Source organism: Ochotona princeps, chromosome 1 (assembly GCF_030435755.1).
Source record: "Ochotona princeps isolate mOchPri1 chromosome 1, mOchPri1.hap1, whole genome shotgun sequence".
NCBI lineage: Eukaryota > Metazoa > Chordata > Mammalia > Lagomorpha > Ochotonidae > Ochotona > Ochotona princeps.
This window is the reverse complement of record NC_080832.1, coordinates 29,171,359-29,459,716: the sequence shown is the minus strand read 5'-3', so window position 1 is coordinate 29,459,716 and position 288,358 is coordinate 29,171,359. Positions and strand designations below refer to the sequence as shown.

The following is a 288,358-nucleotide window of genomic DNA, read 5'->3' as shown; positions in this document are numbered from 1 at the left end:
TAGAAGTTCCTATATTATCATCTGTATTACAATCATTTATTTTTCTTGAAAGATTTATTTATTTTTATTACAAAGTCAGATATACAGAGAGGAGAGACAGAGAGGAGGGACAGAGAGGAAGATCTTCTGTCCGATGATTCACTCCCCAAGTGATCACAATGGCCGGTGCTTGCCGATCCGAAGCCGGGAACCCGGAACCTCTTCCAGGTCTCCCATGCGGGTGCAGAGTCCCAAAGCTTTGGGACATCCTCAATTGCTTTCCAAGGCCACAGGAAGGGAGCTGGATGGGAAGTGGAGCTGCCGGGATTAGAACCGGCGCCCATATGGGATCCTGGGCATGTTTAAGGTGAGGACTTTAGCTGCCAGGCCACGCCGCTGGGCCCTATAATCATTTATTTTTAACAGATTTAACTAAAATAATGGCTAGTATTTCTAACTTGCTAAAAATTATTGTATTCATCACATCAACTATAACTTTAGTTACTTGTTTTGTATTTTATCCTCTGACACATATTAATATGAAAAGACTTTAAAAATGTCATGAGAAATGTGTGGTACAACATATTTCATACACATGGAGGCTCTGACTTTGATTTCAACATTAGCTGCCTAATAATTCTCAGGGTAGCACACTCATTCTTGCCATCAAAATAGTAAGATTTTATGAATAAATAGAGCAGCCGGTCCTGTATATGAACTAAATTGAAATGTCAATGAGCTAATCATAGGTTGTGGCTAGGACTTGTTTTCCTTTTTTTTTTTTTTTTTTTATTTTTTTTTTATTTTTTTTCTTTTTAATACATGCTGGTTACTCAAAACCATGTCAACTCCATAACATTGCAAATTGCTGTTGATGTTATATTGGGACTCTTAATTGACTGTGATGATATTCTGCCAGCTCAAACTTCAGACCAGAAAAGGTCTCCCCAAGAAACTGTTCAACCAATCTGGACAATAAGTAGCTGGACTCTATGCTTGGTATATGTTTGCAATGAAAGAATCTTGATTGAATTTGAACTGTAATACTGCATCAAGGTGGAGGAATCCACCGGGGGGAGGGGAGGGGAGGGAGGGGGGGATACCCAGAGCCTATGAAACTGTCACATAATGCAAAATAATTAACAATAAAAAAAAAAAGAAAAAAAAAAAAAGAAATGCATACCACACTACATCCTCACATCTGAATGTTAGTCTCCATTTCACAGCTACTGTACATCCCCTCAAATGAAGTCATAATACAAAATCAACAACAGAAAGAAAAATAGAAATTTACCTCTTTCTTCCTTATTTCTTTTATTAATCTTCACAGTGGCATACTTTCTTTTCTCTTCACGATCACAGCCTTAACATTCTATTGGGTAAAGATTTCAAAAAATTACAAGTAGAAAACAACCCATACTATTCTCAAAGAATGTAGACACAGGCTATAAATGATATTCAAATCTCAAGACGTCTATCTCACTCATAAAGATCATATTCTTGTACTCTTTTTATTAGTTACCACTGATTAGTGAAAAACAGTATTTGTTTTTTAAGCACTGGCTTATTTCATTAAACATAATGGTTACAGTCACACCAGTTTGTTTCAAACGACAGAATTTCAATCCCTTTATGGCTTAATGGTACTCTATAGTGTACAGATACCACATTTTCTTTATCCAGTCCTCTGTTGATGGACATTTGGGTTGGTTCCATATATTAGCTATTGTGAACTGAATTGCAATAGACATGGGAGTACAGATAACTGTCCTGAATGCTGATTTCATACAATTTCAGTAAATCCACAGGAGTGGAATAACTGGGTCGTGTGGTAGATCTAGCTTCACATTGCTGAGGAATCCCCAAACTGCCCTCCTTAATGATTGTACTAGTTTACTTTTCCATCAGGAGTGGATCGGTGCACTTTCCCCACATAGCCCCAGCAGCATTCTCGGGTGGGAAGGGGAATGCTAGCTATTCTGACTTGGGTGAGGTAAAACTCCATTATGTTTTTATCTGCATTTCTGAAATAATTGCATCTTTCTTTTAACATTATTTTCTTTTCATTAGAGTCACAACTCCTACATTCAAACCTAGCTATGTAACACACTATATATAGGCCCTTGGGCAAATCAACCAATCTCAATAAAATCTACAAAAATGTGATGATAGCAGTAAAAAAAAAAAAAAAAAAGAAAAGAAAACCTTACCTTTCAATTTTTCTACAGGTTTTTTAATTGCTCTCATATTTGGCACATTTTCTGTATAACATTCTACTTTAATGCTGATTAAATTTTGGTATAACTGGGGGAATCAAGATGGCATAATAGGGTAAGGACACATTTAAAAGGACAGAAAAGTATTTAATCAGGATGAAGCAGAGAGGACATATTCCAGGAAATAGGAAAGGACAGAACAACAGCAGAGGGGTACCTGGAGACTGACAGACACAGGAAAGCAGCAGACACAACGGTGTGGTGTTGCAGAGACTGATACTCCAGCACGGCAATCTGAACTCCACCAGCAGCTGGAACTCCACCAGCAACCAGGTGGGAAGGGACTTTCACTGGGAGCTTGGGAGGTGAACCCAGACAAAGAACTGTCTGTTCTGCTAGTCCGTTTGATTTGACCAGAAGCAGAGACAGATCCCAAACAGACAGTGTGAGAACAGAGTGGATTTTACAGCCCGGTCAGTCACCTAGAGCTGAATTGGGCGCCATTTTGCGTAAGGGGGAAAGGGCAAGGGAAAGGACTGAGCATGCGCTGAGCTGAGTGTGAACTCATTTCTGACTCAGCGAACTGCATCAACGTGGCCTTCTACAGGTTTCACCCAAGACAGGTCTGGGTAGCCCTCAGACCTGACAGCCAGAATATCACGAACTCTACTAGGGACACGTCAGGCATCATTTTGTACACTGTGGCAATAGCTTTAGGACTGCAGGGGACAACAGTGAACTGTGCATGTGCTGAGCTCGCCAGAACTCATTGAGTTCCATGGATTGCACTGGTCCCGCAGGAAAATAATACCGACTGTGTCATCATATGGGTCAAAATAGGTCTGTGTGGTACCCAGACCTAATGTCCAACAGGTTCCAACAAGATCAGCGCCACCAACAACCTAATGATATAGGACACCTGGTGTCTCTCTAATCCTGGGACCTGCTCCAACTGAAAGTGGGAGAAAGGTTGCACAGACAACAGTGCAGATTCAGCACGCTATCACAGGAGGTGGAGTGGTGAGTCAGGAGTTGGGGCTGTGGAGATCATAGTGGAAATCTAACATAAGAACCCAGACCTGGAACTCGCTGGAGGGAGTGGCACAAGTGGTTGCAAGCAAAGAGTTGTGTACCAACTGCAATAAGTAAAATCACATTGTAGCCCTGTGGGTGACACAGCTTAGAAACCTGCCTCAAGGAGAAGACTCTGCTAACCACAAATACAATGACCAAGAGCAAAAGAGACAGAGGCACAATGAACATTACTGAAGACTCCCCTGCAAAGGAGCAAAACCCTATGCCAACCTCAGAGTTAACTGAGGAAGACATTGAGAAAATGGGGCACACAGAATCCATAAGACTCATTCTAAAGCTTCTGATCAAAAATGAGAAGCACATACAAGAGTTCAAAGAATTTAAGGAAGCAATAAAGCAAATCAAGGCTGGTATATCAGAAATTAAGAGCACAGTAGAGCAAATTAAGAGTACAGCGGAGAGTCTCCAAAATAGAAAGAAGCAAGCAGAAGAAAGAATCTCAGAATTGGAAGGTATTTCCTGTCATCAGGGGAAGCAAACCAAAAGCTGGAAGCAGAGCTGATCAGGCCAAAAAAAGTATTCAAGAACTGAAAGACACTATTAAGAGGCCAAATATCAGAGTAATGGGAGTCCCAGAAGGTGCAGAAAGAGAAACTGGTTTTACAAATATATTTAATGAAATAATAAAGGAAAATTTCCCTAATCTGGAGAAAGAATTGGGAAACAACATCCAGGAGGGGCTCAGAACTCCCAACAGGCTTGATCCAAAGTGATCTTCACCAAGACACATGATCATCAAGCTCTCTTCAATTGAACATAAGGAAAAGATCCTTAAATGTGCACGTGAAAAAAATCAGTTCACATATAAAGGAATGCCAATTAAGCTCGCAGGAGACCTCTCACAGGAAACTCTACAGGCCAGAAGAGAATGGAGTGACATATTCCAGATTCTAAAAGAAAAAAATTGTCGGCCTAGGATAACATACCTAGCAAAGCTTTCTTTTGGCAGCTTTCCGATTTGCCGGGGTCCTGGTCTGATGGCCTCCTTTTGGGGCGAGAAGGTTGTCCCAGGACCCTGAGAAGCGGGTTGGGAACGCCTCTGAGCCGCCATGCCAGGGGCTGGAGTAGGGGAGGAGCTAGCTAGCATGATCCAGGCGGGGGCCCAAGCAGCTTGGCCCCGGGCCGCCATGCGGCCCGGGTGCAAGGGTCCCTGCCACGATTCCAGCCTAACACAGCCAAGCTTTCCACCACCTGCGCAGGTACATGGGGTGCGAGGCTCTCGGGCAGCTTTCCGATTTGCCGGGGTCCTGGTCTGATGGCCTCCTTTTGGGGCGGGAAGGTTGTCCCAGGACCCTGAGAAGCGGGTTGGGAACGCCTCTGAGCCGCCATGCCAGGGGCTGGAGTAGGGGAGGAGCTAGCTAGCATGATCCAGGCGGGGGCCCAAGCAGCTTGGCCCCGGGCCGCTATGCGGCCCGGGTGCGAGGGTCCCTGCCACGATTCCAGCCTAACACAGCCAAGCTTTCCACCACCTGCGCAGGTACATGGGGTGCGAGGCTCTCGGGCGGCCAGTGCACCATTTGGCGCCAGGCTTCGCCTGCTGGCTGCCCGGCCAGGAAGTTCTGGAATTTGGTTTCTCTGATATGCTGCATGAGACGCTCCGTGCTGAACCCACAGTACTCTGAGAATATGTATTAGTCCTTAAGCTTTTCAAAGGCATTTAATCTTCCTCTGAAGAACCTGTAGTCACTTTATAGTGCCGATCGCCAACATCAGCTCACTTAAAAGGCAAAATTCCGGGCTTTTCCAGCAGGATGCCCCATTACCTGATAGGATGAGGGATCAGCAGAGGGGTCACAGAAGGCATTACTATGACACTGACTGGCATTCAAGAACCATACTCGGGGCTAGAATGTGTAAGGCATACGTGGACCAATCCCCTGACACTCTGACCCCATTGGACGGTTTAGAAGGGCCGGTGGAGTCTATGCAGGAGGCATGACAGTCTATAGGACGCTCTGGGCTGACCAGAGCAACCTCTGGCATAGTTAATACTGGCTGGCAACAGGCCTGGTTGGAGAGCGTGGTGGAGGCCTTGGCTGCGTGGAGCCTACCACTAAGGGGCACAGGAACTGGAGGGAGGCTGAGTTCTGGTCGGGTCACAGTTGTAATCCCTTGGCACAAATATCAATTCGGCTTTGACGCACCATGCCGGATTAGACCACAGCACAGTTTGGTGCTCTGGAGGACCAGGATAGACGTTGGACGGGCTCGGCTAGGCCTCAACCCCATCTGAGCCATATATGAGATATGCGTGGGTATGGACGAGCCGTGGCTGGGCTGAAACTCTCAACAACAGGAACCAGAATGGATTGAAGAGCGGAGCTGGCTGAAGGACCTGCTGGAATGCGTGAAGCCCGACACCATGAAGGAGTCGGAGGGAGGAACCTGAACAGATCCTCTGACAGGACACTGACTCTACAAATAAACGCAAGAAGCATGGAGGTAAATAACCCAGAAGAGGCTTTGGACTGTGACCCACTGGAATACACTTGGCTCGGGTTGGGGCAGACCAGGCTGAGTCGGTTCACGTCATCCACTGGCAAGCCCAAGTGCTGAAACTGTGTGGGGGCCTGGCCGGGTTTGGTTGCGATTAAAAAAAAAAAAAAAAAACAGTATAAAACACAAAATGCCAAGGTGAAATGGCCTGTGCTAGCAGGGAATGCAACACCCGACCAGCACTCCTCCCACTGGTTTAGGTGAGGGACGAGAGTGTGATGGGCAGAGCCGGGGAGAGATGCGATACTCATTGGTTCCAATAGAGGTCGGGGCTCAGAAGAGAACCAACCCAGGGGTTAAAACCATCAGCTGATCGGAGTGATGGACGGTGGTGGGCACTGTGCTTACTAGTAGTACATGTAGGAGCCTGGACTGGGAATGCCTCAAAGTTTTTTTTAGGGGGATTCCCCTGAACAAAATGGAGGAATCAAAGCATTAATCAAAAAAAGATGGAAAATGGAGTAGATGAATCAACCACCTCAGCTTTATGCTTCCAGCGGAAAACTGGACAAGGGGAAACCCTAAGACGGACTATGTCAATCAGTGGACTCTGCACCAGCCTCATCATACCTGGACTGTTGCTGATGATATGTTGGAGCTTCTAATTGATCGAGGTGACGCTCTGCTGGCTCTGCCTACAAACCTGAGAGGGCCTCCCTAAGAGGCCGTTGAACTTGAACTGGACAAGTGGGATGCTGGACTCTGTATGGTGTAAACTTTTAATTAGGGAATCTCAACGGAACTTGAGCTGTGGTTATGCATCAAGGTGAAGGAATTCATGATGGGGGAAGGGTTTGGGGTGAAGGGGGGGGAATCCCAGTCATGTAATGCAATGTAATTAATGAATAAATGAATATTAAAGAAAAAAAAAAAAGAATAAATCTTTAAAAAAAAAAAAAAAGAAAATGAAATAAAATTCGTCCACAGTAAAGAAAAGTTAAAAGAATATGCCTCTTCCAAACCTGCCCTACAAAAGATACTTCAAGATGTTCTCTTGACAGAGAAGAGGAATAGCACCTTCCAAAACCAAAGGCAAATGTGAAGAACATCCGAGTAAAATGACAACAGAAGACTAAACCAATGAACAACCCATTCCTAAATGACAAGACCAAAGTACCATCCATACATATTAACCCTGAATGTAAATGGCTTAAGCTCAATCAAACGTCATAGATTAGTAGACTGGATTAAAAAACAAAACCCATCTGCTTATTGTCTGGAGGAGACACACTTCAACAAAGATCAGCGGAAACTATATCACATGGGCTTTGTGTTTTCTGTTGGTTTCATCTCTTCAAAACACTTGCTTCGGATTAAATCATTCAATGATTCGTAGATCATACAGTGGCATCATTTTCTTCAAGAAGGTTCTTGATTGTCATTTCTTCAGCTACATGTTAGTCATTTAGTAGCATGTTATTTAACTTCTTGGTGCCGTTCATTTCGTTTTTCTTCCTGATGTTGATTTGTTTTATGGCTTTTCATTTAAGGGGATGTATAGTAGCTGTGTAATGGAGACTGTCATATCTAGTAACATGTTATTTAAATTTATGGCATTGCATTCTATTTTTCTTTTTATTGTTGATTTTATATTATGACTTTTCATTTGAGGGAATTTGCAGTAGCTGTGAAATGGAGACTAACATCCAGATGTGAGGACACAATGCAGTAAGCATCTCTACTTCCAGACAAAGATGGACTTACAATGACACTGTTTACTATGTGTTGACAATAGGATTCTGGACTCTCTGCCATTGCCCATGCCCGCAATGATGGACATATGACTGTGTATGAAGAACTATATGTTAGTAATGATATAGACAAACTAGGTGGGGGGGAGGGAATTGGGAAGGGTATAAGAGAAATGCCAGGAGCCTATGGAATTGTATCATAAATTGATGATGATAATAATAAAATGTAAAAAAAAGGAAAAAATTTTTGGTATTACTATCCTTTTTCACCAACAGAGTAAAATTCTCACTATCACACCAAAGTTTCATGTGTGATGTGTCTGTGCTGGACATTGTGTTTAAATCCAAGTCAAGTGTATATAATTCAGTAATAACCAACATTTTCCTTATATAATCTCTGCAGCATTCATGTATTTAACTTCAAATACACACAATTATGACTGAAGTACAATAAAAGCTAATATTTTATATTTACATTTAGTGATTTCATTCACAAGAGACTCCACCCTCCAAATCTTAAGATTTTACATCCATGGATCCAGCCATCTGAAATAAAAAATTTTCGAAAAAAATTGTGTCTGTAGTGAGTGTGCATAAACTTTCCTTCCTTATCAATATTTCCTAAACAACAGAGTATGGCAGCTGTTTACATAGCATTACGTTGTGCAAGCACATTAAGCATTTAAGAGTATACAGTTGACTTAAAGTATATGGGATGACGTGTATAGGTTACATATAGAGACTATACCATTTTATATAAGAGGCTGAGCATTTGTGGGCTTTGGGATCCATAGCAAGGGAGCTGGGGTATTCCGGAACTGATCCCCACGGACACCAAAAACTACTGTGTAACAAATGGGGTCTTCTACTCAGGGTCTCATAAGATTGAAACTGAGGTGTAGACTGGATGCATTCTCACTGGAGTTCTGGACCCTCTTCTGGCTCATTCAGGCTTTGGAACTCAGTCAGATCTCCCACAGGAGTGACAGGAATCCAAGTATGTGAGCCATCTCCTGTACCAGGTGGAAGCCAGACTCAGGAACAGAATTAGGATGGAATGACAGTGTTCCAGGCACTGTCTTGACCACCGCAACAGACAGTAGGACTAACGTCCCTGCTCTCTTCTAAATTCTCATTTAAAACAAAATTAGCATCTCTAAACTGAGTCTTTCCATTAAAAAGAAAATCTAAAATGTGTGGCATTGGTCTTAGGATGAACAATCCAGTCAAAGCTTGTGGGGCCTTGCCAGACTGGCCTTTAGAGAGTGAAGAATTGCTGCTGGAAGCAAGAAAGAGACACAGGTCTTTTGTAGGTAATGAGCACAGTTGCCATGTGTGTTAATGTGGGCTGATTCATGGCAGGGTAGGGAGAAGCATGAAAGTGCCAACTCCAGCTAACGTCTTTCCACTGCCCACAATTAAGCAGGGAAGGTGAGTTGAGCTAAAATAGGATATGCTCAGTTTTCAAAAACAATTCAAAAGAAATTTTTCATTTTAGGGTTAGAACACTGTTTACTCAACCTTAGGTTTCTGTAGACAACAAAAGACTCTAGGATTAAGAAAGCGTCTCGGGGAAAAAGCTCAATTCATGGAGACAATAAATACAATGTACACCTGAGGATTAAAAGCAAACAGCATCAAGGGTATAACTATAAGATTTTCTCCATTGTTGAGGTCCTCCACTAAATAATAATGTTTTTATGAATCTGTCACAAAGAAGCTTGACTCTGAACTCAAAGAACAGAAGCACCGGTAACAGATTTGTGGGTATGGCTCAGGTTACCACAGGCGACTGGAATTGTAAACCACACTAGAGGCCACAGTTTCATAGAAGGTTGGACTTTGAGGAGAGATAGATCAAAATAAAAAGAGGCCTCTTATCTCCAGCCACAAGATACAGGGCAAGAGACCTAGTCACTTGATCTCAAACACAAGCTGCTTCTTATTAAAATGGAAAGGTACAGAAAAAGAGCTAATCCAAGAAAACTTCTCTCAGGAAAGAGAACTGGAACACAGTCAGAAAATGCTTCCCATTCCAGAGCAGGAAGAAATGGATTGTGGTGGTAATTCTATGTGCTTCCTGCCCCTGCCTATCTGATCCACTAGGTTGTCTGTTGCTAATATCCTATCCTATTCTTGCTATAGTTAGCTGGAGTCAAGTTCGCAGGTCCCCCTGATCAACAAATCTCAGAGGAATTATACCTAAGGAATCCTTTGATCTAGATAATGCAGCCCTGCAGTTTATTTAAGTAACATAATGCGAAGAAACTTTGCAGTGAGAAAATGAGATTTTTTTTCTGCATGGTAATTACATGGCTTTGTTGTCTACCAGAAGATATGTTTTATGTGTTAGATGATGACCACCGACTGCCTGCCCGCTGGTGGAATAATATCGGCAAGTTGTTCAGAGTTGTAATGCAAGCTTTATTGGAAAATCCACTCCTGGGCCACTTTCGCACAGAGGGGAAGGAAGAGGGAGGTGAAAAGGGCAGCTGAGATACGTGTGGAGGAGTTTTATACTCCCATAGACACGTGGGTAGGCAAAGGGGCTGTCTGTGCCCCAACTGTGTAAGGAATGTCTATTCAGGTGTGCCATTGGTCAACTGGAATCCCACCAGGTCGGCAACGTAACTGGCTCCTGTGGCCCCTCCTGTTCCAGGCTGAAGTCTGGGAGATATGCCAGGTCTGGAGCAGACCAGCCCCTAGTCTCCAGTGCCTTGGGCAGCCATCATTATGGTTTCAATGTCACTTCTAGAACACATGTGCTGAAACTTGACCTCCAACGTGGCAACATTGAGGGAGGGGGCTAATAGGTCATGAGGGAATTGCTCTGGTAAATGGATACTCTCTTGTCACGTCACAGAAGTGGGATTCTTATAGAAGGAGAAGTTCTGGTCCCTCCCTCTCTCTCTCTCTCTCTCTATCTCCTTCCTCCCAATTTCAGGCTTTAAAAGGAGTGGAAATTCTCCTTGTCCTCTTGAACGTTTGCTTGAAGTCCAACCACAGTTTAAAGGAGGAGCCCATGTAGTTACGTAGAAAGGCCTATGTGGGTAACACCAAAGAATGGTCACAGACAGCTCCAGTGGATTTGCCCACCAGCAGCCAACACCAACATCCAGTCTTGCAGTGTAGGGCTATTTTGGTCCAAAGTTATCTAACTGCCACTATATGAGAGACTGCAGACAAGGTCAATAAAAATCCATCCAATCAAGCCACATGACAGAGAGAAGCAATAATCTGTTTTAAAGGCACCTCATTGTGAAGTAGCATCTAACATACTAGGTGTGTGATAGCAGGAAATCATTTCCATCCCCAAATTGTATGACTTATTTTAGAAGTGTGAGATTTCTCACCCCTGTGTGATGATCACATATTTCTTCTGCTTTATGTGGTGTCCTTGGACTTGCTGAAATGGCGTGGAGGCGTTAGTCCAGAATTTGTTCACAAGACTGACTCCTGGGGCTGGGGATTTGGCTCTCCTTTCTGAAATCCTCATGACCTAGTTTCTTAAGTTACTATCAACATACAAATAAATATCCAAGAAACAGTATTCAAGGAGAGTAAAACAGAAGCTTAAGGTGACATGCAGGCCACTTTGCAACTTAAGTAAGTTCACTGCTGCCATGTTCTACAAATGAACCAAAGTGGGCCAGCCAAGATGCAAATGACAGGAGGCTACAGCTGGAGCCAACGCTAAGGGTGTTCTTGATTGGAGCTCAGTTTTGTAGACTGCCACAATTTGAATTCTGTTTCTTTCCAAAATTCTATTTAGGAACTAAAAAGATTTTTTTTTTTTACACTTAAAAAAAGACTGAGGAGAAGACCCCAGATACAGGGAAAAATGATATTAGTGAGGAAACAATGGTATTACCCACTTTCACCCTGTAGCCCTTGACCCTTTGTACCCTAATAAACTAAGTAAGATTTAAAAAAAAAAAGACTGTTAATATGTTTTATTGGCAAGGCAGATTTACAGAGAAAAGGGGATACAGAAAGATCTTTCATCTGCTGGTTCTCTCCCTAGATGGCCATCGTGGCTAGAGCTGAGCCTATCTGAAGTCAGGGGCCAGGAACTAAGAGCTTCTTCCTGATCTCCCACACGGGTGCAGGATCTTAAGCGTTTGGGTCATGCTTTGATGCTTTCCCAGGCCACAGTCAGGGATCTAGATCAGAAATGGAACAGTGGGGACACCAATGGGAGCCCAGATGGGATGCCAGTGGTTTAAGAGGAAGGATTAAGCCATTGATCAATAGCACCGTGGGTCATGCTTTGATGCTTTCCCAGGCCACAGTCAGGGATCTAGATCAGAAATGGAACAGTGGGGACACCAATGGGAGCCCAGATGGGATGCCAGTGGTTTAAGAGGAAGGATTAAGCCATTGATCAATAGCACCGGCCCCTACATTTTGTTCTTCAATGGCTTTTTATTTTCAAATTCTTTCTATATGGAAATCTCTGCATGTAGATATTTAAATTTTGTTTGCAACTGAAAGTTTAGTATTGTAGATTATACTTTTTCAATTTTTAAAAGTTATTCTAGAGCCTGGCGTGGTAACTTAGTAGCTAAAGTCCTTGTCTTGCCTGCACCAGGATCCCATAATAACACCAGTTCATGTCCTGGCTGTTCCGCTTCCCTTCCAACTCCCTACTCATGGCCTCAGAAAGCAGTAGAGGATGGACCAAGCCTTGCACCCTCCTGGGAGACCCAGAAGAAGCTCCTTGCTCCTGGCTTAGGATAGACTCAGCTCTGGCCATTGCAGCTACTTGGGAAAAGAACCAGCAGATAGAAAATCATTGTGTCTGTATTTCCTTCTCTCTGTTAAAAAAAAAACCTGCCTTTCCGATAAAAATAAATAAATCTTTAAAAAATTATTGTAGAGGAACACAAACTACCATGGTGGCCCTTTGCAAATGTGGTGTGCGGTGTACAGTTCACGTGACTGGCACCTGGTACTGTTCATGTGAATAGAGTGAGTACGTTCACACTGTGGTGCAGCAGGTCTTCAGAACGTTTTCATTTGTAAAACTGAAATTCTGCATCCATTGAACAACCTGTACCGTTGTCTGGATTTTGTTTTAAATTTTTAAAATCTAATTACTATGCGTCATGTTAATAGCATTAATTTTTAATAATGAGATTTTCATGGTAATGAAACAATGGCTATGATGAATTAGCATATCATAATCTTTCATTTGTACGTGTGCTTGCTTAATTTACATTTGATTGATTACTAAGAGTTATAATAATATAATTCACATTTGCAATGGAAGTACAGATTTGAACTGGGGATTAAGCAATACAATTTTAGATAGTAATTAAAGAGCAAAGTCTATCAAGAGCCTAAGATGTGTCAAATTTAGATTATACATTAATATTGGCAAGAGATTTTTAAAGACGGATACATCAGTGTATCCACTGGAGAAACACCTCCTTATTTAGACACACAGGATGTGTTTTTTTCAAGCCTGAGCTAGTGTACGTCTCTTAAATGTTTATTTCCTTTATATACATTTTGCTTGGAGAGACAGACCGATGGAGGGAGAGATACAAACAGTGACAGAAACAGAGACAGATCTTTCCACTGGCTTACTTCCTAAATGCCATCACAGCCAGTACTGGACCAGGCACAGTGCGGTGGCTCTGACTTCAGCTGGGTTCTCCAGCATGAGTGGAAGGGATACAAGCAACACAGCCATCACCTCTCAGTGAACTTGTTAGCAGGAAGCTGGAATCGGAGGCAGAGCTGGGACTTGAACTCAGGAGCTCCAATATGGGGTGTGAGCATTTCAAGCACCAGCTTGACTTGTGTGTCAAATGCATATTCCTATACAAAGCTATTTGAATACTGTTTCATCTACAACATCTTCAGATGATCAGATGTTTCCTCTATGAAGTCGATTCTAAAGTCATGCTACTGATATGACTGCAGAACAAGCAGTTCCTCCTTCTCCTCAGCATTCACTATCTCACCTAGCTTTATCTGACCACTCCTGGAGGCTGCTTTTGCCTCAATCCACCCTGTATACCACTGCCAATTTAATTTTCCTAAAACCCAGTTCTGGTCTTGTCAATGACAATGCAAATTGCTGAGCAGAATATCAACTGGAGAGCTTTTTAAAATCCAACTCTTAAAATTTCTGATGCCTAAACCATACTCCAGTCTAGTTAAATCAGAATCTTGGATGGGAACAGAGTGGCAGTGGACATGAGAGGCAGGCTTTGTGGATTCCAACATACCGTGCGTGATGCCAAAGCAGAGTCAAAGCGAGATGTACAGCTTACCAGAGTGTTAGCTGGAAGCAACATGAGCCAAGTGTGAGGTGATAAGCATCTGTAGAGGCCTGCTTCCTCTGTTCCTCTTGCCCCCAGCCAAGAATAATAAATCCTGCAGATGGGCCTGGGCATTTTACCTTTTACTGAAAATCACTATGAATCTTGCTGCTTTCAAAAGCCAGGGCTGAGAGTAGGTCAGGCCAGGCAAGATTACAACACTCATCAGCATTTGTGTGGCCAGATCTCTGGAGACAGGTTGGACTGGGTCAGGCCACAGAAGCCACTGGCATGTATGAGAGCCAGGACAGGGTGTGGGTCAGGCTGGGTTGGACCTCAACACCAGCCAGTTCACATGAGGATTAGATAGGCTTCTGTGCCCACTGGCAAGAATTGTACTAGGTGGATTGGGCCAAGCCAGGCTGCATCACCTGCTGTCAAATAGTGAGACTAGGAGTACCATCTCAGATTGGGCCTCCATACCTGCTTGCATGTGTAAGAGCAAAGGCTGAGAGTGTACCTTGTAGGGGAACTTTCAGGGATTCCTTGATAAGTCACTGATTCCACTGGTGAGCATGAGAGCTGGGACTTGGGCAGGCAGATCTGGGCAGGGCTGCAACATCCATAAACTGGCATTAAGCTGGGTCTGGGAGCAGGCCAAGCTGGGTTAGGCTGTTGCACCTGCTATTGCGAGAGAGAACTTGAGTGGGTGTGGGATAGCCAGGCTAGGCTACAGCACAACTGACAAGTGTCAGGACTAGGTATATGTCATGTCAGGCTGGACTGCAGTAATCCCTGGCAGGTGCAAGATCTGGGGCTGAGAACATGCCTGACAGGGTAACTGAGGGCATTTCGCTACTAGGCTGCACCTTTCATTAGGCACAAGAAGGAGGGATGGGGGTGGTCTAAACCAAACAAAGTGGAAGCACCTGTTGGCATATTATGAGGGCTGGGTCTGGTTGCTGTTCCTACCTGAGCTGAACTGCAGCACCCATGGGTATACACAAAAGCCAGATGGGATGTGGGCTGGGCTGGACTAGGATGCTGCAGAGACTGGCACACACAAAATCCTGACCTGGGGGCAGGTTTGATAGTGACTATTGGCATTCATCCTGACTAGGTCATGGTACCCACTATATGCATAAGGACCCAGTCTTTGATTGGTTGTCTGGGCTGGGTCACAGCACCCACAGGTTCATGTGTGATACGGGGCTGAAGTGAAACAATTGTATTCACCAGTATGTGCCATGGCTAGTACAAGTGATGGATGGAACCTGACCCTGCACTGGCTGGTGCACACAAGAGTCAAGTTTGAGGTCACCCCAGGTAAATTTCTTGGGGGACTCCTCATCCAGAACTTTGAACTCAGACTCTGGTCACAGGGAAGATCACAGGATGCGTGATCCAACCTTGCAGTACGTGTGTTGGGACTGGGCCTCTTCAGTTGCCAATGCCGTGCAGCTGACAACATGCCTGATACACACTGGGGGACATGATGACCAGCTCATCTAGGCCAGCAGGTGACAGTGACTACCTCATTAGAGGATGAAAAGCAGAGCAGGTTGGACAATTCTCCTGGCCAAGCTTTTCAGCATGTTCCTGGGTCTGTGGACGCACTAAAGCAGACTTTGTCAACCAATAGATCTTGGAAAAATCTTCTCAGCCCTGGAGCAACAAAACCAACAATCTCTCATAGTTAAGGTATCAAAACCACTCAAATAACACCCTCAGAACACTCTTCTGCACATCAGGGTCTCTAAGGTGTTATCAAAGGACCGCTCCTCATCCCTGGGTGCTGATGTAATTGGACAGCAAGAAGTGTCCTCCTGCCGCTCCATTCCTGTGGACACAGGGGGAAAAAGAAAATTGAAACATTTGTCTCAGCCACTTTGCTCCCTACCTCGACTGTCCGCAGCCTAATCAAGAGGCCCACATAGGTGTGCATCTTTTTCTACTATGTAAACAATACTACAAAGAAAAGTTAAAAATTTAAAAAGGAATCTTGCTGCTTTTTACTGAGAGCCACTATCCTGAACTTACTCAAAAGAAAAATAACCCTCTTGATTATGGTAGCATGGCAGGTTTGAGCAAAGAATAAAAACTTGTTCCAATTGTATAAGTGAGAAACGGCAAACATTGAAGCCTTTAATTTAGAAATTAAGAAAGAGCCAAATCTGAATTAAGTTCGCTAGACCGTTAGTTTCTTTATCCCATCTTCTATATAGAGCCAAAGACATCCATGGAACATCTGGTCAACTTCTACATCTGACTGGGGCAAAAGGGGCCCCACTTCTAAGCTTCATCAGAACAGAGGCCTTAATTGTTAGTCAAAGCTGCAATCTCAAAACCTAGAGCCAGGTTTGGTTCATATGAAATGTTTAAAAATCGTTTGATGAATGAGGATCTGCAAGTTTTCCACCACTGATTTGAGATTACACAGTCCTTTACAGTCATCGAAGTCATCCATCTTTCAAACACCAGATGGCGCTGTTCAGCACTCAGTGACCACAATCTGCCACTTGTCTTCGTGAGGCACTGAGCCTGCCTAGATCATCCCATCTTTACCTGATGCGGGGATGGTCATTCATTTTCAAATGTGATCTGAAGCCCTGTAAGTTAAGAATTTAGCGATGAATTTTTAGGAGGGAGAAAGACACAGCCCCACTGCTCAGTCATTGCTCCATCAAATACCCTGCAATTCAGAGGGGTTAGCCACACATTTCCAGTTCCCACTGTTGAGGCCAGTTAAAACTTCCCACTCCAGATTTGTTCCACATAGAGACCTTCAAAACCTCTCTACTGAAGGCCTTACGTCGGCCCTGACAAATAATTTCAGCATGTTACAGATGGGAAACTAGCTTTCAGAAAGCTCCTGGCTTCTTTGTGGATATTGCTTCCCTTTCAAACCCACAACAAACCAAGAAGAGGGGCACGGGGAACAGCCAGCCTCTGCCCAGCAAATATTCCAGTCACATGTTCATGGACAGGCCCATGACTCAGACCAACTAGAAACAGGCTTTCAGGAGAATTTCAAGAAAGGGAAGGTTGCTTCTTTCTCTGAACCTGGAGCTCAGTGCATTTAAACCTGGCTTTCCATCACACACAGAGGTGTTCTGCTTGGTAGTAAAGCCCAATTAGCTGGAAACAGAATTCAGGGTTAGAGGAAGGTTGGGTTTTGGGACATATTAAAGCCAGTAATTCAAGGCCATTTGAATGATCTTTCTAATTACACGAGCTAATAAATTCTCTGTCTGTTCTCATTCAGTTTGCCCTACAGTTAGCAAGTTTGAATAGATTTCTACAGATATTTGATAGGGAAAAGTTTATTAATTGATACTAAGTTATGTTTGGGAGAAAGAAATTCTGGTGTTACATAGCACACAAAGGTAACTACAGATAATGACAAGGAACTGCGTGCTTTTCCAGATATATTCAGAAAAATCATGATCCACCTGTCAGGTATAGAGACCACCTCTCAGCTGAAACCCCTCCTTATGCTGCTTACATCTTGGCATCTACTGAAAGGATGGGTACCTGAATGGGAGAGATAACAAACACAGTAAACGACACACACAAAGGAGTGCTGTAAGCAAAAACCAAGCAGCAGAGAAGCTATGAATGAACAAGATCTGGTAGGGTACCCAAGAATGTGGGCCAGTTATTAACTGGAGACATAGGATAGGTGGCCAGAGGAGTGCATGCTCAAGTCAAAGGCTGGGAACGGAGTCGAGTGATACCAGCTGCTGCCAGCTGTGGCTGGTCCCCCCAGGAGTCCAGTCAGCCACTGGAGCCTCACTGTGAGCGTTACCGAGGTGCCTTTCTGCAGGACAGCTGGCCGTGCAGCTGCACATAGACTTCCCAGTGCTCTCTCTCCCCTCTGTGCCCTGCCAGTAAATAGCCTCCACTGAGATACTCTAAATGTGCTTCTATCTTTAACGAGTTGAAAGAATCTAATTCATCCACTCCCCTAGGGACACCATGAAGCATCACTTTGGCTTAAGCGATGTGAGGAAATGCTCCCATCATGCTGCAGCTGCAGCCGTGCCTCGCCCCCATGCAGCAACTAAGGAAAGCATCCCTACCCCACCCTCTCCTGCCTTTCCCACTTCCATTTACCAACATCTTTATTTGCATGACACATTCCAAGCATTTTCAATATATTGTTTGGTTCTCATAAAGTCTTTAAGCAAAAACAGAGCAATTCAGAAATTTCTGTTGCACAGTTGAGGTAGACTTGACAATGTGGTCAAACCCACATGACTAGCTGCAGATTTCCTTAGGGTCAAAGGTTATTTATTAGCACAAACTTGCAAAGACAGACACAGTCTGCAAGGAGACCTTTAGAAAGACAGAACTGAAGTAGAAACACCTCCCCCTCTCCCACCAGAGGCTGGGGAGCTCCTGGTGCCTTTCCTAGTGAGGAGCACCACGAAATTCCTAGGGGAATTCATGCCACTTGTGGCCAGGATCTAGTTTCTAGCTGTCCACCTGCTTGCACACTCTTTCAATCCATTCGGTCTAACATTTCTGATTACTTTCACTCTCCAATTTGTTTCATTTGAACAATCGTTTGTATGGCCCACCCTACTGTAAACCTTGAGATGTTGCTAGTTAATAAGTTAAGGAAAGATTAAAAAAATACTCTTTTGCTGTTACTCCAATAGAAGAGTGTATTAACAAAAGCATGTTTGAAAGATTGCCAATGATAAAGTTTAGAAAAGAAGCTTGTCCCTTACTTAGGCCATTGAACCAATTAGAACAACTGGTTCTTGAGCATTTGAGTCCATATTTCAGAAGACTGAGTGAAATAAGTCCATTACCTCTGTGCTTCTGGAGATTTCTTAGCCATCTTGTGTTGCTGTAACAAAGGGCCACAGATTAGGTGGTTTATAAACAGTAGAAATTTATTTCTCAGCATTCTGGAGAGGAAGAGCCTGAGATCAGGGTCCCAGCTGTGTCAGGTTCTATTTAGGACCCCAGTGCCAGCTGCAGACTGCCAGATTCTGATATCCACAGGTGAGGGAGAGAAAACAAGTCAACCCCCTGGTTTCTTCTTGTCAGAGTACTAGTCTCAGTCCCAATGACTCCACCCTCATCACCTACTCACCTCCCAAAGTCCCCACCACCAAATATCACCACTTGGGATTGATTCTTTCAACATATGAAGTTTAGGGGAACAAAAGCATTCAATCCAAAACAAGGGTCAAAAAAAATTTTTTGTGGCTTTTGCTGTGGCATTAGTTAGCAGGTGCTGGGACTAGTGGCAAGTTCTGCCAGGCTAGACTGCAGAACCACCTGGAAAGTGCAAGATCTGGGGGTGCTGGGGGCATAGTAGACAAATTGTGGGCATGCCTCTGATATACTACAGCTTCCACTGAGAACTAGGGCTGAGTGCAGGCTGGGCTAGACAGGCGGTGTACCCACCGGCATGAGTGTGGGTTGGATAGTGTAGTCAATTGGGCTGAGCTAGGTTATGGCACCCATTGATGTGTAGGAGAGCTGAATGGGATGTAGGACAGGCTGGACCAGTCTGCTGCATATTTTAGTATGTGTAGGAACCAGGGATGGGGACATGCCTAGTGGGGAGGTTGGGGGTCATTCCAGTTGGGCTGCATCTCCCACTGGTGTGTGGGAGGGCCAAGTATGTGGTGGGCAGGGTTGGGCTGGGCTACAGCATCCATTGGTTTATACATCAGATGGGGCTGAGGACAGAACTGACTGGGGAAGTGCAAACACTGGAGTGTATAAGCTGATGTGAGTGAGGGTGTGAGTTGGACCCTTAAGTGGCTGGCGCACACAGGAGTTGTGTCTGGGGTCACCTATGGAAAGGTTTCTTTGAGGACCTCTTGAACTGGACAGATGAACTCAAAACTCCAACTACGAGGAAAATGACAGGATCTATGGTCTGACCATGAAGAGCATGTATCAGAACTGTACCTCCTCAGTTGGCAAAGCCTGTGCAGCAAATGGATGCCCATATGCACATGGAACTATGATTGACCATTGAGGAATACAGAGAACATCTAATACCACAGAGAACAGAAAAAAAATGGATAATACTCCTGGCCAAGTTTTGACAGTAGGTATTTGGGTGAGTCGACACTCTGAGGTAGAGTATGTCAGCCAGTGGAATTTGGAGGGATTTTCTCAACCTTGAAGCAACAAAGTCAACAGCATCTCAGAACTATCAAAATCAATTAATCAGTACCCTCAGCAAAGGCTCCACGTTGGGGACCCTAGGATTACATCAAGTTATTGTCCCACATCCTCAGGTACTGGTGTGATTAGGCAGCTGGGAACTGCCCTCTCCTCTTCCCCCAGAAACAGGAAGAATAGAAAGGAAGGCTGGAAGTAATTGTCTCATCTACTTTCTCCCATTCCTGGACCCTTCCCATCTGAATTGGTGGGTCACATGGGCACACATCCTTATCAACTATGTAAACATCATAAAAAATAAAATAAATCTATCATATGAAAGATTTTTAAAAAGATTTTTTGTGGCTCTGTCTTCTATATGACATGAGTAGACACAAATACTGCTTGTTATTTGTAAAATATCTAGCTGTCAACTCTTAAGTTCATTTTTTTATCTAGAAAGACAATGGTTTTTAATAAGTGAGGGTAGAAGTATTATATTTTAGCCATGATTACATAACAGTCTAAGTTATATTCACAGGTGCTGCTAAGATTGCTAAGAGATGTGACTGCATAAGCACCTACTCATCTATTCATTTTAACTGAAACACACTTGATTGTTTTCATGTACCCATCACAAAATAGAAATCCAGAAGAATCACTCTGTCACTTCCTGACAAGTTTAGAATCAATCAAGTCCAGGAAATCACAGCATCTCAATCATTCTTTTCCATTCCAATATCCAAAAGGCCATAAACCCACTTTTTAGATTAATCTTCCTAAAACACAGCCATGAATCACTTAGCAAGAGAAATGTATCATTAGACAATTTCATCATTGTGAGGACACCAGCACACAATTACACAAGCTAAGATGGCTATGACATCACTAATCAACCTGAGACCCATGACATGACTAATCAATATGTGAACTAGACCATATCCTGCATAATTGGCTTCTGAAGTCACCGACAGTCTTGTAGAACTAAGTTCCAGGTAGACAATGTTAAAACAGGATTGAATTCAGAATACGGAAGTGATAAACTGATGATTCGTGGCAGGATCCTTCCTACTGTCACAAATCTCATGACAGAGTATGAGTGAGTAGCAGGAGAACCTGACCTTATTTTTCCTGCTCAAAACAAACAAACAAACAAACAAACAAACAAAAACAAAACTATCGTGTTCAATGCAATAGGGTGATATGTGAATTTTCTTAATTCAACTTTCTCCAGCAGATGTCACTAAATTTAAGGCACACAATTTAAACCTAAGCCTTTAAAATTGGAAGGACACTAAATTTAAGGCTTAGTTTTAGTATGAAACTAACATTTTTGAACTGTGAATATTTGCCTTAGATCACTGTGAGTCTGTATAATATCCTTTTCATTGGTTTTAAGAGCAGTTCCTTGACTGGGTCCATAGTGCATTTCCTTGCACCGCATTAGTTTTGTGTTTCTTATACCCACAGACGTTGATGGTAAGAACAATTGCCGATGTTTAGAGATCATGTGTTGTGCTCCAGATGTCAGCTAAGCTCATCACATGGACAAAGGAAATTCAACAAATGATGGAGAATTCACATTATTTTATTATTTCATTTTTCCATTAACTATTAAAAGTCTCCATTCTATTCCTTCATTTTTTTTTTCAAAGTCAGATATACAGAGAGAGGAGGAGAGACAGAGAGGAAGATCTTCTGTCCAATGATTCACTCCCCAAGTGAGCCGCAACAAGCCGATGCGCGCAGATCCGATGCCGGGAACCAGGAACCTCTTCCAGGTCTCCCATGCAGGTGCAGTGTCCCAAATCCTTGGGCTGTCCTCGACTGCTTTCCCAGGCCACAAGCAGGGAGCTGGATGGGAAGTGGAGCTGCCGGGATTAGAACCGGCGCCCATGTGGGATCCCAGGGCTTTCAAGGCGAGGACTTCAGCCGCTAGGCCACGCCTCCGGGCCCATATTCCTTCATTTTTCTAATAAAAGAACAGCATGAGAATAACCTAGTTAAAATCTCAGAAGTCCCAAGCAGTTTGACAATTCTCATTTCTGTCGTAACATACATTTTGTAAACACAATTTTAGTTAACTTTCAACCTGAGAGCCATTAGGTTCATTTACTAATAATAACACATGTTTTCACATTTCTAATGAAGTGGATGTTTTTGAACATGCTGACTTTTTTCAATGAGAACTTCAAAGATTGAACACAAGCCTTTCACGTTTTCTAATAATCATCTCCCATACTTATCAGATTGCTGCATTTTTTCGTAGGATAAAAAGAATGATTGAACTTAAAAATTTAAAAACCTAAGCCTCTCTATGGTATTCAAAATCCTTGAAAAATGTTCTTCCACCAAAGAGATGCCTTTCAAAGGAGCTCTTGAAAAGCAATTGACACAATCCAACACAGAAAAACTCTAAGTATTTAGTAGATGCATTCTTACTATCATCATCTATCTAAAAGCAAATTGAAAGACTAGAAAAATAATGCACCATAAAATGAAAGGGATCATTAAGGGTTATAGTAGTTATGTATTACTTTTATCCACTCAGCTTTTCTTCCACCCTTTAAAAAAAGAATTATTTATTTATTTGAAAACAAGAGTTAGACACACCAAGCGAAGGAGAGATAGAGATCTTCCATCCACTGGCTCACTCCCCAAGTGGATGCGGGCCTCAAACTGGATAGGTACAAAGCCAGAAGCCAAGAAATTCATGGCCCACTCTAATCCTGAACATGGCCATCTAAGTTTGTGATATCCTCACCTTTTAAATAAACTTTATATTTAAAAAAATGAATAGAAAATGGATATTAGAAAAAAAATGCATGGATTTAAAAACTTTTCAAAAAATGTGAAAATTTGATGTTAATTGTTAGGAAATGTATGGACAAAAGCACTTCTCATGTATCGCTAGTGGTCATAAAAATTCCATGACTTTTTAAAAAAGATTAATTCTTTTAATTGGAAAGACAGATTTACAGACAGAAGGAGAAACTGGAGAAACATGTTCCATCTGCTGATTCACTTCCCAAATGGCCACAATGGTTGGAGTTGAGTTGATCCGAAAAGGTAGAAGTCAGGAACTTCTTCCCAGTCTCTCATGAGGGTGCAGAGTTCCAAGGCTTTGGGCTGTTTTCCACTGCTTTCTGAGGCCACAAGCAGGGAGCTGGATGGGAAGTGGAGCTGCTGGAACACAAACCGGCTCCCATATGGGATCCTGGCACTGGAAGTGGAGGATTAGCCAATTGTGCCAGGCCCAAAATCCTGAAAAATTTTACAGAACTAGTATAACATTTAATGCTCATACCTTATGATTCAGAAATTTAAATTCTTGGTGTTGATTCTAGGAAAACACTTCTGTGCACAAGGAAGCACATTTAAGGTTTTTTACTGTAGTGCTATATGCAACAGGAAAAAGTTGGGAAAAGTCTAAATGATTAATATAAAAGATTTACAAACACAAAAAAAGTCTGTGTCCACATACCATAATCCAGAAGCATTTTACAAAGGGTCCAGGGATGGACATTTGGCCTCCCAGTTGAGAGAGTAGGCAGGACACCTTGGTTTGATGCTGGACTTGGGCTCCGGATTCTGCTTTCCTACAGCACTGATGGCTCTAGTGATTGGGCTCTGTCCACCCTCATAGGAGTTCTAAATTGAAATTCAGGCTCTTGGCTCCACCCTTCCATGTATTTATGTCTCTGCTTCTCAGAAAAAAAATAATAGAGGTTATGTTTAAATATTCAATTTGGAAAGATGACTAAGAGACTTTGTTCGGTGAAAAATGAAGTCCCAGAGAGAATGTGTGACAGAATAGCATCATGTGAAATCAAGAAAATCCTACATGTGGGCACAGACTTAGAAACAGAACTATAGATCATGTGAAAACAACCACAGTGTGATGCTCTACTTAAATGTTACATATCAAATTAATAATAGTAGTTATCACTGACAAATGATTAGGACAATGGTTAATGATTGATAATCATTTTCAATCCATCTGACCTGTTTGGTTTTTCATAATGAGAATACATTCTTTGAGTGTTGCAGTGTGAGTGAAGCTCCCTCCTGCGATGCCAGCATCCCGGTTGGAGTCCTGCTTGTTCCACTTCTGATTCTTGCAAATGCACCTGGGAGAAGCAGTAGAAAGACAGATACAGAAGCTTCAGCTCCTGGTTTCAGCCTGGACCATCCCTGCCTATTGTGGCTATTTGGGGAGTGAAGCAGCAAAGGATGGGAGAAATCTTTCTCTCTTTCTCTCAATCGCTCTTCTCTCCACGGTCTGTAACTCTGCCTTTCCAATAAATAAATAGACTTAAAAAAAAAGAGAGAAAATCATCTTGTTTGTGAGACCAAGCCTGTTCAAGCATGGGTACAGAATGGCTCCCTCACTGTTGCTTTCCCCTTACTCTCTACCCCTTCCTGTGTTGCTCAGGGTCCTCCAATGGATGTCTGGTCATCCCTGGTTTCTTACTAAGACCTTAAAGTCACTGAGTCTCAGCCTATTCTAAAGCTACCCATTCTTTGATCGTTTTTTCAGATGGCTACTTAACAAAATGGATGGATTAATTCCCCTTAAAATATGATTATAACAATGCAATATCTTTCACCAATTAGGTACTTCAGCAGGAATTTGTTTTTTAATAAAAGATTACTCCTGGGCCCGACACAGTGGTCTACTAACTAAAGTCCTTGCTTTGAATGCACCAGGATCCCATATGGGTGCCGGTTCAAATCCCAGCATCCCCGCTTCCCATCCGGCTCCCTGCTTGTGGCCTGGGAAAGCAGTCGAGGACGGCCCAAAGCCTTGGGACCCTGCAGCTATGTGGGAGACCCGGAAGAACTTCCTGGCTCCAGGCTTCAGATTGGCTCAGCTCTGGCCATTGTGGACACTTGGGGAGTGAAAAATCAGACTGAGGATCTTCCTCTCTGTCTCTCCTCCTCTCTGTGTATCTGTGTTTCCAATAAAAATAAACAAATCTTAAAAAAATTAGTGTTTATCATTTTATGCAAGTCAGCAAGAAAGATAGGTGTACTGTGTCTATCTGTTGAAATATTGCCATGTATCTCATAAAGTATACATGCTGTTCATGCGACCTAAAATTAAAAAAATTAAGTGGAAAAAACACTTAAAAATAACGCATGCACAATGAAACACTGCTTTTTATCAACCAGGGCAGATAAAATAAAAAGATAGACAGTAACAACTATTGACAAAGATACAAAAAATTAGAACCCTCAAATATTGCTGGTGGGAAAGTAAAGTGATGTTAGCTACTTTGGAAAAGTTGGGGAATCAAGATGGTGGAATAGGGTAAGGACACGTTTATGCAGATGGAAAAACATTTAATCATGATGAAGCAGAGAGGACATATTCCAGGAAATAGGAAAGGACAGAACAACAGCAGAGGGGTACCTGGAGACTGACAGACACAGGAAAGCAGCAGACACAACGGTGTGGTGTTGCAGAGACTGATACTCCAGCACGGCAATCTGAACTCCACCAGCAGCTGGAACTCCACCAGCAACTAGGTGGGATGGGACTTTCACTGGGAGCTTGGGAGGTGAACCCAGACAAAGAACTATCTGTTCTGCTGGTCCGTTTGATTTGACCAGAAGCAGAGACAGAGCAGCAGATCTCAGACGGGCAGTGCGAGAACAGAGTGGATTTCACAGCCCAGTCAGCCCCTTAGAGCTGAATTGGGTGCCATTTTGCGTAAGGAGGAAGGGGCAAGGGAAGGGACCGAGCATGCGCTGAGCTTGGAGTAAACTCATTTCCGTCTCAGTGAACTGTAATGACGTGGCCTTCTACGGGTTCCAACCAGGGCAGGTCTGGATAACCCTCAGACCTGACGGCCAGCAGATCAAGAACAGTAGTGGTTGTATATCAGGTGCCATTCTGTGCACTGTGGCAATAGCTTTAGGACTGCAGGGGACAACAGTGAACTGTGCATGTGCTGAGCTCGCCAGAACTTCCTGAGGTCCATGATTGCACTGGTCCCGCAGGAAAATAATACTGACTGTTTCAGCGTACCAGTCAAAATAGGTCCCTGTGGCACCCAGACCTAAAGTCCAACAGGTTCCAACAAGATCAGTGCCACCAACAACCTAATGATATAGGACACCTGGTGTCTCTCTAATCCTGGGACCTGCTCCAACTGAAAGTGGGAGAAAGGTTGCAGAGACAACAGTGCAGATTCAGCACGCTATCACAGGAGGTGGAGAGTGGTGAGCCAAGAGCTGGGGCTGTGGAGATCATAGTGGAAATCTAACATAAGAACCCAGACCTGGAACTCGCTGGAGGGAGTGGCACAAGTGGTTGCAAGCAAAGAGTTGTGTACCAACTGCAATAAGTAAAATTGCGTTGTAGCCCTGTGGGTGACACAACTTAGAAACCTGCCCCAAGGAGAAGACTCTGCTAACCAGAAGTGCAATGACCAAGAGCAAAAGAGACAGAGGCACAATGAATATTACTGAAGACTCCCCTGCAAAGGAGCAAAACCCTATGCCAACCTCAGAGTTCACTGAGGAAGACATTGAGAAAATGGGGCACACAGAATTCATAAAACTCATTTTAAAGCTTCTGATCAAAAATGAGAAGCACATACATACAACAGTTCAAAGAATTTAAGGAAGCAATAAAGCAAATCAAGGCTGGTATATCAGAAATTAAGAACACAGTAGAGCAAATTAAGAGTATAGTGGAGAGTCTCCAAAATAGAAAGAAGCAAGCAGAAGAAAGAATCTCAGAATTGGAAGATATTTCCTGTCATCAGGGGAAGCAAACCAAAAGCTGGAAGCAGAGCTGATCAGGCCAAAAAAAGTATTCAAGAACTGAAAGACACTATTAAGAGGCCAAATATCAGAGTAATGGGAGTCCCAGAAGATGCAGAAAGAGAAGCTGAGTTTGCAAATGTATTTAATGAAATAATAAAGGAAAATTTCCCTAATCTGGAGAAAGAATTGGGAAACAACATCCAGGAGGGGCACAGAACTCCCAACAGGCTTGATCCAAAGTGATCTCCACGACGTATGGTAATCAGGCTCTCTTCAATTGAACATAAGGAAAAGATCCTTAAATGTGCATGTGAAAAAAACCAACTGACATATAAAGGAATGCCAATTAAGCTCGCAGGAGACCTCTCACAGGAAACTCTACAGGCCAGAAGAGAATGGAGTGACATATTCCAGATTCTAAAAGAAAAAAATTGTCGGCCTAGCATAACATACCTAGCAAAGCTTTCTTTTGTCTTTGAAAATGAAATAAAATTCATCCACAGTAAAGAAAAGTTAAAAGAATTTGCCTCTTCCAAACCTGCCCTACAAATGATACTTCAAAATGTTCTCTTGACAGAGAAGAGGAATAGCACCCACCAAAACCAAAGGCAAATGTGAAGAACATCCGAGTAAAATGACAACAGAAGACTAAACCAATGAACAACCCATTCATAAAATGACAGGACCAAAGTACCACCCATGTATATTAAACTCTGAATGTAAATGGCTTAAGCTCAATCAAACGTCATAGATTAGTAGACTGGATTAAAAAACAAAACCCATCTGCTTATTGTCTGGAGGAGACACACTTCAACAAAGATCAGCGGAAACTATATTGCATGGGCTTTGTTGTTTTCTGTTGTTTCATCTCTTCAAAACACTTTCTTCTGATTAAATCATTCAATGACTCGTAGATCATGCAGTGGCATCATTTTCTTCAAGAAGGTTCTTGATTTTCATTTCTTCAGATACACATTAGTCATTTAGTAGCATGTTATTTAACTCCTTAATGTTGTTAATTTTTTTTTTCTTCTTCCTGATGTTGATTTTGTTTTGTGGCTCTTCATTTAAGGGGATGTATAGTAGCTGTGTAATGGAGACTGTCATATCTAGTAACATGTCATTTAACTTCATGGCATTGTGAATTTCTATTTTTCTTTTTATTACTGATTTTGTATCATGACTTTTCATTTAAGGGGATGTACAGTCGTTGTGTAATGGAGATTGTCGTATCCAGTAACATGTCATTTAACTTCATGGCATTGTAAATTTCTTCTTTTCTTTCTATTGTTGATTTTGAATCATGACTTTTCATTTGAGGGAATTTGCAGTAGCTGTGAAATGGAGACTAACATCCAGATGTGAGGATACAATGTAGTATGCATCTCTACTTCCAGACAAAGATGGACTTACAATGATACTGTTTGCTATATCTTGACAATAGGATTCTGGACTCTCTGCCATTGTCTATGACTGCAGTAATGGACATATGACTGTGTATGAAGAACTATATGTTAGTAATGATGTAGAGGTACTGGGGGGTAGGGAACTGGGGAGGGGTAAGAGAATATGAAACTGTATTATAAAATAATAACAACAATAATAAAATGTATTTAAAAAAGAAAAGTTTGGCAGCTCTTCAAAATTGGATGATACAGAAATTTCATATACCTGCACGAAAATGTATGAACACACCAACATTCATATTTTACTCATACTCAAACAATGGAGCTACTTACAATAGATTAAAAATATGGAAGCATTAAAAAGAACCTAAATATCCATCAGCTGGTAAATATATAAAGAAAATGTGATTCTATACAATAACCCGTATAGTATAAAGTTATTTTTTCCATGAGTAAACCCTGGAAACTTGTTGGCAAAAGAAGCTTGTGACAAAGGATTATGTACTGTGTGGTTCTGTTAGTTGGAAATGCCTGGGATAAGAAAATCCACATAGATGAAGGCACATTAGTGTCGCCCGAGGCCAGGAGAAGGAGGGATGTGGTGTGTCTGCTTGTGGGTACAGGATGTCTTCTATAGGGCAATGCACATTTTCTAAAATTAGATTGTGGCGATGGTGGGATAACTTAGTTGAGCAAATTAAAAATCTCCTCAGGTTGTAAACATCAATGAGTGCATTTTAGGGTATGTGAGATGTATTTCAATAAAGCTTTGAAAAAAAAACCCCAAATATTCACACAGCGTCTAGATTTGACATTCTATTTTGCAGGCAGTTTAAAAATCATGTATTTCATTGGACTCACTCTCCATGCACTTACTGTTACAGAAAATTACATTTCTGAACTCTGATATGGAAAATTAGATTTATCCATCATAGCAAATAGTTTCCTCAAAAAGACCAATTCAAACATGTGTGTGTATTTTAACATACCGGTCTTTAAAAATTAATGTAAGACAACTTTATAGTAAGGCAAATCCATTAAAACAAAGAGCTAGATGCACTAAAGCTAGCCAGTGACAGGTCCATAAGATTATGCCTACTGATGAATCATGCTTATCAAAATCATAAGATGGGCAAATGACCTTCAATGTTTTTTCGTTATTCTGTTTGCTTTCTTTGCCTGGTTCCTTGAAGATCCTGAGGACAGGATGGTAGTAATCTTTTCACTGTTTCACCCTAAATGCTCTCTAGTTAGCAAAGAGGAATGAATCAGTAACAATTTAATATCGGGAGGTCAGAGGGAAGCTGTGTTAGAAACAAGGCGACTCTTCAGGGGCACAAATCATTTCTGCAAATTCTTTCTAAAAATTGTCCTTTCTACAACACAATGTTCCTGATTTTTCCTTCTCTTAACAAACTCAAAAGTCAGTCCTAAACATCTAAGTATATTCTACTTTGGAAAGCAGGCCAAATCCTTTATGCTTATTTTAACTTAAACAATATTTAGGGCCCAGCAAATTGGCTTAATTACCTAATCCTCCCCCTTCAAGACCCAAGATCCCATATAGGTTCCAGTCCCACATGTCATTGCCCACTCAGCTCCCTGTTATGATCAAGGAAAACACTGGAAGGTGACCCAAAGCCTTGGGACCCTACACCCATGTGGGAAACCCAGAAGACGCTCCTAGCTCCTGGCTGTGGATTGGCTCAGCTCTGGCTATTGTGGCCACTTGGAGAGTGAACCAATGGATGGAAGATCTTTCTCTCTGTCTCTCCTCTCTCTCTGTATATGTGCCTTTCCAATAAAAATAATAAATCTTTCTTTAAGAAAAAAAGAATATTCATTTGTGTTCTGCTTATGTGATAGGCAGAGAGACAAAGGGAGAGAAGAAAAAGTGACACAGAAAGGTTTTCCGTCTGCTGTTTTACGTCCCCAGAATGTGCCTGAGAAGGCTAAACCCAATCTAGGATTTCCAAGTGGGTAGCAGAAATCCAGCCACCTGAGCCATCACCTGCTGTCTCCAAGGTGTGTATTAGCAGGAAGCTGAATTAGGATCAGAGCCAGGACCCAAGCGGGAAGCTAACTGCTGGACCCAACACCCACCTCTTTAAATTGCAATTCAGTTCTTTACAATGTTTAAATCCAAAGTGATCCCAAAGACCAATCTTCCTTTCTTGAGAGTTGATAGAAACAAGATGCTGAATAAGGATTCCTGCCATTCTTAGAAAGATTTGTCACTTGGAAGACAGTCTCACTGTAAGAGATTTCTGGCTGATTTATTTTTATGTAAGGGCAACATATGCATATACATATATATGTATATACATATATGAATCATGTAGATAACAATTTGTGACTTTTTTCTCAGTAAGAAGTTCTAAAATCTGAACACACAGCAGTGCATATGAAAGGATCCATGTGTTTGTTGTTGATGGTCACTTTAATACTGTTTCCACAATCTGTTCAAGTGACAAAGAATGAGAGCCTGGTACATGGAGCATGCTCTCCGCTTCCCAGACTAAGCACTGCTCTGATTGTCCCAGTGAAACAATCCTGGGAACTGGCCAGAGTTAACTACCTAATAAAGGGAGGTAGTTGCTGCCCCAAAATGGTTGGCTCATGAATGGAAAAGGTGGTGCTGCTCTGCATTTCCATCCTTGTGCCTGAAAACAAGGCATAAGGTTTCCACCGAGTGTTTAGGGACATTCTTGTAGATGTAATCTACAAGAGAGACTCACGGTAATGGTCTCAGCCTCCACACCTAAGTTTCTAGCGGTGATAACATGGGCAATTTAAGATGGGATTCCTCAACAAACAAACTGAAAATTTTTGCTTGGGGCTATGTACAAAGTGCATATCATCTACATTAAATGAAGCAAATCTTGGAAGCTCTTCTGGGAGCAGAAGTTTGTACTTTAGTTTCTTGCTGACTCTGTCCTGCAGAAGGAGGTCATGACATCCCCTGGCTAGTAAAAGAGCATCAGCGGTTCAAGAAAGAATTCTAAGATTTGTGCGAATTATACTGGCTCCTCAAAATACTGGGCTCTAAATCCTCTTAAAACAGCCCAACATCTCATGGGAAAGTTGTGACCTCACTTGTTACCGTAGGTGTTAAGTTCAGAGGCGATTGAGAGTGAGAAAAGCAGAGAGTCTTTTATAAAGTTCAGGCAAAGAGTTTTTATTAGGGGAGAAAGACTGACAGACTGCTCCCTCGCAGAAGATGGCCCGGGACCACTTGCACATGGTGGGGCGACCACATGAGGGAAATGGCCACCCAGAGTCCACAGCAGTGAGCCTTTATACATGTCGGTGTAGGGGTGGGAGATGGCAGCACCTCCTCAGTTTGCATATGCGAGTGATCTGTAGCATGTATTCTTCATGACAGGTGCTGACCTTCTGTGCAGACAGGTGAGGGTGGAAATGTCAGCTTAATTTCATCAAGGTGGTGGAGTCATTTCTCTGTCCAATCTTACAGTAAGAATACTAACACGTCGTCCAAGGAAGTAAGAAAAGTCCCCAGAAAGTATAAATAGAAGGAAGATCATGAAAAATCATCAGCTTCTTATGGAAGGACACCATGGGAATATTCAACCATCTTTTTTTTTTTTACTTTTTTTTTTTTAAATTTATTTTATTGTATTGTTGTTGACAATGGTTACATAGTTAATTACGGTTAAAAAAAAAGGTTCGGGGATATAGGGAAGCGGGTAATACTATTATGTCCATATTGTTTCCATCATGTATCCAAGGTAAAGGGGAATATTGAGGGAGAAGCCTCACCCAGTTTCCCGCCCACCCCAAGTCCCAGATGTGGGGCATGCTCTGAGATATTTGCTCAAGTGGTTTTAATAGTTCTCCAGTTATGAATCGCTGCCAGTTTCGCTTGATGAGGTCGTCCACTGATTGATATGTCAAGTCAAACCACAGAACCACCTAAAGAGTGCATAAACCGGGAGTGAGAGAGACCTGGGAGGGAACAAGTGGGTTCCCCCTTCTTGGGTCACTACTCCCGCGGGAGGGCATGAAAACTAGGATGGGGCTTGGGTGGCTAGACAGAGAGGCACTCAACAACATCCGTGAGGGCTGGATGGCTGAGTTGGTTAGATGGAACTAAGCTTTAATACCCAGTGACAAGTACAAGAGCCAAATGGGATGGGGGACAGACTGGTCTACTGCTACACATACTGGCAAACCAGGGTGGGGGGCGGGCCTGGTGGGGGTTATTGTGGGTCGCCCCGACTAGGCTGCAGCTCCCACTGGTTGATGTAAGGGCCGAGTATGTACTGGGCAGAACCAGACTGGACTGCAACACCCATTGGTTCCAGTGCAACTCGGGACTGAAAACAGAACCAACCCAGCAATTGAAACCACCAGCTGATTGGGGTGATGGACTGTGCCGGGCCCTGTGCTTTCTAGAACATACAAGAATCTAGTCTGGGAATACCTCAAAGTTTGTTTGGAGATCTCCCCAATCGAACTGCTGGACTCACAACTCTAACCAAGAAAAGACAGAAGACAGAACAGGTCAATCATTCATCTCAGCTGTATATTGTTGGCAGCGAAATATGGGGCAAACGGAAACTTCATGATGGACCAACCATCTTTTAATGAATTCCTCAAGGAGCAGTTAATAAGGAAGCACTGGAATAAATCAATTTAATTTTTAGTTTAATTTAAGCCAATTCTCTTTAGGTTGAAGAGCCTATATAAAGTAAGCAAAGTGGGGCAGATGCTTGACCTGGTGGCTAAGATGTGGGTTAAGACTCCTGAACCTCCCATCAGGGTGCCCAGGTTTGATTCCCACCCCCAGCTCCTGACTCCAGACCCCTGCTAATGCAGCACCTGTGAGGCAGTGATTCTGGCTCAAGCGACTGGCTTCCTGCCACCCACACTGAAGACCTAAATTGTGTTCAACCCTTCCGTGTGGCATTTAGGGGGTGGACCAGCACGCGGAAGAGCTTTTTCATTCTTTGTTTCTCTGTATTTTTAATAAATAATTAATTCAGTAAAAGAAAGAAGAGTCCTTTTACTGTCACTGTCCTCACTTGCCGGTGCAAAATTGTCCTCAGGCTTCCCTAGGGTGGGCCATTTTCTCACCCATGGTGATGTTTTCTTTATCCTGGTCTTCCTTTCCTTCCTCCAGCTTTCCTGTCTTAAACACTCAAGGGGACACCCTTTTTCATCCCCTCATACATAAACTGAGTGCTGATCTAAACAGATAGTTCCAAAGTCCTCTCTGGTACAAGCGTTTCACAGTCTGCCCACGGGTGTGCCATTCTCCTGGGCACCCCCACATTTACCCTTGCCAGGACACTGCAGCTTCCTGCTGGCCGGAGGCCAGGCCTTCCCAGCCTGTGTGCAGTCTGGGTGTATTCATCCTTTACCCTCCAAACACTGCATAGAAGAAAGCTCATCAGCAACTTCTTTCAAAGTAGTCTCCTGCAGAAAGACATTCTCCATTAAAGAAGGGGGAGAAGTATGAATTTTAATTTGGTGTTAGAAAGTGGCCTTCAGTGTTATCAACCTGAGAGTGCACAAGTGGTCAACAGCATGACTCGGATGGACGCCAAACCCTCCCAAGCTGAGCTTCCATTTCCTGCAGACTGATGGTACAATCTCCTTCTAATTTCTTTTCTGGGCATTGGCACTGACTCAAATCATTTGACATTCTTAATTGGAATTCATTTTTTTATCCCATTGCCAGAACACAAGGATGTTGTGTTGGAAAGACACCTCACCGGTCCTCCGTGGTTCCTGGGGCGCATATCCTGCCAGAGAAGCCAGGTGCCCTTACACCAGGGGATCCTGGGCCTCAACAAGGTTGAGCTCATAGCCCAACTCCTCTGTGAGGAGCAGAAAGGCAGACACCATGTCACAGATGGCCTGCCTGGCTTAGCCACAGTGGATCCTTGGCTTTGCCTGGTAAATCGTAGGACTAAGCGACCTGCATTTCTCAGATACTCCACAAACATTGCACCTGTACTGCCTCAAAGTCATGGTTTCCCAACATATGGACACAGCGAGACCCAAAGGCAATGATCTGAAAGGCAAGCTGGGACGTGGGTACTTACAGATACTTGGACAGGAATGGGGTCTGAAAAGTACTGGGGTCACAGTTGTGTGAAAAGTGATAGTTAGCTACATGAGATCTTACACATCTTTGTAAGATAAATATGAGGCAGCATGACTCTGAAAGCCAGAGTGATGTCTACACACTGAGTTCTGAATCATTTGAACTGCATATGCCTGTTATTACTACTCTGTTTAAAGGTCCATGAATCTCTACCCCATCCCCAGGATTTAACAGTTAATTGACAGTTGGATTACTTTAAAATGTCAAATAGTTTTTGTAACTGTCCTTAATTTAAAAGCAGTCTTCTTAACTTTCTCCATCAAAAGAATAATTAAAAATCAGAACAGAGCCAAGCTATTCTATCTGTATAGAATATATACATGCATGCATATATGAATTGCATATACATATATATGAAATTTGAAAGAAAGTGTGAGAGGTGGAGAGAGCTCCGATCTGCTGATTGACTCCTCAGACACCTGCAGCAATGGCTCATGACTGGGGTCAAAACCAAGAGAGCTCAATCTAAATCTCCCGGTGGGTGATGGGGATCCCATCCTTTAAGACAAGGCCATTGCCTCCCCGAGCCTACATCAGCAAGAAGCTATAGAGTCAGGACCCCCAGATACGCCGATGTGGGTTGCAGATGTTTTAAGCACTATGCCAAAATGCCTGTGTTTGCAAATGCTATCCTTAAAATACCACACCCATGCTTCTTCCTCTTCGCTATCTGAACAATCAGATTACTAACTATCAGGTGAATTCAAACTTTGAAAAATGAGAATTGATCAAGGTCCTCATAAAAAACTACAAACAAGAAAAAACAAACAAACAACAAAAGCTGTCCCAGTGCCCTACCCATGCAGGGGGCAGGTAATTTCCAGCTTAGATGGGAGGACACCAGTGTGGGCAGGGGAAGGCAAGCTGAGCTATGTGGGGGTCAGACACAAGCCTTCCCTGGGAGGTGGCAACAGCTTGCTCTTTGATGCTGCTGCTGCTGCTGTTACAGTCCAAACCACTGCACTGATAATGTTTCGTCCCGTGGGGCAGGTGAGTGATCCTTGGAAGCTGGTAGATAGGACTTTCTCTCTCCTTTGTACTTTGTCTCTGTGAAGTGTGTTAGAATTGGAACAAGCCTGTGGTCGTGAAAGATTCTGGCTCAGATCTTTTCCTATTTATAGGATATTTTCACCAACTGCCTTTTGCAGGTTTTGATGCAACAGCAAGGGCTCGTTTGTTGACAAGAAAGCAAGGCAGCATGCCCTTGTTGATAAATCAGGGAATCAACAGCAGTAGCCTCAAAGCCTGGCAATGAGAGGTGGCTTTCTTTCTGTCTCAAGAGGATTTAACCTCTCACTTTTCTCTATTGGAAAGCAGGATGATAATAGTGTACACAAAAGTAACATTACCACATCAACAAGCTGCCCCAAGCACACAACATCTATGGCCCTTCAATATTACTCATCATGTAGTTCCCACAGATTTGCCTGCTACAAAATGCACCCAGGAGGCAGCAGGTGAGAGCAGCAGTAATTGAGTTTCTGTTGTCTAAGGAGATCTAGATTGAGTTTCCAGCTCTTGGTTTTGGCTGGCCCAATTCTAGCTCGCTCTCTCCCTCCCTCTATCTCTCATTCTTTGTCTGTCTCTTTTTCTCTCTTTCTCTTACTGTCTTCCCCTTTCTCCATGTCAGATAAACAAAATAAAATAATACAAGTTTGAAAAATAAAAAGAAATTAGAATTAATGGTATAGCAAAATTTTCTTTGGTCACATCAATACTCCCTTTCCTCCAAAGATAATAAATGGTTATGAATTTTTACACTTTTGATTCCAGATATTTTATTTCTTTTTTTTTTTTTTTAAGAAAGGACTTATCTATGTATGTGAAAGGCAGAGTGTGACAGAGAAAGGAGAGACAGGTAGAAGCTGCAAGCCAAGAACTCCATTCAAGGCGTTTCTTGTAGGTGGCAAGGACTCCTGTATTTTAGCCAGCGTCTGGCGCTTCCCAGATACAACACCAAGAAGGCGGATCTGAAATGAGATAGCTGGTCTTCAACTGACACTTCCATGTGAAATGAGGCATTCCAAGTAGCAGCTTACCTCGCTGCACCACAAAGACTGCCCCGATGTTCTCTCAAGCGCTACACTTATTTTACACAGCTCTGCAAAACATTTAGTTTGACCCAGTGTTATTTTTTCATATAAATATCATCACAGAATGTTTACCTGCTGTTTGTCATATAAATATGTGATGTGAAGATTCCTCTTTGTAATTCCAGTGTTAAAAAACAATGGTAGGAATATGTCATCATGTTTCAGCTAAACTGTTGTAATTCCTCTCACTTCATTCTGGATGCTTTTCTTGTTCGCTTGACCATGGGTTCGGCAGGAAAATGTGAAGCAGCTTTTCTTCTGGACACAGTGGTGCCACTCATCGGCTTCAGCTCATGTCTCAGTTTTGCAACCTTCCCCTTCATTTGGTTCCCACTGAGATTGCCAATAACTGAACAGTCTTTCACAAGAGCTGTGATGCCCAACTTTTCCAGTTTACTAGTTGTGAACTTGTTCTCTGCACACGGATCTGGTTGCCAGTTTCACATCTTCAGTTTTTTCAAAAATCTTGTTGAGTTCTGACTCTGGTATAGGTCATGTTAGAGTGTGCTTTGTTAGTCTCAAGTTTTAATTACAGGCTATTTGCTTCACTGATCGGTCAGTTGACATTGATGCAAGAACTGTCATCGCTGCTTGTCTAGGGTAGAGGTTTTTGTTATGGCTGGAAAATATTATCAAGTGAATCAGGCATTCAATGCTTCAATAATCATTTAGTGGGCACTTATACTGTGTGCTGAACACATTGGTGCTAAGAATTTAACGGAGAACCGACAGAGAAGGCCTCTATTCTCACAGAACAAATTTGCTAGAAGAAACATCAGGGGCATACTCTCAGGATATTGTAGCAAAGGGAATAAACATGTTGGAGACAGACTGTGATTTTCTGGGGTAAGGGGACTGCGTCATCTCCACGTGGAGGGGTGAACAGGAAGGACAACCTTTCAGGAAGATGGCCATGGTCTCAGCACGTCCCTAAAGATGGGTGAAAGTTTGACAGGGAGTCCAGGGACCAGGAAATCTTGATCTTGTTTAGTTTCTGGCTGTCTGATTCAGACTCCAACCTTGGCCCTAAGAACAGGAATTTTTGGGTTTGCACCTAGCTTCATCTAAGCTGCCCTGACCCGGAACATTCAGGGACTGGTGGTTTTTGTCAAAGGGCACACAGATTCAAAGACTGCAGGTGGAACAGGCTCAGCCACAATGGGAAGTACAGCGAGGGGATTGGTTGCAGGACCCAGCAGATTCTAGAACCCCTGGGTGCTCAAGTTTCTGATATAAATGGTACAGTATTTGCACATAATCTAAGGACATCCTCCTGTATTGCTGAAATCATCTTCAGATTATTTGTAATGTCTAGCTTAACATAATACTATGTCAACATACAATATAAAAAAGTCTGCATGTGTTCAGTATGCAGACAATTCTTTTTTTAAAAAAAAGATATATTCACTTTCTTTAGAAAATTCATTTTTTATTTTAAAGGCAGAGTGACAAAGAGAGGAAGAGAGACAGAGCAAACTTCCATCTGCTGGTTCACTTCCCAAATGACTGCAATGGCTGGAGCTGGGCTGGTCTGAAGCCAGATCAGGAGCTTCTTCCAGGTGTTCCACACAGATGCAGGGTCTCAAGTACTTAAGGCCGAGCTGCACTACTTACCTAGGCACATTATCAAGAAGCTGAATTGAAAGTGAAGCAGCAGAAACTCAAAATTGACATCCACATGAGAGGCAGGCCCTGCAGGGGAAGACTAAACCTAATATACCATGGCCCCTGGAGTGAACGACTTTAACTGGATAATTTCTACCAATGAATACTGAACCCAGGGCGAGGGAGAGCTGACTGTGGCCCCTGTTGAAGAGCCAGCGCTGGTGCCAAAGCTTATTGTGCATGTACTGTGTGTTTGTACTGCTCCTCCTCTGTAGTGCGTGGGTGTCCTTCTCATCACAGTCTGCTCTCACTGCCTCGCCCCAGGTGCACTATCAGCAGCCTGCCAGCTCAGTCTAAGTAATCCAGAAAATTTGTCTCCAGATCTGTTGACGCCAGCCTCTTGTCCACATTGGTTTTGGTTTGTGATTTTCATCTTTTCCTGAACATATTAATCAAATGTAAGTTAAGGAGGACCCACACAGGTGAGCCTTCTTAGAAGCTCTTCATGTGGTTTTGGCATCGTGGTGTAGCAGGTGAAGCCACTGGCTGCAATGCCAGTATCCCATATAGGCAATGGTTTCTATTCTGGCTTCTCTACTTGATCCAGCTCCCTACTAGTAGCCTGGGCCCTTGCCAGCCATGTGGGAGATACAGCTGAAGCTCCTGGCTCCTGGCTTCTGCTTCATCCAGTGCTAGATGGAAGATCTTTCTTGCGCTCTGTCTCTCCTCTGTAATTCTGAGGATTTTCCTAATTCCAAATATATTTAAAAAATTCTAAAGAAGGATAAGTCCTTGATTGACAAAAAAAGCAACAAACACATTGTCTAAATAAGCTTCAAAATAAGGAAATGTTCATAAACACCTTGTAGTCAGGTATTCCTCAAAAGCAGTGAACACAATAGAATGTGTACTTGATTTAACATCCTTGCTTGGATTCCACTAATATCCTCAAGGGTATCTTAACCTTCCTACTCTTTATAAGAAAAGAAGGACTGACACGAATAGTCTTCAATCTGCCAGTGCCAGGTGGAGCACACGTGAGTTATTTCCGGTGGCCTGGAAATCATAAAGAATGACACACTTAGGTCTGAGTGGAGCAGGTGCTTTTGCCATGAGTCCCTCCCCCATCTGACCAAGAAGGGATGGAAGCGTGAGAGCCCCTGTGGTCAGCAAATCTGGCTTGAGTTCTGGTTCTGCCCTTCTCCAGCTCTCAGGGAAAGTGGTTTATCCTTGCTTGCGCAGTGTCCACACAGTAGCCCTGGATCTGCAGCACTTACCTGCTTGGCTCGATGCACATCTATAGCACTTCATGAATATGTGCGCTCACGAGGGGCTAGCCTCCCATTCTTCTGAGATATGTTGGAATGTAATGTTTGCCCAACAGAAAACGCTTCTAACTTGACTTGAGATTGCTTGTGGTGAACCCCAGCTCTCACTCAGCAGAAACCAGATAGGAAAACCAGGATTTAGAGGCCACATTGTGGCACAGTTGGTTAAGCTGCAGTGTATAGTCCCAGTATACCATATTGGCACCAGTTTAGTTTGAGTTACTTCACTTACAGACAAGTTCCCTGGTAATGCTCCTGGCAAGGCCCAAGTACTAGGGCCTCTGGACCCATGAAGGGGACTCAGCTGAATTTCTAGGGTGCTAGCTAAGCCCTGACTGCTGTGGCCATTTGGGAAGTGAAATAGCATATAAAAGCTGTGAGTGAGCTCATTTCTGGCTCAATAAACTGCAACAGCATGACATTCTACAGGTTCCGCCCCGACAGGTCTAAGTAGCCCTCAAACCTGAAGGCCAGCAGATCAAGAACTCTAGTAGTGGCAAATCAGACACCATTTTGTACAGTGTGGAAAAAGCTTTAATGCTAGAGCACCAACAGTGAGCTGCACTGTCACCGACCAGCAGCGACACTACCTACGAGGCACACTCTTGAGGGTCTGGGAAAAGCCGGAACCACAACCAGACCCCTTATTGCCAAAAGTGGCTGCTTGTATACTCTTTCTCTGCTGCTTTTTTCCTGAAGGTCTTAGCTTTCCTCTGCTGCTTTTCTCCCCGTTCTTCTCTTCATAGGACTTATTGCTTTTGTACCCCTCTCTGCTGCCCCGTTCTTCTCGTTCTGTCCATGATTCTCCACTCCATCCTTCTTCTCCTCCTCCTGCCCCCCTCTCTGCTGCTTTTATACAGCTCTCCACCAATCACTTCTCCCCATGGGTACACTTGGTGCTACTTGATAGGCCAGTAGCAATGACATAATCATAGTGAGGGTATCAGCCTATCCCTGTGACTTCCTGTTTACCTGCTGGAGAGACCAACCCCACCTCCTGGCCCTGGGCCAGCTGCCGTCTTGCGACGACCTTTCCTACTCCTGGGAGCAGCTTCAGCACCCCGCTCCCCACACTGCACATGCACTAAGCTGGGAGAGAACGCACTGAGCTCGGTACATTGCATTGGTCCCACAGGGAAAATAATACCAACTATGGCATTGTATGGGTCAAAATATGTCCAGGTGGCCCCCAGACCTAATGGCTGGCAGGTTCCAGCAAGATCAGCACCAACAACAACCTAGCCATATAGGACTCCTGGTATCTCCCTATTTCTGGGAACTGCTCCAACCGGAAGTGGGAGAAAGATTTTATAGACTATGGTGCAGCCTCGGTGCAATATCACAGGAGGAGAAAAGTGGTGAACCAGGAGTTGGGGCTATGGAGAGCATGGTGGAAATCTAACATAAGAACCCAGACCTGGAACTTGCTGGAGGGGGTGGCACAACTGACTGCAAACAAAGAGCCATGTACCAACTGCAATAAGTAAAATCTAATGTAGACCTGTGTGTGACAGAGGTTAGAAACCTACCCCAAGGAGAAGAATCTGATAACCAGAAGTACAATGACCAAGAGCAAAAGAAGAGACAAAAGCACAATGAATATTACTGAAAACTCCCCTGCCAAGGAGTAAAACCCTATGCCAACCTCAGAGTTAATTGAGGAAGACATTGAGAAAATGGGGCATACAGAATTCAAAACACTTGTTACAAGGCTTCTTATCAATAACGAGAAGCACGTAATACAGACATTTGAGGAATTTAAGGAATATGTCACACTGAAAATGAGTCAAATGAAAGCTGATATATCAGAAATTAAGAACATGATGAGGCAAATTAAAAGTACAGTGGAGAGTCTCCAAAACAAAATGAATGAAGCAGAAGAAAGAATCTCAAAATTAGGTGGGCCTCAGGACATCTCATGCCTGGATCCCACACGCCAGCTGTCATGTGCATGTGGTGAGCTGTCCTCGGGCCTGCCTGGGCTCGGGGTGCTGCTCTCTTTGGGGTGAGTACACCGAGGGGGGAAGTCTCCGTGACTGGGTAGGTCTAGAGCCCACCCACTGCCCTCATTTGGTGGTGAAAGGGATTGGGGAGGGGCGCGACCTTGGGCCTGGGGGTTTAAACTTCTAGCAGCCGGGAGGCTGTTGGTGGGCGTCCTGCTCGGATCCCAACTCCAGCCACCATGTGCATGTGGTGAGCCGTCCCTGGGCAGCCAGTGTGCCATTTGGTACCAGGCTCTGCCTGCTGGCTGCCTGCATGGGGAGCTCTGGGTTTTTGGTTCTTTGAATCACTGCTTAGGTAGCTCCAGGTTGAGCCCACAGTGCTTCTGGGATGTGAGTCAATCCTAAAGATTCCCAATGACACTAACTCTTCCTTTGAAGAGCTTGGAATCACTTAACAATGCTCTGAGCACTAAACACCAGTTCATGCAAAAGCTAAGGCTAGGGGCTTGTCCAACAAGATATCCTATTACCTGACATGATGATGGATCAGCAGACGGGTCACATTAGGCAGGGCCATGACATTAACTAGCACTCGAGAACCATATCCGGGGGTAGATTCTGTGGGGGATGTGTGAGCCACAACCTGTGGAAATTCTAGCCCCACTGGTTAACTCAAGAGTTTGGGTGGTGATGGACTAAGCTAGGTGTGACCAAGGAGCTTGCCATCAAGTACAGGTAAAGGAACCCGCAACAGTCTGGATTGGTCAAGGCAGCAGCACCCGAATATGCATCCTGAATAGGGTGTGGGGTGGGCCAGGCTGCAACATTCACCAACTCATACACTGCCAAATGGAAGGCCAGACTTCTCCGGGCACGGTAAAACCCATTGGCATGTATGAGAACTGGGTCGGGGATTGGAACAAGTGGAGGAACTTGAGAAATGCCCCACGCGAGTCATAGCTCCCGCTGGTGAACATGCGGTCCAGACCTGGGGGTCGGACAAGCTGGGCAAAGTAGCTCCAACAGCTGGCTAATGTGTGGATTGGTAATGGAACGGGTTGGACCGGGCAGGACTGAGCAAACCTTTGCCCACAAGCGAAACTAGAAACCAGGATGGAGCACAGGTCATACCGAGCTAGGCTCTTGCACCTACTGGTCTGCGTGAGCCAAGGATGTTAAGCCACAGTGTCTAAGGCAGAGGCCAGGGCAGGTGATGGGCTGAGCTAAGCTGAGTCAGAGCAACCACTGGCATATGCGTGATCTATGGTTAGGGAGCTAAGGGGACACCCTAACTGGGTTGAAGTTCCCACCAAGAGGCTTGTGGGTTGGAATGGGGGCTGCGTTCTGATCAGGAAATGGTTGTAGTCTCCCTTGGCACAAATGTGGACTGGGACTGGATGCACCAGGCCGGGCCAGATCCCAACACTGTCTGGTGTCCTGGAGGACCAGGGGAGATGTGGAATGGACTAGGCTAGGTCTCAACCCCTACTGAGCCATATGTGAGCCATATGTGGGTATGGATGAGCCATGGCTGGGCTGAAACATCCAACAGCAAGAGCCAGCTTGGGTTGAAGGCCAGTCAGGAAAAGCCACTGTTCCTTCTAGGACAGGAGGTGAACTGAGTAGGTCTGGCTCATGGGCCCCCGGTATGGGAAAAATCTGGCATTGGGAGGGTTCTTTCTTTTTGTTTTTAAGATTTAATTATTTTATTACAAAGTCAGATATACAGAGAGGAGGAAAGACAGAGAGGAAGATCTTCCGTTCGATCATTCACTCCCCAAGTGAGCGCAACGGCCGGTGCTGAGCCAATCCGAAGCCGGGAACCTGGGAACCTCTTCCAGGCCTCCCATGCGGGTGCAGGGTGCCAAATCCCTGGGCCATCCTCGACTGCTTTCCCAGGCCACAGGCAGGGAGCTGGATGGGAAGTGGAGCTGCCGGGTTAGAACCAGTGCCCATATGGGATCCTGGGGCGTTTAAGGCGAGGACTTTAAAAGCCGCTAGGCCACGCCGCCGGGCCCGGGGAGAAGTTCTGATGGAGGAGCCTGGGCAACTCCTCTGGCAGGGCACAGTCCCTGCAGGTAAGCGCAGGAAGCATGATAGGAAACAGCCCAGAATAGGCCATGGAAAGTTTCCCACTGGCATATATTTGGCATGGGTCGGGGACAGACCAGGCTGAATCAGTGCATGCCATCCACTGGCAAATCTGAACACCAGAACAGAGTGTGAGTCAAGCCAGGTTTGGTTGCGACACAAACCAGTGCACAATATGGAATGCCAGGGTGAGGTTGCCTGTACCGGATGTGACCGCAGCACCCAACCAGTACATGCGTGAGAACCAAGAAGGGAAGGGGCAGAGCCAGCAGGGGGAATAAGGGGGGTCCCCTGGCCATACAGCTACTCCCACTGGAAAGCGTGGGCTGGGATGGGGGCAGACCAAACTAAATAGGGCTACAACACTTGTGGGCCTCATGTGGACTAGATCAGGGAAAAGCCAGGCTGGGCGGATTGTTCCTACTGGTGCAATGTACAATTAGATTGGGTGAGGGTTGTTTGAGCTTAGCCACAGCATCAGCTGGCAGAAGCTGGCACTGGGGGCTAATTCTGTCAAGTCAAACCACAGAACCACCTGGAGAGTGCATAATATGGGAGTGTGCTACCTGGGAGGGAAATAGTGGGCTCCTCCCTCTTGGGTTACCACTCCCATGGGAGAGCACAAAAACTAGGACGGGGGCTGGGGTGGCTAGACAGAGAAGCATTCAATAACAGCCATGAGGGCTGGATAGTTGAGCTGGTTAGATGGAACTAAGCTTCAATACCTATCAACATGTACGAGAGCCAAATGGGATGTGGGACAGACTGGACTAGTCTGCTGCACATACTGGCAAACCAGGGTAGGGGCGGGCCTGGTGGGGGTTACCGTGGGTCGCTCTGACTGGGTTGCAGCTCCCACTGGTTTATGTGAGGGACGAGTATGTGCTGGGCAGAACCAGGCTGGACTGCAACACCTGTTGGTTCCAGTGGAAGTCGGGGCTGAAAACAGAACCAGCCCAGCAATGGCAACCACCAGCTGATCAGGGCAATGGACTGTGCCGGACCCTGTGCTTGCTAGAACACACAAGAATCTGGTCTGGGAATAACTCAAAGTTTGTTTGGGGATCTCCCCAATCAAAATGACGGACTCAGAACCCTAACCATGAAAAGGGAGAGGACAAAACAAGTCAATCAACCACCTCAGCTATATGTTGACAGCGAAATACTGGGCAAACAGAGACTCTATGATGGACTATGTCAATCAGTGGATTCTTCAAAGACCTCATTATGCTTGGAGTGGCGAGATCGGCAGTGATTCGTAACTGTGAACTATCAAAACCCTTGAGCAAGTATCTCAGAGCATGCCCCACATGCGGGACTTGGGGTGGGTGGGAAACTGGGTGGGGTTTCTCCCTCAATATCCCCCTTTACCTCAGATACATGAAAGAAACAATATGGAAATAATAGTCTTACCCGCTTCCCTATAGCCCCTGAACCTTTTTTCCCCTAATTAACTATGTAAAGATTGTCAAAAATACAATAAAAAAAGAAAGAATCTCAAAATTAAAAGATATTTCCTGTCACCAGGGAGAAACAAACAAAAAACTGGAAGCAGAGTTGGGTCAAGCTAACAAAAAGTATCCAAGAACTGAAAGACACCGTCAAAAGGCCAAATATAAGAGTTAGGGAAGTCCCAGAAGGTGCAGATAGAGAAACTGGGTTTAAAAATATATTAAATGAAATAATAAGGGAAAATTTCCCTAATCTGGATAACATTTGGAAAACAACATCCAGAAGAGACACAGAACTCCCAACAGGGTCGAGCAAAAATCATCTTCACCACAACACATGTTCATCAAGCTCTGTTCAATTGAACATAAGGAAAAGATCCTTAAATGTGCTCATGAAAAAAATCAACTGACATATAGAGGAATGCCAATTAAATTAACTGGAGAACTCTCAGAGGAAACTCTACAGGCCAGAAGAGAATGGAGCAACATATTCTCTATTCTAAAAGCAAAAAATTGTTGATCCAGGATAACATACCCAGCAAAGCTTTCCTTTGTCTTTCAAAATGAAAAAAATATTATTCTACAGTCAAAAAAAGTTAAAAGAATATGCCTCTTCCAAACTTGCCCTGCAAATGATACTTAAAGATGTTCTCTTGATAGAGAAGAGGAACAGCACCCACCAAAACCAAAGGCAAATATGAAGAATATCCCAGAACAACAGAAGACTAAATCAATTTAACAATCCATTGCTAAAATGACAGGACCAAATACCGCTCATTCATATTTACCCTGAATGTAAATTGATTAAACTCATCAATCAAACATCATAAATATGTAAATTGGATTAAAGAATAAAACCCATCTCTTTGTTGCTTACAGGAGATATTTTTCACCAACAAAAATCAGCAGAAACTATCTCATGAATTTTGATTAACTTTTTTTAGTTTCTTTAAAAAATTTTTTTAGTTTCATCTCTTCAAAACTTTCTCAGTAAATCCTTCATATCATATAGAGCAGCAGCATTTTCTTCAAGACCCTTGATTTTCTTTTTCATTTCTTCAGTGACACATTAGTCATTCAGTAGTGTGTTATTTAACTTCACGGTGTTGTTAATCTCTTTTTTTCTTCCCGTTGTTAATTTTGTTTTGTGGGTTTCATTTAAGGGGTATAGTAACTGTGTAAACGAGACTGTCACATCCAGAGGTGAGGATACAATGCAGCATGCATCTCTACTTCCAGACAAAGATGGACTCCCAATGAAACTGCTAACTATATCTTGAGAAGAGGATGCTGGACTCTCTGTCATTGTCCATGCCCACAATTGTGGACATAGGACTGTTTATGAAGAGCTATACTATAGTAACAATACAGGGGAACTCAGTAGGAAGGGAGGGGTCTTAGGGAATGGGGAAGGGAAATCCCAGAGGCTTTGGAACTGTATCACAAAATGATAATAATAATAATAAGAGGAAGAAGTGAATAAAAATGAAATAACAATTAGGGCCCAGTAGCTAAACCCTTGCCTTGCACAGGCCACATCTCATATGAGTGCTGGTTGTCTACCGGATGCTCCTCTTGCCATACAACTCCTTGCTTGTGGTTTGGGAGAGTAGTAGAGGATGGCCCAAGGCCTTGGGACCCTGCACCCATGTGGGAGACTTGGAAGAAGCTCTGACTCCTGGTTTTGGATCTGCTCAACTCCAACCATTGCAGCCACTTAGGGAACGAAACACTGGACAGATTTTTCTGTCTGTATCTCCTTCTGTCTGGAACTCTGCCTTTTCAATAAAAATAATAAATGAATAAATAAATAAATATAAAAATTAATGTACAATTACAGAATCCCATAAAAGAGGAATTAAAACAACAGCACACAGGGCAGCATTGAGGAGGATTTCTCTGTCACTTTTCTTCAATAGAAAATCTTGTTTTCACTTTTCTAATTCCTCCTTGATGTCTGTTTTTCCCAGTGTTAATCCGCTAAGGCTGTGGGGAGCCCGGGGGTCCCCAGCCATCACTGTCAGGGAGCCGTGGGGGCTGCGGTGGGTCCCAAGCCGTCACTGTCAGAGCACGTATTCCATTTCCTCTGTTCCTGCCTGCACTATGGGGGCTTGCTTGGAGGGTCCAACGTTTTGTCACATTGGCCAGCTGTTTGGATAGGCAGAGCTTTTGATGTCTAAGGAGACAACGCAGGCTAGGGCTTCCTCTCTCCTTTGCAGAAGCATCCCATTTTCCGGTTCCCTCCCCAGAGGTGCTTTTCTCTCCTCTCCCCTCCCCTCCGTGTGCACTTGTTCACTTTGTAAATAAAATGTCTCCGTCTGCAACCAGAGAGAGAGAGAGACAGAGAGAGAGAGAGCGGCAGAACCCAGAGAGGTATGTGCTTGACTTCCAATTGTCCTATTCATCAGTCACAAGCCGTATGATAACTTTGCATCATATAGAACTTTTGGTTTCCCAGGTGAAGTGGGGCAGCACCGTGAGGTTACTTCACCAGTGCACATTCCTTCTCATCAGCCTGGGAACTCTGGGAACCTAGGCATCACATTCTTCTTCAGTTAAAAATTTTATTTTCTTATTCATCTATAAAGCAGAGTTAGAGAGAGAGAGAGAGAGATCTTCCATCCACTCATCCACTCATTCACTCCCTAGTTGCCCACAATGGCTGGAGTTGAGCCAAACCACAGCTGGAGCCCAGAACTCCATCCAAGCTTCCCACAGGGGTGCACAACCCCAAGGTCAAGCATTTTCTACTGCTTTCCCAGGTGCGTTGGCTGGGACCTGGATCAAAAGCAGCAACAGTACCCATATGGGATGCACAGTGTCACAGGTGGTAGCATAATCCGAACCAAAATGTCAGCTCCATTCTTCCTTGTTATCATACGCCTAGCACTAAGCATGGCACCTACCATGAAAAACGTACTCAGGAGATTTTTTATTGAGGCTAGAGTACGTGTGTGAATAGCTGAATTCCAACAAGAAATGTCTCCTGGGGCCCGGCGGCATGGCCTAGTGGCTAAAGTCCTCACCTTGAAAGCGCCAGGATCCCATATGGGTGCTGGTTCTAATCCCGGCAGCTCCACTTCCCATCCACCTCCCTGCTTGTGGCCTGGGAAAGCAGTCTAGGATGGCCCAAAGCTTTGGGACTCTGCACCCGTGTGGGAGACCCGGAAGAGGTTCCAGGTTCCCGGCTTCGGATTGGCGCAGCACGGGCTGTTGCGGCTCACTTGGGGAGTGAATGATCGAACGGAAGGTCTTCTCTGTCTTTCCTCCTGTGTGTATATCTGACTTTGTAATAAAAATAAATAAATCTTTAAAAACAAAAAGAAAGAAATGTTTCAAATGTGAACTCAGCAAATTTAAGGACAACTTTAGGAAAAGCAAGAAGAAAAAAGAACTCTCCAGCAACATCTCCTGTCTTTTTTTCTTACATTAGCTCAAGTTAAAATGTTTACAAGCTAAACATCCCAGCTGAAATTTTGACAATGTAAAGCTGCAAGTGGAGCATAAAATCTTTTCCTGAGTTTTGTTTTTATTATTATAAAATATGTAAAAAAGTCATTAACAAAGCTTCATGCAGTTTTTATAAGTGAAAGTACCAAAACATAGTTACTGAATGTGAATAAATAGCCTGAAGTGACAGACGGAATAGAAGCAAACGCATGTATCCTTGTGTCCACTAGGTGGCGCTGCAGACCGACAGTGAGGATAATATTTCTCACCCTTTGTATCAGAAAATCCAAGTTAGAACTGCAGTCATTCTTTTCCTGTAGAAGTTCCTTTTTTAGTTTGATTCTCCCAACAGTTCTGTGATGAATGCAGAATGTGCACCTCTCTGCTTTGAACCCAGACCTTAACATAAGACACTGCCTCTCAAGAGATTTGTAATACGTTTTAATGGAGCTAGTCTGTTTAAAAAGATCCACACACACCTGATCCACATACTGAAAGTTACTAATGAGTGAACTTTGATTCCTCTCTCCAGTTTCAAGATTCTGCATCATAAGAAGACAGTCTCGATGGACGGAGGCTAAAATAACTGGCCTACGAATTCCCTGCTCCTTTGCTCACTCATGGTTGACTAAACCCAGTGTCATCCAGAGGTGGAGCAGAGGGAGGAGGCTCACGTGCCAGGAGACCTTTCAACTACTCCACGGGTGAATAGCTATTTAAACAGGCTTTAAAAAACAACATTTATTTGCTTATTAGTTGTTTTGTTTGTTTGGAAAGCAGAGTGACAACGAGATCTTGCATCAGTTGGTTCACTCCACAACAGCCCATTTGCCAAGTTGAAGCCAGGAGCCAGAAGCTCCATGCAGGAGTGGAAGGGTCCCAAGGACTTGGGCGGTCCTCGGCTGCCTCCCTTACTGCCTGTCAGCGAGGAGCTGAATCAGTGTTCCGGCCTCTCTGATGTGGCGTGTGCGGTTCAGAGCAGTGTGTTAAGTTGATACAGTGCTTGGTGGATGCAGGGAGGTGCCTATTTTCTGTGAAAGCTAACTCTGTGCTGGTTAAAACCTTTTCTAGTGTAAGAGCAGAAGTGTGCGCCCTCTAGCATAACGCCTCGGTCCCACTTGTGGCTTCACCTCCTGACGGCAGCTTCCTGGGAGGCCAACCCTGGGAGGGAACAGTGATGACCCAAGCGCTTGGGTCTTTACCACCCACGTGGAGCCCTGGCTCCTGATTCTGGCCCATAAAGGACTGGGCATTGTAGACCTCTGGGTGATGAGCTAGTGGATGAGAGCTCTCTCTCTCTATGGCTCTGTGTATTATCAAATAAATACAATCAGTTAGAAATGCACTATTGTCTTATCCTTCATGATTATGAGCAGAAAACGTGGGACTGCCTGAGCAAAGAACTCCTGGCCGTTCTAGGTATTTAAAAAAAAGATTTATTTGTATTGGAAATATATATAAAAAGAAAGGGAGACACGGAGAAAAGATCTGGCTTCTGGTTCACTTCCCAAGTGGCTGCAAAGGCCAAAGCTGAGCAGATCTGAAGCCAGGAGCCTCCTCCGGGTCTGCCACATGGGTACAGGGTCCTATACTGCTTTGGGGGCACCCTCTACTGCTTTTCCAGACCACAAGCAGGGGCATGAAGCAGTGCCGACATGAAATCCTGGTGCTTGCAAAGCAGGGATTTAGCCACCCAGCCTCGTATTTGTAGCAATATGACGGTCAGTTGGGTTGATTGGTGCTTTTAGCAAAAGTGCCTTCTCCCCCACCCCTTCTGAGTTTCTGGTTTTATCATGAGAACAGAAAGAAGTTCTCTGAGCTCCTTGGGATGGGCTTTGGCTTTACTGAGGTTCAGAGAACTCAGTAAATTTTCTGAATTTCCCTATGGCCTCTCTCAGTACAGCTTCTCCTGCCTTTTTGTTCACTGTTGTCAGAGCAACCCAGCTGGGCGGGGCTGCAGTGGGAAGGCAGGCAATTCTTCAGGTGGTTATAAAAAACAGGCAATCCGTGTCTCTTCGAGAATGACCGAGCGTTCTGCTAAACAGGTGATGTATCAAGTGCTTCTAATTCGTCCACTAAGCATCTACTTGCTTCCTTCCCAAAACTGGCTGTGGAATTCTGGTGGGAACTGGGTCCACCAAATCTGATGCCATGATCATGGAGATGGTCTGCTAGAGCCAGCTTCGAGGGATGGACTTGGTGTCGCCCAGTGTCAAGCTGCTGTCCCTCTGAAAAGCTCATTCCTTCCTGGTGGGGAGAAGCTGAGGGCTTGTTTTGTGTTGCAGGAGGAACACAGTAAGGAACAGCTAAAGAAGCAAAGGGGAGAAGGTTTGTTGACCACAGCATCGCATACGAGATCAGACAAGAACATTTGCCAATGTTTCTGGCCACAGACTCATTCTATTTGGCCAGCCTGGGGTTTTGTTTTCATTATTTTCAATTTCAGTGTCTTTCAGAGCATTGCCCATAACTTGAATTTCTTTTCTGCTATGATTTACAAGTGTGGCTCCTCAAAGGACTGAGTTTGTGAACCCTGGATCTGGAGGTGTTTCCATGAAATTGGAAAGGACGGATTAGTTCATAAAGAGAGGGACTCACAAGAACGTAGGCATCATTAGAAGGAAACATGTCCCCTACTCGGGCATGTCCTAGGCAGGGAGGAGCTGCTCAGTGAAGGAAAAGCAGAGTTGGTGTCCATGCTGTTCGGAAGGTGACAACCAAGGCACGATTTATTTTGAAGGGTGAGTTGTTAGCTTCTGAGTACTCTGTGGGCAAGGCAGAACCCAGGCAAATGACAAAGGAAATTGCAAAACACAGCTAAAGCTTGGGTCTCAGCAAATCTGCACTTGTTTGTTTGCTTGCATGTTTAATTTTGCCGTAGCAGGTAGCCAGCTTGCTGTGTTGGCAAAAATACCAGCCATGTATGGCAAGCGTTAGGTTTCACCAAAACTCTTTGAGCACTAGAATCAAGCAAGTGAGCTATTGATTTTTAAAAAATTATTCTGATCAGTTAGAATCACTTTCAGGTGGGGCTTATTCATTAGCTCAACTGGCTCAACCTCTCCTTGCAAGTGCCAGCTTCCCAAATGAGTGCCACTTCATGTCCTGGTTGCTCTACTTCCCATCCAGCTACCAGCTAGTGGCCTGGGAAGACAGTGGAGGACGGCCCAAGACTCTGGGACCCTGCACCCATGTGGGAGACCTGCAAGAAGCTCCTTCGGATCAGCTCAGCTTTAGCTGTTGTGACCACTTGGGGAGTAAGTCAGTCATTGGAGGATCTGTCTCTCCTCTGTAAAATCTGCCTTTCCAAAGGCCATAAATATTTTTTTCAAATAAGTTTTTTTTTTTTTTTTTTTTTTTTTTAAAGAGAATCACTTTTAAAAATGGCCTTTGGGGAGGCCTTTGATGGAGCAGTTAAGGCGTCCCGTGGGATGCCTGCATCCCGTACCGAAGTGCCTGGGATGGAGTCCTAGCTGGGCTTCCCACGGGAGCTTCCTGCTAATGTGCCCGTGGGAAGCAGCAGGGGGTAGCTCAAGTAGCTGAGTCTGCCACATACATGGGAGACCTGCATAGGTTCCAGGCTCCTGGGATCAAGCTCCTTGATCTGTGCTTTACCCACCAAAAGAGAGCCCAGGACTTGAACTGGCACTCTGGATGTGGGGGTCCCAAAATCCACTGTGCCACAATACCGCCCTACCTCCTCAGATGCTTGATTTTATTTATTTATCCATAGGTGTGATATCTATCTACAAATAAGCAAAGCATTTTTAAAAAGACCACCCATTCATTTTTTCCCTCCTTGTTATGTCCTGGTGTGTTTGCAAGCATTTAAAAATGATTGTCATATTTGCTGAATTAGGAAAGTCACATTTTCTCTGAATGTTTCCCTGTGTCCATTATGAGATGATATTCAGTTTAATTCAGACATCAAATCATTTCTGCCTGTCTCTTTTTCTCTTTTTGTTTTTCTTTTTCATTTGATTTTTGTGTGTGTTGGAGCTGACTCGTATGCCTCTTTTTAAAAATGGGTTCAACGAAATAGACATGAACTATTTCCAAACTGGGCAGTCCTCTGCTGAGATGGCCAGCAACACTGGTACACACTTGGAATCAAATGACCATAGATCAGGTTCAGGAGGGCAATGACCTTAACCTCTGGAATTTGAGGTTAAGAATCTGTGCGGTGGCTCAACAGACTGATTTTCCACCTCCAAATGCTGGTATCCCATATGGGTGCCAGTTCATGACCCAACTGTTCTACTTCCCCTCCAACTACTTATTTGTGGCCTGGGAAAGCAATAAAGGATGGCTTAAAGGATGGGACCTTGCATGTATGTGAGAGACCTGGAAAAAGCTCACAGCTCCTGGGCTGACAACAATTAACTATATATTTGAAAATAGCTGGCAGAAAGGGTTTTGAGTATTCCCCATACAGAGTGATGAAGATTTGAGGTGATAGATAAATCACTTAACCTGTTCTGATCATTGGGCCTGGTATCCATACATTGAAGCATCACACTGAACCTCATGAAGATATGTTACTCTGTATTAATTAGAAATATGTAAACAAGCATATGTTTCTTTAATAAAAGAGTCTGACTACCAAAACACTGGAGAATGAGGTTGAGAAGAATTGTGTTCAGAACATCCAGGTGTCGTGAAGAAGTTGGATGTATTTGTACATAAAGCAACACTGCGGCTTTCTAGCCTGCAACCCTTGGACTCTCTATGGGCAGTCCATTGCTTGCATGTTGTCATTGTAACTTTGTCATTGTGGTTTCATGACGCATCAGGTGAAGCTCGGACAGGGGACAGGTGAAAGGACCTTGCCCAGGGGAATCCATGGTTTCCAAGACATTCAAATACATAAAGATATCTGTCTGAACACCGTGTTACAGGTGCACACTGAGTAAACAGTGGAGTCATTCAGGGAAACACGTGAGAAAGCAAGGACAGCATATATAAATTAATCATCACCTAGCACAAGCATGTAATGGCCAAATTAGCTTAACAAAGAATGCATGAAAGCCATAACGACATCTAAACAGCAATAATTAAACTTTTGCTTTGGAAAATTAGCTGTCATTAAGTATAAGAAAAATATTTTTTAAAAAAGAACATTTAACTAATTTAAATTGGACATATTTGGATGAGTATGTTTTTTCTTTTTGTAAAATTGTTTTTTTTTTTTTTTTTTTACTTGTTTGAAAGGTACGTGGGAGTGGATAAAGGCTCAACTGACTAATCTTCCATCTCCAAGCACTGACATCCCATATGGGCTTCGGTTCGTGTCCCAGCTGCTCTACTTCCCATCCAACTCCGTGCTTGTGGCCGGGAAAGAAGCAGAGGATGGGTCAAGCTCTTGAGTTCCTGCACCCATGTAAGAGGCCCAGAATAAGCTCCTGGTTCCTGGCTTGGATCAGCTCGCTCAGCTCAGGCTGTTGTGGCTATTTGGGGAGTGAATCTGTAGGCAGAAGATCTCTCTCTTTGTCTCTCTTTCTCTCTATAGATCTGCCCTTCTAGTGAAAACAAATTTTAAAAAAGAAAGAAAGGAAAGTATAAAGGCAGCAAGGGATACACACAGAGAGAAAGTGAGATCCCTCTGAATAGCTCCAACAGCAAGGAAAGGAACCTGGGTTTCCGAGTGGATAGCAGGGCCCACGTTCTTGAAGCATCACCTGCTGCGTCCCAAGGTATACATCAGCAGAAAACTAAGTCCACAGGACTTGAACCAGGCGCTCCATCTGATGCACAGGTGCCCAGCTGTATTTTAACTGCTACAGCACACGCCTCCTGTGTTGTTCTGATTGACACCAAATAAGATGCTAATGTTACACTCCCACTGCAAGGCTCAAAGCACATGGAATAGGGTTTCCGAGGCTTTTTGACAGAAGAGGAGAGAAATCACTTAATGGGATGAGGGTAGAGATTGATGACACCAACATCTAGCCTTGCCAGTTAAGTTGATTGATTATTGATTGCCTAGTTCATTATTGCGTGGGGATGTTGAAAAAAATAGTGGGTGACCTTTGTCCTAGAAGCTATTATCACAGCTGTGACAACTTCTTAGGTAAGTTAATTATGTGGAAGAAATAAATGGCCTTACATGTGCTTCGCTTTGGGTTCCTCCTTCTCCTTCCTGCATTCCCAGTAACCCCGTCAGTCCTGTTGATTTAGGGACTTCAGATAAGCTCTTTTTGTCCCTTTTCTCACCGCCATGGCCGGGTTGATTGTCTGAAATCTTTTAAGTGGATCGTTTGTCTTGTTCCAAAGTTCTCTGGGACACTTTCCAAGGTCTCTGCTACCTCAGGAAATCTAAACTCCTCCACAGGATTTTCAGGAACATGAACGACATGATCCATCCCCTCCTGGAGACCAGTGAGTGCTGCCTTTTAGTATCTTCTCCCTTAGAACCTAGTAAAAGCAGGGCAAAGTGGGATGAACAAAGGGCAGGGAAGGAAGTCATTAAGAGGATTCTTTGAATTCGGAGTCCCTGAGTTTTATCTCATGGATTCCTGTGAAGAGAAAGGCCAGGTCTTTGTCTTCAAATTGAAATGAGGAGAGCTTTGCCCAAGTTCCCCCTTGTCTAGGGCCAGAGTTTCCAACCACATTAACATCCCATTGGTTGTCCTGAGACAAGTTGGTCCCATCGCTACCAGCTCCCACCTGGGAAGTCCTTCTTTTGCTCTCATTCTCCAGCCCCAGTTCCTTTTCCACAGCCTACCTGTGGGCCCCAGACCTTGCTTTACACCTCTTTCCTCAAAATACAGCTCCTTCCCCCCCCCCCCCCCCAGATTGGGTAGGTGACCCTTGCTTGTGCTTCTCCCATACCACCCTGTTTTGATCATATGATAGAATATTTACTACTTGTCTGAAAACCAAAGAGACAAGAAGAGATTCCCCAGCTGCTTTTTCACTCCCCAGACACCTGCGATCTTCAAGGAAGGGGCAGGGTAGGGTTGGGAGCTGGGCATGTAATATGCGTCTCCCCTGTGGCGGCAGGAACCAGACTACTTGAGCTATCACTGCTGAGCCCCAGGGTCTGCGTGGCGCGGGGGTTCAAGAGCTAGGGACAGGTATTGAATCCAGGTAACTCCAACATGAAAGTAGGCACCTTAATTGTTAGCGTAAACAATTACCTTCCATCATGTTCCTTAAAAACATTTCATTATTATATAGCAAATAAAGCAGAAAAGCACAGTATCAGAGTTGTGAATCTACCAGGTCCGGTTCAATACTCAATTGGCTAATTGCAAATGCCAGCATCCTCCCATACAGGTGTTGGTTCATGTCCTGGTTGCTCCATTTTCCATCTACTTCCCTGCTGGCCTGGGGAAGCAGCAGAGGATGGCCAAAGCCTTGGGACCCTGCACCTGTGTGGGAGACCCGGAAGAAGTTCCTGCTTCTGGCTTCAGATCAGCTCAGCTCTGGCCATTGCGGCCTTCTGGGAGAGAGCCAGGGGATGGAAGATCTTTCTCTTTGTCTTTGTAAATCTGCCTTTCCAATAAAAAGAAGCAAATCTTTAAAAAACAAAACTTCCTAGCAGACGGAGAATTTAGTGCACCCAGGAGCCAGGCCCTCCTGCATTCTCTTGACCTCTAGCCACACCTTCCTCCCAGAAGGAATCATTGGCTTTCTCACAGATTCCATTTCCCTAAAGAGTTATTTATTTATTTATTTTTATTGGATAGGCAGATTTGCAGAGAAAAGGAGAGACAGCAAGAGAGCTCGTCCGTCTGCTGGTCCACTTGCTAAATGGCTGCCATGGCAGGAGTGAGCCAATCCCTATCCCCAATTTATTCATGTTATTTGTTGGTGCACATTTTCTGTATGGGGGGGGGGGTAATATGAACAGTGTCACTGTGAAACTGGATGCAAACGTATTGAATGTATGTAATATTCTCCATGGCATACATGGATCAGATCCAGGGGTTATAAGTGATATGTATGTCCATCTTTAGCAGATACCATTGAACAGCTTCCCAAAATGGTTAGGTGTTTATATTCCCACTGCATCCTTGTCTCCATAAGTTACTGTGTCCAGAGTTGCAAAATGCTCCCCTCCCCACTTCCATCTCTACCTCACATGGTGGTTTGCTTTTCAACTGTCACCTCTTGGCAGGAGAAGAATGATTACAGCATGGGTTTTTGAGCCAAACTGGATTTGACTTCTGCCCTCATCTTTTCTCAACTGGCTAGCTACATTTCTGTGCTCATTTTTCCATTCTTGACATTACCGGATGGTTACAAAGATGAAACAAATTGGGTATACAATATTTAGAGCAATGTGGAACATTTAGGGAGAGCTCAGTAGTATTAGGTGTTCCTGTTCTCAGCCCATCTACAGGGTCCACATCTCATTACAGCCCCTTAAGCTAGTTAGCTTTGTTTAGTAAGAACCTCAGGGAATCCATTGCACAGTGTCACGGTGTCCCACAATGAGTCTCTAGACCTTGGAAGTTCTCTCCACCCCTCGTTCACTGTTATCTATCATGGGTAGGTCCCTGGTCTTCCCAAAAGCTAGCCAACTTCCCAGGCACAGTAGCAGCACTGTTTTAAACTTATGGGAACCTCAGCTGAATAAACATGTCCCTGAAACTCATATTTGAACAGACTCAAAGCTAATGAGGTAGAGAGAAGCAAGTTGTCCATTTTCAATTGTCATGCACCAAAACAGGCTGGCTGGATAAACCTCAAGAACTATGCTGACAGAATTATGTCCCATCCCTTAGATAAAAGATACCTCTGCGGGCGTGTTATCTGACATCACAGGGTTTAGTAAATATTTGTCCTTGGTTTAATGATCACTTGTTCTTTATTGACTTCCCTGTTCTTTTTCCACCCACTTGAAGCTGATCTAATCTCTCCATTTGTATTATGATACCCGGGACTGCTCTGCCAGCTTTCAGTTCAAGAGACCCGTAAATCAGATCTCATGTGGTCACTGACTCCGACTCAATCAACCAAATTTCTGCCCTTAAAAAATAAACAGTTACCTCAGATGTTGCAGGAACTACATTGAGATAAAAAAGTGATTTCAGTTCTTTTTGTTGGATGATGAGTTCAATTATTAATGATGAGGCCAAAAATCTCAGACCGGCCATCAATTTTCATCAGGGAAATAGCTGGCTTCAGTTCTGGGATTTAAAATTCTTTTTTAAATTTCTATTTTATTTGAAACAGAGAGAGGGGGAGATCTTTCATCTGCTGGTTCACTTCTCAAATGCCAGTGACATCTGGAGTCGGGTCAGGCAAATACTTGTTGAAAGAATTACTTGTTACTCAAGACAAACCCAATGTCAGGACAAATGGTCCAACTTCATATGGTGGCCCATAAATACAGTGAACAATACTTAGTAGCTTCCTTGCAAAACAGGCAAATTGAAAGTGACTTGAGTAGATATATGAATGATACCTTCAAGTGATGCTAAAAATACTTGGAAAAGAGGGTAGCCTAAAACCATCCCATATTCTACTGCTATTCGACGACAGTAGCCTTTTAGTGATTTAATTTTAAAATGATTTATATCCCATAAAAAATTACAAAACACACATCTGTGTAAATACTTTTCAAGGTTTTATTGCAAACCGAAATTGGTTTATCACACACAAAAAAAGTTGTGTGTGTAGGAGAGGATTGTACAGATTATAGCCATGTTAATTACAGTACATTAAAATGGTGGCTTACATTACAAATAAGCCTGTAAGTTTAAATATACTAGTGTTATAACCCAATGTACAGACTTTCTTTATACAATACATACAGTTATCAGGAATGCAAAAAAAAAAAAACCACACATACACACAACATAAATAATGCCCACTTTACAGGTGACATTTTAAACAATAACAAACCAATGGCTTTGACCGACAACTGGGGCATTGGTCCATAAAAACCCTTTCTAAAAATAGAAATATTTGTAGCAGCAATGCTTTCTTTAAGCATCTGGATACAAGTCATTGCAAGACCATTTCAAGAAATTTTAGTTATTAACTATATCTCACAAAAGTCTACACATAAATTTATCTTCCAAATATGGAAGAAACAAACAATGTCCCACATTGTAGTGTCCTGCAAGTGTCACATTGATGCTTATAACAAAATCCACCTGTGATCAAGCACACCACACTCACACCACTGGTCACACGGGGAGATCCACAAGGAGTACAGAACGGAAACACTCCACAGTAGGAAAAGCTTTGGAGCTAACACAACCTCATCAGGAAAGGCACGTTTCATTAATATTCATGACAGTCCCGCAGCAGGTGCCTGTCAGAACACGCTCATCCTCCTTCTAACCAGACTCTGGCCTCGGTCTTGGGACGGCACTCTCACGCTCGGTTCGGAGATAGCACCACGTTGGAAGGAAGAAGGAAAGCCTCATGAGCTCACTGAGAGGATGATGTGCTCTTCCCCAAGCTTCCAGCAAGCCCTGTGCAGTGAGACTGCCAAGCTCCCAAGGATGTGCAAATTCTCATCAAAGATGTCCCGTCAGCTGGCAGCTCTGCCGGAAGGCTAACTGAAATAGTTAAGAAACACAGGAAATCCTTCACAACCAACCGCAAGAGTGTTCAGAGGAAGGAGTCCATGGGTGGTGCGTAGGAGAAGCCCAGGAAAGCTTCGGCGGCTTCCTTCACACTAGCTGTGATGAGGATGCTGTCGGGAGACCTGCCAATGGAGTTGGGGACAGGTTCTTCAGTGAACTCGGGATCAAAGTGTCGCAGGTCACCGGGTCCGCTCTGTGATAGCAAGAAAAAAAACACTCAGGCTCAGAACCACACATCCTGCTTGGGGTTGGAGATCCTGGTGCTGAACCTCCTTAGGATGCTAATGGGAAATTGTCCTAACTACACATCCTAAATATCCTAAGGCCATACACCTGGTTTCACTGAAGAGGGTAAGGTCCCTTTGTCTTTGGGTGCTTTGTTGATAGCTGGAACAGTGACGTTAAATGCTGCTGGAATGAAAACTCCCACTCTTTCTTTGGGAAAACAATGGGGCTACCAGTAAAACACTGCCAACTTCCCTTTGGGTCCCAAAAATACTTAGAAGAGAAGCAGCTACTCACCACGTTTGGGTTAAAAGGAGGCATAATCTTCTTATTAATGAGATCATCCCAGTTAATTACAGAGAAGAAGACGTGACCCTTAATCTCCATCTGTTGAGAAGAAAACCCAAGATTAGCTTAGGCAAGCACCACTGAGGGAAGGCCGGTGGGGCCCGTGCACCTCCCAGCAGGCTTAGCAAAGCAGGCACAAGTCAACTCACAAAATCATCCTTGGCACCGAGCCTCTTGGTCCGGTCCTTCTGCAGGAGGCCCTCCAGGAGGTTTCTTGCGGAATTTGAGATATTTGGTTTCAGCTGGAGGGGCTTGTTCAGAATGTTGTCGTACATCTCAGCTGTGTTTCGGCTATAGAAAGGAGGCTGAAAGATTGGGAAAACGGCACTTAGCTTCGGTAGGAGCGTTTACCAATGAAGACAGCTGAATGTGAGGAAGTCTTTCCCTTGACATTTGCTTCTGCCCTTGAGCTTTAAGTGCCTATTTTGCAATCCTTGCAGGGGAGGAGTGAATGCTAAACAGGCTATAGCTTTCACTATTATAGAGGTTAAGTGCTGTCCGATGTAGAAAAAATATAAAACGGACAACCAATTTAGTAAGCAAGAGAATACTCTCATAAAACAATCAATGTGCTTCTCTTATCAGCCCTTGGTAGCTAAGCGTATGGATCTGGGCAAGAATAATGGTCAGGCCTTCATTTCATCCTGTGTCCACCTATGAGGTGGGGATGTGGTGGAAAATTCTAGAAAGTTATCACTGACGTAGGAGCACTTCCCCCATGCTTCCCTGTGCAGTACTCACCAGGCCATACAGCATCTCATACAAGACGGCCCCGAGGCACCACCAGTCCACTGTCCTGTCATAGGGCTGCTTATGGAGCACCTCTGGTGCAAGATACTGCAAGACACAACAGGAAACCACAGTTCAAAACCTGCGAGACTGGACCATCCCGAGACGGGGCTTGTTCTCTGAAAGCAGGGCCTTTCACAGTATGTCACTGTGGAGTCCATTATCAGATTTCTCAACAAACACTGCTCTCCTTTCTGAGGCTGCCCGGCCACCTCTGGGTGTTGACGTTTAAAAGGGAGCTACTTGGGTACCCAACACTGGTTCTCCTTGGGAATTTGGAATCCTTTTCCAAAGTGCAGCTCCTACCTCTGGGGTGCCACAGAAAGTGGATGTCGTGCCATTGTGCTCAATGTTCTCCTTGCAGAGTCCAAAGTCAGTAAGGACAATGTGTCCCTGTGAATCTAACAGAATATTCTCCGGCTTCAAATCTCTGTAAACAAAAAATTAACAGCGAAAATGTGCATTAGCTGGTGTCCTCTGTAAACAGAGTTGCTAAGGCTATTAGGTGTTCAGCATTCGCTGCTGTTGCGCAGTGACTACAAAAAGGAGTCTTTGTCCTGCTAATCTACTCAGGATTAAGGACAATTCTGGTTGGCCAGTTCCCTAGTGGCAAGGAATCAAGACAGCTCACATGAGGGGGATCTGGTCTTAGAGAAGCAGGTGCACAGATCCGGGGCACAGGGTTAAGGCTTGCTCCAGTGCAAGGAAGGAGGCAGGGGCTGTGTCTTTCAGGAAGGCGGCCAGCCTGGCTCCTTGACTCACCTATACACGATGTTCAGGGAGTGCAGGTAACCCAAGGCACTGGCTATCTCAGCAGCATAGAAACGCGCCCGCGGTTCCAGGAAGCAGCGTTCCCTCTGGAGATGGTAAAACAACTGCAGGAGGAGACAGGACAGAGTTAGTCTGGGCTGCTAAAACATGTCACTGGCGACATATATAGCTCAAGAGAACAATGGCAGGAAGTAGCCCAGGGTCATCTATTAACTATCTGGAACACCGTCACTTTTACCCCCTATAAAGATCTTTCCCTTTTTTAGCCTGAAACCAAGCAGGCTGGGCGGAGACCCCCCCCCCCCCCCCCCGCTGGCATCGCACCCAGACTCGCTCACCTCTCCCCCGTTAATGTAGTCCAGGACAAAGTAGAGCTTGTCAGCTGTCTGGAAGGAGAAGTGCAGGCCCACTAGGAAAGGGTGCTTCACGTTCTTGAGCAGGACATTCCGCTCCGACATGATGTGCTTCTCCTAGGAGGAGGACGACAAACTCAGCCCCACGACCCTGTGAGCGTCCACCCTCAGCGCCACCCCAAACAAAGCGCAGCTCGCACCTCCTTCTTCTTCAGGATCGCTTTCTTCTGCAAAACCTTGACCGCATAGAAAACTTCCTCTGCTTTGTGTCTCGCTAGAAGGACCTGAAGGGACATTTTGTGACGTCAGTTTTGGATCGTCATCCAGGCACAGGGTAATATGAACACAAAGAGTGTATAAAAGGGTCTTGCGATTTGAAATTACCTTTCCAAAGCTGCCCTTTCCAATCACTTTTAAGAAGTGGAAGTCTGATGGTTTAGCGTGAGGATTGGATGATGGGCCAAGGTTGATCTGTTGGGATGGACTTGGCTGGAAAATAAAACATGCTCCTTTAAGCTCACTGCTTCCAAAACAGATGTCTACAATACAACATAAAAGCCTGAAAAGCAAGTCCCACACTTCTATCAAAGCACTCAAAGCGATCTTTCAACCACACCTGCTCTTACTTCACCAGCACATGGAGGCCGCACATTCACAGTGCTGTCAGCAGATAAAGCATTTATGAAATATGCCTTTAAACACACTCCACTGACTCAATACCTAAATACCCGTGTCAGTTGTTATGTCATTAACAAATAAGGCATTCCTGACCGCATACTAATTTGCAGAAATGCCATTTTAACTCAGTATGCCGGGATACTACGTGACTCACGATTCTCCCCTACAGACGGCTTCACCACCGAGAAGATACTCACGGGAGGAGAAGGGTTGGCGTTCATGAGCTCGGGCTCCTGGGGTGGTGAGATTTTCAAAATGGACTGAACTTCTGGGCTGCAGGAAACACACACACACACTTCATGTAGCCTCCCGACTCCCGCTAGGGGGCGCGGCAACACCAGCACTGAGGTTCTGGCTGGAACTTTTCCTGGGGAACTCGGTCCTTCAACTGGCCCCCAATAACCTACTCGGCTGTTTAAACAGCAAACCCAGTTAGGCACAACTATTGAGGGCGAGAAGTAACCATACGTGAATATGTTAATTATCTTACGTAGCCAGGAAAAGCCAAATCCCCTTCGAGGTTCAAACAATAAAATTAACAAATATATCAGAATTTCAGGAGAAAAAGAAATTCCCCACCCCCGGCCAAGTCTTCAGTTTCCCAAGTTCACCCAGTTTTGGGAAAATGCCTCTAGACCATTGGTCAGCCCAACCTGCACCACTTTTATCCCCACGAATTTTCCCCCAGCCCTTGAACTTACTGTTTGCATGCATAGGAATTATTGGCAATCTTCTGAATGAAGTCGTTCAGGCCCATCCTCCTCTGTTTCATGAAAGCTGTGAGTTAAAGAGAAACAAAGTGACGTTTAATGCCTTCGGAACGTCCTCCGCCACACATGGCTAATCTGATCCGGGAACTCTGCAAAATCCGCACTCGGCGGCGATCCGACACCTGCACCTACCGATGAGAATGGCTACCATTCCCCTCATTCTGGAGTAAGTGAGGGTGCCCCTCGCAGCCTCGGTTTTCACCGTCATCGCCACGATGAGAACTCAAAACACTCACTACAGACTGCAGACCGACGCGGCAAAAAGCTGCTGCAGCGCCCCGCGCTCCGCCTTATAAAGACTGCGCCGCTCGGGGGCGGGGCCTGTGCGGTGACGCCACCGCGGCGCGGCCCCGCCCCCAAGAGCGGTCCCGCCCCCGTGCCCGCCGGCCGCCGCCTACCGGTCCCCGGCGGGGAAAAGCTGCCCGCAGCCGGCGGTTCGGTTCCCGGTGGGAGGGCGAGCACAGGGCGGAGAGGCGGGGGGCAAGCCGCCCGTGTCGGCACCGGGAGCGCCCAGCGGGAAGGCGAGGGCGGCGGGGGCGGGGAGGGATGGCGCGTCCCCGGGTAAGATTTTCCATTTTTCGCGTTGCTTTCGCCTGGGGAGGAAGTCGGGGTCGTAAAGCCAGGCAGGCGCCTTCCGGACGCAGCGATCGGCCGGGCGGCTGTGGACGAGCCCGCTCCTCGCCTCACGGAGGATGCACCGTCTCGGCGTCCCCCCGGCCTAGCCCCGGGAGCCCTCCCTCGGCCGCCGGCGTCGCGGGGCGCCCTCCCCCGGGGCCGGTCCTCGCCGCTCCCGCCGCTCGACTCCTCGCCGGCCTCCGCCCCAGCCTGGCCGCACGTGTCCACGGGGGGCCGAGAAGGCTTACCCAGTCCGCTCAGCAGGAAGGACTCGCTCCTTTTCTGCGCCTCGGCCCTCTTTTTGTGGCGGGGCCGGAGCAGGGACTCGAGCCGGACCCTGGCCGGGGCGCCCTGCATCTCCCCGACGGGCGGCGGGCGGGAGCGGCCGGCCAGCACTGACGTTTCCTTGAAGGAGCCGCCGTGACTCAAGCCCGACAAGATTTCCTGCCCGGAGTCCCAAAACAAACAAATGGCCCTTGTGCACGGCCGGGTCGCTTCCGAAAACGCCTTTTTTGTGCTTTTGGCCAAAACCAAGCAAGGCTGACAGAAAAAAAAAAAATCCCAGAACTTGGAAGAAGAGGAAGGAAAGCAGGAGAGACGGGGCGGGGGGAGGGGGAGGTCAGGAATGTGTAGGGGAGGAGGTGGAAAGGCTCTGCACTAAATTAAAAAAAAAAGTGCAATCTACAGCGCACTTTTTTCTCCTCTAAAGTAATCTCTGAGAACATTTTGTCCGTTCCGTGTGCGTTTTTTTTCCCTTGCATTTTAACCCGCGCCACGCCGAGAACACGTGAGGAGGCGGTCGGTGAGGGCGGCGGCCGGGACCCGGCGTGACCCGGGCGCCTCAGAGCTGTGCACGGCCGCGCCACCTCGTCCATTCCCTGGCGTGGCCCCCGTCTCCCCGTGTGTCTCCCAGCCGACCTCGCCGTTTCTCTCCAGCGGCGCCGAGGCCGCTGGCTTCCTGGTCAGTCAGTCAGTCAGTCAGTGAGCGACCGGGCGCTGGTGGCCGCGGGGACGCGCGCCTGCGCTGCCCGTGGTTGGGTCTGTGGCTCAGACGCGACCGGGAGCCGGGACAGACTGCTGCTAGTTAGCCGTGTTCGCGGGGCCGACTGACCTGGCGCTCGCCGCTGCCCTGCCATAACCCCTTGCTTGCCCTGCCAGTTAGAGTTTGCTCCGTGGAGCCAACGGCACACTCCCAAACACCAGCTGTCAAACCACGAATAGCTTGCAAAGCGCGTTTTCCCTTGCTCTTGGGCAAAGATTTGTTTTGCAGGCACAGCCACCTCATTTGCCCCAGTAGGATCTAATCTGGGCTCCTGGTTGGGTTGCTCAGTCGCAGCAGCCCCAACTCCGGGATAAAGCAAGCATGCAACTTCTCTCCCACAGGGTAGGCTGGTCGACAAAGTTTGCTCAGCGCCCACTCTCGAACAGAGCGGTGACTACTGCCTGGGATTGGTGCTGCAATTTAAAGCAAGGTTTCGATAATTCCACATCTCAGTAGCCAGCCCGTCGCAGTTTCTTCCTGAACAGATTCTGCCCAGAATACAAGTTCATGTCGCCTTACTCCAGAGCCAATGTTCCAACACTCAGCCAGCCCAGCCACGTCCAGTTCCAACCTGCGCCTCCCTTAAGAGAACAATCACTCCTACTACCTGCGAGCGTCAATTTGCACGAAGCTTTTGCCTTTTGTTTTAAAACACCAAATTGAGAAACCAGAGACCCCACCCTTCTTCCCCTCCTTCGCCAAGAAATTTCAAAACCTCTGGGTACCTTGGTTTCACCAGCCCCATCCAAATTACAGTACCGAAAGCACCCACCTTTCAAAGGGGATTTTATAGCTTCCTCTTTCATTCTCCAGGCTGCCCGGGATACAAGGTGAAGGGTTGTTTTCTCGAGCCTGGAGCTAGAGCTACGCTTGTGGCTGGACTTGCCTCCCTGCTTCTGTCTCTGAGATGGTAAGGGAGGTTGAACCTGAGGCAACTGGCCCTGTACTGCCAGACACCCCACTTTATATCAAGGGAATTTACATACAGGAAGGGAGCAAGTTGCAAAGTTCAACACTGGGCCATTTACCATCCCCCCTCCAGCCCCATTGCAACATCATCCAGAAAATTACAGTCATCAGCGTCCCAGGTTTATTACACCCTCCCTAAGACACATAAGAAATGTAACTTAACTGATTATCATCACAAATCAGTCCAAAAAAAAAATCCAAAACATATGCACAGGGTTCATTTTCTTCAAAGGGGATCGGCGACATGCATTCCAGGAGGGACCTGGAATTCGAGCAAGAGGGCTCTAAGTGGAATGGAGAAGACACACAACCATATGATTTGTGGTTCGCACAGAAAAGCATCGTCTGATGGGCTCCTGGCTGCCCCTACCCCAGCCTTGGCTGGAGACAGATGGCCGGCGAAACTTGTCATTTAACCCAGAGAATCGCTGTTGTTGAGACTGGCTTTTCTTCCAACCGGATACCTGATGGGTGGAGCAGGCGCCCCCTGTTCTGTCCCAGCAACCTACTAAAACTTCCGAACAGGAAGGTGACACACGACGGGGAGGCAGGACACTGTGTGTGACGCGCGCCTGGTAGCGCCGCGCAGCCTCTCGGTCGCCCGTGGCTGCTTTTCACTTATTCTGCTCTTCCTTCCTGTCGCCAGCCTGTTTCTTTGGTTCAGATAGTGTTCCTACCGGGAGGAATCCGGCCCCTTTCCTCTTCCCTCCCTGCGGTGGCATGGTGGCCTGAGGTGCCTCGCCAGGCTGTGCTGGGAACTGCAGCCTAGAGGGCGCGCGAGTTCTCTGGAGAGCCCCCTCCCCGACACCGGCTTTCCCTGCTTGCCTCCTGAGGTTTGATCCTTTCCAGAGAAATTTCTAGACCAAATTTTTTGCAGCCATAGAAAATATAGAAGATCGGATCTGCGAAAGGCTAACTACCTCCCTGTTGCCCCAAGCAAACTGTTTCACAGCTATGCTTCACTGTGGGAAAACTGCAACTAAGACTTAAATGGCAATGATTCACTAAGTTGTGAAGTTTGCATCGAAACAAAGCATTTCCAGCGTTTATGTATTTTAATACTTTAAAAAATTGTTTTCTGCTCCTCTACTTTATATCTCCTTAATGGTGCACTGTAAATACTAAAACCTGAAGCTTTGCCAGGGTATGACTTTTTCCATATAATTTGAATGCTCACAAATTACAGACCTTTCTCTACATATTAGAAAAACTATTATGAAAAGATACTTTATAAGACTTAAACATATCCACTCTTGGGCTACTTTTTAACCATGTCAGCTTTGTTAGTCCTGAGCCTCTAGACAGAATGTCTTCCACGATGCACAGGGTGATTATTATTACTCAAACTGCCACACAAATTCTGGAACAATCTTGTGTACAGTTTAACTTTCCATGTCTTTTAATTCATTGGTTGTTGCGTGTGGAAAACATTTCTTGTAGCATCCTCAAACAAAAGCATAAAAAATTCAGGAAACATAGGAAAACAAAGTTACTGGCTTAAAGAGCTACTGAATTGATTCATATTTTGTTGAAGGTTGTCACCAAGCATGTGTCTTTTTTTACTGTGTTCATCAAACAGAAAATCATGATGACAAATGAGTTTATTCATGGTCAAATAGCTAGTGATGGTGGCTACTTAAGCATTTATTTATGGAATAAGAATTCTATAGTGATTATTATCTTTCACATTCGTAATTGTCAGAGATGACATTTGGGATGAAGAATGTGACACAGTAGATACCCCAGGGAAGAACACACGACCCATAATAATAGTGTTAAGAGTTATTAAGCCCCACAAAGCCACATGCATCATTTAGAGGAGGGCTAAATTCTTTTCCAAGGTACAGTCAATAACATGTGTTCTGCAGTCATCCTTCTAGAAAAGAGAGGCCACAGAGAAGTTGACAGGCAGGTGGGGGCAAGGCTTTGTTTACATTTTTATGTTAATTAAGGATAGATTAGCGGGGAAATCAGTTGAAGTTCTTGACATGGAACGAAGAAGAATCACGGTAATAACAAACAAGGGGGTCTACGAGAGACTACAAACTCACCCCTTTTTTGGAGTATTACCAAATTCTGATTTTGCATAATACAGCAAGCAGCACATATAAAAAGCTAGCCACCAACTGGGTGTAAGGTGTAAGGTGAGGTGTAAGGAATGGTACGTATTTAACAACTTTCTATTTGGCTCTTGGGATTGATCTACAAAGTGTTGATTACGGAAAACAAGGCAGAATGAAGTGGGAAAATTCCTAAGTAAAAACTGAAAATTATCTGTGACTTAAGACTAAGCTGTCTTGAAAACCTTATATATTCTTAACCATATGTATTTTGTCAGGCCCAAGGGCCTCTTCCATCCTTGTCAAGGGGGAGTGCTAACCTTCTTTCATCTTATGTTTTTGTGACATTGATTCATTGTTACAGATTTGCACTGTGAAAGGCCTTTTGCCAACTCAAAAACATGACATTGTATTGATAAAACATCAAGCTCGGTGGTAGGGAGCATGGCAGAGAGTGTGGGGCCTGGGAGTCCCACTCTCTCTAGGCTGCTCTGCCTCCTCTCCCTTCATTCTGTCCTGGGTGAACCCAAGTGCACATGTACTTCTCTTTACCAGTCCCCAGTCCTGGCAGCACAGGGCTTGGGACTCTTCTACAAATCTTTAAGGTTATGCCCACACTTTATTTACAATGTGCTGACAATAAATAAGGAGTCTGTCTTCTTCCTTGACATCTCTTGTCTTGGCTCAATATAAATGTCTTCCCAGCCTCTCCAATTTCTGACCCTATAATTAATTTAACAACAAGCACAGAAACATCTCAGATCATCCCTAAGGGACTGGTTCTTGGACACCAAGCCTACCTATTGCAGCAACAGAAGCTAACAGTGGAAAACAGAGACGAGGATGGCTAACACAAAGCCAATTCCCATTATTTTAATGTGCAACACTTTAGTAAATTTCCTTTTGATTGCAATGCTAATCATTGTTAGTCACATATATTTCTTTTCCCTGAAGACTTTCTTATTTTTATTTGAAAGGCAAATTTACATAGAAGTATGGAGATTCAGAGGTCTTCAATCTGTTGGTTCACTCCCCAAATAGCTTCAACGACCGGAGCTGGGCTGGTCTGAAGCCAGGAACCTGGAGCTTCTTCCTGATATCTTATGTACAAGGCTCCACAGACTTGGACCATCCTTCCTGCTCTCCCAGGTACTTTAGCAGAAAGCTAGATAGGAAGTGGAGCAACCAGGACTTGAAGCGATACCCATGTGAGGTGCTGGTGTTGCAAGTGGAGCCATGATTCTCTATGTCACAGCACCCACCGCAATCACATACATTTTTTAAAAAAGATTTATTTATTTTCATTGGAAAGTCAGATATACAGAAGAGGAGAGACAGAGAGGAAGATATCCCATCCGTTGATTCACGCCCCAAGCAGCCATAACGGCCGGAGCTGAGCCGATCCAAAGCCAGGAGCTAGGGAGCCTCCTCCAGGTCTCCCACACAAGTGCAGAGTGCAAGGCTTTGAGTCGTCCTCTACTGCTTTCCCAAGCCACAGGCAGGGAGCTGGATGGGAAACAGGGTTGCCGGGATTGGAACTGGTGCTCCTATGGGATTCCAAGGCATGCAATGCAAGGACTTTAGCCTCTAGGCGTCCATGCCAGCCCAGTCACATCCATTTTTTGTCACTTGCCAGCAAGCTCAGGATTGTCAGCAGCGTACTGCTAGCTGATCTCTTTGTGGTACACTTTAGCCAGCCACACTAAAATCCACCACCTGACACATAGTACACAAAATAGTTTTAAAATTCTCATCTTGTGATCTTCATGGTGGAGAATCCTAATATGTACCTCTTCTATATTACGAAAAACAGTGGAAATATAAAATTTAGAAAGTGCCTCCTTCAAGCTATAATCTCATATAGTAAACGTGATGTGCCTAAGGCTGGCATTCTGGCATAGCAGATTCAGTTTCCTCTTAGAATGTTTGTATCCTCAGATTGGCACTGAGATTAATACTCAATGTACATCTCCAGGATCCCATGCGGTTGTTAGTTCGAGTCCTGGGCTGCTCCATATCAGATTTAGCTTTCTGCTAATGACCTGGGGAAGCAATGGATGTCTGCATCCCATATCAGAGGGTGAGTTAGAGACCCAGCTCCTTCCCTTCCAACTATGCTTCCTGCTAATGCACCTGGGAAGGCAGCAAATGATGACCAAAATACTTGAACTCCTGACACCTACACAGAATCCCTGACTCGTAACTGTGAACTGGGCCAGCCTTGGCTATTCCAGCTATTTGGGGATTGATACAATAGATGAAAGATCTTTCTCTCTCTCTCTCTCTCTCTCAAGTATGTGTGCCTTTTCTCTTTATTACTCTGTCTTTCAAATAACTAACTTAAAACCTCACAAATAGCATAGATCACTTAATCTGCTGGAGCAGAGATAGGCCTGCCTGTGTGATAGGAATTCTAAGAGGAGCCTGAAAGATCGTATCCAGTTTGTTCTTCAGTCTTCCTTCCTTCCTTAGCAGTGGCTGCTAAGCTCTGCTATCTTTCCCACAAGACAATGCCCTGGAATGTGCTGTATCAAAAAACTGAATCCATGATAACTGAACACATACTTGCTCGCCATGTATTTAAAGTTCAGGGTTTAAAAAGCAGAGACTAAGCCAAAAACTAACAAAGAAATATTTCAATAGTTGAGATGAGTGGGAAACAGTCAACTGCAGATAGGGGCCTGTTGAGAAGGTAATAGCAGGCCAGGCAGGTCAGCTAGCTTATTCTCTAGGAAACAAGAGCAACCAGCTCCAGCTGACCTGGATCTCTGTTATTTTTAATTTTTTAAAGATTTATTTATTTTTAATTGAAAGGCAGAGTTACAAAAACAGAAGGAGAGAGAGAGAGAGAGAGAGAGACATGTCTTTCATTTGCTGGTTCACTCCCCAGATGGCAGCAACAGCTAGTTCAAAGATGTAGCCTGGAGCTTCTTCTGGGCTTCCCACTTGGGCACATGGGCCCAAGGACTTGAGCCATCTTTCTTTGCTTTCCCAGGCACATTATCAGGAAGCTGGGTTAAAAGTGGAACAGCTGGGCCTGGCAGCGTGGCCTAGCAGCTAAAGTCCTCGCCTTGAACGCCCCGGGATCCCATATGGGCACCGGTTCTAAACCCGGCAGCTCCACTTCCCATCCAGCTCCCTACTTGTGGCCTGGGAAAGCAGTCAAGGATGGCCCAATGCTTTGGGACCCTGCACCCGCGTGGGAGACCTGGAGGAGGTTCCTGGTTCCCGGCTTCGGATTGGCGCGCACCGGCCCCTTGCGGCTCACTTGGGGAGTAGATCGTTGGACGGAGGATCTTCCTCTCTGTCTCTCCTCCTCTCTGTATATCTGACTTTGTAATAAAATAAATAAATCTTTAAAAAAGAAAAGTGGGGCAGCTAGGACTGGAACTGGTACAAATATGGGATGCTGGGTGCAAAAGGCAGAGGCTTAGCATGCTAAGCCATGGTATTGGCTAGGTTCATATTTTTACTCTTCATATCTCAGAACCTCTTTTGTGCTGAGCTAGGGGTCTCCCAAGGATGCCTACAACTCAGGGACGGAGTAGTCTGTGTTTTCCCAAATGGAATTATGCTTTCCCAAGAGCAAAGGTGAGCTTAGAGATGCAGCATTTTTACTTTCCTGAAGACCCACTATGCCTTATAAGACCAGTGATTACTTGCTAATCAGGAGCATCAGTATTGGGCTTGTTGCACGGAGCCAATAATAACACGTGTGGACTCTGACTGATGGTCAAAAGCTGAAGTTTATTAGGGGCATCAGACTTCATACACTGAGGGTCATATGGGGTTAGGGAGGAGGTATTGAGTCTATCAACAAAACCCGTCAACTGTTTCTGCACTGTTGTCTGGAACTCCTTTTGTTTTGTGTATTCCACCAAGTGTTCCATTCCAGTCCACTCATTATACAAATGATATCCATTTAGTTACACGAATGGTACACACCCAGTTGTTGTTATACATCATCTTATACAAATGATATCCAATCAGTTACACAAAAGGTGTCCATTTGGTTGTTCTCATACAAAGGATATTAAGTCAGTCACACAAATGGTCTCATACAAACATTATCCAGTTAATTGCAAACCTATGCTCACTGACCTTCTAGGGTCACAATGTCCTTCTACAATCATTTTTCAAGAAAACAAAAGTAGGTGTTCTTTTCTTATAGACAATGATGAATAAATATAGTGAAGTTTCAGCGAATTCTCTCTCTGGGAAGAGTGATTTGTGGCCTTCTGCTGCCCGTGCTGTTTGGGCAAATGCTAACTTAGCCTCTTGTTCTAATTACCCAATAAAATCTTCCAATATGTCAGGAAAATGAATTTGCTTTTTAATTTCCTTTTAACATTGCCATACAGTTTCTTCTTTATCCCCTGTATTAGTTGGAGTTTTACAGAGAGAGAAAGAGGAGAAAAAATAGAGAACAAATTGGGCACATATCTAGTTTGAGTATCACTTACTCAAAATATTTAGTACCAGAAGTGTTTCTAAGTTTAGTTTTTTTCCCAGATTTTGGAATATTTGCATCTCCATAATGTACTATCTTGAGGATGGGACTCAGGTTTAAATATACACTTCCTTCATGTTTTATTTATTCCTGATACACTTGACCTAAAAAGAATTAACATCTTCTTTATTTATTTATTTTCATTTTATTTTAAATGTAGAGAGATAAACAGAGGGAAAGAAAGAGAAGACAATCTTCCATCCTCTAGTCCACTCTCCAGCTGCATACAGTAGAAAAGTTGGGCCAAGTGGGAGCAAGGAGGCTGAAAGTCCCTTTGGGTCCCTCACATAGATGGCATGGACCCACGTATTTCAGTGATCACCTGCTGATTCCCAGGATGCACAGTAGCAGGAAGCTAGATTGCCAGAAAGCTGGGACTCAAACTGGACACTCGGATTCGGGATGTGGGTGACCCAAGTAGGGATTTAAGCCACTGTGCCAAAGGGCTATTTCATGAGGGAAATCTTATAAAAAATTGTCAGGGCACATATATTTTAATTGCAACTTATCACATATGTCAGGTGTGGGATTTTTCACTTGTGGCATCATGTTGTTTTGCTCAAAAGGTATCATATTATAGAATGTTTGGGATTTCAGATTTCCAGATAGGGATGCTCAACCTATGACTGTGGAGGAAGATTCTATAAACTGGAGACCTGGGGCTGCTAATAGCATGGCTCAGTCCAAGTCCAAAAGCTTCAGAACCAGGAAAGCAGATAATGTGAAGGCTGAAGGGGGGCTGCTGGGTGAAGTCTTCGGTCCAAGGCCTAGAAAGTCCTGATGTCCAAGGAAGGGACAGAAAAAGTGTCCCAATTCAAACAGAAGACAACATCTTTTCTTCAAATTTCTTGTTCTATCTGTGCTCTAGTCAACTGGATTGTGGCCACCCACACTGAGGGCAGATCTATGCCACTCAGTTCACGCATTTGCTCACCACTATCCCTAGAAATGCCTTCACAGACATACCCAGAAGCAGTGCTTTGCCAATTTTTTAGCTATTCTTTAATTACCTAAAAATTCACCATTATAAGGTAAGTCTTCCACCTAAAATCGCACAATTATCATGCTTCAACAGAAAATTCACTAATTCCTTCCCTTGAAGGGGAGGCAAAACTGCCTGGGTAACATTTACCCTTCTTCTAATATCCCATATTTTTTAAACTATGATGTAAAATCATTAAGTCTTCGATTTTGAGTTAAAGGCAATATGTGTTACATTACATGGCAAAGGAATAAGAGAAGTAAAAATGAAGATACATGCTTAATAAATATACTGTGTATATACACACAATGTGTTATTAATAAAATAGGAGGGGTAGAGGTACAGAATGGTAAGCCTGCACCTGCATCACCAGCATCCCATCAAAGCACAAGTTCAAGTTCTGGCAGCTCCACATCTGATCCAACTCCCTGCTAACGGCCTGGGAAAGTAGTGGAGGATGGTTAGGGTCCCTGGGCCCCTGAACCCACTTGGGAGACCTGGCAGAAGCTCCTGGCTGGTAGCTTTGAGCCAGTCCAGCTTTGGCCATTGCATCCACTTGGGGAATGAGCCAGCATCTCTTTCTCTCTCTCTCTCTCTCTCTTTCTTTCTCTCTCTGTAACTCTGCCTGTCCAATAAAAATAAGTAAGTAAATCATTAACAAAGTAGAAGAAGGTGAGGAAATATGACAATCAAGGCCTTCTTTTTCTTTAACTGGTCACTGCTTATCACTGGTATGTGCAATCACGTTTTACTGTTCATTCTGTACCTCCTTTGTGTTCAGCAAGCAGCTCAGCTCTTTGTGGCTTTCCACCTGACACAGCAACCTAAACCTTCCCTCCTAAAATGTCTCTGTTCTTGCCGGAATTGGGAGGCTTAAAGTTCAAGATTGAGCAGAATCTGTGATTTGGTTATATGGTGATGACAATGGTGAAATACGCGCAGAAGAGGAATCACCAGGTGAGCAAGGAATCCAAGAGACCAGCTAGGTTCAAGCCAGGCCTTTATAACCAACCCTACTGGGGATGGCGCTGTAGCAGAGTGGGTAAGCTGCTGCAGGCAGTGCCAGCATCCCACATGAGCACCAGTTCAAGTCCAAGCTGCTCCACTTTTAATCCAGCCACTTGATAATGCAACTGGGAAAACATCAGAGGAAAAGCCAAGCACTGAGGCCCTCACAGTCATGTGGGAGATACTGAAAAGATTCCTGGCCCAGCCCTGATTGTCACACTCATCTGAGGAGTGACTCAGTGGGTTGAAGACCTTTCTCTCTCTGTAACACTGCCATTTAAAAAAATAAAAATAAATTTAAAACAATAAAAAATAAACCCCCCAAATATAGCCAACCCTAGCATGAGAACTGTTTTCCAAGGGCTTATTCCTAATATCTTGGGATCTCTGTATAGGCCCACCTCTTAGACACCATAACTCACCTAAATTTTCACCAATTTACAACTTTGAGGTTCAACCATCTACACAAATTCAGCAGCCATGTCATTTTTAAATTGTAGCAACTGGGCCCTACATCAATCCCTTAAGCAAAGAATTTCCTAATTGCACTGACTGTACCCTGAATATAGCGGCAATGTCAAGGAAAAATATGAAAGGGATGTCCTAGCACCTGACAGTTTTTCTAGAAGTTCAGAATCACCATAAATTGACATGGTGGAGATGTCAAATACCCAATATGCTGCACTTTAGTCCCTGGATGCTAAAAATGCTCTGAAAAGCAGAAGGAGGAGAACCTAGTGATATCTACCCCTAGAGGAAGCATCCATTAAGCTTCCATAACTGGCTACCCCTGGAATTGTAGCGGACATGCCAAGAATCCCATATTCCACCTGTTTTTGCTTGAGGTGTTAAAGTTCATTCCTGACTTGGAGATCTCCAACAGTCACCATTGTTCTCACCACGACCAACAACTCTCTTGGTTTACCCAGGAATGCAGGAGTCTGTGTGCATTTTTACTCTTCTAGCAGTTGGTGACAATGAGAGAGCAGAGTTACGCTGTGCAATGCTCTGTATTCCCTTCCTAATGTCTGTGTCCGTTCAGTTACTACCTGGTGATTAGAGCCTCTTTGTCCCTGTTCTCACCATGATTTCTTCTATTTGCCTTTATTTCTCTGCTTTAAACTTTTTTTAAAAGATTTATCCATTTTTATTACAAAGTCAGATATACAGAGAGGAAGAGAGACAGAGAGGAAGACCTTCCATCTGATGATTCACTCCCCAAGTGAGCCGCAACGGCCGGTGCTGCACCGATCCGAAGCCGGGAACCAGGAACCTCCTCCAGGTCTCCCACGCAGGTGCAGGATCCCAAAGCATTGGGCAGTCCTCAACTGCTTTCCCAGGCCACAAGCAGGGAGCTGGATGGGAAGTGGAGCTGCCGGGACTGGAACCAGCGCCCATATGGGATCCCGGCGCATTCAAGGTGAGGACTTTAGCCACCAGGCCATGCCGCCGGGCCCTGCTTTAAACTTTTAAGATGAACATTACAACTTTCTTCTTTTGCTCAGGCAATGCAATTCCCTCAGAGATGGTCACTGTAAAGTAACTTCGGTTTGTTTCTGACATTATAGTCTGCATTTTATGAGCACTGGGGTTTCCATGATTAGTACATTCACAAGATGAGAGTCCAACATCTTAGCATCAGACAGGTTTTGTGGAGCTCTTTGTTTCCAACTTGTTATTTATTTATTTATTTTAAGATTTTACTTCTATTGGAAAGGCAGTGTCACAGAGAAGAGCAACTGAGAGACAGATAGATGTCTTCCTTCTACTGATTCACTCCCCAAATGGCTTCAGTGTCCATTTAATCCAAAGCCAAAAGCCAGGAGTTTCCGCTAGCTTCTGGAGCTTATGGATGCAGGGGCCCAAAGCCTTGGAACATCCTCCACTGCTCTCCCAGCCCACAAAGAGCCAGATTGGAAGTGGAACAGCCAGGACTTCAGCCAGTGCCTGTATGGAATGCCAGTGCCACAAGCAGAGGCTTAGCCTACAGTGCCATGACACTCGGCCGCTTTGAGTTGTTTTTTTAATAAAAAAGATTAGCTATCCCAAGAGAAATATCTTATGGTTATGAGCCCAGAATTTTGGATATATTTATCTCTTCTGGGGTGTGTGTGTGTGTGTGTGTGTGTGTGTGTGTGATAACAACTAATTTTATTTCACAGTCACCACTTCATGGAAGGTATAAATGAAATCCAAAAGCAAGAAAAATAAGCTTTTACAAGACTACAACAAATTCACAAGAAAGAAACTAAGCATATGAACAAAATTACGGGAGTTACGGATCTTTAACCTTCAAACTAAACAAATATAGTTACTTAAATATGTTATACTATAATGTTATTTGCTATTTTGTCAATGAAAGTCTATTTAAGATAACATGTTATTCTATAAAAATTGAGCAAATGACATCCACAGTGCTATCACTTCACAATGTATGAACTATTGCTTAAAAATTTTTTTTTAATGTATTTATTCGAAAGGCAGAGTTATGGAGAGAGAGACTGACAAAATTTCTCATCTGCTGGTTCACTCCTGAAATGGCCACAATGGCCATAAATGGGCCTGTCCAGAGCCAGGAGCCTGGAAACTCCTCCAGGTCTTCCATGTGGCTGAAGGAGCCCAAGCACTTGAGTGATCTTTTGATGCTTTCCCAGGAATGTTAGGAGGTAGCTGGATCTGAAGTGGAATAGCTAGGGCTTGAACTCATGTGCAGATGGGATGCTGACCTCACAGGCAGAGGCTCAGCCTACTGTGCCATAACTATAACCCATTGCTTTAAATTTTAAAATTTAAAGCCTTAGAAAATGACTTTGACATTCATTTGCTCATTTGATAGACCTGTTTGACATTCATTCTTTAAATTACACCAGTTAGCTACTTTATTGTACACAACTATAGTGCTCGCTTTGGCAGCACATATACTAAAATTGTACACAACTAAAAGGCTAGATTTGTAATATCCATTTAATAAACTTTGATTCTGCTTTTTAATAAGTGAAAGTAGGTTCTTTCTCTCTTTACCATATAATGAGTTGTATAGTTTTACACCCATGAGCAACTGTGCCAATCATCACTATTGGTTCGTTGCTTTCTGCCTTTATCCTCTGGCTTTATCCTGGCAACAGGAAAGCAAACAGCAATTGACCTTGACATGCAGTGTAAGTGCATTTACTTCTGTTCCCTCTTACCTTCTTCTTCCTATCTCTTACGATACCTTTGTTTTGTTCGTTGTTTTCAGGACTATATGTTTCTGAAAGGTTTAAAAGGACCTTGTAACATGCCCAGGATTATTGATCCTTTTCTATCTTTTCCCAAAGACAATTTTAGAGGATTAGAATTGACATTACACGGGTCTGGCCGCATGGCCTAGCGGCTAAAGTTCTCATCTTGAATGCACCATAATTCCATATGGACACCGGTTCTAATCCCGGCAGTTCCACTTCCCATCCACCTCCCTGCTTGTGGCCTGGGAAAGCAGTCAAGGACCGTCCAATGCTTTGGGAGCCTGCACCTGTGTGGGAGACCTGGAGGAAGTTCCTGGCTCCTGACTTCAGATCAGCACAGCACCGGCCATTGCGCTCACTTGGGGAGTGAATCATTGAACAGAAGATCTTCCTCTCTGTCTCTCCTCCTGTCTGTATATCTCACTTTGTAATAAAAATAAATATTTTTTTAAAGAAAAGAATTGACAGTACACACATTAGCAGTAACAAAATCATCTGCATGAAGATGTCAAAGAAGCATTTGATAAGAATAAGCACACGTCTAGTGAGATGGTAAACGTACTCAAAAACAGGTAGTCTCGTTAGAAAACAAGCTGAAACGGACATTAGATTACCTGGAATGTTAGTCTATCTTCTCACATGAACCGATGCTTTATGATTTTCACAGATTTTTGTTTGCCGGGACAGTTGTCTTACAAATAGATTGGTGGAAGCATGTGTGTGGCTACAATGTTTCAGAATCATTGCCATCCCTAAAAACAACTCAACAACTCAATGCATATGCACTGCTCACTTTGGCACTGCTGAATTTTCATATGCTGCTGTACTCATATATGCATGTGTATGAGGGACAATTCATGGCTAGCACGTTAAATGCTTTTCCCCTTTTTTAAAAGTTTGAAGCTCGATATGAAAGTTAATGTCTTTAAACAATCAGCCACATTTTATGGTAGAAATGTGGACAGGTTCTTCTGGGGTCAAAGGAACCTTGAAAGACACAGATTCCCCTTATGATATTCAGTCCTGATAATCATTTTGAAGTCTTTGTTTAATTTGTTGCTAAAATCACTCCTACTCCAAAAGTTGACCTGGTAGCATTGCCTACTAACATTGATTATTCTTCCTTAAGCTGTGTTCCAACAGCTTCATGAAGTTTTTTCAAGGATTAGGCTTCTGTCTGTCTTAACACCAAGTGCAATGCTGGTGCCAAGGACATACTGAGAAGCAGAAGGGACCGTGGTCCTCACGGTGGGTGTCTTCTACAGGTCAGCCTGTTTATTATAATTGCTCTCACTGATTAAATTATTACACCAAATAGCAGACACTGAACTTGGTGTTTTTGAAGCAATTTCCCACTGAATCTCCTAATGATCCTAGGAAAACTTTACTATGCTTACATAGTCTTAAGACCGGTGGCTTAAAGAGGTAAACATTACTGTGTGGTGTGTGTAGGACAATTGATTGGATCTGTAAGCCTATTTTACAAAGCAAAGACAGGTTCCTACAGGAGGGCTTCTGGCAATTCCCTCTTGCTGTTGATGTGTAAATTCCCCACACCTTCCTCTCTAACACCCTTAGGCTTTAAAAGGTCTGATGTTGTTAATAAACTTTGGCTACTGACCATTAGCCAGTTCTTTACGTGTATAATTATCCGCTCCTTGGACCAGTCCATCGCTGCAGGACAACGAACAAGTGTGATATGGATAATAATGGCAAATTAGAATACAAATACAGATGCCTTTCAGTTGCGATGTGGGAGTACAATCCAAGAACCCCATTGTAAGTTGAAAATATCTTAAGTCAAAAACACATTTAAACATCCAAGGCACTGAACATTCTGTCTTAACAGCCCAATGCGATCATCGGGTATCATTGCTTTACCTCTGTTTGCTGTGTTCACTGTAGCTGCCCCGTTGCGTCTGATTGCTCCTGACATGGGGAACGATTTAGACCCAGAAAGTGAAAGTTCAGTTTCCACTTAAGGTAGGGCACTTTCATACCACAACGATTATAAAACTAACAATGCCAATTTAAAGCTACACACAGAGAGAGGTTCTGTCAAGAATAAGGACACTCATAATGTCTTACACTCATAATGTCTTATACTCATAATGTCATTACACTCATAATGCCTTACCAACTAACCTTCCAGCTCCAAGTGTGGCATACCATACGGCTGCCAGTTCATATCCCGGCTGCTCCACTTCCCACCCAGCTCCCTGCTTGTGGCCTGGGAAAGCAGTCGAGGACGGCCCAAAGCCTTGGGACTCTGCACCTATGTGGGAAGCTGGGAGGAAGCTCCTGACTTTGGACTGGCTCAGCTCCTGCGGTTGTGACCATTTGGTGAATGAACCAGCAATTGGAAGATTTGTCTCTCCTGCTCTCTATAAACATGTCTTTCCAATAAAAATAAATAAATCTTAAGGAAAAAAACAATTAAAAAATCCTGTATTTGCCTTAAGTTCTTCCTTCTCTCAACTCTCTCCATCCATCCTCTGGCAAGATGGAATCTCAGTTTGAATTTCATTTGCTACTTACAACGCCTTCCTCAAAACACTAGTCCATAGTCCAGTATTCTCATGGCACAAATGTCCTCTTTTCTTTCTTTTTAAAGATTTTTTTTTAATTGGAAAGTCAGATTTCCAGAGAGGAGAAACATAGAGAAAAACCTTCTGTTCCCTCGTTCAACCTCCAAGCAGCTGCAACAGCCGGAGCTGAGCAGATCGAAAGCCAGGAGCTAAGGGGGCCGCTTTCAGGTCTCCCACATGGCTGCAGGGTCCAAGATTTTGGGCTGTCCTTAACTGCTTTCCCAGGCCTCAAGCAGGGAGCTGGATGGAAGTGGAGCCATCAGGACATGAACTGGCACTCATATGGGATCCTGGCGCATGCAAGGCAAGGACTTTAGCTACTAGGATACCGCGCCAGACCTACAGGTACTCTCTTGCCTGTCTGAAGCAGTAGAAAGAGAAATAGAGGCGTTCCCAGGAGATATGACTTTCAGTTGTTTTTTTTTTTTTTTTGAGTCACTGAAGAATTTAATGAGGAGAAAGTTTTTTTTTTTTTCAAGTTTTTTTTTTTCTATTTTTAAATAATCTTACTTAGTTGATTAGGGTACAAAGGGTCAAGGGCTACAGGGTGAAAGTGGGTAATACCATTGTTTCCACACTAATATTATCATTTTTTCCCTGTATCTGGGGTTAGGGGAGAAATAAAGGGAAAAGCCCCACCCAACCTCCCACCCATCCAAGATCCCCAATGTGAGGCTCTCCGAGGGTCCTGCTCAAACAGTTTTGATAGTTCAGCAGGTTTGAATTGCTGTCAATCTCGCCGTTTCAATCGCAATGAAACCTATTCAGAGTCCACTGGCTGACAGTCTCTTCATGGTTGGGGTTCTGAGATCAGCAGTTCAGTTGAAGGGATCTCCAAAGAAACTTCATCTGAGATGTTCCCAGATCTGATTCTTGCGTGAGTTTGCTAGTACAGGATCCAACACCGTCCGTTGTGCCAATCAGCTTACACACATGCTGGTCGTTGCAATTGCTGTGTCTGTTCTGTTTCCAGCCCTGTCTTCTTCGTGAACCAGCGGGTGTTGCAGTCCAGCTCAATCCTACCCACTTCATACTCGGTCCTCAAGCAAACCAGTTGGAGCTGCAGCCTAATTGGGGCAACTTCCCCAAAACCCCCACCAGCTCTGCCCCCTACCCTGGTTCCCATGCTTGCCAGTATGTACCACAGGCTTGTCCAGTCTGTCCCACATCCCATTTAGCTCTCACACATGTCAATGGGCATTGAAGCCTAGTTCAACCTAACCAACCTACTATCCAGCCCACACACCTACTGACAGGTGCCTGTTTAGCCACCCCTGTCACTGTCCTGGTTTTCGTGCTGTCCAGTGAGAGTGGTAACTCCGATGGAGGTGCCCACTATCTCCCTTCTAGGCCACTCCCACCCCCAGATTATGTACTCTCCAGGTGGTTCTGGCATTTGACTTGACAGAATTAGCTCCCAGTGCCAGCCCCTGCCAGCTAATGCTGAGGCTAAGTCCAACCTACCTTCACCCTCTCTAATTTTTGCTTGCACCAGTCGGGACAGTCAGCCCACCATGGCCCTTACCTTATCTAGCTCACATGAGGCTCATAGGTGTTATAGCCCTGCCTATTCTGGTCTGCCCCCATCCTGACTCACGCTTTCCAATGGAAGTAGTTGTACAGCAGGGGAGCCCACATTCCCCTGTCGGCTCTGCTTCCTCCCCCTGATTGTCACATGTGTTGTTTGGGTGCTGCAACCACATCTGGTATGGCTCATCTCACCTTGGCATTCCTTAGTGTGCACTGGTATTTATCTCAACCGAACCTGGCCCAACCCACACTCTGTTCTGGTGCTTGGATTCGCCAGCAGGTTATGTGAACTGGTTCAGCCTGGTCTGCCCCCAACTAATGCCAAGTGTATGCCAGTGGGATAATTTCCATTGCCTGTTCTGGGCTGTTTCCTATTGTGCTTCTTGTGCTTTCCTGCAGGGACTGTGTCCTGCCAGAGAAGTTGCCTAGGCTCCTCCATCAGAACTTCTCCCAGTGCCAGATTTCACGCATATCAGTGGATCCAGGAGCCAGCCCTACTCAGTTTACCTCCTGTCCTATTAGGAACAGTGGCTTTTCCTGACTGGCCTTCAACCCAAGCTGGTTCTTACTGTTGGATGTTTCAACCCAGCCACGGCTCTTCCGTACCCCTATACAACTCACACGTGGTTCAGTAAGAGCTGAGACCTAGCCTAGTCTGTCCCACATCTACCCTGGTCCACCAGAGCACAAGATGGTGCTGGAGTCTAGGCCGGTTTGATGCTTCCAGTCCCAGTCCACACTTGTGCCAAGGGAGACTACAACTGTATCGTGATCAGAACACAGCCCCAATTCCAGCCCATGTGCCCCTTGGTAGGAAACTCAACCCAGTTAGGGTATCCCCTTAGCTCCCCAACTGGGCCTATTCCCAGCCTTAGATCTTGTGAAGGCCAGTGGTTGCTCTGATTCAACTTGGTAGAGCCCCTCACTTGTCCTGTCCCCTGCCTTAGATGCTGTGGCTTAGCATCCCTGTCTTACGCAGATCAGTAGGTGCAAGGACCTACTTGGCATGACCTGTGTTCCAACCTGATTTCTGTTGTTTCTTGTGAGTTAAGGTTTGTTCGGCCCTGCCCATTCTGCCCCCTTCCTGTTGCAACCTGGCCCACCCCACATCCTGTTTTAGGATGCACATTCAGGTGCTGCTGCTTTGACCTGCCCTGACTGTTGTGGGTTCCTTTACCTGTGAGTGATGGCAGGTGGCATGGTCACACCTAGCTTAGTCCATCGCAAACCCAGCTTGCGAGCTAACCAGTGGGACTTGTATTTCCACAGGGTTGGGCCCACACAACCCCACAGAGTCTACCCCCAGACCAAGTTCTCTTGCATGCTGGATAGTGTCTTGACCCTGCCAAATGTGACCACTCTACCACCCAGGCCCGTAATGGTACCTAACCCTGCCAAACAGGCCCACACCCACAGCTTTGGTGAGGACTAGTGTGTGGCTATCAGTGGTGTTCTATGCTAACAGCCCATCTCTTTATTCCTAGTTGGGCTGGTGAATCAGTCTGACCTAAATTATCTTCTGGATACTTCTCTCCAAACCACCAGTTTTCAGTCCCCACGCTTGCCTGAAACTTTCATGACCCGGTCACTGGGAATCACCCAACGTTCACCTCTCACCTACACTAAAACTGGCCTTATTCCTGTGTGGCCCCAGGCAGCAACTACATATCTTTAAAAGCCAAGAATTCGCCAGCAGGCAACACCTGACACCACTTGGTGCACTGGACGCCCAAGGCCAAGGACTCGTTCACTGCCTTCCAGCAGTGTCTTTGGCGTGAGCATGCAGCATTGGGTCCAATCAGGCAGGGGCACCCCCCACAACTGCTACACTGCAGGGAGCCGCAGTTGCCACCAACCCCAAGGCCTGAACCCTGAGTTGCAGTTCTATTTCAGCCTTTAGGAGTCAACTTAGCCTTGGGCAAACTACTTAACTTCCAAGATTCTTTAGGCTTAACAATCACTTTGTTAATCTCGTTGGATGATTGGAAAGATCAGATGTGATTAAGTAAGGGAGAAAAATGTGAAGACTCAAGTGTGTTACATAATTTCATGTGCACAAGAATGACACAATCTAGTTATTAATATACCATTTTCCTCTAAGAGTCAAAATTTTAATCAGTGGAAAAACTGATTGCTACACATTTCTGAAGAGGTAGGGCCAGCCTTCAGAGAGCTGCACTGTTCATCGGAGCCTGTTCTAATGACCCTAGTTTACCTTCAGCCAGTCTTAGTTTCTGAATCTTGCATTTTCTTTTGATTACTCATTTATACTTTAGTAAAAGGGAGGAGCTTAAGAAAGAATCTTTGAAATGATATAGCTCAATCAACTCTCAATTTATAAATGAGAATTTGGAGGCTCTCTACTCTCCAAGCATTCTCTGAACATTTCCAATTTATCCTCCCTGTTGCTGATTTTGCCCTCCTGTTCTGAAGCTGTTATTCCCCGTCCCTCATCTGGCCCTTTCTGAGGACCCTCTCATTTCTAGGAAAGCCTGCTTGCTTTATGCAATTTGCTAAGTGCAATTTAAAAATTACAAAGTAGTTTCTTAATGTTCAATACTATATTCATATTTTGAAAAGAGTATTCCTGTTACAACTGGTAGAAATCCCAAACCCTATTCCCACTTATTCTTCCCATGATAGATTTGTAACCTGGTATACTATCTTACGCATATTGAGTTAAGCTAAATTTGTCCTGAGGCTGCCACTATATCCCAATCTACTCAGCAACATTTAATCGAATGCCTAGTTTAGGAGTGTTTTTTTTAACAACTGGCTGAGCCGCAACCAACCACATGAGCCAAGTTCAGCCAATCGCAACCTGTCAACTGATTCAGACCATGCTTAAAGAAAGCAAACTCCCAGCTGTAAATAATCAAGCCTTTCTCTGTCCCTTCCATTCTCACTAAATACTCATACTCAGTGCCCACAGATCGCCCTCCAAAGCTCTATGACTCTTCTGGTTTTGAGGGCTGTACATTTCTTGAATTATCCTTCAAATAACCTCTGTTCATTTTAATTTATCAAAAGTTTTTCTTTTAACAACATCATGATTATATTGTATGAGATAATGTTCATATAGGAAAGTTATTGAAGGCTGATTAATTCAGTATGTTTAATAGAATATATTGGAACATTTTAACTTTAGTTGCAATTAAAATTCACAATTCATTAGGTTTTTCAATCCTTTACCATATTGGTTTTATATAAACTGAGCCAATGGGGCATAGCGCGGTAGCCTGCCAACTGAAGTTCTCGCCTTGCAAGCGCCAGGATCCCAAATCGGCACCGGTTCTAATCCCAGAAGCACCGTTTCCCATCCAACTACCTGCCTGTGGCCTGGGAAAGCAATCGAGGATGGCCCAAAGCCTTCGGAACCTGCACCTGTGTTGGAGACCCGGAAGAGGCTCCCTAGCTCCTGGCTTTGGATCGGCTCTGCTCCGGCCATTGCAGCCACTTGGGGAGTAAACCAATGAACGGAAGATCTTCTCTTTCTTAAAAACTTAAAAAATATTGAGACAATAAAAAAGTTCATTAAAGTACGAGAAAAATAACTTTGATAAAGGTAAAATGATAACTATGCTATTTTCCTTGCTTTTTTTTTTTTAATTGAGAAATTTTTCCGGCACCATTTTAGCTCTAACTAAATCATCATTTTAAGACTATGAAAGTCAAAGTTCTTGAGCATGGAATGCATGATTTGGATAAAATGACCACAGGAATTATAAACAGCTCCAAAGTTCAGGTCATTTGGTTTATGTTTTTTTTTTGGCTTTACTATGATGCAAATGGAAAGTGTGTTCAGTGGAACCTACAGCTCAAATTTAGAGTTTTTGGAGGTGTGTTTGGTTATGAGTGATAAGATGCTCTCTTCTGATGCCACATTTTTTGGTAAATGTAATGCTCTGAGCGCACTTAAGGAATGTCAGGCATTTCTCACTTAACAATATATTCAAGTTACTTATTTGAACGTAATTCCCTTGTAATCTGAGGAGAATTTATACTGTGAGAAGTTTTTAAAAATCCTGGAAAATTAGCCAATTGTGAAGCTGTAGAAAGTTAAACGCTTAAAAATGGTTTATTGATTTTTATTGGAAAGTCAGATATACACTGAGGAGGAGAGACAGAGAGGAAGATCTTCTGTCAGATGATTTACTCCACAAGCAGCCACAATGGCCAAAGCAGAGATGCTCTGAAGCCAGGATCCTGGAGCCTATTCCTGGTGCAGGGTCCCAAGGCTTTGGGCTGTCCTCGACTGCTTTCCTAGGCCACTAGTTAGGGAGTTGGATAGGAAGCTGTGAGGCTGGGATTAGAACCAGTGCCCATATGGGATCCCAGTGCTTTAGGCTAGCTTTAGTGCTGCTAGGCTACCGCAATGGGCCCTAGAAAGCTAAATTCTTAATTCACACAAGAGGAGCCTCTCTGGGTTGAATTTATCAAGGCTAAAGATATACATTCACATTTTGGGCAGAAGAAAATTGTGAAGATTGAATTTGAAGACAATTTTGATACCAGACATAATTGAAATGCTAGATGTGCATCATGCTAAATATCTTTAAGCAGAGACTTTTAGAAATGACATTTCACTACTAGTGGAATTAATACCCATTCCTAGACAGCCCTCTAAACCATCGCAGAGTGATGTCATACAAATCTAGTGTATTTTTCTCCATAGATCCTGGGGAAAGAATGCAGTATTTCATTTAAACGCATAGGTGAGATTAAGATTTTCTCCAGTGATGAGAATTTTTATTTCGACCATAGGCCTACTTCTAGGAAGCTTATCAGTCTTGAGTTTGCAGCCCCCGGGTAACGTCAACTGATCAGGCCATGCTTAAACAAAGCAAACTCCAAGCTCTAACCAATCAAATGAATGAGTTTCGGGGATAAAAGGAAACTGACTATTAATTCAGTAAAGCATAAAAATAACAGCAATGAAAAAAACATGTTTTTCTTTCAACTCACAGTTTATAAATTCTAGGTGAATGTAATTCTAGGTAAATGACATAATTCGAGCATTAATTATGTTGCACACAGTTCTAAGTAACTATTTTCTCTAACCCTCACAATACTCAATGATCTTTTAGTACTATTCCATTTTTTAAGGTAAAAGAACTAAAAACACAGAAGGGTGAAATTATCTGAATTGACATGCATTGATGCCTGAGTAAAAGTAGTAGACCTTACTCAATAGTTGACCACACTACCAACCACAACAAACGGAACACAAATGGTAGGCTTCCTGTTGCCCTCGATTGGCCCGCGTATGTTCTATTGACTCAGAGATGTGGTTCAAGCACCTGTTAAACACGTGGCTACTGGTTCTAAGATGAAAGAAATTGATGTGAAAGTAGATTTGGAACAGTTTGAGGTACAGAAGTAGGCGGTATCAAGAACTGAAACTGGGGTTAGGGTGGATTTCCATCATTCTGTTGAATTCAATCTTCATTAAGATCTACAAAAAAGACCTCTTTTGATATTAGTTTATGAAAGTATTAATTGTGTTCACTTTTTAAAAAGGTTTATTTATTTTTATGGCAAAGTCAGATATACAGAGAGGAGAAGAGACAGAGATGAAGATCTTCCATCTGATGATTCACTCCTCAAGTGACTGCAACAGCTGGAGCTGTGCTGATCTGAAGCCAGGAGCCAGGAACTTCCTCCAGGTCTCCTATGTGGGTGCAGGGTGCCAAAGCTTTGCGCCATCCTCGACTGCTTTGGCAGGCCACAAGCAGGGAGGTGGGTGGGAAGTGGAATTGTTGGGATTAGAACCGGCACCCATATGGGATCCTGGCAAATCAAGGCGAGTACTTTAGCCACTAGGCCACGGCACCGGGCTTGTGTTCACTTTTCTAAGATATTTGAGCATACTACAAGTCCAAGCAACTCTGAACATTATTTTAGTGAGGAATTGGACGTAGCTCAGGAGTGCTGAATCTTAAATTGGTGCATGGTATGAGATATCTATCTAATTTTTTTTTCATCTCTCTCTGTCCAGGGTTCTTAGGTTTTAGTTTATATTCAACACAGGATGAAGTGAGTCTGAAGCAGATCCTACATTTGATGGTCCATTTATAGTGGATTACAGTGGATTACTCAGCCAAGAGTATTCGCAGCCAATTCTGATAAACCGTCAACACATGAAAAGAGTAATCTCAACAACTTTAACAGGAGGAGCAGGAAGTTGGCTTTCCTAGCTAAGGGGCCACCCAGGAGATGTCAGTAGAAGACTCCTGAGGCCCGACCTTTGCTGCTTGCTCAATGTTTACAATTTAATGAGGTAGAGGACATTCAAGATTTAGGTGAAACAATAATTTTATGTTTTTATGATTGTGACTTGTTCTTTTTTTAAAAGATTTATTTATTTATTTTTTATTTATAGAGAGAAACATTTTCCATCTGCTGGTTCACTTTCCAAATGACCACAGCAGCTAGGGTTTAGCCCATCTGAAATGAGGATCCAGGAACTGCTAAATCTCCTACACAGGTGCAGGGGCCCAAGGCTTTGGGTCATACTGCACTGTTTTCCCAGGTCATACGCAGGGAGCTGGAGGGGAAGTAGAACGGCCAGGGCTAGAACGGGTGCCCACGTGGATACGGGCGCTGCAGGCAGATATGTAGCCTGTTGAGCCAACATGCAGGCCTCCATGAATGTGCTCTTGTTTCTTTCTCATTGCTAATGACTTTGAAATTCTTCTTTGCATGCAAAACAACTCTATTGCTGAGATAGGCCACTGTTTTCATAGCTATGACCTGAGTCATTGAGGTCAGTTTACTTAAAGCTTTATAATATATCTACAGATTCTTTAACTAAATGATTGCCCATACTGTTAAAGGCAAAGTTGCTGTGAACACCTGGGTCACCTTGCAGGCGACACAGGATTTCCTTTTAAACATATTTACCCTTATCATGTTTTGCTTTTCACTGGATCAAATGTTGAAGGACTAAGGAAGGAACTACCGTTTATATACTGTATATATACTGTATATATTTATATAAATATAAATATAAATAGAGTGTGTTTTTCTTCCTATAAAAAGAAATCCAGAAGTTGTTTTCTTGACTTTAAATATTTATGTGATGAAGAAAATTTCCCTCTCTTTGCATTAATTCAGTGACTAATTTCCTACGTTGCCTGAAATAGAAAAAATATTTCTGTGATCTATACATTTTCAAAGTATAAATTGTTTCTTTTCTACATGTGCTACTTAAATGGTCACTGCTCCTGAAGAAATATGGATATTCCTCTTTATGATACCCTCTAAAATTCCAGAAATTTGAAAATCTGAAAATATGTGATGAATCACTAGAAATACGATGAATCCTAACAACATAAGGGTGCACTCTGTTTTTCCCCTTGGGAATAATTTACCCAGTGATTCTGGTGCTTTAATTTTTGCTGGAAACAAACGCAGATATTTTGAAAATTGCAAGGTCAACTGTTTGTTAGAGAGAGACCAAATGTTAAAGGGTTAAAGCCAGACTGGGAAGGAGTTCTTATTCCTCCCTGGCAAAACAAGCACACACTAAAATGATGGTTCAAGCAAAGAATCCTTATCATTTGACCTCTTCATTATCCAACTTTCTTTAAGTAAAGAATATTATCTGTGCTGTCAGTACTCCTAGTAGAGAAAAACACTTGTTCAAAGAGTGGGGAAATGCAACTTACCTTGAAATCTTGACTGAGGAGGTATTAAAGGACCTCAATGAAAAACAAAGGTGCCCAAAGTAAACAACTCTGATTTCAAAGCTTGAAAACAGATTAGAAGGAAGAACCTAAACTTGTGCAGCCTGTTTGCTTATTATCTGAACCAATGTAAACAATGTTGGATTCTCAACCCCAGGAATAAAAGTGTGGGTAAGATTATGTGTGACTAATTTTCTTCCTTTATCTATTTCCCTTTTCCTTCCTATGACAATTGTATACCTCATTTAGATTACAACTGTGCAGAAAAAGACTTTCAACAATGATTTTTGTTTCCAATACCATGTGGAAGGTAAACATGCTATTATGGCCCTTCGGGACTTTCATAAAAAGATTGACTATGAAAATCTAGGCAAGTCATTCAGATTTCAAGGCAAGATAATGCTCTATACTTCTTCACTTCTTAGTAAAGTAGGTGTGTTTCAAAGCAATATTGATTTATTTGGAAAGGGAGGAAGGGAGAGAAAAAGGGAGCTAGCTCCTACCTAAGCACCAGGCTGAAGCCAGGACTCAAAACTCCATCAAATCCTTCCACATGCTTGGAAGGCAGAGACAGGGCCTCTGATTCAGGATACTAGTACACCAAGCAACTGTGTGACTCCTGTATTAAATGCCATCCTCCAGATAAATTCTATTCAGCTTTTTTTTTTTTTTTTTTGATTAAGGAATGTGGATTAGTTACCTCTATTATATAATTCTGTTTAAACTATGTATTAAGAGACTACCAACTAGGTTAAGTAAATAAAATATTCTCTAATAATGTCTGGCTTTGAGAGGAAATATTCCATTCATGAAAATATGTATTTCATAGGAAATAAAAGAATCACTATACTAAAATTGTTTTTGGGAATTCAACAAAGTTATAATAGAATCCATACTGTGACAATGATGAGAATGTCATGTAGATAAAGAATCCATTGACATCGCTTCTCGGCCTTTTGGCTAAGATCAAGTGTAAGAATACATTGACAGGTCCCGGCGGCGTGGCCTAGCGGCTAAAGTCCTCACCTTGAAAGCCCCGGGATCCCATATGGGCGCCGGTTCTAATCCCGGCAGCTCCACTTCCCATCCAGCTCCCTGCTTGTGGCCTGGGAAAGCAGTTGAGGATGGCCCAATGCATTGGGACACTGCACCCGCGTGGGAGACCCGGAAGAGGTTCCAGGTTCCTGGCTTGGGATCGGCGCACATCGGCCCATTGCGGCTCACTTGGGGAGTGAATCATCGGACGGAAGATCTTACTCTCTGTCTCTCCTCCTCTGTGTATATCTGGCTGTAATAAAATGAATAAATCTTTTAAAAAAATTAAAAAAAAGAATACATTGATAGGCTCATCTATTTCTGCGTTACATAGGATGGCCTTTGGTGTGGAGGTTATAGTTTGTGTTTGTACTCAACAGAATTGAAGGCTGCTGGGAATGGCTTCAAAGAGAGTATAGATAGGTGAACAAGAAAGGGCATAGAGGAACATGGAAGCCCCTGGAGAAACATTTTACATTCAGACTGTAAGAATAATACCAAGGATGAGAATCAAGATGGCAGAATAGGGTAAGGACACGTTTAAATGGACGGAGAAACATTTAATCAGGATGAATCAGAGAGGACACATTCCAGGAAATAGGAGAGGACAGAACAATGGCAGAGGGGAACCTGGAGACTGACAGACACAGGAAAGCAGTGGTGTTCCAGTGACTGATACTCTAGCAGCATTCAGCTAAGGGTGATGTGAACTCCACCAGCAACCAGGTGGGAAGGGACTTTCACTAGAAGCTTGGGAGGTGAACCCAGACAAAGAACTGTCCATCCTGCTGGTCTGTTTGATTCGACCAGGAGCAGAGACAGAGCAGCAGATCCCAGATGGGCAGTGCGAGAACAGGGTGGATTTCACAGCCCAGTCAGTCCCCTAGACCTGAATTGGGCACCATTTTGCGTAAGAAGGCAAAGGCAAGGGAAAGGACTGAGCATACACTGAGCTGGGAGTGAATTCATTTCTGACTCAGTGAACTGCATCAATACAGCCTTCTACAGGTTCCACTCAAGACAGGTCTGGGTAGCCCTCAGACCTGACAGCCAGCAGATCAAAAATTCTAGTAGTGGTACGTCAGGTGCTATTTTGTACACTGTGGCAAAAGCTTTAGGACTGCAAGGGACAACAGTGAACTTCGCATGTGCTGAGCTTGGTGAGAACTCACTGAGTTCCGAGGATTGCATTGGTCCCGCAGGAAAATAATACTGACTGTGTCATAGTACGGGCCAAGATAGGTCCATGTGGCACCCAGACCTAAAGTCAAACAGGTTCCGACAAGATCAGCGTTACCAACAACCTAACTATATAGGACACCTGGTGTCTCTCTAATCCTGGGACCTTTTCCAACCGGAAGTGGGAGAAAGGTTGTACAGACAATGGTGTAACCTTAGCACAATATCGCAGGAGGTGGAGTGGTGAGCCAGGATTTGGGGCTACGGAGTTTTTTGTGAAAATCTAACAAAAGAACCCAGACCTGCATTTTGTTTTTTTTTAATAGCTGAGTAGTATTCCAAGGAGTAGATGAACCATAGCTTTCTTATCCAATCCTCTGTTGATGGGCATTTTGGTTGTTTCCATGTTTTTGCAACTACTGATTGTGCGGCTATGAACATAGGAGTGCATGTTGGTTTCTCATAAAACAGGTGTTTTGGATATATTCCTAGGAATGCTATTGCTGGAATGCAGTTCTTTGTGGCCAAATGGGCCAAACTGGAAACCATAATGCTAAGGGAAATGAGCCAATCCCAAACGGTTAGATACCACATGTTTGCCTTAATTTAAGAAGATATGATGTTATGCATAACATGTTATGTTATGGATGTTATGTCATATGTAGTATATAAACTAAAATGGAAATGTGAATGGGGTGGTCACAGAATGGGGTTAAGAAATTGCATTTATTTTTAACATATTGGCTGCTCAATACTATGTCAATTAATTCCATAACGATGTTAATTGTTGCTGATAATATGTTAGTGTTTTTATTTGATCGGGATGATACTCTGCTGGCTCTGCCCTCAGACCAGAGAGGGTCTCCCCAGTAAGTGGTTGGACTTGACTGGACTATAAGATGTTGGACTCTATGCTTGGCATATGCTTGCTAAGAGGGAATCTCAACTGAACTTGAACTGTGGTTACGCAACAAGGTGGAGGAATCCACCATGGGGGGAGGGTGTGGGGAAGTGTGGGGAGAATCCCAGTTCCTATGAAATTACAACACAATGTAATTAATGAATAAATTTAATAAAAAATTAAAAAAAATAAAGACTGAGTCTCCTTCAACTCTAAAAAAAAAAAAAAAAAAAAAAGAACCCAGACCTGGAACTAGCTAAAGGGAGTGGCACAATTGGCTGCAAGCAAAGAGTTGTGTACCAACTACAAACTGTAGACCTGTGGGTGACACAGCTTAGAAATCTGCCTCAAGGAGAAGACTCTGCTAACTAGAAGTACAATGACCAAGAGCAAAAGAAAAGACAAAGGCACACTGAATATTACTGAAAACGCCCCTGCAAAGGAGCAAAACCCGATGCCAACCTCAGAGTTAACTGAGGAAGACATTGAGAAAATGGGGCATACAAAATTCAGGAAACTCATTTTTAAGCTTCTGATCACCAATGGGAAGCACATACAAGAGTTCAAAGAATTTAAGGAATATTTTACACAAGCAATAGCAGCAATAAAGCAAATCAAGGCTGATATATCAGAAATTAAGAACGCAGTAGAGAAAATTAAAAGAACAGTGGAGAATTTCCAAAATAGAATGAAGGAAGCAGAAGAAAGAATCTCAGAATTGGAAGATATTTCCTGTCATCAGGGGGAAACAAACAAAAAGCTGGAAGCAGAGCTGGATCAGTCCAAAAAAAGTATTCAAGAATTGAAAGACACTATTAGGAGGAATAATATAAGAGTTAGGGAAGTCCCAGAAGGTGCAGAAAGAGAAACTGGTTTTACAAATATATTTAATAAAATAATAAGGGAAAATTTCCCTAATCTGGAGAAAGAATTGGGAAACAAGATCCAGGAGGGGCACAGAACTCCCAACAGGCCTGATCAAAAGTGATCTTCACCAAGACACATGATCATCAAGCTCTCTTCAATTGAACATAAGGAAAAGATCCTTAAATGTGCATGTGAAAAAAACCAACTGACATATAAAGGAATGCCAGTTAAACTCACAGGAGATCTCTCACAGGGAACTCTATAGGCCAGAAGAGAATGGAGTGACATATTCTAGATCCTAAAAGAAAAAAATTGTCGGCCTAGGATAACATATGCAGCAAAGCTTTCTTTTGTCTTTGAAAATGAAATAAAATTCTTCCACAGTCAAGAAAAGTTAAAAGAATATGCCTCTTCCTAACCTGCCCTACAAATGATACTTCAAGATGTTCTCTTCACAGAGAAGAGGAATAGCACCAAACCAAACCAAAGGCAAATGGGGAGAACATCCCAGTAAAATGCCAACAGAAGACTAAACCAATGAACAACCCATTCATAAAATGACAGGATCAAAGTACCACCCATACATATTAACCCTGAATGTAAATAGCTCAAGCTCAATCAAATGCCATAGATTAGTAGACTGAATTAAAAAACAAAACCCATCTATTTGTTGTCTGGAAGAGACACATTTCACCAACAAAGATCAGCGGAAACTATGTCGCATGGGTTTTGATGTTTTCTGTTAGTTTCATCTCTTCAAAACACTTTCTTCTGATTAAATTCTTTAATGACTCATAGATCATACAGTAGCATCATTTTCTTCAAGAAGGTTCTTGATTTTCATTTCTTCAGCTACAAGTTAGTCATTTAGTAGCATGTTATTTAACTTCATGGTGTTGTTAATTTCTTTTTTTCTTCCTGATGTTGATTTTGTTTTGTGACTTTTCATTTAAGGGGATGTATAGTAGCAGTGTAATGGAGACTGTCATATCTAGTAACATGTTAATTAACTTTATGGCATTGCATTCTATTTTTCTTTCTATTGTTGATATTGTATTATGACTTTTCATTTGAGGGAATTTGCAGTAGCTGTGAAATGGAGACTAACATATCCAGGTCTGAGGATACAATGTAGTAAGCATCTCTACTTCCAGACAAAGATGGACTTACTGTTCACAATTTCTTGACAATAGGATGCTGGACTCTCTGCCATTGTCCATGGCCACAATGATGGACATATGTCTGTGTATGAAGAACTATACTTTAGTAATGATATAGAAGAACCAGGCAAGGGGGGAAAATTGGGTCTGGTATAAGGGAAATCCCAGGAGCCTATGCAACTGCATCATAAAATGATAATAATAATAATGTAAGGAAAAAAAAAGGAAGAACAATACCAGGCCCAGCTCAGTAGCCTTGCATGCGCCATGATCCCTTACAGACATCAATTCATCTCCCAACTGCACCACTTTCTGCTCAGCTCCCTGTTTGTGGCCCAGGAAAGCAGTCAAGGATGGCCCAAAGCCTTGGGACCGTGTGCCCATGTGGGAGACATGGAAGAAGCTCCTGGTTCCTGACTTTGGATTAGCTCAGCTGCAGCTGTTGTGGTTGCTTAGACAGTGAACCAGCAGGGAGAAGATCTTTTCTCTGGAAATCTGCCTTTCCAATAAAAATAAATAAATCTTAGCAACAACAAAAAATAAAGAATACCAGGAGACTAGCATATTAAACTCTTTAATGTGAGGGGGTGTTAGATTTTAAAGAACACAGAAGCCTCTCTAGGCATATCATCATTAACCTGGTAAAAAACAGATTGAAATCAGTCAGTGACTGTACATTACTTTTAAGGCAGCGATGATTCAAATATCACTGATGTCTCACCAGAAACTCTATAGGCCTGAAGTGGACCAGCATCTCTAAAACAATGAAAGAAAAAAAGAAATCCACACAGAATGCTGTGCTAGCACAAATGTCCTTCCAGAATCAAGTTAAGACTTGCATCCATAAAGTCATATAAAGACAAAACTAAGATGATTCATGGCGAGGACCTGCATTATAGAAACAGTATAATAAAATTTTTTTGCTAAAGGAAATGATGTCAGAGGAAAATTTGAATTTTTAAGGAGAAGTGAAGATCCTCAGAAATAGTAAGTACCTGGCAAAATATAAAAGATAGAGTATTTCATGCTTTTTAAAAAATTATTCTGCTCTAGGATTTATTTGAGTAATAGATGTGACAACCATAAATAAAATGTATGAGGGTAAAGATTGAGTTAATAGACCAATATTAAGTTTCTATCAGGATTTGTGAAAATTCAATTGTTTATTGAAATCTCTAGAATTGTCACTGAAAATATAATTAAAAAGGTATAGCTAGAGAATAAATAAATAAAATAATATTAAGTTCTAAAGAATTAAAAGTCCTAGAGATGCTAGAAAATTAACAGGCAAACAGGAAGAAAAGGAACATGTAAAATAAATAGCAAAATGGTGACATTACATTACCATATTGTATCTTAAATGTATACAATTATTATTTTTATGTTATTTTTGATGATGTTTATATAGTTGAGAAGGAAGCATGCCCACATGAACCACTAATTAGAGTGGGAAGGGTTGAGGATTAGGAGAAGGTGGACGATACCCTTGTTTCCAAGTTTCTTTTAGTTGGTTTTTTTTTCTTGCTAATTATTTTATTTTGATAATCTTTATATGGTTGATTAGGGCATAAAGGGTCAAGGTCTACAGGAAAGTGGGTAAGACCATTGTTTTCACATTATTATTAATTTTTTCTGTATCTGGGGTAAGGGGGGAGATAAAGGGAGAAGCCCCCTCAGCCTCCCACGCCTTCCAGGTCCCCGATGTGGGGCATGCTCCGAGGGTCCTGCTCAGGTGGGTTATTGTATTGGGAAGAAGGAGGATCAGAAGGAGAGAAGCCTCATTTAGCATCCCAACCATCTCAGTACCCAGGGAGGGGGAATGGCCACCCAGTTTTACCCCAGAGTCCCCGATGTGGAGCATGTTCTGAGGTTACTGTTGAAGTGGTCTTGACAGTTCTGAAATGCTATTGATTTCATTGCTTCAAGAATGAGGACATCCTTTCAAGGTCCATTGACTGACACAGTGCATCCACCTTACAGTCTTCATTCGCTTAGATATTTGCTGTCAATATTTGGCTGGCATAGTTGCCTAATTTGTTCTACTCTCCATCCTCTGCTGTAGTACTAGATGTCCTCTGCAGATCCCAATGGACTACTATATCCTCCATGTACATTCAGGCATACCATCCACTGCTCTGTCACAGCAACTGGGGAGACCCAGTTCTGATCCTTGACTCCATTGTCAGACCACAGATACTATGATTCTTCCCATAGTTGGAGTTCAGAGTCCAGCAGTTCAGTTTTGGTGGATCCCCAAAGAAGACTTGTCTGAGGTGATCCCAGATCTGGTTCTTGTGTGTGCTAGCCAATACAGGGTCCAGGTCAGTCCATCACCCACATCACTCTATGCACACAGGGTTGGTTGCAGATGCTGGGTCAGTTCTGTCTCCAGCCCTGTTTCTTATGCTGCAGCCCATCTTAATCCTGCCCACCACACACTCAGCTCTCCTACTAGTGGGAACTGCAGCCCAGTCACAGCGACCCTCCAGTAACCCCCACTAGGCTTGCCCCTGGCGTGGCTCCTGCACATGCCAGTAAGTGCAGCAGACTATTCTAGTCTGTCCTGTATCCCATTATACTTTTGTACACACCTATGGGTGCTGTAGCCTAGCCCACTATGCAGCTCATACTTAAGTCGACAGGTATACTATTGCCTGTTCAGCCAGGCCCACCACCAGCCCTGGTTGGTTCTCAGCTTCACTAGTGAGAGCCGCAGCCCATCAGAGCAGTGCCCACAGTTTCCCTTACAAAGCTGATTCCCAGAGCCCATGGATCTTGCACTCTCCAGCTGGTTCTGCAGACTAGCTTGACAGGACCTGCCCACATTCCCCGCACTTGCCAGGTGATTATGACTGGCCTGTACTTAACTCTGGCTCATGCATGCACCAGTGAAAATGGTCAGTTAGCTCAGCCTGGCTCTCCCCCAAACCAGTTCACATGCAGGCCAGTGGGTGTTTTAGCCCTGTCTAGCCTCGTATGCCCCTGGTACCAGTTCTCATGCTCATCAGTGGCAGCAGTGATTCAGCAGGGGAGCCTGCACTGCCCCCTACCAGGGTTGCACCCTGCCTCACCCACCTCAGATCTCATGTGTACTGGTGAGTGCTGTGGCCCAGTCGGGCATGGCCTGCCTCACCTTGGCATTTGCCAGCTGGTGCTGTAGCCTGGCCCAGCCAGGTATACCCCTAGTTCCAGGTCATGCTGATAGGTGTTACAGCCTAGACTGGCCTGGATAGCCCCCGATCCCAGGCCTACTGTGAACTGGCTGCTGTTGCGGCCCAACCTGGCCTATTCTGCACCCCATTCTGGTTCTCAGATCTGCCACTAGATGTTATGAATTGGTTCAGTCTGGCTTGCCCTCAGACCTGAGCCCACAGGTACTATAACCTGGCCTGGTCTGGGCTGCTCCCAGCCGTGGTTCTTGCGTTCACCCACATGGGCTGCATCCTGACAAAGGAGTTCCCCAAGCTCCTCGTCAAGTCTCCTCCCAGTGGCAGATATCACACATGCCAGTCGGTCCTTGGCTCAGCCGGATTTGGTCCAACTGCTGCTCTGGAAATAACAGCACCCTTGCCTGACTGGCCCATATCCATTCTGCTTCTTACTGTTGGATGCTACAGCGCAGCCACACCTGGTCAATGCCTAAACCCAGCTTTTGTGTGGTTCAGCAGGTGCTGAGACCTAGCCTAGCTATCATACACCCATCCTGGTTGTTTATAAGAACACCAACTAGTGCTGGAATCTAGCTCAGCTGGCACACGCCAGACCCAGTCCACACCCATGGTGAGACACTGCAATCATATCCAGCCCCGATTGTGAGCCACCTCTCTTCCTAGGAAGTGTACAAATGGAGTTTAGAAAGTTCATTTAAAAATAGGACTTAAAGATAAGTTTATATTGTGCAAAAAATGTTGAGACCCATGTACGTAATGGATCTTCAGATGTATATTATGAAAAACTATGCATGGACTTAAAATTTTATACCTGAGCACACTTGAATTTAATGGGATTTGCCTTCAGATTGTTTGGAGTACCCTTGTGCTGTAAAGTTGGACATTTGTCTGTCTATCCTACTCTTGGTCTTGTGCACTCCGGAGGAGTAAGCTCCCATAAGCAGCCTCTTGTTTTAATTCTAATCCAAAGATAAGAAGGATAGTCTGCTCTTCCTATTGTAATGGGGTTGCTGCAAACACTAAATTGGATTTCTGTGAATACACCTCAAAAACTGTGAGGCATAACTGAAGTATTAGGTGCCAACTTCAGTTTTCTTTTCCATTAGACCTTATTAAATTAGGAAAGGTGAAAACTCTATTATCACTGTCTTAATTGTTTTAGCTCCTTTTTGCTTCACCTGCACTTTTCATTCCTAGTGCTTACATTGTGGAATTTGGCTTCATGGCACACCTGTGTGTATAAAAAAAGACACCGATTTCATATATGACTACAGATTTTGCCATATTGGAGGATAATTTTAGATTCTGTAGCTTGAAGCATATTCTCTGATCTCATAAAGTCCTATTCCTCTCATTGTAATACGAAGGATACTCCTGGGTCTAGAGTACTAGTTGTGCTTGTCCTCCCATAAACATTTTAGGTTTTTGAAGCCTTCCATTCCCCTGGAAGAGAAACTATGAGCAGTGTATTTGTCCCCTCTCTATCTTTCCCCTTAGAAAATATATCCACTTATTAGTTCGCTCCCAACACTTGAATGTATTTCAGTCCATCAAACTGCACCTGACAGTATACATGTTGTAGATACTGAAAGGGAAGATACAATGAAAAGAGTAGTATGATGATAGCAGTGATGGTGAGGCATGTTCAGATATTGGGTCAGATACAAACAAATGAAAGCGTCCCCCAATTTTACTATCGTACAGTGCTTTGTTATAGATAAAATGTGCCTTGTACAACATAAAAGAGCAGGGTGCATGTTCCCCAACATTACCTGGGTCATCGTTAGTCCAGAAGGTTCTTGGATCAGGCTTGGTCAGGATGTTGGCAGGATTACATGGCTCTTTCACCTTTAAAATACAAGCAGAACAAAATATAATGTGCAAATGGCTTCACCAATGCAGCTGTTTCTGCCCAATCTTTCTCATGAAGGCATCCCGAAGGCTGATGTTAACATACCCCTTACATCTGTGCCTAGGGTCATTTGTGTAACTGCAGCACTGAAATCCTGTATCCTGGGAAACTCCAGTTCTAGGTAAATGGAATGGCTGGCCACCCTAGACCAAAAGCAATTTCACCACTGAGACTGATGGCTAGGTAAGGACGTAGGGTTCAAGTGCAGCTGCCCTTGGCTTTCTCACTGTGTATTGAACACAGTGCCTAAACTGCACAGCTATGTATGTCCAGTTTCAATGATAGTCAAAATATTAGTGCAAGAATTCTCGCTGCACTAAAAGTGGTTGGGTCTCTATATAACAGAAATGGGACTTTTAATACATAATCTGTGGGAAAATACAAATTAACAAAAGCTACTCTGAGTTCAGTAACACCTCAAAATGAATCTATTTTATATTCCTTATGTGATTCTTTTAAAAAAAGATTTATTTATTTGTTTTAGAGATCAACAGAAAAAGAGAGATACAGATAGCCTGTGTCTCCAAGGGGTGGCAGGGACTGTAGAACTCGGTCCATTTTCTACTGCTTTCCCAGGTGTATTAGTAGGTAACTGCATTACGAATAAAGCTGCTGAGACTTAGACTGGCACTGTGAGATGGAATGCCAGTGTCCCAAGAGATGGTTTAGCGCAGTGCACCACAACACTGGCCCACCAACAGAATCTCCCCCCACCTTTAAAATATGTATTTATTTTTATTGGAAAGACAGATTTAGAGAGAAAAGGAGAGACAGAGAAAGATTTGCCATCTGCTAATTCACTCCCCAAATGACCACAAAGTTGGAGATGAGCCGATCTGATCCCAGGAGCCAGGAGCTTCCTCTGGGTCTCCCGTGAGGGTGCAGGTCCCAAGACGTTGGGCCATCCTCCTCTGCCCTCCAAGTCCACATGTGGAGCAGTGGACATGAACCACTGCCCATATCGGAATCCCAGTGCTTTCAAGGGGAAAGTTAGCACATTGAACTATTATGCTAGGCCTAATTCTGGATTCTAAAACGTCGTAACTGGAATAAATTCAACATCAGGGAGAATCAAGATGGCAGAATAGGGTGACAACACGTTTAAACAGACAAACATTAGCCAGGGTGAAGTAAAGAGGGCACATTTCAGGAAATAGGAGAGAACAGAATGACCGCAGAGGGGCACCTGGAGACTGATGGACACAGGAAAGCAATGAAGACAACAGTGTGGTGCTGCAGTGACTGATACCCCAGCGGCATTCAGCTAGTGGTGCTCTGAACTCCACCAAGGGCTGGACCTCCACCAGCAACCAGGTAGGGAGGGGAGTTCACCGGGAAGTGAGAAGGTGAACCCAGACAAAGAACTGCCTAACTTGCTGATTTGCTTAATTTGACCAAGAGCAGCAACAGAGCAGGAGATGCCAAACAGGTGGTGTGGGAACAGGATGGATTTCATAGGCCAAACCCCCACTAGGGATGAATTGGGCACCATCTCGTGTAGGAAGGCAATGGTTACGGGACAGCATTGCACATGCACTAAGATGGGAGCCAACTGATTTCTGGCTCAGTGAATAGTAATGACGTGGCATCCTTCAGGTTCCACTGAAAATCGGTTCAGAGAGCTTCCAGACCTAATGGCCAGCAGATCAAGAACTCCATGAGTTTCACTTCAAGTGCGATTTTGTACAGTGTGGCAAAGACTTTGAAACTGCAGGGACAACAGTGAGCTGCAATGTGCTGTCATTTTGGGAACTGTGCGAACTGGAACTGGGAGAAATGTTTTACAGATAATCGTGCAACAATAGCACAAGATCACAGAAGGTAGAGTGCTGAGCCAGGAGCTGGGCTAACAGAGACCATGGTGGAAGATTAACATGAGAGTCCTGATCTGAAACTCGCTAACGAGAGTAGCACAAGTGACTGCAAACAAAGAGCCGTGTACCAATCAAAATTAGCAAAATTGAACTGTAGACCTGTGGGTGACACAGCTTGGAAATCTGCCCTAGGCAGAAGAATCTGCTAACCAGAAGTACAATGACCAAGAGCAAAAGAAGACATAAAGGCACAGTGGATGTTATTGAAGACTCCTCTGCAAAGTAGTAAAACCCTATGCCAACCTCAGAGTTAGCTGAGGAAGACATCGAGAAAATGGGGGACATAGAATTCAAAACACTTGTTATAAAATGTCTTTTCAACAATGAGAAACACATAATACAGGAGTTCAAGGAACTTAAGGAATATATCACACTGGAAATGAATCAAATGAAAGCTGATATATCAGAAATTAAGAATACATTGGAGCAAATTAAAAGTACAGTAGAGAGTCTCCAAAATAGAATGAAGGAAGCAGAAAAAAAGAATCTCAGAATTGAAAGATATTTCCTGTCACCAGGGGGGAAGCAATCAAAAAGTTGGAAGCAGAGTTGGGTCAAGCTAAAAAAAAGTATTCAAGAATTAAGAGACACTATCAAAAGGCCAAATATAAGAGTTATGGGAGTTCCAGAAGGTGCAAAAAGAGAAGCTGGATTTAAAAATGTATTTAATGGGCTCAGCTCAATAGCCTAGCAGCTAAAGTCCTCATCTTGCATGCTCTGGGATCCCATATGGGACCTGGTTCGTGTCCCAGTGGCCCCGCTTCCCATCCACCTCCCTGCTTGTGGGCTGGGAAAGCAGTTGAGGATGGCCCAAACCCTTGGGACCCTGCACGCACATAGGAGACCTGGAGGAAGTTCCTGGCTCCTGGATTCGGACTGGCTCCCCTCCAGCTATTGTGGAATTAGGGAGTGAATCATCAGACGGAAGATCTTCCTCTTTGCCTCTCCTCCACTCTGTCTGTCTCACTTTCCAAAAAGAATAAATAAAATTTTAAAAATGTATTTAATTAAATAATAAAGGAAAGCTGCTCTAATCTGGGGAAAGAATTGGGAAACAATGTCCAGAAGGGACACAGAACTCTAAACAGGGTTGACCAAAAGCTATCTTCACCATGACACATGATAATTAAGCTTTCTTCAATTGAACATAAGAAAAAGATCCCTAAATGTGCTCATGAAAAAAAAAATCATTTGACATATAGAGAAATACCATTCTTCATGGTTCTCAAGAATCAAAACATTCATGACAAATGATCTGTAGACCTTATGTAACCTGTTTAATGCACAAGCATGAACAAAATAACAAAAAGCAATATGTACTGCAGTAATTTGCAGGCAACACTTCATAACTAACTATGATCACTTCAGGCACTTTGTGGAAGTGAGAAAATTCATTATCAGATAACAATCCTGCTGAATCTTTGTTAGATGCCTGTGGTTCATCAGAAGGTTGATGCTGAAGAAGTGGCAGCACCCAGGGTTTGAATGTTGGCTGAATGCACAATGGGCTGTTGGATTTTTTCTTTTTTCCCTTCATTCCTTAAGGTAAGACTTCAGGAGGATTTCTTCCATATACATTAAGAGTATGATTGATGAGGGACAAAGAGGTGGTGATATAACCAGAACAGTAGAAAGGTATTGTAGAATTTTAAGATATTTTGTTATGGGAAATTTTAAATGTACACATAAGTAAACAAATGTAATAGACCTGTGTTTATCTAACAACCACAATAATAATAATAATAAAAACCAGCATTTTGCCAATACGAGTTCATCTTTCCCAAATATCATGAGGAGGCCCACCATTCCTTATTCAAGTTAGTGTGACTGAGGTTCAGTGTACCCATGCGTCCTTGTTCATATGCTTGGCCAAAGTCCCTCTAGGAGTGCTTGCTCCATTTCTGACCTACAATACCACATCACCTAGGATGCTATCACACACACACACACACACACACACACACACACACACACACACACACAGACAAATAAGATTTTTTTGTTTGTTTTGTTTGTTTAGTCTATACTTCAGTATTCAGGACCACCGTTTTCTGCTTCACACATGACAAGGTGAAGATGTGTTCACACAAGGTCATTCTAGCACCATGTCCCCCGGCTTGTGTACCTGTTGTCATCCAACCCCATAAAGATGACTGCTTAGATAAGGACATGAGGGATTTGGTGAAGCAATTAGTGGGGTTATGATGAGTTACCTTCTTGAACTCTGCCAACTAATGATTTATCCTTCCTCAGTTGCTCAATGTTAATTATATCTATAGAACCTGGAACTTGGGGACTGTTCTTGATCCCCAAAGAGATTCTTCTTCCAAGCAATCGGACACATGTTCCTCCTTCTGTGGCTTTATTGCATTTACATTCTTGGTGGTTTTGAAATTGTTCAATTTAGCTGTGATTGCGAATTCTTTAAATTGAATTGTCACTAAACCCACTTTTCTTATTTATGTTTCCTGTTTGGCCCAGCAAGCATTTCTTTTAATTTTACTTCAGGACAAGATATCCAGATCAAATTTCTATGAAGTTGAACATCTCCTGTATTCTACACTAAGAGTAGAGATCAGAGGATCAGAGACTTGGGGACATGACAGGAACTTTTCTCACCTCCTCTCTTTTCTGTGGTTGAGGAAATTCAAGACCAGAAGGAAATGTAACTTATATGAATGAATGATAGCTGGAGTCCAAGTCCCAAGTGACACATTTTAAGGTATCAACTGAACACTGACATTAATTTCTTTCTTTTGTTTAAAAAATGTTTAATTGGGCCCAGCACCATATCCTAGTGGCTAAAATTCTTCAGCTTACACATGCCAGGAGACCATATGGGCACTGGTTTATGTCTCAGTGGCCCCACTTCCCATCCAGCCTAAAGCCTTGTGACCCTGCATCAACGTGGGAGACTCAAAAGAAGCTCCAGGCTCTTGGTTTCAGATTGGCTCAGCTCCAGCCATTTTGGCCACTTGGGGAGTGAACCAGCAGACAGAAGATCTTCCTCTCTGTCTGTCCTCCTCTCTGTATATCTGACTTTGCAATAAAAATAAATAAATCTTTTAAAAAATGTTTAATTGACAAAATAATACAAGCTACTTCTAAACATTCATGGATAACATGTTTGAAACTATTATGTTCTTTAAATAGTATACCTTGTCCATGCATTATTAAAAAGTAGTCTGCACCAGGGATTTTTGCAACAAAATAAACACATATTTCAAATTACATTTTCCACTGAACTTTTCAAAGTATTTATTGGAGACCATGTGACATTTTGATATATATGTACATATCCATATACACACATAAGATATCAACACTGATTTTCCAAAACCTAGACTTCTCCTCAGTTTTGAAACTAGTTCAGTGATTCATTGAATGGACCTTTGTGGATAAATGTTTGTACAATAGACAAAGCGATAGGAACCACAGCCATCTGTGTGAGCAAATGGACAGTCTTTGCTGTCAGTCATCTGCTCTGCTCTGATGCTCATGATTTAAATGGGTACAAAAAGGCAATTAAGCTAAATGACATGATGATATACAGACATTTTAGATTCTTTAAGGAGTCAACCTTAGGTATTTTTTGCCCCTCGTAATATCAAAGGCAAGGATTGCATTTTGCATTTATTTTTGATAATCATATTCTAAAATATTTGTTTATTTAATTCAACAGAAAGATTTATAAAGAGAAAAAGAGACAGAGAAACAGATCTTCTATCCACTGGTTCACTCCCCAAAGGACCGCAACAGCCAGAGCTGCGCTGATCCAAAGCCATGAGCTAGGAACTTTCTCCAGGTCTCCCATATGCGTGCAGGGTCCCAAGGCTTTAGCTGATCCTCCATTGCTTTTCCAGTCTGTATTCAGGGAGTTTGATGGGAAGTGGAGCAGCTAGGACATGAATTGTCACTTATATAGAGTGTCAGTGCCGTAAGTGGAGGATTAGTTTGCTATGCTACTATACGAGGTCTGCATATCTGATTCTATAAGGTAAACATACAGCAAAATTAGAGACATAGAGCCTGGTTTAATTGGAACACACTTTCCAGCCTTTCTGAAATGGTTGCTTTTAGTTGGAACACAGCCAACTCCAGGAATCCACTTCATTTCACTCACATTTCCTGCCTGAACCTCCAAGCATTTGAGTTTCCACCAGGGAGCCTAAATAAGGTCAAGGTGTCTCGATTCAACCTTCAGGCATTCAATCTAAAGCCTATGATTAAAGTCTCAAGTAGAAATGATTTGTAGCATGGTGTTTATGGGCTGTGTCGGATTCAGAGTGCAATCTACAAAGGTCTAGTAACTATAGACATGTAAATAGTTTTATAGCTTCTGTTGTATTCAGAAGAGAGTAAAGTAGCCAGAAGTAACTTATTTCAGAGCCATAGTGTTGGGGACTGGAAACGTTTAACACATGATTTAGTCCACTTTCCTTATTTAATAGTTAAGCAGAGAAACTTACAAGGATACAAAGATGATTTATAGTAACTTACATAGATAGAAGTTATTTATGCTGTATATTATGCATCTACTGTGGTTAAGAGAAGCCTGATACCCTGATTTTAGAGTGGAGTTGGTAGAAATAGCTGTATATAGCTGTTCAGAGCAGTGTAATTGTTTAAAGCAAAGGAACTTCTGAGTGAAACATATTGAATTAAAATTAAAACAGCTCTATACCTCACTGGGAGTATGCCCATGGGAAAGCTGCTTAAGCTCTTTCAGCTTTATTCTCTTTATTGAAATGTTGGTAACCTTAGAGTTGGGGTTAAGATTAGGATTTAGGTGAGCTATACTGTTTCAATAATTGGTAGTGATCATTATTATTTATCTACAATCATATCATGAAACACACAAAAAAGAGTTTAATAACTTAGAGAATCCAGGATCTTCTAATAGAGTCCTATTAATTGAATTATCTGTATGCAAAGAATTACAAGAAAGGCAGGGAGACATCTTTGCAGGTGTTGTGTTTTCTGGGTCATCCACCTGGGGCTTTCTTCTCTCAGCTGTCTTTTTTATCACTCTCACCTCCTTCAGGTGTCCACTGAGTGTCTCATTCTCAGGATGTCTGTCTCAACACCCTGTTCAAATGGAAACTTCCAGCCCTTTCCTGCTTTGGTTTTCTCCATGGAATTTGCCTCCCCAGATACAATTTTCTTATTTGTTGTTTAGGTTCTCTTGTAAACATTATGAGTCACAAAGGTGTGTTTCACATGTAGGAGGCATTCAGTTAATCGTGTGGAATGGAGAAATTATCAATCTATCAATAACTAAAAAATAGGATCACAAATCTTAGTTTGAGTGACGAGAATTGAAGGAGATAAGCATCATGTCAAAATACTGTGGTTTAACACGTGTCTTCTTTTCTCCCTTTTTAATCCCCTAGTATTTTAATCCGCCTGAATTGTAACCTTGCCGTGATAAAGGATCCAAAGAGGTTTTAACTCAGGGGAAGTGGTAGAAGCTACTGCCTAACCTAGCCGGAAGGCTGCAATGTGGCTGCTATTCCTTAAATTCAGTGTTTTTAGACACCTTGCTTAAAGCTGCAGAAAGCTGCTTAGGCTATACTTTTCTCACTGGAAAAATCATTAATGACGAACTGTTCTCATGTTTCACGGTGTTATCTATGACATATTTGGCTGGAAAAGGTGATTTTCAAAGCTCTCTGCACAGATTCAATTCAATTCAATAAATCATTTCGATTTGTGAAAATATTGTGAGTAGATTTTCTTTGTTCCACCTACACACACTGCTTTCCAGTAGTTCGTGTTCTCAGTCATAGGTACACATTACAATAAGGAATTTACAAAATGAAATAACAGTGCCAGGGTCCCATCCGAAGCAAGTCAGGGAATGAGGCTATCAACATACTTTTAAGAACCTCATGGTTCTCTGATTGCTTAACCTACTGCTGCCAAATGGAAGTCACATAAATTAAGTAATGTTTACTCACTGGATACAAGCAAGAAACTAAGTATGGCTGTTTCCATCACTATACTGTGCAAGGAATACAGGAGTGATTCTCAGGTCTTCTCAAGCAATGGAGACACATCCACTGCATGGCTTTTTGGAGAAAAGAGAAATATTTTAAATGCTGAAAACAACATTAAATTTCTTCATTGTTTTCTCCCAAAGTTATTTCCCAAAGGTTCTGTCTTTAACAAAAGAGGAAAAAAAAAAAAGAAATCTGGTTCTGGATTTTATATGAAGTTCTAGGAGATATGTTTCTATTGCTTTGCTATTCAGAAGCTATGGCACGTCCCAGGCGGAAGTGGTACCATAATTTGCTCTATGCCATAACTGAATGTCTACCATTCTTTTAGGAAAAAATACTCAGATATTCAATATTCCATTAATACTTTTGCCACTGAGTTTAAACTGCCAAGTGCAATTGTTAACAAATGCATGGTTTCTTTTTCTGTTGTGAATGGCATTAGACATAACTATTAAAATATCTGCTGTCTCTCTCACACAGTAGCCTAACAGTACAGCATTTAATGGTGTACAAATATTTCTTCTAAGCCTTGGCTTGCACAAAGAGTGTTTCTGCAGAACCAGTTAATGTCTGGCCATCCCAGGAGTCCAGAATGTGGAGTTAATTTTTTACAGAGGTTCCCAAATGTGTTGGAAGACTCACTCATAGCAGGTATTGAGATATATGTATATGTATATGTATATGTATATGCGTATATATATTTAAGACTTCATTTGGTCTTTATTGTTTTTGATGCAAAACATGTTTTAAAAATCTGAAAAATATGAAATGCACTTTTCTGCATAAGCAAGACCACCATGAATACATCTTTTACAAAGTTTTGAATGGCAATGATGTGAGGTTTTCATTGCAAAACTGGGATAGCACTTAGCCAACTTAATCACACATCTTGACAATGATTCTTTATCCAACATCTCTTTGGTATTCTGTGGGCAGGTCATTAGGCTCATGAAGAAATGAGTGGGAGAGTGTCCAGGGAATGAAACATATCTATGCAGCATGTGGAGCCGTGGATAGTTTTACTAAGTCCTGAATTTCCACTTGAAGAGGTGCTGGTTTTGCTTCCAGCTGCACCACTTGAGCTCCTAACTTCTGGGAAGTTAAGAATAACAATATGAGCCTGGGAGCTTTCCCAGAGGATCCTGTGTTAGTTGTTTCCCTTTGTAGGTATTTTTCCATGCCATTTCCATATGTTTTCTCTAGGTGTTCTGGCATAACATCGTAGGCAGCTTTATTTTCACCTTTTATTTTTTTCTTTCTTTTCTATTTAATTTTTAGAGGTCTCTAGGAAATACTGCCATTTACCATAAATTACCTTTATCTTTCCAGGAATTGAATTTGCATTTTATCCATCTTTTTTGTCAAGGTCCAGCCACAGAAGTCCTCTGATACTCACGAGCCATGATTGTGAATCTGGACCCTGGGTAAGAATCTAACTGACATTCCAGATATTTGAGGGCACGCCGAGGCTGCCACTGAGAAATGAATGATGTGGCTATCTTCAGCTGTCTCAGAAAAGGAATAAAATTCCAATGCAATCTGATAGCAAGGTACCTCTTAGCACATCCAGCATTTAATTATTTTAGAATAATAATTACTATATTTTGTAGAGTATTTACAATGAACCTGACATATTTTTGGTGTAGTTATCTCAACTCATTTTCAGAACAACTGACACTCTCTTCTTTTGGAAGAAAGGAGTTATGGACATGCTAGCATTTAAAATCTATCTGGAGTAGCTGCAAGCACCCTGAAAGATACATCAGAAAGAAAGCAGAAAGTAGCCTGTATCTCATGTAATAAGACATTGTGATGTAACCAATGAACAAACAATCAATGTGAGTCAGATTGCTTATGATCTACATCAAAGAATTGTAAAACCTAACATTTTTTTAAGACCCTAAGCTACTTAGAAATGGGGTGAGAGAGCAGAGAAATCTTCCACCTCCATAGAATGTGTGAGGAAGACGTGAAGTATAACCTATCATGAACATAACAGGTAACTCATAGACAACAGACTCGAATCAGCATTAGGCAATAGTAAAACTACAAAGATATAAAAGGGGAATCAGGAGCAATCCTGACAACCTCTTAACATGAGATCATATGCACAGAGCAGGGGGGTGGGGAACCCCAGAGTGGAGCAGGAGGAGGCTTGTATCCCAACCCTGAAGACAGCCAGATCCTCACCAAGGACTATCAGTACAGGCACCAAGGACTATATCCCAACTGCTAAAGAGACCATGGGGAATTGGAGTGCCCTCATAAGCCAAGAACTCTGAGGTCACCCAGCCCCATTTGGATCTACCACATGGGATGCAAGAAGCCCAAATCCTTCCTCGCAGGATCTAAGGTCATCAGAACAGCAGCCAGGAGCCAGGAGCGGTCCTCAGAAACAGAAGAACAGTAAACTTCCTTCGGGACTAGGGAGAGGAGCTTTCTCTGGTCCTTATTTAGTTCCAACTTTGGATCCCCATCCTCTCTTGCAATGACCATCAGGGTTGCTCTGGAGCCCCCCCCACCAAAAAAAAGCAAACAAAAAAAAATTAGAATAGATAGACAGAGAACAACAAGGTAAGTTAGAATCAGACAGGAAACGGTCAGTGTGGATTCACATATACCTTACTACGTAGAACACGAAGATTAGTTACTACTTACTAAAGTATTGAAGATTTCTCTGCACACCCCTCCTAAAACTGTTCTGCACCTCAACTGTTGACATATGCCTTGTTAGAGTTATAAGCCAGTTTAGACTATCCTAAAAGCTGCCAAGTTCAGCAAAATTATGCTTCAATACTATAAACTGCGAAATACTAAAATGAAAATAGACACGAGACAGCTGAATGGTACCCTATAGCCATTTTAAGGTGTATAGCAGCCAGTTCTGTATATAAACTAAAATTGAAATATCAATGAAGTAGTCACAGGATGTGGTTAAGAACTTGCCTTTTTTTTTTAACATGTTGGTTACTCAATACCATGTCAAATAATTCCATAATGTTGTAAATTATTGTTGATGTTGTGTTGGGGCTTTTAATTGATCGGGATGATATTCTGCCAGCTCTACCTTCAGATCAGAGATGGTCTCCCCAAGAAATCGCTGAATTTACCTGGACAATAAGATGCTAGATGGTACATGTTTGCAAAGAAAGAATCATGACTGAATTTGAACTGCAATACTACAACAAGGTGGAGGAATCCACCATGGGAGGGAGGATACAGGGAGGGGTTGGAGGAATCCCAGAGCCTATGAAACTGTGTCACATAATGCAACATAATTAATAAAAAAAAAATAAAGAGAGAGATAAAGAAAGAAAGTAGAAACTGTCATAATAATTTTTTTTAAAACCCTGGAAAGCAGTCGTAATTTCATCAGCAAACAAATGCTTAATTCCCTCCTAAAAAGATGTCCTAAAAACACTGTGATGCTTTTACCAGTTCTCACCTCCCCTGTCCCAGACTCTGCAGTGTGCTTGGGAGTCCGTTCTTGGACCCAGGTCCTGGTTTATATGCCAGCACATGTCTTTTCTGTGCTGTCTGGGAGCGAAGCTCTTGTCACACACACTCAGACTAGGAAAGGGGGAGGCATCCCTGGAAAATCTTGTGAAGTAGCTAATCAACCTCAAAAAAAGTCTCTGTGCCAAGGAGGGCATCTTTTAATCCTATTTCCCAGAAGCTTTTTGAAGTAATCTTGTATTGTTCTAGGAAATTGGCATTAGCTGACTCACCTTAAACTCACAACGGTCCTACCAAAAAGGTATGATTGTTATCATCCTCGTCTTTACAGATGAGGAAACTGAAGCTAGCCCAGACACTCAGTCATTTTCCACTGCTTCCAGATACGCCCAGACTCAAGTAAATGAGGCAACTTGCAATGCGGATGTGTATAATAAATGAGTATGCTAATAAAGCCTCATTTGAAATTTGTATTTTAAATTCTCTTCCTTTTAACTTTAGGGCTTACTTCTGCCTTATTAATTTTTGTGAGAGAAGCGGATGGAATTCATTCTTGATAGCATCAGCATTCATTTTCTTCCCAGATGGTACAAAACACATTGCCGTTCTCATGAATAGTTTCTTATGGAGGAAATGAAGATGACAAAATAGGACACATTTTCACAAAGCAATGGTTCAAAATTAATTAGGAGTAAATCTACATTTCCAGAACATAAAAATTTAAACAGAGGAGCAACAGAGGTACAAGTAAGACAAAACTACACCTGAATCTTGAGTAAAACAAAGCACTTATATTATTATCATCTAATATATTAATTTATAATTCAGATGTCCTCATACTGTAGGCTCTTTGGAGGGTGGAACTATGCATGTCCTTAACTATTCTAATCCCAATTTCCAGTTCCTTAGCATAGTAGTATACAGATTTGGGCCATAGAAGCCAAACAGTGGAGATTTGTTAACAAATGAATGATAAACACAAGTTTTTCGTGCTTATCTCTCTTACTACTGAACTATACTCAAAACACGAAGCATATGCCGTGTAAACTAACAGAGATGGTTGTTTATGCTACCTGATTTTTAATATACTTCAAGATCTCCTGTGGGGAATTCCAAATCCTGTTTGTAAAAGGAATCAGAATTCAGATCTTGTGGTTGCTATTGCCACAGATCATGGTGGCTGCAGAAGAGACACCGAGAGGAAGGCTGGTGGGAAGGTTTTGTCTTACTTTTGCTGTGTTTGGTAGCCTTATTGCTCTGCGGGCTTTCTTCCCTGTCACATTGAACTCAACCCGAGGAATCCTGCAGCATTGAAGTGCACAATGAAAAATGCATTAGAATGGCCAATTACTTAAACGTCTGTTAGATTCATTTTGTTCTGTTGTGTTTGCTCTACAGCCATACAGAAGTTCCAGTTTCATTTATATTAGTCACATATGCTTAACTTCTTAAAATAACTGGGTGAAAATCTTTTCTGAACATTTAGGAAGGTGATCTGTGTTTTTCACTAAATTGGTATTCAAGAAGGATCATATTTATGGTCAGATGAAATTCTTGGGAGAAAAGATCTATCTCCATGCCTCACTAACCACTACCAACAGATTCTAGTGGATTTTTTCAAAAAATGCCCATGTATGAAGACACAGATAAACGTACGTTGGCAATGACTTCCTCCTATGTGTGAGCTTGCACCCACGCACATGCACTGTATTCCGTGCACCCAAAGTACCTACAGTGAGGTCTCAGGGACAGCACTAGCAAAAGTTTCAATTAGAATTTCCTGATTTTTTTCTCATTAGCTTAGCATGTCTTTTATCCAAGTTTTGCTCCTAAATTAAAGCCACCGGAAAGTCTGTATGTAAAAACCAAACCAACCAATTAACCAACTAAGGAAACAAACAAAAGAATGAGTCTGGCACAGTGGCATAATAAGCTAAAGCTTCTACCTGTGGTGCTGGCATCCCATATCAATACTGGCTTGTGTTTTGGCTATTGTAATTCTGAACCGGCTTCCTGGCTGTGGCCTGGGACAGCAGCAGAGGGTGACCCAAGGCCTTGGGTCCCTGTGTCCATGTGGTAGATCCAGAGGAAGCTCCTGGTTCCTGGCTTTGGATTGAGCCAGCTCTCTGTCTCTCCTTTCTCTGTAATTCTGCCTTTCCAATAAAAATGAATAAATCTTAAAAACAACCCACAAGAAAAAACAGTAAGAAAAAACTATATTCAGTTTAAAGTATAAGAAATGAACCCATAACTGGATGATAATTAATAGAACTTGACCTTGTAATAATTAGCTGACAAAGACTGGAGGACGACAGCTCAAAATACAGCAGTTTGTGTAACCCCCCAAGAAAACAGCAAGACATTAACCTTTAACTCTATTCAGAATCTATTTCGTAAGTTGTTGGGTCAGGGACAGGCATTTAGTGCAGCAGTGAAAACCCCTGCGTCCCACAAGGGAAATATTTGATGCTTGATGCCTGACTGGTTCCTGACCCAAGCTTCCTGCAACATACACCTTGACAGGTAACAGAACTGCCCCGAATGATGGAGTTCCTTGACACCCACATAGGAGAATAGTATTAAGTTCTCTGCTCCTGGCTTTGGCCTGGCTCCAGCCTGACAATTATGAGTATTGCAGAGTAAACCAGTGGATGGAGACATTCTCTCTTTCTCTAGCTCTCTCAAAATAGTATTAAAGCAGATCAAATCTTACGACAATGCATTAGTATATCATTACACCCTTCAATAACCCAAGCTACTTACTGATGATCTGAAGTGGAAAATGCTTCAGCATGCTTAGTCACTGTTTCTCTCTCTGCCTCATGTAAAAAGAGAGAACTCAAATAAACAGTATTTGGTCAGACTATTCATGAACGAAAAGAAAGTTATATTCATACTAATATACAGAGTGAATTTTTAAAAAAATACATATTAATTTATTTGAAAGGCAGAATGCCACAGAGAGACACAGAGAAAGAGAGAGAGAAAGAGAGAGAGAGAGATCTGCTTGTTTTTAAGCCCCAAATGGCTGCAATGATAGGAGTTGGGTGATTTCAAAACCAGGAGGCAGGAGCTTTTTCTTGATTTCCCATATGAGTACAGGGGCCTAAGGACTTGAGCCATGCTCTGTTGCCCCCCAGTCCATAAGCAAGAAGCTGGATTGGAAGTGGAACAGCCAGTACACAAATCTGCACCTCTATGGGAGGCTGGCACTACAGTCAGAGACATACTCTGCTAAACCAAGGTGCAAGTCCTGCATCTAGTTCTAGAAATCTACTACTTACCTATCATTCATATGATTTTTTTTAGCTGAAAGGTTGATTTTAGATAGAGGGAAAGATAGACAGAGAGTCTTCCATCCACTGATCCATTCCTCAAATGGCCACAATGGCCAGTGCTGAGCTAATTTGAAGCCAGGAGCCATCAGATTCTTCCAGGTCTCCCACATAAGTTCAGGATCCTAAGAACTTGGGCCAACCTTTGCTACCTTCACAAACTGTAAGCAGAGATCAGGAACCAGTGCCCATATGGGATGCTGGTGCCACTGGGCAGAGATTTGATCTGTTTGGTCACCACATTGGCCCTCTACCAATTGATTGTACATATTTTACTGTAAACAGCACAGCCTTATCAGTGTCTAGAAAGTGTTATGCTGGATGAATGTTATAATTTGAAAAGACCTGATGTAAAGTGTAGCTACTGAAGCAAACAAACAAACAAACAAAAAATGTGTGTCTTGAGGTGACAATCTCATGTGTTTTTCAGTGTAGATGCGGAGGTCAATCTGCATGCAAGTTCATCCCATCTCATGTCTTAGATTCTCTTTTGGAATTCTAAAGGTTGGACAAAGAAAAGGCACTAATACCAACCAAGAGTGGTTAAGTTTGTGTCACCAGGAAAAGGGAAGCAGGCAGTATAATGAGGACTGTACTAGAAGTCCTACGGAGTTTAATCATTATTGATATTGACTAGTGTTTCCATGGACTTGGTTCCCTCCCAAAGTAAATGGAAATCCACAAGCCAGAAAAGCACTTGGTTGAACTTCCCAGAGACTGATACCAACCATGCCAGGCAAGGTTACCTTTGGTTACTGTTTTGAAGGCCTGAACCTACAGAGAGATTATTGAACTCCAAACTGTATATTAGTATGTGTTGTAATCATTTTCAGCCACTATCCAAAAAGAAAAAAAAAGAGGAAAGAAAACAATATACATGGAATTTAAGTGTAATTCATGCATAAATCGCCTCAAACTTTTCTAAAGACTCTAAATTTGTTCACAATCAAATTGATGCCAGACTAAATTGGCATAGTTCTTTTGCTGGTATTATACAGCTAGTTTTGATCCCCCCACCTTTTTTTGGCAAGGAATTTGCTGGAAAAACACAGAACTGGAAAATTCATCCAAGATTAAATAGAGGAAAGACATTGGAAAAAAAATTAAATAGTGGAACAAAAAATCAATTTTAGTTGTGGTTATTGTTTCTGTAAATGTTTTGTTGAGAAATCCTGAATATGTGTCAGTGTTCTATTAATATAACCTTCTACTCTGTATAGGTACCCTTGTCTGAAACCAGCCAATTGCATTAAAAAAATCAAAGTTATTTTAAAAGTTGTCTTGAAAAAGGCCATTGTAAAGATAAATACATGTAGAAGGAGAGAATGCCCACCCTGAAACCCACAAGGAGCTCTGGACTCTTGGTTGTTGTAGTCCTTTTGGGACTGAACCACTGCATGGAAGGTATCTCTTTCTCTCTCTCTTTTCCCCTCTTTTCTCTCTCTGTAACTCTGTCTTTCAAATAAATAAAAAAGACAAGGAGGCCAGATAGTAATTGAATACCTTCTTGATGTTGATAAAGAGTTTTGAATAAGTGGTGGCTGGTTGGCTTCACTGAGTGTATGAAAGAAAGGGTGTGTTTGAAGTATAGAGCCATTGGCTACAGTGTAAGGCTTATTAAATATCAAGAGAGGACAGCTGGCATAAAATTGTCTCCACAGCCATGAAAAATGAGGTACCCTTTTCTTCGTGCAACCATTGTCTGGAGATGCAAGATGTGCAGGGCGTGCTACCCAAATCTGCACGCCTTCCCAGACCCCATATTCAAGTCCGTAGAGAGTATCTTCCTGAAATTATGGTGTTAATCTTAATTGTCCAAGGCAATTAACCGAAACACCATGAATAAAGTGGGGAGAAAGAGCCTGGGATCAAGTCTGTAGCTCCAAATCCTTAAAAAAAAGGGGGGGGACTACTTAAAATTAATAAAATTTCATTATTAAAGTAGAGGATTTTGGTAGGAACAAGTGGAAACATTAGTGTTTTCAATAAGGAACGGGATCCAGGATCAAGTGTTTCGCTTTAAACTGTGAACAAGGTTATTCTAATCCACTCCTTTTTCCAAACACAGTCTCAGGAAACGACTTCCATGGTGGAAAGCTGAGGTCAGCCTTGACTCTGATGGTCTTTTGCACAGTGCTAGCCTAGGGCTGTGAAAGTGTGAGGTCTTTTAGTCAGAAATCTCCAATGATTTGATCAGTCCTTGACTTTCTTGCATTCAGTCTAAAATGTGTAGTGAAAGGACTGTAGTATTGGCAAGTCTGTTCCAAAATAGATTGTGAGGGAGAGATTCCAGGAACTAGAATTCAAAGAGTGAAGAAGTTAAAAAAATTTAAATATGACTCAATTCTAATACATTTTACATAATATTGAGTAGTTCCTCTTTGTATAATTGCTTGTATGCTTCATTTGGTATTTTCTTTAATAGCCCTACCTAAGTGGTTTTTAAAAAAAATCATTAAGGGATGACTATTTGGAGATGGCTTGTCTGTAACTCAAGTATCTAAAATTGCCTTATTCTAAAACTTGTTAAAAAGGTGTTTTTCTTTTTCTTTTTCTTTGAGATAATTACACTAATTGCAGAATCAAATGATTTGCTACTTGCTGAACTCCAATTTTCCCTCTCAAGAATCAGGAGTCTATTAATGCCCTAGGTGCTAATGGGACTCAGGTAGAAGCCATCATTACTGTTTTCATTTTCTTTACACCTCCCACCAACTCTGCCTTTGAACAACAAAACATCCAAGCAGTCATTCCCTAGGCCCTGCTGTATTCTTATAAATGAATTCATCGTTAAATGAAAACATTGTTCTTTTGGAATTCATTTCCATTGGCCTTCTCATAAAACCAACTGAATTTCTTCCACTTCATAAATACAATAATTTTCAAAGAACATGGTTGTACTTTTGCTTATTCTGTCCCATTGCATAGCCTGACTCACATTGTTGGGGTTTTCCAAAACATTTGCTGTCAAGTCATGGTATGCTGAACAGAGCAAATAAGCTATATAATGCAATCCCAGGCATTTTAGATTAGAATAAGCTTGATACTGATTGTAGTAACAGTACACATAATTACAGAAAATTTCAGAATGGTGGTTCACACAGCTACTGTGACTTGCAAATTCTTTTCTGTGGAGTGTAGGTTTCTGGATTCCCAACATTTTGAGAGGACGCTATCTGTGTTCTTCGAAAATGATTGCCTTCCATCTGGGAAGATCATTTTTCTTTCTGTCTCCCATCTAGTGCTTACTTAAACACACCTGTATTATATTTCATGAGAGCAAAGATGGTTGATTTATGAATTAGGAAAGTGACCACAGGACCTTAGAGAATCATGAACTTTACTTGTGGGAAGGATCTTGGAATTCTATTAAAATCTCTCACAGATGACAAAAATTAGATATGAAAGTTGCTTTTGGGAAGCCTATTAATATTAGAGGTGAGGTAAGTTCCTTTTCAGCATTAATTAGACTCCCTGCTACAGAAATAAAGGAGATTCTGGCCGTGACTTCCAGTGCAGCAGAAATCCAGAGCTGACTTGAAACTAAAGAAATAGGGCGAGGATCTCATGAACTGACTTAAGATGTGTTTTAATTGGCATTAAAAAGTATTAATTCTCTCACATGATTTCCAAAGTCAGTCAGTTATTTTTGAAATCCCTTCAAAACTTTCATGCTTCAAAAGATGGTCCTGAGATACCAAGATGGAAATAATTAGTACTCATAATTAGTACAACTGGGAAACAAGACAGGCTGGTTTTAATAAGGGCCTCCAATCTGGAGCACATTAAAGTGAAAATATATATCTCTTCTAATACTTAGTAATACAGTAGATTCTATTGACTAATGTACAAAATGAGTTATTTTGCAAAGTAGAAAGCATAATTGGATTCAGAGCAAGTTCAATATATTAAGAAATGGGGATATCATAAACTCTGGGAATTAATTGTCTCAGATGTTCTCCAATACAGTTTTAGAATATTCCATTTGTACAGCAGAATTTTCAACTACTTAAACACTAAATAGCGTAGGATATTGCACAATGCTCATCTTGTGGCTCAGAATTGAAATAAGAAATGAACAAAATGAAATGGAGCACATCAAAATGCATTTTTCACTACAGTTTAAAGATTGAATACAGGCAAGCACTGGGCAGAAAGAGAGCTGCCGACCTGTTACTGAGCAGTGCCAGAATCAAGCACATCTGGAATCCTAATGATCCCAGGAGTGTGGGGCCTTTGGGAGACAGCCATCTGGTGCAAAGGAAATTGAAACAAAGTGTCCCACCCAATCAAAAAAAATCTCATTGTGCTACTACAATAACAGTTGGTGGTACTTCCCTCTGATAACAGCACCAGTTTCTCAACTGCTGAGTGATCTAGAGAAAGAGATGTGCTTCAAGAGCTCTCTAACTGACCTGAATCTAAAACCAGAACAGCCTGGCAAATAAGAGATCGTCAGAAATATCTTCATGAAATCAATGGTTTTTTTTGAAAGTGCATGGGAAAATTCTGCTACCCTTAATCTTTCAGCAATTTCTGCTGATAATGCGAGCTATGGACTTCTGTAGGTTTCAGTTCTTTACAAAATGGAGAGGCTTGGTTGCAGGAATTTTATGGCCTTTTCTAGTCCAAAATCCCATCAGTTTGTGGTCTTAGAGAAAAGTGTTTTGGGCACAGAAAGGAAACATTACTAAGGGTTAGGGAATGACAGCAAATCTTTGAAGCTGGAAGCAGCAGAGCAGATTACTCGATGCCATTAGACCACAGGGGACAACGGGCACACTCACAGATGACCTCTTAAATGACAAGAAATGTGCTGTATTCTCTGGCCTGCAAATGAAGTGGATGTGCACTGGCTGTAAACCATCTGCAGACCATGTGAAGCTTCTTGGGTCTGCTGCAAACACATGAGAGAGATTGCAGAAGTCTCAGGGGTGGAGGGAGGATGTGAAGCTTCAGCCAGGGCAGCCTCACAGGGTGAAGAGCTGCGTAAGTGAAATGACTGCAGACCATGACCAACAGATGCAGAAATCACAAGGCCAACCAGGCCAAAACATTCTAGCCAAGAGGAAGTCGTAGAGTTTAAACATTTAAACACTTGCATGTGGATGCATAAGTTATTAATGAGGCCAAGAACTGACCACTGGTAGGTTGATAAAGGAATGAAACCTCAGAAGGATGGTGAAAGAGTCTTAATAATTATACCTTAGGGGAACCATTGTTACTGTCAAACACAACCTGGAACCCAAGCTTTGCTTCTTCATAGCCTGTATGCATCCATGAACTTGTTAAACAATGTATTTTCCTCATTAGCAAATGGGAAATCATAATCCAGTCATGCACTGCATGGTAACATTTCAAAAATGAACCACAAATACAGTTAGGATCTTATAAAAATGTAAAATAAAGTCACCATAGCTTTGTAACATATCCCTTACTCACACATTTGTGGTGATGCTGGTATAAACAAATCCTTTGTGCCGTTGGTTGTATAAAGGTGTAGGGCATAGAGTAATGCACAATGCAATGGCTTAAGTTTGTGACACACTGTACCTTTCGTCATTTCAAAAAATACTGAAAGGTAGCATGATTGAGTGAGAGAGAGAGGAATTTCATCTACTGATTCACTCCACAAATGCTCGCAACAGTGAGAGCCAGATGGTGTCTTTTGCACAATGGTTGTGGAAATGAAACAAAACAATTCATGCTAAGTGTTAAAAACACCCATTAGTGCACAGTAGATATTCAAACTGGATGTTTCAGTTACCAATTTTACTATTAGTGTTATTATTAGCTGAATTATCAATGTGATTGTTCAGTTTCTTCAGATGGATGGTTGCTTATGAAAGAGTAGAGAGTAAAGCAAGGACATGAAGACCCAAAGTGCTGACAGAATATGAAGTATCATGGAGAGGAGTGGGTGTTGACAACAAAAGACAGAGGAAGGGTGGGTGCAGTGACTCATAGTTGTGATGTTGTGGCAGGTTGAGTAGGAGGGAACCTGCCAATATGTCAGCTCCAGACAGAAGCTGGAGGAAAGGTCCTTTCTTCTGGAAGGCCTTGGAAAAGAGGTCTTAAAGGCAGAAATCTCCTGAGGAATGTTTCTGGGGCCTGCCTAAGCTCTTTCCTCTTGGGAATTCATGGGACACTTTGTCCAAAAGAAGACTCCGAGAATTTCCATGTGGCTCCTTCAAAACACCCTTGGCCAAAAAACCAATTTTAATATTTGGCATGCTCTCTGTGGTGTAGCTTAATAAAATGAGAAGACATAGGAAGAATTTTGAGATAAAGTATAATGATTTAATGGAACTCATTGGCAACAATCGCAGAGGAGAAAAAAGCCAAGGATTTTAATGATGTACCTAAATGAGAAAAAGTAGAGGAAAGAGTTGTATGGAATAAAGAGTACAGGAAGGCACTGAGCAAGTGAAGCTGATGGCTGTGTGCTGGGGGGCTCACGAATCATGGAGTGACAGGATACCAGCCTGAGGGCAGCAGAGACAATGGGTCTAGATTCATCTCCAGCTTTGCCTTGAAATGAAATGTTTGGATCATAGAGCTGCTTTGAACTTGTGAAATCCATTCAATGTTGCTTTAATCTGTTGTTGAGTATGAACTTGACTATACATTGAATTGCTTTAAAATGACTTCTATATTTTCAGATAAATACACTAAAAATAAACATACTTAAAATGCCATAAAATTTTACTTTATCTAGCGTGCAAATATAAAAGCAATAATAATAAATTAGCAATAAGATGATGGAAATATACACTACCATTAGTCTAATGATTATGCTTTCTTTCTAAATTATCTGAGAAGAAGGCATATCAAAAGTGCATAACAAAATGATCCCTGAGACGCTTAATTATGGCCTTTGCAAACACTTCCAGTGTACCTTACTATGTTTCAATATGATCCTGGAGGAAATTAAATTTCTACTGATTTTCCAATCTGTCTTATTCATTAACCTTTCACTAATGAATTATACTGCCTGACTTGTTTCCAGAAAGCTGGAGAAGTTGCTAATCAATGGAAGATAATTTTTATTTATGTTTTTAAACTCATCTATGTTTTTATCCATGAGTATAAATGAAGAGAATGAAGTTTTGATGAGATTGAAATGATGAGATCAGCTTTGAGAAAACCTTAAAGAAAATAAAACATGGTTTTATTTACACATTATGACATAATAATTTAGTCTTCCAAGCAGCAAGTATTGCCTGGAAATTAAATAAAAGAACACACCTGCTTAAGAAAGTTTTTCTTGAGAATATGTGGAAAATCTTCCAGTTCAAACGGGGTGCTATCCAGAGGGATTAAATGCTAGTGAAGCTATTTTTCTATGAGAGCATTTCAAGTCTTCATATGGAATAGACAAATAATCTTTGAGATTCTGTCAATAAAAGACCTTTAGAGGAGCTATAACCTTCAGAACTGGGGGGTGGGGGTGGGAATTGGAAAAAATTTTGTTTTAGAGAAAGACAAACTGAATCTTCAGCTTTCTCTGTAATTTATTGAAAGTGATAAGCAGGGGCTGACATAGTGGTACCTCAAACTAATCCTCCTGATGTGGTGTTGACATCCCATATGGACTCAGGTTCTAGTCACTGCTGCTCCACTTCCTGTCCAACTCCCTTCTAATGGCCTAGGAAAGCAGCAAAGGATGGCTCAAATTCTTAGGCACCCACACAGGAAACCCTAAAGCAGCTCCTGGCTTCTGGCTTTGCATAGGCTCAGCTCAGGTAGTTGTAGCCGTTCGGAGAATGTACCAGTGTAAGAAAGATCTCTCTCTCCTTTCCTCTGTAAATCTACATTTTCAAATAAAAAGAAATAAACCTAAAAAAACCCCCCACTTGTTCCTCTCCCTATAAAATAACTTATTTTTAAAAAAGAGAAGGAGATAAGGAAATAAAATGTCACGGAGCCAAGAAATGCACACCATGTCTAGTAAATATCTCACTTGTCCCACAAACTCATTTGATGATGGACTTTGTGATCTCTCTTTCCTTTTCTAATTCTCATTTGGATGAACAAAGAGACATAAGACAAAGGCTTTAAGGTAATGAGTGCGGTTTAAAATAGACACCCCGTGATAAGATAAAGTCTCATGGTAGTTGGGGTTTTAAATAGAAGCAGAACAGAAGCAAACAAAATGAAGCACAATTTTCACACATTTTCTTATGTTTTTTAAAGGTTTGTTTTATTTACATAAAAGGTGTAGTTATAGAAAGAAAGAGGAGAGAAAGAAAGAGAGAGAGAGAGAGAGAGAGAGAGAGAGAGAGAGAGAGGCTTTCTATTGATTTACTCATCAAATAGTTGGGACTATCTGGCCCTGGCCAGGCTGAAACCAAGAGCCAGGAGCTTCTTCCATGTCTCCCACATAGGTTCAGGAGCTCAAACACTTGGACCTGCCTCGGCTGCATTTCCGGGTACCTGATTATGGAGCTCAATTTGAAGTGGAGCAATAGGAACTTGAACTGGTACTCATTGGAGATGCTGGTGCTTTAAGCAATGGCTTTACCCACTATGCCACAGTACTGGCCCTAGATTCTCCCATTTAAAACTCACAGTAACCCTGCTATATTTGTATGATTATTCATTTTATAAGTGGGAACCTAAAGGATACAGCTGCTTCATGTCAAAGTGAGGCTCTGAGCTGGCGTTTAATATCCAAACCATACATAGTACATAAAAGATCTAATAATTTTCATAATAGATTTGTCTGTTTGAAAAGCAAAGTAGCAAAGAATGACAAATGTTGAAGGGATGGAGAGAAAGCGAGAGAGAGAGAGATCTTCTATCTGTTACCTGAGCCAGGCTAAAATTAGGAGTACAGAATTCCATGAGTCTGTTGTACAGGTGGCAGCAACCCAAATATTTGCTAGGTATTTGCAAATTATCTGTTGCCTCCAAGGTGCACGAGCAGGAAGCTGGGATGGAAGCTGGAAAGCCAGGACTCAAATTAGACATTCTGAGATGTAGTGTGGGCATCCCAACTGGTGGCTTAAACCTTTGTGCCACCATGCCCACCCCTAAAATTCTCTAAAACAACGTGTAACAGCAGGTGACATGTGCAGAGACAGAATAGACTGACGAAGTATTCTGGGGATCTTACTTCCACTGCACCATTCATATATCAACCTGCTGCTCACACAGAGTGAACTGTGACCTGCTTTGAACACACTTCAAAGCAGAAGAGGCAAAGTCTTCTGAGAGGGGAAAATCCATTTTTTAAGAAACATCCTGTGTGGCTACTGAGAAGTTTGGATTTCCCCTAACTGGTTAGGGTGGCATGTGGCTGCTTGTCACATGGCTTCAATTCAGGGTCACATCTGCTGTGATCTTTGGTAAATTTTATCTATCTATATGTGGTGCACCTAAAGCCACAAACACAGAACTCGGAATGTCATTCGACCCTTCTGAGATACTGACTAGAAAGGAATAGCAGTGTTTTATATACATTTTTTAAATGAATTAAGTGCACAGTAACTAGGGTGTGAGGAAGAGATGAACTCTAATATGTTTGTTGAACTTGCCTAGCCTTTCAATATGGAAAAGATTAGTTTGAGTAGTTGGGGTTAATAACACGGTTATTTGTGTTTGGATATGAATGTGATGTGACTGATTGAGAAAGCAGGTGCTAGGCTGATGCACCAATGAGCATGAGACCGATGAGTCATGGTACTGATTTACAGACCATCCTGCTCATGAAAACAGAATCCAGAGTCAACTCTGTTGTACAATTCATGCCATTCATTCAAATAACTTTTAGGTTGTGCATTCACAGTACAGTCTTGTAATTTTCTTTTTTGCTTTAAATATCTTTCATCCTTCACATTTTTACCTTATCTATATAAATATTATCTTCCGTGAAAACCATTGCCAGTCTGTTTTGAGACTTAACAAAAATGCACATGGTTTTTAAACTTAATCCGTGCAATAAGCCTATGACTGACTTGTGCTTGCATATTCAATATACATGAATTCTCACAGCTGTTAAAATAATTTCAATTATGAAGAAAACTGGAATATATGTATTCTTCAGTGGCTAAAATTTATCCCTCCAAAAAACCGCACTTAAATACTGCTATTTTTAAATGTGCATCATGAGCCATGAATTCTGATTAGTATAGTTGATCAGTGTACCATCCTGAAATGCACAGGCTACTTGTTTATGCCCAAGGGAAATCAGATTAGATTTCCAGTTTCATTGAAAATGAATCCATTGGTCTTCAGTGAAATTATGCAAGAGTATAAACAGATCAGCACAAATCCAGCGTTTTATAGTAGCAAATGTTACTCAAACCATAACTGAACGGTGACACCGAGTCAGTAATGCTATGTTCCCATACAAGGAAGTATGATACCATGTAGAAGCATCTTAGAAAAATCTGCTCTTCTTGTTATAATTCTCTGTTTATGCATTTATGAGTACAATTCCTTTCAACCCAGGCAGGTACTGCCCCTCTAAAAGACCAAGAGTTTTCATGTCAAACAGAAAATAAATCTCAGTCTGCAATCCAGTCTCACCCCCAAAGTGCTTCCTCTCTTTCCCTCTCTCTTTATCTTCCCATCCTTCAGTTACTACCTTCTTTGAAGCTTCACAGCTTTCTCATATCTTTATTTTATGTCTTTCCTTCAGTTACTAAATAACCATAAACTTGGTAAATACCAAAGTTTATTTGTGATTCCAGACTTCCCCTTTCAACCATTTTTTCCATTTCAAGAATGAGACTCTTTAGTTAATATTACCTTTTGTCAAATCTGGACTCCTCACTTGTCTTTGCAAAAACAAGAATTAAGTTTATTGTATTAAATCTCAAACACATTTCTTTCATAAGAGGGTCAGAGACTAAACTTTCATCCAGGGCCATGAATCGCCAATGGAAGAATTTCTGGAATTCAACTCTCTCCCACCCATTGCTTTCTCCTTCTGATAACCACTTCTGTGGCTGAACATTGACCCATTGAACATTGGATCATTATTACAAATGAAAGTATGGAAATGATTTAGAATGTTGAACCCTTCCCTATCTCTTACTTATCACTCATATCTTAGTTTAGATTTTGTTACTCCTGGGAAATCTTCAGTGCCTTTGGGACTCTCATGTGCAACCTAAATCTTCTCCTACTGTAGCACTTATCAATGTCTGTTATAACTGTCTGATTATTTGTTAGTATATTCCCCCTCTTTCAGAAGCACTGTATAGGATATTTCCCAAACCTACAACAGAACTTGAGAAAAACACCAGTTGAAAGAACAAATCAAAGCTCTGTGGAAGGTTGGAAGATGATTCCCTTCTCTTCCCTTCCCCTCTGTCCCTTCCTTTTTCTTCCCCTCTTTCCCTTTCCTTCTCTTTTTTCTCTTTCTTGCTCTCTTTCTCTTTCTTTCTATACTGCCAAATTAACACCTTAAGTATTTCCCCATCTACAAGGACTGCTGACCTTTGCTTGCTATGCTATTTAATTAGGAACTCATCTATCTGCTGTTCATCTAACGAAGCCAGAGGTGCTGAGCTATCACATTTTTCCCCTCAGGTAGATATTTAGGGCAAATCTCTTGAAACGATCATTTGAAAGTCAACTGATAATGAAAGCAATAGGGAATTTCCAGTGGAGTAAAGAGAAGTGAATTGAGAATAGATTTGTGTATTTCTAGCTATCAAGACTGGTGGACACTGGAAAAGAAAACTAAAGCTGCAGAGCAAACTGTGGAGCTTGGCCTGACTTCAAAGAGATTTCTAATATTTTTTGCACTCATGTACAGTCAAGGCTGACAAGAGAAATTTACAGAGTAATGCTGAGTCACTTACACAATATCAGTATATTTCTAATGGTTATGATGATTCCTTTAAGAGACGATATCACACAAATGGAGTTTTGCAAGAATGTTGCTGAGGAAGAGTTTGATTCATTTATTCAAAAAGACAAGGAATGTAATAACAGCAACCGATGAAAATGGAATAATTTATTTATCCTGAACACAAGGGGCCAATATGTATCTTGGCAAATTTAGGTGTTTATCCAAAATTCTGTGGGTAACCAGAATAAACAAGAAGCAATCTACTTTATATGAATAAGAAATATCAAGGTGACATAAAAAATGTTCCTTCCTTTATCTTTAGAAGATTCAAAGAGTCTTTTAAGCTTTCCAGAGTTATATTCTTGAATTTAGCTATACTATTTTAAGAAATTATTAATAAATATTTCTCCAAATATTCATAAGTTTGGTTAACTTATACTTCGTAAAATAGCTTATAATGCAGGTTTGTTACTTGATAAATCCTATGGTTTCATAAGCAGTCTCTGAAAAAATGTAATTTATAAACTTTGAAGGGAAAGTACAATAATAGCAAAAATGTCTGCTGGTATGCAACAAAGCCTTGCTTTTGCCCTTACATTCTCTTCTGGCTTATGGATTTTCAGTGGTTTGTAAAAAGTCACATTTAAAAATTTTAAAGATCTCAAAACTACTAAGAATCAGGGATATTAATTTAGTGGAAAATAGCCATATGGTTTCTGGGAAGGACTATACTAAAAGGACTAAATTTAATTAAAAACAGGAAAGATTTGGTTACATACAACAAAAGCCAGCAAAATACACGGAAACCCAGGGGTAACTGTAACTGCTGCCTAGAGATTTCTAAGAGGCCCAGGGGTGGTTTTTGTAGGATATTTTATGTTCTAAATACCCTGGATTGGGTCTCTTATTCTTTTCCAAAACCATCACTGAAAATGCGGCATTAGGAGGGGGATGTAACTCAAGCAGAGGTTATGTAATGAAAATGGAGTGAGCCTCGTGAGGGAATCAGCTCTTCCACCTCCTGTTCTGACCCCAATCCCATCTCAGTGGTAAGACAAAGCAGTGCTCATGATGATGCCTAGAGCGGAGAGGGTAAGCTAGGCGTCTGCCGCCTCCGTCTGCACTTCTCCAGAGCCTGAGAGAATTCTCAGGATTCCAGACCTAATCTTCAGGGTAGAAGGAGCCGAGTCAGACAGGTGGAGGAGACCCACTGCCTTGCAAAGGTCCTGGGAACAGAACTGGGAAAACTGAGGTGTTCTGAACAAGGAGCCCCCAGCTTCCTGCTGATGAGGCTGCCTGCTCAGAAACAGACAGGTATGTGGGACAGAAAGACGAGCCCAGGCTACACACTTCTCGTTTCATGCACAGCCCTTCTGTCTTGTTTTGCCGGGAACAGCTTGCTCGGCACCTTTTTCAGGAAAGACAGTGTATTGATTTTCACTTTCAGCCAACACAACTATTCTCTCTTTTAGAAGCCCCCCCACCCTGCCCCAATAGATCTAGTTGATTTGATCTTGAATTTAATAATCAAGATTAAACTTTTTAAAAACTTGCTATAGATAGAACTGGAAGAGTTTTTAAGTGAAAAGAATCCGTACAAATTTATGAAAATACATGCAAAATTCAATACAGAAAAATAAAAGAAACAATCTCATGAGGGATTCAAATGCTAAATTAAAAAGTCCAAGGTTTCTTATCTTTTTTGATAACCAGAGACATGCATATCAAGTCAGCAAAGTGTCATTTGATCAAGTCAACAGTCATGACACCATGCCATGCCAGCAATCATCAAGGCATGCAGTGTGGTTAGGACTGCTTTTTTTCATACAGCATTGGTAGCATTTTTTATTGAGTTAATTTTTAAGTTGGTCTGGAAAGTATTTTGACAAGTACCATTTTTACCTTGAACCTACTCCATTCTTGACAATTTCAAGTGATGTTGAAACAGTCCTGAGGTTATTCAAATTGAGAAAAAGACTCCTTAATTTGAAATCCTATTCAGAAGAAGGAAAATCACCTAATAAAACAAAAGGGCTAGTTTAGGCATTGTTGCAATTTGATGTAATGTTAACCATGATACACGTTGTTAGTGACCAGTGTTGTGCTGTAGTGGGTTAAGCCTAACACCTGTGGTGTTGGCATTCCAGTTGAGCACCAGTTCGAGTCTCAATTGCTCTATTTGCTATCCAGATCCTTGTTCATGTGCTTGGGAAAGCAACAGAAGAAGGTGCAAATGCTTTTAGGTCCCTGTCACTCACATGGGAGACCCGGTGGAGTTCTAGGCTCCTCCTTTCCTCTAAGTTTACATTTTATTTAGATAAAATGAATGTTTAAAAGTCATTAATTTTTTTAAAGATTTATTTATTTTTAGTGGAAAGACAGGTTTACAGGGAGGAGAGACAGAAGGATCTCCCATCCACTGGTTCATGCCCAAGTCACCACAACAGCTGGAGCTGAGCTGATCCGAAACCAGAAGATAGGAGCCTTTTCTGGGTCTCCCTGATGGGTGCAGGGTTCCAAAGCAATGGGCCATCCTTGACTGCTTTCCCAGGACACAAGCAAGGAGCTAGATGGGAAGTAGAGCAGCCAGGACACAAACCAGCACCCGTGTGGGTAAAAATGATGACATTTACCTTACAACTAATAAATGTGTTTAATAAATGCTGAGTGTCAAAGGGTAACATGATACATACACAGTAGCAACAAATACATGGTCTTTGAGGACATAGAAGAATTGTGAACATGAAAAAATAGAATCAATTGGTATATAAATGAAATGGAATTGATGCTACTATGTTGTTTGTTAGAGATTCAGAAACAAAGAGAATCGTATGTTGAGGAAAAGGGAAATAGGTAGATAGACAAAGAGAAAGAACTGTTCTACTGAAAGTACTTTTAAACGTCCCAATGAGATAGTTATAAAAATTCTACATAATTTTTAAAGATCATGAGAAAAAAAATCAGGAAGGAATTACATAAACCTGGTATATTCATATTAAAAGATATATAAAATATGAACATGGAAATTTCATCTAACGAATCATTCGGGACAGAGGCTGGCGCAGTGACATCACATAAGTTTGGTCATTGTAGTTAGAGGGAATTTCACTTCCGGGGGGGGGAGGCTGAATGAGTAGCTTTTCATGTTTCTCAAGACGATATTTTTCAGGCAGTATTCCTTATTTGACATGTCTACAGACATGTAGAAGCTTGGTGAGTTGATAGTTTTTAGTCTTTATACTTAGTTTTAAAGTCTTTGAGCTTTCTAACCGACCTTTAGGTATTCGCCAATTAGCACTGCTTCTAATGTGTTTTTCTTTTTCTTCTCCTTTCTTTTTTTTCCTTCAAACTCTTCCTTATGTGCTTTCTGACTTCCCTCCTCTCAACAGCACTGTGAGGGAACCAGGCTTTCCTTATTCTGCACTTCCACATGGTCTGCTCACAACAGAGCTGGGCAAAGAACATTGGTCCTAGACAGAAGGGGTCCACTTGCTCGCAATGCAGGTAGACAAAGTGACAGGGAATGATGATGCCATGTGATGAGCACCTTCTCAAGGACAGCGATGCAAAGTTGATGGAGAACAAGGACTCCTGTGAGCGATTAACATCAAAGCCAGCAGCTCTCACTCCTGACTCTCCTGTGCCCTATTCAGAGAAGAGAGCTGGTGGAAGGGGGCAGTGCGAAGCATGGCTATTTCAATCCCCAAAGGCTTCATAAAACTTTTTATGGTTCAGATTTTCAAAAAGGCCATAAATTGATAAGACCATCTGGCTGATTTAAGTATATATTTTCCTGAAGCTTTTTTTTTTTTGGTATCTTAGGAGGTTTATTCCAGTGGGGCAGGAACAGGATGGAGGTGGTGGAGAGAAGAGGGGGAAGGGGAAAGGGAGGAGGGGAAGGGAAGCCAGAAGAAGAGAGAGCCCCCTGGGGGCCCTTTTTTTCTGCAAGGTGTAGGGGCAGGGATTGGGAGGGGTTGAGGGCAGGCCCCAGGGGATTGGTGGCTGCAGGTGAATGCCTAGGGATGATTGGCGAGTGGGCAGGGTTGGGGAAGGGGCTGGAAGATTGGGGGTGGGATTCTCAGGTGGAATGCCAAGTTACATCTGATTGGTGGATGGCTAGACTAGTGCGAATTTCGTGAGCTGTGAGGAAGAAGAAATGGCGCCGGGTCCAGGGTGGGATATTCGAATAACTCCTTACATTCCTCCCTTTTGTCATATATAAAGGAAGAGAGACATTGTTCTCTATGGCTTCTTGGAGCTGTTTTCTCTTGGCAGTGGTTGCAACCTGGTGGGAGGAATGGGAGATGGAGGGACGCTTCTAATTCTGCAAGATAAACTGGTTAATGGTTTGATTAAAATTTTTTTTTTTTACATTTCAGTGGATGGAAATGTAGCGAAGGGTTATTAAGAGTCCTTTTGAAAAGGTGGCTTGGGTTCACTTTCTCTTAGCCAGGCCTTCTTTTTTAAAAAGAAGATCAGAAAAACCCAAGACAATATGCAAGCCAGTCAGTATGGAAACCATCCCTCAGCTGACCGGTACTGCATAAGCTCCCTGGACTTCAAAGGAGCCGTTCCAGCGAGCTGAGAAGCAACAACACAGCTGAGAAGCTCCCTCCTGGAGCTTTGCAGCCTGGGATTAGAGATAGAGCCTCTGACATGGAGAACACGTAAGCTGGGTCAGATTCCACCCTGGAAGTGTCTGAAGTCTATTCAATTGACAGTGCCTTCTAAGAGGGCTGGTGCTGTGGGGCAGCACCTCAGGCTGCTACGGACTGCCACCGTTCCCCAGTGGAGAGAGGATTCCAGTCGTACGTGCTGTGCTTCAGTGTGCTCCTTGCTAGCGCACTTGGGAAAGCAACAAGAGAGAGCCCAAGGACTTAGACCCCTGCCTCGCGTGAGAGGAGGGTGGGCTTCCAGGCTTCTAGCTTCTGTCTCTTCACGCCACCTCTCAATTAAAACAATAGCAATTTTTTTTTTAAGATTTATTTTTATTGGAAAGTCAGATATACAGAGAGCGGGAATGACAATGAGGAAGATCTTCCGTCCAATGATTCACTCCCCAAGTGACTGCACAGCCACAGCTGAGCCGTTCCAAAGCCAGGAGCCAGGAACTTCTTCTGGGTCTCCCACGCAGGTATAGGATCCCAAGGCTTTGGGTCATCCTCGACTGCTTTCCCAGGCCAGAAGCAGGGAGCTGGATGGGAAGTGGGGCCACTGGGATTAGACCCGGTGCCCCTATGGGATCCTGGCTTGCACAAGGCCACTAGGCTACTGCGTCAGGCCCAGCAAATTTTTTTTTAATTGCCTCCTAGGGGCCTGTTTTACGGCGAAGTAGATTAGGTACTTTAAACCACTGCTTGGAATGATGGTGTCTGATAGTGGAGAGTCAGTTTGAAAATCCTGCCACTCTAGTTCTGAGTTAGCTTCCTGTTGCTTGTTTCAGGGAGGCAGAAAGTGATGACGCAAGTACTTCTTGGCTTCCTGTCACGCATGAGGACCCCTGGTTTTCGCCTGGCCCAGTTCTGGCCATAGCAAGCATTCAAGGAGTGTCCCTTGCCCTTCCAAATAAAGAAATGCAATCTTTAAAAAGTGATGCCTTTTATTGTTATCTTTGGTGATTTGCTGAGGCTAGGAACTAACAGCAACCTCAGACCGAGTCATGTCTAAGGCTGTGTTAATTCCTTTACTTGTAGTAATTGCAGTATTGTGGTTAATAACTTCTACATGTTGACTGGCTTCTTCTGGAAGCTTCTGGCTTCCCAAGGTCTTAAACACAGCACACAGGGCCCTGGCTTCAGTTTCCAGTTGCTGACTAAGCAGCTTCCAAATTGCCTTCAATTGAAATGCAGAGAAGTCTGAGGAAATCCTCACTCAGCCAACTCTCTCCTGCATGGCAGAGCCAACTCCGTGGGAGTCAGCCACGAGTCTGTGGCACGCAGTCTCTCTGGAATGCCTGTGAGCTACAGCTGGCCGGCTGTGGCACTGTCTTTAATCTCTCCTTTTCACATTTTTCAGACAAACAAAAGTTTGATTTTAGCTAATAAAGGTAAAGAAAAACAAGCAGCACACGAACTTTTAAACCATATCCAAGACTCAGGGAGAGATGAGATTATAGACACATTAGTTTCTTCTGCCACAATAATCTCAGAGTATAAATGGACAGGCACACAGCGTCACACAGGCCAGAGAAAGCTAATTGACACATAGTAGTGTTATAATGTAGTAGGAGTGTAACTGGGTCTGCCTCTGTTTTCTTCCAGACATCTTTTTTCCCCTTAAGACTTATTTATTTGAAAGTCAGACTTAAAAAGTGAGAAGGAGAGAGAGGCAGAGAATCTTTCATGCATAATGCTCAGGTGGTATCAGTGGCCAAGTGCCAGGCTAGGCCATCACCGGGAACCAGGCCCTTCAATCTGTCTCCCATGTGGGTACAGAGGCCCAAAATCTTGAGCTATCTTCCACTTTTTTCCTAGGCCTTGAGTAAGGAGCTGGGAGAGGGAGTAGGGATTAGAAGAGGAGCAACTAGAAAACAAATTGCTGTCCATATGGGATGTCACCATTGCAGGTGGTGGCTTTACATGCTAAGCCACAACACGACCACCCAGGTGTCTTTTTTTAGAGTGATGGAAGTCTCATGGTGTGAACCATCTTTGTGATGGTGCTTGACTTCCTGCCAATAGGGTAGAACTGTAATTATTCACTTTTTAAAAGAAAGATTGATTCATTTCTATCAGAAAGGCAGATTTACAGAGAGAAGGAGAAACAGAGAAATCTTCTATCTGCCGCTCTACTCCCTAAATGGCCACAGTGGCTGGAGTAGAGCCAGTCCAAAGTTAGGAGCCAGGAGCTTCTTCTGGGTCACCAACATGAATACAAGGTCCCATGACTGTGGGCCATTTTCTGCTGCTTTTCCAAGGTACATTCGGGAAGCTGGATGTGAAGCAGAGCAACCAAGACATGGTGCCCGTATGCTTTGCCGGTGCTTGTAGGCAGAGGATTAGCCAATTGAGCTATTGAGTAGACCCTTACTTAATGACTTTCTACAAGTGAATCTTATGGTGGACATGTCATTTTACCAAACTTATACTATCTGTGTTATTAATATGCTTCTAGAACTTTCAAACAGTAGAGAAAAAGTTAAAGTTGTACTCTGTCATTTCTAATCATCTTCAACATATAAATGCTGGAAGATGATCATCACCATTTCAATTTGACATATACTTTCAAATATTTTTATTTGTATTTATATATGCACTCGTAGATATACAGACTGGAGAAAGAAATATTAAATATTTCAAGGTCAGTATTGTCATGGAGAGGGTTAAGTAGGCCTGCATTCCGTATTGGAGTGCTAGTTTGAGTCTCAGCTACTCTGCTTTTGATTCAGCTCTCTTTAAATGTGCCTGGGAAGCAGCAGGTGATGCTGGGTGGTGGCTCAAGTCCTTGAATTCTGGTTCCCTCTATAGGAGGATGTGGATGGAGTAACAGCTTCATTCTGGCCCAGCTAAGGCTGTTGTGATTATTTGGAGCAGTCAACCAGAAGATAAGACTTTTATTTTCTCTTTTACTCTCTCAAATAAGTAAATGAACAAATAATAAATGAAGAAATGTAATAAAAAACATAATACAAAGCTGGGCCCGGCACGGTGGCTTAGTGGCTAAAGTCCTCTCCTTGAACGCGCCAAAATCCCACATGGGCACCAGTTCTAATCCTGGCAGCTCCCTGCTTCTGGCCTGGGAAGGCAGTCGAGGACAGCCCAAAGCCTTGGGACCTTGCACCCGCATGGGAGACCTGGAGGAAGTTCCTGGCTCCTGGCTTCGGATCGGCCAGCACTGGCTGTTGCGGTCACTTGGGGAGTGAATCATTGGATGGAAGATTTTCCTCATTGTCTCTCCTCCTTTCTGTATATCTGACTTTGCAATAAAGATAAATAAATCTTTTTTAAAAAGTAATACAAAGCTGCTAAAAAATTAATGTGGTGGGCCCGGCGGCGTGGCCTAGCAGCTAAAGTCCTCACCTTGAAAGCCCCGGGATCCCATATGGGTGCCGGTTCTCATCCCGGCAGCTCCACTTCCCATCCAGCTCCCTGCTTGTGGCCTGGGAAGGCAGTTGAGGACGGCCCAATGCTTTGGGACACTGCACCTGCGTGGGAGACCCGGAAGGGGCTCTGGGCTCCTGGTTTCGGATTGGCGCGCATCGGTCCGTTGCGGCTCGCTTGGGGAGTGAATCATCGGACGGAAGATCTTCCTCTCTGTCTCTCCTCCTCTCTATATATCTGGCTGTAATAAAAAATGAATAAATCTTTAAAAAAAAAATTAAATGTGGTAATGCTGTATACTTTCTCATGGTCAACTTATTTTGCTAGCATACTATATCTTGAATTATGGTGATATATACAGATTTCATTATTTTTACCTTCTGTATACTGCAGATATGTCATGTAAATAATTCTGAGTTTCCAATCTTGTTATACAGTAATATTTCCATTTTTTTTACCAGTTCCAAAATTGTACCATAAGCACTGGTACAATTATCACATGGAACAATTTATTTTGGGTGGTTGTGGACTCACACATGAATTTAAAATTTTTTTTCCAAAAGATATTTCATATTTATTTATTTGTTTAATTCATTTTATGACACAGTTTTATAGACTCTGGGATTCCCCAAACCCCTTTAAAAAGCCCCCCATATTGAATTCCTTCATATTGTTGCAGTAGTACAGTTCATATCCAGTTATGATTCCGTCATTGCGGGCATGGACCATGCAGAGTTCAGCATCTTATTGTCCAGATAAATTCAACAGTTTCATTGGGAGACCATCCCTGGTCTGAAAGTAGAGCTGGCAGAATATTATCCCGATCAATTAAAAGCCCCTACACAGTTTCAACAACAATTTACAACATCATGAAGTTAATTAACATGGTATTGAGCGACCAATATGTTAGAAATTGCAAATTTTTAACCACATCCTGTGACTACTTCATTAGCATCTCAATTTTAGTTTATACACAACCAGCTGCTATATACCTTAAAATGGCTAAAGGGTACTATTCAGCTGTCTCATGTCTATTTTCATTTTATATATTTAGCAACTTATAGTATTCACGCATGATTTTTACTGAACTTCGCATATTTTAGGATAGTCTAAACAGGCTTATAATTCAAACATGCCATATGTTAACAATTGAGGAGCAGAACAGTTTTAGGAGGGGTGTACAGAGAAATCTTCAATACCTTAGTGAGGAGTAACTGATCTTTGTGTCCTACCTAGTAAAGTATATGGGAGTATAAGCTGTTTCCTGTCCGTTCTAAGCTTTCCTTATTGGTCTGTGTCTATCTGATCTAATTTTGGGGGGACTCCGGAGTGAACCTGATTTTTGTAAGAGAGGGTGGGGAACCAAAGTTGGAACTAAGTAAGGACCAGAGAAAGCTCCTCTCCCTAGTCCCGAAGGAAGTTTACTGTTCTTCTGTTTCTGAGGACCACTCAGGACTCCTGATGTTCTGATGACATTAGATCCTGCGAGGAAGGATCTGGGCTTATTGCATCCCGTGAGGGAGATATAATAGGGAATGGTTGACCTCAGAGTTCTCAGCCTACGAGGGCACTCCAATTCCCCATGGTCTCCTTGGCAGTTGGGATATAGTCCTTGGTGCCCATACTGATGGTCCTTGGAGAAGATATGGGAGTCTCCAGGGTTGGGATACAAGCCTCCTCCTGTCCTCTTGCTCCACTCGGGATTCCCTCCTGTTCTGTGCATATGACCTCCTGTTAAGAGGCTGTCAGGATTGCTCTTGGATCGCTCTGTATGTCTTTATAGATTTTGCTAATGTCTAATGGTTTTGAGTCTGCTGTCCGGGATTTAAAAGTTTTTAATAGGGGAACATTAAAGTCTTCCACCAAGAGCAATTTTGCCCATACTTTTACCAATATAACTTTATCATTTCAACTTTTGATATTCTGATAGATTAAAATAAATCAGAAATTTCATTGGTTCAATTTGTATTTCTCTGGTGGTTATTATGAGCATATGAAATAGTTTTTTCCTTTTCTTTCATTCCTTTGTAAGCTCAGAGTTATTCTTAGGAAGGGTGATCGTGGACTGTGAGTGGGTGGCTTGGCCAGGGATGCTGGTTGGCTCTCATGTTGTTCTCGCTTTCTAATTTTATCAGATTATAGTCAGCCAGAGGCGTTTGCATGATATCTGCTTTTTGGAATTTGATGAGATATTCTTCATGATGTAATTTTTGGTCTGTTTTGTAACTTACATAGTTGCTTAAAATAATGTGTATCTTTTGTTTATTAGATAAAAGTCTTCGCATAAACCATATTTGGTTAGTTGTTTCATTAATTTCAATTATAACCTTATTTCCTGTCTTTATGAACTGGCAATTTCTGGAAGGTAAATGAAAGAAACATCTCTACTATGAGATATAATTTTGCTCATTTCCTTTGTGTTTCCATTGTTTCCTCTTTTTTAAAAAAAGATTTATTTTTGCTTGAAAGAGTTATAGAGAGAGGAGAGACAAAGATCTTCCACCCTCTGGTTCACTCCGTTATTGGCGGCCATAGATGGAGCTCAGCTCAATCCGAAATCAGGACCTAAGAGTTTTTCTGGGTCTCCTGCTTAGGTGTAGGGTCCCAAGACTTTGGGCCATCTTCCACTACCTTCCTAGGCCATTGGAGGAGAACTGGATAGAAAGTGGAGCAGCTGGGACTTGAATCAGTGCCCATAAGGGATACCAGTGCCTTAGGCAGAAGATTAGCTTGCTATACCACCACGCTTTCACACTGGTTGTTTTTCAATTAGACATTTTCACCTTATATTAAGTGCATAATGATATGTGAATATTTTGTCTTCTTAATTGATTTCTTCCACCAATGTGATATAAATCCTCTTCGCTCCTTACAGTTCATATTTTGCCTGATATTCATATTTCTGCAGTGGTTTTTCCTATATTAGACTTCGTTTGCAATAGCCCCACCGGTTCCTGTGTCCGTTTGAACACATGAACTTGCAAGGTCCCTGTCCGGCGTAGCAGTTCTTTGCTATGGTTTCTTCATGGACCAGATCATCCTGTTTGCCTTCTGTTTGTCTGAGATTTGTAACTCTCTCTGATCAGTGAGATATCATGACAGTCTTTTTTTCTAATGCCATTATAAATTGAAGCGCTTGTACTTTTTCTGTCTTTCAAGATAGGAAAGAGAGATGCCCACACATGAGCAAGCTGCTCTTCCTACCCAAGCCTCTGATTTCCTTCACATCGGATCTTCTTCCCTGCTTCCTTTCCAATGCACTCCTTTCTCTTGCTTTCATTAGGATTGATCTGGCTGTGACTGACCTTGAAATTTCAGACATGGGGTAGGACAGAGGTTGCAAAGTTTAAGTCCTTATGCATCCACCGAAGAAGCTCAGCTTCCAGGTCTCGGTGGCCCATGAGCTGGGGTCAGGCCACACACTACAACGTATGTTCTAGACATGCACTTTTTAGTGAAAGCGTGACAGCTGTTTGTTATCATCTTGCTTATTTCATTCTCGGAAAGATCTGCCTAATGTATAAATAATCTGTTTTAGAAAACACCACTAGTGACATCATGACACTGCTATTCTTCTGGGTGACTTATTGTCATATGAATAAGCCCAGTTTCTTCCAAGGGAAAAGGCCACTAATCGGCCTCTGGGTAAGGCCTGGCACAACCCCATGGCAATTTGAGTCTTAGCCATTTGGAGGCACAGAGGGTAGCAATGGGAATGTCCTATTTTTAACCCCCTCCCAGGAAAAACTCCTATAACTATCCTTTAAAAATGTGCATGCTTGTTCTTTCTCAGTTAAAACATTCTCGCTTTACTTTCCACGTTGTATTTTTACATGCCAAATGCAGAGTTTATTTTCATTTGTAGGCTAGCAGGCTTCCATTCTGGGGCCTTAAACTGACAGGGGCTTCTGAGCTAATTAACTGAGTCTCTGCTAAAGACGTTTATGACATGTGATGACTCCACCTGACAACACACCAGCTGACTTATGCCACGCTGGCACCAGAATATGGATTGCCTGACTGCAGGTCACTTTTTATACACATCTCCAAAATTACTTTAAAAATTCCACCTCATTTGCCAATTACTTTGAAGCTTCATAGTTAACATATCTTATCTCAATTTTTAAAGAACTACTGAGCAGGTGGGATGAAATAATAATTTTCCTGAAATCGCCCATAATAGGGCATTCTGGGCCTCTACAACTCACAAGCTCTTCATCTTCTGCCCACACAGTTCAATCTTTTAGAAAGAATTGCTTTTTAAAGAAAGTGTTTTATTGCTTCATTCATATAGGAACATGTTAGATAGATTTGTTTTTTGATTGTTAAAATGTGTCTCCTTGATTGGTTTTGACCTTAAGAAAAAAAGCCACCATAATTGAAAACCTAGTAATCTCTCATAAATCAGAGAAGGATTTACCTGTTACATGAGGGAAAATAGACAAAATACAATGTTGCTTTAAATTCCTCCCAATTATGTATTGTTTCCTCTAATGTGGATTTCCATTTATTCATTAACAAACATATTCTCAGTCTCTATGAATAGAGTGTACAATAGGCTGTCCTGCAAACACCTAGCAATAGGCACGAGTGCTTTTTATAGAACATGTGGGGCCCTCTCTCTGCTTCTGAGTTATGAAACATGCTATAGTCTTTAAGGAATTGGCAAACTTCTGGGACTCCAGGAGTTCAAGTTTATAAACCAGGACCATCGATCCAGCTGAAAGCTTTATCCAAACACCTCCACACTCTTTCGTTTATGTACTATTCTGTAGCTGCATTTCCTATGAGGCCATGGCCAAAAGGAAGTGACAGAGACACTATTGACCAAAAAGCCTAAAATAGATTCTCTTTGGCTCATCACCGAAAAAGTTTGCCAGCCCTGATGTAGAATCTATTCTTGTCTTTTATGACCAATCTGGAGTTGAATCAGGGCCTGGCTAAACAAGCATGACAAAGGTTCATGGATGAACAAAGTGCTAACCCAAACATCACAGCCTTCTGCAGCGATTCTCAGCGTTAACTAATCCGCAAATCACCTGATAAAATAATAATAATACATGCCTGTGTGGTACTTTATAAACAATTACTTCTTACTCAAAAGGCAGTGTGATGGAGATGGAGATACAGAGAACTTTCATTTATTGGTTCAGTCTACGAATGGTTTTAACAGCCAGGGCTGGGCTTGGTCAAAGCCAGGAGCCCAAGACTCCATCCAGGTCCAGCAGGTGCTTTAGTAGGGAGGCCAGACACTTGGATCACCTTGCATTGCTTTCCCAGGTGCACTGGTAGGAACTAGAAAAGCGACTTTCAGGGCTACAGTCAATGCTCTCTGATAGGGATGCTGGCAGTGAAGATGTAGGCTTAACCCTGTGAGTCACAACACTGGCCACTGCCTGGTACTCGGATTATGAGAACTTGCTCATAGGTTACCTTGTTTGAGTTTTCAATAACATTTCCACAAAGAATCAGCTTCAGGAACATTTTATGCACTATCCCTGAATTAAAAAGAACTCAGCTATGGTAAACGTTTGGGACATAGGCTAAGCTAAAGCTTGGGAAGGCTGTATCTCCCCTATCTTAAGTGTCTGGTTTGAGTCCCAGTTCTTCTGTTTCCGATGTGCACCCTGGGAAGGTAGCAGATGATTGTTAAAGTAGTTTGATCCCTGTCACCCAAGTGGGAGTCTTTGACTGAATGCCTGGCTCCCGACTTCAACCTGGACCACTCTGTTTATCTGGGCATTCGGAGTGTGAGCACAATGGCTGGAAGAACTCTGTTTCTCTGTGATTCAAATAAAGCAGATGTAACAATTTTAAAACAGACTTGGCTTCAGTGTTTTCAATCATTTATTTTGGTGGCAAAATTATTCTTTTAACATTGGGAAATTCTTACTTTTAGAATTCTTACTTTAGAAGATCACTTGCAACTAGGTATGCTTTGTAATAACATGCTTTCTCTTCTAAACAGTGTGTTTTTATGGCAACATGATGTTACTAAAAATAACAAAAATACATTTGATGGCTTACAAAGTAAATAAAATAAATATAAGGCTAATTAAATTTTACGTTCAAACTCCAGTTGAAAAAATCTTAGAAACTGCAAGACAAATTAATTATCTGTTTTTTTTAAATTAATAAAAGGAAAAAAGTTGGAGGGGCACAAAAAGTTAGTCTTAATAAAAATGTGAATATTTATAAACTTAGTAAACTGCATTCTATAAATTTGTAAAATCATGTTGAAGTAAAAATTCCAGCAGCAGGAACAAGCCTATACATGACTAGTATAATATGTATCTTACATTATCTAAGAATTGATCTTCTGGGAGATCAGCCAACTTATGAGGAATTTCTAGTTGACCAACACATACCTCCATCAGTCTTAGAACAGAGTAAAAGTACAATGTACTGTATGATTCCAACTTTATGCCATGCCATAAAATGCAAATCCAATCTATGCAAACAAACAAATAAAAAGACCAGGGGATGGGATGAGGCGGGATAAGCAATAGAAGGTAAAGGACTTATTAGGGCAATCAAAAGGCTCTGTGTGATGTCACAGTGAGGATCTGTGTGTTTACAGATGTGTCCAGCCTGCAGCAACAAGAGCTAACCCTGACATGCACTATGGACTTTGGGTATTAATGACATGTCAGTGCAGGCTCACTTTTTTTTTTTTTTTTTTTTTTTTTTTTATTAATTATTATGCATTATGTGACAGTTTCATATGCTCTGGGAATCCCCCCACCCCTCCCTTCACCCCTCCCCCCTGGTGGATTCCTCCACCTTGATGCAGTATTACAGTTCAAATTCCATCAAGATTCTTTCCTTGCAAACATATACCCAGCATAGAGTCCAGCTACTCATTGTCCAGATGGGTTGAACAGTTTGTTGGGGAGACCATTTCTGGTCCAAAGTCAGAGCTGGTAGAATATCATCCCAGTCAATTAAGAGTCTCAATATAACATTAACAGCAATTTGTAACATTATGGAATTGACAAGGTTTTGCGTAACCAGTATGTTAAAAAAAAACAAAACAAAACAATACAAAACAAAAAAGAAGCAAGTTCTTAACCACAACCTATGATTAGCTCATTGACATTTCAATTTTAGTTCATATACAGGACCAGCTGCTATATACCTTAAAATGGCTATAAGGTACCATTCAGCTGTCTCGTGTCTGTTTCATTTTAGTATTTAGCCATTTGTTGTGTTGAAGTCTAATTTTACTGATCTTGGCAGATTTTAGGATAATCTAGACTGGCTTGTAACTCTAACAAGACATTTGTCAGCAGTTAAGGTGCAGAACATTTTTTTTTTTTTTGGGGGGGGGTGTGCAGGAAAGTCCCCAACACCATGGTAAGGAGTGACTAATCTTTGTGTCCTACCCAGCGAGGCATTAGCCAATCCATGCCAGCTCTTTCCTGTCGGATTTCAAGCTCTACTTTTTGTTGTTTGTCTATTTATTTTAGGTTTTTTTTTTTAGTTTGTATGATTGTTTGTTTGCTGTGAGGGGTTTTCGGAGCGATCCTGATGGTCATTGCAAGGGAGGGTGGGGGTCCAGAGGTGGAGCCAGGCTCGGTCCAGAGAAAGCTCTCCTCCCTGATCCCGAGGGACGTTTATTGTTCTTCTGTTTCTGCGGACCGCTCAGGGCTTCTGGTTGTCATTCCGATGACGTTGGTTTCTGCGCGGTAGTGTTTGGACTTCTTCCATCCCCTGCGGGAGCTCCGGTTAGGGGTGGGTGACCTCAGAGTACTCGGCCTCCGAGGGCATCCAATTCCCTGTGGCCTCCTTGGCAGTTGGGATATAGTCCTTGTTGCTCGTATTAGTAGTTTGTGGTGAAGGTCTGGGAGTCTTCATGGTTGGGATCCAGGCTTTCTCCTTGCCATCTCAGGCTCACTTTTGTAATAAGTGTGTCATGTAGTATATGGATAGCAAGGAAGCCTGCAGCAGGGAGGAAGAGATGGAGCTCCCTGGAGACTGTTCTTATCTTCCCCTTAGTATTGGAGTCAATCTCAATTGCTCTAAGAGATGAAGTCCATTTTTTAAACAGCGAATTTAGTGGGTCACCTTCTATTCAAAATTATATAACCCTTCAGAAGCTTTGTGAATATGCACGGAAACATACACCATGGCATAAATCCAAGAAACACAAAGGCTTGAAATCCTCCAGAAGAATAGAGCAAAAATGAACTTACCTCGCATCCAGGCTGCATTTCCCAGGAGCACGACTCCTTGTCCTGAGGAAGGACTCCCCTCTGGAAAGCGTGATCACCCAGGCATATCTGACACAAGGCTGTCTCCAAGTCTGGCTCCCCTGGGGGCAGTGGCACCCCCGAGGGGCCCGTGTACTTCAGGCTGGGGCTCGGATGCTTATCCACACTGACCATGGGACTCCTGATCCATCTTCGTACCTGCAGAGGGCCAAAGGAAGGAAACACTAAATGCATTTGATATAACTTCCCTGGATGTAAACCTGGGAGACTGGAAACCCAAGAAAGGAGAACTCAGTCTTACAGCCGCTCTGTTTTCCCAGCCTTCACACGAGGGGGATTGGTCAATAATTTTTAGTTACTTCCAAGGAGTGGGCATTACTTGTGCTGTCCATTTACCTTACAGAGTCTGTTGTTGAGTTGAAAGATAGGAGTAATAATATAATACTTCCTTGAAGGAAGCACTGTGTTTTTAAAATGTCCAAGTACTTGACTTAGCTCATGGTTGCTGTTCAGTAGGTAAAGACTAATATTATGATGATGCAGACAGAGTGATACTCCACACATTTCTAAAAGGAATTGCCAGATACTCTTTCTGGGGAATATACTAGTTTTGCTACTTCTGCACAACTCAGAACCTCATTGCTTCTAAGCAACCTGACATGTCTTTCACTACTACTACAAAAAAATGTTAGTTACAAAACCAGGCGCTTCTGACTAAGAAATGGTCTTGTTTGTGTTTAATATCCTAAACTTCACTGGTTGACTTGCTTGTATGTAGAATCCCTGTGAGCTACAGAAAAGCAAAAAACCCACTCTCACAGTGAAGGAGATGCTGTGTACATAGCACTACAGATAGGAAAGGGGCTATTTGGAGTGTTTGACAGATATCATCTTGTTTAACTCTCAGAACAGTCTGATAAAATAGGTACTATTATGAACCCATTTTGCAGATAGAAAAACAGAGACACAACAGGATGAAGTTGATTTTCCTAGGCTATACCTGCTGATATGGACTAGAGGCAGAAATTAGACACCTTGAATCCAGAATTTCTATACACATGCAATTTACAACAATCACTTCGGTCTTATGTCTGTTGATCAAATGCTTAAAATTTACTTTGATTTAATGTGTCACTTCCCTTCTCTTTAAAACTCCTGATAATCCTTTCATTGTGACTAGCATATAGCAAAAAGGTTGAAAAAAATCACAATACTGACCTTTAGTTAGTAATGTTACAATTGTATTTTTTAAAATACACTTTGAATAAACTCAAATTGCCAATAGCAAAAGAATGTTTAAGAAATTTGTTATGTTACTTGATGGAATATTATGCCACCACTAAAAATAAGTATTACGAAAATTCTATGACATATGTTAAAATGCTTAGAACATAATTACATGGGACAAAGCAACTATAAAATTGTTTAATCACTATAATTATAAATGCAAAAATATATATGTTATCTATGCACAAAGTAAGGAAGGAAGAAGCAAAATGAAAACTGTTATGCTTATTCTTAGGATTGTGGGTGTTTCATTTTTCCTTTTTGTAAAATCTTGTCATAATTACTCAAACAATAATTTCTTTTAAAGTTTGTAAAAATCTTAAACAATCAAAATCACACTTCTTTCATTGGCTACACATGTCTCTTCATTTACATGTCCCTTCATTGCATTACATCCTTTCAATACCATTGTTTTTTTTCATCTGGCCTAGCAGTTAAGAAACCAGTGAAAATTCCCATGTCCCATGTTGAATTCTGGAGTTAGGTTCTCATCTATGACTTCTGAATCCAGCTTCCTGATAATGCAGACCCCGGAAGGCAGTACTGGTGACTGAAGTAACGGGCTTCCTATCAAATGCATGAAGTAAATGAGTTCCTCATTGGGTATGAGGCCCGACTTCTGCTTAGGCATAATGCAGTTAGCCATTGTATTTGGGGAAATGTTTGACTGTCTGACATACTCACTTCTCTTTCTCTGCCCCTGTCTGCTTCTCACATAAATGCAAAGTTAAAACTAAGCAAAAATCATTTTTGACTTAAAATTTGGAGATTTTTCATCAATATTTTTGCACAATATCATCACATAGCATATTATTAAGTCTGTTCAGAAGTGTTTATTTTATTTGTTAATGGAAATCTAAATGAAACTCCAAAATTTGAAACTACAGTATAATCTCTCTTCTTCATGTCAGTACCCAAATGTGTTTTTAATCAATGTAAAAAGTATTCAGTTTCAATCTAGATGGAAAATATTTTTTTGTTGTTTTTACTCAGAGGGTTTTGAACTTTAAGTTTAGTAATTATTTCTGCTTTGTTTCCAACCTCATATTTTAAAATCAATCTTTTTATTTTGGCTTACTTTCAATGTTTCTCTTGCCAACTACATTCAATTTTGGGGTTACTATTAAATAGATTTCTCTTCAAATGAATTTGAAAATTGCATAGCTTGACCAATTAAGGATCTTGGTATATTAAAATGTAAAAATCTCACTAACAAAGTCCCTGAAGAAGTCTGCCTTATGAACTTGAGTTATGGTTAAGAAATGTATTTGCTTACTAATGGGTTATATTATTTATTTAATAAAGTAAGTTAATAAGGCATCACAGGTAAAGCATAAAATAAAGCAGAGACAAATGGTCAGGATTACCAAGAGTAGAAGGTTCCAATTTTAAACAATAAGAGAAAGTGTTTTGGTCTATTTCCCATTACCACAGTTAAACACTCAAGTACCATGAGAAGCATTATGAATAGCATTATGAGAAAAGAGATACAATAGCTCAGCGTTCTAGAGGTTCAAGGTCATTGCACTGGCATTAGCTTGGTTTTGGTGAGGACCTCAGGGCAAATGAAAGCACGCTGGGGAGAGTAGGAACCTGTGGAAAGCTATAGTAAGGAAAAGACCAATGATGAGTACCACACCCCACCTGTTAAAGGCCCCACCACCTCTTCCCATAACCTCCAGTGAAGACCTGGCTTTCAACACACGAACTCTGAGGGCACACTCACACGGTATCCAAACCATAGCAGAAATGAAGGATTTTCATAAAGACCGCAATATCAGGGCTGAGTGTGACTCAAAGACATTCAAAAGAGCAGGCAGAGGTATCACAAGTGTGGATTTCACGGGGAGTAATTCAGGGTGTAGATATAACTTTGAGACTTGAGGTAAATGGCCCTATTCTATGGAAGTCTTTCCAGAAACCCAAGAGGCAGACGAAGGCCTGCACCTTTCTTGGATATTCCTGGGAAGCAGATGTCTAGGTGGTAACATCTGTATTTCTTGCACGGGGCAGGGGGTGTAGTGAGGAAGTTCTGAGGATTAAAACCATTAATAGGGGTCTTTTTTTTCCACTTTTCCTCCTGCCACTATGGCAGGGGGTAAGGGTCTTTTCTAACTCAAAGCCCTCTCCCGTCACTAGGACGGGAGTCTCCTTTCTCAGCTTTTCTAATAAATCTTGCTTTAAAACAAACAAACAAACAAACAAAAAAACAAAACAAAAAAGCAGCTTGCTGTATTTTTACTTAAATTTTGAAAATGACATGATTTCCTCAAGTGTTTGGGAAAGAGGACATGTGTCAGGTCTTGGATGCAAGAAGTGGCTATTTTACGGTTGCAAATAACCCTTGACAAATTTTGCAGTTCCCACATGGGAAAACCATGCCCTGTCACTGTCCACATACAGTTTGGCAGGTAACTGGAGAAATACCCTATGCGTCCAGACGCACGGAGAAGGTTGTCAGTTACATACAAGGATATAAGAGCAAAGCATTTTCTACCATGAATATTACTGGTTTTCACTGCGTGCTCCGTCCCAAAGCATTCTGTGTCCCTTGGCAAGATTCTCAATCTTCTAGGGTTTAGAATGTCCCTTCTTGCTCCTTCTTGACACATTTCCCTTGCTTTGAGGCCTCACAAATGAGTTTTATAGGCTCCAAGAAGAAGGCAGTTTATGATGCTTACATGATCTCAGGAGAGTGGCTGCATGGTGAATCAGGGTACCAGGCTCTCCCTCTGGCCTTGGAGTCCAGCAAGGTATCCCCCAGAGCTGCTGTGGAGAGCAACCCTCCCTCTGCCCCTTAAGGAATGGAGCTACAAGTGGCCCATTGTGTCCTTCCCGGTGGTGAATTGCTCCACTGGGGGAAGAGCAGTTCACCGTGAGTGGTGTGGGGAACCCTCAGAGACCAGTCACAATGGCTGGCAGAGAGTGTTAACAGCTGTGTGTATGTGACAAACATGAATGCCCGGATACCAGCAATAGCCCCGGCTGCTGCACCACCTGGGCTCTGGATTCATTCCGAGCTATACAAGCATTGGTGAGGAGCACTGTAAACAAACAGATGGGGCTTGGCCATCCTCTTTGAGAACAATTCAACAAGTCCTTAACTTGGCCCTTAGCAGAGCCAGGTCCAAACGGGGCTTGAGCAGCTATTGCTATCAAGTTAAGAAGTAAAGCTCCTTATGAGCCACTCAGCTACCCTGATGAAACGGTGGGCACACACACACACTGTTGAATGCATTCACTATCAGATCCAATCTAACTCGGTTTTTTATTAATTTCTTTCTTTGAAAAATAAACTGCTTGGAGAAGCAGTCACCCCTCCAACCACAAGATTGTAATTCAGGAGACGGGCCAGCTTCTAGGGATTTTCCACTTGCGGCTTTTCCTGTTCTGTTATGTAATAGTAACAGCTATTAAATGGTTTCTCTGATAATGACAACAAGGCTACAAGAAGAGTTAGAAAATGTCAGGTCCTTGGTTGTGAGCTTGCAGCTATAACTGCTTGTGATAGAACTCTTCTTTCTTGGGGGGGAGTAAGGGAGGTTGGATGCACCTTTGGAAGTTTCCAAAGAAGCATCTTTTTATTCTGGGAGACTGACTTTGTGAACAAATACCACAGTAACTTTTAAGACCAGATATAGTTAATCCAGTTTTCTAGTGAAACTACTTGGCTCATTCAATCCTGTTCTGGGACTAGCTAGGACCTGAGCTTAATGCAGGAGCAGGCTCTGGAAACACATTCCAATCACTCCAAGGCTGGCGGCTGCTCCCTTCAGTGCCATTACGTCACCAGATGGCCTTCTTCTCTCTGAATGTCTGTGGTGTTGAAAAACCATGGGGCTTTTATACGAACTGCTTAGAATGGCTGTGTCACCTTTCCGATTGGACTGTAAAGGTCAGGACTGCTTCTTGGTTTAAAAAAAAAAAATGTCCCCTGAGGCTAACATGTGTTCTGAAATATAAAGTAGTCAATAAGATGGGGATTACTTGATTATTTTTTGCTCAGCACAAAATTGATTTATTTATGGATCTTCACGCGCTTTGGTCACATTCTCTAGTGAGGTGATAACTATGCTCTATTTAGCTTTTTCTCTTCTACAGCGTATCTACTCCAGAGCAGAATGAGTAACTTTTGGAATTCCCCATCTTTCCATGCCCTTGGGAATCCCCAAGCCCTTGCTCCTGAGCTGTGTCCTTGCAATGTGTTCCAGGTTCATAAGTTCTCACCTTGGTGTTTCTAGGATGGGTCTAGGGATGGAGCATTGAGAAGGACTGGAGGAAGGGAGAGTTCAGCTTCAGGTGCTTAGAGGGTGGGAGGGGGGAAGAGGGGGGCTTCCCTGTCTCCCTGCTGCCACTGCAGGTGGTTACCAGGATGGAACACTCCTTGCCCTGTAGCAGTGTAACAGAAAACTTGAAATCTATACATATGAGAAAACTCCAAAAAGTCCATGGAAACTAGGCATGTATTTCTAAAATGTTTTGCACGATACAGTCTTAACTTTTAATTCTGTTTTTCTGTGAACTTTTTTGATGTTCCCTGCCCACCTCCAGCTCAGCATCCATGAAGTCACCTCTTTGTCCCTAGAGAGACACTGACGCCTGTCAAATAGATAAAGCTCTGGAATTCAGCAACCAGAGGCTTTCTTGTGAAACGACAGTGAAATTTTTCTCATTCCTTTATATTTGGGGAGGGGGTGGGGGCAGGTGGCACTCTTTTTTTTTTTTTTTTTGGCTTGAGTCCATCTTGATTTGTTTGTTTGTTTGTTTCTGTAAAAAAACAGCAAGTTAGGAGATGATGACTTCAGGTACTATTTCTAAGGGGCCGCTTATGTTATTTGCTTTGGGAATTTAAAAGTAAGCCCTAGGGGTATGGAGAAGCAAGACCAATTCCTGGGAAGAGATAATTTCGGTTCACCAAATCCACCAGGGCTTGGCGGTTGCCTCCTCTCTGTCCTCCACGATAAAGTCTTTTTCCAGCGTTTTTCCTCCCTCTCTAAAGCGCTGGGCTACTGTCTCAAAGGATAGTCAACATGCTGTTCTTGCAATGCCTTCAAATGCCAGCAAGCTAACTAAAAGCAGCCCTCACCAGCCACAAACTCTGCCGTGGCCCCCGCACCTCCTTTCCTGACTGCTCCAGTTCCTTTGCTTCTCTTCTGGGTTTCATTCCTTCCCCTCCCCCGCTCTTCTCCAGCACTGCAGTTATTCGTGAAGTTGTAGCTGGAGGACCCTGCCCAGCTGAGGGGACCCAAATGAAGACTATGACACAGGGAGTCTTGTTCTTTAGAGTAGGCAAGTTTTCACCAAGATGGCAGTCAATCTACACTGTCAAGTTTTACGGTCATTTTTTTTTTCTTCGCACACTTCATTTGCACACAGAGAGGTTCCCTGACTTCCCCTGAAGAAGTTCTGACTAACCTATCGTAAGACCAAATTAGCTCATGTTGAAAATGGGTCTCCCCCACTTTAGCTCCAGAACATCTTGGTCAAAAAGCTGCCACTTGCCCGGTGTCAGTGGCGTCCTCACCTGATGAGAGGTTGCTTGGCTTTCACACTTACTTAAAGATGCCTGTTTCATTGAGATTCCGGGAAGCCCAATTGAAGAGACAGATGTGAGATGAGTGACTCTAGCTGAACAGGGGTAAATGTTTGCTATTTCACTGCTCAACAGAATTTTTTTAATACAAGGTGCTAAGGGAGAAGAGATGGAGGGAGAAATCAGGAGGTACTTCCTGGAGGAAGTGACAGTTGCATTGAATCTTGCATGTTGAGTTCCAAGATATTTCCAGCAGAAGGAACCAAAGACACAGAACTACAGAGGCAGGCCTGCATGGGATTTGAAGAAAACAGGCACTGAAAAAATCGAAGCCAGAGATGAAGTTTGAGTCCTGAGGTTAGGAGGGCCACAGCAATGTTGAGAAGCAGCTGGTCAGCAGTGCCCTTTAGCGCAGTTAGAAGGAAGCATTAAAGATGATCAAGATTGCAAGTGGGTAGCTGAGGCAGGAATGGGTTAGCAAAGCAATGATAGAAACCAAATGAGAATAGTAGCTTGCAGACTGGAAACAAAAAAAAGAACCACCAAATCTGCAGGGGCAGGAATTTGGCACAGCAATTAGGATGTTGCTTAAGGACACTGCGTTCCCTGTTGGAGTGCCTGAGTGTAAGTCCTGACGTGTTCCCAACTCAGGCTTCCTGCTGATGCATACCCTGGGACGCAGCAGGTCATGGCCTAGGGAGCTGGGTCCCTTGTCACTCACCCTAGTGACCTGGAGTGTGTGTCTGGCTCTTTGTCCTGGCCTGTTCCTGTTGACTGCAGTCATTTGGGCTGCAAATCCAGAGATCTCTGCCTATGCCCCTCTTTCAAATAAATAAATAAATAAGTAAAGCAATTTAAAAATGGAACATCTTCATTTTTTTTTCTTTGTCTAGTTCCTAATAGAGTGTGAATTCCAGGGTCCACGCTGTGGCATAGAGGGTTAACCCAACATCTCATGGGGGCATTGGTTTTCCAGTCCCAGTTGCCTTCCTTCCGATCCAATGCCATGGCAAAAGCAGCAAAAGATGGTCCAAGAGCTTGGGTTTCCGCACCCTTGTGGGAAACCAGTATGAAGCTCCTTCCTGGCTCCTACCTTCGGTTTGGTATAGACTCAGATGTTGGGGCCATTTGAGAAGGGTTCTGGCAGATGGGAGACCTCTTTCTCTCTGTCTCTCCCTCTCTCTCTGGAACTCTGCCTTTCAGTTAAATAAAAATAAATCTTTAAAAAAACAAAAGAATGTGAATTACATAATGGCCAAGATCCTATTTCTTTTACAAGTTCATTAATGAAGCAGTCACAGATTTTCCTTTGGGTGTTCCCTCTTTCCTAGCTTGTCCCCCCTCATTTCCTGTCTGTTCACCTTCAACAGAAGCTCACATGGGAAGAGACTGGCGTGATGCCAAAGGTTAGCACCGCTCCCAACACACAGGAGGTCAGGGAGAAAGGCTTACTGCTTGATCAATACCAGGAACCATAGAAGCCCCAGGGGTAAAATATAAGAGGTAATTCGTTCTTTAAAACTTAGTCTTGCAGGTATGAGGGGTTGGGGAAAAGACTAATAAAGGTGCCAGCATTGTACAACAGGGTTAAAGCTAGTCTGGGGCTGTGGCGGAAGTGGGTGGGCAGTGGTTTATGTGCAGGGCAGCAGGTTCACAGTTACGTTTGTAGAGAAGATCAAGTCCAGGGGTGAACTTCTAAGGCAAAAATAAAGCAAAAGGGCCAAAGATTCCCATAGCAAAAGGACTGGGACTCTGAGATGTTATCCCTGCCTCACAGGGAGAGAGGCTGAGGATTGTAAACTTTAGAGTGCTGTGATCAGATGAGTTGCACTGTGAAGGCATTAGAATAGGGTCAGGGCAGAGCACCCTGCAGCAAGTGCTGAACTCCATCTGCCTAAAGAAAGTTTGTCTTCTCCACGGGTCTCCAAACCAAGGTACCCTGAGAGAGAGTTTAAAAAATGCAGGTGCTCTAGTAACTTTTGAAATTTTGTTTTCAAGCTGCATGTGACCTGAGTGAAGGGGAAGGAAGGCTAAGTGGAGCATGACATGAATACAGCTTGAAGATCTGGGAGAGGGGCAGGATAAGGAAGAGAGCAGGGAATAGGGTTGAGAGAAGACAATGCGAGTGTTATTCCTATCAACACCACAGCGTGCAAGTGTCATGGTATGTCCTCACTGTGAGCTTGGTGGCACTGTTCTTTGATGATCTACTCCTGCCTTCTGTTCTCCAGTATTCTCCCACGCTCTCAATCTAACACAGCATCATGCAGCTGTTACAATGAACAGTATCCCAGACCAATGTAGGGTGAGGTGTAGAGACGAAAGGCAACCCACCAGCAATCAATATTGTCTTTATATGATGTTGTACTATGGGAGTTAACTTGCAAATGATTTACCTGGAGTTTCTCACCATCTACTGAGAAAAAAAGAAAATTTGCAGATGAAAAAATGATTTTCTATTAAAATGAATAATAAGGTAGTTAAGGAGGATTGGATTCTACTTCTAACCTTGCAACTAAGGCCTTGAACAAGTCACTGAATGCATTTGAATGTCAATGACCTTCTCAGGCCAATGAAGGTCTTGGCACAGGTGCAGCTTGCAGTCTCTTCTAGCTATGTCACAGATTCTAGGTCTTTCCACGGAAACCTTGTTAACAGGATTGGGATCTCCTCCTCCTCTCACATGCTGCATCTGGCACAGAATGGTTGAAAGTGTAAATGTTCAAAGAGCTCCTGCTTTTGCCCGTACAACTTCTCCCTGCCTGACATTCTAATTGCGTTCTTCTATAACTCTGTATTTCATTTATTAGCTAAATTAAAAACAGATAAATAAATGAATAGAGCTACCAGACATTTAAAATAATCTCTTAGTCTGAAAGGAAGTTGTTAGAAAATCCAGTTAACTTGCCAAGATAGACTAACAATAAACCTCGTTATTTGAACTGTATACATTACTTAATTAAATTGAAAGTAGTAAATGAAAGCAAAGATGATTAATGTCTAAACTGGAGACTACTTACCACCCTCTGTATTTCTGTTCATCTGCGGAGTGGAGACCTCGTATAAAAGCAGCCAGAGAGCACACTCACTTTTAGATCTGTGCGGGTCCAGCTTTCCTCCGACTGACGCTTATGCTGTACTGGTAATGGCTTCTATTTCTGTATCCTATTTGCTCCCTTCACTTCATGTTTTATAAATGAACAAAGGGTTAAGCTTAACAGTTCCCTGAAAGCAAGAGGAGTCTGTGCTGATAAATATGTATTTTGAAAGTACCGACTACATCCTACATTTGGGTAATGTCTGAAAATGTGGAAGGCAGGAGAACTGGATTGAGAATGGATTGCAGATGTGTTTTGATCCTACGGAAATTAACAAAATTTGAAAACTCATGGTGACCTGGGGGCAATCGGAATAGAAAAAAATGACCCTTTATGCACAGATAAAGAAAAAAATATTTTTGCAGGAGAGTTGCGTTTGTATATTCATGATAAAAAGTCAGAATTGACAAAGGACCCCAGTGAAATTACCCCTGGTGATTTCACTGCCTCCAATGATAGTGTATTTTGTAAAAGAATGTCAATACCAGGCAGCACAAGCTGATATATATATTTAAATTTCTATTAGAAAGGCACATTTACAGAGAGAAGGAGAGACACAGAGAAAGATCTTCCATCTGCTGGTTCACTCCCCAAATGGCTGCAATAGCCAAAGTTGAGCTGATTTGAAACCAGGAAGCAGGAACCAGGATCTAGAAGCTTCTTCCAAATCTCCCATGTGGGTGTAGAGTCCCACGGCTTCGTACCTTCCTCTACTGCTTTCCCAAGGCCATAAGCAGGGAACTAAAATGAAAACGTAGCAGCCAGGACATGAACCGTCACCCACATAGGCTCTTGGTGCTTTTTAAGAGAAGGATTAACCAACTGAGCCATTGTTTTTGGCTTATTTATTTATTCATTTATCTATTTGTACAAGCTGACTTCTTAAGGAAAATACAAAGGGGGAATATAATTTACTGATAAGCATTTAATGTTAGGAGGGCCCTCAGTAGGCCCAGAGAAGCAACAGCAAAGGCCTTAGTTTTATAGGGAGTTCTTTACAGAGAAAATTTCACATGACAACGGGATTAACAGAACCTTACAGGGGTTGCTGTTGAATACCTTATCTGAGCCTCTGTTTAAGCTCTGACTTTTCCACTTCTGATCCCGGGTAAGCAGTGCAAGATGGCTCATGTGTCACTCAGTTGGGAGCTTCAGGTTCCTAGGTTGGCTTGGCTCAGCTTTGCTGATTGGGACCTTTTGGGAAATGAATTACTGGATGGAAGATCTCTTTATTTCTCTGTTTCTCTCTATCTGTTAGTTACTCTGCCTTTAAAGTAAGTAAAACAATTATTTTAAAAAGTTAAAAACTTCTGATCATTGTGTTCGTCTCAATTTTTGACTGTAAGAGCAATATTCAAGATGAGTCAAGTGTCCAATCTGTACTCAGATATGAAATTAGCAAGTGCTCTGTCATCTCTATGCAGTGATTTGGCAAAAACATACAGAACCGCTAAAGGCAAAAGAGAACGTAATTCCTTGCCGCGCATTGCTCACAGAGTCTCTTGTTGAATCCGCTCATTTATTCTGTCATCCTGGCACTCTTTGCTGTTTGATGGCAAAGTCAACTCCACTTCCATCTCTGCCTCTATCTCCTAGTTTTGCTAGGTTAGAATACCCACTTTCTAAAACATTAAAAACTCATCCAGTCCATGCATTTATGTGAAGGTGTATTATAGAGGTGATTCATATCTACAGTCAGCTAACTTTCCTCTTCACTAATATGAGTGGACCATTCAATCATTGAAAAGGTTTTCAGGGACCAGCACGATGGCTCAACTGTTCAATCCTCCACTTGCAGACACTGGGATCCCTTATGGGCACTGTTTTGTGTCTCAGATGCTCCACTTCCCATCCAGGACCCGGCTTATAGCAAAACTGATGTTTCCCCGAGAAGGAATACATTTTGCCTATGGTTTGCACATAGGTGGCCTGCCCCATCAATTTCAGGAGTGAGATGGCCAGAATCTTATGAGTGAGTTCATCTTTCTGATTCTCTCCATGTGTACCTCTTATGAGTTCTGTTTGTCTGAAGACCTCAGACTCACACAGAGCCCCAGTAAGAAAGTTCAAGATAAAACTGGAAGAAAGGCATGACAGTTTCTTGGTATGTGAGTAGCTGTTGTGTGCAAGATGAGCCAGTGAATGGAGGTAACAGAAAGGCATATTGGGCTTCCTAAATACCTAAAGTTAAACGAGCCATTTCTTTAAAGATGGCAACTGCCCTATAGAGGAAAATATGGTCCAATTTTTATTTCCAGCAGTGTCAAAATAATGCCCTTTTGGTTATAGGTGCTACGTGAATGTCTTCCTTACAGTCCTTTTATGGTTCTTGTGGAGTTTATTTGCTTTTAAAGCCCTTTCTCTGAGATCTTCATCATGGCCCATATATAACATAATGCAAAAATATAAAAATATAATCTTCAGACTATTGTATAAAACTCAAAGCTCCCAGATGCATATGTATCTGATGAGTAAAGCTGCTCAGATGGTTCTAATTTTGTAGAAGGCAAGCTTTTCTGAAGTCACCGAACTGCTGTCTGCTAGATCAGTACAGTGATAAAGTCAGCAAGTTTATAACCTCCAGCCAATGTTTTTCCTACCATACTGGGCAGCCCTACTCAGCCACATGACTTTACCAATGTGTAATTTCCACAATTCTTTTCTATAGAATTGTAGCCAGTAAAGTTAGCTTTATTTTAGATAACTGTAGAACTGAAAACCAGATATTTTAAAAAGGCCATCTTTGGAATGCACAAATGACTCTTTTGTATTGTATTGTCGAACACAAAATGTCTCTCAAATGTATTGAATAAATCTTTTAAAAACATCATAAAAATTACTTCAAAGCTTTGAGGGGACTTAGAAATCAACTAACTTATTCCTGTGAAGGATATATTTGGGTGCACTCCATGCATCCAGGCCTGCATATCAAAATGTATGCAAATGTTTCCAGGGAGGATATTGCTTATATTTTACCTGCTGCCATGTGCATTCCATACATTTTCTGGCTATAATTATTATTATTTTTTTACTCTTCAGCAATTCTTACTAAAATATGGAACCAATGTATAACATAACTATTTAAAAAAAAGACTTATTTATTTTTGTTGGGAAGGCACATTTACCAAGAGAAGGAGAGACAGACAGAAACATCTTCCATCTGCTGCTTCACTCCCCAGATGGCCGTAACAGCCAGAACTGAGTTGGTCCGAAACGAGGAGCCAGGAGCCAGGAATCAGGAGCTTCTTCCTAATCTCCCATGTAGGTACAGGTTCCCAGGGCTTGTGCCTTCCTCTACTGCTTTCCTAGACCATAAGCAGGGAGCTGGATGGACAGTGGAGCAGTTGGAACACAAACTGGCACCCATATGGGATCCTGGCACTTGCAAGGTAAGGATTTTATCCACTGAATCATCACACCAGGTCCAAAACATAATTACAATGCAGTAACAGTCCCCTGCCACTGGATCTGAATGTAATGGATGTCCTCAATTGGAATCTTCTTAACTCTAATAATTAGTTCTTAGGTGGAAACTATGTGTGTTAGGTCTCTATACTAGCCATATTGAAGGATATTGTGTGTGTTCCAATTCTGTTTAACACAACCTTGTTTCTGATTTCTTTTATCTCACTAAATTATACGCAATTATATTAATTTAGTAAGGTGCAAATTTTGATGTATTTTAAAAATAGCTTCCTGAAAACAGAACTTATTATTTAGTACCAATAAACAAATCAATAGCAAATCTTGGATTTGAACTTACTTTTCACTACTTTTCTACTCTTAAAATTTCCATGGTATTATTAATTATTTGCTCCTTTCCATGTTTCTGGATTTAGTATGTAAAAATTTTCAGAGGTGTCACATTGTAAAGAAAACATGCTTACTTCTTGATGAGGAGAAACATTTATTCATTTAAAATGTGAGGCTATTCTGCAAAGTGAGTTCAACTGACATCAATTTTCTTGTTAACCTAGATTTCCAGCCTTTAATTCAGAATTCTACACAAAATAGTCTGCTGAAGATATGGCATCTTACAATGTTTATTAAATGACCACTTCAGATTATGGTATTCAAACAGGCTAGCAAAAAATTATTACCTTTTCTTTACACAGTATGTCGAAGTCAATTTTTGGAGCATGTCTTCCATTCCTCTCAAGAACCAGCAGACTTACAAGTAAGAGGAACGATGATCTTGATTTTCAGCAAGTTGCATGTTAAGTAGAACTAAGTCCCCTGGGTTCTCTCAAATCAAACTGTGAGCCAGTGATTTATCTTGGACACCACACCAATGTCAGAAACCATGTGGGGGTTGCCTGATATCAGAGCCAGGGATGCCACAAGAAGCCCTGGCTGGGGTATTCAACTCCACCCCACTACTGAGGAACCAACCTATGACCCCAAGTATGCTTGCAAATAACATCTGGTCAACCTTAGTGCAGGCAGACCCAGGATGTGTGGTTAGAACCATCGATGTGGGAAAATGCTATGTGCTGAGAAGGCATGCACAAGTGGGCATTATCAACTTACAGGTTGATAAAACTGAAGGGAGAGATGCTATGGAAGTGGGGTCCAGAAAGGCTCCTATTGTCCTCTTCTTGAGGACAGAAAACTTAGATATTATTACTTCCGGCTTTTCCCCAAGAGCCATCACCATCATTGTCATCATGATGATGACAACCATCAGCTAATGACCTCTAGACTAGTTACGCTGAGGTTTAATTAGGGGAATATTTGTGAAGACCCAATTTGATAACTAAACAAAAATAAGACATGTTTTAGAGATGAGGTTATAGGGTTAGGGGTCTGACATACCATCTACTCCTTTTTAATAAGTATCAATCATGGGACTTTGTCATGTTAGCCATCCTCAGTTAAACTGAAACTAAGCACCTGTGTTGGGACAGCCTACTATTGCCTGATGAGCAGAACCAGTGTGATGATTCTTTTCATACTGAATCTTCAATAGCATTTATTTTCTATCTCATACCCCTCTACCCAAATACCACTGGCTGGACAGTTTATATAAAATAGATGTTGTTAGGCTCACAATTCTGGAGTTTGGCAAGCACAAGAGCACAACCGCTTCTGGCGGGCTTCTTGCTGCATCACCACATAATGAAGAGCATCCTGTGGTGAGACACAGCAGTTGTGCTAGCTCAGGTCCTCTTACAAAGTGACTAATGCCACCACAAGACCCCTATCTGTGTGACCTCAACTAACCCTAAATATCTCCCAAAGGCTCCACTCTCAGATACCATTAACATTTGAACTGGGGAGTTATGTTCCCAATCCAAAAACTTATAGGAAACACATCCACACAGAGCCAGCAGCAACCTCACAACCTTTGGAAGTCAGTTTGGCTATAAGATATTTAGGGAAAGACCTTGCTCAATAGAGGAAGGGGGGAAATCAAGATGAGTATGCCAGGGTACTTCGTGGAAAATGGAGTCAAAAGATAAGTTTATTTTGGTGCAAAAATTTTAAAATTATGTAAATGAGGAGTTTACAAAAGTTCATGAAAGTGGATATTAGGAAGCTGTGTATATATTTCAGCTTTTTGCATGAGTAGAAACATCTTTTAATCCTATTTTTTGCACAGTCTTGTGGAGTGCCCTTATAGATATACAGCAGAAATTTCAAGAACCAATGAGGAGAAAATTTTCACGGAGTAATCTCTCATGGAACAGCAGGGAATTATCCCAGGGAGACTTGTCCATTGCGAACAGCTTATGCAGATATGAAATATAAGATCCCTTGAATTAGGTGTCTAATTGGCAGAAAAATCCCTCGCCATTTTGTGAGGAGAGACATGTCTTTTTAGCCTCAAAGTTCTCTAAAGAAATAGAATGCATGCGAAGGGCTGCCAAGGGGGACACTTCAGTGAACCGTAAGGAAAATTGCTAAAGCAGAAGCCAGTCCAAACAAAACCCTGTCAGATCACAGAAATGGCCTTGCCAAGTCCCACATCTTTCCCATAGCAGGAATGCCTGGTATTCTAATGTTTTTCTTTGGTATGCTCACTGTTAATGATTTTCCTTGCTCTTTGTCTTTCGTTTGAGAAGGCCAAGTTAACATGGAGAGATGTCCGCCAGCAGGGCACCATGTTTTATTCCATTATTCTCAAACCAACATCCCTGATACTGTCAGCTTAGTGTAGCAGCAGATGTTGAAACATGTGGAGGAACTACAAAGGCTCTTGTAATGTCAGTTTCATTTAAACCGGAACCCCAGAGAGTTTCCACAGATACCATGAAAAACCACAGGATCCTCTGGTCTGTATTCGCCTTCCATCCACTGCAGTCAACGATTTTGTTTTGAAAACAGAGAAAGCCATCTGAGTCAGCAGCCTGGCTGCCTTTGTTTGCCATGGTCACACCACATGTTCCATATATTCAACCTTCCCATGGCCTGGGGGGAAAACCATGTAACCCTTCTCTACCCGTCAGGATCTGTCTTTTATAGCAGAGCATCCCACCTCCACAGATTCAACCAACATGGATTAAAAATATTTAGGGAAAAAATTATGTCTGTACTGAATAGATGCAGACTTTTTCTTGTCTTCATTGACTAAAATAGCTATTGACACAGCAATGACATTGCCCTAAAGACCCCAAATATCTACAGATGATCTGATGTGCCCAGAAGGGTATGTATAGATTCTATGCTAATGCCGTGATATTTATGTAAGGGCTTAGATTCTAGTATCTATGGAGGTCCTAGGACCTCTGTGAATACGGAGGGTGCTTTTGTCGAACATTTCAGACAGAAGGTAGGTAGTGTCCTAAACTGAAAAGTATTTTTTTAACCCTTTGAATATGGCAATTAAGCAGTATTTCCTGAGTCATTACTATGGGCAGCTTAGCGTCTTTGTGGAGATAAACAGATGAATAATGGAATAAACTTTCACTATTGAGGAAATACATAAACATGAATAATGTTGTCCGGTCGAAATAGAAAGTAAACCACGGGCGTAATTTTAACTGAGCTAGTGCACCACATTAAATTAAAGGAAATAAAGATGGAATTAATTCCATTGGTATAATCTACCAATCCACAGGTAAAAAATTATCATCCTAAAACAGACCTTGCACAAAATTATTAATGTGATGTTTTTATATTTCTTTCTTCCAGACTGAATCGTTATATTCTGCCATTTATTTTACACATAAAGTTCCTGTCAATCCAGATTAGCAACATTTCGGGAGCTCAATAGATGTGTTGCTGGGGGCCGCCATGTGGGCTTTGAAGATCTAATCCATAGAAGAGTTAAAAACAGGACATAAAAGATGGTGATACCAGGTCCATTTGGTTTAGGAGGACAGTTCACACAGAAGAGACAGCATTTGACATCGGTCTCCCAAACAGTGGGTATTGAGTTGATCGAGCAGCAATGAGCAGAATGTGACTGAGGCTAAAGGACCTGTAGGAAGATGCACCCTGCAGGAGAAACTTGTATTGGAACATGGAAGCTCTGTTCAATAAGTATAACCTCTGGGACTAGGGTGGTAATGTGGTGAGTTAAGCCACCACATGCGTTGCTGGCCTCCCATAGGGGAGCCCAGATCCTTGGCCCATATCACCCACGTAAAAGAACTGAACTCTAGGTATCCATCTGGCCCAGGCTTGGATGTTGTGGCCATTTGGCAAATGGACCAGTGGGTAGAAGCACATGTTGTCTCTTTCTCTGTCATTTTTTTTAACAGATAAATCTTAAAATAACAGCAAGTTATTTTAGTTTGTTCTAGTTTTTTTTTTTTTTTTCTGTTTCTAGTTTGTTTTAGTTCTAGTTTGTTTTCTACACTGTTTCCCAAATGCAGTCCTTTTTTGAGTTCCAGCCACACAGGACTGTGTGTCACTGCCTGTAATCTCATGCTTTCCCACTTATGTGCAGTGCCCAGCCTGGTTCTTACTCGGTTTGGTGCATCATCACTTCAAACACTTAGCATAGTGCTCAGCACTGAAAACATAGTTACTATTCAATGGCCATATTGGAGTGAATGAGTGCAGGGACATGTGGAGAACAAGGGATGGTGGGGAAGGAAGGTGGAGGCTCTGTTGTTGAGGGTCTTGGTGCTACATGTGAAATGGTGATGAATCCTGTGGGTAGACCAAGTGCACCTCCATGGCTTTTCTATGAAATGCTGTCCTGGAGCCATGTGTGGGATGGTTCCAAGTGAGCAGACAGTGTTCACTCTTAGAAATCTTTGAATGAATCCAGAGGAGACTGAGTCAGGCTCTATGCAGTGGGAGAGCAGCGATGTAAACATTGCGAGAGAAAACCATTTCAAAAGAGCTGTACACACTTAAGAGTTGAAAAGAGCGTTTGCCATTTTCTAGACAAGGGAAATGAGCCCCATTTTTACAGATGAAAAAAGTGAGATCCAGAGAAGTTTATTTAATAAAATCTTTGTGAGCATATTACTCTATGCAAATGGATTTCATTGGCAAAATAAAACCCAGGAAAAGTCTCAAAGTTCTAAAAAAAAGAATTATTTATGAATATTAAATTATGTGGAAGGAAAAAGAAAAAGAACCCCAAATGCATTTGAATTGGGAATAAATAACTGTGAAGTTTTGCACCAGATGGCCCTACATGATGGCTCAGTGGCTAAATCCTCCCCTTGCAAGTGCCGGGAACCCATATGGGTGTAGATTAATGTCTATTCTGCTCCACTTTCCACCCAGCTCCCTGTTTGTAGCCTGGGAAAGCAGTCAAGGATGGTCCAAAGCTGTGGGACCCTACAGCCATGTGGAAGCCTTGGAAGATGCTCCTGGCTTAACTCCTGACTTTGGATAGGCTCAACTCTGGCTGTTGCAGCCACTTGCAAAGTGAACCAAAGGATGGAAGATCTTTCTATCTGTCTCTCTGTAAATCTAATCTGCTTTTCAATAAAATTGAATAAATCAGAAAAAAAGAGAAAAACTTTGCACCAGACATGATTGACCTTATCACTTAAGTTATTGACTTATTCAGACAAGGGTTCTGATTTAGCACTCATTTAATATTCTTTTTTAAAAGTATTGTTTTAAAGCTTTTTAAAAAAATTTATTTGAAAGCCAGGAAGAGGAAACAAAAGCTGCCCATCATCTGGTTCAATCCCTAAATGTCTGCAGTATCCGTGGAGGAGTCATGGTGAAATCAGGAGCCTGGCACTCCTGGCAGGTGGCAAAGATGCAAGTGCTGGAGTGGGCGTCTGCTGAACCCCAAGGTGTGTGTCAGCAGGAGGCTGGATTGGAAGCAGAGGTGCAAACCAATCTCAGGCACTCCAATATGGAATGTTGGTGTCCCAAGGGGTAGTAGAACGCACTGAGTACAGTGCCTGCTCCTCCAGCTTTTAAAGAGTGTCAATAGTGTTACCAATACTTCACAGTGATGGAAATATCAAGGGCTCTCATTTCATACAATAAAAAAGAAGGAAATTAAGTAAGAGCAACATGGTCATGGAAGGTTATTCTCTAAGTCATCTGTCATCTTCCTGATTAGATAACTTTTCTGGTTTCCGGAATGTATTTCCAGCTACACTTCAAGTATTCATTGGGTATTTTGAAGAATGAGATAAGGACAGAATGTTTTCAATTTTGGAAGAATTAAACTCTGGCAATCTCTACTTTAAGATCTAGCTAATATAAAGTGGCTCATAATTTGCCAGTTCTTAATAAGCTGTACACATCTCACTACTACATTGGAAAAGATTTATGTATTTTCAAAATCTTCAATAGTTACCACTAAGAAACATTATAAGATTAAGTATTAGTCTTAATATTTCATGAAGTCTTATTGGTCATACAGTCTCTAAATGGTGAAGTTCATAGATTAGAAGCAAACAAGAGGATTAAAAGATCTGTATTTATTTATTTATTTATTGGCCAAGCCACAATAATAATAATAATAATAATAATAATAGTAATAACTAGGCTTTCAAGTTGACATTGTAAAATCAAAACAGCCTTGATTAGAAATAAATTCTACTTTTCAACCAGCTATTTTGACTTGGTGGAGATCAAGCTTTGATATACAATTTTTAAGCCTCAAATTTTGATAATATTTACTTTAATAAAACCTTCTGCTTGAATGTCAAAAAGAACAGAGTTGACCACTTTCTAAAATATTACAATATTACAATATTACTTGGAGTACACATAGTTATCTTTAGTGAATTAGGAAAAGTAAATAATATAAAGCTAAACTCAAGGAAGCATGGATATTATAGTGATTTATGTAGACACCAAAGACATAAATCAGGCATAATTATCTGATTTTCAAAACCTAGTCATTTTCACCTTCTCAAGCACCTTCTAATTCTTTGATGATGTACAACAGAAAAAAGCTTATATCAAAGCAAAAGGCAGACATCAAAAGATAAATGCCAGGTCTGAGTAACCATTTGAGATCCCATTATTCCTCTGGAGGAATTCACTGTGTTGGATGCAAGAGGTGCTAGGGGGATGAAAGGTATCTGCTTCTCAGGAATTTAGCAACACACATCTCAAACGCTGCACTTGTTGCCAACTGACAATCAGTTGAAAGTTCCAGATCAAGATGAATCTTCTGAACCTATGGCTGAAGCTGCAGCTCAGTTCTTGAACAAAATAACAGGAAGAATCCCTGTAGCAATGAGGTCCTTCTTGTCTGATTCCACAGTCTTCCCTACACCCTTTCTTGTCTTTATTTTTCTCAAGCACATTTCCCATCTATTTTATTGTGCTTTAACTTTTTAGAATTAAATTTAACTTTTTTTTCAATTGATTAAAAGGCAGAGCAGTAAAGACAGACACATAGAGATCATCTCTGTGCTGGTTCATTCCTCAAATGCCCACAACAATTGGGACAGCCTGGAACTCCATCTAGGTTTCCCTGGTGGATAGCAGGGCCCCAAGTATGTGAGCTCCCTCTCAGGATGTACATTAGCAAGAGCCTGGGTTGGAAACAGACCTTGTACTTGAACCCATACACTCAAAAAAGGAATGCAAGTGTTTTAGGTAGCATTACTAAACATTCACCCCTAATTTTCAGTTGCAGTGAAATATATATATATATATAAAATAAATATTATTATAATAAGAACATTTCTGTCACTCTGCAGTCATTACTGCACCCATCGCTGGAATTTTTTCATCTTCCCAAACTGAAGCTCCATATCATTTTGTAATAACTCCTCACCCACACTGTCCTAACCCCTGATAATGACAACTTCCTCTGTCTGTCTATGGAATAGACTATTCTAAGGACCTCAGATAAGTGGAATCCTATAACGTTTGCCCTTCTGTGATTGGAGTGACTATTCTACTTTTACAGTTCGATTGGCTAACTTCTTCAGAACCTATTTCCGTCTGTGTGATTCTCTTGTTTCAGTCCCTTGTCTCAGCCTCTAGGAACCAGTAAGTCCTCAACAAACACTGCGTAAACCAATTAAAGGTTCAGGATGAATCACAAGGCAGCCTAGGGCTGGGAATCCATCAATACTGAGTGGAAGATTACTGAGAACTCACTGTGGGTTGGAGACAAGCTGACCTTAAGCAGCTTGTCTGTACACGGGTTAACAGAATGGAAGATAATCCTACCATAGTGAGATCTGTGCCACACCTGAAGAAGCTCATTGCTGAAAAAACAGACAGAAAGGACTTGGAGGATCAGAGGGTGCAGATAACAGGGCTGCCAAGGGGGAATTACTAAGCAAAGAGCGTGTGTGAAGGTCAAGATCACAAGAACATACCTAAGGAACAGGGATCACTCCGCAGGCACAATCAGTTATTTTCAGGCATGGCATGATAGCCTAGTGACTAAATCCTTGCCTTGCAACCACAGGGACCCCAAATGGGTGCTAGTTCATGTCCCGGCTGCTCCACTTCCCATCCAGCTCCCTGCTTGTGGCCTGGGAAAGCAGCAGAAGACAGCCCAAGACCTTGGGACCCTGCATCCACATGGGAGATCTGGAAGAAGCTCCTGACTCCTGGCTCCAGATTGGCTTGGCTTTGGCAGTTGCAGCCACTTGGGGAGTAACCAGTAGACGGGAAGATCTTTCTCTCTGTCTCTCCTTTCTGTATATCTGACTTTTAAATAATAATAATGAAAAAGTAGATAATCAGCTATTCTGAACTACCATTAGTGAGATATCTTTTTGAATAGCCTCTTAGAACTGCAAAACCCTTGAGCAGATAGCAGGATAGGATAGGTGTGGAAAGGCATGCTCCGCAGCGTGGCAGGAGAGTGCAGTCCAGTGTGAGCAAGAAGGGGAACAAAGGCAAAGACATGAGGATAACAGATGGAATCAAGAGAGCTTTCTTAGCCTCCCTAATGGTCAAACTTTATTTTGAAAGCTCTGATGAACCACTGCAGAAGCTCAAGTACAGGGATGTCAAGTTCAGACTTAGGTTTTACAAAGTGCTTCTGAGGCAAAGTTTGGATTACTCCATGGAAAAAGAATAGCAGCAGGAGGCCATGTAGGAGGCAGTGGTAGCTCTCCAGGTAAAGGTCAAGGTGGCCTGACCCTCAGCAGGGAAATAGGAGTGGAAAACAAAGGCTATTTAGAAAACAGATTTTTAGAATTGAGAAAGCTGGATTTTTTTTTCTTCTCCTAAATGATCTGATGACGCAGGCAAGGCAACAAAGTTCGAATAGCAATAGATGGTCAGTTTAGAATGCCCATTGCAAAACCACAGCAGCGGATGGAGAAACGATGTGATGTCATGGAGATAGACTCTCAAAGGCCATCAGCTGACCTGAGTCTTCTTATCAGTATGACCTGAGGAAGTTACTTCAGCTTCTGAATGCTCAATACCCTTCTTGGTAAAGCAAGTCTAAGGAGGCCCGCATTCCTGAGTGTGAATCACTAGGGGGAGAGAATCATTGACCGTTTTGTAAATGGAAATGCCACTTGGGCTAGTGTACAATAATCTATCAATCAAGGATAGCGATTACTGCAGATTGATACTTACGAAGAGCTGAACAATCACATAAAGGAACAAACATCTTGGAACTTTAGCCGAGTCTGGAATAACACAGGAATTCAGCCACCCGTGAAGTAAGGGTGATGGGTGCTAGCGAACGGATAACATTTCAGGTTAAAGGGCAGGGAGGACAGAGAAAGGGAGGTTCTGTGTCCCTGAGATGGCACAGGCAGGGAGGTAGGCTAAACGGTGAAAGACTTAACTGTGTCCTTCTGTTCAGACTGAGCAGGGGATTTCAGCAACTATGTGAAACAGTTGGTTGACATGCAGCAGAATCCACAGAAGCATGGCTAAACCACTTGAGAAAAGGATTTTCAATCTGGAACTACTCAATGTTTACATATGTGTGCTCAGTCTGATTTCAGAGAGAGAGAGATTGAGAGAGAGAAAAGCTTTGCTTCTGACAAAGTTTTTGGGAAACAAGGAACATTTTTTGTTCTTAGATACGCAAGGATGAAAAATATAATTTAAGTGAAAGTATGTGTGTATTGAATATAAAATGAAGTGCTTCGTTAATAAAAAGAGAGAGAGAGAGAGAGAGAAAGAAAGAAACTAAAAATGAAAAGGAACGAGAAAGTGGCAGAGGGAGAGAGAGCCACAGTAGAAATCTGCAAGAATAGAGAACTAACTGTCACAGAATTGGGAATGGACCTGGCTTCCAACATCTTGCTTTCCGCTTCTCTGTGTGACTTTGGGGAAGTACTTTTCATTCCAATGCCTTGTTCCTGGGGAACACTCGCTGCTAAGGAAAGCTGCTAGTTTGTCTATAGTGCTGTGGTTCCTTTGTGGGAGGACTACACTGCTGTGATAAGGAAGGGGGGGATGGTAGGAAAGGAAGTTGGCGGTGGGGAAGGGGAGAGTCCCTATACCTTCAAAGCTATATAATGAAAAACAATACAAATAATTAAAAAAGAAAGAAAGAAAGTTAAGGAAAAGAAAGGCAGGGAAGCTGAAGAGGAAAGTTGAAGAGAGACTATTATAGTTCAGGTGAAGGACAGTGATGGCTTGCAGCAAGGTATAGGCTCCTGAGATAAAACACAGATGAAAAACAGATAAGCAGTCAACAGCTACAACAACAGAAACACTTGTTTTTGAAGTGAAAGAATGTACTGATAAATCACAGACACACAAAAAGTATAAAAAAGAAAAGAGAGTAAGAAAGAGGAATAATCTTCTTTAACAATAATTTTCTATAAAAATCTGTAATAATTGAATTGTGTCTCTAACATTAGCAAATGACAGATTCAGTTACAGAAATGGAGGAAATTGAGAAAGAAAGAAAATCAAATAGGAAGGACAATCAAGAAATTAGTTTTTTTTCACTCAGAATTAATTATTTATTTGAAAGGCAGAGCTATTGAAAGAGAGGACAAGACAAAGAGAGAGAGAGAGAGAGAGAGATCTTCTATCTACTGATTCACTCCACAAATTGCTGTATCATGCAGGGTTGAAGCCAGGCCAAATAATGGAGCCTAAAATGAGTAGCAAGAGCCCAAGCACTGGGCCATCCTTGTGTTACTCAAAAAAAGCGACAGAGAGAGATGAACAGATGGAGAAGGACTTTTCATCTGGTGCTTCATTCACCCCATGCCTGTAAGTCAGTGGTGGAGCAGCACAAAACAAGAAGCATGGAGCTCAGTCTGAGACTCCCACCCAAGTGGTAGGAACCCAAGTACTTGAGTCATCAGCTATTGCCTTCCAGGGTATGCATTAGCAGGAAGCTGAATCAGAAGGCCTTAAGGGATGCAGCCATACCAAGTAACATTTACCTGCTGCACCAGATGCCTGCCCCAAGAGTTCAGGTTTCGAATGTGACTAGATCAGGTGTTTGTGGCATGTTTTGGTTAGAATATGAAATGTTCAATTGGGAATTGGAGTCTTGTACCCAGGAACTGATATATTTATTTTTTTGATATATTTATGAAAGGAATATAGATTATATTTAAAGCAGGGGAAAGAATGAAATCTTGAGTTGCGGGACAGGCAGAAGACGACGGAAAGCAGATAGAAAAGTGAGAATGCTGAAGAACTGTGTTTGGACGGAAACAACAGAAAGACAGTGAACGACTGGTTGGCAAAGCATTGAGCCTGAATCACAAGCATTTTAGGGAAAGACAGACCAGAAAGAGCCTGATAGGAATCTGAGGAAGCACACAAAAGCAAGAGGGAAACTTGAAAGGGCCATAATTGTGGGGCCACTGAAGAGAGAGATTTCGGTGAATAAGGAGTAGTAAAGAGGCTTTAAGAACATTTCAGAGTGTTGATGATGGATGTTGATTTTGAATTTCAAATAGATTTCTTGTCTTGACTTCCCAGCATCAGGCAGATAAGATACAAGTTTATATATAACTCCTTAAATTAGATAGTTTTGTCCATAACTGATTATGTGTGAGAGAGTATTGCTTGAGTATCTCTTCCTCCATCAGTGTCTGGTGCACATGTAACTAAAACAGCAGCGTGATTTGGTGTCATTTGATTTAATGAGATCCTGTGTGAATGAGTTATTATTCTGGCACTGAAGCCAGACACCACTGCAATTGCTCAAGGAACAAATGTCTATAGGACATAAATTAATTATGTTCAGTGGTTCTTAAGCCTATAAACAACAAACTAGCAAAATTATGAGCCCTTTTTGATGACTCACAGATCTTTTGAGACTTAAGTTTTAGTCAACCTGCTTCTAAAGCAAAGAGATTTTCTGAAAGTATATTTCAAGTAAACTCATGGAGACAATCATAATTTATATCAGACGCAAAAGTTAAGGGGAAAGATACAAGATGGCTGAAGAGTCAGAAGCCATATAGACTTCAACCACAGAAAGATCCTAGAAAAACAAACAAAGGAAGCTTGATTGAGAGGAATTTTCAGTGGAGAACTAACAGGACAGAGTCAACTCCATGGAGCAGAAGGGGAGGGAACAGATAAGCCAAGGCTTCCAGCTCTTCAGCCAGTCACCTCAGCACCTGTGCAGGCTCCCACCTGGGATATGCCATCTGGCCACAAGAAATCCTCACATTCGAACTTGCAACTTGGAAGCAATTTGGAAGATTATCTCACAGATGGTTGTGATTCCCTCTGTGGGGAAGTGCTGCATCAAAAACCATCTTGATGACACAGAAGAAAATCATGAGAAAATGTGAATAGTTTCAACTCTGAGCTCAAAAGCTCGGCATCTGAAAAAAAGTTAGAAATATTTCAAAATCTACATTGTTTATCTCTTCAGAACACTGATGTGTGGAAAGAGAAATGTCTATGTGAGGACAACTCAAATCATTGTGAAAAATCCATGTTATCTTCTAATTGCATGAACAAAACTTGTATGTAAATTAACAGCTTCAGTGTGAATTTCAATATATGTCCAAAATTGTACTGATAAAATCACGGTAATAAATCTTTTCTTCTTCTTTGATATTTAAATAAAAAAAGGAAAGGAAAAGCTTAGGGAAATAAGCTGTAAAGTTAGAGTAGTACTTTGAGATATGGCCTAATAATATGCTTTGAGTGTTGAGTATGTGTTAGGCACTAGTATACATATTATTACATGTGTAATGTTATTTAATCTTCATAATAGTTCTGCAAGCCTTGTGTTACTTTTAAACTTTTTTTAATAGGACAACAGGATTAAGATGTTAAATACCTTGCTCAATATCACCAAACTAGAATGTGGTGAATTAAGAATCCAGTAGAGTTTTTACTATACCATTTTATGAAGCTTTAATATCTTTATCTTTGAGGTGGTGGGTGGATGTGTCTTCTGCTTCTTGAGTGTTGTTAAAATATTTTATTTACCATGTACTTATTTTGAAATATTTATTTAACATTGGTGAGGCAGAACAATGGAGAGGGAGAGATAAGTATTTAGAGAGATCTTCCATCCACTGATTCACTCTCCAAAGGGCTGAAATTCCTATAGCTGGGAGAAGAAGAAAACAGGAGCCTGGAACTCAATCCAGGTCTTCCACATGGATGGAAGGAACCCAAATTCTTGGGCCATCGTTCACTGCCTTCCTAGACACATTAGTGGGAAGACAGATGGGAAGTGGAGCAGGTAGGACTTGAACAGGCATTCTGACATGATTTTCTGATGTTCTGGCAGAACACACAACACTGCAATGCCTACCCCCTTTTTGTCACTTAAAATTTTTTCTATTTATGTGGTTTCATTTTATTCAAAAGGTAGACACACACACACACACACACACACACACACACACACACAGAGGAAGAGAGAAAGAGAGAAAGTGAGAAACAGAGATCTTTCATCCATTGGCTCCTTCCTCACATGCTCACAGTTGCCAGGCCTGAGCCAGGCTAAAGTCATGAGCACCGAATTCCATCCAAGCCTCCCAGGAGGGCTCCAGGTTCCCATCATCTACTGTCTCCCATGATGAGCAGGAAGCCAGGAAGGAAACTGAGTAGCTGGGACTTGAACAATGTATTCAAAATTGGGATCAGACATCTTAAGCAGTGACTTAACCATTCCATCAAATATTTCAATTAAAAAGAAAACATAGATAAGTTCAGTACAGCTGGGTATAATTTGGACAATTATGCTACATTTTAATGGAACAAATAAGAACTTCCACATAGTTTCCCCATAGTTTCCTCATGTCATTCTTCCAACTGAGAGGGGGGTTATTCTCTCCCCTAGAATCCAGGCTGGGTTTGTGGCTTTTCCTTTTCTTTTCTTTTTTTTTTTTTTTTTTTTTTTTGATGAACGAGAACTGTGTGTTTTTCCTGTTTGTTTAAAGACAGCAACCATCTAAGAAGTCTTGGTTATTCAAGACTGATGTTATAAGGAAACCACACCATGCAGAGAAAGAGGCCACTGAGAAATAGTTGAACAGAATTTTCTCAGTTGAACACAGCCAAAGAAAGACCTAGCCAGCATCAGAGGATGTAGAACCAACTAGATGAGCAAAACAAATTCCTAATGCACAGACTCATGAGCAGATAAAGTGTGTTTGGTTTTGATTCCCAAGTTTCAGATAATTACACAATAACAGATAACAGGAACTTAGTGCATTACCTTATTTTGGTGACACAAGCAGGAAACATTCTTATAGTTTTACTTTGAGTTTAATGGCTTATGCTGTCTCTCTGAGATAATAAACCCAGGGCTTAAACATTAGCTCTGGTTCTGTGGTTAATTTCATCGGATACAAAGCAAGCATTCTCTAGAAGGAAACCTAGTGGAGAAGAATTGCCAGGGATTTTCAGAAAGTTCATACAAAATGTATGGTCTGAAAAACAAGCCTGCATGTATTGACATCTTAAGTTGCATCAAAACAGTCTTATCATTTAATTCCACTTTTCATAAATTTTGCAAAGTCTTTGTATATTTTCAAACTACTTCTATTTGCTGCTATTCTCATGGTAATGCATTAGTATAATGATGATCTTTTTCATCTTCAGGACTAGTCTTGATCATTACTTCCTGTTTTATTTTTAATAGTACATGCTTTCATGCACCATTACCAAGCAAGGTGGTTTACCATGCAATAAATAAGACAGAAGAGTTAAAATAGAAATGGAAGATAAAAGTTAAATTCAGCATCAAAAGTTATTTTTAAAGATGTGTCTAAGTAGCTCCCTGAAATTTACCTTTAAATTTAGTTTTGAGTTTCCTGGCAACTGAGGCTTTGAGGATTATACACTATGAGATTATATCATGCTAAATGTGACTTCCCTCAGAAAAGAGAAATCTTAAACCGACTGCCAAGTTATAAGAGCAATTTATTGCACAGATCACTTTGCAGGGGGCTGTAAATGATAGAAAAGACAGTGACTTCAAAAGAGATGTACTTTAGAATATAAATGTGTCTCAGACTTTACCATTTCGCCAAGCAGAATAAAATGAAAGGACTTATAGTTTCTAAATATGTTTTAGAATTAAGTTCTCCTTTTCTCTTCCACAGATAAGAATTTCATCTTTATTTATTCATCTATTTTCTTATCTATTTTTCGAAAGGCATTGAGATGGAGAGAGGCAGGAGGAGGTGGGAGAGGGTTGAGAGAGAGAGAGAGAGAGAGAGAGAGAGAGAGAGAGAGAGAGAGACCAGAGACGAGACACATACACATCTTTCATACCTTGTTTCATTTTCCAACTGCTTGCAACATCAGGGGCTGGACCAGGCCAAAGACAAGAACTTCATTCAAGTGTCCAATGTGGATGGCAAGGGCCCAAATACTTGGATTATTTTCCACTGCCTTATTATGTGCATTAGCAGGAAGCTGGGCTGGGAGCAGCACAGTCAGTACTGCACGGGGGTGTTCTGATGTGGAATGCTGGCATTGCAAGTGATGGTTTAACCTACTATATCATTACACTAGCCCCAGAATGTTGTGAGTTTTTATCTTTTTGGTTCCAGCTAGTATATATGGCAATCTTTTCAGGAGCATAATTGTAAAAGAAAGGATAAAAAGAAAAAGAAAAGAAAGAGAGAGAGAAAGAAAAAAGAGAGAGAGAGAGAAAAGAAAAGAAAAGAAAGAGAAAAGAAAAGAAAAGAAAGGAAGAGAAAAGAAAAGAAAAGAAAAGAAAAGAAAAGAAAAGAAAAGAAAAGAAAAGAAAAGAAAAAAGAGAAGAGATCCTACTCTCCTAGAGGTCAGGTCCAGGAGAACACTAATTAGCGTTGAAAACATTAATTAAATTTCCACCCCAATATGTAATTATAATTTGACAGATAATATTAATAAAAAATAATTGGAGCTATGAAGTTTATTTACTGGGGGGACATAAAGTTTCGAAGGGGAAGAGGAGGGTGAGGGCAAAGGTAAACAAGTTTATGATTCTTACACCCCCCCCTTACTACCTGAAGCATTAAAGTGTCATGTGTAACACATCAAGGTGCTCTATTCACACTGGTTATTGCCATTAAGCAAAAACAAGGTTTGTGTGGAGTGGTAGGATTTCAGTCCTCATTCTAAAATGAATTCTGAAGGAGAATGAAAGAAAACACATGAGAAATTTTCATTGCTGTGATTTTTTGGGGGAAAAAAGAGAAATGTGCAGTGCAAGAGATAGCTATCACAAGTGATGCCTGCTAAGATACAGTAGAAGAATAATGTACCCTTCCGAGATTAGTTCTGGAAATCTAACTTCAAGCAGCTGGCACAATGTGCTCATTAAATTCCAGAAGACCAAAGGTTAGCAGTGACCTCACTCTTATTAGTGGCCATATAGAGAAGATGTGGCCCTTTACATAAAAGTTGCCTAACAGACAAATAAATTAGATCCTACTGCTTTGCTGAGATTGATAACTACAGTACACACACACACACACACACACACACACATATCCAGGTCATTACTATGTAACACTTACTCTTTAGGATCAAGTGGTTAAAATAAAAAGCAATTATATTAACGTTCTTGGGGAAAACCTGCTTGTAGATCATTATTTAATTGCAGGCTCTTAAATGTAATATTATACATTGTACTAGCCAGTTACCCTCTTAATCTCTTACATAACAGGCAGCAGCACTTCCCACGCCCCCAATCCCTACCTACCTCCCTCTATCACATTACTGTCTTTTTTCTTAAAAAAGAAAAAACCATATTCTGTGTGAGAGGTGATACCTCCTGGTACTTGACAATATTGCAGACTTTTTAACAATATTTGATGATTCATGGAATCTGCCAACTTTAACAAAGTAAAAAATTCTACCTTAGAATTTATCCAATTGGGGATGTTTCCTTGCAGACACAAACTTCAGTGATCAGAGACAGAGCTGTTAGGGAATCAGTTGTATCTCTGGCCTTTCCTCCCCCACCCCTACCTGCCCTGGCCATTTGTTGATTGAAGTCTTCACCCCAGTACCTACGAATATGATCTTGTTAGAGGTAGGACTTTTAGAAAGGCAGTCGTGTTAAAATACAGTCATTGAGGTCAGTCCTAACCCAAGATAACTGATGTTGAAAGGGGAACATACATATACAAAGATGACAAGATAATCCAGTTGAAAGTGGTCATCTATGAGCCAGAGAGTTCTCTAACAGCCCTCAGAAGGAACCAACCCTGGGGGAACCTTGACCCCAGTACTATGGTCTCCACTTGTTGTTAACACTTGTAAGTCTTCAGATTTTTGTCCTTTGAGCCATCCAACTTGTGCTACTTGGTTAGCAGTAAGCCAAACAAACCAACACAACCTCCATTCCTCTATAAAAAAATATTTAATTGAAGACTTTTTCTGTGTATTTCTCATTTCTTATCTAAAAGAGATGTAGAGGTTCTGTAATGTATTTTTGCGTATTAAGTGCAGCAGATATCTTTAATGTTTCCTAACCTCCTAAGTTCCATAATTGTTTTAAATATATTGTTTGATAAATCATTGATAATTCCATTAGTCTTTTTTGTTAATCATGTAAAATTGAGGTGGAAGGTAGAGTTATTCATAAAGTAAGTCTTCCAATTTATTTCAAAGTTTATGAGAGAGAGAGAGAGAGAGAGAGAGAGAGAGGCACTTGTCTGCAATGGGCTGGAAGTTAAAGTCAGGAGCCTGGAACTCTATGCAGATCCAAATACTCGGGCAAGGGGTTGAGTACCTGAGCTTTTGCTTGCAGCTTCCCAGGGTGCCCAAGAACTTGAAGAAGGATCCTGGACATGGAGAAGCCTGGACATCAATGAGGCATGTGCATGGAATGCTAGCAGCGCAAGAAGTCATTCAACTACTATGTGGTGTGCCTGATCTAAATAATTTGCTTCTGGTTTTTCAAATGGATTATTGTGTACTAGGTCCCAGGCATATAGAGGTATGAACAAGACGATGTTCTCAGGATGTGTATATTTGAGGAGTCATGTGATAGTCTGGAGAGGGTCTCTTTTAAATTTCCTTATTTTTACACTATCTTCCCATTGCCTTGCAGTTTAGCTTCACCCAATTTTTTTTATTCACCCTGGAAACTAAATATTCACAACTTTCTTCACTGTAATTCTTTTTCTATAATATAATCCTAATAAGTACTGGCCTAGAAAGATAGAGGATTCAAAGGAAATTCAGCCAATTTTCAATAAGTTTACAGTTGTGAAAAATAAACCTTATAAATGCATACTTATTTTTAATCCTCAAATTACAAACTTTCATTTCAGATCCTCCTTGAAATATTTTAATTCTGACCTTATGGGGACTTGCCTCTGCGTGTGTTTTTCTATTTTGGGACTATTTCCCGTCTTGCTATTTCTAGACACTGAAGTCTTCCAGCTGTCAAGGTCTTGTACGCTGGCTCACCTCTGGGAGACGGACGGACCTGGAAGCAGCAAGGTGCTCCTGCATCCCCCCGGGGAACAAAAAACTACACTTCAGGGGGTTTCTTTTGCTCTTCTGATGGCTTATCCTTCAGAGATCACCAGCACATCCTGCACAGAGGATAAAGGGGGAGAGGGACACACACACACACACACACACACACACACCATCATCATCTTCCCACAAATGGCATATTGGGTGAATGCCCTGACAATGGGAAGGAAAAGAGGCCAAGGTGACTTCAATGCTATCAAGCCACTAATTGGGCTTTTCTTGGGAAAATGCCACAGCAGGCCCTAGAAAGCCATTAGAGTAATATTTTATCAGCTTGCACTACCAAGTAGAAGATTGTTGTATACTCTATCACTCTAGTTAAATCCTTCATTTTCATTTCCCTTTGTTGTAAATACAAGTCATTGCATGAAGCTGCAAAAGAAATAGGTGTGAGAGTAAACAAACTGTAATAGTAATTCTTTCTCTAAATACTGGAACAGTTGCAGGAGGAGGAGGCCAAGCAGCATCTAATGTGTCTTCTCCTCTTCTCCCTCCTCCTTTCCTCCTTCTCCCTAACGTCATCTTTTATACATTTGTCAGCGTCCTTGTGTAGTCTGTCAGAGGAACCTGGCTGCTTGCTAGGTAAACTGACTCATACCAAAAACCAGGGGAGGCTGTCACAGACAGTATGAAACTAACTCTGCAGAGGTTTGCTTTCCTGAGAGAATGGCCCAGGATCTCTAGGGAGGGAGCTCAAGATTCCCCAAGTACCTGCCAGGTGTGACGGGGTAGTGACACCTTGCCTTTGGTTCAGATATCAGTTATTTTTCAAAGTTATAAATTATATTTGATTCATATTCAAACATAGAGAAAGCTAACATCCATCAGAGTTCAAAGCATTCATGTGTTTCAAGAGAAGAAGACAACAATAGGAAGAAGTCCCTGAGGGAGTCATTCATTCAATTTATGCTTTATTACATTTAAAAAAGTAGGGTTGATGAGTAAGTGATGCAATAAGCAAGGTAACCAGTTGTCTTAATGACCTCTGCATCAGGTGGGAGCTTTAGATGAGTTAACTGTCCTGATATCCCAGGGCAGAGGGACGGAGCCACTTGCTGTGTTGTAGAAGCATGCACAGGACTAGGGCAGCTCAGATCTCTACTGCTTCTGACGGAAACTCACACCAGAAACCACGGAAGTCCCCATCGTGATTTCCAGGAAGTCTGAGCAAATATATCCTGGAGAAATCCAAGACAGATTTCTGATTTGTTGGCAAGCACGCCTGCTTTCCTCAGAAGTCACTTGGACAATATAGCCCTCCTTATCTATGGCCCTAAACAAAAGAAAACATGATTTCTCCCTGGCTTGTCTTCCCAAGTGTCACATCCAATGGGGAGAACCAGACCTGCAGCGTCTCAGCAGTGAGCTGGGTACAAAGTCTGCCATGTTAAAGTTGACTGCTCGAGTATAAAGTTCAGCTATACCTCTTCCCAGCTTCATGAACTTTGACAGGTTACCTAACCTCCCTTACTCTCAGTCTGCTTGGCTATAAAATGGGCACAATGAAAGGATTGTGAAGGTTTCACAAATACAGTATTTTGAAGAGTGTTTGGTTCTTTGTAAATGCTCAGTTAATGCTATCCTTTTGAGAGGACCTTCAGGGTTTCCCATAAGAGGCTCTTTGTTTCAGTTTGAAAGCTTTACCCAGGCATAACACAACTGTAGTGGTAAGGGAGGCTGTTTATAGAACAGTTCTGAAGAATAACCCCTTGAGAGGAGCTTGATTGCTTTTCTCAGTCCCGCTAGAGTAAGCAGCACAACCAGGTTGAAATCCTTTCCTTTGTTCCAGTCACTGTTAGAAAAGGGAGGAAGCAAGCGCAGGCACAGCTTCTCACCTTTTCCCAGCTGCACTCTGGATTGTCTCCTGTCACAGGGAGCAGGGTGTGTACACATTAAGGACCTGGATTCTGAGACCTGGGGTTTAGATTCAAACACCGATTTCTGTCATGCAGTGGCCAAAGACTTAGGGCTGGTTCCTCACCCTCAGTGCACCTGTCTGCTCATTTGTGACACCAAAGTAATGGGTTTCTGTAGGTGCTGATTTAAGTGTGTAATACACTTAAAGTGGTTAAAACAGTGCCCACAAAGATTAGTGCCACATAAAATATTATTGTAAAAGAACAAAACAAGGAGCTGTTCAAATGCACCTAAGCATGAAATACTGAATCAAGACAGATGGATCTCATCTAAGCTAGCATTTCTAGGCAGAGAACAAAACATTGTATTTTGTTCCTACTTTTTTTTTTTTTTAAATGCATGAACGAGGCCATAAGCACTAGACTAATTTGATAGCTGGATCAAGATCTGGATGTGGGAACTATGAGGCTGACCTTAGCTCCCTTGTCATGGGAGCAGGTGATTGATAGTTTAGGCACTCAGTTTCCTCATCTTTGAAACAGGGAAGTTATTGGTGGTTCATTCCAAATCCTCAATTCTATGCAGCCAGATCTCCTTTGAAATTTAGCAAGGGGTAATGTAATCTTGGCTAGAGAAATTTCTTTTCACATAGCTAGTGTATTTCCACAAGGATTACCAAGTGGGAGACAAAGTCATTTGTTTGTGAGTCATTATGTAAGAATTTGAGCCATAACAAATCTTTAAATCCTTGAGAATGGATTACTTTTAATAGGACAGATAACTTATAAAGTTCCTCCATTGTGAGACTAAACCTGATAAGGAAACTTTTTTTTTTATTCAGTTCAAATGAATTTTTGGAGACTCTCAGGATAAAATACAGTTCATATCTATCTAGATAATACCAATTTATCATTAACACATAGAGAAGCAAAGTGGAGCTCTTATCTAGTTTAGTGCAATTCTCAGCTAAATGAAAATAAGCTGATTTAGGTGAGCTTTGAAAAGCATAAATCCAAAGGGTTTTGTGGAGCTATCACCAAGCCTGTCTTTCTTTGGATTATGTTGCTAGAATCTGGAGCCTCAAAGCTTTGTCTAGTCATTGTCACACTGAAGGTGAGGATGGAGCTTCAAAAGGTTCGTCTGTTGCGGCTCCTGTGGCTCAGCCACCTTTACCAATTTTATAAATTGTAGCAGGGGCATGAATATTTCATTTAGAAAAAAACCCCTGTGTTATGGAATAAAAAGGTATAGAGGTAGACTGGTTTGAATCAGAAAATGTCTATTAAAATCACCAGATTGTAATCAAAGATTTAAATTTTAGCTTTGCCACTTTTTAGTTGTGTGACCTTGGACCAGTTATCTAATCTGTATAAGCCACACTCTGAATGGTTTTTCTTACTTTACCAGGTTGTGGTGGGAATAACCCATGGCCACAATGCCTGTAACACAGCACTAATAAATGGTGACTGGTGCACAGCTCTGAGGACAGATCATCTGTGTTCTATTGGGTGGCTTCCTGACTCCCTTTGGAACATCTCCAACTACAGCAAGCACTATTTAAGCATCTGCAATCATGCTTGAGTCTAAACCTCAGCCTTTACTGAGCTCCAACCAAAACTCAAAGTGGACACTGGACAAAGGTTCACTTTGTGATACTGTGTAGCTAGGTTGAAACCAAAGCATGTAGAAATGTGTGGAAATTCACCAACAGAATACTGGCCCATGGATGACTGTTAGCAGAAAACAAAGGCATGACAGCATAAGAATGTGAGTATAAATATGTAGAGAAGATCTGGAAAGACAAAAATATCAATTTGACTAATTGTCTAATTAGCAAACTCCTCCACTAAAAAAAGTGAGACCAGAAGTCATGGTTCAAGCTTAAACAGACATTTAGAACATAGAATTTGTGCAGTAAGCCAAAATTGAGAAGAGATAAGGAATTTGTGACCTGAGAAAAGTCACCTTCTCCTGTTATCACAAAGTCAGCTGGGATATCTCAGATACAACTTCCAGAGACTGATAGCATCAGGTTAGAAGGCAAATGAAGCAGCTGGCTAGTTATCTTGGTGCAAACTACTTTCTCTGTATATACTCAAAAGATCAGGTAGGAGACCAATACCCTTGCTTTCTCCTTGCAAAATTCAATGTCTTCAGAGGTATCAACTGAGTTCCATTGATAAAGTACACATTTTTGCAAAATGAAATCAGATGTTAAATTTATTTTTCTGTTCATATATTTCTATACCAAAGAAAGAAAGAGATAACTTCTATGTGACAGTTATTTGGTATAAAGGATATCTCACTAATGGGCTTTTAAATGTCAAATCCATTCATTAAGAGGGAGTAGAGAGTTTAAGTATTGAGTAATAGGCTATGGTACTTATTAATTAGCAAAATGCCTTTGTTACTTGAAATTAGTCTTCACAAAGCTCTCGCCCTCTCCACCCCCTTCTCCCAGCAGAAAGTAAGCCCTTCCTGGGCTGTAGGAGGAAAACTGAGCAGAATCGTGCAGCTGTGTGAAGTTGTGCTGCAGGTCTCTTTGACCTGCAGATTCCATTAGTGAGAGACCTCACTTGGTACACCAAGTCCATGAGTTGATTGTGTTTTGTGTTGGTTTACGGAATTTAGGGATAGCTTTTGCTTGATGGATGAGACCTTTGTCAAGGTGTACAGGAAGCTCTGTTGGCTCTGTGGCTGGGCCTGACATGCTGTCTATGTTTCCTGCCCTGTCTTCCTAGCTTGCCCACTTGGTATAGGAGTTAGTCTTGCCCAACCTATAATTCATTGAGTTCTGCTGGTGAGTTAAGTGAAGGGCTGTGCTTCTGGCATGGCACAAAGAACCTGAATGAAGCCAAGGAAGAATGAATGGAGAGAACCCTGTTAATGGACTTGCCCTTGAGTAATAAATAGTAGGGGGGAGCTAGGGACAGCAGGATGCTGCTGTTGTTGAAGAAACATTCTTAAGTCAGTCACCAGTCCTTAACAATCCTTCAATTCTTCCCTCGCACTAGTATAGCAATCTGCAGATCTATACAAACCAGCAGCGTGGCCATTATAAAGAAATGAGTTTATTGTGAAACACACACAAAAGAGAAGAAAACGTTTCTTGCTCATTTACAACTGATGTAACCTTGTTAATACCCCTCCTATGATTAAAAGAACAAGGAATTTAAGAAATAAATGCGTACAGCAGCATAACCCTGAACTGTCACTTAAATACGGACACCCCCTTACTCCCACTTGAAAAGAGAAACACAAGAAAGTGACGCAGTTACACCAGGCAAAACTGAGGCAGCTGGAAATGCTGGATTCCATCATATCTGTAAAAGGTCACTTGAGTCCTTTGCTATTTATACCCACAGATAGACATCTAGCGCGCTACTGGCTGCAAAGGCTTGCAAAGCAGCTGCTGCTTCTGCAGGCTGAAGGTGAGGATGCAGCCGTGGAGTGAGTGAAGGGTGTGCAAAAGTTGAACCCTCCAAGGACCAGACAGAGAGAGGGTAAGCAATTCCACCAGCTCCTGCCTAAATTACTGCTCCCAACTGTGCATAAGACAAGTCTTGAACACGCCCTATAATCACCCAGAGGGCTTTGATTGAGAAATTGCCTTTCTCAGCTCAAACCCCAAGGAACCTCAGCCCAGCCCCCTCCTCCCAAGGCAACTCTTCCTGCCCTCCCCCAACCCCAGCCCCCCCACCCCAACCAATGCGAATCAAGCCATTGGCAGAGTTCCCAGGCTTGACCACAGCCAGCAGCAGCCAGGCATTCAGCGAAGACCCAGTCATCAGACCCCAGGGGTACCTCAGTCACTGAAAACAAAAGAGAAGAAATACAACCTGTCCTTACCCGCTTCTTAAAAAATTGGAAGGCTGAGCATTTCTTGACTGGGAATCCATTCATGTCTTTGTTTACCATTTTCCACGGCGGGGCATTCACAGTTAAGATCCAGGGTGGCACCGCCTGGTTAGTGCATCTGTTTCCCCCGTCCCCTTCCAGGGGACAGTTAATGAAGACCGAGCGGGATGGGCAATCTGGTGGGGCTCCCTTCTTCACTCAAACATTCTGCAGCGCTAGCGACTGCCGCAGCCTCTCCCCACGCTCAGTGGCCGCCAGCGGAAAGGATATTTCTCTCTCCATCCTTGCCCCGGAGCCTAAGCATCCCCGCTGCGATACCCTGTGGGGCGGGGTTGGGGGCAAGAGGCGGGATCTCGCAACACCAGGCGGCCGAGGGCACCTGGCCGCCCCTCGGCTACCTGGCTGCGCGGCGGCTGGTGCAAGAAGGAGCCGCGCTTCTCCAGGTGATGCGCTGCTGGAGGTACCGGAGAGCAAAGCTGTTTTCGATTGTGCAAGTTCCAGTGGGAGCTGTAGTTAAGCAGCGGAGACAAGGAGTAAGAAAGAGCTGAAGCCAGAGGGAGGGAGCGGGGAGGGAGGGCTGAGCCGGAGAGGCAGAGCGAGAGAGAAGCGAGGCTAGGAGAAGCAGCGATTCATGAATATCTGAGCAGCGGGTGGAGAGGGCGCTCCGTGAGCCCGGACGCTGCCCTTGGGAAGGCGACTTCAATAGCTTTTTCTTTCTTTCTGCTGTCAGCACCCTTCAAATCGGAGTTTCAGAGACAATACAGAATATTTTTATTTTGTGCTGGTTGAAATTCTTTGGATACCTATTCTGCATAAAAGCCTCTCTCGACCAATAGGTAATCATTTTATTCCTGACCCGTCCAAACGTGGAGCAAGATGAAATCAAAAGTACAAGTGCAACAATGGATGATCTGTCACCATGTGGGATCCCTCCCTTTACCTGACATAGTGAAGCTGCTTTTCAAAAAGCACGGGAACACACATCCAGTATTCTATGGTGAAAAAAACCAATACCACTTCCTTAAAAGACCCCCCCCCCCCCGGCCTCAAAACATTACGGAAAAGTATTCAATAATCCATTTGAAGGAGAGGAAGAAGAGGAAGGGCTGATAACTGAGAAACCTATTTTCATTTCCTACTAAGGAAAATTCACTCCCAAGCCTCAACTCACATTTTCCTTTGCACATTGCTTTCATTTAAGAAGTCACCCAATTGTGTGTGGTTTAGTTTTCCATTTGCTTGTCTTTTGATATTAATATTTTATGAGAATTGTAAAATAAAAGTAGAGTTAAATGAAGACCACAAAGGAAATAAGCTTGGTTTCTGATGTGGATTATGCTCAGGATGAATTTTCATGCTGAGGACCCTGTGTGGCTTCTGGCCAGGAGCCTGACCTCACTGTGCCTTTCAGAGGCTGCCTCAACTTCAAGACAGAGGTGACTCTGCCTTCATTCACTCATTGATCCAGCCAGTCACTTGTTTGCCGTGTTGTGCTCTCAGGCCCTGAAATTACGATCAAGTGTAGCAAGTATCCCAGGGACGTGGAGCTTTCTCATTGCTTCTGGGAAAGAATCGATAAATAAGGGAAAGGCATCGTGCCAAGTTGATGGAAACGAATAGTCATTGCATTCAAAACAACATGCCCAGCACTGTTAAAATATTTATATGGAATTCTCTGGGTAGAAAAGAAACACGCAGGTTAATTGGGAATGATACAACTTGGCTTCATGAAATTGGAAGATTAATGTCCAAATTCAGGCCAGATTATTTGGGGATAATTGTAAATTTTCTTGGTTAAAAACCTTGATATTTTCAGAAGGAAGATACAATATAACAAATAGATAATCAAGAAAAGGAAAACTACTCATTTTGGGGAGATGATGAGTTGTTTAAGACAGGATGCCTTCTGTCAACTACATTAATTGTTTTCGTGATTTTTATATAAAGTGCTTTTAGCATTAGGACAACTCAAAAGGAATTAGTTTTGGATGATTGGAATGTTCTCTGCCATGATTATGATGGTCATTACGTGACTATGCCTTTGCCAATGCTTTATACATTATTGGAATGTATATAAAACTAGAGAAGATTATGCTTCATGTGAATCACACCTCCTAGGGTCACATCCCATAAATCAATTTTCATTCACTGCCTGTCTTCTGAGAGCATTTGAACAGATATTTAAGAAGTCTGAGTTATCAATTCATTTAGGAAAGAGTTTGTAAAGACTCTGGGGAAAGCAGTTCCCAAGGGCCTTGCTTTGATTCCACATTGTTCTAGCATGCATACTGGCTTTAGGTACATTGAATATTTACTTGGCATGGAGTAGGGTGGCTAAAGAGATCATGAAGGGGAAGATAAAGACAAAATTAAATGACATTCCTCCCCATAGCACTACTTCCCACCCTTGAAGACACCATCAGAGTGAAAGCCTATGCTGGACCCCGAGGATGAGCTTATGAATATAAACATCCATGGCTTCTGCCATGATGAACTCACGATCTGGTGGAAACATCTGCATTGCAGTAAAAAATACAACATACCTACTCTTTGACTTAAAAGAACTATGTCCTAATAAACCCATTTGTGAATTGAAAATTTTCTAAATTGTAAATACATTTATTTAGGGGCCAGTGTTGGGGGAATAGTGGGTTACCTCAGTGCTTATGAGGCTTACATCCCATGTGGGTGCCAGTTCGCATCCAAGCTGTTCCACTTCCAATTCTTCTCACTTCTAACAAACCAAGCAAAGCAGCAGAAGATGGTCCCAAATGTTTGGGGCCCTGTTATTTATGTGCTAGACATGGGTGAAGCACCTGCCTTTGTTTGTTTGTTTGTTTGTTTGTTTGGCCTAGCCCTGGCCATTGAAAGCATTTAGAGAGTGAACCAGCAGGTGGAAGATCTGTTTCTTTTTCTCCCCCTCTCCCCAAACCTCTTCATTTTACATACAATAAGTAAATATTAGAAAACTAATACACACTTATTTAATGGATTCCACTTACCAAACATCGCAGCTTAGCATGACCTACCTTCAACATTCTCAGAACACTTAACTTTTGGTGGGCAAAGTCATTGACCACAAACTCCATAAAAAATGTGAACTATTTCATGCAGTTTACTGAATACCTGTACCCCAAACTATTGACACACAGTACCCTGTAGAACGTAAATTGTGTGTTTCTCTCTTTACATGATTTTGTTGATAACCTGGAGCTGTGCTCACCTTCAGTTCCCTGAGTCATGAGAAAGGCTGATGCTGGACCTCAGTAGCTTAGAAATAAAGTTTGGAATTCTTATTAGAATTACTATTAAACATCATAAAATTGAAAAATCCTAAGTTGAACAAGCATAAGTCTAGGACAATCTTTGTGTGTGTGTGTGAGAGAGAGAGAGAGAACTTCAGAAAGTTGTTGACAAAAATGGAACTAATAGATAAGATTTTGGGGGACCAAAAAAAAAAAAGGTCTAAACACAGTTTCTTCATAATATGCATCTTTCACAGAGTTGTGGAAGAGCTTCCTGTATATGCCTCAGGTTTGGAGGGAGACAGTGTTAAGTAGGGTGATTGTGGAAGGCCTGACAAGTTTTCCTAAAAGGGATAACATGAATACACAGGGCCTTGAAGAATGAGTCAAGATTAACCAGAGAGAAAAAGGATTCTGACCAGGTAAGTTTGCCCATTACTTTGGAGTACGTTTTGGCCAGTGCAAAAATAGACAATTGTGTAAACTGCAATGTGTGGATAATAAAGGAAAGTATTTCTCATCTAATTCTTCCATTTTCATAAATAAAACTCTACACAGTATTGACTTCCTGAGCCTGGAAGAATTAGGAAGAAGACGAAACACTGTTATCGAGTTTTAAGAGTCTAGTGTCATTTATATATATATTACTTGAAAGGCAGAATTTCAGAGAAAGAGAGGGAAAGTGGGAAATAGAGAGAGCTTACATTCACTAATTTACTCCCCAAAGGGCCTGAGTAGCCAGATCTGGGTCAGACCAAAGCCAGGAGACAGGACATTCCTCCAGGTCTCCCATGTTGCTGCAGGATGCAAGCACTTGGGCCATTGTCCACTGCTTTCCCGGGTGTCAACAGAGAGCTGGATTGGAAATGGAGCAACTCTGCCCCAAATTGACATCTGTAAGTAATATTGGTGTTGTAGGTGACAGCTTCACAGCTCCGGCACAACACCAATGCCGAGAGTCTATCTTCCCATTAGGCAAGGTGCTTTTGTGTGAGACATCCAACTATTGAATGGAATGTGCTATTTTTTCCCGTGACATCTGAGAAAAAAATAATAACAAATTATCTGTTCAGTGACAAATGCCCCTAAGTTCATTAAAGGGATAAAAATGAATCATGTCATAAGAAATGTTTTGGGTTCTTCTGTGACCTGGTGACCAAGTCCTGTGTTTTAAACACCTGCCGCAAAAGTGTAGACATATAGAATTAGGAAATTCCACTGGGGACTTTGGGTTTGTTTCTGTACATTAAAAAAGTTGGGGCAAACATTATGTCTCAGTGGGTTGAGCTTGGATTGCTACATCCAAGAAGCCACATTACATATTCAGGTTCCTGGAAGGGAATCCTGCTTTTGCCTCCTCCTTCACCCAGCTTTCTGCTAATGCACCTCAAAGAAAGCAGATGATGGCTAAAGCATTTGTTACCTGTTTCGGTGACATAGAGGGAGCTCCATTGTCCTGGCTTTGACCCCTTCCAGGCCTGGCTGGTGTAGACATTTGAGGAATATAGAAGAAAGCTCATTCCTCTTTCTCTTCTTTATGTGTTGCTTTGACTTTCAATGAATAAACAAGTAACAACAACAAGAATGATGAGGGTGCAAGCGAAGAGAATTGGAAACATTTGCTTTTACCAAAGTAGAGTTCTTCATACTGAATTCATGCCTACATCAAAGGAAAAGCTAGTTCATTTATGCTTTTTCTGCAAGAAAAGGAATTACATAACAACATAAAGAAATCAGTTTTGGAATGGATTCACAAAATTTTGCAGAAAAGAGGCAAGCCACGGGGTTATATTCACCTTTGTAGATAAGAGATGGAGTAAAAATTAGTGCCCCATATTTACAGTTTGCTTCCATTGTCAGTGTTAAAAAAAAGAAGCTACATACAATTTGTACATATAGAACTTCTTTCTAGAGTCAGGATATTTACCAACTTGCTTATTCTAATTGGCAAAAGGGCCAAATAATATTTCCATTGTTAATTGATTTGACATTTAAAGGATATCAAGTGTGTGCTAATCATTACATTTAATAGATGAAACAATCTGCATTTATATTGGCAGATCCTGTCTAATAATCGTATTTAATCCATGTGTAAAGCATCTGGCTCTTTTTCCAGGCATATGGTTTTAGCTAGATCATCAAATAAACTAGAACATTGTTTATCCCTGTGGCAACAAGTATTTTTAGATGTGATCACAAAGTGTAGTTCCTTAGTTCAAGAGGAACCGTAGCACCCAATTAACGATGAGTTTCCCTACCTCTCTCTGACTTGCTTTTTCCTGAGCCTGCTCACTCATGAGGGGCCCTTTACAGCTCTCTCTCTCCAGTGTTTCTCTCATTGGTTCTGTATGACACAATGGTGTCAAACATGTCTTTGACATAGCTTTTTCTAACATAAAAGCAAAGAAACTTCCTTTTCTTGTGACAGTGTGGCAACATGTAGCCCAAAAAAGACAAATTAATTTGTTAGTAATGGCTCATATTAGTGACAATCCATTCAATATGAAATGAATTCTACAGCTTTCCAGGATTTCTATTCCCTTGTTTAAATCATACAAAGAATTTAGGACATGAAGATTTTATTTGAAGGGAACTCTATTTTTTTTTTAAAGATTTATTTATTTTTATTACAAAGTCAGATATACAGAGAGGAGGAGAGACAAAGAGGAAGATCTTCCGTCCGATGATTCACTCCCCAAGTGAGCCGCAACGGGCCGATGCGTGCCGATCCGATGCCAGGAACCAGGAACCTCTTCTAGGTCTCCCACGCGGGTGCAGGGTCCCAATGCATTGGGCCGTCCTCAACTGCTTTTCCAGGCCACAAGCAGGGAGCTGGATGGGAAGTAGAGCTGCCGGGATTAGAACCGGCGCCCATATGGGATCCCGGGGCGTTCAAGGTGAGGACTTTAGCCGCTAGGCCATGCCGCCGGGCCCGGGAACTCCATTCTTCTGAACTTCCTTTGGGTCTGAGTCTACTGGCTGTAGTGGTCTTCTATCTTTGTAGCCAGAAAATTTCCATCACTTCAGAAAGACCCTGCCATTGTGTAAATCTTGTTACTAAAACCTCCAAAACATATGAACACACAATCACACAATAAACACATATATGTGTGTATACACACAGCTGGCATGAGTAGGGCAACAGAACATGCCAAGTCACTAGTACTTATAAAGTGGCTTGCCCTATAAATGGCTTTGGGAAATAAACTGGAAACTATAGACAGTACTAAATTTTATTGCTTACATATAAGATGGATGATTGGGGGCTAATATTCCTCCTACTTTTTCTTTTACCATTTTCTTTTGAGGTTCAAGTGATTCCTTAATTATTACCTCAAAAGTTTGTATTTTAAACTTGTTCTGTCCTAAAGATATTCTTAGTTACCTCCCTACATGCCGTCCAAATGTGCTGTAGTGTGGGAGGGTTGCTCCAGTCTCCCCGGGTGGTGTCCATGATGAAATGGGCTATTGTGATTGATATTGACTGAAACATGTTAGGGGGGAATTAATAACCAGAGTCCTGCTTTCTCATTTTTACTTGCAGGCATGAATTCAACAGTACTTCTCCTTACATCCTGAAACAAAAAGCTGAGTCAATTTCTCAACTAACACAATTTAGCCGAGGCTTGCAGAGAAGGGAGAGTGATGCATGAAGATCTGTCCAGCATCAGGAGCAACCCCACAAAAATGCAGAGAACTACTTCGAGAGTTCACGTTGTACAAAATGGTAAATATGAGGGCAAGCTAATCTCTAAACATGATGAGCTTCAATTTGCAACGTTCTCCAAGTCTACCTGATGTTTATGTTTTGTAACTCACCAGTGTTTAAATTGAACACAATTCCGACTCCTCTGGTTTAGTTTATTATCAAAGGAAATCAGCCACCACAAGTATATTATCAGCTCAAAATTATTGGAGTGGCACTAACGAGCATTTACACTAATGGGGTCTCTCATGAAGTCAATATGGATTAATAGAATTAGCATGAGCTTTGCTGTGGATAGATCTGAATCCTGCCCCTACCATTTACTGCTATGTGATTCTGGACAAGCCAGAATAGACACAGTGACAAAATATCACCTAACAATTAGTTTGTTGGAAGAATGGAAAAGAATTTGAAAGGGACTCAGCCTATATGCCCCATTAACATACACAAATCAGAATGTTTCAAAAAGTACTTATATCTATTTTAAAAAACGGCGGTGGGGCCCAGCATGGTGGCCTAGTGACTATCCTCGCCTTGACGGTGCAGGGATCCCATATGGGCGCCAGTTCTAATCCTAGCAACCCTGCTTCCCATCCAGCTCCCTGCTTGTGGCCTGGGAAAGCAGTTGAGGACAGCCTAAAGCTTTGGGACCCTGCACCCGCATGGAAGAGCTGGAAAAAGTTCCTGGTTTCTGGCTTTGGATCAGCGTAGCTCTGGCTGCTGCGCTCACTTGGGGAGTGAATCAACGGATGGAAAATCTTCCTCTCTGTCTCTCCTCTATATATCTGCCTTTCCAAGAACAATAAATAAATCTTTAAGTACACATATCTATATCACTTGAAGTGTTAATACTTATTTGTGACTGTTTTTAAGCATGGCTGCAAATTAATCAGTTCCGTTCCCACTGATGATTAGGGTTTCCATCTCTTCCTTAGATGATTAGGGTTTCCATCTCTTCCTTAGAAACTGTGTAGGGTTATGCTGATCAACCAATACAGCACATAAGAAGTGATGCTAAGTGGCTTCTGAGGCTATGTTGTAAAAGAATGTATGCCTTCTGTTTTGTTCACTTAAACATTTTTATTTGCAGCTTTGAACAACTGCGTGCAAAGTCTAACTGCCCAGAGATCACTGTGATGCGAAAAACCCCAAAAAACACCTGCAGAGGAATTCTGGTAATAGTCTGACCCTCACTTGAACCCAATTTCCCAGTTACCCCAACTCAAGTACCAGAACTGCTGACCTTGCAGTCTGAATGTAGCCAATCACAGGTGTATATGAAATCTACATAGAACAAAATGGAAATATACTAAAACATGCACACAAAGTAGTAGAACAACCCTGGCTTGTTGAGAACTCAGTTCTTCCTTAGGTATTATGTTCAGAACGAAATGTCTGTCAAGTTCTTTGGGTTCTGATTCATTTCTAGTGCTTTTTTTTTTTTTTAATAGAAGCTAGTGGAACAAAATTTATTTTAAGAGGTTGTAACTACTTTTGGTGGCTAATCCCCACCCCCCACCCTTTTTCGTTCCATCACTGATTACAAAATCAAACAACCTCTCTCTATAAAGTAACTTGCTTAATCAAAAACGATGAACTCATCCAAACAGGATCCTGGCAGTGATTAGGAATTTGATTGAATTTGCATCATAAGATTTTTCATGAAACTTTCCATCAGTTCCTGAAGTGACAAGAGAGATAATAATCAGAATCAAAAGTTTAAACCTCTCCAGATGGAATGAGAAAATAAATTTTAGTAAAAAAAAATACAACAATGCATTCATAATAGGACCTGATTGTCTGGAAGTTTTGTGTAATCCAAGACCACTTGAACTGGGAAAGCCAGAAGTGTTTAGGCATGTTTTTCCAAAAATTTTGTTATTTGTTTGAGTGATAAAGGAACATGGAGAGAGAGAGAGAGAGAGAGAAAGAGAGAGAGAGAGAGAGAGAGAGAGGCTCATCTGTCAATTCAATTCTCAAATATCTGTAATGGCTGAAAGCAACAATTGGGAACTCAATCTGGATCTCCCATGAGGTTGGCAAAAAGTCAGTCATTAAACCCATCCCACCAGGGTCTGCATTAGTGGGAAATTAGAATCGGGAGCACACTCAGAACTTGAACTCATGCAGTTTGATATTGGATGTGCATATCCCAAGTTACATTTAACCCCAGGTCATGTAACCCACTCGTTCTGGTTAAACACATTTTTATGACTGTATTTTTTTTTTTTTTATCATTTTATTTGGCTTTTCCTTCCACACTATCTTGTCACTAAAGCACAGATTTCATATTTGGACAGAAGCCACTGAATGGGGCTGAGAGAAAGGACAATCCAATATGTTCTTCTAAAATTCTCCTGTTTATTTATTTGTATTTAAAAATACTCATTGCTTTTCTAGACCATCAGTTTATATTTTTACTTTTAATTCTTAATAGTGGGTTTTGCTAGGGAGTTCTGCTTAAAATTCCTTTTCAACTTTCTCTGAAACTGTGCCAGTATCTTAGCTTTTCTGAAAAGGCTTAAAGTATACTGAGGGTGGAATACTTCTATTTTTACTCCTTGTGCTCCATTTTCATAATAAAATACACCCCTGAAAAGATTTTAAAATGAATATAAATTGATGCTTTATTGCAAGGCTTTCTAGATAGTATACAAATTGAAAAAGAAAGGGTGGATCTAAAATAAAACATTTCTCTATTTTTAGTGGTTTTATACTAAACTGTATTTATTATTTAGTGTACTAAATATGTTCCACAACTATGTGGAAGAGGAAAATCAGTCTCAATAAATGATATGAGTTTGGCTTCCTTATTTCAAGGATTTGATATGCGATTAAAAAGAAAAAACTACAGCTATCTTTTGCTCTTCTAAATGGAAACAATCATTATTCCTTTTCTGCTTTAATTACTTTATTTTTCAGGCAAAGATACAGACACAATAGAGATCTCCCATTCACCAGTTCACTCCCCAGATGCCTGCAACAGTGAGGGTTGGACCAGGCTGAAGTCAGGAAGTTGAAACTTATTTTCAGTTTAAGTAGCAGGAACCCACACATGTAACTTCCAGGATGTGCATTAGCAGGAAGCTGGAACTGGAAGCAGAGTCAGAACTCAAACTGAGGTGTGCCAAGTGGACATCCTAATCACTGAACCAAAGCCCACTTTTCAATATCGGTGTTTAAATGATATTGGAATAATAATAGAGCTGTGGATTATAGGAATAACAAGCAATATGACCTAATGGCAAAGAGAATGACAGTTGGGTTTGAATCTTTCATCAGAAGACAGCTCTGCTATGTGACATGGGACACATCGTTGAAGGCTTCCAAGCCCTTCTCCAATCTTTAAAGAAAAGATAGGAATTACATAGATGTCTTTGAATGCTTACAGAATTAATAGATATAATATGTGTGGGTGGCTTAGCAGGGTGCATTGCACTCTCAGGAAATACTGGTGACTTTACTACTATTGTTCTTTCCACTTGAAAGACATTACAGAGAACTTACTCATTGACCCCCACTGACAGTAAAAGAGCGGTAGGACCTAGAGGGGTTTTCACTATATCTTGGATGCTAGACAAAAATTTACAAGGTAGTTGAGCTATTTAGTTTATCTGGAGGATTTTGAAGGTATTAACAAGAAGCAGCTATCTATAAGTAAACATTTTCTTTGGTTTATCTTGTGAGGAAAACATTCACATTTTGAAAGTAGAATCTGTAATATACACTTGTACATGTCAATATAGAATATTGTGTCTCCTTCACTTTGTATTCCAAATCCTCAACTAGAACTTCAGGTCTTGGATGGGCTGAAACTTCTTCTGTGACTTCCGTCATTCTCTCATTCATACTAAAGTGAAGAAGTCAAAAGTAAAGAAAGACTCTGGTGCATGGGGGTGATGGTGGGAGTTGGTGTTGAGCCTGAGGATAATTTTATAAAACGAATGTTGATGAAGTATTCTAATCTACAACAGCAGACACTAACTTGTACTGCCTTCTTAGTGTCAGGCACTGAGCTGGGTTAGGCACTGTACAGCATTTCTCTTTCAGTTTTCCCGCATGCTTTAAAGCAAGCTGCTATGATTACATTTATGGGAGAAATGTTGCTTTGGAAATATGAGACTCCATGGACAAAACGACCCTTTAGCCGGCTGTCCATTGGTCTGATTTTCACATGAGTTTAACTTGATACAAGAGGATAGGAATATAGAAGTTAAAAGGCACATTTTTATTTTTTTAATCCAACAAATACTTACTGGATGTTTGCTAGGGACTGCATGACAGTGACTAAAACACTCTTCTTGCTTTAGATTTTAGACAGAATGTTTAGCTGGCTATTTCAGGACTGTGTAATGGGTGCTATGGTGGGAGTAAGCACTGAAGCTTGGAGGAGGCAAAGCCAGTTCAATCTGGGAGACCCAGAAGACCCTTAATAGACATGGAGGCGTATTTTCCAGAATGGGGTTTTTAACTGAAAGCTTGGGAGATGTTGAAGCACATGGTTATGGACAGAAGTCAAGTCTCATCCCCCAGATTCAATTCTTGGCAATGCTGCCTACCAATAGCATGAACTTGGAAAGTGATTTCATCTCTGTGCCTTGGTTTTCTCATCTGAAAATGGAGATGAAAACAATACCTAGCTCATGGGATTATTATAAAGATCAAAATGAGTTAAATTATGAATTTAGGAATAATATTTTATCCATCATAGGTTTTATGTAATATTCACTTACTGAAATTGGCAGCTGAAAGGGAGGGCAGCTGTGAGTGCAAATAAACTAGATATTGTAGGAACTTAGATTATTTGCAATTACATTGATAAAGTAATGGATATTTTTGAGGCTTATCTCGCTGCCACAGACTCCACATCCTCACCTTCAATGTTTTTAGACTGGATCAACACTGAAAACTTGTTAAGGACCAGATGGACAAAGGAAATGAGTGAGAAAGCAGGGTACTGTGAGAGTCTGAGGAGAGTGGGTCCTCACACCACCTGAGATCTGCGTCCACACGGAAGTGTCAGTCAAGTAATGCCATATCTTCTGACCTTCAAGAGAACCTGCCAAAATCTTCATCTTTGTAAAGTTTCCCAAGTTTCTTTTTAATATTTATTTATTATTTTTATTGTAAGGTCAGATATATATAGAGGAGGAGAGACAGAGAGGAAGATCTTCCATCCGATGATTCACTCCCCAAGTGGTTGCAAGGTCCAGCGTTGCGCCAATCTGAAGCCAGGACCTCGGGGCCTATTCCAGGTCTCCCATGTGGGTGCAGGGTCCCAAGACTTCAGACCATCCTCGACTGCTTTCCCGGCTACAAGCAAGGAGCTGGATGGAAAGCTGCTGGGATTAGAACTGGTGCCTATATGGGATCTCGGCACATTCAACGAAAGGACTTTAGCCGCTAGGCCACCGCGCCAGGACCCAAGTTTCCCAAATGTTAAGACACTCTCTAAGATGTCTATGGGATGAATCTTTCCTTTTGAGTTCTTTTTCATACTTCCTGCTGCCTGAGTTGATGTATAGCAGCATTTGATTTCAAGTTCCCCACCTAAAAAAAAGCGGAAAGAAAGCAGTTCTATGATCTGGGAGCCAATTTCAAACAGGCTTTGTTTGGTTTCTCAAGTCCAGACCTGGGATGGGGTGGGGTAGTACAGGATGAACTTTTGCAGGGTAATGTAGCCTGAATCAGTGTGGCCTCTATGTGTGTGTGTGTGTGTTTGTAGGAAGCTGCTAATTGTCTGTCCAACAGATGGTGGCATTTATTGCACTTGAAGTGTCATGGAACAATTAGATAGCTTATTCATATAGGAAACTCATCAGTATCAGAGAGAGTTCTGTTATTTTGCATATATCCTACAATATGAGACAGCTAAATTTAGTTCAAAAGGGCTACCCGTTATTGATAACTGCTGCCAAGCATAACATTTGTGGCTGTAACTTCCACCAGTATTCACTCAACAGCTATTTTAGGTATCAACAATGTGCTGTCCTATTTATACTCTATCATCTCTTCCTTCTGGTGACAAGTAGGGTGTATATATTGGGGTACAATGTATGGCAGTGATGGCAAAAGGGCTCATATGGGTTTAAGATGTTCAACATTATTCTAATGAGACCTTCAGGGCTCATTAACTAGTAAGCAAGTTATCGTTCAGAAAATGAAACAGCAAAATTAATCATTGTGTTATTACTATTTTTAGGTAAATAATAAAATGATATACCTTGATGTTATTATATTTAGATTTGGATTAGAAATAAATGAAGAATCAAACCAGGCTGAGTTCTTAAATCAAAGAACTCAAATTTCCTAGAAAAAAAATCAGTCATCAGCAACATTTAATAAGCAATACGCCAGCATTTCAGAATATGTTGTGTTTTGATTTTTTGTATCATGGTAAGTTCAGCCCACTGTCTGTGCACTGGCATGTACCAGTTTAGGAACTGGATTAATTCTCTACCTAAACACCGTGCAGTAGCAGATAATTAGACTGTGCACTGCTCAAAGACCAGAGTCCTCCAGACTCAGCTTGCCACAAATGACTTCAACATGCAACATTTATTCCTAGTGGAAATGAGTTGTACTGTTCAGGGAAACCACATGCAGGAACAACGGAAGAGAAATGCCTTGTCTAATTGTAGCAGAAACTGCCACAATACTAATGTATTTCCTAGTTCTTCACCAATTAGTTTTTACCTATATTCGATCTCTTCAAACCTTTTACTTTTCAGGACTCTAACTCGTAATGCTCGTCTTCATGATCCAACTAAATGGAAATTCTTTTCCTTAGTAATAGAGAGCTTTATAGCACTTAAAAATGCAAATGCTCTTAATATCATGCAATATGCTATATCCCCAGGGTAAGTATTAAGTCTTAATAGGAAAATGACACTAGCTTAAAAAGTTAATCCTTTGCAATTTTTATTTTTTTTTGTTTCAAAATGAATTAATTCGATTATGTTATAAATGTAAAGGATTTAAAACAGTGGAATACAGTTCATAGCCAAATCTTAAACATCACCATCATCACCATCTTTATAGTCATCATCACCATCATCAATACAAACGTCTTTCTAAAAATTGACTCTTTGTTTATTTGGGTTGTTTGATTGCTACCTCTGATTTGTGCCAGGACCTTGAAGTATAATTTTCAGAACCAGAGGCTTCCCCTAAATTCAAAGCTTTGGGACATTTCCCTGTGTTAGGATGCTTCAGAGAAACACAAGCAATGGGAAATAAACATAGATATGGAAAAGGAATAGATTTCTTACAAAGAATTGGTTCACCGAATTGTGAAGGTTCCCAAGTCCTTGGATCTGTAGCTGGCAAGCTGAAGACCTAGAGGATCTAGAGTCTTTTTTTTTTTTAGATTTATTTATTTTTATTGCAAAGTCAGATATACAGAGAGGAGGAGAGACAGAGAGGAAGATCTTCCATCCGATGATTCACCCTCCAAGTGACCACAATGGCCAGAGCTGGCCGATCCGAAGCCAGTAGCCAGGTACTTCCTCCAGGTCTCCCACACGGGTGTAGTGTCCCAAGGCTTTGAGCCATGCTCAACTGCTTTCCCAGGCCACAAGCAGGGAGCTGTATGGGAAGTGGAGCTGCCAGGATTAGAACTGGTGCCCATATGGGATCTTGGCACGTTCAAGGCAAGGACTTTAGCCACTAGGCCACCGTGCTGGGCCAAAGTATCTATAGTCTTAATATTAGCAGGCTCAAGACCCAGTTAGCGCCTGCTTGAGTTTGAGTTTGAAGACAATGGACAGTAGGAAATTCTGTGTTACTCACAAGAGTTTTTTTTGTTTTGTTTTATTCAGACCCTCAGTTGACTCAATTAAGTCTGCCCACTTTTTAGAAAGATTTATTTATTTATTTATTTATTTATTTATTTATTTATTTATTTGAAAGGCAGATTTACAGAGAGAAGGAGAGGCAAATAGAAAGATCTTCCATTTGCTGGTTTACTCCCCAGATGGTTGCAATGGCCACAGCTGAGCTGATCCGAAGCCAGGAGCCAGAAATTGCCTCTGGATCTCCCATGCAGGTGGAGGGTCCCAAGGCTTTGCATCATCCTCTCTTGCTTTCCCAGGCCACAAACAAGAAGCTGAATGGGAAGTGGGGCAGCCGAGACATGGCTTGGCACCTATAGGGATCCTGGAGTATGCAAGGTGAGGATTTAGCCATAGGCTACCTTACTGAGCCCAAGTCTACCCGCATTTCAAGGGTGATATGCTTTACTCAATCAGAAATACCCTCAATAAAAATTCTAAGTACCTCAATGTTCAATCAAATATCTGGGCACTCTGAGGCTTGTTCAGATTGGTACATAAAATTAATAAGCACATGCTTCATGTTGACTGGATTCACTTCTGATTTAGTCAAATGAACCTCAGAAATACTTCTAAAATAGGATCAATCAGTGTATCAGCAGAGTTTTACTACATGTGTGACATGGTAGTTTGCAAAGTGTTTTAAGGAATTTTCTTAGTTTTGAAGATATTGATAACATAGTTGAAAGACAAACAAAACCTAAATTTAAAATACACTAAGAGTCAACAAAACAGAAACTATAATAACCCAAGGTGATTAACTGTATCAGGGCAAGTGAATAGTATAGATGATGTGATTCTGAGGAAAGATTATGATCAATATTGCAGTAGAGTGAACAGGCCTCGAGGAAGCAGTGGGTTTTAGCAAAAAGGATGTGGAAAATTCTGTTAAGCTTGGAGAAGAATTATGTTTTGAAACGTGGCTTTGTGCAGTTTTTAAGTGTGCTTTTCCTCTTAGGCTTTCCCCCTCCTACAACCGCTCTGAAGGAGAAACAAAGACTCACAGAAAACACCATTCTATATGGCACCTTTTAGGGTACATGGAGCACAGTCTAACCTTATTTTAAAAATAAAGCCAGATTTGGAGAAGGAAGAAGGAAGAAGAAGGAGTTATGGACCACTGGAACTGCAGAGGTAAAAGCAAGAGCCTAGAGAGGAGAAAAGAGGAAAATTCTGCCTTGAGGACCAGGGAACTAAGCAGAAGCAAATTTGGCACAGAATGTTCTCTCCCAAGAACTCCCAAAGACATCCCTCAAGCACAGCCTTAGCATGATGGCCAGATCTTTCCCTTTCTATGCATTGTGCATGAGCTGCTCACAGTCTTTGGCTGCCCAATGCTTGTAGGTCCACAGTCTACTTAGCACCAACAGAGAGGGGGAGGCCATGGACATCTTATGAGGAGAAGGGGTATTACTCAGGGATTGTAATCAAAGAAGGGTCTAACAAACCCATTGGATAATCCCCCTCAGGTGAGGACTGTGATGATTCTCTCTCTCTCTCTCTCTCTCTCTCTCTCTATCTATCTAGCAGAGCTGCTATAGGAGCTAGCATCTAATACCTTTAGAAAGGACACATCTGAATCAATCTTGAGTGCATAAAAAGTGTCACTGTTGATTACACAGTTAACCTGGGTACAGAGTCTGCCCCAGGAGAGCAGATACTATGCTTCAGCACATATAAAAATTTAAGATCCCATGTAGGCATGTCTTCAGTTACCACCTAATAATTCTCTTTAAACAAATCAGAAAACACTATGTTTTTCAATTGGTCCTCCAAGAGATCACTATCACATGTCTGTCCCGATTGTTTGAAGAAACTGCTATATAGAGGTAATGATCATCACAGAGGCTCAGGATCGGGATAGTAGAGCTGGCTTATACACAGGATGGTTTGACAGCAAGCAGACAGAGAATTGAGAAACTAAAAACCATGTTGTCATGGTCTGACCTCCTTCTAACATAAATTCTTAACTACCAAAGTGTTTAGGAAGCTTGTCAGTGTCGAGCCCTCTTCCCTTGATCCCTTATTGATTTATACAGCACTCTAATCTTCCACTGAAGGTCCCTTAGGTTTCATTAATCAATGTGATTTTAATTCAGAAAGAATAGTTATCATACTAGTTTCATAGACAAAGGTGACACTTTGATGGCAGAGTCTCTTTATCACTCACATACTTAACTCTCTTCATGGGATTCATGAAACTAGTAGCTCCTGATCACATAGACTATCCACCAACTTTTCTCAGCTTCACTCCTACTGCTGCACTGTGTTGATAACTGGGTGTGGTGACCATTTCAAGCCTCCAGCTATCTGAGACATAATGTCATACATCACAGTAAGAGACAATGAGTTCTTCTTTTAGGCCACATTCCTAGGTGCTAGTAGAGGATTATATTTGCATGTACTTATTCATGGAGCTCATGCAATTGTTTTATTATAACTGAAGCCAATACTTCAGAAACCAGGCTCAAGCTCATTATCCTAATTGAGAGCCAGTTTGGGGATTTATCAAACTCCGTAGCTCATGTTAGATTTTTAACACGTAATCTTACAATTTATTTTTCTTGGTGCCAGGCAAGTTGACATTGTGACATTGTGTATATCACATACCGCATTCTCAACAATTCCCTTTGCACCTGTTTCTTTTTCCTCCAAGAATTGTGTGTGTTGCATACAATATGTAAAACACATAAAAGTTATAGTTATCATAGTGTTAACATATTGTTGGTGATGAATGAAAATAAGGAGTCAGATCTCCGAGTTGTTAGCCCAGCATAGCTATGCACTGCCCCTGGGAAATTATTTCAAATTTATTTTAGTTAATCTACCTATATGAAGAGGGCAGGTATTCTGCAAATACGCAATGCATTGTCTGGGAACAACTGACCAAATTGTAGCTATTATGAGTTACACGGGATGTGGGGAGTATGCCAGGTCCAACAAGGCGGAGTCCCAGAAAAACCAATCTTGGGAGACCTCCAACTGTGCTGAAAGCCTGGGGCAGGTCCAGAGATATCCCAGCTCCCATCCCCTGTGACTGTGGTGAGCCTCAAAAGGGTTGTACTTCCTGCCGTGGGCTCCCATGCTGGTGTTAGGCGCACTGCCCTTTCCTGATCCGGGTGGGGACACACTGGCCTTGGGTGCTCTTAGGCAGGCGCTGGGGCGGAGCTGAAGCCTCTTGAATCACCTCTGCTGTAAAAGTGAATGCCAGCGCTTAACATCAGATTTCATTTGCTTTAACAAAGGACTGCTCCTATTCAGTTAGATGAAACTACAACAAGTATGACTTGTTGGCCACACTTTTGCACAGGAGCACAATCAGGGGTATGCATTGGGATGTGAAGTGTGACTCTTGGAAAGTTTCTCCTTCAACTGGGTGGTGTTTCACACCAGGAATGTATTCTGGTAACAGCACTCCAAATAAGAGGCCTGTGAATGTCACAGAAACCTTGTTTTTTCTTTTTAAGACAATACATTTCCTTTTTCCAATCTATATAAATTTATTGAATGCACTTTAAATAAAGGGAATGATGAAAACTTTGAAATCATAAATGACTGTAATGATTCAGTCATTAGTAGTTTAAAGTGAGGACTCTGTTACCCACAAATAATAATACTGCTTAGTATATTGGCAAATATTGATTGAATATAGGCAGTGTACCTGATGTCCTAAATGTGAATAAGGCACAAAGCTTGTCCCGGAAAAGCTTACAATGTAGTTCCGTGTAGAGTAGATGGGGGCGTTAAATAACAAATATTTTCAATATGTAAGCATTTTGCTGAAGTAAAAGCAGGGAGTAGTGGGAACAAGAGAGGCATTTCCAACTGTGGATTTCAAAAGGCTGTCCTGGGCTTGAGCTGAGTCCCAAAATGAATAAGTCAGTAGGCAAAATTGACGGAAGGGTGGGGAAGAGTTTTGTGGGTGAGTGAATAGCAAGGACTATTCACAAAGATGTGAGACAACATTGTGCCTACAAATAAATAGAGAAGGAAAATATGGAGCTAAATATGGAGAAAGATGAACTGAAGAGAAAGGTGGGCCATAGATGGACCCTCAGAAGCCTTCACCGCACTAATGTGTACTTCCTGTAAGACAGGCAGTGTTCACAAAGAATGGAGTGGCTCTTTCATTAGCTCTATCCCTGAAGGACATAGGGGTTGTTGAAATAAAACACATCAGACCTTCACATGCAAAAGTATGTCAGAAAAATCAGCACCCGGTGAAGTTGTATTGACCCTGACAGCTAACAAATATTGTAGCTTTGCTTCCAAACATTTCTTTCATGCAATTGTTGGCTACATCTATCATTAACATCTTTATGATGATAGCTGCTCATTAGGGTTGTAGTGTTAGAATGTGCTGTGGAACCTTTAAGATGTAGGGCCTAACAGAGCTGCTTGGGTCATATCTTTAAAAAAGGGATGAAGGTATTTCCTGTAAGATTCTGAATAGTTCTCACAGAAAGATTGTCATAAAACTCTGAGCCTTGTCCCTCTCATTCAGTACCCTTTTGGTTTTCTGTTGAAGTTATGGTCCTTCGATCCCATCTGTCTTCCCTTCATTGCTATTTACCACGATGCAATGCAGTAAAGAGACCCTTATCAAAGCTGATCTCACATGATAGCCAGGACTGAGGGCAGGCAAGGTTGGAAGCACCCACCTGTATATGCATGGGCCAGGTCTTGAGGAAGGTAACGCTAAGCTAAGCTGCAGCACCTGTGGGTATGCATGAAAGCAAGATAGGATGCAGGACCGACCAGGCTAAGCTTCAGCACATGTTGACATGTGGGCCTAGTTGGGGTATTGGGGGCCTCTCTGACAAGGCTGCAGCACTAGTTGGTGTGTATGAAGACTGGAAATATGGCAGGCTGGGCTGGGCTATGTTGCAGCACCCATCTGTTTGTGTGAGATAAGGGTCTGGGGGTGGAACTGACCAGGCAGCTGTATCCACTGGTGTGTGCTTTGCCTGCCACAGGTAACAGACAAAACTTGACCCTGCCCTACCTGGAGCATACAAGAATGAAGTCTGAGGTTACCCAAGGTGAGTTTTCTTAGGGAACTCCCCAACTAGACTACTGCTCTTAAACTCCAGCCACAGGGAAAATCATGAGATATGTGGTCCAACCTTACATTGCGTGTGTCAGGACTGGGCCTCTTCAGTTGTTGATGACTGTGCAGTGGACAGTATATCAAGATGCACATGATAGACATGAAAACCAGCTCATCTAGGCCAACAGGAGCTGTCAACTGCCTCGTCAGAAGATGGAAAACAGATAGGTTGGACAAGTCTCCTTGACAGGCGTTTTAGAAAGTGCGTCTAGGAAGAGCTTTCTCTCTGTCTCTTCTCCTCTGTGTATATCTGACTGTAATAAAATGAATAAATCTTTAAAAAAAAAAAAAAGAAAGAAAGTGTGTCTATGGATACACAATGAGGTTGACTTGGTCAGTCAAAAGACCTTGGAAGGATTTTCTTAACTCTGGTGCAATGAGCCAACGCTGTTTTGGTGCTATTAAACCACTCAACACCCTTGGAACTCTCTTTCTCACATTGGGGTCTCTAAAGCATCATTAGATGACTGTTCCACATCCCCAGGTGCTGATGTGGTATGATGGCAATGAGTGCCCCCCTAATTCCCCACCACAGACACAGGAAAAGGATAAGTTGGAACCTTTGTCCTGCTCACCTTTCTCCATGCCTCAACCCCCTACCCTGGTTAAGGGCCCATATATATCAGCATGTATCCTCAACTATATAAACAATAATAAACATAAAATTAAAAATTAAAAAAAAACAAGTTGAGTTCATACTAGCACCATGTTGTGGAATCATGAAAACTGAGCTAAACAAAGCCCCCTTTTCTTAATAAGACATCTGCCTTAGATTTCTCATTGCAAAACTAGCAAATATAACAACTAACCTTTCTTGTCCAAATTTGAAGTATCACATTTTGTAAAGATCTATTTTTTTATTGCAAAAGCAGTATTACAGAGAGGAGAGAGAGAGAGAGAGAGAGAGAGAGAGAGAGAGCGCGTTCTTTTGCCCTTTGACTCACTCCCTAAATAGTTGCAACAGCTGGAGCAGGGATGGTTCAAAGCCAGGAGCTTCTTCCAAACCTCCCACATGGTTGCAGGGGTCCAAGGGCTTGGACCATCTTTTGCTGTTTTCCCAGGTTCATTAGCAGGGAGCAGGATTGGAAATGGAGCGGCCAGGACTTGAACCAGAACCCATATTGGATGCTGATGTCATAGGTGGAGGCTTGCCCTTATACACCATGGTGTTGGTCTCTACATTCGTGTTTTTATGAGTTCAGGGCTGCATTACAACCATACAGTGATATTCGGTTCAACAATCTTTTCTTTTCAGGTAAAATGATGAAGCTACACTAGGATGAAGCAATGAGGCTGCTCTAAGTTTTATATCTGTTCTTGGGCTCCAAGTCAGAGTTAGGGGTTGAACAACATATTGCATTATGTGATGGGAAATTGTTAGCTCTTATTCATTAACTCCGATGTTCAGTAAGAAGCATTTATTTTATTTAACAATTATTTAATAAGTATCTACTGTTGCAGGCACTGGAGTGGGTATACTTTCTGTCCAGTATGTATTAAAGTGAAGCACTGTTAAGAAAAAGGATAATAGTAGTTGAGGAATGATGCGAACATGGGAATTGGATGGGCGTTTCCATGAAGTGCACCTAATGCCACAAAGTGCCATTATTTAGAAGTGTACCTTAACAGTATAACCCCACACTGGGCATTAGAAAAGTAGTACCTGCAGGAAATAGCACTTAAGCTAGGCAATAGAGGATGTCTAAGAGGAAATCAAGCAAGTGAAAGGAAGGAGAGAGTTCCAGACAAAGAGAGCATTATGAAGGCAAATGAGAATGCAGGCACATAGCAAGATCCAAGGAAAGGAGTGTGGGGAAGGGTTGTCTCTAGAGGAGGGCAAGGAATGAGCAAGAGGGCTCTCACAGCTCTGAGAAACAGCTCTTCACCTGCTTTGATGTCCTCCTTTGGAATATGAACATCTTTTACTTGTTTTACTTATGAGGACAGCCATGGTAAGAGAGGTTCCATAGGTCCGCTAAAATCAGATGTCACTGGATCTCTGTGTCAGTTGCAGTTGCATTGGGTAAGGATGGGAAACACAAGCAAGGCAGTGGGAATGGAGACGGGGAAGAAAAGTCACTGGTAAGAGCAGGTTAGTGAGTATGTAATACTACAGGTTTCTGGGGCTTAACCTTTGGGGGAAGCCCAATGCAGGTTTCAGAGTTCCTACACCTGAGGAAGGTGGGGGCCTGGAAACCCATTTCCTACCAGGATGACACCCAGGAAGAGTTGTTCGTTTCTCTGGCACTTGATTAGTCTGAGTGGGCTTTGTGGTCCAGAGAAGAGGAGTGGGAGTACACAAGTGGAGATGTGGGGCTTTGGAAGGCTGTTTGGCATGCACTAACCTAGGCAGGGTGAGAGGGCCAGGGTGCTGCTGCCATGCTCCATAAGTAGGGAAGGTCTGGCCCATGGGACTTCTAAGGTCAGAGAAGTTTTTTGTTCTAGTCCTGCCAAGAGAACCACAGAAAGAACTCAAAATTTAAGAAACCTATAGCAGGCTGTTTTAAAGTTGTTAACTTTGTATATCCTGTAAATGATGTTATAAATACCCAAGTGGCCCTTGTCAGAAAAAAGACTCCCCTCCCACTGGGGCCCAGTTTATACCACACCATACTGGTTGAACTAGCAAAAGAAAGATTTTTTATGGCCATGATAGATACACTTAATCCATGGAACCCTCCAGAACTTTGTTTCAAAGCCTAGGCAGTTTCTTAAGCTCCAAACCTAGTTCACTTCAATCACAACACACACACACACACATCCCATAATCGTTGTTTCACTTTGGAACCTTGACACTGAAAGAAAACTGCCATTTGGAGCAGCTTATTAATTTGAAATTGTGAAGTTAAGCTAGGAAAATAAATGAGACTCCGCAAAATGAAAGCTTCATGAAGTATTGAATAAAGTCAAGCATTTAGCTTAAAATAGTCAGATTAACTAGGGTAAAGTCATCTGGTTTGGGATTTGGGGGAACATCTGACTCATGGAATTTTTCCAGAAATGAAAAAAAAAAAAGGTCGTAAGTTTGGAGGATGCATTTAATGATTTTGAGGAACTAAAAAGTTCACAATCCATTGTGGCACAATGGATTTAGTTACCAACTGAGATGCCAGCAAGGCGTCTCATAGGTTAGCAAGGGCATTGATTATATAGCCACACACATACACAATATGTTACTAACATACAACATAATGGGGGGAAAATACTGGAAGAAAATACAATGTATTTTAATACTCATATAAGGGGTAAGAAAATGATGATTTCCAAGATCTTTTCATATTTTCTACACTTTCCATTAGAGTGTATATATTACTTTACAAAGAAAACAGTGATAAAATTTAAGAGAAAAAAATACACTCGAACTAGAAAAGCTTCAGTCCCATGTTTTAGTGCCTTTACTCTCTGCTCATAGACACTTTATGAAGCTAGTTTGGGAGTTTGCATTATGCCCCCAGGTCAGACATAGGTTGTGTCTAACTGTTGTTATCATTCAATTAATTCAGTCCTGTGATTCCAATGGTTCCATTATACTTTCTGACATTCTTACATTCTTACAAACAAGACTTCTTTCAGAAAACAAAGTAGGAAAACTATTGGCTTAAAGATCAAAAAAAAAAAAAAAAAAACCCCAAAAAACAAAAACAGGGAGTTCCTGGGGACCACTGTAGACACTTTAGACAGACAGCTAGAGCAGGGCTGGCTTACAACCAGACAATCAAAGCACAAGTGGTTCACCCTGGACTCCAGCTCATGACCTCACCATGCTCCGAAGAACCAGCTGGACTCTGGAGAATCACGGACTGGTCCAAGGCGAGTTCCACCCGTTGGTGTTGGTCTGCACAAGGGGCAGTTTCATCAAACATGCATCAGAGAACCGATCCTGAAAGAAAATGGAGTGGGCTGGGGGCTGAGGTGATTGCAGTGGCACCAATGGTATCACTTGGAAGAGAGTTATTTTCACAGGAGACTGACATTAACAAAACATAAGCTTCTGGCTTTTGCTTTAAAGGAAAGGCGCCAGCGGCTAAGCTCATCCTTTAATTGCCTCATACATAATAACAGAGGTGGTTGGTGTAGAGAACAAGCCAGAGCAGGGATGTGAAAGCCAACCCTTCTCTGCTTCTGAATGGAAAGGTCACTAGGCAGTGTGGTCTGGAGCCAACTGGAGGATGCAGGCCGTTGGAAGAAAAGCTCCAAAATGCATTGCCTTCTTCCCTGTCCCAAATCACCGCCAGGTAGTTCTCTGAGCCATGTCACAGAGATGCTTGAGCCCGGGACAAGACTGAGTCACGATTTGTACAATTCCAGAGTGCTGCCAGCCCGCCTCTGCTCTCCCTCACAGTTTTTGTTTGCTGGGTATGATAATTAGTTGTTGGCACTATGCATGTGTGTTCTGAGGGGAAGAAAGTGTAGGCACATGTTATTTCTGGAAAGAGTGTTCTATGCATCCCATCGAGGTAAACTCATCTCTCAGAGTCCATGTGCTGGGCAGCATGTGGTCAGCCTAACACAGAGGTCCCCTGGGCTTGTGCTAGGTTTGTGATTCATCCAAGATAAGGGAACATGACCTTCAGCTCCTGCCTCTGCCCTTCTATGGGTTAACACACAACGGCACTCTACAGAAAGCAAGTGGGGGTTTAGAATGAGTGAAACAGGAAGGTGATCACCAGTGGCTTCCAGGTTGAGCTATACAGATTACTCTTGAGATGCCTGACTCCTGTCCTGGAACAGTGGGTTAACTTGGTCACTGGTCTCCTTTAGTGTTGTCCCCCACCCCGCAATATTCCTAACATTCAACCAAGGTTGATAACCACTGACCTTGTCCATCAAGCTTCTTCAATAGGTCCAGAGAGGCTGACAGATCATCCCAGGGTCACACAGCTTGTTAGTTTCTGTGTCCTTATTTGGAGAGCTCTCTTCCAGACTATGAAATCCTTGAGGATGTGAACTACATTGTGAGTGCTTAAATTCATGGTGACTACCCCAATCAATACTTGATGAAGCAGAAACTCTTCCCTGCCTTGTTCTATAGCCTCTCACTGAGAACAATTGTCAAGATAAACTCACTGTGAACTTAAAAAAAAGATTTATTCATTTATTTATCTGAAATGCAGAATTCAGAGACAGGGAGAGGTAGTGAGAGAGTTTCCATCCACTGGTTCACTTCCCAAATGTCCACAGAGCTGGATCACAGCAAAGCCAGAAGACCCAAAAATCCTTCCAGGTCTCTTGAATAGGGGGTCAGCGACCCGAGCACTCAGTCCATCTTTCACTATTTTCCTAGGTACATTAGCAGGAAGCAGCATGAGGCTTTAAATTTTGTTCTTAAAGAAGCAAAGTATTTATACTCCTAGTATAAGTACTAGGAGTACTGATTGCACCTATCCTACAGCATTGCAAATTAATTAAAAAAGAGCAATTAGAACTGCCTGTTATGCTGTTTGCATTCTACAGACGTTAGCTATAGTTATTTTATTACTTTTGTGTATTTGTGCATTTTTTTTCTATTTAACACATGATGGTGTCTTACCATGTTGGGTGTACATTTATTGCAAAATATCTTTTGGAATGGATGCATAACATCCTACTGATATAATTTTTTCTCTGTATCACACACAGCGACCCATCTCTACTTAAGGCCACAAAATGAGGAAAGAATTTCCACCTTCCCCCAATACCTGCACCAAGCCAGATATCCAAACCAAAGTGTCATCCAATACAAGAAAGGCTGTTGAAATAGGTTGGCAAGTAAAATGCAAAATTCCTGTGAAAACTGAATTTCAGATAAAAAGAATATTTTTAGTGTAAGTACATTACATGGAATGAACTTTTATTAAAACACTACTTGTTAATGAGCTGAAACTATATATTTAACCTTATTGTACAGTTTTCATTTTTCCTTTTCTTTTTCTTTTCTTTTCTTTTTCTTTTCTTCTTCTTTTCTTTTCTTTTCTTTTTGCTAAACCTGGCAGTCTCTGAGTGATTGTTGGTACTCTTTTTTTTTTTTTTGGTTAAAGATTTATTCATTTTTTTTTTTTTATTACAGCCAGATATACACAGAGGAGGAGAGACAGAGAGGAAGATTTCCGTCCGATGATTCACTCCCCAAGTGAGCCACAACGGGCCGATGCGTGCCGATCCGAAGCTGGGAACCTGGAACCTCTTTCGGGTCTCCCACGCGGGTGCAGGGTCCCAATGCATTGGGCCGTCCTCAACTGCTTTCCCAGGCCACAAGCAGGGAGCTGGATGGGAAGTGGAGCTGCCGGGATTAGAACCGGCACCCATATGGGATCCCGGGGCTTTCAAGGTGAGGACTTTAGCCGCTAGGCCACGCCGCCGAGCCCGTTGGTACTCTTTTTCAACCCACCTCTTGGTAATAGCAAACCAAACCAAAGGAAAAAAAATAAGAAAGTGAGAAAAAATTAAAAATGAAAGAAAGAAAAAGCAACCAAGGCAGGAAGGGAGGGAGGGAGAATAGGCACAAAGAATTCAGTTTCAGGAAAGTAGACAGAAGTAGTCAAATGAAGGATCTTCAAGAAATTTTTGGAAAATTCATGTCTTGAAAAAATTATGCACAGATTTTAAAAAACCCTTATTTTTTATTCCATGTTCCTGCCAACATTCTGAAATACCCGGGTATTGCACCTAACCAAAGTTCTTTAAAGTGCTGAAAACAAAGGCAGATATTGCTGAGTATCTATTCCATTTGTGGTTTGAAAGCTCTACAGAAAATGTTTTGGTTGTGCTGATGATCACCAACATTGTGTTTTATGGGACTGTCCTAGGCTTTTAATTCTTTAGCCAAAAGGTTACTATTTGGCAGCAAATACCTAGAAAGACTGTTGGAGAATTCACTGAGGCTTTAGCTGAAGGCTAAACCGTCTACTGTGAGGTTCGGGGCAATGGTAAGAATCAATGAGTAGTGTAGAATTCCCACATGCAGACGTGTCTCTGGAGGGCTGCAGAGGACTGGGGAACTGATGGGAGGTCGCCTCCACATCCATATACAAGAATGCATCATAAGATCTCTAAGATCTCAAAGAATCTAATGATTTTATATGAGTCTCAGGAATCATTTGTTTCTCTTCAGCAGCTGCTTCAGAGCTTGTACGTTGAAGGCACTGGGAGATGCAGGTGGCCAGAAAGGGCCTCAGTGCCCTAGCAGAATGAGAACAAGAGCTACCCAGATGGAACAGCTATGCTAGATAGCTGCAAAAGTTAGTAAAAAGAGGACCTGGAAAGAAAGTTTACCCTCGCCTCCTACACACACACTCACACACTCACTTCGTGTTACTGCTGCTGATTGTGTTTGAGGAAAAATAACATCATCACTAGCCACCGGTATGGAAAATGAAAGATCATAAGAAAAGACAAGCTAGAGGTCTTGAACTTGGAAGATTCAAAAGATACTGATGAGAAGCATATCTGGCCAGACTGTAAAAACAACACACTGTCACCGGAGTGTGTCTCAGTTTGTTTTCACCTCTGGAGTCGTCTCTCCATAATGCAAGTTTGGCCATGTCTCTTCCGCTTCTCATCATCTGCTGGGTGTGCGAATGGGCGTGAAGCAGGTGATCCTGGCAGTTCAGTCCTTCCAGCTGCCTTTACTCCCATCACCTTGATGTCTCCTTGCTTCCTATTGCCTTGCTGTGACACTTGCTAATAACACTGACTTTGAGTTTTGTAAAGCAAGATACTGTTTGATGCTTATATTACTTTGCATCTGTTGTTCTTTGATTCCAAGAAAACCAGCTCTCTGCTCCCTACCTCCACTCCAGACCCTTCCTCCTTTCCTGCCTCTAAAAGCTGCCCAATGACCATTATGTCTCACATTCTGATGTGAGTTTCTGTAGGGTCCTCTCTTTACCATTCTCAACATCCCAGGATTAAAGGCTTTATCCTTCGTGTTTTTCTGCACCCGCCCCACAAGTTATGCTGCCCCAATTGATTTGCTCATTTTGTTTATTTCACCTCCTCCTATTCATAAGCTTGTCGAGATTCAGGTCCTTATTTGTTGCTGGTTTTTATTTTACTGGCAGCTTTGTTTGATGAATGGAACCTAGAGTTTATGTGTAGAATTATTCAATTTTTTAGTAAGTCACATTTTTTCCATTTAAATAAATCCTCAACAAATTTCAACTTCTGTACTCAAAGATTCTGCACTGTATGGTAACGTTTATAAATAGTGATACTTTATAGGAGTACAAAACTTTGTGATCAGAACAGGGCCACCACGATCATTTTGGCTCCTTAGTGGATCATTTACCCTGTAATTTAGGTAGGATGACAACTTCTGAATTCTACTTGCATTCCTGTGTTAGCTTTATCACAATTGGAGAAGGAGAAAAGCATTTTGAATTGTTATTCAAACCTTTGAGGTCTCTCGTTGCTGCTGTTCAGGTTGAGGGAGAAGTTATAAGACTAGAAGACTAAACAGAGTGAGACTTGTCACAGACAGTGGTAATATACAAACAGGAAGATCCTCTGCCGGAGAAATCCTGGTGCTGTGTTGGAGAGGACAGCTGCCCCCGCAGACTCTGTCAGCTTGGGTCTTGGACACCTGCTAATTCCCTGAGAATCCTGAAAGCTGAAGGACTCAGTTGGATGTGAGGTCAGCCTTCCTTTCTAGCATACATAAATCCATCTTTGGAAATAGAGGAGGGGACAGCTTGACATTTTCTCTCAGGGACTCCACTAAGCCCAAGGGGGCGTGACTCAGCCTGCAGGGCATGGTGCCTTGTTGTTTAACTAATCTCTCTTAAGACATGCAAGTGACTCATGAATGGGAAAGTTCCCAGGAGAAAGTCATCCCGGTACTTGTGAATTTCTTCATCAATTTATGTGAGGAATCTCCAACAGAGCTGTGCTTTCATGTTAATCTTCTCTTGGTTCAAAAACAACTTAAAAGTTTGGGTTTGCTCTTCTCCATAATTGGCCTTTCCCCTGTGATAAGTCTTGCAGATTAAGTGTGTGCCTAAGTAAAGCAGTAGTGTCTGAACTGGTGACTGTTTTATGAGACTGGAAATGTAGCACAGGAAATTTAAAGCTCTAAGAACATGGCTGTTGGATTGTGGTGCTCTGGGAACAGGGTCCTTCCTGGCTGTTACTGGTGTTCCTATCTCCTCCTCCACTTTTGGGCAGCTCTGCTCCAGGATTGTTTTGTCCTGACCATCTCACCTGGAATGCTGTTTCTGAGCTTGGCATCTACTTTGTTGAACAACACTGATGGGGCAGGCTTTTGTAACTTGGGGTGTCCACATCCCATGTCGGAGTTCAAGTCTCTGCTTCTGATCCAGTTTCCTGCTTATATACACTGTGGTCCAAATACTTGAGTTCCTAACACCATGTTGGAGACCCAGATAGCCAAGACCAGAAACCCACAACTCCATCTAGGTCTCCCGCATGCGTGGCAGGAGCCCTGGTTCTTGGACTGTCTTCTATTTTCCCAGGTGCATTAGCAGAGAGCTGAACTAGAGCATCCCAGACCCAATCGAGCATTTTGTTATGAGATACTGTCATCACCAGAGGTTTAAACCTGCCGTGACACAAAAACAGGGCCCATTACCATTTCAGTAGGTGGACAAAATTCTGTTTCCCATAATCTGGTTTCTCTTTAGAGCGAATGAATCTTTCGCCTTTTACAAAATTCTGTTTCCCAAAATTCCTCCTCAATTTGTTTGTTTCCCGCCTCTGTTCAGTGAGTGTGGTTTTGTTATCCATTAGTCACACCGTGAGGTTTATTTGGTTACTGCTTGTTCTCTACTTTACCCACCATCCACACTCCCATCACAGGTTTGGTAGGAATGAGAAAGTACTGGCTGACTGCCAGCTAGGTTAAAAGAAGGCACAGGACCTGGATACCCTTTAGGTCTTCTACTTGCTTTTCATGTGGTGCCTGCAGAGAAGGTTCCCTGCCATAGCCCAAAATCCACAGCCACATCACGACTGCTTTTAAGCCCTTCTTGTCACCACTCCCAAACTCCACTCACTTCCTATTTCCTGGTGGCATTTTCATAAGCATTTCTAATTAAGAGAGAAACTGGTTCTGAGGCCCTTCCCTAATCCTTTTAATTTGGGAGGAGATTGGAAAGAACAGGGCAACAGGCTAAAAGGTCACTTGCGGGTGGGTGGAGGGGCAGCAGCCAGGGGCAATAAAGTGAGCAACAGAGGTTTTAGTGCGGTGGCTGCTCTGTGATAAGCCTATTAATGATCATTAATTGCATTTGCAGTCTGAAAGCTGAAGAAAAACAGAACAAAAATATGTTTCTTTGGGTACAACAGTTGTGAAATTTACACAGTTTCTTCCATGAACCTTGTGAAGTGTGGTGAACAAGGAACAAGGAACAAGCCTGTTTTCACCTCTGCATGAGCTGCCAGAGGAGCTCAAGGCAGGAATCCTTGGGGATTAACAGATACATGTCTAGGTTATATCTGGAGTTGACAGGACCTTCTTCTGTATCCTATTTCTACTCATTCTTTGCTGTGTCCATTCATTTATTCCATCAATCATCGGTTCACAGAGAGTGGTCTGAGTTCTTATACTCTGCAGCAGGATTTGCATGAGTCGCTTTCAGTATGCACCGCCCCCTCCCCCGGCCCCTGTCTGTTCTAGCTAGCCCCAGGGACTGATATGCATCAACTCCAAAATTTTGTGAGTTGCACAAATCACAGTTACAGAATCTGGCTAGAAAAAGTTCAGGCCTTCCGTGGAAGTGACTGCTTGGCAAATCTCAGCCCACACCCTCCACCACCATTTTGATTCTAGGAAAGAATTACCCATAAGCCTGGCCCAACAGCTCAGCCCCGGAGCAGTTCCAGCCCAGACTTGCATCTGAGTCACTGTCAACAACTTTCCCAATTAAGACAGCCCTGGGTCAATGCTGGGAATCCACGGGGTGGGAGATCCAGGTGGATTCACTGGGCAGGTCCCAACAAATCAATCCGATCTCTAAAATATTTGTTTTGCTAACAAACATGACAACAAAACAGTTGTGCCAAATACTGCAAACCACAGTAAGGACTTCAAAATCACCCAAGGAAGAAAAGTGAGAGGATCACAAACACCTGTGTCAGGTATTTAAAGTACTATTGATGATTGAAATCCAATTTCAGACTTGTACCCAGATATTGGGGACTTCAGTTATAAGTAATATGGTAGATGAAAAGAAAGATGTGTATCTTCATGGACTGTGATGCATGCTTTATGTTTTACAAATTGGCTTACATTTCTTGTGGGAAGATGAGGTAATTTGCCTTCCCTTCCCTCCCCCCCTTTATTTCTTTTCTTTTTCTTCTCTCTCTCTCTTTCCTTTAATGATGCACTGGTGAAAGGAACTCTATTTTGTTTTACTGGGGAGTAAAAAATCAATAGAACTAAACATATGGGGCCTAGTGCAATGGCTCAGTGTCTAAATCTTTGACTTGCATGCTCTTGGATCCCATATACACTCCGTTTAGAGTTTTGGCTGCACCACTTCTCATCTAACACCCTGCTTGTGGCGTGGGAGAGCAGAAGAAGATGGTCCAAAAGCCCTGGGATCCTGTACCCTCTCGGGAGACCCAGAAGGATTTCCTGGCTCCTGACTTCACATGGGCTCAGCTATAGCCGTTGTGGCCACTACAGGCGTTAACTAACAGATGGAAGATAATGCTCTCTGTATCTCCTTCTCTCTGTAAAATCTCCCTTTCCAATAAAAATAAGTAAATCATAAGAAAACTCAAAAAAAAAAAAACCACTACAAAACACTAAACATCCTTGGTTGTGTAAGGACTGTACAATAAACCTGGTGCTCTTTTTTCTCAAGGCCTAAGACATGAATATTCATGGTTTTTGCTGAATATCTTATTTTCTCTGTGTCTGACCATTAAACTTAGTATTTGGAAAAATATTTCTGATGGAAACATTCTTTGCTGTTGTTTTCCTAAGGGATTTGCAGGTTTTTTTTTCTTTTTCAATGTTATTACACAGACTTCTGTTTCATCATTGCATCAGGAGGAATTCCTTCCTACCTAGGGTCGCAGAGGAAGAGGGGGGAATGTGTTTCCAAATGCCCACATCTTATTTGAGCATCACCTGGATTATGGAAGAGCATCGTGTTTATGCATCTAGGTTGGCTTTCCACTGGGGAAGAGCTCACATAAGGTTATTGGTATTTCCTGCCCCTGTTCGGCCAAAACTATTGTAATAACAGCTTTTCCGGCTGAATTCAAGTACCTTTGCATCAAGTCCAGGCCAGAATCAGGAAATGAAGAGGCGTGTGTGAAAAGGAAAACTACTGGGTAGAGGTGTTTTGGGGAAGGGAGAGTTTCTCAATCTTTTCATGGCATCCAAATGTTCAGCATGGATAAGCAATCGGAAGAAAAAAGACCCACTCTCAGTGGAAATTCCCACTGTTAGATCCCCTACTGTGCCTTCTGCTTCTGATTATAGAACAAGTAGGTAAATCTGAGAGGCTGCAAGTTCCAACAGAGTAGGTAGAGGGTATGTAGTTTCTTTGTAGTTACTGTGAGGATTTACACTATTTGGGAAAATCTTCTTTAAGAAAAGAATATACATAAGAAACACAATATTAGGTGTGAAATTGAGTATATTTAAAATTAGAAGCAAACAGTATAATTATAAATATTTAAAAGTTAATAAGCACCAGATATGTATTAAACTCCATAAACGATCACAATTTTTTACTGAACAGCTGCCCAACACAGCTTGATAACACATTTTTCTTTAAACAAACAAACAAAAAAGATTCATTTGCTTATTTGAAAGGCAGAGTTACAGAGAAGCAGAGAGAGAGAGAGAGAGAGAGAGAGTTTCTGTAATGCTACTTCACTCCCCACATGGCTGCAATGGTTGCAGCTGGACTGATTCGAACCCAGGAGCCAGGAACTTCTTTCTGGTCTCTCATGTGAGTGTAGGGGCCCAAGGACGTGGGCTGTCATCTGTTGCTTTCCTAGACCCCAAGCAGAGAGCTGGATCAGAAGCGGAGCAGTTGGTGCCCATATGGGATGCCAGCTCTTGAAGGTTGATGATTAGCCTGCTGAGCTATGGTGCTGGCCCTAAGAATAACTATTTTTTAGTAATCACCTGGAAACCAAGTCTTTCTTCAGGAGGAAGAAGAGCAAAATGCACGCTTAAGGACTACAACTTCACATTTGTAACAAATGAGACTTACTTTACCTAGAGCAACTTTCAAATAATTAGTTCTTCTGTGCATACACACACACAATTTTGTATTTGGTCCAACAAAGGTGAGATTGGTCCAATCCCTTAGCCATTTTTTTTTTTAAATTCTGAACACTAACACTATGCTTATAAGTCATTAGAACACTGGAACCTTTTACCTCGCTTCAGGATATACTAGTTACCTTCTTGAGTTAATGGGATTTTTGCTTTTCTCTCAAGACAACAATCTTGGCACATCTGTCTCCATTGGGAATGATATCTTCCATGCCTGGTGTGCCCTATAGATGCTTCTTGATTTTTGTTTCATAGTCTAGACATATTTTTAGGATTTCCTATTAAAAACTCCAGCAAAGGAGTTTTACATACTCACCAACGTCATTGGTGATTATAGCACTTGATTCACTTTTTCCTCTTTTTATGATTTCATCTGGTGTCATCCTTCTTTATGGATTCAGTATTCACTTAGAAATCAATGTCCTGTTCTCTCAGTTCCTTGGCCACATCTTTCACACTGATTTTTCTTCCTCTCATCTCAACCACTTAGTCTGCTACAGAGAATTCTTTACATGCAGCTCCACTAAGCTTGGAAGCCTGAAGATTCCACCTGACCTGACCACTGTCTCCTCTTTCCAACTCTCTTCCTTTAGTGCCTCCAGTCAATCGATTATTTAACACCGATGGCATCTCTCTTTGTGTTTGTCTCCTATTCCCTTCATTCTAGGGCTACCACAAGACTTTTAGCTCCTTTCGTTCCCACTCACCCTGAACGTTTCACTCCTGGTTTATTACAACTCTCTGTAGTTTAATGTTGTGAGAAGAGAACCTAATGTTGTACTGACTCCAGTTACAGACAGTTTACGACCACAAATCTCAAGGGGGCCATTAGCACTGTCCCAGATTCCCAATTCCCACTCTCACACTATACAAGGCAGCTGTTTAACACCTTTCTTCTTATCAGACATTCAACTTCTTTCTCTCTTCTGCTTTCTCAGCTGGTGGTTTGGTCTCTTATTTGACCAAGTTAACAGAGACTTCACCATCAACTGTGCTATCATCACCAAATTATCCACAATTTGCTTTCCCTATTGTGCAAAACAGAGGCAGAGTCCCTGCTTCCCTCTGGCCTTAAGAACTTCTGTTTTGCATGGGACACTACGCATGACCTTGTTCATGCGTCTGCTTTTCTTTTACATTGTGAATCTCTTTGCTATATCATTTGACACAGGAACATGGCATGCTATTTCCAATCAGAAGTAACAATAAAACCTCCCCTAGACCTTACGTATTCCTTAGCTAACTATATGTTTGAAGGCATATTTTCCATAGAGATCATTTTGTACAAGGGTACTTAAAAAAATTCAGGGAAAATAATATTAAGGGGCTACCACCTGCAGCATCAGAATTCCATATGGATGTCAGTTTGAGTTCCAGCTGCTCTGCTTCTGATACAGTTCCCTGCTAATATGCCTGGTAAAGCAGCAGAAGCTGCTTTCTGCTTATTTGGGGAGAAAAAATTTCAACGTTTATATTAATCAGAGGCCTTCAAAAAGGTCAGGAAAATTGCTTGTAACCAAAACAATGCGCGAATTTTCAAACGTTTTTTTGTACTAAAATGAAACTACCTTCCATGCCATTTCCTGGGAATCTTTGACATCCTCTCATCCTCTCTGTCTCGAACTCCTCACTCCCTGTTGGCTTCTGAATCCTCCCAATGAGACCCCACTTTCTAATACTTCAATGTAGTTGTTATTGTCAAGTTACCAGCAAAATCATTGACAAATACATTTTAACTGGATTTAATCTCTTAATGGATTTAAACAGTAGACTATTCCTGCTTTCCTGAAGCACATGGTTGTGATCTATCTCTCTGTCTATCTCATCTCTCTTTCACTGTTTCATCACCTGTTTTTTTGCACGTCTCCTTGAAGTCTGGTTCTCACCTTTCAGGTCTCTTCAATATACGTTCCTGGTTCTTTCTTCTCTTCCTGTCTCAAAATAAAAGGATAGCTCAATAGAGTTTCAGTCCCTTCTGTTTGTATTTATTTACTTAATTTTATTTTTTATTTGAAAGGCAGAGAATCAGAGAGAAGAAGAGACAGAGAAGAGAGATCTTCAACCTATTGATTCTTCCCAAATGTCCTCAATAATTGCAGCTGAACTGATCTGAAGACAGAAGCCAGGAGCCTCCTCTGGGCCTCCCACACAGGTGCTGCGGACTAAGGACATGATCCATCCTCTGAGGCTTTCCCAGATCATAAGCAGGGAGCTGAATTGGAAGTGTGCAGCCAGGGCACAAACTGGCACTATTGTTGATTGTTGGTGTTGCAAGGAGAGGCTTAGTCTATAATACCACGATGTAGGGTTGTAGGTCCCCCTCCTGTTTATTTTCTTAGCTTATTATTTAGGTAATCTCCTATAGGCTATGAGTTTAAGTTGCATTTATATGTTAATCACTTTTAAAGATGTATTTCCACACTTGTACTTTCTCCCCAGCCCCATTTGACATCTTTTGGTGCCTCATATAACACTTTTACTAAACTAAACTTGAGTTTCACTATTTTGGATTTGACTCTTCTTTAGGCTTTCTTATCTCAGTAAATCCCGCCAATGTTTACCTAGCTGTTCAATTCCAAACTTTGTTATCTTTGACTGCAAAGAGTATGGTAACAATCTCTCCATGTAGCACATTAAGTAGCCGGGCAGAGGCTACTTGCAAAATTTATATTGACTTCAATCCACTCCCTGCACCCCTCCTTCCCTAGTCCAAGAATGCAGTATCTGTTGCCTGGAATATTGTCAAAATCTTTAAACTAATCTCTTATTACCTGCAATAAATTCTTTACTTAAGCATTCAGGGCCATCTGTTAAAATAATAGAACAATAAAACCCTTGAATGGTTTCCTGTCACATTTAAATCCCAAACTCCTTGCTACGCTCTATGAGGTCTTGGATGGTCTGGTCTCTGTCAGCTTCTCTGATTTTGTTTCTTATCTCTTCTAGCCTTCTCACTCAATTATACTGGACTCTATTTCTTCCTTAAACACATTTCTTCGCTACATGAGGTTCCTTTTCTCAGCATTTCTTCTAACGGACCCACTCTTCTCATAAATTCTTAAACACCTTATCTCCTCATTTCAGGCAAATGTCTCACTGAAAAGCATATTTTTCAGATGGGACATCTTCCAATACAAAAATTGAAATTCTGTCTCCATCCCCCTTCCCTAGTAAATATTCTTCATTGTAGTTATGTTAGTTAAATATAAAGTATTTGTTGTTGCTTGTTGCACTCGCCACAGTGTAAGCCGTGAACCAGTAGATCTTTCTCATATTCCCTGGTACCTAAAACAGTGCCAGATACTTAATAGACCTTCAATTAAAAAAAAAAAAATCTATGTGGCTCCTGGCGCTTCTTGCCCTGCCCCCACCCCAAACTGGAGCCCTCTCAGATCATACCTGCTCATTCTCCTACACAGGCTGCACATAGCCTCGTTTCCCTGTTTCATGTGATATCCTATATTTCTGTACTTTGTAATAGCCACACCCTGCCATTAAGTCCACCTTTACAGTTTTCTCTTCTAAGGGAGCTCATACCTGTTGTTCTTGCTAGGACTCACCTTGGCTGGTTAAATTAAGCCAACTCCACTTTTTTTTTTTTTTTGGCTCCTGTTGTGGTTGGAGCTAGACACTTATACCATGTTAATAGGTTTTAATAATAATTTTGTTTTGATTGTGACAGAGCCTTAGTTTCTTCCACCCAATGATTATGAAAATTGAGCACACAGATAATTTCTTGCTCCACTTTGATATCCTCCACCAAGCCTAGCTAATAGCCATATGCTGAATGCAAGACTTCATAAATACTTGTTTTATTGACAACAATCATGTTACACTCGAAAGAATGATGCTGAGCTTCTCTTAATTTTTAAGGAAAAAATATTTGTACATATATGCATAAAAGAATATTCATAAATATGTGGGGTCAAATAACTGCTAAGGTTATCTTCATTGTTACAGAAAAGTCAACAGAAGTTCACTCAACCCCAACACGGTTCATGTAGGGTTTTGGGAAGGGGAGCTTCATGGCATTGCCTTCTATGAAGATTCTAAGCACTGGGTCTCTATGATGCATTCTTGGTTCTGGTTCTGGTGACCTGAGGCCTTGCCCCTTGGACATGCCCCATCAGTTCCTGCCGTGACCTACTCCACTACTACCTCTCCATAGTCAAAATCTGGTCATCTTAGAGTTCTGCCTGAAATTAAAGACCCATTCTATTTCACAGGCTGGGCAACTTTGAGTAAAATTCCATGGTCCTAGGGCGGGAATACACAGGAATTCTGAGGAGGAAAGAGACTGAATTACAGTTTTTGGCCAAAAGGATGGAGAAGGACTGTGAAAGTCTGTAATAGTTGGCAGCAGTTTGAAGGGGAAAGGTTTCCAGTTCTGAAGAATGGGCCCTCAGAATTGCTTCCTTGCACTTGATTGTCAGCTTTTGAGATAGTGAAGAACTGGGAATGAGAAGTGTCTGGTCAGAAGATATTTAAAAAAAATATATCCAATACTTTGCTTCCTGAAGGATGCTATTCATGTATTGCAAAAAGAAAGACATAGTAACAATGTTAAGCTGAAAATAAGAAATGAAGAGTTTTTTTTTCAGATCTACATGGTCATTACCCATATATATTCAATAGGACTTATTCTTACCTGCATAGGAGAAAACATCACATATTCATATGCTCCAATAAAATAGAAATAAGCTACATTCAAATGCCAAAGAGGTATCAAGCCAGAGAGATGATCTCTAATATTCACTTTGAAATATGTTTTCAACATTCTTTTTTTTTTTTAATGAGACCTTCAGAATTCTGACTAATCAGTTAGAAGGGAATTTGTACAATTAGATTGTCTCTAATTGATTCCTTTCTTTAGCACTTTTTTTTAGCTTGTATAAATCTTCAAAAGCAATGATTTTCCAGCTTCTGCGAGCATTTCTACATCATTCTGCTAGGGCTACTGCGACACGGTCCTAGAGACCAAATTGCTTAAATAAAATAAATGCATTGGCTGGTGATCCTGGATGCAGGCGAGAAATCCAATATCAAGGCATTGGCCGGGTTAGTTCCTTCTGAGGGTTGTGAGGTAACATCAGTTTATACCTTTCTCTATGCTTCCATCCTTGGCCAGTGCATTCTCTAATCCCTTTGCTCTTATGTTCACTTGATGTTCTGTGTATACACCTGCCTATGTCCAAGCTTCTCTTTTTATAAGGACACCTGTTTTGTAGAATTAGAATCCACTTTAATGATTTCATCTTAACTTGTTAAAATATTCAGAAACTTTATTTCCAAATAAGGTCACATTTTGGGATGCTGGAGGTTAGGACTTCAATACATTTTTATTGGTGAAATAATTCAACTCCTAAAATTCCTTATCTACTTCCAGACAACAATTTTGTTGAAACACAGGTGACTATTCTGTCAGCTTGGGTTCATAATATATGTCATCCTTGCAAAACCTTCAGTCTCTAAATGAGGTTGATGATGATTTTCAAGACAGGAAAAAATTAAGGTGTCTGTAAATGTGACTTCCAAGTTCAAGTTGCTGCTGCAGGCAGGAATATTGTAGAAATACTAGTTCATGAATAACTAGGATTATTGACCAACACATGTGAGAATTAATGTCTATTATTATTCATACCATTACCTAGTATGAGTGAAAAGCAAAAGAGTGAAATTAAGCGAGCAAAAGAGTTCTAAGAAATCTTAGCTTGCTGCACAAATGCAAAAGATATATCCTTCATATCTTTTCAAATCTGACCACCAGGTGATCAATGATGGGAAATGAGCTTGAAACACTTATCAGTAATGACCCGTACAGCATAGAAAGGGTTCTTTGTTTGGTTTCTTTGGATTTTGTACTTGATCAATTGCTCATCATGAGTATCTGCGTAAGGCAGAGTGAACTATCAGTATCCATCTAAATGACTCAGCCAGTAACAAACACCATGCTGGGATCTGACAGATGACTCAGAGACAGAGCAGGAGACCGATGAGGAACTGATCCAAACAGAATACATGCTAGAAATCCAGGTCCTGACTATTCCAAAGGATCATGGAAAAATTCTTCCAACTTTACTATGTGTTTGAAGAACCTCACAATAACTGAAAAACAACATGGTGTAAATCAGCTCCTTACATAACTGACTGAGAGTGAACAAATGAGGTATGTTAGCTGAGTTTTGTTGTTGATATGGAACACTCTCAGAGAGAGATCAGGGCCAATATTGAAACTGTTGTTGATGGCTGGGCAAACAAAGCATCATTGCTGCATGTTTTGATATCTGGTCTCTCATTTCAAATGATTGGAAAGTAATAAGCAATGTTTTGTTTGTTTAATTAATAAGTACCACATGCTGCTGATATTACAGATTGAAATAGCTAGCCTGTCACTATTTTTTGATTCATTTTGCCCTAGATATGATTATCAATTTGATAGTTAAGGTATCACATATAAAATAGTATATTCTTTTAAAAAAAGATTTATTAATTATTACTTGAAAGGCAGGTTTACAGAGAAAAGGAGGGACAGGGAGAGGGCCCTTCGATCTGTTTCCAAATGTCTGCAATGGCCAGAGCTGAGTCAATTCTGAAACTAGAACCTAAGAGATTCTTCTTGGTCTCCCACATGGGTGTAGGGTCTCAAGCACCTGAACCATCCTCCAATGCTTTCCCAGGCCACAAGCAGGGAGCTGGATCAGAAGCGGAGCAGCCAGGACCACAAACTGGTACCTGTATAGGATGCTGGTGCTGCAGGCTGCTTGGCCTGATACACCACAGCAGCAGCCTCTGAAATATTGTATTCTTGGAGTAGGTAAGTATATTCTTGATGTGGGAAAAATAATGCGTTGTAGCTTGCTGGGTAAGATGCCCATGTTCCATCTGGAATGTCTGGATTTAACTTCCAGCTCCAGCTTCCAGCTTCCTGCTAATGTAGATTCCGAGAGACAGCAATGATGGTTCCAGCAATTGGCAGAACTGCCTATTGGTTCCTGACTCTGGCTCTACCTCCAGCCCAGCTCCAGCCATTGCTGGCATTTTTAAGAGAACCAGTAGATGGAATCTCTCTTTTTAATGAATAAAAACCAATGCATTCTTAGTTTCTATTATGGTTTTCAGCCCTAAAGAAAAGTAAATTAGTTAGAAATTAGATTGCCTTATTTATCAGAATTTCAGCTTGGTAGGACTTTAGGCAGATAATTAAAACTTTCTATACCTTATTTCAAGTCAAATCACATGACTGTTTGCAATTTAGCTAACTCACTGTAAAAGTCACATGTTATCTGTTATCTTCTTTCTCTCTTCTCTCTCCCCCCCCACCCCCCGCCCCTAATCTCTTTATCTCACTCCCTATCTGCCCAAACCTGTTGACCTCAGACTGTCTTGTCATGGTTGTGTGGAGGCAAACAAGCTTCCCTGGGTGGCTTTCATGGCTGAGTTCTATTCTCCTCCAATATGAGAAGTACTCCACTGTGTTTCAGCACCACCCTTAGCACCTTGTTTAGCCTCTCAACTATGCAAACACTTGCTTCCCGTGGGAACACTTGCCACCACCATGAGGTGTTCTTTCACCTTCTGATCTTTTCTCCCATTGGGCCCTATGCTTATGCAACTTCCTGATCTGCAGAATTCCTTCCAATGTCTATGGAAGCGTTCATTGGAACTCTCACTTGACAAGCAAACAATCTACAGATATTTGTTATTAGTGCCTTCAAAAACCTTATTCTTCTTCCTTCTACCAAACCAGTATTGGATTTCAACCACGATAAGTTAAAACATAACTATGTTAGGTCAAACTTGTTTATTTGCAGACATGAAACTAAAAAATGTCTGAAAAAGCACACCTGCACCCTATGAATGTATTTGAGATCTATGTAGGTTAAAGAGCAGTTAAAGATCAAAGCTAATGACACCTAAGGACATCACACATTGTTAGAACTTCTCTGATAGTCAGGGAGATTACTTGATTGATTGGAACAATTATAGGACTGGTGAGAAGCTGGATGGCACAGAAGGAAAAGTACAGTACTGAAAGAGGGCCTTTCTTGCATACTTCAATGAGAAAGCAAGATTTTCTTATTGTTTGCTTTAGAGATTTCAGCCAAGTTGTGATACTTCTAAAGCGTACTCAGATTGGCAATATGAATAGTTAATTCCTGACTACAGGAGTCCTTCTCATGTTAAAAACACTTCCAGAAGCAACTGATGCTATAGGCATTATCCTGGTGCTCAAAAGACCCAGCATTCCTATCTGGGATTTCTAAATAGTGGTCTGAGAACTGTTTGCTACGTCAGTGACATCTAAACATGTTTTTTCCATGTACATTCAGATTCGGCAGATGTCTCTAATGCTCCCTAGATCCTTGGTCTTGAATTAGGCTCATTCTCTGTCCGGTGCACTAAGTTTGAGTTCCTAAAGAACATGCCATCATAAAGAGGTGCCACATTCACATCAGAAGTGTTCCTTAAACCTCCAGTTTTAAATATCTGATACATAAAATAACACTAAATCTTCAGCCAAATTCCCAGAATGCCATTCAACTCTTTCCCAGAAGGAGATAAGAAACTCATTAGTTACAATAACCTTGCAGGTGCTTCTGTCAGTGGGGCCACCCCAGGCTAAGGAAAGGCTTAGCCATTTCACTAGACTATCCTCAATTCTGCTGATTAATGAAGCTCATTGGACATTGGAGGGAGGAAATGGAGTTAAAGAATACTGTCTTATTCCTAGGCCTCCTTCAGCTTTTGAAAGATTTAACTCTTCAGACAGCTTACATAAAGAGCTCTGCCTCTCTTTTGGGGATTTTGTTATCTAGAAATTTATTGAAAATGCCTAAGACAGCAGTTATTTCAGTGAATTATGAAGTTAATTTAGTTAATTATGTTATGCTTTGGTTTTTCACATATAACTTTATTAAACTTTCATTTTAAGCTATAGAGTTTTCCAAATCTGGGTGTATGGTACAATCAACTGGGGGATTCTGAGAAATCCCAACAGTAGATCGCCACCTCTCGAGAGTTTGAGTTTATTTGTCTAGGGTGGGCATAAGCTTCATGTTTTTCAAAGTCCCTGGGTTTGTAAGGGCAGTTGAAATGGAGAATTGCTGCTGGTTTTAGGATACAATACTTAAAAAGGTTAATAGCTTTAAAACTAACTACTAGCACAATCTAACAAGACCATTTGATTTGATCACCTCCTAATATTGAGCAGTTTGCGCATGCATTAATCTTAACTGGAGATTTTCTAAACATTGGATGACACTCCCCAAATTAAATGTTGTAAAGTAGAATTCCAGGATTCAGAGCCCAGAAAGGACAGAAAGACATTTTTTCCATTACATACAGGTAGCATATTAATGACAATCCTCTCAGTTTGTACTTTTAGACTGTTCAGGAGCAGTTTCAGCAGGAAATGCAGTGAGCAAAACTGCATAGAGAAAGCTTCTCTTGATTTGTTCGTTCGATTTCCAACCTCAAAGCTTCATAGGATTTCATCTCTATAAAATCCAATAAGTGTAACAAATTCAGCTGTGATATTTATGCAATTAGCTTACATTTAATTGACCTTGGGGACTGCAGTCTGGACAGATTTATATCCACAGAGGCAGTCATAGCTGTGAAGCCTCCATTACACATGTTTTTATCTCTTTCAAGAAGCCATGTTAATAGCTTTCAGGAGAGCAAGGGTGAGATTGGTCTTGAGGACAGTGAGTGCCATAGACAATGATTTTACCAGGTTCCACTTGTTTGGGGGTTTATGGAACACCTGCCTGTCAGCAAGGCCCGTCCCTGCCTGAAGACTGTTCCTACTCTTTTCAACTAGATGGAACAAATTATGTGAACCAGATGCTCCACTTCATTGATGATGGATGATAAATAAATAAATAAATAAATAAATAAATAAATAAATAAATAAATAAAAATCAGTTGCAGCCTTTTGGAAAAGTTTGAGTAACACACATCTGTAAAGCTTTTCTGGAGTGGACGGAGCAGCAAGGGGTCAAAGGAACAAAGGAGATAGCCTTTTGAGATGTGTCTACTCGTGGGATGGACCCAGCTAAGTGTTTGCCCTACACCTTGTGGTGTGGCATGGAAGGCACTTGCATTTGGCAGCTGTCATCACTTAGTAACTGCACCTTGACCGTGAAAACTGTTGGAGGTCAGAGAGAGCAGCAATTCAATGTGACCATTGCTAACACCCATTTAAAGCTAGAGCTATAGGGGGAAGTAATTGGATTTAATGGATATAGAGTTCTAAAACACGAGCATGTGAGATTTGATTTACTTAATTTAATTAGGCTTATACTTTAGATTATCTTATTTAAATTATTTATGTTTGCATTTAGACTTTAAATCTTTGGCCTTTAGTCAACAAAGTTTTTCTTGCATGAAGTAATGTAGCTCTGTTCATTTCTCCTCTAGGACCTTCTGGGTCATCCAGGATCCCCAGCCCAGAAAGGTGACCTCTTATACTGGTTGGTTGATTTCCAGATGGTGAGTACCTGCAGGACTCTTACAGCACACTGCCATGGTACTCGCCTCCCTAGCAGCAGAGCAGATTCCACTTCCTGAGCTTTCGGCTGTTTGGGTAGGTAAAGGTGCCTATATCATTTGTGCTACAAGATGCAGCTTCTCCAGGGCATCCCATATTCCTGAGTCCAGAAGTCATGGGCACTTTGACTATGCATTCTGGGAGAACTAAATATTTATTTCCAGAATGAAAATCAGTCTTACCCAGTAATGCAAGGCATTTGTCTCAATCACAATAAGCAGGTAAGATGAGTTACCTGTGTAGACCTCATCACTAGCCAGGCTGGTGACATGGCACATTCTTGATCTGTATGGGAATATACCTTTACCTAGGTGTTTCTTGCCGTTGAATATAGGAAAGTGGCAGCGCAGCCTCTGCTGACATGGAAATGCCCAGCAGCCTCCTGTGGTGGCCCAGCAAATGGTGAATTCTGTGACGGTCCTTCTCAATATCTCACACTCTTCTGCTCTCAAGGGTGCAGGAACGAATGTCTGGGGGCTGTGAAATAATGAGTTTTATGATAGGATAATAAGGACTCAGTTTCACTGCAGGATAGACTCACGCATCCTTGCCTCTCAGTGAATCCACTCCAGCGGGAGCCTGAAATTACTGTCTTAAGGTGCTCTACTTCTTTCCTCTGATTGTTTAAAGAGCCTCAGACTCTGTGTTATAGTTAGTAACATATAGATTTATGCTTGCATTCTAGTACCAGCAATATTATTCAGGGATAGGCTTTTTATATCAACACACAGATTACATGAAGCAACTTCAAAAATTTCACTAAAATGGAATTGAAATGTTGTTTATTTACTTAAATTTATTCATTCATTTGAGAGGCAGAGCGAGAGAGTGAAAAGGAAGACGAGAACTCCCACTAACTGCTTCATTTTCCAAATACCTTCAATAGCAGAGGCTGGGCCAGAGCCAATAGTGTTGGCAGGGGAGAGGGGGTGCTGCTAATGAAGCTAGGAACTCAATCCAGATCTCTCACATAGGTCATAGGAACCCAGTTACTTAAGGAATAATTTGTTTCCCAAGGTCTGCATTAGCAGTTACCTGGAATTAGGATTCAGAGCCGGGAAACAAATCCAGGCACCTTGATGTGAGATACAGACATCTTAGCTGACTTATTAACAGCTAAGCTTATTTTGGTACAAAAATAAAACTGTAGAATCCATTTAAGGGGTCTTCAAAAAGTTTATGAAATGTATACTTTATAAAAAAAACCGTACAGATTTCAAATTTTTTGACATCAAAATACACTTCTCTTTTTAAAACATACAGCTGAAGGCCTTTCAAATTTCACTGGCCTATTTATTTTTAGTTTATTTAAAAGGCAGAGATACAAGCACCAGAGAAAGATGTTGTGCAGGTTCATTTGCTCCCCAAATGCCCACAAAAGCCAGGGCTGTGCTAGGCTGAGCTTAATCTGAGTCTCCAAAGTGAGTGGCAGGGATCTGACTAACCAGGTCATCATCTACTGCCTCACAAAAAACTTAAATTGGAAGAACGGGGATTTGAACCTAGGCCCTCTGATATAGGATGTGCTATGTCTTTTTTTTTTTTTTTTTAAAGATTTATTCATTTTATTACAGCCAGATATACAGAGAGGAGGAGAGACAGAGAGGAAGATCTTCCATCCGATGATTCACTCCCCAAGTGAGCCACAACGGGCCGATGCGCGCCGATCCGAAGCCGGGAACCTGGAACCTCTTCCGGGTCTCCCACGTGGGTGCAGGGTCCCAATGCATTGGGCCATCCTCGACTGCTTTCCCAGGCCACAAGCAGGGAGCTGTATGGGAAGTGGAGCTGCCGGGATTAGAACCGGCGCCCATATGGGATCCCCGGGCATTCAAGGCGAGGACTTTAGCCGCTAGGCCACGCCGCCGGGCCCCAGATGTGCTATGTCTTAACCACTGCACCAAATGCCCATCCATCTATTTATACCTTAATTCCTTTTCCATGAACTTTTGGAGGCTCCCTGCTATCCTTATATCCATTTGGACTTTGTAGTATGATAGTAAGCTTTCTCTCCTTTTGTCATTCTTCTCCAATAACCTTGCATAGATATGCATGTGTGTCGTTAAATTATGATTATTTACTCATTCCCAGCATAACAGGCAAGAAGACAGTAAGGACAGTCATCAACTCAGCGATTATTGGGTAATCGCTTTGGTAAAGACACTAAGTCCAGACATTGTGTTCAGTATGAAAAGTTTCTGAAATTTTGATCGTTCTCCTAAAGGCTTCTAGTCTAGTAAGGAAGATAAAATTGTATACAAACAGCTGATACATAGTAGGAAGTGGTCAGTGTGAAAACAAAGAGAATGTTGTGAGACTTCTAGGCATCAGAGAGCACTAAAGGTGGGGGTAATGACACTTTCCGGTTGAGCTCAATAGGAGCAGTAGGGTTGGGACATAAATAGTAGATGAGTGAAGACAGGACAGCAGGCTAAAGGAAAAGAAAAGTGAGAATAAATGAACGGTTCTGGAAAAGCTCTGAGCACAGGCCTGTGGGCTGTGCGAAGCAGGTTCTGTGAGAATGAGAGTTTAGAGTCCTTTGTGGTTAAGCTAAAGACTGTGAATTGGACCAGCAGTGTTAGCTGCCTAGGGTTGCTGTAACAATGGGAGGTGGAAGCGATAGAAATTCATTAGACCCCAAGCTCTTTGAAGCTAAAAACATGACATCAATTTATTGATCAGGCCATGGATTCCAGAACCTTGGTGCTCATTTGCTCTTTGCTGCATCACTCCAGTCTCTACCTCTCCCTGTGTGTATGAATATTTCCATGTATCCCCTCCGCTTCCTGTAGTACTGGTGATACAGGGCCATACTACCACAGTACGACCTCATTTTAACTAATTGGCATATGCAGAAATTCTTTTTCCAGCCAAGATTTCATTGTAAGGTTTAAGCAGATGTGAGTTTGGAGGACACACTATCTGCCTCATTGTACCGATTCAGCCAGATGCAGAGTGCATTTTGGTGTCTAGTTCTGGAGTTTAGAATTCACCTGTTTAGATGTTCAGAATGACACTGAGCCAAGTCAGTCTAGGACAGGGAATACCCCAGCAGCTTCAGTCTGTGGTGAGCTCCCAGTGCTTGATTTCCCCTAGTCACCTTCTCATCAGACATACACCCACACACTCTGTCTGGGTGCCTGGTACTTCTCTGGCGCTGGCAACTTCTATCTATTGGAAAGTGACCCCAGTGTTCAGCTCTCACAGTCTTTTCCCAGCCTTCTGTATTCAACTACCAGCTGCTTTGCTAAGACTTGGAGTAGGAGGTGGGTGTGGAATTCAAAGCTAGCATTTCTGTTTCTTTTTCCTCTACCACATCTGCCACCCACGGCTTACTTTTGGAACAATGTTTTTCAAAATAAATTTGTAATGCCTAAGTGAAAGCAGAACTTTCATCTTAGTTGGTACTTCTCAAAATTTGTTCTTTGTTCAAAGCAACTTAATAGCCAGAGTGGAAGAGATTTCCATTGGGAAGCATTCCTTTATGAATACTTTAATAAATGAATGGATATGTTAAATGTTTCCTCTATGACAGTCTACTAAGTATCATCTTTCATCAATCATTTAAGCTTTTAGTATAGATGAAACTTAACCTGTTTAACATCACAACAAAATACAGTCTCCCTATATTACCATTTACAGTTTAAATAACTAAATGAAATAATGTATTTATAAGTCATAACACATTCATATAGTGATTACCAAGTAATATTATTGCTCTCTCCCTTTATTAACTGTAGAGGCTGTCAACTTTCTGGCTGGGAGTTTTTAGTGGTGTATGACGTTTTTTACCGTTGAGTTTTGGGTTTTGATGGTTTTGGCCTTCAAAGCACTGACACATTTCCCTGGGAAAGATGAGAGATTTGGTTCCTTCAAAGTTATGGCAGTCAATTCAACGTGCCCCAGTATAGACATTGTAGCTGCTAAGGATTACACGAGTTAGGGTAAAAAGTTTGCTAAAGACAACTGTCATTGCTTTTCTTCCCATCATGTAGAGGGTAAGAACACTTCAGCAGATGTTTGGGCTTGTGTCTGAGACATCAGAGCAACATTCCTAAACACAGATTAGTCAGTCAGGATGATACCAATCAAACCCTGTTTGATTGACTTCTGTTTGTTTTTCTGCCTTCCCAGAGCTATGTTTTACTGTTGTCGAAAGGAACACAGGTGAAACTTTCATACTATGGAAATTTCTATAGAATCTATCCACTGTGCAGAGGTCCAGAAGTCTTTCTTTTCTGCAGATAGTGGAACATAGAGTAAATGATCTCTGCTTGAAAATTATTTTTCTGATGTCACAAGGTTTTATGTCAATTATCTAAGGGTGGAATAGCTATAAAATGAAACTTAAATTTAAGTTTAGAGTTTTGAATCTAGATTTAGCGACATCATAAAGAGGAATGATTGCTATAATAAGCAAGGTAGTTTTCACTGAGGAAATGGGTTTTAATCCCTATATTTTATTTGAAGAATCAATGTCATATGTGTATGCTTTCTATAAAGTTAAAGGAAGAGAAAAAATGGGTAAATTATTGTCGAGCCTAAATATATATTGAGCCTAATATTAACAAATAGATTGAAAAAATAGAACTTATTTTAATATCAAAATGCCCACCCAATTTGTCTTTTACAGTAAGAACAAGACACAAATATTTTGTGTCTGGGTACATATTAAAGTTGAAAGAATTTGTCATTTCATTTTTGTAAAAGGGGAAGTAAATGTGTCTGGCTTGCTCAATTTCTTCCTAACGTCAAGCTTTCTCCTTTAAATAAACATTATGCAGACTTGCTGACTCACAGTCAGCTTCTAGGGCAGCTTCCTCTTCCCTTCTTCCCTAAGAACCAGGAATGGTGCTACCAAGTGAGGGAGGAAGACCTAACAATGTAAGTTAAATATACACTTAAAGTATGTAATTGTATACATTTGTGTTGATCAAGAAGTCTGAATGAGATAGCCATAATTGATACTCAATACTTTTCATAACTCCATAGGTATTTTTAAAATTAATTTGAGAATGAAAGGGATAAGAAGGGAGGATAAGGGGAGAGAAAGAGAGAGAAGTTATTATTTACTGGTTCGTTCCTCAAATGATCACAATAGTTGAGGTTGAGCTGGTCCAAAGCCAGGAGCCAGGAACTCAAATTAGGGCTCCCACATGAATGATAAGGCTCCAAGAGCTCGAGCCATCATCACTGCCTCCCAGAAAGTGACTTTATAGGAGGCTAGAAACAGGTGTCAGAAGTGCATATTAAAGCCAGGCACTCTAATATGGGATTGTTTTCTTCATTGTTGGGTCATATGTTCACCCTTGAAATTGCTTTTTAGTACACTAAACCAAGTGATAAGGTCTAGTCACAAATCTTAGGTTTGTTGGTGATCCTTTCACTTGTTGTTGGTGCTCCCTTAATGCTAACAGTATCACTGCTGATACCTCAGTGCTTCTTGATCTTTCTTCCTGATTAGTGAATTTATTGAGGATAGTATCAGTCCTATCCAACTGGGCTTTAGTCAGTAAGCCAAAGTTGGTCTCCATTAGCACAGAGGAGAGTCTGCATATGGAGTCCAGGATTTTTCTCTCCAGGATACCCGTGCTTCCTTCCTCAGGGTCAGGAATTAAGCAGGGAGCATGCAGCTTGGCCACCAGGGATGAGAAGTCAAGACTGCATGAAGGGGCCGGCGCGATAGCATAGTGGTTAAGGTCCTCGCCTTGCACATGCTGGAATCCCATATGGGCACCAGTTCTAATCCTGGCAGCCCTGCTTCCCATCCAATTCCCTGCTTGTGGCCTGGGAGAGCAGTCAAGGATGGCCCCAAAGCCTTGGGACCTTGCCCCTGCGTGGGAGACCTGGAAGAGCTCCTGGCTTCGGATTGGCTCAGCTTCAGTCGTTGTGGCCGCTTGGAGAGTGAACCATCGGACGTAAGATCTTCCTCTCTGTTTCTCCTCCTCTCTGTATATCCGCCTTTCCAATAAAAATAAAAAAACTTAAAAAAAAAAAAAAAAAGACTGCATGAAGGTCAAAATGCTGAAGAAGCAAGAGGGAACTTCCCCTAACTGAACTCCTTCCCAAGCACTGGTGTGTAGTGAACTCTTAAAAATGCGAGTCTGATGAATTTGCTTCTTTGCTTAAAATCCTTCAGTGCATCCAAGGGTATTTGGAATAAAGAGCAAAGGCCAGAATGACGTTGCTTCTTTCTCCTTACCTCCCTGTAAGAGCTCCTTCTCCTTGTGACTCTGCTTTTCTCTGCAATTGCCCTCTTTTAATTCATCAGCACAGATAAGCTTCTTGCCGCCCCAGGGCCACTGTCCGGCTATTCCTCTTGCCTGAATCATGGTAGCAGCGTGCCAGCCCGTCTGCTGTCTTTGCCTGCTGACCTCTTTCATTTGACCAGCTCAGAACATTTTTGAAGTTGGGATTTGAATGCCTCAAGGCCAATAGACTCCTGCAGGTGGCCTTGTGTGTGATATTTCTCACAGTGCTACCCCTGCCTGCTACGCACATTGGTATTGCCTGCCTATTTTTTGAAGAAATTTAAATTTGTATTATGTGGACTAATTAATTCTTACTAACTCATCAGTGATTTGTATAAATGCTGCTTCCAAAGGAAGCCTTTGGGAAAAGACATCACATTCATAGTGGTGGTACCCCCGTGACATCCGCCCCCCTCGCCTTTCAACCCATTACCCTGTTGGGCTAAGCTTCTAGCACAGAAACCTTTAGGCGCAAACCACACCTGAACCATGGCAACTGGAGGTCCCACATACGTAGCATATAAAGACAGCAGTTCCTGCTACACTAGATTCCCAAGGACCTAGCGGACAGCAAGACAGTGAGCCTCGAAACCCTGCGTTAATCTGCGTTTTGTTGTTCTAAATAAAATGACAGAGGAACTACTTAGGAAAGAAGGAGATTGAACTATGCACAGTCTCAAAGGTTCATGGTTCATAACTGGGGAGCGCCTTGGCAGGCATCCAATGACGGTGGTAAGTAGAATGTGAACAGAGGCGGGATACTAAGAGGGGCTGGGCAGCAGAGAAACACCGAGGAAACTACAGAGAGAAGGACAACCCACCCTGTCAGCCGAACTGCCCTGTAAGAGCAGGTTCTCAGTGACCTACGGACCTCCCACTAGGGTCTACCTCCCAGACGCCATCATCAAGTCAAGCCTTCCTCCTTAGTCTAAGAACCATTAACACGAATCCATTAATTGTTAACACATGACTTTGAGGTTTAAAACTCTACATTTGTTGGGGGAACCAAATTATGTTAAAACTGAACAGCTTTATACAGCTAAGTAAATGACAGAACTTCCACTTGTATCATTTTTCATTTTCCTGTTTTGCAAATATCACTGACTCCTGTATATGGTTATCTGAGCAAAGCTTTCATCATGGCCTGGCCGGACAAAGTCTGTTTCATTGATTGTGGCATTAACAGCTCTGCGTGTGTGATCAATAAATGCTTGTGGAGTGATCTTTACATAAGGCAACCTACTTGTGAGGGAAGATATCAGATTTTTCCAAGCTGGGCTCAGCTTTCCATTATGCCCAGAATCAAGAAACAGTGCAGTACCTGTTCCATGTGATGAGTGTTTAATCTAGCTGATCTCAGGGTTGCACCATGTCCAGCAACTCATCCTAACTTGTTCTTCAAACACATTTCAAAAATTGTGTTCGTTCACAGTCCTTTTTTCTATGCCATGTTATCTTCTTTGTCTATAATAACGATGAAAATGCACTGAACTAATTGTCTTTGTGAGAATTTTGTTTTCATGTGTGATTAAAATGTGACTTAAGAGGATTTCAGCAATGTGTTTTTTAAAAAGCTTAATATATGGTCCTTACAGTGTGATTGCATTTTGTATGAAGCTAACTAAAGCAAAGTGGACAATTTTCTACAGCATTAGGGTATTTTTTAAAAAAGATTTATTCATTTTTATTGGAAAGGCAGATTTACAGAGAGAAGGATATAGAGAGAAAGATCTTCCATCCACTGATTCACTCCCAAAGTGGCTGCAACAGCTGGAGCTGAGCCGATATGAAGTCAGGAGCCTGGAGCTTCCGTTTGGTCTCCCATTGGGTCCAGGGTCCCAAGTCTTTCGCACACCCTCTAATACTTTCCCAGGCCACAAGCAGGGAGCTGAATGAAGTGGAGTAGCCAAGACACAAACCAACATCCATATGGGATCCCGTCATATAGGGCAAGGATTTAGCCACTAGGCCACTGGGCCCTTTTCTTATGACAGTAATAACAGTAGTGAAACTTTTAAGACTAACCTATACAGAATAGGATCTGTAGTGCTGGTTGGAATGACTAGCTTCCATTTCTACCATCCACCCTGACCTTTGTTCACCCTTCTGCATTGTAACACCTGCTATCACCAACCTCCTAGCTGCTTCCACCTCATCCACATTTCAGTTACTTAATTCTGGAGAATTTCTGCTCTGCTCTGATACATGTATTTGGGATTCCAATTTGCATTTTTATGTCACTTAGGAATGGAAGGCATGGTAATTGACCTGGTGTCCATTGGTTTGCCACTTAAGGTAGAATTTTCTTTAATTGCCTTTGCCTTTAGATGTAAAAATCTGAATTGATGGTATCTTCACCGTATATTAAAATGCTCTATTGTGTCTTCTCATCACTTTTCTAGTGTACTACTTACATTGTTACCATTAAAAAATTTTACAGTTTCTTTAGGATTATGCTTTTGCATTCATACAATGCTTTCTCTTCCTCTAATAAGTATCTTATTTTTTCAGTTGCATAATTTTCTATCCAATATATTATTAATCCAACCATGAACTCTCTGTCTTTATTAAAATCTTTCCAGTCACCCAGACACATTATATATTAATTTTGTTTTAGTAATTAATTAAGTGTTCAGCTCAGTATCATATTTAGGGTTAAGAATAAACACCAAATATCATAAAACTTTGTAGGGCAGCAGTCTTTACATCTTCTCCCAAGATAGCATGTAAGTAATTCTGAGTAGCTACTTGCCCCATTGCACAGATTGAAATGGTAAATAGTTGCAAAGATTGTGGTCTCTAGCATTTGTGACTGGATAACAAATCCACTGCTTTTGGGTTAAAATTGGAACTTGTGACAAAATTTCTTCAAAATATGAACATTTTCCCCTAGCAATCTTATCAAATGGACATTTATTAATATTCTGACTTCATATGATGCTCTGATTGCAGAAAAAAGTAGTAAGAGCCTAATCTAATGAAACAGAACCCGAAGAAGGCTACTGAAGTCTCATCACTTGTCATCTGAACCACAAGTATGTGCAAGTTGCTGAGTCATTTGAGCCCCTCATTTTTCTATTTCAGCTCCTAAGTTGAGAGGCACAAGATTGTTAGATGGTGATTTTAGAAATTTAGAAAGAAAGAAACTTAGTGAATATCTCCTCCCACTTTCGTTGTCCAGGGGGAGAAAATGGAGAATTAAAGATCCAAGATGCTTGCTAAAGTTATGCATTTTTTGATTCCTAGTTAATCATTCGGTCACATTTTTTTAAAGAAAGTTTTCTTTGGAAGGCAGAGTTATGTACACACACACACACCCCCACACACACAGAGGTAGGAAGAGAGAGAGAATGAGAGGGGTAGAGGAAGGAAGAGAGAGAGAAAGAGAGAGAGAGAGAGACGATGGTTCATCTGCCGACTCATTCACCAAAGGACTGCAGCTGTCAGGATGGGCAAGGCTGAATCTGGGAGTCAGAAGCTTCATTTGAGCTTCGCACGTGGGTGGCAGAGGCCCAAGCACTTGGACATTCTTCTATTGCTTTCTCAGGTGTGTTAGCAGGGAGCTGGACTGAAGAGGAGGAGGGCCCACTTGGGTTGAAATTTGAATCAAGCCTACATGGTTTCTTAAACCACTAACCTGTGATACCAGTCCCAGTTTGGTCACATTTTGCTTGTCGCTTTATCATGCTACAATCGCTTTTGTGGCTTTAAGTGAAAATTAATGGGAGTAAATAATGACAATTGCAATAATAACACTGCATTGCTCATGAATAAATACATATATTTTTCACTTTTTCTAGTATTTTTACCATATTATTTCATTTTTACCGCGTTATTTCATTTACATTGTCAATGAAAGGATTTGTTTTAAATTTTAAATTAGGTTTTCACTTTGGGGCAAGTCTACCATCACTCTGAATTATATAGCTAATTTTAATTTCATCAAGGAAGTAAAAATAAATTCAATTTTATTCTACAAGGTAAAGATCTGGGAGGATTTTCATCTCTTAGTATTCTAGGCAATATAGTGCTTGACAAACGATGCAATCCCTAATAATAATTTTAGGTTGCTCCTCTGGGCTAATCAATACCAGTTCAATCAAATAGTTAGAAGAAGCATGAGATCTTGTTATACTAGTGAAATAATTTAATTTAGTTTAGCTTAATTACTTTCTAAAGCGTAACAAAATTCTGAGAAGTAAGTTTATAAATAATTTGCAGACTTTCAGGATATTTTATTGACTTAGTCAAATTAATAAAGTAGACATCAAGCATTTTTAGTAATTATTTCTCCTTCTTTATGATGTATAATTTTCTAGTATTAGAAATAAAGAAACTGGGGGCCGGGCGGCGTGGCCTAGCGGCTAAAGTCCTCGCCCTGAACGCGCCGGGATCCCATATGGGCGCCGGTTCTAATCCCGGCAGCTCCACTTCCCATCCACCTCCCTGCTTGTGGCCTGGGAAAGCAGTTGATGATGGCCCAAAGCTTTGGGTTCCTGCACCCGCGTGGGAGACCTGGAAGAGGTTCCTGGTTGCTGGCTTCGGATCAGCGCAGCACCGGCCGTTGCGCTCACTTGGGGAGTGAATCATCAGGTGGAAGATCTTCCTCTCTGTCTCTCCTCCTCTCTGTATATCCACCTTTCCAATAAAAATAAATAAATCTTTAAGAAATAAAGAAACTAACAGATCTTTGAGGTTGTTTACATCCGATTTTGGTACTTTCAATACTGAAATCTTTGTGTCATGGATTAGTTCTCGCATAAAATACACACAACAGTTTTCATGCTACATTTAGCCTGTATTTTTATGTTCTTTCTGAACAACTGAATTTAATATTGAGAATTAAACTAGACCACACATAAAGTTATAAAATGCAATGGAACTTGTGCTGGGCATCTCTCACTTGAAGGAAACCACCAAATAAAACAACCTAATTAAAAAATATATATGGTGAAAATTCACCCTGCAGTGTTAACTGTGAAGTAGGAATATTTCAAATGCGCAAAAAAGAATTTATTTTGAAATTCTTTCTGAGCATAATATTTGCTCTCTTTTTATGTATTAAACTTTCAGCAGCTAGGTAGACTCTTTTTAAGATTTATTTATTTGAAAGATGCATTTTAAAAATTTGTTTATTCATCTATTTGTATCTGTTTACAGACAGAGAGGGAGAGACAGAAAGCTCTTCCACTTGCAGGTTCTCTTCTCAAATGGTTGCAATGGCAGGCAGTAGGCCAGGTTGGAACACAAACCCATCCAAGTCACTCCCTTCAGTACCTGGGACTTTAGCACTTGGACCTTCTTCCACTATCTTCCCAGGCACATCAGCAGGGAAATAGAACCTGAGTGGACCAACTGGGACATGAAATGTCTTGTGGAATACCAGTGCTGCAGGCACAAGTTTTAACCCTCCTTATGACCAGTCATTTCATTTTCAGGCTAGTTCTTCTATTTGCTCCTACTTTACTTAAGTGTGTCAATGTTGTGCTAGATCTGGCTTGTCAAAGCAGATGGTTAAATTTTCATGAATGTTGTAAGGTAATTGTCAAACAGCCATTATTTAAAGAACTTAAAATACATAAACTTAAAATTGTGTTCAAAACAAAGATAAATACTTGCAGAGCATCACATTTTATGGTTACCTATGCAATTGAAGTTGTTTGTGTCTAAGGTATTTATATTAGGATTGCCAGCTGAAATTCAGGATGCCCATTGTTTATCCAATAGACAATACATAGTGTTTACATGTAGACAGGTGCCAACATTGCCTAGAAATAGTAATATTAAAAATCCTTTAAATATTGCTACACAAAAATACAATTTGATCTGCAAATTTGGCTGTGTATTCTTTCAAGTCATCTCCCTTCAGGGAAGTGATTAGAATAGAGGCAGAGGATTAAACTTGGGATAGCAAGTGTGTTAAGGAAGAAGCATGAGAAAAGTTATGGCAGTGAGAATTCAACAAGTGAAATGCAATTGCTTGCAGATCAATTCATTGAAAATATTTTTACTTTTCTCTCTTCTTTAGATTGAATGAGTGGAATGAAAGGGTAGATTAATTAAACATTGTGATAACAAGGCTTGGGTAATTGAGGTCAGTGACCTCGGTCGAATGATGAATCAATTTGATCCCAGGGAAGACTGACAATATCAGGTTTCTGGTTGCCTAGCTTTAATCATTTATGTGTGCTTTATTATTCATGCAGAGAGGTACAGTAGTAGCAGCTTCCAACTCACACTCATCAATATTGTACAACAGATGCAGGTGCTCCTAGGAAAGCTTAGTCAGAAGAGCATCTAATCAGAAAAACTCTTAGAAAGTTTGAACACCAAAACAATGGTTCTCAAAAGATACAACAGGCACAGAAATGTTCATTGCAATTATTGTAGTAGGAATTTCCATCGGAACTTCATTTTCACATTTCCATACTTTGAAACAAGTTCCCTCCCTCCTCTTCTTGCTCTTCTTATATTTCAAAATTCTTAAAACCAATAATTAAAAGCATAAGTGTTTATGCGTATTTAAGCTGAATACCAGAATATAACATAACTTAAATCTCAACAAGTGAAAAAATATCTCAACAACTCTAAATTTCTTAAAATGCTGATATTTCAGTAGTGCTTATTTTCTTGGACCAAATGAGACAGTAAGTTTTATTCCCTGAAGTGCTTTTGTCAAGTAACTGATTACTTTGAAAATGATCACTTAATTTAATAAAAATAATATGAAGTAACTGATGGATGATGCGCCTAAAATTTAAAAAGCTTGGATATAGAAATAAGTAATTATTATGGTCCTTAAAGTGAGAATTCTTTAGCATTCAAAAAGAAACCAAAGAAACTCAGACAAAAGTTTTTTTTTCCTGAAATTTCAGATCCTCTGTAGGTAACTGCTTTGTCTTTATCAGGATAGCCTTTCAGTTTTGAAACTGGCATGATGTCACTCTAACTCATTTTGAGTTTGTGACACTGAAGTGTGGGGAAATTACTCCTATTTCTTCAAAGACTAGGAAGAATAAATATTTGAGATGTAGAGTCTGGGCATCATCTTGCCTTTGTGGTCCACACATACAATCCACACATACGCAGGACTAACAGAAATGGTTATGTTAAACCTTAAAGAAATTACGCTTTGTGAACATACTGAAAGTAATTGGAAAGAAATGATAAGAGAGGTTACCATGAGGAACATATGTGTAGCTGGTTGGTAAATGACATCACAACTAAAGTGGCATCACCTGTCTGTACCTCTAAGCTGATGCTGAGCCTAAAGGCTTGAGACCCGCAGCATCACTAGACTCCGTGGTCCCAACACTCTTGTCATATTGGTTGAGTTCCACTTTAATGATTATTATTCTTTCACTCTTATGTAACATTTTATAATTCAGGCAACACTTTCATGTAATATTAAAATGTATTCAGCTTTGAATGTGTCATCATCTCATTTGATTTTCACAGCAATTTTTTGAAATAGATTCTCTTATTATCCAAATTTCATAGGCTCATCCAGTGAGGCACACAAAAAGATGAAGTATCGTGCTTTGTAGCCACTCTGCCTTTCTGCATTCACTTATCATCATCTTGGTCATCCTGCCCATAATGTTGACACTGTCATACTCACTTAGGAGAAGGGACATTGAGGTATGTGTTCAAGGTCACTCAGCTAATAAGTAGTAAAACTGGGACACGGAGTCGGATTTCTAAATTCTTCCAAGTTGCTTCAAGTAACATCTTGATGATCAAAAATATGGATGATCAAAAATTCAGTTTTGGGGCAGCAATTATTATGTGAAACTAAAGTCTCAACATCTTATTTCCTGATTTACATACATGAAAATAATGCATACAATTTAATCTTATGTATTATTAGACTCTTTATATTTTACATATTATATGCTATTAATATTCTGTGCATATACTTTTATAATGGTATAGCGTGCTTTGCTCTACCACACTGTTATTATTCTCTCTAAAGAATTTTGCATGGAGCCCAACACATTGCACTTGCTCAATGATTTGTGATTAAATGAACAATACACTTATACCAGCAGACATAGCATGTAGCCATCCTGAAAATGCAAGTGGACAGGTTGGGTGTGTGGTGCAGGAGTTTGGTCATCATTTGGGGCATCCACATCCTATTTTGAAGTGCTTGATTGGACTCATGGATACTTCATTTTCTACCAAGTTTCCTGCTGGGTATACATTAATACCCAGAAGGGCAGCAAACCATGGATCAAGTACTTGGGTGCCTGTCACCCACATTGGAAGTGAACCAGCAGATGGAAGATCTCATTTCATCTGTCTTTTAACTTTCTGAATAAAACAAAAAATTAAAAATAAATAAGAAACTTAAAACAGTAAGTTGCACTTAGCTGTTCTTGGATGAATGTAGGAAGGAAAGTGTATCAGGGAGTGTCTGCTTGGCTCACCTGCATTGCTGCTTTCAGTGCTGTTGTGAAACAGGCTGTTTCCTTGCTTGGAACATTAGAATTTCAGATTCTGTAGAACTCAAAGACTGCACCTCACACCAACACGAGTGAGTGCTGGCAGAGCAGAGCAATCACAGGGGTACTAACTTGACGGATGAAAGTCTGTGATGAATTCCTGAGGCTCACTTCCTGTGTTTTCTCATCAGTAGAATGAAGAGTTCAAAACTGTGTAATGAATAATTCTCTTTCAGCCCTGAAACTCCACAGTGTATTGTCCAGGGAGCTAGAAAACTAGAGGTCCGTCTTATCTCAACCATTCCATAGCAAACTAGACACTTTACGTAGTATCATTCACTCTTTCTTATTCTGCCGTGGTGTATTCATCAGGAAATAATAGTGACAGTGAAAAATGTCTCCTAATAGCTACTTGGTTAACAAACTATGCAATGTTTATTCCAATCACTAAACAAATGAACACAATTGTGGTTAGCTATTAAGACCTTGGTCATTGGATTAAGCAAGCTGGATCCCAGTGAAATTTTGGAGTATTCAGTTTCTATTTTTCATTTTAAATGTGTGTGTGTGTGTGTGTGTGTGTGTGTGCGTGTGCATATGCATGCACATGTAGTGTTTAGAGGCATTTAAAATTAAATGTGGATAAGACGGATAAGCAGAACAGAAATTGGTCCTGTCTCTCCAATACCAGTTGATAGTCACCAGGGTAGAATTTGTGAACTGCCATTCAAGGACAGATGGCAAGTCAGACCTTTTGCTTTATGTTGGAATCTGGGGCATTAAACATAGACACAAATAGAATTTCATGATGAATTCTTTTTTGTTCACTGATTCTTGTCCAAGGATATTGGATTTCTTCTTCCAGTGGACTGTCTTGTGTGCATGCGTGCGTGCGTGTGTGTGTTTAATTTGGAGTTATCTTTCACTGAATGAAGCTGTTGATTACATGTGGAATGTTTCTTCCATTTTTTTTAGGAATACTGAAGGGACTGCTGAGCCAGTGTTTTCTGGCTCTTGCATAACCTATAACATTGGCTCAGAAGATAAAATGGCATACTTGTTTTCTAGATTCCAGTTTGCAAGTAGAGTTCCGAAGTGTTTTTTTTTGTTTATCAGTTGTTTATGTTTGCCTTAGCTGAGTCAGTCTGTCCTAATGTTTATGTCTGTTTTAGTTGTGTTTCTGAGGATGAGTACTTGGCAGCAGTGCACATCACAGCAAAGAATCAGCTATGGACAATATGTGCGTAAGATGTTGCTGTATTTCAACAAAACTATATTCCTCAAAGCACATAGTAGGCTGTATTTGGTCCATGTGCCCTAATGTGCCCAACCATTCTTTCCTACTGAAAAGTTCTATATACACTTTGTTTTTACTCAGCTAAAATATTGCCCTGCCTCAAGGACTCCCTCATCCATGTTCCTGACTATCTTAGATTCTTCTACTGTAAGTTCTCATAATACCATGTGTTAATATTTTTGTGGTAATTGTTACCCTTGAAATTTTATATCACCCATTAACAATCAGAAACAGCGTATATTCTTTTTTACTCATCATCACTTACTCATTGTTATGCACAATAAATGGTCACCATGATTTACTGCCTAGGTTATAAGACAAAATAAAGAGATCTTTGTTTCATTCTCTGTGGTATCAAATAATATATTTATCCTTTGGTTCAATAGACAAATATTTACTGATGCTCTTTTAAATCACAGAAAGATGACAGAATGTATAAGACATGAAGATGTGAAGATATGTTGATGTTTTTAATCTAACAAGTTGAGCTAGACATAGAGATGTGAAGAAAAATCACAAAGATAGAAATAACGAAAGTAGTGTTTGGACACCATGATTCTCACATTCTGATAGGTATAGCCACCAGATCGATTGAAAATGACACAGAATGCATTGCTAGCACACCCACTAATTTTCTGTTTCCATTGTACCGTTCAAGCTGGGCAAGTTTCATGGGTTTCTTTCTAGAGCTTCAAGCTAAAGTATCTACCCAGAGCTTTTCCCTGGCCTGCCTCACTGGACAAGTTGCTGCACCACTGGAAGGGGAATTAATCTGCACTGCCTGTGAAGCCTTGGGTCAGAACTGCACGAGTGCACTGAACCTAAATGACCCTGAACAGGGCTGCTGGATTCTGTATGTTTCTTTGTATGGGGACTAAGGGTATCCAGAGTTAAGACTAGACTTGATTGTCCACTTCTCAGCAAAGAACATGTCAGCACTGGTAAATTGTATACTTGGCTCTAATTGTTTTCGACAGGCTAGAAATGAAACTAATTCATATGCAGAGTCATTCTAAAACAAATGCAAAAAAATCCCATGTTCCCCCTGTCTTCTCTGAACAAGTTGCCTCTGGCCCACAGATTGTTTGGTTTGGCTCTTACTGTGCTTAAACAACAACCAAAAATTGGATTTGTTGATATGGGGAATCTGGCAGCCCTGGGCAGCATTCTCAAGGGGGAGTGTGGCTGGAGGCTGCCCTGCTCAGAGAGGTCATGGACTCAGCAGGGCACTGTTCGCAAATGTCCACTTTTGGACACTTATGTTACCTTCCCTGACCCATCTATGCTTCTGAGTTTGACCTTGATGCTCACTGACAGATTTTTTTTGGTTTTGTTTTAAAGAAAGCAGTTCTTAACATTAATATTACTCTGTTGTTGCATTTTATATTTTTATATATTTCATATTTTTATAGGACTTTTCCCCTTAAGGGTCACAGGCAACCATGAAAATGATCTGAATGCTGAACACTGACCACTCTTGGCTGGGAGACCACATTGACCTTAGAAGAGTCTGGGAAAATGCCTGATTGAGAAGAATGTGTCCCCAGAGTACTTACAAAACCTGGGAAGTTCTTTGTTGCTCTATCATAGGCTCCAGCAGGTGAGTTAGATGAAGAAAGGCTGAGAGCCATCAGGGCAGAAGTCGCTTCTTCAGCTTATAGGGATATGTTAGGGTCCTGTCTACAGCTGCACACCAAGCAGGTGCCATCTCAGAACGCAAAGTGTTTGTGCCATGAACTAGAGAAAATAAGTAGCAACTTGACCAGATAGAGGTAGGTTTTAGCAAACAAATGAGCAAGAATAAAATGTGCAAAAGTTGAACGGCATGAAAAGCAATATTATAGGGGAGAGGAGAGAAAAAAAGTTACGAGAAACTTTTTTTTTCTAAGCTTGTAGTATTAGAGCATTTAGAACAGACTCTCTGATATTTTACAGCTATCGGCCTATCTTTCTTGGACTAGCAGCACTGGCACGACTTGGGAGCTCATCAGAAATGCAGAATCACATAGGGCAGATTAAAAAGGACTTGGTTCTAGCCTCCATTTTTTAAAGGTTTTATTTATTTGTTTCATTCAAAGAGTTATAGAGAGAGAGTGAGATCTCCCATTTACTGGTTCACTATCTAAATGGAGTCATGGCTGAGGGTAGGTCAGGCCAAAGTCAGGTGACTTGAATTCCACCAGGGTTTTTCCCATGTGGGTATCAGGTTCCCAATCACACAAACCATCTTCCAGTTACTCTCCAAAGTGGAGCAGCCAAGGTTCGAACTGCTGCTTATATGGGATGTCTGAGTCACAGGCAAAGGCTTAACCCAATAGACCATAATGCTTGCCCAGGTCTCTGTGTTTTGAAATAATATATCTGCCCATTTGTTCAACTCTGACAAATATTCTAGACCTGAACACCAGATGTTCTGGAGACTCATGGCCATACCAACTTTCGGAAGCAGCAGGCTTTTAAAGTAGTGATTCTCGGACCAGGCAACAATGGAGTGCTATTTTTCTTCCCCCTTTTCCTTCACATTTATTTAGATGCCACTTGATCATAAGATTAATGGGCACAAGATTGGAAAACAGTGGAAGCAATCTGTAGTATGTGAATATGGATGACATGAAAGATTTTAGTAGATAATATACTTACTGTTGCTTAATTTTCAAAGTTAAATAGCATTTTTCTAAAATAGTGAGCCTTGATATATTCAACTCAGTTTTAGAAAATCATATAAATAGCAACTGTAATAAAGGCCAACTAGAAATTATTTGCTTTAAAAAAGTGGAGCCCAGTCTCGCCCTTTGGACTCAAATACTAATTAAATCAGGATTATTGATTTATTCATTGCATTCATGAGTTTCCTTAATGTCCTATTTATGGCAGGAAACTGTGTGAAACATTTGTTACTCATTATTTTTACTTATTGAATAATGAAGATGATAAATGGCCTGCTGGTAAGATAGTAGTATCATATTGAACATTATCAAATGTTATGGTATAACCAGCTCTCTGCATACTCTTTTTGCCCTGTAGCAGGCATCAGCCAGCTTGAAATAGAAATGAGGAGCTGGAGGTCAGAGCTGTTGAGTGGCTTACATCTGGGCACATAATCACCACTTTTCAGTTAGATCTAAGCATACACTTGAGCCTGAATCCTACAATTATTTTTCTATCCTAGCAGACACTCTGGACATAACCTCAGGTTTTATTGCTTTGCTAACAATAAAAACGTTGGGTGTGTATGTGTTTAATTCTGATCATCAAAATGGGAAAAATCCTTTACTTGATTTAGAATTTCTTCACTAAGGAGACTCATGATTTAAAAATGCTGGTTGTACTTATTTTTTTTTTTTAATTGTAAAATCAGCCTGGTTCATTCGGTAAAATTTGGAAGAGCGCAGTGTACAGAGTAAATATCATTCAAAACGTTTTTACTCGAAGATAATTAGCATTCAGAGACAACCACTGTTAACATTATATATGATGTCTTTATTTATGTGTGTCTTACATTCATGATCGTTATGCTATTTCATAACGTATCTTTTTGCATTACAATATATGCTTATAAAAATAATTATCATGTTTTTTTGTGTGTTTTGCCCTTACATAATAGTACAAAGGCTAGGTACCATTTTAAGTTTGTTAGGCGCACCACTACCTTCTTCCTCCATTCTTCTCTCCACACACACACACACAATGTGATAAGTGGCTTTATTATCAACATTTTAACAGGAGAAAACCTAGGCTCACAAAGGTAACCTCTAATGTGTTTGGCCACATAGCTATCCAACAGTAGAGCCAGCATTGAGACCCCACAGTCTAAGCATAGACCAATATCCTTTGCTTTTCACTCACTACATTTAACTGAACCTTAGAAGTTCTTTTGAAAATAGCAACGGGACACCTATTTAATTCTCCCATGCAGCACTGTGAGAATTTGTTCTGTTGATCAATGGCATGCTCCAGTTTCGCTTTATACTTTTATTTCCTTAATTTATTTCCAGCAGCAATTACCTTTGCCATTAATTGAGTCTGTTTATGTAGACTTTTGACCCACCCTGTGTTCTGTGGGCTTAATAAATCATAGTGAAAATAATTCTTAAGTATTCTTTTTTCACTCCCTTTCTTCCCTCTTTCATTTCCTTCTGCTTCCAACTTAGTTATTTGATGGCATCCACCAGGATTAAAAGAGGAAAGAAGCTTGATTATTATGGTGCTTAAAAATAATACACCTTACAGCACCAAGGCATAAAGGTACTGGTGGGTGAATTTTGAAGTATCAAAGGGACTTTCACAGGGATACTTAACAGTTTGAAGCACACCTCTAACTTAACAAGCAAAATGTTTTAATCTAAATTGTCTATGTGATTTTAGATGGCTTCATTAAAATCATGGACAGTCTGTGAAAAAAGGAAACATCAATTCAAAAAGGAACCTGGAAACTTTAAAATATAAGTTGTTTTGGTTTCTAGGGCTAATTAAAAAAGGAGTAAACCACCCATGAAACCACCTGATGACACATATAGGAGCAATAATATTAATTTTTTTATGTTAGTCTCTAAGAAATAGGAAGTTCACACATCTGTAATTGCACTGGGAACTGAAAAAGCTCAGTGATCCCATGTTTGGTTGATTGCACAGTCTGGCTGCTAACAAAGCATAAGAAACGCCAGCAGATGAGGTTCCAAAAATCTTCAGCAAGGTCTTTCACTGGAGAAGGTTAAGAGGAAAGAATCTAAGGGTAGTACTGGTACTTGGGCCACTCCAGCATCCACTCTTTCTTTTCTGGCAACAGAAGCATGCTTTTCCCAAATGGAACCACTGCTCCCCTATTTTTTCCTACAGTCAGGATCACTGTTCTGTCTTGGAAAACAGTGGAATGTGTGATCCCAGCTAAGCCAAACAGATCTAAACTACCATCTTCACGTTGCGTACTCTGTCAACAGGAAATAATAACATTGATCATCTCTGCTGTTTTTCTGAAGAGATTGTCCACTTAGTTTTGCTAACCAGATGCTGGGAATTGTCCTATTTCTTTTTCTTCTTCTAATGACCCAATTGTTCATGTTGTATCCTGTGAGCTACTCCTCACAGGAGATGCTTCAGTATTATATTACCCACAGTGTGTTTCCTATTTTTTGTAACTCAAGAACTCTTAAATAGTTAACACAAATTAAATGACTCATAGCTTTTGGTTTTATGGAATTCAGAAAATATAAAGTATTTGATTCCATGTAACAGCTTTATATAATGCCTAAAAATACTTGACAATTGAAGTTAAATTATTTTTAAATTCAAGATAAAAATAACCATGGAACAGTTACTCATTTTTCCTAAGAAGTTAACCTGTGTAAAATTTCAGAGATAATACCTGCTTACCAGACAAGTTGTGAGAATCAAATGAGAACATGTCTGGAAAATGTCTAGTGCAACATCCCCCAGAGTACGTGACCTATATCTGCTGGCTGTTATCACTACATAATAATGTCTGTCAGTGTGAACTTCTCAGTCAAAGGCAAGGTCAAACATTAATTGAGTTATGCTAATAGTCAGTCTTCCATTGCAATTTCAGAGTTTTGGGCATCCCAAGGATACCTGTTAGAAAGCTATATTTAGGTTACAAAATTGAACTGGTAATTTCAACAATTTAGAGAAACTTGGAGCAAGTCAGGAGTGTTCATTTTTAATAAAAGCACTTTTATCCATCAAAAAACATAAGCACTAACTTCCTTTCTAAATGTTTATTCATTTATTTGCTTAAGTATTTATCTGAAAGGCAGAGAGACAGAGAGACATATTAGAGAGAGAGAGATACAGAGCGAGAAAGAGAGAAAAACAGAAGATAGACAGAGGTCTTTCATAGACTAACTCCGCAAATGCCTGTAATAGTCAGGACCTGGTCAGGCTGAAGCCAGAAGCCAAGGCCCCTAGTCCAGTCCTTCATGTGGGTGACAGAGATCCAAGTACTTGAACCATCATTTGCTGGTTCCCTGGCCCATTAACAGGAGCTGATTTGAATGCAAAGAAGTCAGGGCTTAAAACCAGCACTTTAACACAGGATGTAGTTATCTCAAGGTGACTTAACCCAATGCATCACACTGATTATCCAAGGAATTACTTTCTGTAAGAGATTTAGGCAAGATTTTTACTCTGAAGTTTTGAATATTCTCACAACTTTATTGTATTTTATTCTAAATGATGAAATGTTCTAGCTGAGGGGCATATCTAGGTGAATATTAACTAGTTTAGTCTTTATAAGGGCTAACGTAGATTCTTACATGGATACACTCCAGGCCACTAGAATTGCTAACATTCTGTGGATTATGGATGTGCAGAAAATGGAGACAAAATTGCCAAGTCCTTGACTAGCTTTTCTGATTAACTCATGAACCTGAACAATTAGAAGACTGCATGTCACTAGTCTCACCTCAGCAGACATTTGGCATAGAAATTCTCTAAAATCTCTTGTTGCAGCAAAGGCTTAAGAGTGTCAAATTGCTTGTCTCTGTTACTTCATTTCCTTTTCTTTGACTTGGTGTGGAAAAAGCACACTGGCCACTTATTTTCCCAAGACCCTTCTGAATGAGCTCACATGACAGAAATTGCCCAGCCAGCTCTGCTGCAGCGGTATAATTTTGCTAACAGAATGAGAGGTATTAAAAGCACCACTGCTTGCTCTTCTGATTTCCTCCTTGCAAACCAACAGAAGCCTAGTTTTATTCAGATCTTCAGTTTTCCAGGCTGGCGGTAGGGTAAGGATTTCACAGATCTTAGCCAGCCATAGTAATTCAGTTCCCCTTTAACAGGCATTTGGAATGGAGGCAGCTTCTGATTGAAAGGCATCAGTTAATATCTGCAGGCAGAGAAAGAGGGGAATCTAGGCAAGGGCTTCTTGCTAGTTAACGGTGAGAATTGCAAAAATCCCTTTGGTTGTGAAATCTCTCTTGTCTTCAAAGTAACTAAGTAGGGATAATATGCTTCATTGATCTTTCTGTAGCCTTGAAGTGACAAGGCTACTTGTTAAAAAGAAAAGCCAATGGACTAAAGAGGTCAGAATGAAAATATAAGAAAAAGCCCAAAAAGAGCAGGTGTTTCAGCAGCTGGGTAAGAAGTCTGCTTCTCATACTGGAATGTCTGGATTTGATCCCTGGCTCCAGCTCCTGTTTTCAGCTTTCTGCCAACGCAGACGCTGGCTCAAGTACTTAGGTCACTATTACCCACATAGAAGACCAAGATTGTGTGTCCAACTCCCAGCTCCTGTCCCAGACCATCCCTGGCTGCTAAGGCATCTGCGGAGTGACTGAGCCAATCAAAGTCCTTTCTGTCTGTTCCTTAGTATCTACATCTCAGATAAGCAAATTGTAGTACAAAAATAGGAGCCTGCATTCTTGAGCTCATTTTGAGGTTCTGTAATTAGAGGTGTCCAGAATGATCTCAAGAATGCAGGCTCTTTGTCATGAAATAACAGGGTCATTGTCTGAAAGTGAAGTCAAAAGATTTTTGGAAAATTCTCAGATGCAAACTTCCAAAATTCTGCCAAAGCGGTGAGCATTATGCACAATGGATTGAGCTGCTTATTGGGATACCTACATCCTGCATCAGGATGCTGGTTTCAGTCTCCTCACTCTGCACTTCCAATCCAGTTTCATGCTAGTGCATCCGGGAGGCAGCAAAAATGGTCCAAATATTTGGGTTACTGACACATGAGATTCTTGGGAGATCTACATGGGGTTCTTAGCTCCTTGCGTCATCTTGCCTTCTCCTGGCTGTTACGGGCAATTGGGGAGTGATCCAGTGGATGAAAAATATCTCTATATCTCTCCCTTCTCTGTGACACCTAGAGTTTCAAATAAATAAGCAAATAATAAAAGAAACCTCCACTCAGTGTCTCACAAGTAAATGTCATGGATTTGCTTGTGTTTGTAAGAACTGTCATGAAAGTGCTTCTGGTACCTCCTAGGATAACAAGCTTGACTGGCAGACGTTTGCTAAGGGTCCCGTGATGAAAATGCCCAGCTCTCTCTGAGGAGAAAACCTTAGAATTAGGATGAAAAAAAATCAGTTACTGTTTGCATAAGGTTTGGAACTCACATCAGAAAATAAGAGTGGCACATTTGTTTGCATAGGCAATGGTGCCACTTTGGGAGTATATTTCATCACTACAGAGAGAACTGCAGTCTCTTGTATGAATTCAAAAAACCAAAATAAGAGTTTCAGAAAAGCATGCTGATTCATTTTTTGGTATGATGCTCTTTCAAATATTCTAACCTATTGTTTCTGTTATTTTCTTTTATTATTATTATTATTTTTCATTTTTATTGAAGAGTCAGATATACAGAGAGGAGGAGAGAAAGAGAGAAATATCTTCTGTCCAATGATTCACTCCCCAAGTGAGCGCAACGGCTGGTGCTATGCTGATCCGAAGCCAGGAACCATGGACTTCTTCCGGGTCTCCCACACGGACATAGGGCCGTCCTCGACTGCTTTCCCAGGCCACAAGCAGGGAGCTGGATGGGAAGTGGAGCTGCCTGGATTAGAACCGGTGCCCATATGGGATCCTGGCACGTTCAAGGCAAGGACTTTAGCTGCTAGGCCACGCCGCTGGGCCCTGTTATTTTCTATTTCATTGTTGGAAAGTACATATTTTAACCTGCAAATATAACTTCACAATTCGCTAATGCATCACCACTTGCCATTTTCTTTTTTTTAGAAAAAGTAGTTTGTTGCAGATGGTAGATCCTCTGAGTTGAGCTGGTCTCAGTAGTTTGCAGCAGACTTTTGGTGCAGTAAGTCACGACACTGCTGGGAAGGTCCATACAGCCCATGTCTGAGTGCCTGGATTTGAGTTGTGGCTCTGTTTCCAATCCCAGCTTCCTGCAAGCAGCTTTGTCTCACCTTGAAAGGACTTGGGTTCCAAATGGGAGACACCTGGATAGAGCCAGGTTTCAGCCTGACCCAACCCTGATTTGTTGCAAATATTTGGAGAATGAGTAGAAGAATCTCTCTCTCTCTCTCTCTCTCTCTCTCTCTCTCTCTCTCTCTCTCTCTCTCTCTGTGTGTGTGTGTGTGTGTGTGTGTGTGTGTGTGTGTGTTTCTACCCTTTTCTGGGTCTTTCTGCTTTCAAATAAATAACATGGGAACTTTTTTTACTTGCACAGCAGAAAATTCAAGCTAAGGCAAATCAAGGTTGCTTGTCATCAGTCACGGAGCTACTTGTCTCTGCTCTAACTTCCTCAGCATCAGCTTTTGACTTAGACAGACGTTGCCTGCAGCTATTTTAGATGTTTTTCAGTTGTTCCTTCCAGTCTCTCTCTTCCTTATTCTACTGCTCTGTGACTTAGGTGGATGATAGCAATACCACACCTATGCTCTGTCTTCCATTAGATTCCGTTGATGCGGAGCCCATGGGAACCTGAACAGAGAGAAAAGAATGAAGTTGGCCTCCTCCCTGTAAGATCACACACAGTTTCACAGCTCCTCTCAAAGTGGTCTCTCTGCATGGCTCTCCTCTTTGCTCTGGCAGCCTTGCTCCTTGTGCCCTGGGGTGCAAGTGTGACATCAGCCTTTATGTTCTTCATTTGAAGGTCTACTTCTCGCTGTGTGCTTCCACCACACCAAGCTCAGGCCCTTTAACTGGCGCCTTGATTAAATCACTCTTGAATAATCCTAATTTGAGTATGGCAATCATAGCTTGATGAGGCACCAGCTAACACCAGCTGCCAAAACAACTTGTGTTTGCTTTAACCAGGGAGAGAATGATGGGCTTTTTTTTTTTTTAAACGAGAGCACAGCTCTGCATCCCTTTCCAGCCCATATGGAGAGAGTCCAGTACAGTGTTGAAGTGATTGCATTCCGTATCAATCGGTAGGAGAGAAATGGACTTTCTATATTCAGCTTCAGGCCCACATCTGTGAAGAATGGGTACAAAAATGGATGCAAACCCATCACAATGTCCACTAAGATGCTGGACTCCAAAGGGCTAAATAGAAAGGCAACTGCTTTGTACCTTGAGCACTATGATGCTAAAACATGAGACTTAGCATCATGGCAAAAAGTAAACAGTGGTAGTCTTTCCAGTAATAAATTAAAGGAATTCTACAAACATTAGCACATTGGGGACTAACCCAAGCCCAGTGATGTATTTGTCTTCAGAACAATCTTTTTCTGTTTTTGTTTTGTTTTGCTTTTTGTTTGTTTGTTTTTAATACTGTAAGTTTCCTTTCAACAATGTGGAGTCAGGATAAAATTATAAAAGTTATATGAAACTTCATGTAGATCATATATTGCACAAAGTTCAAGAATTGAATCCTGCACTGTAGTACATTATGTTAAGACACTGTCTGTAGCGTTAGCATCCCATATGTGCACTGCTTTGAGACCTGGATGCTTCACTGCCAATCCAACTCCCTGCTAATGTGCCTGGGAAAACAACAGAAGATGGCTCAAGCGCTTGGACCCCTGTATCCATGTGAGAGTTCTGGAGGAAGATCCTATCCCCTTGCTTTGGCTATCTATCTGGACAGTGGACCAATAGATGGAAGACTTTTCTCTCTTCCTCTGCTTTTGAATCTCCCTCTCTGTAATTCTGTCCTTTGAATAAATAAATACTTATAAATACTTAGTAGCTACAATCCTATACTGATTGGTAAAAATTTGTCTTACCCCTAAATCAAATTTCATGAAATTGTGCAACAAACTATTGGTTTCAGAAGCTAACAGGATGGATTTAGGGATAGTTTCCTTTTTCCTTCAATATCAGTCGTCTGTACATTTGGCTCCACATCTGTCTATGAATTAACATATTGTGAATCAAAAAATACATAAAAAGAGGGATATCTGGTCTGAGCATATACAGACCTTTTTCCCTTGTCAGTATTTTCTAACCAATTCCACATAACATCTCTTTACATAGCAGTTACATTGTAGTAGGTATTCTAATTTAGGGTTCATCGATTACTGTTATAGAAGATTTGAGTAGGTTACACTCATATGAAAATTTTATGAATGACATACACTTGTATGTCATTTTATGAAAGAAACTTGATTAACATCTGAGAAAGGGGTTCTGGAGTCAATTTCACACGTTCATCAGGGGAATATGTCACCACAGAAGTGTTCTAGAAATCAGGGCAAGACCATGCCCTGGACTGTCTCTAACCCCACTGTCCTTTCTTCTTCTCAACTTCAGGATATCAGATATAAGAAGGTGACATAGGACAATGGTACCAACACTGAATGGTTGTATTAAAAACTAAAATGAGGGCAGAATTATCTCTTCAATATAGTACAGAGAGCACCACGGAAAGTTGTGATGTCAGCTTCATCCTAAGAAGGTTTCTGAAGGCGTCTTGTCTTCTCATGCTTGCTTCATGTTCTCGCTCGCCTCTCCATTTTCTTTTGGATGCTGCTCAGACCTGGAGCAGACAGAGCCCTTCTCTGGCCCTCCAATCTCCCACCTCCCACCTCTCTTTTTCACAAGGTAGATTTACAGATTGACCCCATTCTGCCTGCTTATTTTTCTTTTAGGCCATTCTTTTAGGAGTAGGCCCAAATTGACTCTAATGCAGACAGAGCACTCTATGGCCAACTACTGAAGCTGGAGACAAGGGAAGCCAAAGGATTAAAGAGCAGGCAGACCTGGCTGTATCGCATGCCCCTGCCCTCAGCTTGGTGTCCAGGAATTCTCTGGGTGATAATACAAGGCAGAACTGCCCTTTCTGAGCCAGCACATAAAACACGGATGCATACAGGAACAGACGTGGAGTTGAGGCTGAGCAGGCTCGCCCCTCTCCCATCACTTCAAAAACATCTCCTAAATTCTCCCAGTGCAGTACAATGCTCTGACTTCATCACTATCTCTTCTCATTCCCTGTACAGTCTTTCCTTTGCCCCCTTCCTTCTTCCCAACCATAATCTCCCATGAACCTTTTCACCTTCCTCCTGAAAAGCTTTTTGCTTGTCTTGTGAGTGGCATGCCAACAATATTTACAACGAATCAGAGCTCAGTCTTAAGATGTTTTGTCACTTAATGAAGCAATCGTAGTTTTCGTAGCAGATGTCCATGCTCCCAGAGAAAAGCACAGCCTCGCATTTCTGGAGCACTGCATGGTGACAGCTGCAGGATAGAGGAGTTCAAATATACAGTATGTGATCAGAAGTACTGTCCATTCAGGATGTCTTCAGGAAACATCCTGAACACCATGTAAGACAAAGACATTTAACATCTACCCATGCTCTCTCTAGTAATATCTATTATCTACCTAGTACTTCCAACTACCAATCAATCCATCTACTATTAGTTCACTATTGGTTTGCCTACTTACTGCTCTATCACTGAATAATCGCTGCTGAGCATCTGTGCTTTTATTTTCTAAGTAGAAGTCACATTTCAGGGAAATTAGATTTGTTTGTTTTTAAGAGAAAAAATAAAGAAGAAGAAGCCCTGTGCATGGCGTGATAGCCTACTGGCTAAATCCTTGCCTTCCACCCATTGGGATCCCATACCTTGAGACCCTGTAGCGCTATGGAAGACCTGGAGGGATCTCCTGACTCCTGGCTTCAGATTGGCTCATCTCTGTCCATTGTGACCATTTCGGGTGTGAACCAGAGGAGGGAAGATTTTTCTTTCTGTCTCCTCTTCTCTCTGTAAATTTGCCTTTCCAATAAAAATAATCATGCTAATAACAACAACATATACCTTCAAAAAGAAGCCCTAAAATTCTTTCTAGATTTCTTGGGTTTGAAAATGCTCTCACCTGTGGGACACTGGTCCGCAGAGCAAACATCTTTCCGGTGCTGCCATTTCACATTAAAAGAAGCTGGGCTTAGTGAGCACTTTGTATAAAGTAAAACTTATGTATCTATTTATTTGAAAGCTAAAATGACAGCAAGAGAGGAGGGTGGTGGAGAAATGAGCACAGAGACCTTCCATCATCTGGTTCATTCCCTAAAGGGCCGCAATGGCTGGGGCTGGACCAGGCCAAAGTCAGGAAACAGAAACTCCATCTGAGTCTCCTACATGGGCATCAGCAGCCCAGGTATCTGGACCATTTTCCACTGCTTTCTTCAGCATGTTAGATGGGAATGGGATTACAAGGAGAGGCAGGACAGAATTCCAGCCTTTCTGATACAGGAGGCAGTCATCCAAAGCAGCATTCTAATCCACTGTGCTATGATATCACCTCAAGTTAGCTGTATTTTAGAAAACACTTTTAGTTGTTTCACTAGTGAAGACAAAGGATGTTTCAAATCTTTGTTATCAAATTGCATTATTTCTTACACACCTTGACTTATCATGATAAATACATCTTTTAGAGGCCTTTAAAAATTATCCCACACGTTTCTTCCTTCCTTCCTTCTTTCCTTCCTTTTTCCTTTCTCCCTTCCTTTGTGCCTCCCTCCATCCTTTCTTCCTTCCTCCATCATTCCCTCCCTTTTTCCCTCCCTCCTTTCATCCCTCCAAACACTATCGTGATGCTGCCATCCCACCTGCTCCTGGGTTTACTTCCCTTTCTCCCTCCCTCACTCTCTACCGCCATCCCCTCTTTCCTTTCTGCCTTTCTTTCTTCCCATTCTCTTCCTCCTTCCATGCATGCTTTTTTCCCTTTCCTCCTTTCTTTCTTCTAGGAAAGATACTAGTGGCTGTTTTTTTCTGCACATGTCTCTCCCCAGCACATACCACACTGCATCCTGGAAAGCCTTCTCCTGTCCTGGCATGATTCTGTTGGGCAACTTGTCTTGTTTCCATCACTGAGAAAATCTCAAAGACCTCTCTTGTTCATACATCAGTCGTTCTAGCAGACTGTGGGGTTTTTCTAGGGGTCAGGAGGAGCCTCCATGTGGTGGGAGATCCGAAGGGCTGACTTCCAGAATGGAGTGACCTGACAATCTCTATGTATCAGTTGCTCCAATTTATTACTGTTGTTCCTAGGGAAAACTCATAAAAAATATTTCTCAGTTTTGCTGTGATTATCCATAAAGCAACTAAACCTTGGTGGCAACTGGAAACTGAACAATGAAGTGGTGGGCCAGTGTGGAGCAAGTATTCAATGTACATGGGGCTTTCTTTTGTCGGAGTGTAATGAAATATTTTGGAACTAGAGAGAGGTATTGGTTGAACTATGTTGTAAATGAACTCAGTGACACTGAATTGTGCACTTTGTAATAGTTCATCTTGTATTATGTGAAATTGACTTTAATAGAAAAAAAATGGAAAGACAAAGCAAATCTTATTCAGTGTTCTCCAGCAGAAAATGCTGAAAAAAATTTGTTGATAGGTTGCTCATTAAGGAAAGAAATCAGAATAATAAATTAGAGGATGAAACGAATTTATTTTGAATAATAATGTATTGAAGATTTTCTTTTATTCCTAAATTTTATTTATTTGAAAGCTAGATTGGGGAGGACTTGAAGAGAACCCTTCCACTGCGGATTCGCTCCTGAATATCTACAACAAAGCTGGGAACCGAAAGCTCCATCTGGGTCTCCCCCAAGTGCAGCAGCTGGGCCATCACCTGCGTCTTCCCAAGGGGAACAGCACTGGAACGTGAACTATAGGTGGGAGCAAGTCTTGAACCCAGGTCCACTGACATGGGACGTGGTCATTGCAAACAGCAGTTCAACTTCTGTATGGTAAGGTCTGACCTGCACTCTGTTTTTTCTGACGAAGTGTCAGCACGAGAGGATTCAGTAACATCAACTTCATTGGTATTTATTTGGTCTGGTGTCTGGTATGCAGCTGCACTGAATGTTCAGGAGAAATCTAAAATGCTTTTTTAAGATACAGGAAGAGTTATTAAATATAATTGTTATTAACCAATTTGAAACCGTTGTCTGCAATAAGGCACTCAACACTGAAAACTTTATGCAAGGAAATTATATAAAACATGGAGAGAAAATGTATCATAGTTCAGCAATTTCCAGGCTATTTCAGATTCAGTTTCATGTGGCCTCATTTGACGGCGGGGAGAGCTGCCCAGTGGGGCCAGCTCTGCACTGATGATGCGCCGTACGTTAATGTACTCTCTGCCAGAAGAGCAGCTGGGAATGGATACACAGCTCTTGTTCTTCACTAATGCTTTGTAACATAGTTAACCACATTGCGGTATTAGTCTTAATAAGCTTTCCAAGCTTTGACTATTATTGCTCCTTAGAGTATTAATAAGATACAAAATTGCACATTGTATTCCCATTGAGCAAGTGTATTCATATTACAAGATCATTATGTGAACTAATGATTTAGACAAAGGAGCACATGCTCCTGAATGGGAAATGTTGCCATTTTATTGTAGGAGTTTGAAAATACCCCTTTGGCCTGCAATGTCTTCCTCACAAGCAATGTCTGCCCCCAAAGCAATGTCTTCCCCAGAAGCAATGTATGGGGTTGTTCCTCCAATGCACATCCACTCGACTGCTGTTCTATAGAAGACAAGAAAGAGGTCCCCACTGCATGGACTCCCCAGGTTGGCAAGGGGGACCTGCCAGATCTGCTGGATAGTTCAGTGTCTGACTCATGCTGTTTGCTGCTGCATCTGACATTGTCTCCTGGCCACTGACCACTTGGAATCTACTCTCCTATTCTCTCTTCTCTTGAAAACAATGGTCCTCCTTTTCCAACAAGAAAACAGGCCACATGCTATAGAAGGCAAGCCAGACTTCATAGCCTTTTTTGGATGTAGCCAAAGGAAGAAAAAATCCTCTCTGTTTCTGAATATGTGAAAATGAGAGGAGTCTTGGCGGTTCCTGTTTTCTGAGAAACCCACTGGGCTAATGCTCAGTTACCACAAACACACCTGAGAGATGGGAGGAGCGCTGATTTGGCCACCTGCCAGGGAAGAATGCACTGTTTGAACTTGAAAAGAGAAGTAGAAACTTTAAGCTGGCTTTCAGACACATTCTAGGAAGACATAAATATGATCAAAATGTTACATACAGTAAGGCACCAGTCCCAAAGAGTTAAGATGTATCTCCTTTAGTCAGTGTGGTAGGGGTCAGGTGAGATCTAACCTGATTCCTCCAATTTCTCATTTGTCTGTAATTTCCACATTATATTTTGGAAAAAATAAAATATCCTCTAAGCTTTTGGGCACAAGTTTTAAAGTATCAAAATCCAATTCTCTGCCACTTAGTAGCCGCTTAATTTAGGAGTACTTGATCAAGTTTTCAAATTTTAAAGTATTAATGAACAAGAAACTTGTACTTTATATAGTGATAGTGCACCCCAAAGCTAATTTCCTATGGATGAGTTATAACCTTTCAGATAAACCTTGCACCACAGTGACTTTTCCCTTGCAGGTATAACTGTAATAAGGTTTAATTCTTTGCCGGAGTTTCTTCTCCACCTGGAGTTGGATCTATAATGAATCATCAGCTGGCTTCCTTGCTTTCATCTAGGGTCAGGCAAAAAGGTCAAGGAAAATTGGTCTTTGTTTCAGGTGGCCCCAGAAAAATACCTTGTTTCAAATCTGCTAGAAGTTGGCACTTCCCTTCTTCTTTGTACCAGTGCGTGCACTCTAATGAACACAGGTAAAGGAAAGTAAAATTGTGTTAATACAATTGGTGTTAGTATTTAAGAAGCCTCAGGATACAATGAAATATACTTGAAATGTTAGATCTTTTATCAGATTCTGTGACCATGCTTTTCTGTTTAAGATTTACGTATTTGTATTTGAAAGGCAAATTTAGGGCCTGGTGTAATGGCTCAATGTCTAAAGCCTCACCTTGCAAGCTCCAAGATCCAATATATGCTCCAGTTTGAGTCCTGGCTGTTCCTTTTCTTATCCAGCTGGGAAAGAAGTAGAGGATGTCCCAAAGCCTTGAGGCCCTGTGCCATTGAGAGGGAACTGGAGGAAACTCCTGGCTCCTGGCTTTGGATCTGCTCAGCTCCCCGGCCATTGTAGTCACTTTGGGAGTGAATTGGCAGTTGGAAAATCTTTCTGTGTCTCCTTCTCTCTGTAAAATATGCCATTCCAATAATAAAAATAAGTAAATCATTTTTTTAAAAAAAAGAAAGGCAGATTCAACAAAAAAGAAAGACAGTGAGGCATCTTCCATCTGCTGGTTCACTCCCCCAGTGGCCACAATAGTTAGAGCTGAGTTGATCCGAAGTTGAGGGTCAGTACATTTTTCCTGGTCTCCCTCTTGGTGGCAGGGTTCCAAGTACTTGAGCCATCTGTTTCTGCTTTCCCAGGCCATAATCAAGGATCTGGATCGGAAGGGGAGCAGTCAGAATATGAACATGCATCATAAGGGATGCCAGTGCTAGCTGATGGAGGATTAGCCTGCCAACTCTGGCCTCAAGCTTGCTTTTCAACTAGTGTGGCTTTGCATATAGTTAAAAGACATTTAACATATCAATGATCATCTTTGCAAGCCACATCCAATTGGAGGTAATGGAAATATGGATTTAAAAGGTGACTTCATTTTAGTGTAAGAAAACTTTGAAACCAATGCACAGATTTTTTATGATATGCACTTTTCACAAACTTTTCCAAGATTCATCAGATGCACGAATTTCAATTATTTTTCCACCAAAACAAATTTATTTTTTGTTTCCAAACATCTGTGAACTTTTTGAGGTACCCTTATATATATTTCTATGACTAAATTCAGTCCCAATGTTTCCACAAGAAGGAACTTCACACAAACAGGCTTTAGGGCTCCAGAGATGTACCCACACAAATGCTGACCACAAAATGAGGTGCCTCACTCTGCCTCCTTTTCCTGGAATGACTGGAGAGAGAGAACTCGTACAATTAAATGAACTTTCAACACAGCTTCTTACATGTAGTGGAGATATTCACATGTTTGTTGAGTGAATGTATGAAAGAGTAACAAAGTAACAGAATCAACCAAGATCCTTCTGTGTCATATTGCTTTTTTAAAGGCGATTTTTAAGCTGTTTCTGACAGTTTTCTCAAGTGGGTCATGATTATACTACAGGCAGAATCCTTGAATAAAATAAGCTTTTTCGCATGGCTCAACAGTGGTGTGATGAATTTAGCTAGTATCTAGGTATTCTAAGGGTGAGAACCACCTGTCCCTTTATCCCTAGTTAAACATGCATGTGTTCTTCAGCCCTGTTCCTCCAGGAGTGAGTCTCTGAGTGGAAAGCTGAAGCAGCCTACATACAGAGTTTTCATTCTCAGAAGCAGCCGAATGCCAGACTAAGAAAGATGTCATGGAGGACAGGTAGATGATCGAATCACTTAGATGATCGAGTCACTATGAAGACATTCAGAGTTTCCCTGGGAAGGAAAATCTGAATATGAAGGATGTGACATAAATTGCATCATGGACTTCAAAGTCAAAGTTCTTAATTGTGACTAAAATTTCAACTTTAGCTGTAACTTTACCAAATGCCTTTGAGATGGTTTCCTTGTGAAGTTTTTGAGTGAGGGTAATACAACCTCTTCTGCAGAGGGGTGAGGCAATAGAAAAAAATTATCTCAATGGCTGCTCTCTAAGTGGTAAATATTGACAATTAATTGGGCAGATTGCCATCCTACCTTGAGATGTTCATTATACCAGCCTCTACAGCTTTAGGCAGTGATCCGTTGCTTGCTGTGCATCTGTGAGACAACAGAGGGATGCTAGGTATGACATACTCAGTGGTGACAAAACAAATATGGCTCCTGTTTTCATGTAGGAAGCAAGGTAGACGTCAAGCCAACAATCATTAGGCTGAAAAATCAGAAAGTGCAGAATGGCTTCTGGGCATCCAACAGTCCAAGGTTTATCATTTTCAGCTTGTGTAAACCTTCCTTGCACTTTTTTTCTTTTTCTCATGGAACAGAGGGGACAGCAGAAGAAAGTTGGGACTACCTATTTCTAAAGTCATAATGGTGTTACTCAATTATTTCGTTAATTATAATAATTAATTTTATTTGAAAGGCAGAATTACAGAGTGAAGGAGAGATATAAAGATCTTCCATTAGCTGGTTCATTCCCCCAAGTGGCCACAATGGCCAGAGATAAGTCCATCTGAAGTCAGGAGCCAGGAGCTGCTTCTGAGTCACCCATGTGGGTGCAGGGATCCAAAGTCTTGGTTCATCCTCAACTGCTTTCCCAGACCATAATCAGGGAGCTAGAAGGGAAGTGGAGCAGCTGGGGCATGAGCTGGGAGCTGAACGGCATGCTGGCTTTTCAAGTGGAGGATTAGCTTTCTATGCCATCTTGCACATAGACATCACAGAAATCAAGAAAGCTGAGATGGATGATATGATGTATTAATCAGCATTATTTTTGCAGGGAGAATTTCCGCTGACTAGGGTAGCATAAAAGGAATTTACTAGGGAAAACAGCTAATTCTCAAGTTATTGGGAAATCTGAGGGACTGGTTCCAGCCGAGTTACCAGGAACGAGCCCAAACCATATTGCATAAGCAGGCCTTGAAGGATGGCTGTCACACTGCTGAGGTAGCTATACATTCAAGAAAGTTCCATCTCATCTGCCAAGTAAAGATTCATACTTGGCTGGTGCTATCATCACCAGTAAAGGGCAACCTGCCTCTCTTCCCAAGAGTCAGTTCTGCACCAAAGTCTTGCCTGACTATAGCCAACTGGATGTGCCCAAATCATATGCAGAACCATCTGCAAAGATGATTTCTAGGTGTAATCTTAACTTTCTAGTCTCAGTATTCTTAAGGAATCTAGGGAAAACCGACAGTGTTCATCATAAAAGTGATAGGAAAGGGCAGGGTCATCAGCTATACTAGGCTATCTCCGTATTACCTAGTATAACAGATCCGGTGCTCTGGCATTTGTAACCATTTCATTGGCTCCACTGCTGTGGAGCCACCCTTCAGAACTGCTCAGTACTGTGGCACAGCTCAGCCTACAACAGATGTTAAATAATTCTCTAGCTCCTGAAATCCATTTCTTTCCTAACTTCCATCTCTACCTCTCTTAAAATGAGAACCATTTTGGATAAGTTAGGATGACTGGTTCGCTAACAGATCCTTGAATCTAAGGATCCAGTGTTACCGAATATTGTAAGAAGTTGAAAATTATCAGCATACAGATTCAATCAATCTATAAAGTGTTTACTGTTTTAAAAAGCTTATTTTGTCAGATTTTAAAAGCAGATTTTAAAAAATGGTTATGTCTAGTCTTTGATAATGCTTCAGAATCTAGAAGTTCTGGATATTTGTAGAGAGCTCTAATGGAAGTGAGAAATAAATGATCCAACTTAACCACCATCCACAGCATTCCCTATGGTCATCTTGATATGAAGTTCAGTCTGCAGTTGTCATTAATTATCTCACTTAGATTGCTGCTTTTCTTTAATTGAGAAACCTGAATTTTATACATTTCACAAAAACAAGAAAATGAAACGCGTAATTTTTCATGCATTTCAAGAAAATTGGAGAGTGTGTTTTTCCAAGGCTGTCCTGTATCACATCCATGTTACCTACCTGACATTTATAGATCCCTATTCCAGGAGGAGATCTTTTTTATGGGCAAGATAATTTTCCTCATTGCTCTTTCATGAAAACAGTCTTGTTTAACTGAGAATTTAAGGTGTCCTTTCCCATATTATGCAATCACCTAAACATGCTTTCAGATAATTTAAATTACTGTGATAGATATTCACAATCATTAAATGAATAAAACATAAAACATAATTATATGTATGGAGTATGAATTTATCTATAATTATAGCATGATGCCAATTTGGTGAAAAACATTTATATGTAAGAAAAAAAATCTGGGAAGGAAACATACCAAATGTTAATTCTCAAAAATGAAAATTCCCCCTAATAAGTTTTAAATGTTCATGGAAAATCACATTATGCAGAAAACTATGATGGATTTATATTACATCAATATACACTTTTCAAAAAGTATTTGAGATGCAGAGAGCAAGATGGGGGTAGTGGTAGCAAGGGCTGGAAGAGAGAGCACACTGTCACTGTCATCTATTGGTTTATCCTCCAGGTGCCCACAATGACTGGGTTAGGCCAGACAGAAGCCAAGAAGCAGAAACTCAATCCAGGTCACCCATAGGATAGCAGCGACCCAACTACTGGGGTTATAACTACTACCTCACAGGATCTGTATTAGCAGCAAGCCAGAGTAGGGACCAGAGTAGGAACTTGGATCCAGGAATCCTAAAGTAGAATGTAGGCGTTCTTTCTCCCAGCTTCACTGTCAGGGCAAGCACTCTAATAAACTCATGTTCTGTGAACCTTTTCACTCAACATTCTGTATTGACCTCTTATGCACACACTCTGCCCTGCTTACTTCAAATAAAATACTATGCTTTCCAAATAGCTTTATTAATTTCCTATAATTATCTTGTATTCATCCAGAAACTTGCAAAGGTGAAAAGTCTAAGTTCACAGACCAGAGTGGGTCATGTGTTTTTGCATAGGGTCATACGGTGAATACTTCTGCCTTTGCAGGCTCCTTGTTTCCTACTCAGCTCTGGTTATTGTGGTAGGACAGCAACCACAGGTAGTAGGGGATAAACAAATGAGGGGGGCTGCACCCCAGGAACATACTGGGGACAAGGAAATTTCAACTTGTTGTAATTTCCATGCTCATAGAGTATTTTCTTTTTTGAGTTTTCCTTTCATAATTGAAGCATAGATCAAACATTCTGCGCTCATTGACTGTACAAAAACATGCCTCAGGCCAAGATGGATTGTCTTTGCTGGCTCATTTGTCAGTCCTCATTTTCTGAACCTCAGTGTTTCCATTCCCACAGACTGAGGGCCCATGGATCCTGACAGTCTGTGGAAACAGCCTCTGGAGTCACAGTGTGCTACTGTGATCTCTCCTGGAGACATAAATATTATTAAAGATGATGCAACAATGATGCTGACTGGTGACTATGTTCAGATTATATGCCCACTGTCCAATGGTGGGAATGAGGCATGGGTTCCTGTCCAGTAAGCAAAATGGCATGTTTTGAAATGACCCACCCAACTATTACCCATATTTTAATAGTTCCATGTCCTAGAGTATATGTAGAAGCTCACTTGGACCGAGGAAGATCTCTGATCCAGATGGGTTATTCGCTATGTCATTAATGGATCATTTCTATGGATTGTGAAATTGACAGATTTAATTTAATTTTCACCAGCTATATAGTTTTTCATAAGAAAGCATATAGACAGAACATGATAAATTTGGGGAGTAACAGAAAATGTTTACACACCTTTATACTTAGCAAGGTTAGTGGCTGGGCTTACACATGCAAAGAACCAGGATGACTGGTATTTAGGACACAGTTGCTGTTCAGTTTCTTTGTAAGGAAAATGTTTTCATGCAGGATACTGCTCCTTCTACCTTCTTGCTGTCAGGAGGGTTGCGTGTGTGGCCTTCCTTCAGCTTCTCTCTGCTCTTCACCAACCTTCAGTCTTGCTGAATGTCAGGCCAGAGATGTTGCTTTCTAGAAGTTGCTGCTCTCAGCCCTGCAAAAGCTGTTGAGACAAGAATATGCCAGAAGCCTGACCACATAGAACACAGAGGACAAAACACACAGTAATATCACAGCAAATTATTGGACACTGAAAACTGCAGATTTTGGGACCTAAGTCAGAAAAACAATTAGCTCAATTTGAAATTCAGCCAGGAACCCAGAAGCTACTGTGGAGGAGTGGTGGGCAGGCCCTAATGGACACTGGGACCATGATACTTACCCCCTCCCCACAGCCAAACACTTTGGTTCTCATCAGAAGAAATAAGTCCATTGTGACCTTTAGGACTAGTTATAATTTGACATGTGAGGGGCTTAGCAAGCTCCAAGCACTCCCGTCTCAAATACCAAGTCACTCAGAATGCTTCCCTGGTGCTGATTCTGAGTTCCAGACCAGATTTTGATTGTTTCAGACACCTAGGCTAAGAAAGGACCCTGTCTTCCCAAAAAGCCTGAGTTTCTCATTTCTTAGTATATATGCTCCTACTTCCCAATCCAGTTAGCACTCAGCCCCTGTAAGAGTTAGGATGCTGCCTCATACCTGCTTTCCATTCTATGTAGACTTACTGGAGTCCCTTTCTGAACCATAGCCAGGAGTCCTGGCCTAATCTCCTAAAGTAAGCGCTCCTCCCACCAAACAAATCTCTTCATTTACGGATTCACCTGTTCTTGAATTCTTAGGCAATTTCATGCTCCATGTCAACACAGATTCTACTGGGTTGGTCTGTGTTTACTTCTGGTAATAATTTGGACCCAGCAGATCCAGAAGATCTGTGTGTATCACAATTCCCTGAGAAGACATAAATAGTATGCTGGGGTCTGATGCAGGACTTTCTGATTCTGGAAGCCCCAGGTCGAAAATCTGCATTTCCAACACTTACCAGGGAGAATGCCCACAGTTTGCCAACTGATTCTTATAGTACATTCGCTTTTTCCAGAAGCTCAGCTGCACCCATCCTCCAAGAGGCGAGAGTGACTTGTGGTCTCAGAGCCTCTGGTTTTGTTGTTGTTGTTTTGTTTTGTTTTCCATTTTCAGAATCGTGTCTAGTCTGACTGAAGCCAGACAATGTGCTCTCAACTTCCAAACACTCTACACATGCTCAGAAAGAACCTCAGTTTTGCAGGACATTTCCTGTTCCAGACAAGAAACAGAGCCTCCTAAAGCATAGCAGCACAAAGCTCACCATAATGAAACAGTCCATGAAACATTCTCCATGTGACTGGGCCTCTTTACGTAGGCAGGCATTTCGCATATGTGTCATTTTGAGTCTTGGGAGGAAAAAAACTCTGCATTCTCCCTGAGGAATCAGAGGAGAGTTCAACAAAGGCAGTATTTACAGACTGTGGGCAGGGTTTGAGGAAACCACAGTGGAGGGTACAGAATCCAGGGCAAGAATGAGTGGGCCCCTGTGCTGGAATCCAATGGGGCTGGCTGTTCTGAGAAAACTGGATGGACACAGGTTTCTGTATGAAAGCTAGCCAAGTCATAGTGACCACGCAGGGAGGGAGCAGGAACCTCCCCCTCCTTCCCTCTTTGCTTTTCTCTGGTGTCTCCATGAGCACAAGCCACAGAAAGTCTGCGGCAACAGAGCCTGATGTAATGGTTTATCAGGTTTAACCTTCCAGATAAGATAGTTGAAGCTAGAAGATGATATTACATAGCTCTGGAGGGTTCCTAGACAAATAGTTAGGGCGATGCAGACCCTTATGTCAGGGGCTCTGGAAATTGCTACGCCAAGCTTACTAGCTCTGCAAAATTAAGCAGCATTTATTCTGCTAACGTGCAAAGGAGACACAGAGCAAAGTTGGAGTCCCTAATGTGGGTGTGACTCCACCGGATGGAGCAACAAAGGAGATGGGAGACCCACATAGACCTAGCATCCCCCATGATTTGTGTTTTTGTTCATCTTCTGTGTCTTTGGCAGGATCCTGGAGAGCTTTACACAGTGAGAAGTAAGAAAAGGTGGGACTGCAGTGCAGATCCCAATTTCTCATTATCAGCATGACTTCTGGATCGTTCTCTGGAGCACAACTGAAGAAAGGACACCAGTATTTCTTGCTGCCTACAGGAAACAATAAAGAGACCTATATGGGGTCAATGTCATTCACTGACATTATTGCCAGTTAGCCACTGCGTGACTTCATATTAACATCACCAATGGTTGATTTTTCTTCTCCAAATTCCTCCATGTACTAGGTCAGCCTCACATTCTTCTTCTAATAACACTTGCAAAACTTACAACATCATTTTGATCTCCAGATTGTTTACTTGACACTTGCTAATTATTTTAACATTCTTAGATGGAAGATGCTATGTTCATCTTCTAAAAAAATTTTTTTTGAAAGATAGGTGCAGAAGTAAAGAAATGTGAATTGAAAGAGATTTTGCAAGTTGGCTTTCATTGCAACATCCAACACGTAACTGAGAAACATGACATGGGCTTCTTAAATCAAGCCAAAACAGTTGTTGCAGAAGTTCAAAGCATGTTATCCAGCAAAGCATTTTCTTTTTGCCTGTCTGCCCATCTTAAAATCAATAAGCACAGAAGAGTTAAAAAAAGTCTATGGGTTGCTCTTCTCGTTTGGGATGAGGGTGGCTGGCTCAGTCCTGCTGGATCCATTTGTGATCCAGCTCCCTGCGAATGAACAGCTGCCTGAGCCTCTGTACCCATGTGTGAGTGAGTCCTGAAACTCCTGTTGCTGCCATTTGGGGACAGATAAAAAATCTCTATCTCTCTGACTTTCAAATAAAAAAAAGATCTAACTAAGGTCACCTTAGAGAACAAATTCAAGTGTTGACATTCAAAATAAATAAGTAGATCAATCTTTTAAGAAGTACAAAAGTTACACTGTAAGTTTGAACACTATTGAGAAATGTATGACTAAACACAAATGGTCTATAAAATCTGTGGAAAATGTACATCATAAACAAATTACACAAGGATCACAATATTTTTTTGCAACAAATAAATCTTCTTCTTTAACTTTTGTTTTACCTCACATTTTTTGAAGTTCCTCCTGTGTCAAAAACACACACACTTCCTGAGTTGTGTTTATTCATTAATCGTTGTTTTGATCCAAATTTTGTCCTTCTTCTCCTTTTGAAAATGAACTTATGAGGAACATACATGCCACTTACACAGTTGCTTTTATTTTCAACTTTTAACGTGAACAATAAAAATCCCCTGACTCTTGTTTGCTCAGGTTTGTTGGGCAAAAATAGGTCTTCTTTTCTTCACAGTTGCACAGATTGTTTTATTAATAATTCCTCAGTGTTCCATGGCAGAGATAAAGCGGACGCCTACAGGATCATTATGTGTGCATAACGTGGGCTCTGCAGTATCTTCAATTTTCCCACACCTGCTGTCACCTACTCCCCCCTCCTTTATGAGTTTTTTTTTTTTTTTTCCTATTATGCTGCCTGCATTACCGTTGGCTTCATGTTGCAGGTCACCTGGCTAGGCTGTTGTTGAGAGAAAGCAGATGGATGATGCTGGCTGACATGACCCTAATTTCACCCACCCTTCACTCCCACTTTATTTTTACAGGGCCCTGCACAGGATGTGGAGTGGAGAGGTCATGCGATCCATGATTGAATCAGGAACCTCTGTGCTGACATTGACTCAGTAGCTAATTGGGTTGGATGAGGATGTATTCTGGGATTGAGTCTCCTTATCTATTAAATAAAGGCATCTTAGTCAATTTTAGTTTCCCTTTCCAGTTGAGAAAAATAAAGTGATTTCTTATAAGACAAATACTTGGGTATGCTGTCCTCCAAGGCCAAGCATTTCCTATTCAGAGCTTGTAGGAAGCCCATGATTCTTATCAACAAAACTCATTCCCCTTTCTGGCAGACCTGACCAGCAGTGTTGTTTTCTCTTGTTCTCTGCAGAGAAGATCCAGGCTTAGCTATGTGTTTTGCTTTGTTGATCAAAGACACTTCTTCAAACAAGTGTTTGGTCCTTTGAGGGTGTTAGTGTTTGTAGAAATAGTACATGTTCGACGCTCACATCTCATTCAATACGAGTAGTTGAGTGAGAAGTGACGGCTTTCATGCTAAACATGGTAATGAAGCTGAGATAGATTAAAGACCCAGTTGGTGAAGGGTGGAGTTGAGATTCAAACTCTTTTAAGAGTATTGTCAGCCACTTCATGAAATTATGAAAGGATTTCTATCTAAATCTTCTCTCCCATCAATACATTTATCTTTGTCTTTTCCTTAGATTCTGTACATGGAAACAATATTTCACATCAGTCGAGTTTTGTTTACACAAAGGACTGCTACTACTTGAGCCCCTCTCTCTAATCCCCCCCCCCCCGAAGCCTGGGACTCTTACGGACACATGGATTCTGTGGGAATCAAGAAGAAGGAATGGGAGAGGAGGTCAGAATTCCAGAAGATGGGTGAGTCTGCAGTAGAGAGGAGATGAAAAGGGAAGTATTCTAAACTGAAAACCAAGAATGAGACATTGATTGGCCATTATTCAAGGTTAGTTCATTATCAGTAAAACTATGTTTGAATTATTCATGTAATTTCTCTATTTTTAAAAAATTATTTATATGAAAAGTTAGAGTGCCAGAGAGGAGAGACCGAGACATAGCGGGAGATCTCCCATCTGCTGGTTTACTCCCCAAATGACTTCAATGAGCAGCTTTGGATCATACTGATGGCAAGAGTCAAGTACCCCATCTGGGTCTCCCAGGAATCCAAGTGTTCCATCTATTGTTTTCTGCATTCCATTATGCTAGATGGGAAGCAATCAGTGGGACTTAAAACAGCACTCTGATATGGGGCGTGAGCATCTCAAGTGACGGCTAAACCTACGGTGACACAATGCTAGTTCCTGTGATCCTTACCTCTCATTTTTGTTTCAGTTTTTTAAAAAATAATTTACTTTTTGGGATTCTTAGTGAGGGAAAGTAAGGAAGAGAGAATTGTCCTACAGAACTGAGGGAAACAGTGGTAGGAGTTGGAAAATCAGTTCTAGATACATATTAAAGACATCTTGATCAAGGAGACCTCCCTTCAATAGTCTTTTTTGTAAAGTTATTTATTCACTTATTTGTTTGTTTGAAAGGGAAGAAGAGAGACACACGGAGAGAAAAAGAGAGAGAGAGAGAATGGATTCACAGGTTCACGCTTCAAAATGCCAGCAGCGACCAGGGCTGGAGCAGGTGAAAGCCAGGTACTCAAAGGCCCAAGCACTTGAATCATCATCTGCTGGCTTCCAGCAAGCACATGAGTAGGAAGCTGGATCAGAAACTGAGTAGCTGAGACTTGAACCAGACACTTAGGACAGGCTCACCAGCTTGTTGATGCCTGCTTTATAGGAGGCTGCCCGTAGAGATCCCTTTGGCTCAGAGAGAGAAGTGTTCCAATCTGGTCAGCTGCAAATGAGCAAATCGAATATCCTTGACAAGGGAGATTTTAACAGTGTTTTTTTTCCAGTAGTTGCCACTAGTGGAATGTGGTACTTAAGTACAAGTCAAACTTAAATTTGAGCTCCCATTTCTAGCTGCTCTTGGGGACTCACTTGGACCTCATGACCTCATGTGTAAAATGGGGATGAGAGTGCCTTCTATGTCACGGTGCATGGTTGTGACATTTCACTGGGAGTAATATGTTTGTACCACTTAGGTGAGCATCTGGCCAATGACAAATACCATGCTTTAGATATATGATTGCATTCCATAATATTCACATAAAATGAAATTAAATTTTTGTGTGTGCAGAAAGTTTTAGAATCTATCACAGAGGGTCTTCAAAATTTTGTGAAAATGCATGTTACGAAATAATTATGCATGGATGTCAAAATATCTTTGTACAAAGCAGTTTTAAAAAATTCTGCTTTGACACACAATGTTTGACGTGTCATTCTATAACCCAAAGCACTATTTTTATTTATGTTGTGCATGTGTACAATGCGTCTGCAGCCCAATATCAATTTGCGACTCTAAGAAATATGACACAAAGACAGTGAATCTGTTTAAGATATATGTGAGAAATGCTGCAGAGGAAAGCATCAAGGGACACCTCTATTTACCCATCTGTGGCTCTATGTAATTTGCTTGTTTCTTTTTGCTCTCATTGGCTGATATAACACTATGATATCAAGGAAGGATGGTAAGATAAGGCTCCCTCCCTATTTGGGAATTTCCTATATGTTAGCTAGTAAGGAACATTCAGGCCTGTTCCTCCAAAGTGAGACCTGTGGAAGTACACAAATGCTTATTCTGTGCCCCTCATGCACGCGCTGCCTCTGCAGAGTCTCCAGGGTCCAGAGGCACTGCTGCGTGCTTCTGCGTCAAGTAGCTGATGTTCTTAACTGGGACTTCCCTGAGAACTCACTGGGTGCCATTCTAACTTACCACACTCTTTCTGCCTCTGCTGATTTATGACCAACAGAACAAACAGAAGGCTCATAAATAGGATTATTTACGATTTGATAACAACAGGCAGAAGGAAAGACTAGAATTCTTAATTCAAAGTAGCACTCTGCGACCTCCATTTCCAGGCTTCCACTGTGTGAAGGACACTTTTCCCTGCCGACTCATGAGCCTATCTCTTTTTCTCAGGTTCATTATTTTTATGCCGGGATACTCAACCCCTCTTCTACCTCCCAGAAGTGGCCATTCATCATTGCTTGTTCAGCTTACCAATCCATTACTAATGGATGTAAATATTTATTCATGCCTGAGTGGTATTGTGAGATTTCAAACTTGTAAACTAATACATCTGAGAATATGGACAATTATTGCCATGCTTGAGTCCTTACACAAAATCAATGTGGAAGGGCTGGGAGCAATTTGAACAAACAATACAGATTAAATGCACCTGCTACCTGAGTCAGCTGCCTCATTGAAAGAGACTTGTTTTGAAAGGCTGGAGTTTGAGTGTTAATTGATCCATGGAAACAAACAGGGAAGTGGTTGAGTGAACTGATTTCTGGACTCAAATTCAAGTTCCACCACTGGTTCTGCTGCTGGTTAACTCGCTTTGGCATTGTGAAACAGCCTTTAGGCTTTAATTTCTCCATCTGAGCAGAGGAATAAAACCTACTTTTAAAGGTTGTGAAGATTAACTAATATGCATAAACGCTCTAGAATAATGCCTAGCATGCAGGTTTAATCAATACGTGTTGAATAGAAACAGCTGTCAGAGTGATTATACCCAGCTAATCCCATGATTTAAGGATGACAGATGGAAATGAATTTCATAATAAAAATTCCAGGTTAGGCCAAATTTCCTGATAGTTATTTATTTGAGAGGTAGAGAAATATAGGTTAGACACACACACACACACACACACACACATCCCATCAACTAGTTTACTTACCAGATATCCACAATGGCCAAGACTAGGGCAGGACTGAAGCCAGGTGCCAGGAACACAGTTGAGTTATCCCATTTGGGTAGCAGGGAACCCAACCACATGAACCACCATCATTGTCTCCCAGGGTCTACATCTCCAGGAAACTGAATTTGGGAGCTGGGGGCAGGAATGAGACCCATGTATTCCCACACTGGGTGTGAACATCTTCACTTCCAAACTGACTTCCTGCTCCTGATTGATCTTTCTATTTCTTCAGCAAACGAGAATTTTGCTTTGTTTGTGCTTCACAGTACTTTAGAGATCATGACTTTGGTTTCTGTTTTTAGACTTTCACTAGGATTTAGAGGTTCATAACCACATACACTCCTGCAGAATCTCATTTTATGAACAAGTTACTTTCCAGAGTTTGTTTTCCTGTGGGCTGTTTGAAATTAAAGGTAATATTTTTTCAAATAGAAATGGCGTTGCAAATACTGAGGACATCCCAGGTCAGGCCAGGGCAGAGTAGCCTGTTTATGATGTACGGAAGCTGAGCTGAGGGCGAGCTAATGTACTCCTCCAGTAGAAACCAACCTCCAGGCTCCAAACCAGACTATTTTTATTTCTTTGTCTTTTGAAATATATTTGCATTTACTTTCATCTTTAATTGAAAATTGGAGAGATAGAGAGATCTTCAACCTGCTGATTCAGTCTCTAAATGACTTTGACCAGGGAAGGTTGAAACCAGGAGCCAGGAACACAGTCTGTGTCTCCCCTGTGTGTGACAGGCAAATGAGTACATGAGTCATCACCCACTGCCTCCCCAACATGTGCATTAGTAGGAAGCTGCATCAGAAGTGGAGCCTGAACATGAAACTGGGTTTGATTTGGGATTCAGGTGCTCCACGAGGTGGATTAACTATTGTGAAAAACACACCTCAAAGCATCCTATTCCCTACCTACTCAAAGATGCCAGTTTCTTCTGCAGATTTGAGATGACTAGAGGCTTTGTATATCATAAAATTCTGGACCTACTTCATTTCCTACCGTTTTCTCTAGTCAGATCACTTGCTTTCTCCAGCCCCTTCCACTCAACTGTATTGTCTGTCCTTTTTCGCTCCTCCCCCTAGAAAGGTTCAGTTTCTCTTTTCAGCAAATGTAGCTCCCCTTCTTATGCTTTCATTGTGCCATGTACAACTTCTCACAGCATTTGTCTCATTGCTCAGGAACAATTGGGTCATGCTACGTTTTTCCCACTGGTCTGTTTGATTTGATTGAAGTACACATTGCTTAGATGAAGCAGATGCCATAGAAAAACAACATCAACAACAAAAACCATAATAACATTTTAAGTTGTCAGACACGGATTCATAAATGATTTATGTGTCTAATTTCTCCAGAAAACCTAAAGGGTGATAATTCATTTTGCAAATGATTAAACTGAAGCACCAAGTAGTTGAGCAGTTTGCTCAAGGTCACAGCAGCTGGTAAGTAGAATGAGATGCAAAGGCAAGAGCTGAGATCGACTCATAAATCCAAGCAGTCTGGCTCCAGAGCCCAGCGTCTTGTGTGAGTTAATGACTGAATATATACATACTAAATGCTGGCTGAACTCTTAAAGTCACAGAGAAAAGGGATTGTGTACCTTTATGGAGAGAAGGAAGAGTAAGGTAAATTTAGAAATAAATGTCTCTAGCAAAACAGTGTCTGAGCAAAAGAGCCTCAGATTTGTCACCAGAACCTTTGACCCAGGGAGAGGGCATTGGTGCTTTGACCTCTAGCTGAGGGTCTGTGCCAGAACTCAGGCACGGTCACTGGGTGAGGTCCAGCCCTAGGAGAGAGAGAAGATCAGAATATTCCTTGTGCTGAAGGACCTGTTACAGTGCCAGATATGGTTTTAACCAGTTAACGATGCCTGGGAAATCGGGACTCTGCCCAACTCTCATTGAGACATTTGCTCTCTGGTCCTTTGTTTTTCTCATCTGTAAAGTAGGCATGATGGGATGTCTCTCCTAGGACTGTTCATGAACTTGGAGTGAGAGGATATATATAAATATATTCAATGGAGGCTGTTACCACAGAGGCTCATGGTAATATAACAGCTTCTATTATTGTGGTTGTAAGTGTTGTGTTGTGGCGCACCTAAGCTGAACTTCAAGTCCTTTGTTTTCTGGCCTTTTCATACTTAGCAGGAAACTCTTGGAGAAGTAGTGGGAAAAGGATTCAATTCTCAAGAAAGAGAAAACCGCTTTTTACTTCTTAGATGAGTATCCACCGTTCACAGTGATAGCTGCCTGAATACCCAAATGATATCATCGTTGGCCTTTCCTGTAGTCAGCAAATAAATTGAAGCTATGAATGATGTATCAAATTTACCTGTCATCACTCATGTAAAATTGAGTGTGTCACAGGGACACAAAGCATCTACTCTTCATTTTCTTTCATGCATCCATTCTGTCTCTGACACTAAAAGGTAAAATTTTGATAGGCAAGGATCTTGGTATTTTCAGTGTTTTTGAAGGCACTTGGTCAATGAAGAGGAAGGGTGTTTGTCTAGTGGATATACAAGAAGAAAATCTGCATATAGTTTTTTCATAATATGCATTTTCCAAGCATTCTACAAGAGACTTTTCACCACGAAAATAATTTCATACTTTTAATTACACTTTGCAATAATATTTCTGAAGTAGCCTCATATTCAAAAATGAGGTGCTTGGGTTCCTTTATATGTTCTCAAGTTATCTTGTCCTAAATATATTGAAGAAATGAAGGAAGAAGTGAATCATTATATAACACAGTTATATATTTTCTAGCTAACAATAATCTAAAAGAGATCCTAGTACTCAGTTGAGCAAAAATCAAAGCAGTTGATTTGATGGGGTGATGCAACAACATGGTTTATATTCTTTGTTTTCTTGTAACCTGAAATTTATAGGAGCCTGGACAGGCTTTGTGACACAGCTACTTAGGCCACTGACTGACACGCTTGCATTCCGTATTTCGATGTCTGAGATGGAGTCCCACCTCAGTTTCTGATTCTAGTTTATCTATTGTTACACACTCTGGGAGGCAGCAGGTAGCAGCCTAGGTATGTGTGTTCCTGCCATCCACATGGGAGACCCGGATGGAGGTCTATGCTCCTAGCTCTGCCTTCTTCAGTCCTAGCACCTGAGGAATCTGGACAATGAGCCAACAGATAGAAGGTCTCCCTTTCCTCCTCATTCTCTCCTTCTCTCTTTCTCCCTCTCCTCTTTCAAATAAGTTTTAAAATTTTAACAGAAGAAGAAAAAAGATTGAATTGTTGTGAAGCTATTTGACCACTAGCATGGTGATTTTAAAAAACCATCTAAGATGACTCTTGACCATAGAACAATTGGTAAATTCATTTTTAAATTTAATAGAACCAAAGAATCACTTTGTACCAGGGAGAATGTGTTTTTCTCTCTCTTTCTAACTTAATTTCTCATGTCCTCATTTTGCTGTATTTTTGATCAAAAAGATAGCTAAATACTTACCTTGGATTTTGAGCTCCTTTTGCAATTAGGCTACATCTGCAGAACAGATATATCCTGAAGAAGTACAATTGTCTCTGCTGTAGAAACAATTGCTGTAGTAAAAGTTTTCCACCACTGAGGCCTGTCTAGCTATCCAAAAGGAAACAGAGGAAAGGTTTGCTTTTTGGTGGGGAAAAAAATATAGCAGTATTAATTACCACTTTTACCCAAGGGACAGCATACTTCATGGTCTATAAATTAGATTATGATGATAATCATGAATTGACAAGCATATGATGTAGGTATATATATAAAATGTATATCTATAAGTTTGTGTGTGTACATATAATGTAGGACAGCTGATTATGTAGTTGTTCAATTGTGTGCCCCAAACCTAGGGATCCCGGATGGAAGTGGGGGTAATGGTTTTCTGATAGAGCTTCCACCTTCAGTGTCAAGAGAACTCAGGAAAAGGGAACTGAGAGAAAGTGGTTATAGTTTATAGCCCCAAGTGGTAAAGTTGTTAAGGAAGCAGTGATGCTGGTGGGTGGGAGTCAGGCAGGAACAGGCCTGGGGTGTGTGATCTTGTTTCTGTATTTACCACCTTTTACTCCTGTTAGAAAATGCAAATGAACTTGCAGGAAAATTGTGAGCATGAATTATGAATGAAAGTGAACATTCTTTTAATTCAAATTTTCTGAGAATCTTTTTACGTGTGAGGCAGTAAACTTTGTAATATCTTCCCCTTAAGATTACTGGCGTATCTCTCAGAGTTTGTTGAAACTTATTTTCAGAGTTTTAGATTTCTTGGCATCATCAGTAACAGAAGAAATAACAAAATTTTCTTGTAAGTTTTAATTATACTCGTATTTCCATAATCAAAATTGATAAATAGGACAATTAAATTCAGTTTAATTGTTTCTTTTTTGTATATACTGTGTTGCTTATGCACTGTTTTCCTCTAGATGGTTGGCTTTTAAAGAAATTACTTAATTTAATAAACATCTATTGAGTACTTGCTATACATTAACTTTTTTTTAGTCTCAGGATACAACATTGAGCAAAACATCATGATCTTTGCCACAAAGGGATTGATAGTCTACTGAGGAAACTAGTTAGTAATTAGTAATTAGCATATAATATTAATTTCAGGCATTTTGTTATGAAAATGTGTCATAGCTACAAGAAAAGAAGATAGGAAACTGATATAACAAGAGATACCAAGTGGGTGCACTCACTTTCAGTGTCATACAGCTGGCACTATCCATGACTTTGTCATAATCACATTAATGTCACCTGTCTAGGCTGTCCGTGACTTGGGAGCCATTTATTGAATAATCTCTCTTACTCACATTGTTTATTGTTTCTCTACTTTTCTTCAGCTGCCTCTAAGAGCAAAAAAATGATAGGAAGAAAGCTCACAAAGACTTGGATAAAGAAGACTGGTCCATTTCATTTTCTTTAGTCCATTTAATTAAATGTAATCAAATGAAAAGAGTACAAAACATGATATCAAAAAACTTGGATTTGAATATTTTCTATTTATTGGCTGCCATTTAACTTGACTCATCATTGTGCATCTTCATCTATGGGGAAAACCGTTTCTGTGACATGGTGTTGTCATGAGAGTTTACTGAAGAAGAACAAGGCACTTGTTTGGTGTTCATTTTGGATCAGGATGCCAAAGTCTGCTATAGTCATTCTAATAACTCCACTAAGATCAGATCTAAATGGATAACAGATCTAAACCTACATCCAGAAACCTTCAAACTTTTGAAAGAAAATGTTGGAAACACACTGGAACACTTAGGGGTAGGCCCTCACTTCCTAAAAAAGACTCCAAATGCAGTAGAAATCGAGACCAAAATAAACAATTGGGACCTCATCAAACTAAGAAGCTTCTGTACAGCTAGAGAAACAATCAACAAAGTAAAAAGGCAACCCACAGAATGGGAGAAGATCTTTGCACACGACATAGGTGATAGAGGGCTGATCTCCAGAATATACAAAGAGCTACAAAACAACCAAAATGTCAAAACAAACAAGCCACTCAAGAAATGGGCACTGGAAATGGGCAAACACTTCACAAAGGAACAAACCCAAATGGCAAATAAACATATGAAAAAATGCTCAAGTTCCCTGGCAATAAGGGAAATCCAAATTAAAACATCAATGAGGTACCACCTAACGCCAGTAAGACTGGCCCACATGAATAAAAGCACCAACAACACTTGTTGGCGAGGTTGCGGGGAAAAGGGATCCCTACTCCACTGCTGGTGGGGCTGCAGGCTGGTACAGCCTCTATGGAAATCAGTATGGAGAATATTCAAACAACTCAAATTCAACATACCGTATGATCCAGCAATAGCACTCCTAGGAATATATCCAGAACACTTGTTCTATGAGAAACCAACATGCACTCCTATGCTCATAGCAGCACAATCAGTAATTGCAAAAACATGGAAGCAACCAAAATGCCCATCAACAGAGGATTGGATAAGAAAGCTATGGTTCATCTACTCCATGGAATACTACTCAGCTATTAAAAAAAACAAAATGCAGTTCTTTGTGGCCAAATGGGCCAAACTGGAAACCATCATGCTAAGGGAAATGAGCCAATCCCAAAAGGTTAAATACCACATGTTTGCCTTAATTTAAGATGATATGATGTTATGTATAACATGTTATGTTTTGAATGTTATATGTTGTGTATAAACTAAATTGAAGTATAGGTGAGGTGATCACAGAAGGTGGCTGGGAACTTGTATTTACTTTCAACATGTTGGTTACTCATTACTATGTCAATTAATTCCATAATGATGTAAATTTTTGCTGATGGTATGATGGAGCTTTCAATTGACTGGGATAATACTCTGCTAGCTCTGTCTTCAGACCAGAGAGGGTATACCTAAGAAGACGTTGAACTTGACTGGACAATAAGATGCTGGACTCTATGTTTGGTGTATGCTTGCAATGGGGGAATCTCAACTGAACTTGAGCTGTGGTTATGCAACAAGGTGGAGGAATCCACCATGGTGGGAGGGTTTGGGCAGGGGTGGGAGAACCCAAGTATCTATGTAACTGTGTCACATAATACAATGTAATTAATGAAGTTAAATAATAATAAAAAAAAAAAGAAAAAAAAAAAAAACTCCACCTAAAATGCAAGACTCAGTCCATTCTCCAAGGCCAATGGAAAATTTTCCATTAATAGATATGTTCAAGTTGTAACCACAAGATAAAGATCATGTTTGGATAATGCAATAGTTCAGGAATAAAAAGTTATCACTTAAATATACGCAGTCTGTTCATGCTCCATCATCAAAGACATTAGAAGAGACTTCAACGCACTAGTGGAAAACGAAATTAAAAGATAAGTTTATTTTGGGGCTAAAAAGTTTGAAATCTATGTACAGTTTTTTTTCAAAATAGACATTTTCCATTAATTTTTATATGTTTTCATGGATTTCACAATTTTTTTGCAATGAAATAGACTTATCATTTAACTATATATTTTCTACTAGCATTTGAAGTATCTTGGCAAAAGAAGAAAAAAATCTGTACATGAATAAAACTTTAAAGAATTTTTAAATTTATTTTATAAGAATTACAGTGAGAGGGAGATCTTCCATCCTCTGGTTCTACATTGGCCAGGACTGGGCCAGGGTGAAGCCAGGAACCTGAAGTTTCAACCCATTCTCCTATATAGGTAGCAGGGATTCAGATGCTTACTTCATCTTCTGTTGCTTTTCCAGACACATGAGTTCCATGCTAATGTGTATCTATTGTGGATGCCGGTGTAGCAAGTGGTGGTTTTGCCAACTAATCCATAACACCAGTTCCAATAGAACACTTCAACACACTGGAATCTGTGAGCCAACCTTTACTTTTCTCTGCCTTCCACCCCACAGTCACTTTCAAATATCACTGGGTTTGCCTCCTTAGCGTCTCTTTTTTATTCCCACTTGGAAATAAATAGAAACAGAGTGTTTCTCTCCCTTCTTCTTTTAAATCTCTGGATCTCCTTCTTGTCAGCTCCTAAGGGGAAAATTATTCTACCACATTCCCCAAGACTGAGTTTTCTAAAATGCAAATTGGAACATAGTACCTTTCACCTAAATCCACACAAAGCCATTTTCAGGGTCTTTGATGCAAAGTACACTGCTAGAGAGACATCATTTCCACAGTTGCTCCCTCTTTTCCCACGTGTTGCACCCTGGACAAGTGGCTGGCCATCCCTCCTTGGAGCTGGGAGCCTTTGTGAGTGAAAACCCCCTTTGCTTGGATGGGGCCCACCTTCGGACTTGGCCAGCCCTGCTTCATTTCTCGGACTCTGGTGATGATGTTCTTTTGGACCCTCTCCCAACCTTTCCAGCCCAACTGGTCTTGATCCAGATGGGTTGATGAGCAATTGTCTACATAATTTGTAGGATCCAAGGAAACTCAAAGTGTGTAGTTTGTTGTTCAAAAATTACTAACATTTTCAAGACAGGGAGTGTGGATCATTAAATTAAACATGAGGTTCTTCTAAGTGCGGATTTTTTTAAGTGTTCTTCTAGAGTCAACAGCACAGGTGAACAGTTACAATTTCCTTTTTTTTTGGCCTCTCTGCTCAGAGTTTCCATATGACTCCCAGGATCATTTACAGTACAATTTTTTAAAATTATTTTTTAATAATCTTACTTAGTTGATTAGGGTACAAAGGGTCAAGGGCTACAGGGTGAAAGTGGGTAATACCATTGTTTCCACACTAATATTATCATTTTCCCCTGTATCTGGGGTTAGGGGAGAAACAAAGGGAAAAGCCCCACCCAACCTCCCACCCATCCCAGATCCCCAATGGGAGGCGCACTTCGAGGGTCCTGCTCAAGCAGTTTTGATAGTTCAGCAGGTCTGGATTGCTGCCAATCTTGCAGTTCGATTCGCAATGAAACCTATTCAGAGTCCACTGGCTGACATAGTCTCTTCATGGTTGAAGTTCTAAGATCAGCAGTTCAGTTGGAGGGATCTTCAAAGAAACTTCATCTGAGATGATCCCAGACCTGATTCTTGCGTGAGTTTGCTAGTACAGACTCCAACACCGTCCGTCACACCAATCAGCTTATGCACATGCTGGTCGTTGCGGTTGCTGGGTCAGTTCTGTTTCCAGCCCTGTCTTCCTCGTGAGCCAACGGGTGTTGTAGTACAGCTCAATCCTACCCACTTCATACTCGGTCCTCATGCAAACCAGTTGGAGCTGAAGTCTAGTTGGAGTGACTCCCCATAGCTCCCACCAGTTCTGCCCCCTACCCTGGTTCCCATGCTTGCCAGTAGGTACCACAGGCTTGTCCAGTCTGTCCCACATCCCATTTAGCTCTCACACATGTCAATGGGCATTAAAGCCTAGTTCAACCCAACCAACCTACTATCCAGCCCACACACCTACTGGCAGGTGCCTTTCTGTCTGGCCACCCCTGCCTCTGTGCTGGTTTTCTTGCTGTCCAGTGAGGGCAGTAACCCCAAGGGAGGTGCCCACTATCTCCCTTCTAGGCCACACCCACTCCCAGATTATGCACTCTCCAGGTGGTTCTGGCATTTGACTTGACATAATTAGCTCCCAGTGCCAGCCTCTGCCAGCTAATGTTGCGGCTAAGCCCAACCAACCCTCATCCACTCTAATTTTTGCTTGCACCAGTTAAGACAGTCAGCCCACTGTGGCCCTTCCCTTATCTAGCTCACATGAAGCCCTCATGTGTTATAGCCCTGCCTAGTCTGATCTGCCCCCATCCCAACTCACGCTTTCCAATGGAAGTAGTTGTCCAGCAAGGGAGCCCACATTCCCCTGTTGGCTTTGCCTCCTCCCCCTGGTTGTCACATGTGCTGTTTGGGTGCTGCAACCACATCTGGTATCGCTCATCTCACCTTGGCATTCCTTAATGTGCACTGGTATGTGTTTCAAACGAACCTGGCCCAACCCACACTCTGTTCTGGTATTTGGATTTGCCAGCGGGTGATGTGAACAGGTTCAGCCTGGTCTGCCCCCAACCAATGCCACGTGTATGCCAGTGGGATAATTTCCATTGCCTGTTCTGGGCTGTTTCCTATTGTGCTTCTTGCGCTTACCTGCAGGGTCTGTGTCCTGCCAGAGAAGTTGTCCAGGCTCCTCCATCAAAACCTCTCCCAGAGCCAGATTTGGCAGATACCAGTGATCCATGAGCCAGCCCTATTCAGTTCACCTCCTTGTCCTAGCAGGAACAGCGGCTTTTCCTGACTGGCCTTCAACCCAATCGGTTCTTGCTGTTGGATGTTTCAACCCAGCCATGGCTCTTCCATACCCCCATACAGCTCACACATGGTTTAGTAAGAGCTGAGACCTAGCCTAGTCTGTCACACATCTACCCTTGGTCCAGCAGAGCACCAGATGGTGTTGGAGTCTGGCCCGGCTTGGTGCTTCAAGTCCCAGTACCTACTTGTGCCAAGTGAGATTATAATAGTATCCTGATCAGAATGCAGCCCCCATTCCAGCCCATGTGCTCTTTGGTGGGAAACTCAACCCAGCTAGGATGTCCACTTAGCTTCCCAACCAGGCCTATTCCCGGCCTTAGATCACATGCAGGCCAGTGGTTGCTCTGACTCAGCTTGGCAGAGCCCCTCACTTGTCCTGGCCCCTGCCTTAGATGCTGTGGCTTAGCGTCCCTGTCTCACGCAGATCAGTAGGTGCAAGGACCTACTTGGCATGACCTGTGCTCCAACCTGATTTCTATTGTTTCTTGTGAGTTAAGGTTTGTTCGGCCCTGCCCATTCTCCCCCCTTCCAGTGGCAGCCTGGCCCACCCCACATCCTGTTTTAGGATGCACATTCAGGTGCTGCTGCCTTGACCTGCCCTAACTGTTGTGGGTTCCTTTACCTGTGAGTGATGGCAGGTGGCATGGTCACACCTAGCTTAGTCCATCACAATCCTAGCTTGCGAGCTAACCAGTGGGACTTGTATTTCCACAGGGTTGGGAACACACAACCCCACAGAGTCTACCCCCAGACCAAGTTTTCTCGCATGCTGGATAGTGTCTTGACCCTGCCAAATGTGACCACTCCACCACTCCACCACCCAGCCGGGTAATGGTACCTAACCCTGCCAAAGAGACCCCCATCCATAGCTTTGGTGTGGGCTGGTGTGTGGTGATCAGTGATGTTCTATGCTAATAGCCCATCTCTGGATTCCTAATTGGGCTGGAGAATCTGTCTAACCCAAATTATCTTCTGGATACTTCCCTCCAAACAACCAGTTCTCAGTCCCCACGCATGCCTCAAACTTTCATGACCTGGTAACTGAGAATCACCCAACATTCACTTCTCACCTACACTAAAACTGGCCTTAGTCATGGGTGTCCCCAGGCAGCAACTACATATCTTTAAAAGCCCAGAGTTCAGTGCCAGGCGGCCATCAGGCAAAGCATGACACCATTTGGTGCTCTGGCCGCCCAAGGCCAAGGACTCGTTCACTGCCTTCCAGCAGTGTCTTTGGCGTGAGCCCCCAGCATTGGGTCCAATCAGGCAGGGGCACCCCCAACAACCGCCACACTGCAGGGAGCTGCAGTTGCCCCCAACCTCAAGGCCCGAACCCCTCCCAAACTCGCCCAGCTGCAAGATCTTAGTCGCAGGGCGGAGCTAGGAATTTTAACCTAGTTCCCAAGTTCTCTCATGGTGGACTTACCCTGAGGGAAAAGCTCTCTTGAGTCCTGGGGGAAGCCAAGGACTTGTTCACTGCCTTCTGGCAGTATCTTTGGTGTGAGTCCCCAGCATTGGGTCCGACCCAGAAGGGGCACCCCCCCACAGCTGCCACACTGCAGGGAGCTGCAGTTGCCCCCAACCGCAAGGCTTGAAGCCATTTACAGTACAATTTGTAGCAACACATAGGAACTATCTGTTTACACATATCTCTCCTTCAGTAACCTGTGTTCCTTTAAAGAAGGAGACCTATCTGTTTCATTCACTCATCCACTAAATACTGATTGAGGGTTTAATACAGCAGGAATTGTGATAGAGGGCAGAAAAGTAAAAATAAACAAGATCTGTTTCTGACTTCAAGGTGCTCATGACCTATTGGAAGAAAGACTTATTAGCAAATGTTTCTAACATCGAAGAGTGAGTTGGATTTAGGTCTGTACATAGATATGTGGAGGAAGGATACCTATCTAGGCTGGGATATGTATGTCCGAATTCCCCTAAAAGCCCCATGTAGAGGTGATAGATGGTTGATATATCCAAAAGGTGAATAAGAGTTAGCCAGGGGCAAGAGTTGTGGTGTAGTAAATTAAACCTCCTTCTACATTGCCAGCATCCCATATGGACACCGGTTCAAGAACCAGTGACTTCACTTCTGATCCAGCTCCCTGCTAATTTGTCTGGGAAAGTAGCAGAAGATGGAACAAGTGCTTGGGTCCCTGCATCCATGTGGGAGGCCTGGGATAAGCTCCAGATTCCCAGCTTCAGCCTGGCCTAGTTCTTGTTGTGGTGGTCTTTTGGGGAGTGAACCAGCTGATGGAATATCTCATTCTCTCTCTTTCTGTCTCTCCTTCTATTTTTGAATTTCAAATACATTTAAAAATCCCACAAAATTAAAACAAAAAACAAAACCAGAAGTTGGCTAAATGTCATTCTAGGAGTTGGAATTAAAACACAGAGGTGTCACGCTGTTTGGTACTAGTGATGGCAGTGGGTGGCCGGGAGAGGAGGGGAATTCTGAAAGCAATCTGGAGATATTGGAGTCCAAAATAAAGTAGGCCTGAGACACGGGTGAAAAGGTAGGCGGACTCCAGATCCTGAATAGTCTTATGGCCCATGTTGTTCTCTAGTTCGTTTTTGTCCAACAGAAAACATAATGCAAACAACAGATAGAATTTAAACATTTCTGAAAACTTTATTAAATAACAAACTAATTTGAGCAATATATTTTGCTTCAGACAATATATTCCAAATAATACTTTTTTGCACATATTCTGTATAAAAATTATTGAGATGTTTTCCACAGTCTTTTCTGTTCTGTCTTTGAAGTACAGTGTATGTTATAATTAGAACACAGCTTAATTCAGATGAGATGCATTTCAAGTGCTCAACAGCCACCAGTGGGCAAGGCAGCTCTCGACAAACTTTCCCAAGAGCACCAGTGCTAAGAAGTGCTCTGTGGAAATCGCCGGGGAAGCAATTTGCTACCTAACCTCCTACAGGCTCAAACAGGGATTATCACATTGAAGACTGACAAGTCTTCTCAAAATACTGCTGTTTCCCATCCTGGGGCAGACACAGAACCTTCTGTCCAGATGGTTTGGATGTGTCTTGAGCATGTGATTGCTGATCCTTCACAGTTACAAAAGGCTCTTCCGTTGGACAGGGCTCAGAGGAAGAGAAGTGAGAACAGGGGCAGAAGTCAGCAGGAAAGCCAGTGTCAGGGAAGACTGCAAGGGTCTGGTTGTTTCTATCAGGGAGCAATTCTTCACTGATCTGCATGTGGGCTTGCAGGGATTTGCTTTGAGCTTATCCATACTTGCAGTTTTGGCAACAGTGACTTTCTCCTTCCTTTTCATTGCTTTGATCAATAACTAAAATCTCATTAAATAATTTGCACTGCCTTAATAAAAAATAGTATTGACCTGCTCAGTAACAATCTGTTCACTTTTATTATTTCCAGCTTTTAAAAATTTAAACAGACATCGTCTTGGAAGATTTTTTTTCTCTTTCCCTTTTTATATTTTTTGCATGTTCTATAGAATTTTCAATCAAATCTTAGTTCTTGTTGCTCCCATAATACAGAAACAAGGTAACTATGATCAATGTGCACAAAATGTAACATATTTTTGACAAACAAAAAAAATTCACAATAAAAGAAATAAAATTTTATATATATTTAAAATGTGTTTCTCTCTGACAGAGTAAATTCATCCAATTTAAAAAAATGAAATAAAATTATAACTAAAATATAGCAAAAGTTAAATAAAATTTTTAGCAAAACCAAAAATTCTGCCAAGTTTATGAAGATTTTACTGAAATTGCCTTAGAATGCTTATTATAAAATGTAGCTATCTGAACTTTTAAACATACGTCCCACTGATGATACTAAAAACTGATTTTGTGTTTAACCTATGTTACATTGATCTCTATATAAACATAAGGTTTAAGAGTGACACGAATTGTTTAATATGACAGAAAACTCACGAGTCTCCATTGGCTACTATGGGAAATAGTGCTCTATTTCAAGAGCTCCTCCAGAACCACCAAGACTGCTGCTATTTGTTGCATCTGAAACAAGATAAAAAACCACAATATCACATTCAACATACATAAAATACATAGATAATTTAAATAAACTTTAAGACAGAATATATAATGTTCTCTGAGCTTGAAACACATGTTGTCTTAGTGATCTGGAAGGTCAGGGCAAACTTAGACCTCTTGGGCTTCTCAGAGAGCCATGTCAGAAGGTCATAGCAAAAGTGAAACTCATTTCTAACCTCTAGCTCCCAAGGCCTTCTCTTGCCCCCCCTGCCCCAGTTCCACTACATATCACGTGTGGTCCTTCATGCTTGGATGTGGACACCCCAGTTTACATAAGCCAGCTATGACCCTATGCTATTCATAGGCAAAGGAAGAGAGATAAAGATCTTCCATCTACTGACTCACTCCCTAAAAGGTGCAACGGCTAGAGCTGAGCCAGGCGCTTCCTTCTTGTCTGCCATGTGTGTGCAGGATCCCAAGGCTTTAGGCCATCCTTTAATGCCTTCCCAGCCACAAGCAAGGAGCTGTTTGGGAAGTGGAGCAGCCAGGACATGAACGTACCCACATAGGATGTGACATTTGGTAGTGGGGGATTAACCAGTTGAGCTAAGGTGCCAGCCTTCTCTCTCTTTCAAGTAAAATGAAATTGTATGTTTTAAAAGCACCTATGTAATACTATTAATGTTTGTGGAGTGTACCATTATTTATATATAAGAGAAAAACCCTGATTCCTTCATAATGAGGAAGAACTTGGGTGAAAGGAAAAAGAAATTAGTGAGCTTGTTGACTTGGTTGGAATGATGTCCTCCTAAAATCCATATGCTGATTATGGATTATACTTATAATCCAATCTGATTGTAAGTGTAGTAGTTGGTATACCAACCAATAATCAACATAAGTCAGTTGAAATATGAATGTTCAACTTTTACTAACAACAGTGCAAAGATCTAAATTTGAAACTAACAATGATCGTGATAACATAGAGAAAAAGGAATGAGATGAGGGCATGACATTTAGCATAGTTGCTCAAAAACAAAAACAATCATAAATGAGCAACAGAATCAAGCATCACTGATTATGCAGAATGTGTAAGAATATGGAAGGAAAGGTTTTTGAAAAAGCGGTGATGACTGCATAGTATTGTCAATATACTTCATGTCATTGTTGATGTCACCTGAAATCTGTTAATATGGCAAAATTTACGTTGTGTCTATTTACCCAAACTAAGGAAAAAGAACACTATTATGTTAGGCTGAGTAAGTCAGAGTTTTATCCCTCAGTATGGCCAAAAGGCCCATTTTCCCTTCTCAAATAATACACTTTAGTGAATTTCAAAGAATATGCATTTGAATTTATATCCCAGTTACTGACTATAAGAATATCCAAAAATATATTTTCTTAGTTAAAAAGGTACTTAATAGTTTTTGAAATAAGGTTTTGGGGTCATCTGCTCTTTCTTGACATAATAAACCTAATTTAAATACTTCTTCAGAGATGAGTTTCTCAGGGCCATGTACTTGTTAGAATCCAAGGCAGTCCACTATATATTTAAATTCAAAGAAAAAAAGTCAATAATCCTTTAAGATTTCTTAGTTATAAAAAACACCTTTTATAATTCTGGTGAAATTAAATCTCTAACAGTCTCTTTTTTACTCAGTTGCAGATCCTTTTTTCCTAAAGTCATAAGATCTAATTTGTCATGCTTTTTCAAAATAAAATTTTAATTTTGGATTAATAGAAAAGTAAAACAAAAAATAAAAACAAGTTCTGTGTACCCTACACCTAGTTTCCCCTATTATTGTCATCACAAAGTAGCTGATATTAACACCTTATTATTAATTAAAGTTCACTTTTTATTCTGATACAGTTTTTACTTAACTTCGCTTTTCTGAGTCAGGATCTTAGCCAGGAAACCCCATTACACTTAGTCATCATGTCCTCTAATGCCCTGCTGGACAATGACAATTTCTCAGGCTTTCCCTGGTTTTGGTCACCATGACTGTGTTGAGAAATTTGGTCAGATGATTTGTAGAATGTTCCCCTTTCGTGGCTTCTTCAGCATTTGCCTCCAGATTACACTGAGATTGCTTGCTGGGGGAGGTTGGGAAAGGAACACTAGAGAGGTGAAGTGCCATTCTGATGCCATCCTCTCAAGGGTGCCCACTGTCAGTATAACCATTCACTGGAACACCAACTTGCCTACCTTGCTCCGCTGTGGAGTTACCTCCTGCCTCCCTCACCCTTCACACTTGGCTCTTCCATAAGATATCCAAGTGTCAAACTCACACTCAGTGAGGTGGGAAGTCACACTCCAGTTCATTGAGCAGGGAGCAAAACTTCACATTACACTAAGTGATTTTTTGTGAATCTTATTTTTTTTTAATCATTTAGAGGATTGGGGAGTCCCAGGATGGAATGCAGGCAAAGGCAAAATAATCTAAGTGTATTGCAAATGTTGAAGTGCTCTCAATAAAAGGAGTGGAAGAAAGTTACTAAAGCAACCTTGGAAATAAATTCAGACTATAAACCTAAATGCAAAAGGAATTATATTAATCACTGCCCTCTGATTAATTAACTTGTGTATCTTAGGTGTAGTGTTTAATTTTAAAAGCTGTATTTATTTACTATTTATTTGACAACAGAGGATAGAAAAGAGAGAGAGAGAGAAATCTTCCATCTTTTGGTTAACTGTGCACATGGCTGCAATGGCTGGAGCTCATCCAATCTGAAGTCAGGATCCTGGAATATCATCTGGGTCTCCCATGTGGATGCCAAGGACACAAGCCCTTGTGTCAGCATCCACTGCCTTCCAGGTGCACCAAGAGGGAGTTCTATTAAAGCTGAGCAGTCAGGACTTGAGCTAGGTTCTGATGTTTGTTGACAATGCAATTGGTGGTTTAACCATTGAGCCACAACATTGGTCCCAGTATTGTTTAATTTAAAGTCATTTGATATGCACTGGAATTGAAAAAAATTAATGAATGGATGACAGATGTCGGTAGGCAGGGTTTCTCACTGTTAAAATCCAAAGCTACAAATGGGAAAGGCTTGAATGTTCCCAATAGTACTTGATTTGAATCGGAAACATCAGTATAAACTCATGTTTATTTTAATAGAGATATAAATGAATACATAGAGAAGTACTTATAGATATGTACACTTATACATTTTAGAACATGCATACTCTTCTTTTTTTTATGGACTGAGAAGACCTATACATAGTAACATTCCAGTAGTAAAATGATCTTGGTTTCAGACACTATGCTACAATAAGGGAGTCAGGACCACTTATAAAAATGGCTGACTTTAGGACTGGGTCAAGAGATAGACAAGGTAAGCCTGCAATAGGAAGTGGTAAGGACTTAATACACAACAGTGGCAATGTGAAAAAAATAAAATCAGTCCAAATGCAAAAATCTATCCCTTCATGTAAAAGATATAAGAATCAACAGACTCAGCATAGCAAGCTAGCCCTCACCTGTAGTGCTGGCATCCCACGTGGATGCTGTTCCATGTGGGCAAGTCCTTGGGCCCCTGTAGCCTCGTGGTAGATTTGCAGGAAGCTCCTGGCTCCTGACTTCAGATTGGCCCAGTGCTAGATATTGCAGCCACCTGGGGAATAACTAGAGGATGGAAGATCTGTCTCAGTCACATCTCTCTGTAACTGTGCTTTCTCAACTCAAAAAGTACAACTTAAAAAAAGAAAGTCAGCTGAAATAATTGGAGTAAGAAAACAGATAATCCAGTATTGAATTATGGCTCAAAATAGAAAATCAATATAATGTGACCATTTTGATTAGAACAAGTAACGAATGAAATCAACAAATAGCAAATATTCTCCGTGTGGTATAATTACAAATACCTTTAAAAGATCTAATTTTGCACCTCCAGTTGTCATTTCAATATCATAAAAAACGTTTTTTAAAGATTTATTTTATTTTTAATTGAAAAGTCAGATATACAGAGGCAGAAAGACAGAGAGGAAGATCTTCCATCCACTGATTCACTCCCCAAGTGGCCGCACTGGCCAGAGATGATCTGATCTGAAGCCAGGGGCTTCTCCAAGTCTCACACACAGGTGCAGGGTCCCAAGGCTTTGGGTCATCCTCAACTGCTTTTCCAGGCCCTAGCAGGGAGCTGGATGCGGAGCAGGACTGTCGGGGTTAGAACCACTGCCCATATGGGATCCTGGTGCAAGGTGAGGACTTTAGCCACTAGACTACTGTGCTGGGCCCTCAATATCATAGAAAATTTTATGAATGAAAATTCTTGTTCTTGAGCAAGATGCTAAGGCTGCAGGCAACTGTAGTTGTTAGGAACAAGCTTAGGGTCATATAAAACCATCAGAGGGCAGATTTTCGTGTATTCTAGCCCTGCATTTCCTTGATGATCTCTCTCTGGAAACTGACACTTACTCCTATTTAGCTCTGAAGAGTGCACACTCTCGAGTCTCTGCAGATTGACTTGAATGACTGTGTGTGTGTGTGCTTGTACAAGAGTACATCCCTTCCACACACGCACAGTCCACATGGAAAATCTTCGCTCTGGTTTGTAGCTGAAGCAGGATTTCAGTGTTCACCCACTTACTGACTAGTGAAAAATGCTGGGTTTCTGTCACGCTCCTGGTCACTCATCACGGCTTACTCACCGTGTGTGAGGACTGCGGTGACTCCGTCTCAGACACCCTGCAGACCCATCCATAAAATGCTCATTCATGGAGTGATGGGCTGTGTGACTAATGCCTGTGAGCATTTACAGTAGGTTTCTCAGTAGTAGGCACCCATAATAACCTGTTTCAGAAAGCAAAACAAACACAACTATAAAACCTGTTTCATCTTTTGTCTAAGGATGTTTTTACAGCCCCAACACAATTGAAATGGTGATGTTACATGGTTCAGACCTTGGTTCTGCTTGCCTGTACGCTTTCCAGCCCATCTGGGAAGCTGGAAATGAAGAGTTTTTCCCAGAGAAGCTTCTTAGAATGAAGGGTCATCACATACCATCCTCCTGTCTCCCAGAAATACCAGGTTCCAGTGTGTGTTCATAAAGCCTCGAGTGACAATTCTGTTTTTAACCCTTCCCTTTCTTTGCCTGTGGAAACGAAAATTCTTAGTATAAACAGGAATTTGAAAAAGGAGCAATTCTTAAGAAACCCAAATTAGATTTAGATGAACTAACTGATGGGTCTTTAGAAATTATGTATCTTTTCCATACCAGCCAGATAGAGTAGAAATCAATTTGATATGTTACAAAACTTGTCACAAAATGTTGATAACTAGATTAAAATATTGCTTTTCCACATCCTACGAAGTTGGAAGACAACTCCACACACCTATAACGATATGCCTAAAAAAAGTTGGTGATGCAATTATTCTTGATGAACTGAATTTAATAAAGGATCAAAGACACATTTAAAATTTGTTCATCCCTGTTTTTGGCCAACATTTTATGCTAGTCTGAAATGTGAAACTTTTGCAAAGTGATAAAATAATAAAATTGTTTCTGTATCATTTTTGTAATTT

General features: G+C 41.6%; 1 protein-coding gene and 1 pseudogene across 4 annotated transcripts; both read right to left on the bottom strand.

Annotated features, from left to right (window-relative positions):
* Window positions 1–57,725: 57,725 nt before the first annotated feature.
* On the bottom strand, window positions 57,726–179,956 carry SGK1 (serum/glucocorticoid regulated kinase 1). 4 transcript variants are annotated; one of them, XM_004587248.3, is made up of 14 exons: window positions 179,683–179,956; window positions 141,790–142,005; window positions 98,943–99,018; window positions 62,574–62,649; window positions 62,070–62,145; window positions 61,579–61,683; window positions 61,395–61,478; window positions 61,180–61,311; window positions 60,833–60,945; window positions 60,377–60,500; window positions 60,023–60,118; window positions 59,431–59,586; window positions 59,231–59,320; window positions 57,726–58,901 (listed from the first exon to the last, which is right to left on the bottom strand). In XM_004587248.3, exons 1-14 carry the CDS (start codon window positions 179,749–179,751, stop codon window positions 58,734–58,736), a joined length of 1,581 nt encoding a protein of 526 aa, XP_004587305.2. In that variant the 5' UTR covers window positions 179,752–179,956; the 3' UTR covers window positions 57,726–58,733. The 4 variants fall into 4 exon arrangements, with proteins under 4 accessions (XP_004587305.2, XP_004587308.1, XP_004587306.2 ...); XM_004587251.3 differs by lacking the exons at window positions 98,943–99,018; window positions 141,790–142,005; window positions 179,683–179,956 and adding an exon at window positions 65,072–65,240; XM_004587249.4 differs by lacking the exons at window positions 98,943–99,018; window positions 141,790–142,005; window positions 179,683–179,956 and adding an exon at window positions 63,506–63,940.
* On the bottom strand, window positions 67,527–67,670 carry LOC118758436 (U6atac minor spliceosomal RNA; annotated as a pseudogene).
* Window positions 179,957–288,358: the final 108,402 nt, after the last annotated feature.

Bases quoted from the DNA above. Each gene is read 5' to 3' on its own strand.
- SGK1 (XM_004587248.3), bottom strand. From the start codon at position 179,751: ATGGTAAACAAAGACATGAATGGATTCCCAGTCAAGAAATGCTCAGCC. The intron at 60,119-60,376 runs GTAGGAGCTGCA...TGTGTCTTGCAG, and splicing joins CTTTCTGTGGCACCCCAGAG to TATCTTGCACCAGAGGTGCT. The intron at 58,902-59,230 runs GTGAGTAGCTGC...TTGCTATCACAG, and splicing joins CTCCTTTTAACCCAAACGTG to AGCGGACCCGGTGACCTGCG.